The 272,985-nt window shown below is 43.3% G+C and overlaps 9 protein-coding genes across 11 annotated transcripts; 4 read left to right on the top strand and 5 right to left on the bottom strand.

Moving 5' to 3' along the window:
* Window positions 1-18,876: 18,876 nt before the first annotated feature.
* Window positions 18,877-32,226, bottom strand: KLF15 (KLF transcription factor 15). Of its 2 annotated transcripts, XM_068202002.1 has the most exons (3): window positions 32,102-32,226; window positions 26,793-27,900; window positions 18,877-20,893 (listed from the first exon to the last, which is right to left on the bottom strand). In XM_068202002.1, exons 2-3 carry the CDS (start codon window positions 27,833-27,835, stop codon window positions 20,725-20,727), a joined length of 1,212 nt encoding a protein of 403 aa, XP_068058103.1. In that variant the 5' UTR covers window positions 27,836-27,900; window positions 32,102-32,226; the 3' UTR covers window positions 18,877-20,724. The 2 variants fall into 2 exon arrangements, with proteins under 2 accessions (XP_068058103.1, XP_068058104.1); XM_068202003.1 differs by lacking the exon at window positions 32,102-32,226.
* Window positions 32,227-56,605: 24,379 nt separating this feature from the next.
* On the top strand, window positions 56,606-68,425 carry CFAP100 (cilia and flagella associated protein 100). Its single transcript, XM_068201404.1, has 14 exons — window positions 56,606-56,625; window positions 57,117-57,387; window positions 58,381-58,570; window positions 59,157-59,224; window positions 59,898-60,061; window positions 60,646-60,726; window positions 62,061-62,242; window positions 62,319-62,463; window positions 63,196-63,244; window positions 63,816-63,967; window positions 64,719-64,854; window positions 65,316-65,518; window positions 67,091-67,184; window positions 68,124-68,425. Exons 1-14 carry the CDS (start codon window positions 56,606-56,608, stop codon window positions 68,187-68,189), a joined length of 1,821 nt encoding a protein of 606 aa, XP_068057505.1. The 3' UTR covers window positions 68,190-68,425.
* Window positions 68,426-68,789: 364 nt separating this feature from the next.
* Window positions 68,790-80,447, bottom strand: ZXDC (ZXD family zinc finger C). The gene is made up of 10 exons (XM_068201981.1): window positions 79,310-80,447; window positions 78,673-78,825; window positions 77,687-77,765; window positions 77,431-77,561; window positions 76,666-76,836; window positions 75,413-76,098; window positions 74,614-74,698; window positions 72,679-72,851; window positions 71,792-71,893; window positions 68,790-70,957 (listed from the first exon to the last, which is right to left on the bottom strand). The coding sequence occupies exons 1-10, from the start codon at window positions 80,343-80,345 to the stop codon at window positions 70,871-70,873; spliced, it is 2,703 nt and encodes a 900-aa protein (XP_068058082.1). The 5' UTR covers window positions 80,346-80,447; the 3' UTR covers window positions 68,790-70,870.
* A 3,303-nt stretch (window positions 80,448-83,750) lies between these two features.
* Window positions 83,751-121,790, bottom strand: UROC1 (urocanate hydratase 1). Of its 2 annotated transcripts, XM_068201960.1 has the most exons (20): window positions 121,501-121,790; window positions 114,858-114,988; window positions 112,185-112,278; window positions 111,686-111,745; window positions 108,170-108,298; window positions 107,443-107,504; window positions 106,475-106,541; window positions 105,757-105,900; window positions 101,725-101,813; window positions 101,198-101,260; window positions 100,836-101,015; window positions 100,226-100,323; window positions 99,905-99,977; window positions 98,707-98,828; window positions 94,144-94,214; window positions 93,148-93,246; window positions 92,629-92,728; window positions 89,776-89,857; window positions 84,587-84,686; window positions 83,751-83,992 (listed from the first exon to the last, which is right to left on the bottom strand). In XM_068201960.1, the coding sequence occupies exons 1-20, from the start codon at window positions 121,624-121,626 to the stop codon at window positions 83,852-83,854; spliced, it is 2,031 nt and encodes a 676-aa protein (XP_068058061.1). In that variant the 5' UTR covers window positions 121,627-121,790; the 3' UTR covers window positions 83,751-83,851. The 2 variants fall into 2 exon arrangements, with proteins under 2 accessions (XP_068058061.1, XP_068058062.1); XM_068201961.1 differs by lacking the exon at window positions 114,858-114,988.
* Window positions 121,791-124,515: 2,725 nt separating this feature from the next.
* Window positions 124,516-169,814, top strand: LOC137480739 (netrin-4-like). Its single transcript, XM_068201998.1, has 10 exons — window positions 124,516-125,093; window positions 131,177-131,718; window positions 143,985-144,248; window positions 155,654-155,780; window positions 156,164-156,352; window positions 163,959-164,172; window positions 164,834-164,970; window positions 165,557-165,625; window positions 166,766-166,936; window positions 167,406-169,814. Exons 1-10 carry the CDS (start codon window positions 125,000-125,002, stop codon window positions 167,540-167,542), a joined length of 1,944 nt encoding a protein of 647 aa, XP_068058099.1. The 5' UTR covers window positions 124,516-124,999; the 3' UTR covers window positions 167,543-169,814.
* A 3,600-nt stretch (window positions 169,815-173,414) lies between these two features.
* CHCHD4 (coiled-coil-helix-coiled-coil-helix domain containing 4) lies at window positions 173,415-181,901 on the bottom strand. The gene is made up of 3 exons (XM_068202013.1): window positions 181,734-181,901; window positions 179,891-179,989; window positions 173,415-174,559 (listed from the first exon to the last, which is right to left on the bottom strand). The coding sequence occupies exons 1-3, from the start codon at window positions 181,753-181,755 to the stop codon at window positions 174,270-174,272; spliced, it is 411 nt and encodes a 136-aa protein (XP_068058114.1). The 5' UTR covers window positions 181,756-181,901; the 3' UTR covers window positions 173,415-174,269.
* Window positions 181,902-182,060: 159 nt separating this feature from the next.
* TMEM43 (transmembrane protein 43) lies at window positions 182,061-194,911 on the top strand. Its single transcript, XM_068202004.1, has 12 exons — window positions 182,061-182,219; window positions 183,483-183,632; window positions 184,592-184,726; window positions 185,427-185,521; window positions 186,272-186,321; window positions 187,796-187,865; window positions 188,245-188,315; window positions 188,481-188,602; window positions 189,193-189,267; window positions 189,349-189,450; window positions 190,795-190,912; window positions 191,864-194,911. The coding sequence occupies exons 1-12, from the start codon at window positions 182,208-182,210 to the stop codon at window positions 192,064-192,066; spliced, it is 1,203 nt and encodes a 400-aa protein (XP_068058105.1). The 5' UTR covers window positions 182,061-182,207; the 3' UTR covers window positions 192,067-194,911.
* XPC (XPC complex subunit, DNA damage recognition and repair factor) lies at window positions 194,076-203,432 on the bottom strand. Its single transcript, XM_068201979.1, has 16 exons — window positions 203,318-203,432; window positions 202,521-202,722; window positions 202,196-202,329; window positions 201,873-201,996; window positions 201,289-201,373; window positions 200,685-200,842; window positions 200,352-200,472; window positions 200,074-200,163; window positions 198,739-199,671; window positions 198,112-198,272; window positions 197,781-197,862; window positions 197,198-197,332; window positions 196,538-196,707; window positions 196,247-196,340; window positions 195,944-196,033; window positions 194,076-195,385 (listed from the first exon to the last, which is right to left on the bottom strand). The coding sequence occupies exons 1-16, from the start codon at window positions 203,421-203,423 to the stop codon at window positions 195,176-195,178; spliced, it is 2,895 nt and encodes a 964-aa protein (XP_068058080.1). The 5' UTR covers window positions 203,424-203,432; the 3' UTR covers window positions 194,076-195,175.
* A 25-nt stretch (window positions 203,433-203,457) lies between these two features.
* On the top strand, window positions 203,458-206,436 carry LSM3 (LSM3 homolog, U6 small nuclear RNA and mRNA degradation associated). The gene is made up of 4 exons (XM_068202014.1): window positions 203,458-203,533; window positions 204,455-204,565; window positions 205,641-205,736; window positions 206,023-206,436. The coding sequence occupies exons 1-4, from the start codon at window positions 203,513-203,515 to the stop codon at window positions 206,101-206,103; spliced, it is 309 nt and encodes a 102-aa protein (XP_068058115.1). The 5' UTR covers window positions 203,458-203,512; the 3' UTR covers window positions 206,104-206,436.
* Window positions 206,437-272,985: the final 66,549 nt, after the last annotated feature.

Genomic DNA, 272,985 nt, shown 5'->3' on the forward strand with positions numbered 1-272,985 from the left:
CAGGGCATTGGACACATATGCTGATTGGGAATCAGATTCCTACCAGATCCAAGGTCAGAATTGGATTTTCTGGATCAGTCTGTGCCTGACATTGCCACAGTACCTGCAACAGCTCCACTCAATACCACAGCCCACATGGCTCCTGGAAGATGTCCCAGGTCTGCTGAGAGCCACACGCTGCTCCCAGCAGAGCCATGCTGACAGGTGCAGTCACTGCTTTGGTGGCCACAGGGCTGCATTGCTCCCTCTGCATCACTACTTTTTGGCACAGAGGAAGCTGGCAGCAAAGACATCAGGGAGTGACTGAGATTAGTGGAAAGGGATGCAGTGAAGGAAAGAATGCAAGGCAAAGAGAAAATCTTTCCCTTTCAGATTGTCTGACCTCTTAGGAGTTGGGTATCTACATGCTCATACCATTTGAATATAAAAAAAAGGCAGCTTAAGGTGCACATCATGGAATTACCTGTGTTATTTTACATATGCATAGATATCTTGCAGCAAGAACTGAACTGTTTTGTTGCCAACAATTTAGCCATATTTTAAATAAGTGCAACACAGAATATCTCTTTAAAAATTACTGAAACAAGTGCCTGGCCAAACTTGGTAGCCCTGTCCTTCTTTTACTGAGAGCAAAGCTCCTGTTTGATCATCTTACAACATGCAGTAACCTGCAGCTGGGAGAAGAATAAACCCCTTCTCATAGAGCTGAAGTGTTTATAAAACAGTGACCTGCAGCAATGGTAGAACAAACACAATATCAGGTTCAGCTACTTCTGTGCCCACTTTCTGTGTGTGGAAATGTCACCAGCTGGACAAGGTTGGCACACAAGCAGAAAAGCACCTCAGCCCTCTGTACAAACTCCTGTTCCTGAGGAATTGCCCTTCTTAGTCCCCAAAACACATATCTCCAAGGAGGCAAAATGCTGCTTTCCTCATCCTAGCACCTTCAAAAGGGCCCAGGTGAGGCAGGGTGTAAGAAGCGGTACAATCCAGAATGCCACGGAGCCAGTGTTGAGCTGAGCTCCTGCATACACTGCTCCTGCTGAGAGCCTGCAGCAGAGCTGGTCCTACCAGCACAGCACAAGCATGGGTGTGTGCCAAAACCTCTATTTTGACAAAACAAGACCTATCTGTACAGGGCTCTACAGAGCCAGGAGGTCTTCCATGGTGCCAGCAAACCAAATGCCCTCCAGTTCTCTCTTAGGCTTAGTGCTCTGATTATTGTTACTCTGAACATGTACCACAAAATGCCTCTGCTGTGCTGGGATCCCAGTTGTACAGGATGTAAAGCTCTCAAGATAAAAATTTCTAAGGTTTAAATGAAAAACCATTCTGAATGCAAAGCTGAATTCAGTTCAAGGTCAGAGTTTTTCTTGTTCAACATATCAGACCACAACATCATTTGTAGCATGAATATGTCAGTCAAAAATTCTGCAGTTTTCTGACAAACCCTGGCCCTTTGCAATGGGCACCTCTCTCCTGGGAGAGTGCAGTGTGAAGACCTACGCAGTGTCCTGTCATCTCTGCAAGGTATTTCATCAGTCACCAGGCTGTTCTGCAATGTGCTTAACAGCAATATTGTGTAAGCTCAAAGAAAGTGAAGGCAAAGAGCAACTTTGGTAATCCCTGGCCAGGCCACTGAAGGTGATAAAGTCTGGGAATGGTCCTGCCATTCAGTCACATTAAAGGTGCTGATTAGATATTTGCCAAGGGTTTTGCAGGTGTTTGTAGTGCTGAAGTGAGGAAGCAAAGGCTCTGAAAAGACATAGATGAAAGCTCTTTTACTGACTGCATCAAGCTGGTTGACTAAATACAGAAAACTATAAAATTCCATATCTGTGTTTCTTCCCTTTGCTGGAGCTAATACTTCTTGATAAAATTGTGGTTTTTAATACCTTTATCAAAAAAAAAAAAGTTAATCAGCAGTAATCATGATCAATATAAAAGAGCAGCCAAGAGAGCTGAGCAAAAGAACAGCCAAGGGAGCTGAGCTCGAGGGAATGGATTTAATCAGCTTCAATGACATTTGGCCTGGTTAATATAACTGCAACTGGTCTTCTGTCTTAAGGAAAGAAAGTCTTGCCAACTCAGCACCAGCCAACCCCAGACTGTTCATGAGAACCAGTCTTAACATTAGATCAGGGAGGGGGGGAAACCAACAAACCACCAACAACAAACCACGGTTGTCTTGTGCTTCCACAAAGCTTCCTCCTGTTCTGAATGACACTGCAAGAGCTGACAGTGGCTTCCTCCTGCCCACAGGATTTTGGTTAAAAAACACCTCACTTTGCTCTCTGGAAGTGGGTACATTAAGGTAATTCACACTTGAACATGAAATGGGGTCTACAGCCTTGATCTTCCTTTAATTCCCCCACGCACTGCGGGGTGTCTTTTCATGCTGCTCTTCCAATTTGAGGGATAAGCAGCAAAAGCCATAGTTTCCAGGAGCAGAGGCAATGCATCCAGACAGGAACCACTCTGTGCCACCTGGCAGGACACACATGCTGCCCTGAATGGGAACTTGGATTTTTTTCACATGGTAAATGCACGTGAGGATTGTTCCAATGAAAGGTGCAGAAGTCCCGTATTGATCTCCCTAACAGACAACAGCAGCACAAGGTGCCCTGGCCCTGACCCCAGGGCTATCCACTCTGGCTGAGCACTGGGCCCCTCCAGGGCCAAAGCCAGCACAGAGGGCAGGTAATGTCACCACTGGGATGACCAGACAGAGGACATCCATCAGTTGGGTAGGTGAACTCAATCCCATCAGGAGGTAATTTTGGTTAACACTGCTAAACATCGCCAAAGGACTTCTTAAGGCTCATACCCTGGCATTGCAAACCACAGGGGAAGTCTGCACAGTGGGTGCTTTTTATGGAAGGATGGTATTAGGGCTGGCCTCTGGCAGTTCATGCAGCAGCATCCTGCCTGCTCTGAGGATGCTGCAGACAGCAATACTCACTTACTGACTGCAGACAAGGATGCAAGCAGTCCACAGAAAAACCTTACCTTTAACAAAGGTTTAAGCAGTTAAAAGCTGAATCAAAAGTTTTGTGCTGAGATAAAAAGTCTTTTTGGCTCTAGATAACCAGTGTTAATTATATAGATTTTATTTTATGATGTTGTTGCAAAATCATGATAACTCAGACAGCTCCTGGGTGAAATGAGCCCAGTTCAGCTCAGAGAAGGCTTCAGGCAATGAAAGCCCAAAAGCAGTTGCTTTTAGGCAGAGCCCTGTCTTGTTACCTCAGCTTCAGGGCCAAGGTTTGGCAATCCTAAAACAAAGAGTGGCTTTCAAAAATGGCTCTTCCCTGTTGAGAAACAAACCATGTTTCTGCCATCCTCCCAACAGCACAGTGGTAAAAAGGTGTTTCACAGACAGTCTTGGAGACAAGATTCCCCACATTAAAGACTTACAGTCAAAATAAAAAGCTAAAGAAATAAGAGAACACAAAAGGGAAAAAATGGAAAAAAATTAAAAAGCAATTGGAGTGCACTGATTGGGGTCCTTTGGGACACTCTGCCAGACCTGTCCTGGGGACTGGCAGATAATCCCAGAGCTGTGATTCTGAAAACTTCTGCCAGCAGCATCCTTTAGTCAGAGTAACAAAACAGTCAAACACCTCAAAAGGGGCTGCCAAAGGCATTTGGATTCCCTTGTGACTAATTATAGATTTTAAAGCTGTTGAGGGAGCGGGTGTTTCCCCATTAATAAAAAGTATAATTGTATAACTCCACACCCCCTTCCTTTCTAATGCTGTGCACAGAGGGAACCTCATACATCAACTACAAAGTGCGCATTGTTCTGTGTCAGCAGATAAATAATTTGCCATCTGAAGACTTGGAAGCTGTTCTCTTAGTTCAGGATTATTGTTCCACTTGAAGCATGAAGTTGGCAGCTTTATTTTCTTCTTCTTTTCAAAAGAATTGGATCGTTCTAAGACTTGAGTGACTTCCAGGCTAATAACTCACCAAGATATTTGTGTGAGCACACACATGCATTCTCTGGAAGGAGTTAGGTGGAGAGGTGATTTCATTTGTCTTTTATTGTCATGCATTCTTAACCATATACTCTTTAAAAAAAAACCCATGGTGTTGAAACTGTTGCCTCTTGAATTTCTTTCAGTCATCTTTAAAATCTTTGATGTTCTATCAGCCAAAAGCTTCAAGGGAGGAGGAAAGGGCTGTGCTCCTGTTTGAGGGTTTATTTTGTTTTACTTAAAAAAAAAATGGGATGAATTTTTGTTAACACACATCTGACCAGGATGTCGCTTTGTGGTCATATCTGTCCATTATGACAGCCTGCCCCTTGCTAGACTGCTGCAGCAATCAAAGAAACACATGTTTTCTAGCAGGTATAGATGGACTGGTCTCATACCCCATTTTTCAAAGGGGAAGTCCAGATCATTATCCAGTAGCCCCATTCCTAATTTTCAGTAGTCCAGAAAAACAAAAAATCAATATAAACCTCCATCAAGAGAGAAAATTTCTAATGTGGTTATGCTTTCATTCTGGTACTCTAAATAGTAATTAAATTCTCTTAAAAAGTATGCTTTTTATTGACTTCAGCAGGCTTTGGATGAGAAACAGTCTGGAGGTTTCTGACAAAATGTTATTTTGACAGAAAATGCAGACTCGCTAAAATTGAAACAGTTCCTGGGAATAGCTTTCACAGTGACAGCTCAGTGAAAACGCTGTTGTTATCTCAGGTCCACAATGTACTTTTCAGAACCAGAGCTGGAAGAGAAAACATGAAGTAGCAAAGTGCTCTTGGCCAGGCCATCCACCCTGAGGCAGCAGGCTGAGTCGGGTTCAGACTGTGGATTTAAACACTTCTCAGCTTCTCCAAGAGAATCCAGATTACTGGGGCTTTAACTAGTTATAATGGGCTGCTTCTCCTCTCCAGTTTAGGAGCTGTCAGTCCATCTCAGCACGGAGCAGGACTATTTTTTGAAGATTTCAAGTGTTCTTCAGGATAGGAAAAAGCGTTTCCTCCCAGCTGTACTTTAAATTGGGCCATAAAGCTTTACATTTAGAAATGATTGTGAAACATGACTCAAACAAGATGCCCTCGGGGCTGCACACTCAAGACAACAGCAGCTCTGCCATGAGCTTCGATGAGCATTCAGCTGTACATTTGCAGCTCCACATTTCATTAAAATATTTATACTTCCCTAAGAAAGAGTGGGAACATTCTACCTAGAAAGAAAAATGTGTGTAGTGCTCACAGTCTCATTCTAGACCTCTGTCTATATCAGGGATGGAGATGCAATTGCCCAGACAAAGAAAAAATTACCTTGAAAATCAGAGAATTCAAACACTGTTAAGACAAACATTCAGAGAAGTAAACAGAACTGAGGCAGTTTCTGCTGCTGCAAGAACAAGTGGCCAAAACCTCATTTGGTATTAAGTGGCATATTTGCTGTGAATTCAAGAAGGTGATATTGATTTACACCTGCTTAGAAGTCATCACAAAAAGGGTTTGTAAAATAGAACCGCATTCAGGGGAAATTGGAATATTTTAAGTCTGGGAGAAGTCCAAGAAGACAGGACCTTCTAGCCAGAAGCTGTATGTGAAAGGGATGGAAAAGAAGCAGCTGATATCTGGCATGGAGCTGTGTGCCACGTTCAGCATGTGCTGAAAGGGGGCACAGAGGAGCTCTGTCCTCTCAGGAGTCAGCCTGTGCCACACCTCAGACACTGCGCGCCGAGGGCACAGCTACAGAGTGTACAGAGATAACTCTGCAAGAAGAACAAACCAGTCTGTTTGCTCTCTTAAAACAACATCAATGAATAGCTCAGTGCATGTCAGAAGAGGGCACAAAATTAAAGGTTTGTTGGTTTGTTGTGTTGGGTTTTTTTTAATGGCACAAAAGAGCCCATGGCTTGGAATGGGGTTGTGCAAGGATTGCATTAAACCCTGTGGTACATTTCCAAGCCTTGTTTGTCTGAACAATTGACTCTGAGCACAGACACTTATCAATAGAAGCCTAAGCAAATTTCAGAACAAGCTTTACTTTTTTTTTCTGACTTGAACATCAAGGTCTTCCAGGGCTGCAGTTGCTGTAGCAACAGAAAGGAGCTCATTAAATGATCAGCCTGAAGGCCAAAGCTATCAGAGTTGAAATGACCAAAAGTTAATATTTAACCTAAATTCTCTTATTTGTTTAAAAACATGCATCTCACTTGTATTAGCAGCTGCCTCATGGACCTACTTCAAAAATAAATGTAGAACCATGAGATGACCAAAATTTTCATACATGTCCCAAAACAATGTCCAGTTCCTGAGTAAGGCAGGCTCTGAGAACTGCTTCCTACCAGAAATCGTGCAACAACATACTTAGGTAGAGACCTATTTCCTCTGATCTTTTGTGTCTGTCAGTCACTTGTCACTTAAATGATCTCCACAGCTTATTGGCATTATACATTATTTTAAGAACTAAAGAAAAGGAGCATGATCCTTTTTTGGCTTCACTAGATTCTGTGCTTTGGACAATGTTCCAGGAGGGAGTTATGCTTTGCCTTGGGCCCAGCAGGCAGAACCAAATGGAAATAGATTGTTGTGGCAAAATTACATGACCTGTCCCCTACTATTGCTTAAACATGTCTAGCCTGCCTCACTGCTGTTTCAAATGCCTGGCAGGCCACTCTTTGCACAGCTTTCAGTGCTAGCTGCTGGTTTTCTTCAATGAAATAGCATCTGTGGCCAGCCAGGAGGGACCTGTTAACTGCGGCTGCTTTAGGCTTATCCACCAGCAGAGCAAGAACACATTAAAAATGGCCCTCACTTGGTCAGCTCCTGCTTTAGGAACATACACACTTTCTTCAGTTCACAGACACCAAAGGACCTCAGCAGACCTTTGCTTTTAGTGACTTCTTGAGGCTTCATGGCCAGACCAGGTCCCACATGTCTCTGGCAACACCCGTCCCAACTGAACATAACTTTTAATGAAAATACGAGGAAAAAAATGCCTCTCCTGCTCGCAGTCCTGGATCAAAGAAGGGTTCTGCCAGCCCTAGATGTACTCCTCTGCCTACAGTTTCTTTTTGGGAGATCTCACTGCAGGTAGCAGCTGCTGACACAAATAATTTACACAGAACCAGAAACTGTTTGGACAGTAATGTTCAAGTCTGCCCTGTCCCAAGGTAAAGGCAGTCTCTCAGGACAGATAGGGCATGACAAGCCTACCTCATGGAATTTCTCTGGGATATTAATGACTTTTAATACACAGAAGAAATGCCAGTTCTCTGCCATTTGTGACCTAATTAAACATAATTTTGTGATTCTGATTAAACAGCAGCTGATCCTAGGCAGAAAAATGCAGGTCATGCAGCCAAGTGCAGTGACATACACCACACTGAATCACAGAACTTTCTTATACTTCTGATCCTCCTTCCCCCAGGTGTCAAATCCAGGGTGAAGACCACACAAATAAATCCAACATTCAGGTTTTGCACATTAATAGTCAGCAAAATCACCATTTAAGTAAAGCTGTGAAGCTGATTATGTTACCCAACAGCTTCACAATCTTTATTGCCAGTGCTGATGGAGTGGGAGGACCCAAAGCTTTCTAAATATGTTGAAGGAGCCCAACCCAGGTGTAACTGCCTGTCTTGGGCTCCATTTTCAGACTTGAACCTAACATTGCCTTTGCACCATGACAGCTGGAGGCAGTGGGGTGGGAGGGTAGGTCCTAATCCAGTGCAAGACTATTTGTTTAATTTTAAAGTGGCATCATCCTTAATTAAACTGTTGGGTCTCTTGCAGAGCTAGAAAGCAGTGTAGAAAGACCTGAGACACCCACCCACACCTCTTAACATGTCCCAGTTTGACAGTACCTTGCTTCAGGTTTTTTTTGTTATCCTTTTGCCCCTTGTTCAGCATGTTTCAGCTGACCCTGTGATGGAGCAGAAATAGCAGTGGGGCTGGCAGGGTGGTGCACCACAGCTTGCAAGCAGGAATGGGGAGGAAGAACAGGAGTCATCGTGATGGCTGCATCCACTTGGAGTTTTTTCAGCCACCCTGACCTCACAGCACAGGAACAACATTTGTCATCATGAGACCCTGATCTTCCCTTCCCAGAGACCCTCTGCCAGGGCCTGGCATGCCTTGGGCACACTCTTCCCTCAGCTTCCTCCTGTGTCGCCTTCATCCTTTACCCCTATATTCAACCTTGACACTAAAGACCATGAAACCAAGCAGGAGAGGTTTGCCTTTACACTGATGCTGTGAAAGGAGTGCTCTGCAAGTCAGCAGAGATACTTCTGCATGGGTAAGACATGATCTGAGCCTTCCCAAGGAACAGCCCCCCAAACAGTAAGCCTCAGAAAACAAATAAATAAAATAATAAGTTTTAAATCCTCCAAAAAAACAAAGCATGACAGCAAAGGGGAGCTTTGTTGGTGGTGTCTCCTGGCTGCTTTCTCCAAGCTGCACACTCCAGGGAGGAAATGCATTTGGACTTTACACAGGTACAGTCAGCATGGAGAGAGGCTGGGAAGGGTTTCTTGCCGGTCCCATCTCTGAAACGCTCCCCTGTATGATCCAACTGCAGCCTGCACATCTGCAGCTGTCGGGAAGTCATCTCCCTCCCTGTGCTTGGTAATCCGAGGCTCTGCAAGCCAGCAGGAGCTGCTGCCCTCGCTGCCTTCCTAAGGCAACACTTGCTCAGCAAACACAAATATGTTTACTGTGGAAACTTTGTACTTGCCTTACTGCCCTCGCTCTTTGCCAGGTGTTTTTCTTTTTATACCCAGAGGAGATGCAGAGCCATGTTCTAATATAGAAATATAGGTTCATGTGCATGTGTTTATTAATAAACAGGTGGGCAAATCTATTTGCTTACTGTCTCATTTGAGTGATTTATTTAGTTATTTTTAGACTTGGTAGCTGTACAGCCTCAAAGCAGCAACATCAACGGCTGACTATTGTAATATATTGAAGCTATATTCAACACTGATTTTCCAGAGAGAGAAAACAAAAAAAACCAAAAAAAAAAAAAAAAAAAAAAAAAAACCAAAACCAAAAAACCCTAAAAAAAAGGAGACATAGCTGACATAGCTATAAGGGCAGCCAGCACAAATCAACCCTGCTTTCCACTCACCAATTTTAATGTTGCTGTCATTATTGTCTTTCCTAATGGTGCCCTGGGGATAAGCTGGAAAGAAATTCAATGCCTAGGTATACCAGGACCCCCTCAAAGGGCTGCAGTAGAGCATCATGTCTAGGCACCCTGACTGCATTGCTTAGAGCAGCAACTCAGCAACTTTCTGTACTATCTCTGGGAACATACACACACATGTGGGAGGCCATGGTTTTATCTTCTGCTATAAAAGGAGCTTGAGACATGGCTTTTGTACCCCCAGCTTCAGGGGGTGTCAGAAGCAGACCAGGTAGCCCATGATAAAGCCACACAAAGCAGAAGGGAAGGAGAAGTTGGTGCCAGTGTAAAACAAGAGGCTCCAGCCCCTGGTATCTCCCCTTCTTCCCCCATAAGAAATCCTGAGAGATGCTGGGCATTCAACTCAAACAAATCCTTATCCCACTGAGACCTGGCTGCTTAGGGATTCTCCCAGCAGGAAAAAACCTCCTTGAAAAACCCACCTGTGTTATTCACAACACAGAAGATAAAATGCAAAGAAAGAAGACGAAATGCAAAACCTCCATTTCTGGGGTACTGCTTTCACTTCCTGAGGATGGAGTCCTACCCAGATCCATGAGGACACACCACAAAGAGGGGGCCTAACACAGCACAGCCAAACAAGAAGCACTGATGAGATGCAAGAGAACCTGAATGGTTATGGGTCAGTCAGTGTCCCCCAAAAGCTTTTGCTTTGACAAGACCATTCTTGCTGGCTCCTGAACCCTGTCTCCCTCTGAAAATTGCACAGAGCCTTCCCAAGGTGTCTGCCCTGGGTTTTGGATCCCTCTGGGGATGCAGACAGAGCTGAAGAGGCACTTTCACTGTTTCAAGCATCCTCCTGCTGCCCTGTTGCAACAAGCAGAGTTGCTTGTCAACTCCAGCCAAATAAGCAAGCATAAATGCCAGTAAAAGAAAACATTGCATACATCCCTCATCTGGAAATTATTTTTGTTTGTATTTATGTTCCCACATGTTGTCAGGGTGATGTCTGGGCTCAAGCCCACACGTGGAAAAATCTGGACCGTGCCCTGTACTAGGAAACTCTCTAGCTCAGAGGCAAAACTGTGTTTGCTCCTTCTTGCCTCACAAAAAACAGCCTGTGTGCTTGTCTTTGTGGTTCAGAGCACAGCCTCTTTAATCCAGAGAAGAGGAAAATACACTGGAGAAGGAGGAAGCCCTCTCTTCTGTGCCAGGAGAAGAAAAATGAGAACAGGTCCAGAAAGGAGCATGATCCCTTGAGTGATGATTTTTGGTGCAGCCTAGGCTCAGCCACCTGAGCAGAGCCAGGACCCTGTCCTACACCCTTGAGCAGAGCCAAACATAGACAGGACACTATGCTCAAACACCACACTCAGGGAGCACCACGACTTCCTGCCAGCCAAGCACAATTCATCATTGCCTGGGCTTGAACACCAGCAAACAGGCTTTATCCACCAGCCTCAAGCCCCTTTCACACCTGAACAGAACCCATTTCCTCAAAAGACCCCAAAAGTTTCAACCATGTCAATCTCAGCCTTCCCTGCACAGCACCTACTGAAGGTTCATGCCTCAAAGCATCTCACTACACAGGTCAGCTGCTCCTTGTTGTAGTCTCCCTCTTTGATCACTCCCTGAAGGTGTCTACACCCAAACTCCCTCCCTAGCCAGCCATGAGCACCCCATCACCCCTCACCCCTCACCCCATCCCACCCTCACCTGAGCTCCTCAGCTGAGACCTGAGATTAAACCCAGGCCCAGGTGAGGCTCCCAGATCGGCCCAGCAAGCAGTCATTAGCCCAGGGGAGGGAGGGCTGCCTCAGCACAAACTGAGCATGAAGCCATGGCTCTGACAAATTCAGTGAGGCTTTTGCCTTCACTGACAGAGATGAGACTTCACCTGGGTCAGAGTTTTTTTTTGTGGCTCTCTACACCCAGAGCCTGAACAGGAGAGGCTCCAAATCCATGTGCTGCTGCTTGTCAGGCTCCCACATAAAACATGAGGCAGGACATTAAAAGCTACTGTTCCACCTTTAGCAAGGAGGTCTACCTCTGTCCTTGTGCCCATCCAGAAAATTAGGGGAGCAAATATCTCTGCATCGCCCCAACACAGATGAGCAAATGCAGCAAAGCATGGCAGAGAATGACTGCGCTTAGGAATGACTGGGAATATGACCTTGAATATTTAAAACTCTCCTCTCTCCAGAGTTTTTCTCTTTGCTAATGTAGTCTTAACTATGGCTTCATGAGGAGTCTTCAAGGACAAACTTAGAGAAGATTCCCCTCCTCACTGTCTCAGCACAGTTGTGTGGCCACAAGTCCCCAAACAGCACTTCGCTTAAGTAAACCCCCAGCTGGCTGCCATGTTTTGCATTAGAAACTTTATTTATCTTTAACATTAGCTCACTCATAGAGCCCTTCTGACAAAATCACAACTTCTTCATTTCACAAGGGGAGCCTCAGTGGAAAGAAAATGAGGAAGAAGGAGGAGCACCACCTCAAACCACCCAACGTGGGCAGGTGTGGGTGTCACATTGCCACCATTAGGGACCAACAAACCAGCACAGCCAGCATCCTCAGTGACTGCCTGCCACCACATTAGCAGCCCTGCTGTGTCTCTTTCCTCCCTTGCTCTTTTGATGAATGCTTTATTTTTTTTTTTTCCTAATGAGAAAGAATTTCTTTTCTCAACAGCCCCAAATGTGCTTTTTAAGTCCTGTGCATCTTGTTAGACTGCCAGCTGACTCAGGCTATTAGCTTTGCAAATATACTGCAGAGACCCTACTTGCAAGGCTGCTCTGTGGGTTACAAACATCTCCTTAGTCACTACAAAGTAGAAACCTCTCTCTGCCAACAGCATATCGCTCTAGCTAGTGACTGGTTATTTGTTGATCAAACAAACTGCCTGGGAAGCAATAATTAGAACTTATCACAACAAGGAGTATAGTTTATTAATTCCCACACAAATTATCTAGTTCCAGAAGTTGAATAAAAGAGCAGGATAAACAACATAGATTACATTGGACTAGTTCTTCTGTCCTATGCACTCTAAATGCACTCTTATGCAATCTAAAATGTTTGGGTTAATAGATAACAGCTCGTGCATCATCAGGTAGTTTCCTTTAGAACAAATGTGTTTGAGAACAGTAAGCTGAAAGTGTCAAAGTTAAGGAGGAAAGATTGTAGGTAGATGTTTAGGAAGGTGGTAGAAGGTGCAGGTTGAATTTTAGTGCAAGAAAACCTCTGAGGGTGCTAATCAACCTCCTCTTGGTCACACCAAGAGGGTGACAGCTTCAGCAGCAGTGCTTCATGGGGTGATAAAGGCAAGGAAAAAACCTGAGCTGAATTTCTTGCTACTTGCTGTGGGAGCCAACAAGTTTCCACAGAAGATGAAGAACATGACCCCATCTTGCAGAGGTCACTGAGGGTCTTTGCAATGACTCAAAAAGCCACAAGCAGATACAGCCAAGGTGCTCCCCTTCTGCTCCCCAGATGCTGCAGAAGCTGCAAGGGCCACACCTGCACCAACATCACTCCTGCTACATCAGCAAAATAAACGTGTTTCTCATTCCTTGCATTTCACCTCATGCTAGTCTTAAGCCTATCCAGAGGGCTACAAAGCATCCCCACTTCTTCCCCAGTGCTCATCTATACATCAATGTGTAGATGGCTCCAAATCACTCCAAATCATTAAGCTGGGGTTGACGTCTGGGTCTGAGGAGGAACTGGTACCTTTGGACTTCCTCAACAGCTCTGCCACAAGCTCCCCGAGGACTATTGGTCAAATAATTTAAATCCTTTCTCTGACTTTGTACAGTGAAGATGACAACTGTTCTTCAAGAGGCAGGAAAGACTTAATTTCCCACTGAGAAGTGTGTTCAGCTCCTCAGCTGGAAGATGTTAGAGAGCTGCCAAATACGATTATTAATTTAGAACAGCTAATTTGATTCAATGAGATTGGCATGAAAATGCAGAAGCAAAGCTGTGAAGGTGGCTCTAGCTCTTCCAGGATTCATGGTCCTCCACCCTCCAGGGATCAGTCACAGGGTATCAGGTAACTTGCATGAAGTCATCAGGACCAATTCTAATTCGGTAATCTCTCCTTTAGGCATGACAGAGATTGATTCACATTAAACTTTCATGGCTATTACTGATCTGAAGCCTGGATTATCTACCAGGCTGTGCCAGGGACACTGAGTGAGGGGTTAGTCCTCAGAAGCCCAGGCAGGGCAGTGCTGGAGAAGGGCAATTGGAGCTTCAGTACCAAACAAAATCCACCCAATGCCTTACTAATGTGTGTTTATTTATCAGTTGTTGGAATACCAATGCCCTGCAATAAGACTAAAGGTCCTGGGTGGCAGGTAAATGAACACCCTCCAGTTGTGCCATTAATTCCTAAGGAGCAAGTGGGAGAGTTTACCAGCAAACTTGTCAGCTGTAACTAACTTGGTTTTCTGAGAGGGGACAGACTGCTCATCATCCTGTACTCCCTTCCAGCCAAAGTGGACCTGCCCCAGGAGCATCTGCCACTTTCAGCAGTGGTGAGCCCACACCAGAGGCCATGTCTACATCAGCCAAGGCAGAGGTCTCATTGGAGCATGGGGCTTCCCACATCAGCCCTGTCCCTGGATGCCCACAGGCACTTCCCAGTTCCACGGGGACACAATGTCCCAGTCAGACCTGAGAACCAACACAGGGGAGCTGAGGTCCAGCACGGGCAGGGGTCCATGGGGCCGCTTGCTCCAGCACTGCCACCGTCAGCACAGCCCGGGTGTTGTTCCAGCCATGCTGGCTGCAGGATCACTGCTCTGACATAACAAAATTTCCAAGCCCTTTGCCCTCCCTGATGCATTATCTGCCACCAGGGACTCAGGATCTGAATGAATCTAGCTCCAGCCAACTCTCTGAGGTCCAGAACATGTTGTCCATGGAAAAACAACACACACCAGAGAAACAAAAAGTGAGTGACTACCTGGCTGCTGTTTATAGACTTCTCAGAAAAAGTCAGCAGTCAGCAGCCAAACTCAAATATTCACGTCACTCCCTTATGGAAGGTGAGTTTTTAAATGCCTGGACGCTTTTCAGCCCAATAGCCCAATTCCTGTATTTGCAACCAAAATGTTGGAATAAGTAGCAGGTCTTATGCTGGGGCCCACTGGCCTCAGTAGGAAAAGCATATGCCAGAATCTTTTTAAGATACATAACAGTAATTATTTTTACTTCTCTTTTTGTGGGCTACTGGACTCCACCCTCAGTCACATGCAAAACAATTCCTGGGCAGATTTTTCTACTAAATGCTTTGGACTGCTTATGGAGGTTCCTGATTTATATGGATAAATAATATTTCTGCTTTGGAAAATGCTAAAAATCCCTAGAGTCCACTCCAAGAATCAGCTACAGATTCAGGAGAAAGGCAGTGTCATACAAGGAAGGGACCTGAGGGACCGAGAACGAGCAATCCCAAGCCCTTCTCTTTGTGACTGCCAGCGGTCCAAGGCACAACCAACCCTCTGATTATTATTCACTAGACCTCCTGATGTAAAGCTGCTGTTGCCCCAGAGCAGTGCACAGCGGCTGCTCTGACGCTGGCTGCCAGCTCAGACCTTTCTCCTGCGCAAGCAGAGCCCTTTCTGCAAAAAGAGCCCATCGCTCTCTTTTTACTGGAAAAGAGAGAACAGTGCCTCTTACGCCATAACTTGCTCCAACTTCTGTTTTCCTTCCTCAGCTCCCTTACAGAAAACTATAGGCCACATTCACCTCTATTTTCTCTCCCTTTCAGGATGCTTTTTAATCCAACATAAGCAGAGTAAAGGTTACCAGATGCACACCAGTGTGAGCAAGAGGAGAGCTGGCCTTCCCAACAGTCACTTGTCACTCCTGGATTTCACTCCCACTCCACCTAATACCTTGTCTTGCTGTGCTTGGGCAGAGATGCAAACGCTGCCCTCTTCTCGTCATGACCAAGCCCTTGTCAGATGTTGCTCTAGTCTTCAGGATGATTTGAACAGCAGTCTGGGGCTCGGTGAGATGCTGGCCAAGGCACACGCGCTCTGCAGGCAGGATGGGTGAGCTGATGAAAGCTCTCTGCAATAGACTTCTCCAAGAGCTAAGAGGTTCCTCCAGCCTTATCTCTTTAGGAGATCAAGTACTTACATGCACTTTGAGCCAGCCTAACCACAAAACTATCACAAAAGTAGAGCACAGTAGAGAACATGGCAGGAGATAAAGGATGCGCTCCTGCTCCAGCTGCAGGAAGACCTGCACTGATCTGGAAGAGCAGATGAAAGCTTAGACCTGTGAAACACTGAGCACTGAGGAGCTGCAAACCTCATGATCTGGATGATTTAACCAGAAGAGGCATTATGTCTCAACCCTTTCAATATTTTTCAATACCTATTTTTCACACATCACACACCTTCAAACACCTCCCACCCCACCCACCCCTCCCACACCCCCCAAAAAATAGTCAAGAACAAAACTAAGACCATTGGAACAAGAGATTAAAAGCCACAAAAACATAACTGTCCCAGCAGGAATGAGCAAGGGAAGCCACGGACTTGTTGGGATTTGCAGTTCCTGCCTTAGCTGGGAAATTTTTCTCCAGGATAAACCATGGCAGTCACTGTCTTTGGCTTGTGCTGAAGCCAATGGGAGCTTAGCACAACTCATTCTTTAAGAGCAACGTCTCTGAATAACAAGCAAGCATGGCATGGCAATTGCTGAACTGACTGAATAACGGGTTTCATAGGTGCTGTCAAAAGGAAAATCCCAGCTGGCTCCAAAGAGCTTTCTATGTGTGTTGGCAGGTCCTTGGTATTTCTCCCAGACGGGGAGGGCAGGTCCCAGCCGAGAGCCGAGTACAGCACATCCAGGCTTACATAACGCGAGGGGCCCAGGGTAATCATTAACGCTGGATTACTGCCACTGCTTTGTGCTGGAGTCACCTGGTTGTTTGGATTAAGTGTATAGTGGCCATTTAGACAAGGAGAAGGCTCCTGGCACAAGGACTTCAGTGAAAACAACCCCCAGGGAGGGTGGGAAGCAGAAGACTGTTGCAAATATCACAGGATCTTAACTCCAGCACTCCCCCAGGGAGCCAGAGTTGCTACCTTCCATCACAGTGCTCCACGGGCTGGTTTGCTTTCCACAGGGGTGCAGCTCTCCTCAAAACTACCAGGGTAAAAAGCCCCCACGTAACACAGGTCACGGGGGCAGAACTCTTCCTAGGAAGCTTCACCTTGGTGACTCTCACATGTGGCACACCAGCAAGCAAGATCTCATTCCTCTGCCCTTGGCACCCTTTCCAAAAGCTTGCATTATCAGTGCAACCTGACTTTACCTATGTCCTGTCCTTATCCTTCTTTGCTTATCTGATGTCTCACGTGTCCTATTACTCTTTGCCTCCTGTAACCTGCTGTGTGTTATTGGCATGTGGTCTGTGCCACAGTCTGGGGCAAAGGAGATTTAGGACATCTTGGGTCCGCTCCCATTTCCCCTCGGTGTTGCTCTGTGGTCTCAGACACATCATTCCACTGCACTATGTTTAGCCACAGGTCACAGAAGTCAGGTCACCTTACAGAAAGATCACTTTACTCCTATTCCTCCTGCTTAGTCCTTATCTTGAGCACAACCTCCCCAGCTGACAGCTCCTCACCTCTCCTAACACTACTCCTTCAGCACTAGTTCTGACAAAGGGACTACAAACCTTTTAAAAACACACAAAGTTCTGGCAAACATTAGGAACCAGATCACAATCATTTTGTGAAAGCTGTACCACTGCACACACCTCAGAAACCAAATTTGAGTTTTGAAGATTTGAAGTCAATGAGAGGTTTGAAGTCAATGAGACTTAGACATATGTATAACCATGCAATGCTGTGCTTTGCCATGTAGAGTTACTGAAGCTGGGACAACTTATCCAGCTGTGGCATCAAAACACTTAAATACATGTTTGTCTTCAGGTGGATTAAGTCAGGCTTAAGGCAGGGCCACATTTTTCTCATGAATCTGCAAAGCCCAGCCAGGCCAGTAACTCCACATAAAACAAACATCAAAGTATCTTTTGGAAATTTCTACTTTTTTGGGACAAAACTCTGGAAATGTCAATCATTACAAGCAGAACTAACTCTGCTTTCACAGCAAACATGGCCCTACTCTTTTCAGCAAAATATTGCAACTTTTACATAAACTTACATTTCCTTAGGTATTAACTAGAAAAACCCAAACAATTCACACTCAAAACCCACACTTAAAACAGACAAGAGAGAAAGGAAAAGAGAGAGAGAATACGCATTTCATGGAAAATATTACAGGCTAAAACAAAACTTAGATCTTAGATTTCTGCCCTGCTGTGCTCCAACAGTAGGCAATTTGCATTACTCCACTTCAGCTTTAAGTATCACCTCTTGCAGAAAAATAGCAACTTCTGCCCCAAAGGCCTTGCAGGGTGAATTGCCCAACTTTACAGCAATATCAGAACTCCTGGTGAGACAGGGAAGAGACTGAGATGCCGGTTAAAAAAAAGCAGCTGGTTTAATGGATGAAGTGGATAGGGTGAGAACAGAAGGGAATTGCAGATCCTCTTGGTGCAGGCTTGCTAATTAAAGCTTAAAACCACTGTCCTGAGCACTCTGGTCTTCAAGCTACACCTCAGGAGGTAACAACAACCTGGATTGCACAGAACTTAGTCTGCCTCATCCCTTGGTCCTCTTGCCAGACTCAAAAGGATTCTCAGGGAAAAATAATCAGGGGTCTGGAGAGCCCTGGCTCGTCAGCTGGCACTTTTTGGTGGCTGTTCTTCAGGGAGAGACTTTAATCCCTCAGTGCCTGTTAGTCTCAGAATGATTCTTGCTGGGAGAAGATCTGGACCCACTGCACCATTGCTCCCATGGAGACTCAGAAGTGATTTTAACACCAGTCATGGTGCCAGTTTCTTCTTCCAGTGGAGGCCAAAGCAAGCAGAAGCACAGTGCAAGAGATGTCCCAGCTTGCAGGTCACAAGAGCATGGTGTTCAGGCCCCTATTGTTACAAATGGAAGCAATGGCTTTTGCAGAACAGGGCGTCTTCTCCTCAGGCCTGAGGCAATGCTTCCTAGCACAGCTCCTTCACATCCCTCTTTCGGGCGTGGGATTTACAGAAGAGCCAACTGAGGCGCCCTGGCACCAAGACCTCCATCATGCCAGGCCTTTCTTTAACAATCTAATCCTGTGACTACTCGTCTCATTGCTTGCTCCTTCCATCCAAGGATCACACAAAGGCAAATTAAGTCCCACAGCATCATTGTCATGCGTTATTATGCCCATTTTACAAGAAAGGGAACTGCAGAACAGGCAATCGAGTCCTTTGTCTTGGGTCACACAGTGAGTCACCATCACAGTCTGAAGCAGTCTTTGAAGCCCTTCCTTCTCCATACTAACCACTAGAGCTGGAATTCCTTCGAAACCTGCTTGCTCTACTTTATTAACCACCATGTCACTGCATCTGTAGACCTGTTCCACAGCAGTCAGGAGCCACGGAAGGCGTTTGTGTCCCAGAGTGGCTGCCAAGCAAGGTGTGAGGGCTCCAGTGAAGAGAGGCAGCTGAGACATCTCACGCCTCCCAAGAACTTTCTGAGATGAGAAAAACTGAATATAACTTCAGAACTGATCCCTGTTACACAGCACCTGAAAAGTTACATCCAGGTGAATCAAATTTCAAGTGTCTTGATTACAGAGCTGGCTATAAAGGAAATTAATGAATAATAATTTCAAGGAGGGATTTAAAATTTCCATTTTCATTTTATTGTCAAAGTAAATATATTTTTATGAAGAACAAAAGAAAATATACAGAATTGTAACTTATGTACACTGGCTTTATAGGTATTTTTGTTTCCAATTTACACAAATTTGATACGTTATTAAAAGATATTTTATATAGATATGCATCTATGTACAGTTTTATTTACATACATTCATAGGATGTGATATAAACCAGTCAATAGATGATAGTTCATTTATATTAATTTCTAGAGGACAAAAGGAATGCATTCACTTTAGCCAGACCTGCTGTTCTCACACAGCGTGGGCTCCTGCTCTGCCTAGCTCTAGGATCACACTTTCCTACTTCCCATTTTGCCAACAGAAAAGACAAACAGATGCCGTCTGCGAATGGAAAGGAAATGCAACATCCATTATAAAATCATTCCTAATTACTGAATCCTATTTTCTTCTAAAGCTTCTTACAATCGCCAGAGTTCAAAAGGAAAAACAAAACAAGAAGAAACACAAATAAAATCACTTGCCTGCTACCATCTGATTATTTGCTTAAATTCCCTTCTTAGCCAGCTATCACACAAATTTGTTTCTTTTGGCTACTGTTCTCACCCATTCGCCCACCCAGCTGCATGGAGCTCTGACATGGCTGTCGGGAGGGAGAGGATTAGCACTGAGGGTCACCCCTGGACCTCGGTCCCACAGCGCTGTCCCACCAGGTCACGGCTCCCCCCACCCTCCCTGGGCACAGGCACATCCTACAGACCCTGCCAGCAAACAGAGACTGAGCTCCAACCAGCCAGGCCTTGACTCTCCGTGGCGGTGGGGATGCCCAGTGCCCACCGGGCACCCCCAGGGCTGGGGCTCTGCTTTCTCCCCGCAGGTCACACGGCAGGGCAGGAGCAGAGACAGAACAGAGCTCAGAGGCTCTCACAAACACCTTTGTGCTGCTTTGTGGGCAGACAACAGCTCTTCTGCTGAAGACTGTGGATGCAGCAAAGCAGCCTCAAAGGAAAGCAGTGTCCTTTGGAACCTGGGCATCCTTTCACCCCTTGGCAGCACAGGACAGAAGCACACATTCCAGAGGCTTCACTCCAAGCCATTCCATCCAGCCTGAGCTTCTGGGTTTGCTTGGGATGTGTCTTTGCTTAAATATATATATATATATATGTATGTATGTATGAATATGTATACATAAATATTTATATATAGCCCTAGCCAAGGGAAAGGTAAATGTGAGCTGGGAAAATCAGAGAAGCATGAAGGCACATTCCAGTGCCCTCCAAGTCTTGTCTCCCCCTATCCCCAACTCCCACTGCTCCTCCTCCTATGGCCAGCCCCTGCAAATCCTTGGCTCAGGCGACCCAAAAACAAAGGAGTTGTTTTCATTTCAAAAGGAATTTGCTGTTTCAAACTGGACAAATAGAGCAGCTTAATAAAAACTCACAATGAGTGGCCTGTACATGAGCAAAGCCCTCAGGAATGCCAGGGCTATAATTAACTAGCAGCAAGCAACTTTTACATTTTCCTGTGCAGCAGAAAACAGCTAAAAATAAAACACTGTAATTTCCAAAAGAAGCAGCAGCAAAGGAGAGATGGATAGAAGGAAAGGAAAATAATATCCTTACAAGAAAAAAAAAAAAAAAAAAGGAAGAAGCGCCCCGCTCCCCTGACCCAAAAAGAGCTTCATTCTCAAATCATCTTTGAAGGACATGGGGCACTCAAACATGGTGGTATCAAGTAACAGCATCGACTGTTCTGTGGAGACAAATAAATTATCACTAGGAATATAGTGAGCAAAGTGCTGTCATCGGCTGCTGTGGGGTGGCTGGGCGGGAAGGGGAGGGCAGAGCGGTCAGTTCACGGAGCGGACGGAGCGGTTGCTTCGTGGGAACCGGTGCACCTTGACGTGTTTGGACAAGTGGTCACTTCGAGCAAACTTCTTCTCACAGACTGGACACTGGTAGGGTTTCACCCCCGAGTGGGAGCGCCTGTGCCGGGACAGCTCATCTGACCTGGAGAACCTGCAAGAGAGGAGAAGCTTTTTCAGATAAATGGGGGTTTATAATGCTAAGTCTCTCACAGCGAGTTGAAAAAAGTCCCCTCAGGCCACTGGGAGACTCCAGGAGGTGAAAGGGACGCACAGCAGGGCTGGGCTGGTCCCAGCCCACAGGAAGCAGTAGTGATGGAAGCACACAACTACCAGCCCTGGACTCAGGGCAATGCACAGAGGAAACGTGTACCAGCCTCATCCTGGACCCCATGACATGGGTACAGCTTGACAAAAACGGGGCTGCTCTTGATCCCCCTGCAGTCCCCTCCAAAGCCACCCCCATCATCTCTCTCCCGCAAATCCAAGCACAGACTCCTCAAGCAGAGAAAACAACCACTGTCCTGCAGGTGAGGTCTGCTTCAAGCTCCCACTGACACGAGCACAACAGACACCCCTAACTCTGCACACACTTTGAGAGGGATTCCAGATAAATCCAGCCATAGCTACCTAGAAACAACATTACTTATGAGATCCAGATGAAAAATTGGCTTCCGTGTGTGCTCCTGCAGGCTAAATAAAGAGTCATTAATAGTACCAGAGATGCTCAGCATCCCAACAGCTGAAATTCAGGTGGGCCCTAATGGCCATTTGCATAGTTATTTGCATAGTTAGCATGGGTACATTAAATCAAGAATGAGCCTTTAATTACCAAAACTGTATTCCATAGTCTTTTGAATTTCAGATATTTTCCACCTTCCATCTCCACAGAAAAATCCCCAAATAGCCACCATGAATCCCACAGGCTTTATTGAACCCAAATGAGCTAATCCTTTGGCCTTAAGAGCAGGGCTGGCTCTTTTTCCACTTTGGACATGACTAGGAGACAGAGGGTTAATTAGTAATGTCACACTAAAACAGCCCTGTCCAGATGGGTACAAAAAAATTGCTGCCTGACAAAGGGCAATTAAGTGTTTTGTTGCCAGAGCAGTAACAAAGAGCAGCACAGAAAGAGAGCTTGCAAGAAATGGTATCAGCTGTTTATTTACAATAAATAAGTGAAGTCATGGGCACTAGCTGAACAAATCAGGGAAAGAACATGTAGAAAAATGTGCCCTTCTGGAGCAAAATATCACATCACCAACAGAGCGAATACACTATTTTTATGAAAGGGAGAAAACAGTACTGCTGGGCTCCTATGAATAAATCCCTCATGCAAGAAAAGTAAGTTTCCACATAAAGGTTTTAATTAGCTCTGATCTCCCGCCAACAGCTGAGGACCAGGGCACAGGCACTGGGAAAGCTGGTAATGGTTTCCTCAGTTGCTACAGCTCTTCAGTCATGCTCCCCAGAGAGCACTCAGCCCCTGGAAAGCTGATCCAGGCACTCACCACAGGTAAGATATGGTCTGCGCATCTCTCCCAGGGGCATTTCTAGGGGAGATTCTTTCACCTATTCACTGGCTTTTCTTCCTTTCCTTGCTCTGGTGTCCTCATGGCAGAAGAGGCAAATTCCCCATGATGAACAGGCAGCTGTTATGGAACTGTCCGCCTGCTCCTTATCTGGCATGACTCTTCTTCATAAAGGCCATGACAGAAGTTTCTCTTCACGCCTTCTACTTGCATGTTTGCTTTCTCTAACACCCCTGGTCCTTCCAGCCATAGCTTCCCAAAAACAGTCTGCCCAGGAGCAGCAGGGTCAGGGATTTCTCCCAAGTCCAGTGGGCTACTCCCAGTGCCAGATCCCTGCAGGGATGCTCTTGTAGGGCTATGGGTGAGTGGGCCTGGAGAGTGGAGGATGCTGCCTGTGCCAACTGCCTCAACAGGACTGAGTGTTGGACAAGGAACAGAGCTGTGCCACATCTAGGGAAAAGAGGAAAAGCACTTTTCCAAAGAGGCTTCCTCTTATATACAGACTTCAAAGAAGTAAAACCAGATGTGGCTGGGTTGCCTTGTCCTATGTTCTTGGCCATTAAGGTCACCATCTGCAAGAAGGGCAGTAGCACTTGGCTAATCCTGCACAAGAGCTTCACAAGTGCATTTCGAAGGGAATTGCATGGATGATGGGAGAGAAAGAGGCACATGTCAGGAATGAGCTTGGATGAGTTCATCTGATAAAAATACACTGTGCCTCATAACGGTGTCCTTAGCTGAAGAGGCAGGAATGTTGCAATACTGTTCCCCAGCAGTGACGGAAAGATCAACTTACAGAGCCCACAGAAATAAACCTCAAGCTGTCTGTGTGTTTACAAAAAAACAACGCAAAGGTTAGGACAAGGAAGCTGGGAGGATCTGGCCGTCTGGCTCTGCAGTGAAATATCCGCAACACACTCTGGAACTGAGATCAACCCAAAGAAAGTGAAAATAATCCACTGTGGAATGCAAATTTCAAAGGAAAAAAAAAAAAAAAAAAGGAAGCTCCAAGGAATACTGCACTATTCTGTCTCTGCCATTTCCAGAAGGATTCCTCCTTCAAAAGAAAAGTAAAGGGATCTGGGAAATCCCACAGCAACTAAAAGAGCCTTCTTCATCCTTCTATCTGGCAGGACACTAAGGGACTGTAACTACATATCCCTTGAAGAAAAATCCTAGAGCTCCCTGATGTGTAGGACGTGTCCTGTGTCTCCTGGTCCTACGGGGACATTCCTGTGTGGCTCATGGGGCAAGAAAAGTCAATAGCTTTAGCCTGGTACTCCTGGTCCCTGCCATGGCCACCAGCCATTGATGCCAACTCAGGCTGTACCTCTGCTCCGCAGTGGAGGAAGCCTCTAGACAGATTCCTCTGCCCATCCCCAGAGCTTTCCTACAAGAAACCAGCACAGCTCCTGTGCATGTGTCATCCCCTTGCACAGCAGCAGCAAGAAAAGCCAAGGCAAGATGCCTGCCCTGCCCCACGTGTGGTACTGCCCATGGCCACTCGGGCCCAGGCACACTCCTGGCCACAGGTGTTACAAGCCTTTAAACCCTCCCTGCCAAACCAGGCAGAGCTTATGGCCCATGCTGTCACCAGTGGAGCCTCCAGCCAGAAGATGCAGTGGGGCATTTAAAGGTGATTGCCTCATCCCCCAGCCTTGCAGCAGCTGCAGCTTTGCACAGTGCCAGGGAGGGGAAGCAGGAGCTTCTGCTCTGTGCCATCACACAGCTGCAGGGCCCAGCCCACACTGCAGCTCAGCTCTTTGGCCTGAGCATTGCCAGCCAGAGGCTGGGGTGCCAAAGGTAGAAGGTGGCATGACACAGATCAGTGCCCTGACCCGTCCAGGGACCACAATGGGTCACTGGCCACTGTCAGATGAGCACCACTCTGCAGACTGCCAAAAACAGCCCCTGCCCCGTGCCTAGGAAGGGCACAAGCAAGCAGGGTTCAGCCTCCATCAGGGAGGTGCTAGGGGTCTCTAGCCATCCTAAGGCTTAGCAAAAGGGTTTGCTGGGTGCACACTCCAACCCTGGTGAATTTAAAACATCAGGCACACAGAGCTGAGGAACATTTAACCCTCCCACTGAGCTCAGGCACTTTGTGCTAGGCAACACTTTGTTTTGGTTTTGAAATTACTATCTCCAGTGAGATCAGCTCTTAAGTGTCTTCAGTGAAAAAATAAATACACAAGCACAAGAACGCGGGGAAAAAGGGGGAAAGCAGAGTCCAACAGTGTTTTAGTACTTAAATTCATTTGAGATTATGTAGACCTGGATGCAAACAGAGTAGCCAGATGCAGTGGACTTAAGTCATGTGAGACTTAAGTCACAGCTCTCACTGAACTTCTGAAAAGGTAAACATGGTTTATTGATGAAAGAGGACTGAGTTATTCAGTGCTCAGTTGGGTCTGGCCTTTGATGTGGAGCAGCAGGCAGGGGATGTGCAGCAACCTCAGGCTGGTGCTAAGGATTGCTGTGAGCACAGGAGGCAGCTCCCCAAACACAGCCTTTCCTGCTGGCTATAAACTTCTCCTCTTGTAGCAGAGCCCTTCCAAAGTTTGGGGGTTTTGGGCATTGAGATTGCAGCCCAGGCTGTGAAATTCAACAAGACAAACAGCAAAAGGGTTTGAAAAGCCCTTTGCAGCAGCTGCTTGTGGACAAGACACATGTTCTTCATTATGAAGGTGATTAATTTCTCCTTCCTGTTGGGCTCATTTTTAAAAAGTTGTGGTGGCTGAAAGTTCAGGGTGCTCCAGGTTGTGGGATCTGCATTTCTTTTGGCCCGCCAGCCAATGAAGCAAATCATTCGCCACAACATTTCAAGAAGAGAGGCACCTGTTGTAAATTTAGTCATCCTTTATCACTTAGTATTTTCCTAAATGTTCCCCTTGGTTTTATATCTTGGGAAACACAGGCTCTGTGATAAGACAGAGCTGGAGAAGGTCATCCACAGGCAATGCTTCAGGCTCCTGATCTTGAGCCACAGAAGTCACTGGGAGCATTGGTACAAATCTCAGCGTGGATTAGACAAACCCTCACGTGCCACATGCATTTGTCACAAAAAGGAGAGCTGTGCTCACATCCCAGCACAAGGAAAGCCAGCATGACACCCACAGGCACATCTGCTGCCTGTGCACACATACTCTGGCAACCAAATAAAAAGCAGCAAGTGCCTGTCCTGCAGGTTGGGAGCAACCAGCCCACAGTTTCTGGGACCAATCAGCTGAAAAATGCTTTGGTGAGAGGATACCCTGAGCAGCAACAAACTGAGCTCATGAGAGGTGCCGCCAGGACAAAAGGAAACAAATCACCACCAGTTTGTAGAGCCACCATAATCTGATCTCCTCAGCCCATCTGAGAAGCAAACTTCAGACTGGTCCAGCTGGAGAAGAGAGGGTTCATCTCCATTGTGACCTTTTCCCTCAAACCAACCCAGCCATCTCTAACTGCTGCATGTCTCACATACTTGCATTTTTACACAACATTCTCCTGTTACTTTTTACCTCATCTGTTGCCCATGATCACAACCTATTTTCTCATTAGACATTGCTCATTGAGGCTCTGCAGCATATTATTTGCAAGAAATTCTATTTAATTTAACACAAGGTAGTTAAGATTATATTTTCTCCCATCATCATTTGTGGTGCTGTAAATTAGCATTTGCCAGCAGGCAAGCCAGTAATACAGCTAACTGGAAAGAGGGAGCAAGGCACCTGTCAAAGCTTCCTTAAAATAAAAAGCTGGTATTTTAAAAAAGACTAAATTTTTCAATTCATATTAAAAATAAAATAAAGTATTTTTAAAATCCCTCTGCCAAACATTTTCTCAATCAAACCTGCAACCTTTCATTCAAGCAATGCTTAACTCCACCTCAGCCTTCTGGTTATGTTGTTACATCTGACAGCTTTTTTGCAACTTTGAGTGGCACCCACGCATTTTTCTGAATCAAGACAGAGAATAAAACCCAGAGTATGCCAGTGTCACTGCCAGCATTTTAAGAAGGAGTGGGATGGAGTGCATTTTCTATGAAAGTGCACAGAATACTGCTTTTAACCATACTTGCTTATCACAGCCCTTCACTGACCACGTTTAGTCCCACACAGGGCTGTGCACAGCAATTCTGCCCTAAACCATCCAGTTCACTCAGCCTCAGCTGGTGCCAGCCACGGGTCTGCTGAGGCTGGTGTGCTGCAACCACACCAATGCAAACAACAGGTCTTACCTGTGGTAACAAGCTTAATCTGACCCTCTAGAATGAAATACAAATTGTGATGGACTACTTTTATTTTTTTAAGACAGTAAAACTGCTGGTGCCAGCAGGTGATGCTGTGCTATTTAATTTATCAGAACCCTTGGGTTACCTAACAGGAAGAAAAAAGGTCTTCATTGTCAAACCAACCAAACAAGTTCTGGCAACAGAAACAATTTATAAATCAGAGTACAAGCCTACTTGCTCAGCAAGTTAGGTCAAGTGAGCAAAAGAGGAAGGGGGACTGGGCAGAGCTGCATCCCAATACTGACCTCCATCCACAACCCGGCCACGTGCACGCAAAGGGCTTTTCTCCTGTGTGCCTCCTCAGGTGGGCTTTCAAATGGCTGCTTTTCGTGTACATCTTGGTGCAACCGGGAAAAGAGCATTTATGCATTTTAATGAGTTCAGCTGCAGGGTTCTTTTGAAATTTCTGACCCATGATGATTCCCGTCTGCCCCTGGATCATGCCTCCTGGCCCAATTGGCTTGGCGGCGATGGGGACAGGAGCAATGCGGACAAATTTAGAGGACAAGTTCAAATTGGACGACTGAACTATCTGAGGCACAAGGGCAAATGTCTGTCCTTGGATGTTAACTAGGAGCTGTGCAATTTTAATGTTCTCCTGTGCTGGTCCTTGGGAAGTGGGGCTTGTGCTGGACTCCTGTTTGATCTGCACAGGCTGAATTTGGAGCATAACTGGTATTCCATTCTCCAGGGTCATTCCTCCATTTGAAGCTTGGCCACCTTCTGTTGAGCTAGTCAACTGCTCATTTTTACTCTCTTTTAAACTAGTACTGGGTAACATATGGTCTTTTTGCTGCAGCGAAGCAACAGAAACCTGGCTGCAAGCTCTCAAGTCCTTGGTCTCACTTTTAGGTCTTTCTTTGAGCTCCAAGTCCATGTTCTCCTCCAAAAATTCCTCAATTTCCTCAAGTGTGGGCTGAAATGGTCCTGAGTCTTCCATATCCACCGCAAATTCAGGCAACCTAAAGTACTCCTCTTTCACTACTGGCTGAAGTCTCCTTTTGTCCCACCATGATGCAGTGGTGTTCCCCAAAGATGCCTGGGACAATAAATAGTCTAAGATACTGTCCTGACTTTCTGCACTGGATGTGCTTCCATAGCTGGAGCTGAGGATCTGGGAGTCAGGGCTGGAACAAGAACAAAAGCTGGACGAATCACTGTCATCCTCTGACAGGGGAGAGGGCAGCATTTGGTAGGACCTCACACCAGCTGTCATGTCCCCAAAGTATCCAAGAGAAGATCTTGTGGATAAAAAGGATTCATCAGTAGGCAGCAAGTGATCCACCATTCCTGGATGATCTCTTAAGGATATCCCAACAGCATATACCAGGCAGCCAAAGTTCAGGTGAGAGCCTAAGTGAGGGAAAAACAAAACAGCAACAGTCAGAAGTCGGTTTAATCATTTATCTCCATGAACTGAAACTCGTAAAGCCCTGTAGCCCACAGGAAAGTCCAGAGCATCCAGCCTCCCTGGGTACACAGGCTGCTATAAGCTTTGATACGTCTGCACCACCCCCTGAGGACTGTCAGGGCTGAAGCATTTTGCAGGATTGCACCACATATTTGCAAAAGAATGCTGTCAGAAATCATTTCCCAACTGTGTGTGCTCCAGATTTACAGCTCCCTTACAGAATATTACCGGCAAGAGAAAATAAATAACGAGCTTTCACCTAGCAGTGAAATCCAGAGCCAAAGAAGGGAATGGGAAGAAAAAATAAAGTGTTGAAATTTTTACCACCAAAAAGAAACAAATAAAAAAAGTTTATTGCTGGTGGCCATAAAATGCAAATCCTCTCCCTATCTTGTAGCTTTCCACCAACCTTATTTTTAACTTCCTCCGTTCTACAAATATAGGCTGTTCAGCATAATGAAAGGATCAATCTGGCAGGAGCCAAAAATATTTACTGTGCTTCAGCATTTACTAGGTGGATTTTCCCCTCCAGATGTAAGGAATCAGTGTGCCAACGTCATCATCACCTGCACTGTCCTTAATCAGGCTGGCACTGCACTGAGCTAATTTCCATGCCCTGCCAGCCAGCTGGTGGCTGCTTTCACCCCTCCGCTCCACGCTCCTCTCTCTCCGGCGCAGAGGCTGAGGTGAGCCGAGCCCCGAGCCAGCTGCTGCACCCGGAGGGCTGCACGGCCCCGGCATCCCGACCCGCCCCCGCTGCCCGTGCTGGGGCAGCAGCCCGCAAATCCCGGCTCAGGTGAGCCCTAATCCCGCTACAAACCCGCAACAGCAAACGCGCCTCTGCCAGCGCAGCCCACCCCAGTGCCGCTGAGAGCCGCGAGCGCCCTGCTTTACCAGCCAAGACAAGCAAACTTCCTAGAAAGGCGCCCGGGGAGGGGGAGGCAGGAGGGACATCTGCGTGGTTTTTTTATTCCCCATCTCCCCGAGGGAAAAAACAAAAATTGCTTACGGACGGAGATTATGCCCCTTAGAGAGCAAACGCAGAGAGCTCGGGATGGAGCGAACACTGGCCCTCAGTCATTTGCTCAAGGTGACTGATTGAAAACAGAGCTGTACATGTGCATAATAAAACAACCCTTTCTGTGGAAGGTATGTGGACTGCAGAGATAGAAGTCATTGGATCAGCCTATGAGGTTGTGTGTGTGTGTGAATTAGGAGGCATGTGACCCAGCGTGAAGGAAATGCCAGTCAATCTTGTTACACGCTGTCATTTTCCACAGGCTCTGCCGCTGCGCTTTGGACGCTTTGCCATGAATAGTCAATAGCTCCCAGTTTTGTGCAGGCGAGAGGATGGTTGTTACTGCTGTTGCAGAGCATCTTTGCTGCCTCATCTCCAAAATTTGCCCTGTCTATCCTTCTCTGGAGAAAAATCAAAAGGTGTCTGTATGCTCAGTGCTGCAGTGAACACAGAGCGAGGTATTTTACACAACACCTTTAAAGAACTCTGTCCCATTGACAACATCTATTAACATTTCCCAGGATTGGGGGGAAGCCATATTTCTTAAAGATATGGCTTCCTCCTTCATAGACACATGGAGGAAACAGGGACAGGTTGAAATAAAGATTAAGATTGCACATTTTCCTGGTCTATGTGTCCTGTCAGTCAGCTGTGTCTCTGAACCAATAATGAAATACCTACATGTGCTGAACACAAGGAAGTTCAAACTGAGGTTAGTGGCTCTGTTTTGTGACCTTAGTCTATAATCATGTTTTATAGTAAAAGCAAAGAGTCAGAAGAACTGAACTATTTCTAACACACTTTTTTTTTTTTTTTAATCTCTGTATTGATGGAAAGTTCTCCCAGCAGAACTCCCATAGCTGAGCTATTGCAGTTTTGAAACAGAAAGCACCATCTGCTTCTGACAAATGAGTATTGGCACCTGGTAAGAATTCACCCAAGCTGATTGTTTCTGTCTTGCACCAAAAACTGGTGACTGCCTTGAGAAACACAGGGCAGAAAGGAAGACTTGCCTTTAGATGGTTTCTGATCTTCCCTCCAATGTCTGTATTATTCCAGCCTAAAACTCTAAAGAATGGGGCTATGAGGGAAATCTGGACTGCAACATGTGCTTTTCAAAGAAAAGCTGGTGTGCTCTGCGTGCACCAAAAGCAGTTGGTGAACTTCTCTAAAAAAAAAAAAAAAACTAAAATGTTCGAGGTTTCTTTAAATGCTTGCAAGAGCTGGGAAGCACATAACAAAATATCCATATATTTCCCTGGGAATAGAATTAAATTGTAATTTGAATAAGGACTTAAATGAGGGGGAAGAAAAACAATAATGAACCCCTAGCAATTGCTGTGGGCCAGTTACCTCAGCAGACAACAGCCAGCAGGCTTGTTTCCCATCTCTTTTGACAAGGAACAATGTCACTTGATGTAACCAGAGGCTTTTTAAGAGAGGACTGTCAGAGCCAAATAGATCCAGGCACATTACAGGCCAGTTCTGCTTTCTGTGCACTCTCAAAGCTTGCAGAACAGCCAAGAAGATTTTGGAGAATGCCTGGAATGCAGGATCGGGCCCTAGCTATATTTTTTTTCCTAAAGGCCAGGCTAACAACCAAAAGACTTTCTTTTATCCTTACTTTGCCTCAAGACACAGCCAAAAACAGAAGAATGGAAAACAAAACCATAAAAAGCTGGGGCCGTGAAGGCTATGAAAACTAATGATGCTGTTTCCATAACACACTTTTCATCTCTAGGAAAGCTGAAAACACTTTAGAAATGTAAGCACCTATAGTGAGACCGCAGTGCCTGAGCCACTGGAAACAGCCACTTCTGGAGTGAAATACAGCAGCTGCTCGGCAGCACCACCGTCTCCAACTTTTTTTTAAGAGTTCCCTGGGTTGTTATGATGTCCTTTCTGCCAAAAACATGTTGTTCTGTTTAAAACCTGACCGTCTAATCGCCAGCTAAAAAAAAAAAAAAAAAAAAAAAAAAAAAAAAAAAAAAGACAAAAAGCAAACCAGAAAAGACATATTTTGACTCAGAGCAACATTAAAATGTAAAGTCCTGGGAACTTGCTGAAACACGGGGATGAATTTCCCAGCCTATCATTTCTGGACAGTCAGCCCAGCACAACTGATCACACAGCATATACGAGACGCTGACAGTCATTTCCTACATTTATTGCCACAGCTTTTTCTAGTTTAAGACTAATCTCTTCAGGGTTTTCTCTTGTTTTAAATCTGTTCAGGCTGACTTCTGCTCCACAGACAGAGCCACAAACAAGGCAATGAAGGAGGCCCAGAGCTTCTAAGAAATTAAGAGAAATGCAAAGGAGGAGAAAAAAAAAATAATAATAAAAAGAAGCTGTGAGCCAGGAGTAAACCCATTTGCTCTCATCTCTTCCGCAAGGTGGCTGTGCTGCTCCCCGGACACAGTGGGGTATTCAGGTTTGTTTTTTTCCAAACACGTTGCTCCTGGGAAGCCGCAGAAACATTCCCAGAGCTTTCTTTTCTGAAAACTATCCAGCTCCATCCCCAAACTTTGGCTTCCACAAGAGGAAGCGCTTCACCTGCAGCAGGCACAGGCAGTGGCCCCGCCGGAGCGCACCCCGCTGCCTCTGCAGCCCGGCAGTGAAGGGCGCCCCGAAATAACGCGTGGCACCAGCCGCTGGGCAGGGAAAGGGGTGCCGAGACACACACACGGAATTCCCACTCCAGCACGAGCACAGCCAGGCTTCCACGGCTGCAAAACATGTTTGTTTGGGTTTTTTTTAATCGTTATTTGTTTGTTTGAGAGGGTTTTTTGAAATTATTATTTTAGGTATTGTTTTTTCCTTCCATCCCTTTTCAGGAGGCTTTGGGGGCCCGAGCTCCCTCTCTCTCCCCCACCCAGCGTGGTCGAGACGATCGGGAATGAGCCCCCCCTCGCCGCCTGTCACTCCATGGCACGGCACCGCTCCAGCCCGAAAACAGCCCCCCAGCCCTGGCCGCTGCCCCGGCGGGGATGGAATTCCATCTGCCACCGCGGCCGTGCGCGGCAGCCGGGGCACAGCCGCCGGGCCGCGCGGTGCTGCGGGCGCGGAGGCACCGCCGGCGGGACGCGGCCCCGCGCAGCCCCCGCGCCCCATCCCGCCCTTACCTGAACTCCTCTGCGAGCCGGGGGGGCAGCAAAGGCCACGAACGACCAGAAGAACGCAACAACAACAACGAAAACGAGGGGGGAAAAACCAAACAACACAACCAAGCCACAAAAAAAAAAAAAAAACAAAACAAAAAAAAAAAATTAAAAAGGCAAAAAAAAAAATAGAAATGATATTTTTTTTAAAAAATCAAAGAAAAATTTTAAAAGCCACACACGCACAATAAAACCGCAGGACTAAAAGCAAGCAAACCCGAAGCAGCAGCCCGCGAAGGCAGGAGCGGCCGGGAGCGCGGAGCGGCGGGAGGCGGGCGCAGCTCCCCCGGGAGGCGGGTGCGCGGCTGCGGAGCGCGGCCCCGCTCCCGTAGTACTATATCCCCCTCACATGACGGGCGCCCGGCCGCGGCGGGGGAGGCCGGGGAGAGGCTCGACCGCGTCCGCCGCCCCCATTGGCCCCGCCGCGGCGGGGGCCGGCCCGGCACCGGCCTCAATGGGAGCCGCGCCCGGCCCCCGGGGCGGCGCCGCGGGGAGGGTGCGAAGCCCGGGATGCGCGGCCCTGGAAGCGCTCGGAGGGGCCCGCCGCCACGGGACGGGGGGAAATGGGTCTGAACTGAGAGAAGCTTGGTTTGGATTCGGTGTAAGGAAGAGTGTTTTACAGTGAGAGTGATGAAACACCGGAACAGGTTGCTCGGAGAGCCGGTTGATGCTCCGTCCCTGGAAACATTCCAGGTCAGGTTGGACAGGGCTCTGAGCAATTTGATCGGGTTGAAAACGTCAGTGCTCCTTGCAGGGAGTTGGACTAGGTGGCCTGTTAATGTCCCTTCCAACCCAAACCACTGTGTGAGTCTGTAAGTGTGCAAGCCCCTGGACATCTCCTGGAGGTGAGTCGCTGGGGAGGTGTGAGGAGTCCCATGCCCTCTCTCCTGTCCCACACCTGCTCCTTTCCTGCTCGCCAAAGCTTGATGGGGGGATTTCCAGCATGCTAGATGTGTGTCCCACACACACCCCATTGTTGCTACAGACATCACTAGTTCTTCATATAAACACACATCATAATTTATGTACATGTATGTAAATAGATATATACACAAACACACTATAGTGATGCAATGTTTGGTATGGATCAGGATCTGTGTTCAGCTCCTGCAGAGGAAGCTCACAGTGGGGCCAGCTGCAGCAGCAGTCAGTTTTTCTGCTCAATCAGTGGTTTTCCAAATGCAGTTTTCCCTTTTTTCAGATTTCTTGGGAAGGTGCAGCCTGGGATATCAGAATGCCAGTCCTATGACAACAGGTCTGTGCACCCTTTTTTGAGGGCACATGGGACAGCACACCATTCCTTCTCTCCACAGTAGGCCTCACTGTCCTGCACAGAAAATGAAGTGTTATTCTCATTTTATGGGGAAACTGAGGCACAGAGGATCAAACAAAAGGTCTGTGGCAGAACCAAAATGACGTCTCATCTCTTTTCAAATCCAGCTCAATTTGAACTCACAAAAATATCCTCCATCTGCATTTCTTCAGAATTGCCGGTAACACATCCCACAGCCTGGCAAACATAAACCAGTCTCTTCCCAAGAGGACATTCAGCCTCAACAAGTCATGGCCGGGCAGCAGCACAGGGGTGACCCTACAGGTGTTCCTTCATCATGCTGGGGATGATCAAAGGAACTGGGGGTGCTCAGGGATCTGCTCTCATGCACAGACCTCGTTCTTCCTCTCCACATTGTCTCAATGAATAATGCATGAATACGTACTCATCAAAATCCTAGATACTATATTTGTACAAATACATCAGGGCCAAATTCTGCATTAGTGTAACTTCACTGACGTAAAAAGGATTACGTTGGTTAAAATGTTGGCCTTAAATATTTTTACCCAAAATAGATGTTTGGCAAACCTCGCTTTACTGCTTTTTCTCAATTAAAGCCCCTTTGTTTCCTGAGGAGGCGAAGTTTAGTGTGATTTAGCAATGCAAAGGACATGAAATTTAGATACAGCTAAAATCTAAGCCAACAAGGCTGGGCTTTAATGGAATTTGAACACGTACAAAATTCCCTTGTAATGTTTATAACATGAAAACAACCAAAAGTTGCAATCTTAATTTTATCATTACTATAACCTACCTAGGCACTGGGACATGTTAGAAGTTTCTCTAACTTGCATTTTTCCACTTGCAAAAGGCAATGGCTTCATATTTTAGTCACAGTAGTCCTGTTCTTCTTTAAATTGCTAGAGATGCAGTGAAGTCCCATATTTACCTTATGTGGAAATAAAACGGTGTTTTCCCAGTTCTGCTTTTCAAGTTTCATCCGTTTTATTGGGCCCACAACCTTTTCATTTCCCTAAAAGCACCACTGGAAGCTGGGTCCTTTACCCACTGTGCAGCTTCAGGGCTGTGCTGTTGGCTGTTTCTGAGGCTGGAGATAGGAAGGTGGGAATTTTCAGTGGGCTCAAGCAGATCCAAACGTGCTGCTGCGGGAGGGGATGCACAGCCACCATCCCTTGTGGCAGCACCTGCCCCTGTGTGGCTGCATGTCATGATGGTGGAGGGATCTGATACTTTTTCACATCTGAAGAACCCTACTGAGCATCTCAGCCTTTCAATGCTGCTGTGAGGTGAAATGCAATGGAAAATATCAGGAAGGTGTAACTAAGGCATCTGTATTTCTCCTTGAGATTTCCCTGGGGGGGAAAAAAAAAAGTATTAGAAATGCAGGCAGGCAGTGCACAGCACCTGGGAAGGGAGTGCAGAGCACGCGGAATGAACTCTGACCCAAGCTCACCCACACAGTGTGACAAGATCTGGATGCACCAAACCTTTTGCATGTGTCCAGATCCCCTTTGCTGTGCACACAGCATCCATGGGAAACTCCAGCACAGCCCCTGTGTGTAGGCTCAGTGACTGCACCTTCAGCATTCCTGGGTGTAAGAATTGCTGCCCTGACCAGGCCATTGGACATCAGTACACCCTAGACAAATATCCAAGTCTTCTTTTCTGCTCAGGCAGAATTTTTAGACAGAGACAAAGGACATGTTAAAACCAAACAAACAGGATATACAACAGCGCAAATTCTGATGCCTCGCTACAGCACAGACCTGTCACCTTACAACAGAGAATAATGGCAAATGCACAAAAGTCACAGCCTCCCAGAATGCCAGTCTGGGTTTGTCCTTGCTGAAACATCTCTGCAGCTTCATCCATGACAGCATCTTTCCTGAGCAAGCATTTTAACAGAGAAACTTCCTTTCTCAGCTAGACCATATTTTCTTATCCATGAGTCTCCTGGGAGTGCCTTGAACTGCGGACCTGGTTTTGAGGTCTGCAGGCATACTTTGGGGCTTAAACCCAAAACTGAAGATTACAAGCTATAGTGGCAGGTGCCAGCCTCTGAGCTGACTCAGCCCCTTTTCCATCCCTCTGTGATCCCTGCATGCACTTCTCAAGCTGTGAACTGGTTAATTCTTCTGAGCCCCACAACAGTGAAAGCAAGCTGACACACATCTAAGTTTTGCTCAAGGCTTTGGAAACACTACAAGCCTTTATTAAAAGCAGAGGAAATTCACAGATCTAGATAAATATAATTACTTCTGATCCCTTTTTTCTGCCAACTCTTCATGAGAACCAGCAATGACTGTTGGGCTGGGACAAGATTTTGGGAATGAATTTTTGTGCATCTGTGACTGATGTCTCACATCAGCGTCCTTCACTTGGTACTGCAGCACATCTGAATCCTCATTCCATGCTGTGAAATACATCTGAATTTTCCCAACCCATCCTTTTTGTGCATCACTAAGAGATTTCCTTCCTTTTTTTCACCTCTTCAAGAGCTCCTTTGAAAATCTATAGTTACTTCTGTCCCTTGGTATTACTTGGGCATTTTCCATTCTCTCTTTTGCCACCTTTCAGGAGAGCACTTCAGTCAAACTGGTTGCCCTGCTCAGACAGCCTTTCTGGCATTGGCACAGCCCAGTCAAACACTGGTGATAACACAGAGTTAAGGTCCTTTTAACTGGCTTTTGTCTGATGACTGTGTGCTAAAGATCTAGCCAGGAAAGGCAGATAAACCTTAGCATTCAAGCTTTAAAAAAATTTCCTGAAGATAATAATTGCCCTGCTTTTTAAAGTTAAAAAGGAGCCATAGGCTGAACTGTTCATGAGTTGCTCGGTGCCACACAGCACAGAGCCATTAAAGGTGGGAAAGGCAGCAAAGGTTCCTCCACACCACACTCAGCAGTTCACACCTAGGAATTGTCTGGCTCTGCTCATACTTTGCCTTTCCTTTCATGCTCTACAGATGCTGAGTTTTCCTGCCTCAGATTTTCTCCTCTTTTGTATGTTGCTTGCACAGTTCTGAGTTACAAATTACTTCTCGTTTGTAAGGGGACTTGAAAGAAAAATGAACTTCATGGATGGACAAAAAGAGGGATTGTGTTGCATTGGGTGAGTGCTTTGCTGTCTTTAGAGGTCACCTGTGGTATTTCTGCCCCAGCCCTTGCTATTTCCCATGTACTGCAGCAGCAAACTATTAGTAATCTGATGAGCCAACCAGCCACCTGGCAAAACAAGGGTTAGTCAGGCTGAATGGATTATTCACACATTTCCATCTGATTTACAAATCAAGGTTGAAAGAAGCAAAAATAATCAAGCAGAGTAAAAAAAAAAAAAAAAAAAAAACATTAAAAGGAAGTTCAAATTCTATTTGTTGGTTTTGTGTGTTGTTGGAGGGTTTTTTCAGTTTTTTTTAAGTTAGTCTCCTGCAGATGGATCCCTTCCATGTGCCACAAAGCCCACGGTCACATCCAGCTGAGCTCTACTGGGCTTCGGCTTTCAGCACCAGAACAGTTTCATAGGGACAGAGGGAACAAAAAAGCCTGTCAGACTCTCCAGTAATGTTATGATCACATTAACTTAGCAGTCCTTGACACTCACAGATAGGGACTGTAAGTTCTCTCAGTACTACAGAAATATTGACACAAAGAATATGTTTATCCCTGGCTGTGTCTCTGCAGGACAAGGTGGAAACAGCAACAACAATCTCAGGACTTAATTTCTTTGGCCTTGCCAGGGCATCCGTGCTCCAGGGCCAACAGTTTATTGATTTTGGGTTTTTTTCTTTCCTTCACGGGTTTGGAAATTATGTTGTCTTTTCAAGTCAGCATCATAGGTCCAGGGGGAGATAAGCTGGAAGAGACTAATTTTAGGATTTTTTTATGCTATTAGGCTTTTGACTCTTAAGGACAGTTGGGGACCTGGAAGAGTTTCTGATTTTCTCCCAAACTTTCTGTTCATTAATATACTGAGAAAAAAAATGTTAGCTGACCTTCTGGCTGCATTTTTCTAAGCCATCTTTAGCCAGGTCCAGCTCCAACTTCGGGTTTCCATGTGCAACCCCTGCGCTTTAATCTGGCAAAAGCACCCACAGAGCAGAGATTTTCCTGCTGACATCGTGGACATCTGAGGGAATGAGACCCCCCTCTGCAGGGACAGGGGTGTGCTGGGCACACACACACAAGTTGTCCCAGCACTGCCTCCCCTCGTTTGCTGGCGAGCCGAAGCACAAGAGCTGGGGCTCGGCTCTTTAAACCCTGGTCCTGAAGCTGCCCAGCAGCCGATGCCTTCAATGGAACACACAAGGCTCATGGCAAGGGGTTCGAGAGCAAGGGACACAGCCCAGCCCAAGCTGCCCCTCCCGAAGATGACTCAGGGACAGGCAGGTCTGTCCATGTGACAAAACCCACTGACTCACCTGGAGGAGATTCAGGGCCCTCTTCTGCTCATCCAAGTCTAGGAAAGCAAAATACACTGGAAGACGTACAGGAAGATCTGGGAGTGGATGGAGGTTGGCTCCAGTTCAGGAGTGGATCTGCGATAAACTGTATTCCCCTGCCCTCTCCTGGAAGGAATACGCCAGGGCTGGGTGCAGGATCCTTGTGCTGAGCTCTGCGGGCAGTGGCTCTGGGAGGTGCTGAGAGGAGAGGGTGGTTCTGAAGACAGTGTTTACAGACTGAACAGCTATGACCATGTCGTGTCCTCCCTGCATTGCCAACACCACGTCTGCCAGACACTGGCACACCACTCGAGAATTGCAATGTCTTCAAGGATGAGCTGCCTGCCTGTCTGGCCATTTGCACTGAATCGGGAAACAGAGAGGGTGACCCAGCCGAGGGAATTCAGAGCCTCTCACTCACCTTAAACAGCAAACACAAAGCCTACATGCAAACACAGTAACCTTCACTCAGGTCACAGCTGGAGCACCAGCAGGTCAGAAATGCAAACCATGGCACCAACAGACAGAGCTCCTGGGGGTACCAGTGCAGAACAGGCAGCTGGGACCCCACCACTTGGCCAGTGAAACGGTGGGAGCCCAGCACAGAGGTGAAGTCAACCTCCTTGGAGGCTGTAGAGCAGAGATAGCATGAAAGTCCTCAAAATTAGGAAGATCCAGGTCTGGTACCTGGTCCTGAACCTTCAGCTGTGATGTTACTGTTACTGCTCCAGGCACACAGTTCAGTGAATGTGACCTATTTACATAGATTCACACCCAGATATAGTAGGAGATTTTGCAAACTTCCTGCTCCTCCAGGGACACTGGAATTACATTCTTCTTTTTTCTAAACATCAAATAGCCAGAGCAATACTAGTCCTGTCCTACAAAGGGCTGATTAGCAAATCACTGCTGTTGAGATAATAATGGGAGCAATGAACCACAAAAGCCAAGTGCACAAACTCTATAAATAAGTCTCTGGTTCAGTAGTTACAGCACAGGACTGTGGATCAGGAGCTCTGGAATGGCAGAACCAACCACATGTGCACTACATAACCTCAGAAGTGTCTCACATGCTGCAAGCTTTCTTTGTAGTTGTGTTCACCCAGGTCTTTCTAAACCCAGCAAAGAGTTATGCAAAGAGGTATCCTCTGGCGTGTCAGGTAGGTAAATCACCTCCTTCCAGCTGGGGTGCTCTCAACCAGCACTGTAGACAGGCTGTGAGCAAATATTGGTGGGGACATGATCTTTCAAACCTTGACTAACTGCTCTGTCTTCATGATGGGGAAGTCTCTGAGAACAAAACAGACCCCACCTAATATCTTGACCAGTTCCACAACTGTTTTTTCCTGGCTCCACCTGAACATAATTCCTGTTTGCTGGGTTTGCAGTATTTTCAGCATCTCTTTACCCTCCTCTTCACCCTCTTATCAAAGAGATTAACTTCAATAAAGTAGTTCTAGCTGTCTTAAACAGCAAGGTTTGTATTTCCTGCCTCTATACAGGGTTAAAAACAATGTTTCTGTTCATCACAGAAATAAATGTTAAATGGAAGTTGAGTTATATCTCTCCTGTGACTAATGTTCTAGCTTGTTTTCCAAAGTTAATTCTTCATACGCTTTTTCCCCCTCTTGTTCCTTTTTACATTTGTCCAGACTCTTGTGTTCCCATGGGACTAATTACCTACTCAGCAGTTACTCTGAAGTCCAATTGTAATAGCTGGCAAAACTCTGCTCTTCTATGCAAGCTTTTAAAATATTTCCTCAATTTATTTCAAATAGCACCACTCTCTGGAGCTTCTTCCCAATTTGTGTTGCCCTGGACTGAGATTTATTTTGCTGCCGTTGAGAGTTGACTGCTTTGTTTGTCCCAGGGCAGATATTCTCAGCAGAATAATTAATAATAAAAAACAGGAAAAAAAAAAAAAACCCAAGCAACTGGATCACTCATATCAAAAATTACCCATTGTGATGCAATCTTCTATTTTCTCATCTAGTGGGTCCTTAGTAGCAATGTAAGCAATGAAAAAACACTGATTCAGGCCTGGATTATTCTTTCTTAAAATATCATAGTGATCATAGTGTTTTCATTCACATCCATCTTATATTGTCTGAAAGTTTGGGGGAAGATTAATTACATATCCTGCAATCTAAAGATGCCCATTTTCTTATTCTGTCAGTGTTTGTGAGCAAAATATTTACCCCTGGTGGTGTTACAAGCAATAATGGAGAGCTAAATTCAGATTACTGGCATATATTTTTTTCTCCACAAACACTGCTTGAGAGGAAAGTATGTCCCTTCCCAATTCTGCAACTATTTAAACGTCTATATGGCCAGAAGTGACTCACCTCATCTGCTTGCTCTGCAGTTTCACCTCCTGTTCCTTAAGGATAATAATCTTGGCAAAGTACAATACAGAACAAACTGATGTTCATAAAATTTATTTCAAGTGCCCAGTGGAAAAAAATATAGAAAAAAAGATTATGAGAAAGCCTTTTTTTCAGGATATCTGAATTGTGCTAGAGGCAGAGGGAATATGGCAGCTTTTATGAGAAGAGCCTGTAATCAGTGAACTGGGGAGAACATCACATCTTATTGAGTGGTTTAATTCTTCCACAACCTCTACTTAGTAACAGGCTAGTTCTTCTTTTCCCTAGGGAAAAGAGATATCTGAACCACTGCAAATCACCCAGTTTTTGTCCAAGTGGACCTGGAATCTGTCTGCTGCAGAGGCTGGCACAGCAAGTGCCCTCAGCTCTAAAGCCAATTTACCCCAAAGATCAAGCCACATTTAGATGGTTTTGCACAAGCTTGCATGTGACGGTGACCATGCTGTGAATTACTGCAGGCAGTTGGGTTTCCCTGGACACCGTTAGGGCTCCTGGCCATCAGCAAGCAGCATCTCTCTTACTGCAGTGAGGCATTGATCCTGCAAACCTGTCAGAGTCAGCAGAAGTTCACTATGGTAGTTCCCTTTGGAATTCCTGCCTAAATATCACAGCCCCTAAGGTAAATACTGGCTGATTTCTGCTCTGCAAAGTGTGAAGCATTGCCACACCAGCCCTTCTCCTCACTGCCTTGTTAACACAACCACTCAAGGAGAATGCTTTTGCTTTTACACCTAGGAATACACTAGTTATCTCTATCAGAGAAGATAGAAAGGATGTTGCTTTCGGAATGTCAAGTTCTTCACATCTAGCATGCAAAGTCTGTTATAATCACAATAATTTGGTGATGTGACCCACAGCAAACCAACACAGCAGTACCAGTTCTAACCAGGGGTGTTTCACTAGTGGGCTCAGCAGAGGCTAATGAAATCAATTGCAAACTCTGGATCTTTTTAGCAAAATTGATTTTGTAATTAAATATCTAATTTCAAGATTTGTCTCAGTCATATTTCCAGCTCAAAATTACAGATTTTTAAAGATAACTCACCTCTGCACTTATATGTTAAAAACCAATCTCCCCCATTTTTGTAAGGTTAGCAAATTTTTAATAGCTTTCTACATCTTACAGTTATTTCATTTCATGAGCCAATAAAAATGTTCCTGCTAATGTTACAGACTCTTTTTTCACTTTCCCCAGGTCATACCCTACATATGGCCACATCCTGGGAGCAGCTACTGCCAGCAGCCCTGAGGTGGCTAAAGGAGAGGATGGATGCTGCACACAGCCACAGGCATGCTGGAAATCCTCCTGCTGGATTGACAACTTGGAAAACCTCAGTATTTCCAAAACTCCAAGTTGGGAGCTGTTCTTAATCTGTCATCAGCATTTTAAGAAGAATCTAAGAACTGTCTGGGCATTTATATGAAAATTGAAAACGTCAAACACTCCTTCCTTCCCCCTGACCTTTGTGCAGAGCTGTAAAAAGGACCATGGCTCGGGCCAGCACACAGCTGATGGGACAAGGAACAGCATTTCGTGGAGCTCGGGCTGGATGCAGCCCACTCCAGGCTGGCTCTGGCAGGTGTGGAATGTCAGCAGTGCCTCAGCAGCGGGCAGGGCTGGCAATGCTGGCAGCGGTGCCAGGAGGTCACCGCGAATCACGTCCTGTCACAACCCCTGCCCTGCCACAGCCCCCGGGGAGAGAGCCCGGGGTGCCTCGGGGAAGTCCTGCCCCAGGGATGTGCCAGTCTCCTCCTTCCCTGTGGCAAACAGTCAGGTGCAGCAGTGTGTGTCACCCCCTGTCACCACGGCTTTTTTTGGTACGAGCTGAGGCTGCTGCTGCCTTCAGCAGCCCTTCTCACAAGCATCCAAAATAGCTGCACACAGATAACTCCTGTCCTCCTAATCAGTGCCACGGAGACGGGCGCCAAGTCACATCCAGGGATTTACTGATCCCCTCTGCTGTGCTGGCTGCTGCAGCTCCATGACAAATGGCATTTGTTTGTGCCAGCCTGTGTCCCAAGCACAGGAAAGGCTGTTTGAGTCTGCTGGACTTTTATCTGCTCACAGGTCAAAAATGGAGGATGCTCCTTTTAAAATCAACTCCCATTTGCTTTCAGTCAGAGGCCTCTAGAGTAGCAGGAATTTGCAAGGAAGACCTAGGCATGTGAGCAGATCTCCATGGTGCAAAGGGACAGGGGCCACCTGGGATGGCATTTGCTGACAGATTAATGCCACTGCGCGAGCCCTGCGTGGCCAGGCCCTGCCAGCCCCGGGAAGAGGGACAATATTGCAGCCTTTGACGTCATTGCAGCGGGATCCAGCTCAGACATCTGTCCCAGGCAGAGATTGCGCATGGCCCCCCGGAGAAGAGCCACATTGTGCAACGCCAGAGCAGCCTTTACTGCGGGATCGGGCACATCCCTGCCTCCAGCAGCTCAGCACTGCCAGGATCAGCCTGAAGGGGGTGGGAATGGCAGGAGTTTGGCAAAGAAATTGGTGCAAGTCTGCTCAAAAACCTGCTTAATAATTTGCCTGCAGGCAAAAATATTTTAAAATAAGAGGGGATATCACTGTGGGGCAGTAAAATGATGGACAAAAGACTTGTTTGCCCTCACAGGCAGGGCTGTTTGCATGGGGTAGAGGAGAGGGTTTCAATAATCCTTATTTGTCTTTTTCTTTTGGGGGCACTGCCTGATACAAATGGATTTGGTAAAGAGAAATAAAGGCTACAAATATCCCAGGGTCCCATTAGTTAGCATAAGTGTGTAGAGATGTTTAGGCCTTGTCCAGTCAAGAGAATCAAAAGAAATTCATGAGAAGCCAGAAGATGGTGATGATTTTGGAGTTGGTGGGAGGGAAAAAATCAGAGCACATGGAAGATCTCCAATCCAGCCAAAGGAAATGGACACAGGCAGGAACACAGAAAGCCCCAGGACACTTGGGGCAAATGGTTCAGTGCTGGACTCAGGTGTGGGGTGTCACCTCCAAGGAGGATGCTGAGAGCCAACATTTTGTCCAGGCAACAGAAGACAAGCAACAGAGGAACCACTGGGCTCAAAGCTGGGCCCAAGAATCAAGAGAGTTGGAGGATTTTCAAAAAAGGAATGAGAGTCCTGCTTTTGCCATAAGGGGCTGAGCAGAGCTGCTGGTGGAGCTCCAGCCGGCTGGGACTGCACCGGAGCAGGCGCAGGCACCCCGGGTGAGCTCAGCGTGCCATGGCTTTGCTGGACACCAGCAACGGGAAGGTGGCCCAGTCATCAGAGCTCAATGGCTGAGAAGAATCCTCATAAAAATACAAGCCAGCAGAAAAATGTCAGTAGCCCAAACAAGAGGTGCAAAAGGAATAAAAATGCTGGAAAAAAAATCACCTTGAGCAGAGGCTCCTGGGCCACACTGGAAGGCAGCCCCTGCATGGGACAGGGCCAGCCCGAGGACTTGGCATTTCTCAACCCTCTTTTGAAGCCCACTGAGACTCAGGCGGGAGACAAGAAATTTTGTCAGCTCAATAACTGCTGCCTCCTCCTCCCTCACACCCACTTTGAAGAGGAAAATGTGCCAGGAGCCTTCTTTGGCTGCCTCTAAGCCTGCAGACCTGCTGAGGAGCCACGGGGGCTGCTTCAAGGGGCTGTCTTGAGCAGCCATACCTTAATGGAGCTGCAGGATTTGCCACCTGCCAAAAGATCAAGCTGTGACCCAGGATGAGCAGAGCATGAAATCCCAGGTCTAGCACAGTGTATGGAGAGTGGAAGGTAAATCAGACAGGAGGTTTCTCTGGGCTTGGCTCAAAGCAATGCTGTGTATTCAAGCACAGAAACTCATAACAACTTAAAAGACCTTCAACTTAGGAACTTCTGACAATAGATGTATTGTCGTGATAGAACTCCTTGATTCCCCATTTATCAGTGCCAAAAGCAGAAAATTACTAACAAGATGCTAGAAGTATCAATAAAATAAATAAGAGTCTTTTAACTAATCCCTTGAGCACGGTTTAGCCATAGTCCAGGCTCAGAAAGCATTGAAAAGTACAGGAAACTAAATACAAGGATAACAGAAGTCAAAACACTCTTTTTTCACAAGAACCTTTCCCACAGCTGAATGAGCCACCCCTGAATGAGCTCCATTAGATTTTATCAGGGAAGCTTTAAAAGTGGGAACTGGCAAAGGGGCCTGGATCTGCAGGGCAGGAATCAGATGCTTTCCCTTCAGGGTACAGTCTAGGGAAATTTGGATCAGTAAATGTCACAAACACGTGGCAGACCACTGGAGAGGGTCAGCCTGTTTTCCATACCTGGATGGTGTTCTGCTGCTGTATCAAAAAGGCTCACAGTAAGACAGAGGCTGCCAATCTCAGCAGGAACCAAAGCTGTTCCAAAAGCAGGGAATTTACCTTGGCCATGCTGCTGCTGACAGGGGAAAAGCCATGAGCAGGCAGGGAGCAGAGTCCCTGCTGAGTCAGCCAGTGCCCAGGCCCCCCAGAGCTGCTCCTCTGGTGCTGAGCTGACCAGGTTTGCCAGTCTTGCTCAACCCCTGGGAGATGGGGTGACGAGGGAAACGATTGCAGCGGGTACCTAAATGCAGCAGAACCTTTCAGCAGCAGGAATGGCTCTTGTCTCTGTGCCTGACTCAGCCCCCAGTATTGCAAAATCCCTGCCCATATCAAATGCAGGTGGTAGGATTTCTAATTTAGATGCTGCTTTGGAACAAGGAGAGAGAAGGCATTCAGGACTGATGGCTTAACCTGGCACAAGTCTGCATTCAGTCAGGTGAGATCGTTGCCATGCCCCACAGAAATTCCCATTGCAGGCTCTGAGAACCGTTGCCCCATTTTCCGCAGGGGAAAGTCTGGCCTCAGGACACACCTCACATCTCTGGGGCATGAGGGCAGAGTTAGCAGCCACAAAGAACAACTCAAGGAGCAATCACAAGCCTGCCCTCTGTCCCGATGCAGCAATGCTAATGCTCTCTCCAGACAGCTCAGCTGCAAACACGGCTCTGGGGCACAGCAAGGCATCGGCTGCCCCGGGGCAGAGCCGTACCCGGCGCTGGGCAGCGCCTCGCAGGACTGGGATGGGCTGCAGGGACACGGGCTGTGGAGGATGCGTGGGAGTTTGTCTCCTGCTGGAAGAAAACGGGCTGGCAGAGTCTAAACCTGAAGCTGCCCTAGAGGGAAAACAGAGCACAGTGGAGACTTGGCGGGCAGTGACATTAGGGTGGGTGCTGTGGGGGGAGATGCTGGCAGAACATGGGAGGCAAACAATAGGAAACAAGTTCCCATTTCACCTTCTAAACTCTTAATGTCTAAAAATCCACCATCGGTCAGGGTGGGAGCCATTCATCTGTGGCTGTCAGGAGTCAACAAGATACATCCAGAAGACAGACAGGCACTGAGAGCTCAGCAGGAGAACTGAGTCAGAAGGAGCTGCTTACCTGATCCACTGGCCCCAGGAGATGCCTGCCTGCAGCTGAGCTAGGGGGAAAGAACGTTCTTCCTATGGGCTGCAGAGACCCCTGGGAAACAGGTGTCATTTGGTAGTGACAGCATTCCCACCTAGGAAGAGAAAGCAGCCAAAAAAAAGCAAAATTGCGTTAAGACCAATACTGGCAGCACTGCTGAGAGAGACAGCCCAGAGGCAGGAGAGTGTTTTTGGGGCAGAGTCTTGGCTATCCAAAAAGGGAACAGGGACTGTGAGTATTTCAATGACAAACTCAGCATCACAGGAAAAAGACCTTTACCCTGCCTTGGGAAAGGGGGTCATCCCTCAGAAATACCCACCTCCTTCCCCAACAGCAGCTCTCAGGAACTAATTCCTCCAGCGAGCAGTGATGGGGTAAGTGATCTGCAGGTTGTTTTCAGGTGAGAGGCCTTCAAGTTAACAGCAAATACAGGCCTGCTGTGTTAAATGAACTTTATTCCATTTACAAAACATCGTGAGCTCCTCACACAGCCGCTGAGCTGGCTGCTGCCTGCATCTGCCAGGTCAAACTGTGTTGGAAGGATCTGACTAATTTCTTTCATCAGACAAGAATATGATTCAGGAATAATCTGTAATATCTCAATCAGCCCTGTAATCCTCCATAGCTTTCCTGCCTAAATTGATCACTCCCTGGCAATCTCTTTGGAGCTGAATTTGAGGCTCATTCAGTGCCAGTAAGGTGTGGGAAATGGCAATATATCACCCAAGGAGGTCAGCAAAAGTAAAGGGGTTAAGGGATACTCTCCTCATCATCCACTGGAAGCCAGAGCAGAGTGTGTTTAGATGGGAACACTGGTGCTCATGACAGCACACAGGACACATCTCAAGAAAGATTGCCAGACCTGTGATGAACTCAGTGAGCCCAGGGAGGAGATAGGATCCAGCCCTGAGGGAGAGGGAGGAAACAAGGTTTGGGAATGAAGGGAGTAACAGGAGCTTGGGGTGGAGCGTGAGCAAAGTTGTAGGAAAAGTCCAGGGCTTGTCATTGTGCTAAGGGAGCCTCTGCCTGTTACAGGGAGCAGGGAGGGCTTGGAACAGTGGAAGAGCCTCACTGTTCAAACAATGCCTTTGCCTGATCTCTTAAGAATTGGAGATTAGGACAGGACTAAGGAACTGCCAATCTGGAACAGACCAGCGGTGCCTGCATTCAAGCACCCAGTTTCCAACAGTCCAAATTTGGCTGCTTTAGAGGAAAATCTTCGATAGCATCCCAGTTCCAGGAAGAGCGTGATACACTGAGTGCTCGCTCCCGTTGGGATGGCCACAGAACTGTAGCAGGGCAGAAAGGCTATTTATAAGTGTATCAGATGTCAGCTGAGCTCTTTGCACTTTCTTTTCTTGATCATACATCAAGTCTAATGAGAAGGAATACAGGCTGAGGGGAACAAATGAGCCCAGGTTAACAAAGAGGTGTCCATCTAATACAATACATTCAGGGAAGAAGAGCAGCTGGCTCTGTGCCCAGCACTCCTACAAAGCCTCTGAAAGCTGAGCAAGATCGCTTTACTGACAGCACAGTGAGAGGAAAGGGTTGAGAGTGCTGTTTGTGATGATGGCTCTGCATTATTAGACAGAGAATTGTTTTCAACTGAAAAAAAACCTGGTTCCAAAACTATTCATAGAACTTTCATTATGCTCTCTTCTAAGGACAGGCTAGGACGTGCCTAAAAAGCAATAAACAACCTGAAGGGTTAATTCTTTCTCTCCAAACCTGCCATGAGAGAGCTAGAATACAGATTTAAGCACAGAGAAAAGTTGATAGCTGTTCCAATTAATGTTCCAGCTAGCATCTGCTCTTTTTAATTAGTTGAAGTTTGGTGTTGTCTGGAGACAGGACTGCTGAGTGGAACTGCACTGGATTATTTTCTGCTTACACAGCTATTCTGGTCCCTCTTGGTCCTTGGAACTTCTTCTCCATTTCACAGATCCCAGGGTTCATTGTGTGTGCTGATACTTGGGCTGTGCCCTCAGACTGTGTAGATGTTTCACTGCAACAGGCTTCAAACGTGTTTCCCACTGGAGGGAAAACTGACAGAGGAAGGTACTTTATTCATGGCCTCTCCCTTTCCCAGACACGTGTTTGTACATTGCTTCACTTCTTGAAAACTCAATTTTCATCTGCAAAAAGGCACTGCCACAAAACAGATGCAGGTGGATGGAGAAGGCTTCCACAGGACCTGCCAACCTTCCTGTTTTGCTGGAAGCTCACTGATCCTTCACCTCACTCTTTGTAACATGACCTTTGGGGATCTGAGCGTTTCAATTACACACAGATGAATAATTTACAAGTCATGGCTGTTGCAATAAACAAGTCCTTCTGCTCTGTCCAAACATTCAACATCTTGTCTTAAATTTCGCTCAATTTGCAAAAACCTCCAGGACTTAAGCAACATTCAAAAAACTTTGGAGGAGCAACTGATGAGGGAAGAGCAGGGTGGCATTTCACAGCAGCAAACAGCACTGGCAGCAAGTATTCCTCTTATCTCCCGGCAGGGCATTGACCTGTTGTACAAACTCCAGGTAAGAAAGCCACTGGCAAAGCAAGCCCAGATGTAATATTTACCTAAGAAGAGACATTTCAGTGGAAAACAAGCTACAGGATCTGCTGACATCTCAGTGGGGAGGAGAACAGCGGTCATTCACACCAGTGCAGGCAAAAAGAATAGGAACAGGATCTGGAATTTCAAAGTATTTCTGAGTAATAAAGCTGTTGTTGCGTGAGGAGCATGTTTGTGCTGTCCATGATTCCAGCTAAACAGACATCAAACGTGGGTTTGGTGCTTGTCCCACAGGAGATCCTCTGCCCAGCACCAGCAGAGTCACTATGTTTCTATGTGGCCCAGTATTCCATACTCAAAACACGGATGCCAATAGGCAGAACCTTCAAGAAAACAACCAGGCTGGCACTAAACATTCCTGAACCACTGCAGCTGGTAGCCAGTGATGCCTCATTCTCTGGCAAGGAGAAGTGGATCCCATGAGCTAGCCTGGGAATATGAGCCACAGTTTTGAGTTACAGATAACAGTTCCTGCACAAGCTTCTCTGGACAAGAAGATAGACAAGATCGAAACAGATCAGGAGCAAAGTGCATTACAGGGTTGTTTTTATCTTTAATCCATTCCACATGAGCAGAAAGAGCTTGGAGTCATGAAGCATGTGCTTCCTTTTGCAGCTCAACCCATAACTTTGGTTTATTAATCCTTTTTGCTGTGCTCCATAAGCCCCTGTTGAAGAAAATTTGTGTGTAGGACTTGTAGGATCAGCCCTTTTCACCAGCTGCAGTTTCACTATCTTCCTAAGTGATCAAAGCACAGGCTGTCACTGAAAGGGGCAATTCTGTCTTTCCCCACCCAGCCCATGTGTCCCTCTTCCTCAAGCCATCACAGTGATCATGATAAAAAAGGATCTTTTCCTCAGGCAGGGTATTTTTCAGCTGGATCCGTTCCCATGCAGTGACAGCAGCTGAAGTTTTGCCACAAAGCAAGAGCCAGGAAAAAGGCTGGAACTGTGCCTTAAGAGCTTAATGCAAAATCATGAAGTTTCAGTCTCAGGTTCCTGGGTCATTTGTCCATGTAAATAATGTGGATTTATAGTCCAGTTTAAGAAAGTCTCTTTGGCTGCAGCTTTGTGGCTCTCTTTTGCACAATGGGCTAAATGCAGTCTCTAGTTCCCAAAAGTACTCAGCTCAGAGGGAAGTCTGGAACTAGTTACAGTTTTCATCTGGGGACCAGGTCTACGTGGTTATTCAGAACTGGCCTTGAAATTGCAACCATATTGTTTATTTATATCCTTACCAGAGCAAAATGGCGGGGGGGGGGGTCACCCCACTGAACCCAGGCTCAGCCTCCCTGATTTCAGCCTCCATTGTCCAGAGACTTCACAAAATCTTCACCCTTAGAGATTTTCAAAAGAGCTGGGCAAGGCTTTGAACAGCCTGATATGACTTGGAAGTTACCCCTGCTTTGAGCAGGAGGCTGGACAAGAGACCTCCAGAGGTCCCTCTCCAATAGCCTTACCCTGAGATTCTGTCACCTTCCACTGCATCTGCACCAGGCTCTGCTACAGCACCACCAAGCAGTGCCACACTGCCTGAGCCACACGTCAGGGAGCAAAAGCCAACCCATTCTCCATGGCCTTGGCTATGTTAGCTGGGAGCCAGAGCAAAGCACACACCTTATCTGTGTGCAGATGTCTCAGCACACACCAGAATTAGCTTTGCATTGCAAAAGAAACTGTTCCAGCTCTGGCCAGGATCCCAGGCTGAAGACTGCAGAACATTTTCTCTTCAGCAGGAAGGAGCCTGCATCCTCAGCAAGAACAAGTGTGAAATACAAATCACTGAGCACCTGCTACTCGTTGTCCAAGTCATCACACAGCACCCCTGAGTGGCTGCAGTGAAAGGAAGAATGACAGGGACTTAATTTCCATATGGCCCTTCAGAAACTTCAGCAATTTTGATCCACTAGGTTGAAACCTGAGCTCTTGAAAGAATTGTGCACATTCACTTTGGATGAGACATCCCATGAACACCCTGGGGGCCGGGGATCAGGAGACAAGGTGGTTCTGCTCCATCAGCTTGTTTGCAAAGATGGGAGATGAGCTCACAGATCTTCTTTCACAGCCTTCCTCGGGGTCACTTCTGCTTCAACCCAGAGGATGGAAGAAGATTTTTTGGCGATCGTCAGACCTGGAGACCTCATCTATAACGTGAGAGGGGCACGGAGGAGCCGGAGTGGGAAACGCAGGAAGGAGCCAAATCCCAGCCCAGCAACACAAGGCTGCTGCCATCTCGTGGCTGGCTCTGGCCGAGCAAAGGTGGCCGGCGACATTTTTCCAGCTGGAAGGTTTTTGAGATAAGATCCTTCCTGCAGGTAAACTTCAGCTGGAAGGAGCAGGGGACAAGCAACAGTGCCAGTGGTTATACCCCATGGGGCCGCAGCACTTGGGTACCAGAGCTCTGCCGATGCTCCTGGGAGGTCTCCTGCTTTACCTCCTGCTACAGCTGCTCCTCTGCTTTGGGATGGCTCCACCCCAAGCCATGGTAATCCTTTTTCCATCAGGCCAGCACCTCCCTGTGCCCTGTGAGCTAAGGAGAGATCCCTGTTGCTGCTGAGAGGCCCTGGATCTGCTGTGCCCATGCAGCACGTGTGGCCTTCACAATGGTGCTGGGAAGGGAGATGATCCACGGTGAAACAGAGACGTGTTGGGATCAGATGGGATGGACATGGTCTCCACACCTGTTTCTTTTGGCATCTTTCATTGAACTGTGGTGCTGATGCAGGGGTTTATTCTGTGAATAAAGTAAAAATTATTCTGTGAATAAAGTACAAATGGAGAACTACCTGGTCACTCTTTGGCCCCTTTCAGCCTCTCTACCAAGCTCAGGAGTGTGCACAGTAGTTGAAAGAAGTGTGAGAGCAGCCATATATGCTCTGTGGGATCTCCACAACCATCTGCTTGCCCACAGGCAGGAGAAAGGCAGGAGAACAGTGTCTCAAAGAGACCCAGCAGCAGAAAACTTCTGCTGACAGTTCACCAGAGGCTCTAGTAAAGCAGAGAGCTGCGTGCACCACCTTCCACAGAACTCTTGTAGGTCGTGTTTTGTGGGCATTCACTCGAGGATACCTCCTCCTTCCTTGTCTCTAACCATGGGAACAGGCTCCACCTTCCCCTTCTTCCTCCTGAGGTGCTCTGGGTTCTGAAGCTGCACAACTCACTGGAAAAGAGCAGAACAAGAGCTCCAGAGAAAGAAAAAGCTCCAGCTCATTTGGTATTTCCACAGTGCTCGCTGGTTGCTGCCAGGCTGTTCTCTCTGTGGCAGGTATTGGGGCTCAGATCACACAGACTAAAGTGGAATTCTGCAATAAATGAGTCTCCTGGAGGAGACCCCAGGCAATGGGGAGATGAGTGCCCAGTGGGCTATGCAGCATCCTTGGGTACACAGGGAGTTTCCCAGAGTGATAAGACTACAAAGGAAGATTTCTTTATGCAGGTACTGATTCAGCTTTCATCTCTCAATCATCCATTTTTCAACCATCCATTTCAAAACGTTTTGCCAACACTAATTAACCCCTGCAGTGTCTCTGTGGAGGGGATCAGCATCCCTGTGTACCAACAGGAGGATTGAATGGAGAAGACAAGCAGCTCCTTCATGAAAAAAATGAAGGGAGGAAAGAAATCACAATATCCTGAAATCCCAATCCTGCATCCTAACAAAATCACAAATCTCCAAATCTCAGATATTCTGCTGGAAAGATAAGCAGCCACCTGCCACTCTTACCATGCCAGCAGCCTGGCTTTCTCAGCTGGGCACCAAACATTTCATAATCCCAAAAACTGGGGTGCCCTGAAGCCCCCTTACCCTTAGGAGCTGCAGACATGGTCAGCTGCACAGCCTGCTCCTCGCAGACAGATTTTCCCATGATGTTGCACATGCTATTTATTCCATTCATTAACCAAGTTAATGGTGGCTAAGAATAGACCCCAGATGTCCTTCTGGCCTTAAAAAACTTCTTTGGCCTCAAGGAAATGCAAAGCCTAAGTAGCTCATGGCATGTGAACCAATAATGAACCAAGATGTGAAGAGCTTGCACATTTCCAAGAATTCACAAAATACATCTCTGCTTTTAAATAACCTCTGTTCTGCTTTTGGGAAATAACTGGTTAGCAAGGATAGTTCAGAACAGAGCAATGGATGTACAAATGTTTAATTCATTGATATAGAGATTGTGCCAGACAGAGCCAGAGCTGTTCAAATGTCTTCAGTTTCTGTTATCTATTTCTGTGATGTTTCCACTGCGACAAGTTCACAATTCTGTAATAAACTGGTGCTTCTGAACAAAGACCATTTCACATTAAGCCTTTAGAAAATATGCATCTTTAGTACAATTTACTCCTGGTTTTTTGTTTTTTTGCTTTTTTTTTTTTTTTTTTTTTTTTTAGTAATAGAAATTATTCTGTAATATCATTTTTGTACATACTTCTTAATGCATTCGGGAAATATCCCAGAATATACTAAAGATAGCACGATGTTTTTCTGCATCACTGCTAGAAATCAAAGCATTCATGTGCAGAATAAAGAAAAATTTCTTTCTGTACAAGCATTTTTCTTTTGTTGCCTGAATCCAGTCTCTTGGTAATCAGCAATTACAGAAAAGAATTATAACAATCAAATGGGAGTTTGCACTTACAGAAATTAATCCTATTTATTGCATGAGTTATTCAGAAAGAGAAAGCTGTTTGGAAATCTATCAGTAAATGAAAGAAACTCCTATTTCTGAAAACTGAAATTGTATTAATAGAGAATCTAAAGGGTCTAAAGAGGAACACGATCCATTTGGAATCAATTTTGTCTTCTCAGAAACAGGAAAGGTTAAATAAGGAGATTTAAGGACCTTACCCTGTATGAAAACATAGTGCTTTTTACCAGCTAATATTTTGTCAAACCCTCTGTAAAATTATATGGTATTTCAGAAGGTGATACTTGGGGTTCTATAGCATTTTTGACTAGGGCAGCTTTCAGTAAATGGCAGTTTGTTCACCCACGCCACACGTACTCTCCAAACGGTGACTGTTCACACTTTGCAAAAAGACCAAGGCAGAGATCAGGAAATGATAAATCATGCTCATTCCACAAACAGGGGTCCCAGCTCCCATTCCTTCAACCCCCTGCTCACAGACATAGGGTCAGATACCCAATTCCCAGGCCTGAAATAAGGCGGAACGAGATAATGAACAGAGAGCCCAGCAAGGCAGGGAGACCTCTCACAGCAGAGCAGTTTTCCTCCTTTCAGAGGGGGGACTCAGAGCCACATCGGAACTCGGCGAGCCGCCCGCTCGGGACCCTGCCTGCAGCCCCGCATCCCGGCCGTGTCCCGGGCGGGGCTGCGCGCCCCTTGGGGCAGCCCGGGCTGCTGGGATCTGTCCCTGGAGCCGGCTGCCCTCAGCAGGGACCCTTCCAAGGCAAGCGCCCGCGGTCCCGTGCCCGCTCCGTGCCCGCGGTTCCGTGCCCAGCAACGGGAGCGCGCGTTCCCATGGCAGCGCAAACAGCGGCGGCTGCGCTGCCCCGCTCCGCGCCGAGCGCCACATCCCGGCCAGGGCAGCCCGCAGGAGACAGCCCGGCCTGACAGGGACACCCCAGGGTGAGAGGGACACCCCAGGGTGAGAGGGACACCGCTGGGTGAGGGGGACAACGCTGGGTGAGGGGGACCCTGCTGGGTGAGGGGGACACCGCTGGGTGAGGGGGACAACGCTGGGTGAGGGGACACCGCTGGGTGAGGGGGACACCCCAGGGTGAGGGGGACACCGCTGGGTGAGGGGGACCCTGCTGGGTGAGGGGGACACCGCTGGGTGAGGGGGACAACGCTGGGTGAGGGGACACCGCTGGGTGAGGGGGACACCCCAGGGTGAGGGGGACACCGCTGGGTGAGGGGGACCCTGCTGGGTGAGGGGGACACCGCTGAGTGAGGGGGACAACGCTGGGTGAGGGGGACCCTGCTGGGTGAGGGGGACACCGCTGGGTGAGGGGGACACTGCTGGGTGAGAGGGACACCGCTGGGTGAGAGGGACACCCCAGGGTGAGAGGGACACCGCTGCGTGAGGGGGACACCGCTGGGTGAGGGGGACACCCCAGGGTGAGGGGGACACCGCTGGGTGAGGGGGACACCGCTGGGTGAGAGGGACACTGCTGGGTGAGAAGGGACATTGCTGGGTGAGGGGGACACCCCTGGGTGACAGGGACACTGCTCGATGAGAGGGACGCCCCTGCGTGCTCTGGGGGACACCGCTGGGTAAGAGGGACACCCCAGGGTGAGTGGGACACCACTGGATGCCAGGGACATCGGTGGGTGAGATGGACACCCCTGGGTGACACCTCTGGGTGAGATGGACACCCCTGGGTGACACCTCTGGGTGAGAGGGACACCCCTGGGTGACACCTCTGGGTGAGATGGACACCCCTGGGTGACACTGCTGGGTGAGAGGGACACCCCTGGGTGACACCTCTGGGTGAGACGTCATGGAAGAGCGGGTGAGGAGGGTGTGCAGAGAACTCTGCTAGGGACAGATGTGTGACATCCTCTGCTCTGGGAACATGGTGGATGGACTTATTGCACTAGCTTGTAGATCTGTCTGCATTTTTACTTTGGCTTTTTGTTTTGTTTTGGGGGCGTTTTGTTGATTTTTTTTTTTTTTTTGTTTCTTTTTGGGTTTTTGGTGTTTTTTTTATTTTTGGGGATTTTGTTTGTTTGTTTGTTTGTTTGTTTTTTTACTCAGCAGCCTGATGCTAGGAAAAAGCACTGAATAAAGGTTTCAGTGAATTAAAACCCTGAATGCCTTATCTATTGATTCAAGTACTACTGGTACACAGCTACTGGAATATAGTCAGTCAGAGGCAGTGAAATATATGCCAAATTATTCTAGCAATGAAGCTTTTTTTTATTTGCATTATTGAGCTTAATCATTATAAATTATCAGAGCTAGTGCTTCTGTAGCTTCTGGCATTATTTTCAAAGTGCTGTGCAAACAACCTATAAAAAACCCAGCAATCCCAAACAAAAAATCTTAATAAAATTAATATTTATAAATTAATCATAGATACAGTTTCCTATACTTGGCTAAAATTATATTATAAAGCACTTTTTATCTCTAAGGGTTGCACTGACAGTTATTTTCCATATGCCACTGTCTAGTCCTGCTTTTCAGACTCATTGCCCGTAGGAGAAATTTAAATCAACCACAGGAAGAAGAAAATTCATATGAAAAAGGTTTTAGATTACAGAAATCAAGGTGTGCACTGAGGGCTGAAGCTCCAGGTGTTTGCTGCAACTGCTCTGTGAGGTTCACAAGCTGTATTTAGGCATTTGACTGCCTGCCCACCCCTGGCCTGATGGGGCTTTCTCCAAAACTCACATCAGCAGCAGGGGTGATGTTGTTCCAGGACGTAGATGAGAGACCCTAAAGAAAAAATATCCCCTTACATTAAGCAAAAGTCAGAGAGGTTTGAACTTAAGTAACAGTCAAGGAGGTTCTTGGGAAAATGTACTTCAAGAACTGAAAAGGACAGAGAAAATATTTCGGCTATGTTCAAAAGTCTAAATTCTACCTCAGCCTCTGTGCCTCATCAGCAGTGAAAGTTTGACACCTCCAAAGAATAAGGTACTAATTGGGCAGCTGCAGAAAATGCACAAAGCACCAAGGACAGACATGGAAATTAGGCCAGTTGAGTTTAGCTCAAAATACATAAAAACTGGAGGTTGTTCAGAGCAAAACTGATGCTCTAAAATAGCCCTAAAACTAGTGCAAGCAGAAGAGGATATTTTCTACAGCATCTTATAGCAGTGCAGGTCAGGAATGGTGCCAGCAGCAGAATTGCATCAACCGAACTAATACCTCACTAAGCCCAGCTTGCTGTCTTTGGTGATTAAAGGATAGCTTTAACAATGGTCTATCTGTTCTTTGTAAGTGAGATCATTCCAATTATGCCTTGTCCCTTAGGATCCATAGCAAAAACTACAAAAAGACCGGAGGCAGAGAAACAAAAAAATAACCTTCAACACTTTGCCAACCTAAAATGAAAGGCAAGAGAGTTCTGTAAAGTGTGTCTGTGCTGTCCAACAATCATTCATGCTTATTGCAAGAAATCCACAATGCTGAAGCAATTACTGGGAAGAGCTTTAGTGAATAAAAATGTAGCTTGTGAATTAGTGACAGGAGGATGACAAAGCATGGGTGTGGATCAGAACTGGCAACTAGGTGGAAAAAGAGACAAGGGACTTGGGTTCCTTGCTGTCTCCAAATTTGTTTTGTTGTTGCTTCCCCGTCAGTTTATGTGTCAGGAGGACTGTGTTTTACACAGCTTTCACATAAGGCAGGGATGAACATCTCCTTCTGGAGGTCAGAACATACATGTTTTCCAGTTTAATAGAGCTTTTTGTTAATTGCTGCAGACATTAAAGGCTCAGTGGTTAAGATACAGAAAGCCCCTAGGCCTATCACTGCTGTAAAACTTATCACAGCAATTACTGGCTGATCCCAGCTGACTGATTTATGATTTTCTTCAGGCCAGGGTCAAAGACACCATCCTAACATACAGCATCAACATCTAAAAGTCTCTCTTCCAAACTTGAAATGGAAACCCACCTTGTGCTGTCAGGTAAGGACACAATGCAAAACAGCAGTGTTTCCTTGTCAGCTCAGAGGAGAGGCCTGAAGTCAGGTTCTTCTGCCCCAAAACAGATGAAATGGGTAAAACAGTTACAGACAGAAAAATCCCTGTCTGAAGTGTTGTTGCTCATCAGATATGGTCAAGTGACAAACCATACAGAGGTCTCAGTTTTGTCACTGGCTTCCCAGAAGCCCTATCCAGCTCCCTGCTCTTGATCCAGCATTGTTAGAATCTGCAGCTGGGAGCACTCCAGGTGTGATGCAGCACATCCCACTCCCTTTACACTGGGTCCAGATATTCAGCTTCACGCCTTCTACATCCTCATCCTGGGTTTTTTTCTGTTTGGGTTTTGTTGGTTTTTTTTTGTTGTTTTTTTTTTCCCAGAAAGCACAGCAGAGGATGAAAAAACCCCAATGAAAAATCCATTTAAAGTCCCATCAGATACTGAACTTTTCTCAATGAAGGACAAGGAAATTAAGAAGGCAGAGGAGGTATGTACACATGCTTTAGGCTAAACTATAAACAAGCAATTACTAAGGTAGGCACCCACCCAACAGAATACCAAAATTTAGTGCATGAGAGATCAAAGACCTCTTCATGAGAAAGCCGGAGATGTTCAGCCTGGAGAAGAGAATGCTCTAGGAAGACCTGATTGTGATCTTTCAATACTTAAAAGGTGCTTATAAAAAAAGAGCCACTTTTTACACAAGCAGATTGTGATACAACAAGGGGTAGTGGATTTAAACTAGAAGAGGAAAGATTTAGATTATATGTTAGGAAGAAATTCCTTACTGTGAGGTGGTGACACTGGCACAGGTTGCTCAAGGATGTTAGGGATGCCCCATCCCTGGAAGTGTTCAAGGCCAGGCTGGACGAGGCTTTGAGCAACCTGGTCTAGTGGAGTGCTCCTACTCATGGCAGGGTGTCGGAACTAAATGATCCCTAAGGTCCCAACCCAAACCTTTCTGGGGTTCTGTGATCTCTGGGAGATCTGGTTGTTGCACAGGGTTGCACTGCCTGGCATAGTGTGAAAGGAAGCAAGAGGTCTAAAGCAAAGCCTCCTCATCTCACACTGGTGACTGACACAGTCTGCTTTGTGCTTGGGTTGAAGGGCACTAGACAATTATGGGGAAGAGCTTAGGAAGCAGTGCACTAAGGATGTCTGCTGAGTGATGTCCTCACCATAAACCAGGTCCAAATTGTGCAGACAGCACTGAATTACACTTCAGTCCATGTGAAAGCACTGAGCAGGAACACCTTTTACCCTCCAGAAGGTTCTGGTGTGGGTTTGAATAGATTATCTCAATCTGAACTTAATGGTTTAAATGTCTTTGTAAAAGTTGGACTGAGTCGGTTAAGTGTGAGCTGTCCCCCTTTAAGCAAGGGACTCCAAGGATAAATCTCAGAAAATTTCCATTTGCTCTTTAAAAACCACAGCAAACAAAGCACAGGCTCAAACTGTACACATATCTGACTTCTCACAGGAACGCGAAAAGAGGAAGACTATGAAAGTCCATGAGAAAACTACTTACTCCACTAAAATGAAGGCAAAAAGCGGGTTGAGGAAAGCTTTGAAAAGGGAGGAAGAAGAGGAGAGCAGAAAAGAGGCAACATGTGAAGAGAGACTGAAATTTCTTCAGGAGATGCTTTCACGGAAGTTAGCCATGAAAAAAGGTGGAGAACAGGCACTGTCTTTGCAGTGGTGCTGCTCAGCTGGGTAACAGCCTAAAGCAAAGGCCAAAGAGGGGCTGGGCAGAGCAGCTGGCTCTGGCTGACTTCGGTGAGGTCATGCAGACAGACAGTTCTGTGCTGTATCTTGCCAACCCCTGCGTGGCTGAGCCATCTCCAGCTCAGGCATTTACGTTCAGAGCCTGGGTTCCACCTGCCTTGCAGCAGCTGAGCTGGTAGCCAGCTGAGGGTTTGCAGGATCTTGTGTGGTAGAAACCTTTCTACTAAGCCAACCTAAAGTTGGATTTTAATGGATACAGATGCAGATTTTCTGCCTCTGACATGAGGAGTAGATTAGCCATTAATGTCTGTTCACAGAACCAGATTCTCCACTCCATTCTCCCTGTTTTTACTCCATGAAAATCTATATGAAACTGATCCTAAACAAGGTTATAATTACAATACAATAATCAGTTTTGCTGACTCCAATGCCAGCCAGATCCATGCTCACAGCATCCTACATATTCATTGTGCTTTGCCTTGGTCATATTTCCCCCTCTCTAGTCTAAGTAACTTTATGTTCTAATTTCAGATTATGCATTCGACAAGGAGACCTTCCATGGCTACCTACAGGACAGAAAACAGATCTTTTTTCTTGAGGTACATGGCTTTCAGCACATTATTTTCTGTTAATTTAATTACTCTTCCCTGTGTTGCTTTGTTTTGATGTTTATTTTCCTGAGATCAATGCCTAGAGATCTTTCCAAGGTGGCACACATCAGAGCTCATGAACTGACTGCCCAAGTCCTGCCTTACAGTCACTCAGAATCTGTAGCCCAGTAATTCCCAGCCAAGAAATAAAGGACTTTAGGTCATTCCCATCATTCAGTAGCCACCATGGAACCATTCCATTTGTGAGATGCACAGGTACACTGATCTTTGGCTCCTGCTGTCCTGTACATAAACTGTGGCTGGGAGCCATTCTGAACCCAACAGGAGGGAATGGAGTAACCGTGCTCAAACATTCCCATTAGTCACCTCTATTATTGTGCTGTAACACAGCTGAATCAATCTTTGTCAGCCAGGAATTAATGCAGTGCTGGGACTTCTGAATTCTGTCTTTAGATTCACTGCTTATTTGCTGTGTTCCTTCTGAAATAACTCCTGGCCTCCATCTACCTGGCTTGCACCTAGTCACACACCTGAGTTTGAAATCCTTTCCATCTCTGCCCACAGCTATCAGGGAATTTGCTAACCAGCTACAAAGCTAAACCAATGTACCTTTAAAACCAACCAACTGATGTGATTGTGTTGCCTTTGGGGTTCATTTCAGCACACCATTGCAGTAAAGCGAGGGGAGATTGAAAAGATGGAGAACATAGCAAAGGATGAGGAAAAAAAACTGGAAAAGGCTGAGAGAAGGATGGAGAAGGATGCTGCCATGTTTGATGAGTTCCTGAAGGAGAACCATAATAACTCTGTTGAAGCACTGAGAATGTAAGGAACATTGAAGGACCCAGCTGTGGGCTATTTCATTCTGGGCACAGATTTGCTGCTTGACCTCCCTGCAGGGTTTTGGCTGAACACTCTGAGTTTCCCAGAGTTACAGTTCTGGTGGCACTTTCTTCCCACACATTCAATAAAAGAGAGGAAGGAGAACATCATCCAGGGAATACCCTCATTGCAAAAGCCCTCGATCCAGTGGCAGCAAGGAAGCTGCTGGTGGCTCCCCCACTTCCATTCTTCTCACAACACCCATTACTGGAGGGAGATGCCTCTGCCCAACCCCTCACCGTCCCCTCAGGGAAGCAAATCGAGCACTTTGGCCCATTGCAGGTATCACAAGGGCAGAGCTGCAACTGATGCTCAGCAGCAGCCACATAAGGGAGGTCTGAACACTGGGATGCCATACTTTGCCAAGAAAAAGAGGGTCTTCAGGCAGGAGCCAAGCATCTCCTGGGATACATCTACAACACAGATTTCTAGGGCTCATATCACATCTTTTTCACTGTTTCATATGCATCTCAATTCACTACTCACTACTAAATTGTTTAATGGCTTGTTCGTGCATCCTTTCCTAGGGCCAAAAGAGAAACCTCAGCAAAGACAAAGAAAATAACAGAGATCCGGAGACTCACAACTGAAATAAAGAAAATCCAAAGGTAAGATTGCTCATTACTCCTGTCTTGCCTTTAACACCTCCTACAGTGCTACAGCTTCACAGTCCTTGCAGGGGATAGATTTCTAAAAGTGTTCCATTTTAAGAGTCAAAATATTTCGGATTTTGTTTTCCAGATGCTGGCTTTGTTTCTAAAACAACTAATCTAGTTTTCTAATGAAATTTCTTAAAAGTATAGCTATTCCAAACCCAAAATTAAATGCCTAACGTCAGATTAAAATAAATAAAAAAAAACCAAAGTAAGTAATGCATTTTAATGGTGACCTAGGGAAAGACAAAAGAAAGAAGTATAATTACCATTATGAGTTGAGCTGGAAAAATTTCTCATTCCTTTTCAAGTAAAAGTTCAAAAATTAGCAAGCTCAGTACCACAGCAAGAGATATGACCAGGGAATATGACTGATTCTCAGTTTCCACATGAGAAACCACAGAGAGCACAGAGGGCAAGTCCCCTTTTGCCTTCACATATCCATGTGTCTTGGTTTGGAAAGACAGGTGTCTGCTAAGGAAGGCAGGAGCCTCCCTTGAAATGGAAAAATGTAGACCCCTTCCCTCCAAATTGTTATAAATTTGAAATTAAGGGGAGCTCTCAGGCAAAAATATGGGAGCAGGAATAACAGTTCTTTATTAGGGAAGAAAAAAAAAAGATAAAATAAACAATGCAGTGAACCAAAACAACACTGACAGAATACAACCTGACACCCTGTTGGACAGGGTGTTGGCAGCAGTCCAATTGGAATTGTGGCTGCAATCTTCCTGGAGTGTCAGGTGTGGTTCTGTTGGAGCAGTGATCCTGTAGAAAAGCATGTAGTCTTCCTGCAGTGGAAGAGGCAGCTGTTCCTCTGGGAAATCCAGTGCAGGAAAAGCCATGCTGGTGTTCCGGAAATCAAGATTATATCCAGGTAGAAATGCTTGGCTCCTCCCTCTGGGCGGAGCATCTCACAATTGGATGTTACAGTTCTTATCAGTCATGCAGTGACATTCCATAGCCCATTATCAGCAGGTGTCTCCCCTGAGAGAGGACTGGTTGTGGAAGAGATAAGGAAAACTGCCCACTTTACAGAGGACAACTGCTACACAAATGAATACAAATCATAGATGGAAACCGACCTGGATTACTCCGGTCTGAACTCAGATCACGTAGGACTGTTAATCGTTGAACAAATGAATACATCTTTCTTCTCAGTCTGGGACACCATGACATGTGCCCTCTCTCCCCTTCTCTGGATGAAACTCAATATCAAGAGTGAGAAAGAACCTGTTCAAACAGAAGCTTCCCTCCCTGCTAACAAACTTTGTCCACTTCTCTCAACCCAGTGATATCTCCAGATTCAAGGACACCCTGCAGGAGTACAAGATGTACAGGGACATCCTCTACCAGCTATCTCCAAAAGAGTGGCAGGAGGAACACAGAAAAAGGCACAAAAAAGAAAAGGATAAGGAAACAGGACCCAGAATTAATGAAGAAAGTGCTTCACTTACCCCCACCGCAGAGCAGGGTGAGTGCCAGGAAAGTGCTGCTGCTCCTCCCTGGGACAGCCCCCGGCTCTAAGTGGACACTCCTCTTGTCTCCAGACCAGGGTCCCACAAACACTGCCCATAGCGTCACTTTTACGGATATGCCAAGTTCCCTGCTGTTTTCAGAAAGTCTGGATTTCAGATCATGTGATGTCAGGCCACAGCTTAAACACTTCCTGAAGCCTCTTTTATCAAGAGAACTGTAAGTACCAGACAATGCCAACAACAGACTTAAGGACTGAAAAAAGCACTCAGCTGACTGGGAATCAGCACAGGGGAATCCTACTGCTCACCTTGGCTGGGCATTCCAAGATCTGGGGCTTATTGGAACAAACTCAGATACCAGCAGAAAGCTGTCAGGTGTGCAAGTCAGTACCTATGTGCCTGCCCCAAGTGAGCTCAGTCCTCAGATCCTCTGCTGAGAGCCTGCCCCAAGTGGGGCTGTCACTAAGAGGATGCAAACAGAGGTTTTTAACCCTTCATGGCACAGGGTGACAGGTACAAGTGAAAGTGATGAGCAGACTGAGCTGCCAACAGCAGCAAAGCACCACTTCCCTCTCTTCCAGCTCTTGTGTAGAGGAAGAAGCATTAAACAAATGAGTGAGTTAAACTCACTCCCAGTGAGTTTAAAGGCATTTGGATCAACACCCTCAGTTCAGGTTCATGTGTCATGTTCCAGCCCCACTGGCCAGTACAGCCCAGGGCAGAACAAAAGGCAGCTTGCCCATGGACAAAAGTGGCTCCTGTGCTGCTTGTTTGTGATCCCTAGACCCTACTGACCCCTAAATATCCCACAGCCACAGCGAGGCAAAGGTGGGAATGTGCACAGGAGTAAACAGCAACAATGAACAATAATAATGTTCATATGTCACTAACAAGATCTCCTCTGAGCTGTCATTTCTCTAAGGGCCTAACACACAAAATGCTGTTTCAGAAGTTCACTGGAGGATGCAGAGAGTGAAATCAGCTCAGACGAAGATGAGGTCAGAAGACTTATGTTGAAATATTTGTCTTTTCTGTTTGTCCTGTGTCATTTATCAATGTTACTAATTTCCCTCACCTTGTAACCATTAGCTGCAGTTTTGAGGAGTTACTGTAGTTACTAATTATAAATGTATGTTTATACATTCATGAATGTTCACACTTTGGTGACACATATTATAAATACCTTAGTTTAACTTTCCTCCTTCAGTTTCCAAAAACCTACCATCATCTCTAAGCTTGCCATCCTCCAGTGAGATATGACATCATAAACCGAAAGATTTTGAAATTAGTGCAGTTACTGGCTTATGTCTGAAATTGAAGTTTTCCCACTCACAGATGTTTGCAACAATTTTTACCCCACAAAATGCAATTTATTTTGGGGGTGAGCTGTTGAGGCACAGTAAAGCTACATACATAGCAGGAAGGATGTCCATGTACGTTTGTACATGGACAAACATGGACCTCTCTAGATGGAAGAACATTTGAATATCCAAGGCTGGTGCAGACCAACCTCCACAGTGGAGCAGAATCTAGAGGAGGGAAAGAACTCACATGTGTTTTCCACTCTAGGAGCCTGAGCTCTACTTTACTGATCCTGAGCAATTGCTTACTACTTTCATGGAGATGCTGGATGAGAACTTATCCTTTGTCCTGAACTCCCAGGATATTGCAGACAGTTGGAACGAGGTCCAACAGACTTTCATCACCACACGTGAAAGCATGTAAGTGTGACCCTGCAGGTGATGGAAGGGATCCCTGTGGTCCAGCTTTCACACATAAGTGACCCCTCTGCCCCCACAGTCACCATCAGGCACACACTGCAGAGCACACGTAAGGCTGTTCACACAGCAGGGTCTTTCTTTGAGCTCCTAGGAAAGTGTCCCATATGTGCTTAATTTAGGAGATGAGACTTGAGCTTGGGACTAATTCCTTAGTCCTCAAGGCACAGGCTAGGCAATGATGCATTAAGCATCCTGGAGTCAATATAAGTGTAGTGTAATTCTCATGAAGGAAGACCAAAGAAAGAAAGAAAGTTCCTGGAGTGATCCAGAGCAGCACCAATGCTGACTCAATGCAAAACCTTCCTAGAGGAAGACAGTAGGGAACCCAGGTGTCATTGTAATGTACAGTGTCAATGGCAGGTAGATGTATATATTCCCATTTAAAATGTAGTTTATCTCCTTGTGGAGGTTTTAAAGATAATCTGGATCCCCCACTGACTTACTAAAAAACCTTGAATGTTTAGCTATGCTACTTCTCCCACCCCCACACCAGCACAGTAACTGCTTTTCCATAAAGAAACCCTGAAGTTCCCCGTGTTTTCAGGGCTGTGGGTCAAGTTCCCAGGAAAGGCTGAAGTGTTACCTCCATCTGCCGGCAGCAGGAGGGACCAGCCCAGGCTGCGGAGAGCAGAGCCGTGTGTTCCAGAGGTGCTCTTCCCAAACACCTCCTCTCTCTCTCTCTCCCCTCTAGGGAGAAGGAGTTGGCAGCGCTGAAACAGCAGGTAAACACCCTCCGAGCCTCCGTGGCCAAGGAAGAAGAGAAAGTAGCCGACCTGAAGCTCAAAGTTCAGCTCTTTTCCTCTGGAGAACACGAAGCTGATGACCAGGTACACGCTGGGATCCAGGTAAGGGGGGTTCACGTGTGCACAAGTGGTTCCTCTCCACCAGCCACATCCATCCTGGGAACAGAGCACACTGAGGAGGGATCAGTACCGTTTCCCAGCAATGGAGCTACAGCAAGGCTGGCTTGGGGCACTGCTGAGGCAGCAAACGTGTCTGCTCCACGCAGCTGCCGTGAGGTGGGAGCAGGGCACCCAGAGACAGCTGGGCAGCTGCCACCTGACCCAGGTCACAGCCAAGCTGGGAAGATGAAACCAACAAGGAGAATGGCTCAATTCAGCCATCTGTTCCTGCCATTGCCATTAGCCAACCAGGAAACAAGCAATTGAGTCTTATTGAGGGGATTAGAGTGTTTCCTTTACAGATTTCCTTTGGTTTTAGAGGGATATTATGGTTCCACTTGGCAGAGCCCAGCTGTGCCACTCACCATATCTCCTGTCACCTCTAGGACAAAATGCTCACAAGTCTGAACAAGAAGGTGCAGGAAGTGTATTTCCAGTGCACTGGAGACAATGAGACAAACCTGCCAACAGTAGAGATGTTAAAGGTAATAGAAAAACAGCTCAACGATTTACTGGACAGCGTGGAGAGAATCCCACCAGCAAAGATAGAAAAGGCTGTGAAAGCCATAAGAAAGGAACAGAGGGCAAGGTAAGGCAAGACCCTCTTCTGGAAAAGCCTCTACCTTAAGTGTTGACAGCTGAAACAGCCAAATCAACCCAAAAAACTGTAGCAGCAGTCTGAAATCCCATGTGAGTAATCCATCCAATTTTACTTCTGTAAGGGTTCTACATTCACAGTGCTTGCATCTCCTCATCAGTGAGCTGCAGCCCACAGCTACATTAGAAAAGACCTGCAAACTACAGTAGAAAAATCTAGAAGAATAAAAAAGAAAACACTAAACCTAGAAACAAAAACAGATTCTATTATGAGAATCATCATTTTAAGAAAACTATTTACAGTAACAAAATATAAACTGAATAAATAGAAAATTAAACCTCAAGTTAACACAGCCTGCCTTGCCCTGATATTTTGTCAGATTTTAATATGTATATAAGGGCATTTGTCAACAACTCTAGCTTTGAAATGTTTCTTCTACCAAACTTTTAAGTTTAATTTGTATTACTAGATTAAATAGTAGCAATTAACACAATCAGTGTAAGTCCCAAGATGAGACATGTTCCTGTAGGCCCAGTTACATAAAATTCCACCTCACAAATAACAAAGATAACTGAACTGATGACTGTATCTGGCCATCCTCAAGTGAATCAGACAGAATAGCATGAGGATTTAAAGCCAGACAGTGACATTTTGGTTCTGCTAATTCTCCTTCTCTGCATTGTTATTCAGCTGTGTAGTAGAAAAGGTATGGTGCTTCTTCCTGATGTGCTGTGAATAGGTCTGCACTCTTAAATTGCAGAATAAGTAAGACAAACATTTATTCTACGCTGGGGATGGAAGAGAGTAATTCAGGAAAGATACCACAAACCCTATCCCCAAATATTTTTTTTTTTAAAAACTCCCAAAAAAACCCCAAACAAACAAACAACACCCACCAAAAAACCAAAAAAAAAACAACCAAAACAAAAGCAACACCAACAAAACCAAAACACAACAAACCCTACTAAGAGCATTAAACATTTTCCTCAAGTTTACATAGTTAAGAGTGCAGTTTCTCTACACCACTGTTCCATAGCTTGAGCCCATTCCTGTTCCAGCACTTTGTTTTCATAGGGAACTGGAGCAACAGAATTGGCCTCCAGTGTGCCCCTTTGGGCCAAGTGTAGCTCCGTGGGTGTAACAGCTCACAGCTGTGTGTCACAGACCTGGTTACACCGGTGAGAACTGGGCATACAACAAGCACCACCCTCCCCACAGCTGGGGAGCATCCTGCCCAACTGCAGGGCATGAGACACCTGCTGAAGGGCGTGCAGAGCATGTCTGTAGCAGAACAACTGCCCAGCATCTCTGTGTCAAAGCCTGACATGCTTTTTCCACCCATCACTCCAGAAAGAGTAGGACCAACTGCAGGCAGTGCTTCCTTCTTACTCCCTTCACAGCAACCAACTCCAGCAGCAGGTGTGCCCAAACCCTGTGCTCCAATGCTTAGATGGAAGGTGTGATGTAAGATGCTATGTTAGATGTTGATGCTGTGTGTCAAAAGCACAGCTGGTGTAGCTGCAAGCTGCATTTAACCCATCCTATATTCCCTCTCTTCAAAAGGCTCAGAGAGGAAAAGCAGAAACAAATGAAGCAGCAGCAGGATGAAGGATTGAAAAGGGACATTGAAACATCACAGGTACCTGAAGAAAAAAAGGTAAGTGCAATGGTCTGTGGAAACACCTTACCTCAACAGCTCACTTTGGAGAAGCTGAGGGTACCTCAACATCAAGTGTTTAAGGGAAAAGTGTTATTAAGGGGCCTCCACAGCTGTGTGGGCACAGCACCTACAGCCAGGTGTAGCCCAATTTACAGGACTGATGTAACTTAAGCCACTGCTGGGAAGTCAGTCACAGTGCACATTATTCCAGCTCAGTGTCCTTCCATGATCCTTCTCTCAGCCACATGCCCCCCTCCACTACTTGCCAGTTCTCAGTAAGCTCATTTCAACTCATTAACTTGGTTGTATTAAACCAAGCATGAAAATTGGCAAATGAGGAACTGGGCAGCAGCAGGACACTCCTGATAACAGAAGTAAGGCCCCAGATCAGCTCAGCCACATCAAACCACACCTTTTCTGACATGTCCTACATCCTCCCAAACTCAGCTCTGGCCCTTTGAGAGGCTCAGTGCAGAGTTTCTGCCATGGCTGCTGCTGCACCTTCCCCAGGTCAACATGGCCACGAGGAGACCCCAGTTCTGTCACAGTGACAGCACAGGTGACTCAAGAGCAGGGGCCATGAGTCCCTGCCCTTTAGCCAAGAGAAAATAGAGGGTTCTGTAGCCCTCTGATGTTTCTTTGGATTTCCAACTTTCCATCCTCCTCCTGGCACAGGACTAATGAGGCTTTAGTCAGAAAGCAGTGCTGAAGTTGTAGGTACAACAGTAGAAGCTGAAGCAGGAGCACATGCACAGCCTTCAGGTGTTTCACATTCACTTTCCAATACAGAAAGCACACCAAGCAGACACCCTGCAGCCTGCCTAGAGCACAGGGCAAGGGCCACAGCCCCTCCAAGCCTGGCAGCACAGAGCAGCTTTAGCTGCCTGGTCAGACACCCAAGCAAGCACTGCTGCTGCACCTCTTCCTCCTCTGCAGAACTACAAGACAGCGGCCTTGTCTTCCAACCCACCTGCCAGGAAGAACAGCCAAGGAAACAGATAAGAAGGAAGAACAATTGTTTCATTTTTCCTGCTGGCACAGCCTTAACCACAGCTCATAGGGCTGATGCTGTTCTAGAAGTCTTTTCTAGATATACATTCTGTCAGTCTTTGCTCAGCTGAACTTTACTGTCCCAAGAAATTTCTTTCTTCTCCTACCCTAAGATTCCAGGGAAAGTTTGCAACCCCTTTTCTCCTCCTTTGGAATTTTGCCTAAGAAAAGAAATAAAAATTCTCTCATTTTGCTTCTCAAGCTCCTGCTAAGCACCAGTGCTTTTCTCATTCGGTTTTTGATGCCAATAGCACTCTCCATACAAACCTGAGCAGTGAGATCTACTCTAGGAGACCGTCCTAGGTGACAACCTTTGTTAAGGTACAGCTGAGGCAGGTATCTCACAGACACTTATGATAATCACAGATCTTCTGAAGGACTACAAAAACTGAGGGCTATGCTCCAATCCAAAGCCATTACAGACTCTACCCCACTGTGGAGGAGAAGACACAACTGAAGGAAAAACACAAGCACTCTGCAGAAATCAAGCTGCCAGTAACTAGCTTTGTGTCAGATGCATCCATGCAAAGAACAATACCCAGTGACAAACTGACCATAAAAAAAAAGCTTTATTAACCCTTTTGCACCAGTTCTTTAGGTATCCATTGCCAGCAATGGAGCCCAAGCCAAGTGATCCAAGTTTCCGCCCTCAAGAGGTTAGCACTTTACATTCACTTACAAAGCTGAGTGAGGTACATTTTCAGAAGTAGAAAGATTTGGCTTCAAGTCCCATAAAAAGATGGAGCGTTCCTTGGCCATTTTAATGGATTAAAAACTGGTATGGTCCTTGAGAACAGAATAATGCAGGCATTGGGAGCTCGAGGTGTCTCAGCTTGCAGGGACAGCACGGTGACCACTAGAGCAAGACCCTTCAGCACAATTCCTCCTCAATCCTTCCACCTATCAGGAGTGGACTCCGTGCTGCAGGCACAGCCACCAGGCAGATCTCAGCTACCAACTGGTTTCAAAACCCAGCCTGAGAGGGTTCAGACTTTCCCTGGATGTAAGCTGTAAACTCAGAGTAAGAGGAACAGAGAGACCTCAATGCTCAGTTAGGCTGAAGATAGAAAAATAAAGCTGGTTCAACCAGAGATACAAATCAGGAGCTGAAGTTCACTGTAACCTGTATGCTTTTTTCCTCCCCAAGTCTGCAATCAAAAAAGCATTTATATGGACACATACATAGTTCAAAAGGCACAGGAAGTACAAGCATTTCTGAACGACCTCATGTGAATTTAACATCAGTATAACTGTAAAATAAATAAATATGTGCAAGATTAAAAAGATCACAACGTTCTCCTCTGTGACATATTTTGTAAAAAAAAGAAAATACACATACGTGCATACACACACCTCACTGAGAATAAAAAAAAAGTACAAACAGTCTTTTATCAAACTCCTATACATACTTTTACAGGCATTCAGAACATCACCATAGAAAACAATTAAATTACTACCTTAAAACGTAACCAAAGATGGTTTTTTTTTCCCTATACAACCCTATACTTATTTAGGTGTCTGCAATCCAGGTGAGTAGAATACATACAACCTCTCCCCCCATCCCCAAGAGAAACGGCAGTTTTTCAGGGGCAAATCTTCCTGGGCAACAACTCTTTTCCCCTCATAAAATACTCTGACAACTGCATATTTTGTAAACCAGCCAGAAGCTCCAGGTGCATCTGACACTCTGGGATAGCAATAAAGAATGGTGTTAACAGTGTTCAATCAACAAAACAAAAACACCAAACAACCCTAAATAAAAAGGTAGTGACCAGTTCACAGGTAACTTGGCAGCGGTTTATAGATGAGATAAAAAATCAAGGTGCTTAAATTTACATGACCGTCAACATTCCTCCCAAAAAAGGGAACACAAAGATAAAACAAACCTCTCTCAGATGCTGTTGGACTCTTAGCAAATCACTTACAGTGAGTACAGTTCTATTGCAGTTATCTTTTTCAAGTTTTGCTGGAAGAATTCAGCAAAGTATTTGGGATGCAGGAGCAAGGAAAGGGAGAAACTCAACATGAGCTACAAACTGATTCACAGCTAAGTTAACATTTAGAATCTAGCTTTCTAAAACAAAGATTTTAGAGCATCTCATTTTCATGGCATAGAACATTAATTTTGTTACATGTGACATTTTATTCTGGTTTTCTGCCAAACACAGGGGCCGAAACAATACTTTTCTTTGTGTGTGGAAAACACTTGCAAAATTTAGCTCTTAATTCTGATGCCACTGGCTTCAGGAGGAGACCAATGGAAGGAAAGTTTTAACTGTCACAGGCAGGATTATAAATTTGCATTTGTTAGCTGTAGAATACTTGCTTTCCTGTGAAAACAGTAAATATTACCTCAGTTTGAAGTGTAATAAAGTACTTCTCCCTGAAACAACACTGTACAGCAGTCTGCCTCAGCCTCCCAACCACCAGGCAGACAGAGTATCTTACACAGGCACATCAAGTGGGATTTACATTTTTAAAGAAAATCTTTCAGCTGCAACTGTCTTAAGCAAAGAGTGCAACATACTTCAGTTCTCCTACTTTTTGTATTTTCCTTGGAAAAAGACCCACACAGTAATCTCACTCTGTCATGATTGCCCAATTTGTTTTCAAGTAACAGCTCTTAATAATCGTCATTCCAGATCCTGTAAATTTATTGTGCTTCCAGTGAACTGAGAGTTATCAGAACCTGCATCATCTTCAGTGGAATTGTGTGGTTCCTGTTAAAGCAAACAGACAGCATGAAGTACTTTCACCTCTAGATGGTTTTAGTGCTTATCAGCAAGATTATCTTGACATTTATTCAACACCAGAGAAAAGCATGGAAAGCTCAGAGGAAACCCAAAGCTCTTCCACTTCAGGGATCCACCCAAACAGTGCTGCCACAGTTTTTCTATGGAACACTTCAGATGAGCATTACTAATGGAAATAGATTTAAAATCACTTTTTCCTCCATTAACTCTCTACCATGGCCAATAGTCCCACTTCTTTCCTACTTATAGGTTTTGAGGAAAGTGCCCCTCCTCAACAAACAAGATTTTTTTTTTCTATCCAGGAGAAACCCACTTGGCAGGAATAGGTACATTGCAGAGTTTATAAAAAATGAGATTCCTAAGCAGGCTTTTAAACTTAACTGACACGCCCATAAGGGCACCACTCCAAAATCTAGGTTCAAGATTCTATTTCCCACTTCCTATCCCCCCTTTCTGTAGCCTGCAACATTCCAATTCTGATCCTCTTTCTTGACCCACCTAGTATCTGCAGGATGGGATCAGGAAAACAAGGGTGGGGCATTTCAGAAAAAATAAGTAACATTTAGTTATTCATTACTCAGTAACAGAGGAAAAAAAACAAGCACTGCTGATGTGTCAAAGGTTGGTAACAGACACAAGATACATTGTGCAGTGCAGCTCTCTGCTTACTATTCCTTGTGAATGGAATTCAACTCCCAATGGAAAACAAAGTATTTTCATCAGGCAGAACATGAGAGTGCTCACAGTAAACTCTTTATGTTCAAGCAAGGCAATAAAACGCAGTGACTTGACATGCTGTACCTGAAGTATGTAAACAGGTAAATCCACTGTAAGCTGAGAATGTGACGAGGAAGACTGAGAGCTCAGCTGAAATGGAAGATCTCCGTCTCCTGGGGAATCATCCTGTGAATGCAGAAACATGATGAAGTTACACAACCCCCAGGTATCTCAGCACAATATGGCAAATTTCACTCAGTCTCACAATCTTAAAATATCTGATAAAGCCACTGCACTGTACTAGTAAGGCCCAGCTCCACAAAGATGTGGAATGCTAACTACAACTTAAATCTGAACCTAGCTCGGTGTACAACCTATTATCCTGTCCTTATCAACTTGGAACACTGGCAAAATCTGAAGAGGAAGGAAGGGTTCCTTGTTCAACAAATCTGACACTCAGAAACATGCAACAAGTTTCATCATGTTTTCACGAAGCTGATACTTAACATGAAAGTTACAAATGTGTACACCCATCAAAAAATAGATCAATGGAGAACTCTGCCCATAGGTCTATCCACACCAGAGTCGTTAGCAATGGAGAAGGAACTTATCCTTTCTCTGAATACTACACAGATACACCTGGCAAAAAACCTATTACCTGCCATGCTCCACTAATCAGCCCCCAACAATTATTAGGTTGGTTTTTTTTTTGTTTTGTTTTTGGGGTTTTTTTTTGTTTGTTTGTTTTTTAATTTTAAGCTTTATTTCAACAGATAAGAGAATTAACAGCTTAGGCTGAAACTTCTTTTTGCAGGAACATTTTCATGTCCATCTCATTTACTTTATAAAGAAGAGCTCAAGACTCCATCCAGGGGCAGTAGTACCTGAGTTCACAAATACTTAAATTCTTCCATAAATGGAAGTCTGGATAACAGAGAAGCTGAACATGTTTTTTATTCCTCAGCTCTTACCTGAAGAAGCTGAATTTGCACATACTGGGCTCCAGTGGCAGGGTCCCTTATTGTCAGCCCTCCGTTTGGCAGAACTATGTTACTACCCAGTCGACTGCCAGGAGTAGATGAAGAAAAGTTGGTTGGGCTTACTTTACCACCCTTGTTTTTCCTCTGACCAGAACCAGATGCCCCTAAAAGAAAGCAATTTTAATATTTAGATGAATTTGCTGGAGTTCTCTGCTAGTATTTTTCAACCTTTTGCAGCTGTTTATACCACGCAGCAAATGCCCACAGCAGTGGAATATAATTAAGCACCATCTGACAACTGCTAAAAGGCAGAGAGCACTCAGCTGGTGAACTCCAGCTGCTGACTGAGCACCTTTTTACATGAACACCGTTGAAAAATCACAAACTGCTAAGCTTAGGGCCCTCCCCTGAGTTGGCACAGAAATATAAGCATATTTGTGGTGTTATAGAAAGGAATTAAGAAGTAGGATTGCATTTTCTATTTGTCATTCAGCAACTCATTTCCTGAGAAGTCATGCACATGATTTTTCTAAACTTTAAAAAAAGCATAGTGAAAATCATTATTTACAGGAAGATTTCAAGGACTACTAGGTAGAGCAGGCTACACAAGTACAACTATCACAACCTTAAGCTTTTTTTTCAGTTGAAAGCAGGATGAACCAGCTGCTGTATCACAAGCTGAAAATCAAAACCCTAATCAAACAAATGTAAGAATACAGTCCTGTCAGCTCAGGTTTTTGTTTGGATTAAAAAAAAAATCTGCAAATAAATGAGAGGCTTGGATAACCTATATTTAAACAATGAATTTCCCTTTACAGTATTCACTCAATCTAGTTAAACCAATCAGAAATGCAAGACTCTCTAGACCACTGTGAGAGGCACAGCATACCATTAAGGCAACAGCTGGTGAAAAGTGGACTATTGGGAGTCTTGAACAGGAATTTTCTGAGGTCATCTTAGGAGTCATGCAAAATACAATCACATTTTTTAAACTAATGTGCAAAACACATGTTTGATGACACATGCACGTGTTTGATAATATAAGGCCCCTTAAAACTAGCTTCATAAAGCACTTATCCTTCCATGTGATGATTTGCTGAACCAGACAGAATATATGCACATATGCATTTTACAAATACACAAACAAAACAGTTCTCAAATCAGAACTAGTCTCTTAACTCACCTCAAAAACTACTGCCTTGATTTTCAGAGGAGGAAGGTCTAAGAGACAGCAAGGCAGCACTAAACTCACTCTATAGATATGATATTGATAGATCATAAATCTGTAATATTCCACCCCAGCCCCAAAGGCAGACACATCTCAAACACCTGAGCTCATGCAAATCCAGGGAACCATGGACCACGTTTGATCTGACAAAGGAATGGTTATTATTCACATCAAATGGCTGAGTCAAACTAAGAGGACACATCTGGAATCATGACCTAAACTCACCCTGCACAAGAACGCTCTACAAGGCTAAAGTATAAGAGAGAGGTTTGAATATATCTAGATAATCAAAAATAAATTCCTTACCACTGTTACTAAGTGAAACACAAAAGCAAAATCTAGCTGAAATTTCCATTGTCTGTACTGAGTGAAAGAACCCCCACAACAAGACCAAAAGCATAAACAACAGAAAGCACAGTAACATAATTTTTAATTTTAATAAGATGGACAGCTAGTGTCTTGTTAATAATCATGAAACATAAGGCACAGATTTCCTTGTAAACTTCCTGTGAATCTGATATTCCACAGAATGTGGTTATCCTGAGTAACAGATGGTACACCACATGCATAATTATTTTAACTATCAATAAACAGGACAGGATATTTAGGAACGTTACTCAGAAACCTCCTCCCACTGCACTGCCAAAATTACTAAATATTTTTATTCAGTAAATGTAACAGAACTAATAGCTTCTCACCTGTGCTGCTGCCATTCCCTTTTTGTTTCTTTTTCTTGGCCAGCTGAATGGCTCTATAGTCTGTTCTCGCAGACCCACTGCTCTCCTAGTTAAAGGGAAAAAAAAAAAAAAGCCCAGAGATGCAAGGTTTTTGGAATTAAGAACAAAACAAGATAATGAAAACACACACACTAATGAGTTCTCAGATGCAGTTATCTTCTATGCTACAAACACTGAATTCTATTTTCCCCCGATCTTCTGATTAGTTTCAATAAATTCCCTGTATCTACTCAATATCTGGAGCTCAAGACAAGAAGAAGATAGCTCCACATTTCTAAGTGCTCAGATTTTAAGAGTGCAAACATGTACTTCATAATGTAAACAAAAGTTAAATCTGCAATAACACAGTGAAACAAAAAGGGAAAAGTACTTAAAAGAGGAATGAGGACTGGGATGAAAATGCTGCAGTTACTGTTACAGCCCAAATCTTTCCCTGGAATGAAATGAACAAGTAACACGTGTAACACTTATTCTTGGGTGCTCTTGAAAATTCCATTTCAGATGGACAGCTGCTTATTTTGAAAGGTTCTTCCTGAATTGTCCCCACCAGAATTTCAGTATTTCTTAGAACCTGTCACCACACTGAATCTATCTGTGAAAACACACTACCCAACCCATCGTTCTACATCTTTCATCAAAAGAGACAAAATGCATGATCTGCAAAATCTGAAAGGTTTCCCTATAAGGAGTGATCAGCCAGGAATATCCCCAAAGTCAGGCTGTCTCATGCAGGGGTGAAGTGAATACAGTTACTCCATACCAAAAACGAGCTGCCAGTCATTGTGCCAAGATCCATTTCCTTCTGTGCACTGTAACTCCCTGGAGGGTTGGAGAACACAAACTGTGTCACTACTTTGCTGCCCTCCTGCTGACCAACCACATCTGAGCTGGGAAGCAAATTCCGTTCAGCTTTAATTGGTGTCAGTAACTCAGGCACATTGGTGCTGCCGAGGCTGCTGGAAGGAGTCAAAGTGGCTGTGTCTACTGCTAAATTATTGCTGCATGTCAACCCATGCACATCCTGACTGGAATTCCTCACTGACAGAGATGCCAGCGAACCCAAGGCTTCGGCATTGACAGTCTGTACATCATCCAGATTTAAAGTGCTTTGCTGTAGAACTGTTGCACTGGTTCCCAGCAGGAGAGAACTGTCCAGGCTCTGGGGCATGTCACTGCTCGCCACCAGGATCAAGGGATCAACTGCCTGGCTTAGGGAACTGTTAGTGACAGGCAGGCTCCCCCCCAGCGTCGAGCCCACCGAAGCCACATCGATCGTGACGATTCCAGAGTTCACCAGCGCCATGTCCGCTGTAATTCCAGAATTGTTACTGGACGCGTTGGAGAACAGGGATACGAGGTCGATGTTGCTGAGATCACTCTGCCCTGGACTAGTGAGTTCACTGCTGGGGGTGAGGGAGCAGGTTGCTTCCAGCTGAGTTAGGAGATCTGGAAGAGAAAGGTTTGGTTATAAGACAGACCTTCCACAGACAACAGGAAGAAAAGGAAGTTTAAAATTCTATAAAATTCTACATTTTTAGCCTACTAAAACACTTCCCACCTTCCCTGAAAGCAGATTTAGGGAAAAGCAGCCTACCAAAATAAGTTCATTCTTTTACTGAGAAGTGTGAGTTATAAAAGCACTTGCCAAAAAATAACACTAAGGCAGTGCAGGCTAAGTACAGGTTGTAGAAGACTGAAAGGGGTGAAAAGAGAAATCCTTTTAGTCCTTATTCACATTTTACAGATGGCATGGGAAAGGACAAGCTTTGATTCATTGAAAAATGCTGCAATTTCTCACAATTTCAGAGGTCAAGCTCATGTGTGTCTGATAGTCTGATACACAGAGATCCCACTGAAAATTTAGAGGAGGGTGAAACCAACTTCAGCCTCAGAGAAGATTCTGTCATTCATATCACCGGAACTCAGATTTCACATCAGTAATTCCACATTTTCATTAATAAAACACTTAATTTTTCCACTGCACCCTCTGATAGCCAGAGACAAACACTTTACCTGGGCTGAAGTTATGCTGCTTGACCATGTGTGTCTTCATACTGTGTTTGGAAGTGAACAGTTTATTACAGCTGGAAACAGGGCACCGGGTCTTTAATGAGTCCACATCCTGAAGATGTTTTTTGGAGTGAATATACAGACTACTTCGTGCTGAAAATTTTGCACAACAGCCTGCAAGAAGATATATAAGGCTTTGAAGTTTCAAATTTAATGAAGCTTCTATTTAATATTCATATTTGATGTCTTAACAAATCAGAATATCCTCTACTTGCTATTTTTCAGCACCTGTGCATACACTCAGAGGAACCACAAGAAAGCAAACCTGTCAAAGGGTAGGACAGTTTAACAACCTGTTTCTGACAACATGAAACTCTTAAGTCATTCAGTGTAAAGCACAACCTTTTCACACTATGGCATCTGAAATTCTTCACGACAACTGCAGGAAACACCTGCAGAGGAGAAACAATCAAGTAGAGCTGCTTTACTTTAAAGAGATGAATAATCCAGATCACACCCAAAACTCTTTGCTTCTGCAGTCCCACTGAAGTGGTGAGGGTGGACAAGCTACAGCATGAAACAGAGTATGCTCTGTCATTCCTAACTCAGGGAATGATCACTTGTTCAAGACTTCTGTTCAGTTTTACCTCTTCAAACCCTGTTATAAGATTCACTCTTAATTGTGCCAGTCCTGTACCAAGCACACATAACCTTTAGACAAAAATACACACCAGTTACCAGGAAACATGTATGAGAGTGGAGCAATACCTTCTACTGGGCACTCAAATGGTTTTGTACCAAGGTGTGTTATACTGTGGCCTTTCAAGTGTTCTGCTCTTGTGAAGGACTTCCCACAGCCTTCCACTGGGCACATGAATCTCCTGTCATCTTCGTGTTTCCTACAAGGGAAGGAAATTGTCATTGGCATGATTAAATCCACTACTGCTTAGCTAGTGGAAGAGAAACAAAGACAAACAAACAGCCAGTGGCTTAGGACAGTATAATCAGAAAAAGCTTCCTTTACCTTTTATGCCTCAGAAGCTTGGACATACTGGTAAAAGACCAGCCACAGCCTTCAAAGTCACAGATAAAAGGTCTTTCACCTCGAATAAAAAAATGTTACATTAATAATCTAATACAAAACACATACTGCTACTAGAAAATATTAAAGTCTGCTTAAGTCTAATTAATTTAAGACAAGACAATTTAACCAGCCCCTCCTGCAATGCATTGCAGAGTACTGTAATGTCCCTCTCCTCCCCTACAATCTGGGCTTTCTTTAACTCCATGCTATTGCATCAGAGAGCACAAGTATTTATCAATCCACCTCATACCCTCAAGGTGCTTCAATAGTCAGTAACAGGATTATGCAAAACAAAAACACGACTGAACTGTTTTTTCCTGTTTTCATGATCTGCCAGTGTGTTAAGTATGTGACATTGGTTTCCATCACACCTATGAACTTCAAATGACACTTTAAAAAACCTCAAAACTGGAAAACCATAAAACCAGGAAAAGAGAGGGCAGTAGAGGACACACCAGTAACATGACAAGGTTGTATTTCAACTTTGCAGTGGTCCTTGCAAGTCAGGTGTGCTTGCCAGAGCTGAAATTTATCTTCTTGCTATTCCAAACCTTGGTACATACATTCCACACGTTCTGAGAGTTTTTCAGCTGTTTGTTTGTATCAAGAGTGAGATTTATGCAACGTTTTGAACATCTATGAACTTGGGAACAGAGCTGGGACAGTTTCTTCTGGACAGAATGCACAATGACAAAAGCCACATCTTTGCATATGTGACAAAAGCCACAGTTTTGCATGTGTGCTTAACTACTTTGCATATGACAACTTGATTCAGGGACTCCTTACCCCCAGAAGGCCAAGAATCAAATTACTCCAATAACTAATGTTACCCTTCCTGACTTTCAGATTTTCCAGCACACTGCAGTCCACTTTCCACATACTATGCTCCATGTGCTTCCCCGTGTATAAATCATCTCTGTGAATACCTGTGTGACTCCTCATGTGGATTTTCAGTCGGCAGGCCTTGTCATACTGCTTGTTACAGCCAGGGAATGAGCAGGAGAACTGCTCTTGCTCTCTGAAGTGGGCTCGATTGTGGGAGAATAATGCACTCACTGTGATAAACGTTCGCTCACAGCCTGGGGAGAAAAGGCAAATAGCACATCGTCACTTTGAAAACTGCACTCTTTTCTCCCTCCCAGCTTTTAGCGAGGTAAGTTCGGGATCGTTTTTCAGGATATTACATCGGGGAAAAGGGAAAAAAAAACAGACAGTGAAATCCTACACATTATTCCTAGGATTTGCAATTGTTTTGCCAAGGTGGGCAATCGGCATCGCCTGGGTTAAGGCGGACCCACTGAACGCTGGCGCCGTGTCTTGCGGAGTTTCACCGCACCAGCACAAAGTCACAGGAGGAAAGGTACACCCTCCTCCAGCTCCCAAACTTTTTCTCTTGGTAACTGAGGTGGCCTGGAGGAGAACCTTCCTTGACATTCCGGGGTACCGCGAAGGGGAAGGAGAAGCGGGAGCAGAAGAAGCGAGCCGAGCGCGGCACGGCCTCAGGACAGGGATCCCAGTTTCTGGAAGGGGAGGGAAGGGAGCCCAGCCCCAGAGGCGGCTTACCGGGGAAGTCGCAGCGGAAGGGCCGCTCGGGCTCCAGGTGGCTGCGGCGGCGGTGGGCGGCGAGGCGGGCGGCGCTGGGGAAGCGCTGCCCGCACGCCTCGCACTTGTGCGCCGCCTCCTGCTCGTGGGCGCGGCTGTGCGCCCGCAGGTTGTACACGGTGGTGAAGCGCTTGGTGCAGCCCGGCGCCGCGCAGGCGAACGGCCGCAGTTTGTCGTGCGAGTGCAGGTGCCGCCGCAGCTTGTAGGCCGTGGCGAAGGACCAGGCGCAGCCCGGCACCGGGCAGCCGAAGGGCCGCGCCGCCCCGCCCCGCCCGTCCTCGCCGCCGCCGTGCGCCGAGAGCCGGTGCAGCCGCAGCTGCTGCTTGCGGGGAAAGGCCTCTCCGCAGCGCGGCTCCGGGCACGGGAAGGCCGGCGGCGAGCGCGGGCGCGGCCCGCCCGGCGGCTCGGCGGGGCTGGCGGCGGCGGGGGGCGCGGCGCCCGCGGGCTGCTCGGCGCCGGGCCCCAGAGTCAGGACGCCGTTCTCGATGCGCACCAGCAGGCTCTGGTTGTTGATGGTGATGGTCCCCGAGAAGGCGCCGTCCTCCGCCCCGCCGCCATCGCCGCCCGCGGGGGGCAGCGGTGCTGGCGGCGGGGGAGGAGGCGGCGGCGGCGGCGGCGGCGGCGGGGCCGAGCCGGGGGCCTCCTCCGGCGGCTCGGCGGGCGCCGGGCCGGGCTGGGCTTGCCCTGCTTCGCCGCCGCCCGCGCCGGGCTCGGCCGCACCGCGCACCACGTTGAAGACGAGCAGGAGCCCGTCGCTGTCGGGCGCGGGTGCCGCCGGCGGCGCGCTGGGCGCCGGGCTGGCGCCGGGCTCCGGCTTCTCCTCCACCAGCAGCACCGGGAAGCTCACGTAGAGGCCCGGCGCGGGGGTGCTGCCGGCGGAGGAGGGGGCGGCGGGCGGCGGGTCCCAGCCGGGCGGCGGCGGCGCGGCGGGGCCGCCATGTTGCGCGGCGGGCCGGGCCCGGGCCGCCTCCGCGGCCGGCAGCCCCTGCGTTTCCATCTTGGGGGTCCCTGTAGCAGCGCCTGAAACCGGAGCCGCGGGGCGGGGCCGGCGCGGGCCGCAGCGGAAACGCGGAGCGCGGAGCCGCGGAACGGGCGCGGCGCGGGCGGCGCCGGCGAAACCCGGAGAGCGGAGTGACGGACGGGACGGAGTGGGGCTGCCCCGGGCAGGGCCGGCCGGGTGGGAATGGCACAGCGGGGAGCGGCACCCAGCGTGGCACAGCTGGAGTCATCTCTGCTCCTGGGGATTGTGCTGATGTCCCTGGCAATGGCCAGGAGGAGTCCCAGAATTAGGGTTGGAAGGGGCCTCTGGAGATAAGCCAGCCCAGCCTCCCTACCAAGGCAGGGTCCCGCCGGGCAGGTGGCGCAGGATCACGTCCAGGTGGGGACTGAGTGGCTCCAGAGAGACTCCACGCCCTCCCTGGGCAGCTGTTCCGGTGCTCAGTCACCCTCAATGTAAAGAAGTTTTTCCTCGTGTTGAGGTGAAACATCTCGTGTTGTAGTTTATGGCCATTGCTCCTCATCTTGTTGCTGGGCAGCACTGAAAAGACTCTGGCAGCATCCTCTTGTCACTTAACTTTAAGGTATTTACATGGATTAATGAGATCCCTTCTCTCTTCTCTGGGATAAACAAACCCTACTCCACCAGTCTTTCCCCACCAGAGATGTTCAGACCCCAAATCATCTTTTTGGCCCTTCACGGAACCTTCTCCACTAGCTCCATGTCTTTCTCATAGTGAAGAGCCCAGAACTGGACACAGCACCCCAGATGTGGCCTCACAATCGTGTCCCTGGACATGCTGTGCAGGAGCAGTCCTAAGGGTGCAGCCGTGCTGAGAGAGGGAAATTCTTTAGCAAAACACCCTGCGTACCATGGATGGAAATATGGAAACAGCGCTACAGGCCAACCCTGGCCAATGCAAAGTCATTGTTCAGGCATGACCATGGCACAGCATGAACAGCGCCACAAAAAGGAAAAAAAAATCCTAAAAATTCAGCTAATGCATATATATATATATATATATTAACATTTATTCTTGGGCAAAGCTTTCTCTGGGAGAACGTTCAGCTACCTTATGGCTCTCCAACACTTAAGGAAAAGGTAAAATTATCCTGTACTGGCTATGGAAATTTACCAGTTCCCCGTTGCTGTGGGACTGGCGAGCAGTCCCAGCAGATGGTGCTGTGATCCTTCTCCTGCTCTGATTATTCCTCCTTTCTGAGCATCAAAGCGCCCACAGTCAGGGTGTGAGCTCGGGCCCGGCACACTCCGCTCCAGGAGAGCTGGAGCTGTGGGTACATCCAGAGCTCCGCTGGGTGTAGGTCTTCCCTGTCCTTGGCGGCCCCAGCCATCCCAATCTCCCTATGGAGGTCTTTGCAGTAGCTACCTTCATCTTCCTAGGAAAAGATAGGTCTGCACCCGAGTTTATTGCTTAACACAAAGGTGCATCCCTGGCTGAAGGATGTAAAACCTGTCACCAAGCTCTTGCCTCCATCTGGAACCACGCACGAGGTTTTCAGGATAAGTGTCTGCATTTTAGGAAAGTGTTAAGGTGCTGAGATTCATAGGAAGGATGGTTCAGCCTGGCAAGCTTGAGACTTCACTGCACTGCAGAAATTCACTGATTGTACATCCCACATGAGATCCCATGCAATGCCTACAGATGGATGGATTTCAAACTCTTCTCCTTGTACTGGCTTTGTCCAGCAGCGAGGTCAGCTACCTAAAAATGACATCAGCACCCCCACACAACAATAGCCTATTCACAGTCTCAGCTTCACTGCACACAAGTAGAGGACAGATAAATCGAGGCTCAGCAGGGCTTGGAAAGGGAACTTTGCACCGGGGTTATTTATGGTTTCTGTGTACTGGAAAGCCCCTGCTATTTCATCCCTGACAGCAACAGGTTAGTGTTTCCCTGTGCCCTCCCAAAGGTATTGTAAACCTCAGTCAGTTCACATTTGTTAAGTGCTTGAGATTTGCAGTTGAAAGACCAAAGTAGATTTAAACATATACATATGACTACATACCAGATCATTGAAATAAACTCCAGTGAATAGTCATACATAAGACCAACTGCTCACCAGTTCACTGCCTTTCCCTATTTTGCCTTAACTCATGCTGCCTCATTAATAGACTTCATAATCTGAATTTCACCTTGTAGCTGTTTATAGCACTCATCCATATGGGTTCTGTGTGTCCCTACAGGCAGTCCAACTATAAACTCCCAGGGAGACATTAAACATGGCTATACTGGTAAGGTTCTGTCTTCTGGGCAATAAGGCTACTAGGACAAAAATAAGGCTCCTTTTGTGCCTGGGATGTAAAGATGAACATGCTGGCAGGTACCCCAGTACTGAATAGTACAAAGGTGAAGAATTTGTGATAAATATTTGTTCAACATCTTGTCTGTGGTGTATTTTCAACTCAGAATTAAGATGAGTCTATGGAACAGCTCTACATTCCTTGGTACAAGAAAAGCCAGTGTATTTTCTGGTTGTTCCTCTTGACAAAGCAAGAACCACCAGTGGTTTTGGGCTATGAAGATTAGAGTGGTTGCATACAATACCAATACCCTAACTTTGGACCTAGTCCACTGTGATTATTAATAAGGTAATGCATAACATATGTCAAAGCAAAGGCTGTCAAATCTGCCTGACAACTACTCCCATCTCAATCATATGAACTGGCAATGTGGGCAGGTTTTTTCCATAATGTAAAGCAATTCCTATCAACTGCAGATTGCACTTCACAGAAGGCTCAGTTTCAAGCAGATGCCAGACTCTCACTGTTCATCTGGAGAGAGACACAGTACGTGAACGGAGTAAAGAACTCGTGATTCAAAATCAACACTTCCCTTTCTTAGCAGCAGAGGCAGTGCAGAACTGCAGAGTGCTCACCTGTGGGTACCGTGGGCTCTAGCAGGGGCAGAGTTTCACAGACTGCAGCTCATCACATCCCCTCTGCAGCAGAACGGACAGCTTTATGTGTGTAACACCCCTTTTCATTCCAAGAGGTAATGGACACAGTGCCAGGAGGTTGAGTGACATTCCAGAGCAAGTCCACAGGGGGAAGAGACTGCTGCCACTGTGTTTGTGTCAGAATGAAGCCCTTGTGCTGTGCAAGGAGCATGCTTAGCATGAAACAGGACAGCTAAGAATTACTTTTGTACATTAGTTTATACTTTATCAGGAATAAATGACTGCTTAGCTGTTGGGGGATTTTTTTCCATTTAATTTTCAGGGAAAAAAATCCCATTCCTTTCCCATCATGAACAGTTTCTTATTGCAAACGTTGTTCCAAATATATTAGTGAAAAGACTGTTCCTGGTGGACCTGTCGCAAACACAAACAGATTTGGCCCATTCATAAGTTAGAGAGGAAAAAAAGAACTCACATGGAACAAACATTTGCAAGGCTTTTATCATTTGGCCAGACAGCTAAACAGGATATCAAGGAAGCAACTTCAAATATATCTGCAGGAGCAACATTGCACTTGGGGTACCACTAATATTTCACGGCTTGCTCCAAGATGTCCTCATCCAGCACCTTGTGAGGGAGAGTCACCCTCAGAGTGCCATTTTCCTTCATTGCTTGGCAGATGGTTTCGTAAGCAAAGGCATTTCCCGACCAGCAGCGCCTGGCGACCTGTCAGACAACAGAATGAAGGGGTGGAAAAATCAGACATTTCTCTTGCCACACCCACTTTGCACCATATTTGTGCAAAAACTGGCCCCCAACTCGTGACAATAAATCTTTCACCCCTCTGCCAGTTTTTAGTTTCCCTTCTGATTTTGCAAGTAATTTTTGCAATACTTCATTTTTATGAGTAGTATTTGGGTAGACGTGGTACTTTTCCATGCATAACAGTGGATAGATAAAACTGGTAGAGCCAGGTACCTTATAAAATTACAAAATTCCCTCACCAAAAATAATTGTGCACTCCATCCCAGCTCTGTAAAACTTGCACTACCTTTAGATAACAGTATCATTTGAGCAGTCAATGCTTTTGTAGTGGGATAAATATTTTAAAAGGAAAATGTCTCTTCAATGCATTTTTAGCTATGAAAGCAAAGAGCCAAATTCTCTGCCAGCATGTAAGGATGAAATTCTACCAACAGCTAGGGAAACCATAAACCCCTTTTCCATCAGCAAAACACTGTGTTTTGATCTTTGTACAAGCAAGATTGCCCACATTAAAAAAAAAATAAATTAAAGTATACATATATGAGTTTTGCTTACTCCATTGGAAACATCCCAGCTGAGCATCATCTTAGCTCGTTCTTCAGCTTCGCTGGACCCATCCAAAACCAGACCAAATCCCCCATTGATCACTTCACCCCTAAAAAAATATAAGATAATCAAATAAAAATAATTCAAACCAATACCAAAAAACATACAGAGTATGTTCAGTTGTATTGCAGGAAGGAGGATGAGAATACAGAAATTATTCTGGATAAGAGACTATCAGTGATGTTTTACAGTTATGATAAAAGAAAAAGAGTGTTTAGCAGGCAAAGGCCTAGTTTCCTGACCTGCAGCAAACCTAGTCCACCTTTCTTGTAATGCCCAGCTGGGAATCAGGATCTGCTCCAAGCAGGGATACCAAAAATAAAGCTTGCTCTGTATCTCCTGAGTCCTGCACTGTGTACTGGCTCTAAATACATGTGGAGAAAGGTTAACAGATCTGATGAGCCAGAGATTTACCTGTCTCAGGGTATTTTTAAAGGTTCAGCTCCTCATGTTTGCTACACTACAGCTGCCATCTAGCCAGGATCGTGAGGGTGACAGAGTGCTTACAGCAGCAGGCAGATGGATCTATTTATATTCTCCTGGGACAAATGACAGAGCATAAGCATTTTATTAAAAAAGTGTTAACCACCACTTAATGCACATCTGCCTCAATCATTTCCAAGACCATCATTCATTTCGTATGAGATGCAGAGATGTTTAAAGACATCAGTGCCAACTTTTCAGGAAGCAGACTTACTGGCAGAAGAAGAACAGAAATACGTTAAAACGAACAGATTATTCTTGGGGGAAATAGCAGTCTGGTTTTAAAGGACAGAGAAAACACGTAGAGCAAAACATCTTGTCTGACTTCAGAATCTGGCCTGCTGGAGCTCCCATTCCATGGCATATGGTGAATAGTGGTGGATGCAGCTGGGAGATTAATCTTGCTGTAAATCTGTGAGAGTTCTGGCATTAGAGCTCAGCGTCAGCCATACCTGAGGGACAGGGCACATCATACAACAGTACACAGTATGAGACACTAATGGAAATCCCTGGAGGCAGGATTTTGTCCTCTGAGTTTTATAGTTAATGTAAGTTTACAAAACTTACATAGAACAACATCAGACATGCCCATTAATCAGATAGGAGTTGAGAGTCTTCCAGTCCAGGAAGGAATTGTTTCTTAATGCGTATTTTCTAGCAGTAACTTGAGCTTCTGAGGAAATAGGGAATTGAGGCTAAACTAGAGCTTCACAAACCTGGGATCTACTTCCTGAAACTAGAGCTCACGTTTTCTCAGTTTCAATGGAACATTGTTACACATGTGCTGTTAATTGCCTTTCTACTACTACTCACATACAGTACCTGTGTATTAAGTAGGGCCCTATCACAGAGCTCAGCAAGGAACTCAGGGCTCCAGATCCCACCATCATCAAATTCATTCTCTGAACTCCCTTCACTTTTCCATTATCAGATATGTCACTACTATAAACGCATTTTCTGTTAAAAGGCACAGATTTCTTGAAAGTGACAGTTCTCACAGCAGAACATCAGTTAATGAATTAGGTTTTTTAACTGGAAAATTTGAAACAAAGTCATGTTTTCAATTGAGATGTTTGAATACTGTAAGATCTGACTTCAAAATAAAATTATTCTTTTTGATTGACACTGTCAACTCTTTTCAGCCTGAAATTTAATTCCCAGTATGTTTTTACTGTGTGATGTCTTTCACTAGTTCTGCTCTTAGTCTCATCTGGGAATGAATACAAACAGCCAAACGTGTATTTCTTGCAAATTCTGCAATATTTGAATAGCTCATGTTGTTAGTGTCCTCTCCAAAAGAGGAGACCAGACTGGATGACAACAAATGTAATTGTGCCAGGTCCAGTTAGTCCACCATACTCTGCTGCTCCTGTGTACAAAGACCAAAGAACAGAGCACTACTCTCTACTGTCAGAGTTCAAAGCCACAGAAACCCAGACCTCTGAACCAGTGTTTTATAAAGATATTCCATAGAGGGAGATGATATTCCTTCAGTGGCAAAAATTCCCTCTGTCCACAGAATCCCAAAGAGCATCATTTGAAGCTTAGGCATGATCAAGGAGCATCTGATCTACTTCACTTGGTAAATTTAATGCCTTTCCATTGATTTCCATGAAGTTACTCCAGTGCAAATCAGAATCACTCAGCAGGATCTTTTCTACTGCCTAAAACTACTCCTACATTAAATGCCAATGTTTGTTATAATGGATTTTCTAGAAAAACTTCTTTCTGCCTTCATTAGCATTGGGTCACATTTTCAGGTAATTAAAGAAACATGTGGCATTTTGACCTAAGCTACCTCCTATAATTTCCAGATGTCTCCTCCTAAGATGATCAAAGAAAACAAGGCCTCTCTCACAATCAAGATGTCACACTGTCGACAGTGCAGATGGATTCTTAAATTGCTTCTGCCTTTTTGTTACTACAGGTTATCCAGGCTCTGTGCTAATACACATTTTGCTGCAAACAAACAGGCAGCAAAAAATGAATAACAGTCCTTTGCTGTAATTATAGTCAAGACTATGTTAATCTTAAATCTCTCCCAGAGTACATGTGATGCAGATTCCAGCTAAAATATTAATCCTGCCTTTCTTGTTTGTCCCACAAGGCTGTAACAGAAAATAAAGCAGGTAAAAGGCACTTGTGCAGTCTCAGTGGGAAGACACAGCAAATCCGCCAGCAGATCCAGGCAAGCCCAGCCTCTGCAGGAAGGACTGGCAGCTAAATGCAGTTCAGTTATCCATTTCTGAACTCCCAGGGCAGAACCTTGCCAATGACAAATGGATTTCACTCTACTCACATGTATTTTTGTTTACAAATATATATCAACTTTCACATTTCCAAATCAGCTGATGACAAAAAGAGTTTATCAAAGATGTAGAGATTTCTTTATGGCAAAGTCAGGTGGATTTTTAGTGTTCCAGAGAAAAAGCAAAACAGGGTCATAAACTTAAAAGCATCTATCTTTTGCAGGCAAAGAAAACAATTTTTAATGGCTGGGATTTGTTTTTCTTCTTTTGCCACCTTTACATTACTCCTCTGCCTCCTCAGAAGGCAAAGGGGTGCAGCCCTTTCACCTGCCAGGGTGGTGCCACCTCAGTTATCCAAGCAGAACCACCTGCCTGGCCTGGCTTTGGGGGCTCTCCAGGCCAGGGCACTTAGTGACATGACTTGGTCACCACAGCTGAGCCTCAGCATGGTGGCTTGTTAAGGCTCTGCAGACACACAACTGATTTTCAGGCCCTGCACTCTTCACTGAGGCACAGTAATTCAATCACAGAGGGCTATGCTGCTCCAAGAACAAGGCAAGCAGATACTGTTCTGCAGTCACAAGCCCCATAGGAAATGACAAAAAGGAGAACCAAACTCTGTTTTCTCCAGAGACATTTTGATTTCAGTGAATGGCGACATTCTAATTTTCTGATGCATTACATGAATTACAGCATAAATCTGCTCTGCCTTGTGGCAAAGTTTCTTTCAATGATGTAACTCCACTTACAAAACAACTAAAACAGCATAATTGAAATTGCAGTGTGATCAGGGCCAGTTTTCTAGAACTAAGGGCAGTCTCACCATTCAGCCAAGATATCTTTGAATGGCACAGAGGGCTAAAAGTGTCCTGGAAGCATTGGGCTTAGAGAGACCAGAAAGGAATAGGATAATTTGTATCCTTTCAATTAAGCATCTTCAAGGCACAAAACATTCATGGCATAAGCAATTATTTTAGCAATTCTAATAATTATAATTATCACCAAAATATCCCAAATACTTTGCACAACATGTTGCGAAAAGTGATTTTCTTTGCTTGTATTTGATAAGTAGATATTTTTAAAAGGTTAAACTCAGCTGAGGAAATTAAGATAGAACTTGTCTGCTACTACCTCTGGAGCCTTAGTCTGAGATGACCAGAGTAGGGAGACATTCTGGTATGTGTTTTCCATTCAGAATTATGGAAATTGTGAATGAAATCATGGCTGTGGGTCCTTATCACTGAAATCAGCAAAGGCAAATCTTCATTCTATGTGCTTAAGCCCTCAGAAAGTTTTCTTTTCCCATTGTTCAGTTTTGCTCTCTTGTACCCTTCTATTTATGCAGTATTTATGTCACAGAAATCACAGGAATTAAGAATACAGAGAGGGAGTTCTTCAGCTGACCTGAAGGGATATTTTCTAGATTCAGCTCATCCGGATGAATAACAATTACCATAAAATGTCTGAGGATAACATCTGCTACAGGTTCTTTGGCTTGCTGGTTTTAGCATATTCCAGCACTGTTTGAAACAGGGAAGTACGAGGGTTCATCACTGTATTTAACAGAGGGTTGTGCCTCTCTTCATGGCTGATACCACCAAATGAAGACATGACTGTAAAATGGGAGAGGCTTGGCTGGAATATGCTGGAAAGTACAAACCAGAACTAAAGGCTGCAGTGTGGCCAGGCTTTCCCACTTCCTGCATCTCTGCCAATCCAGGTAGCCTTTCAGTGGCAGATGGAGGAGATTAGTTTCCATCTCCATATAGGATATTTCTTTCATTCTGCTTTTCACTTTAGGCATGTGGCTTAGTTCTGCATGCCATGTGAAGGAGGTGTTTAGTTCAGTCCTTACTTGGCTGTGGTCTTTAATGCCACCCAGGCATGAGCAGGGAGAGAAAGACTGGTGGGGGCTTTGCTGGCACCTCAGCTGGTTTGTCTCAATAACCCCTCATGCACTGCAGCACAGGAGCATTTCTATTGGGGTCCTAAGGTCACAGGTTTAAATACAGCTTGAGAGGAGACCTGAACATAATGCATCCACTGATACTCTGGCTGTGCATGTGTGAAAACAATGCTGGAAGCAGGACCTGTTCAAAATGACCGCAGCAGACTGTCCTTGTTCATCAAATGAAGTTCTTCAAACTCTGCTGTGGCCCGTGTTCAAAATACTTTTTCTGAACATATGAGCATTAATTAGAAAAAGAGTCATTTAACACCATACTTTGCTTTATAATTTGTCCTTTCAGTCCTTGATTCCAAACCCATCCTTCTCACCATCACAGCTCAGTTCTCCTCTGCTACTGCACATCTTTTCAGCAGTTCCTGTCTCCCTTCCCCACACACATACACAGCAGTAGGAGCAGGATTCAAAGCCCAGCTTTAGGAACACAAACAAGCTCTCACCAGCCAACTCCACCCCCGTTGTGCAGCGCGACCCAGGTGGCTCCTCTGAACGAGTCTCCCACGAAGTTCTGCACTGCCATGTCTGGGAGGAGAGCAAAGTGTTACTACTCATGGGCCACACTCATTTTTGTGCTGTGCTGCTCCCTCCTTCCACCAACACCTTCACTGGGGCTGTGGGAAGGCAGGGTTGGAGGCAGGTTTTACTCACGGCTTCTCTCACAGATGCACACTGAACATCTCAGCCCTGGGAGGAACAGGCAAGAGAGATTTGTCTCACTCTGCCCTGACTTTGGAGGAAACAAATGCCAGTTTTACACTGTGGGTTATGAGGGCACTGGTGATTCCTGCATTTGTGCTCCAACACAGGCAGCTGAAGGACCTGCCACTCTTCAGCTCTGAGATACTTCTTCAGGGTGGAGAGAAATACAATGCACTCCTTTGGGATACCTCAGTCATGGAAGAACAGGCTGGACACATCCACGTGTGTGGATTCAAAATGGACAGGACGCCTGGAACACCACACACATTGCAGTTCTCAGAAGTGTGAAATATTTTCAGATCAGAGTGCAGAGTTACTTCAGCCCTGTGCAGAAATCCAGCCTAAAGCTAAGGACTTGCATTTTGTGGACAAAGTTGGGATGAAAAATATATCCACCCCAATTCTCTGAACATGTGGGAATTTTACCCTGAACAGAAGCTGCTGAAACCACTAAGAAGGTTTGTCTAGAACAAAACCAAAGAAATATAATTTAGCAGACAAACATAATTTGATTAATGCATGGTTTCCACTGAATTGTTCACTAGAATTTTGAATATTCACTGCAATTTGTGCTAAAGCATATACCCAGAGAGGTGGAAAGAGGTGCACACAGAGGATAAGAGTGAAATTTACTGAAAACACCCAGATTTAATTCAGGAAATATTCAATACATCATTTGCCATATTTTTAACAGGAAAAATAAGAGAAAAACAACAATATCCCCACCAGCCACATCTGCAGACCCACAGTTATGTGCCTGATGGAAAAATTAGTTTACTTAAGTGCTAATCTCTGTTAAACCCTTTCAAAAGCTCCATTATGGCATCTTTTATCTGACCTTATGTCACTTTAAGAATGCAATTATCATAATTACAGTGCTGTCAAGATTGAATGGGAGAGATATAAATCACCATCTTCTATAATGTACAGATTTTCTCCTCAGCCACTGGCCTGATAAGAGTGGAGGCTGGACAAGGAGTGAACTAACAATGCAATAACTTGCTGCTCCTTGGCTTTGATGAAGGTCATTGGCTGCAAATGTCTGTGCTGAAATACACTTCCAGAGCAGCAATGACCCAATCAGGCTGAGCCACTTTAAAACAAAATGAGAAAAACAAACATTCTGGAAACGTCCTGTGTGTTAAAGAGGAGCAAATTTCACCCAAACCAGCTCAAAAGTTGTGTTAGAACAAGAGGATAGATAGGAGAGAGGAAGACCAAGGATGTTCTTTTATTGCCTCCAGAGGCTCATCTGGTAAAACATATTTAGGCCTGGTTTTAAAGACCACTGATATCAGTGGCCAACAGGCTTTAGATAAGCCCTTGAAGAAGGCAAATGGATCACATAAATCACAAAAGGCATAGAAAACCACAAAGCATGATGAGCAATGGGGTTCAGCAAGCCTTGTTCCTATTGCCCTCTGAGAGCATTGCCTGATGATTACTTATGTTGCTGAGATGGAGATATTACTTTGAATTTCTGTTATCCGTGCAGCTGCACCATTTTCTCTCAGCTTGTCAGAAACAAGCATTATTCAAGGCATCTATTTGCCTTATTAGAACTAGCCAACATGCTCAAAAAGTGTTGAAGTGGCACTGATAGACACAGTTAAAAGCCTTATTTCATCAGGAAATCAGTTAACAGGGAACTTTTCTCCTTGAAACTGAGCCATAATTTGGTTCTATTATGAATTCCCATAATGGAAGTAATTCAATATGCTCAGCTTCTTCTATCAATTTCTTCTTCTACAGCAGCAGATCCTCCAGTCTCACACCTCTTTGTGATTGTCAGCTCATGACATAGAGAAACTGGGCTAAAGCTATTACCCTAATTTCCACTTTACAGATGGAAAATTGAGGAAGATTAAGATTTAGGGTTAAAAAGTGCTTAGTGCTTCATCCATTTTTTCATGTCTCCAACCTGATATTTCTTTGGTTTCTTTATCTAAAAGATGGTTTCACAAACTGAAAAGCAGAGTCTGGTTAGCTCAGGTCAGTTGTGCAGATTTAAAGGCTCCTTTTGTAGACCAAATCTACATTATTTGCCCACAGTCACACTTTAAGTGAGCAGCAAGGCCTGGCTTTTATTCTTATGCCTTTACTAAATATATTTCCTCATGACCAGAAAAGTTCCTTTCAGAAACTCCAGACTGTTTTCTTGAGTCCTTTAGGCAATGGAATGAAAACAGCTGTGAACCTCTTTCCTTTAAGCAAAATATTATTATAGACCTGATTTTGATCTTGTGGATTCCAAGGAAATATGGCTGTAATCAGATCACCTGTTTGAAACAATGAGATTCCAAATTAAAATCAAACAGAAGATAAAATCTTCTGAGACTGCTCTCCATTTGCATTCAGATACATCTGGTGCATTTTCTTGGAATTTCCAGCAGTGTTCAGGACCTCTCCTATGTAACCAGCTACACATTCATGTCTGTATTGTTAAATCCTACAAAGCTTCTCAGGAAATCTGATTAATTGGGATTGAAGGGTGTTAAAAAAAAAATTAAAAATGTTGCATAAAAAAAGCTATTTCTGTTTTAAAGCCATTTCTTTGCTGGCCCAGGCAGACAAGCCTCAGCTGTTCCACTGACCTGCACAAAAGGCTGATCCATCATAAATGTTGGATGTTTCCCTGAAAGGGCTGTCAGTCCCACTCACATCATGGTGATCTCTGCTGAGGACCACTGGAGCCTGGAAAAAAACCAAGGACATGACAGTGGAATCCTCCAGATTGACACTGCTACTGAGGACCATTATCTGCTCAATTCACTTCTGTCTTAAGTCGTAATATTTGATGCCCTACTAAGGAGTTACAGTCTCTGCTTTGTGCTCTCTGCAAATCACAGAGATACGTTGTGCTTGTAGGTGCCCAAACAGAAAATTAGACAGTCTCATAATGAAACAAAATTTCAGAGAGTTTCTAAACCCACCTCTCTCCTGCGACAGAGTGGTGGCAGGCAGAGAGGACCGAGCTGTAACACAAACTGGCCCCATGTAAATGACAGGCACTTCTGCTCTCACTGCTTGAAGCTTTCTCCTTTCCCACCTGCCTCCCCAGTCTCAGACATTAAACACAATTAGCAGAGCATATCAAGACAAAAGAGACAAACCTTAATCTTTCCTTCAGAAATAGCTCGATTGATAGCCACAGCTATAGACACACGACCCTTCTGATCAGAATATAAGATTCTGGCTTGAGAGCCAACGACCTGGAAAAGAAAAATGACAGAGGGATAAGGTTCTCTACCACTGGCTTATCTTCAGGTCCCAGATGAATGGAGTCACAGGAGTGACCCCTTTCCTTCCATAGAAGAAAGTGCAGATTATTTCTTCATCAACATCCAGCTTCCAGAAAGAAAAAATTCAAATCCCTCTTTGAACTTAGTTTTATCTTCTCTCACACAATCCATGAAATGTATTTCTGTATTCAGCTGCCACTGCCCAGTAAATTCCACTCTTTAACTCAACCTGATTGCTAAGCTATAATCCCCTATCAACAAATCCCTTCCCAACAGCTGAGAAGCAGAGGTTTGGAACTGGTGATGGTGGGCTGGAAGAGAAGAGAAATGTGGCAAAGAACATCTGTCCTGCACAGCTCTGCTGTGCTTCCAGATTGGGTGAGCACATATAAGCTCTACAGCATCACTTGTTGGCTTCACTGGGAGAGCCTGCCCTAAAAGGAAAACAAAGGCTGATGCACTGGTGTCCTGCTTCCCACAAGGCAGAAGGATGGCAGCTCTTCAGCCCTATCTCCTGTTTTGGAAAGGGTTCTGGGAACTGCACGTGTGAGGAGCTTGGACCACAGCAGTGCCAAGAGGAATATTTTGAATAGCACTGTGAAAGAACTGAGGTGGAGGGTGAATCACAGATATGTTTCATTCCAGATACAAGAGCAGATATTACTGGATTATTTTAACATTTCCAGATGAGGAAGTGAAGGGAAAGAGCTTCTTCAGCTCAACTTAAAATCCTGCTGTGAAGAAAAGGTTTCAATTGTCAGCCCCAAGAGCTACAGACTGTGTTTTCATTCCCATCCATTCCTGCTTTTCACCCCTGCATTCAGGACCAGGAGCAGCCACATCTGCTGCAGGAGGTTGTGCACTTACCAAGCTGTGCCTGCCGGCTTCCCGAATCCAGCGGATGTTGTCGTGGTACTGCTGCTTCACAGATGTGCTCACTTGTGAGAGAAAACAAGAAAAAGTACAGTTTGAAAATTAATGCAGTATGTTCTGAATTTATTTAATTCTTCTGGCAGCACCAGGGAGTCACATCCTACTCTCAGATACAAGCATGCATATAGGAAATGCTGTATAAAGTTCTCTGTGCAGCTGATGCAGTAACTGCATCATATATTTTGATAAAGGTACAAGATGCCACTCGGGGAAAAGCTGGAATGGTAACTCCCATTTGGATCTTCAGCAAACTAAATTGAAACGAAATATGGTTTACATGTACTGTCCATTTTTGGTCACTTGTTTTACTGCCTACTAAATGCCAATCTATTACTAATCTTTGCTAAATTAGTCATTTCATCAAACTCCAGGACATTGGGTACTGCAATTCAGGCTTGTACCACATAGTGAATAATTCCTTTGAGGCAGCCAGCAGAAATTCTCAAAAGCAGCTCTCAACACCCACTTGAGGATAAGTTACACCAATGAACACCATATCTAGGATTCAGATTTACAGCACAGCAGTTATTCTGTACAACGTGGTCCTTGGATGTTTTTGTACCAAGGTAAAACTGAGGTCTTTTATCCAATGAAGAGGTTTGCTGCCTCACACTTCTATGGGAATTCTAGGAAAAATTATTATGCAATGGTTACTTTATGCATAAATCCACTCTACACCTTGTTTAGATAGATATGTTACCTAAGAAGACAATGTCTAATATGCTAGCATTCTCCAGCCTCTCTTTTCATTTATATCTGGCTCATTCCATTTCAATCAGCCAAACTAAAAAGGAATAAGAATAAAGATATTTCAAGTGAAAGACAGTGAAATATGGCACATATCAGTCAGATACATGGTGACTGCAGAACAATCAGCTGCCTCCAAAGGCACAGCACCACCTGTAGTGAGTCACAAAAGGGATAAGGGGTAAGTAATGGGACAGAAGTATTGTTTTGCTGTCCTCATTCAGGAGGTTTTACAGCTCAGATGGGGTTACAGTGGCTGAAGAGGTTACTGTCTGTAAGCTCTTTCTCTGTGGGCTAAGCTCTGTCACATTACCTTGCCCTGAGAGTCACACTCAGCTGGTCTGTGACAGCACAGTGACCTGTTCATGCACTGGACCTTCAAGGCAATCATCCCTGCAGATGCCAAGACAGAATGTTCTCCATTACTCTCCAGCTCTCACCCCTTTTTATGGCAAATTATAACATACAGACAACTTATGTTTCAAAGTCAAGCTGGAGAAACTGCACACTGCTAACTTGAAATTGTCCCTGAGAAGAGTGTCTGGACTACTGCTTCTGCACTAGGCAGTATGACAGCAGTTATGCAGGGTAAAACTAGAAAGAGGAAAGTGTAAGAAGCTCACATTAAACCTATGTGAAAGACATTGTTTAAGGGAAATGAAAAATATGCTCATTCCTGCAGAGGCAGGCCTTCCATACCAAGAGCTTTAATGATCCTAAAGAGACCTGTCAGTGCTGGAGGGGCTGGCTTGGAGTGATAGCTTCTAAACTCTGCAATGAGGATTAACATGTCAGCACTTCACTTTGCAGGGAGTGAAAGATGAAACAGCTGCTAGTGCTGTCCTAATAGGATTGTGCTGCCACTCAGAAGCTTTAAGGAAGCAGCCTCTAGAAGGTAGTGGGCACTGTCCACCTAGGTTACTATAGATATGTAATGGGAGTTCATTGGAATATCTCTAAAAAAACCCAACAAATCCCAAACAACAGAGAGTGGGTTCCTTTCTATCACTTTCATAAGCTATATCAGAGAACTCTTACCATATTTTATACTTCACAGTGCACAGACTTACAGAAAAGATCTTACAGAGGAAAAGATCTACAGAAGAGAAGCCAGATGAGAATACTGCTCAACACAGCACATCTGTCCCTTCCAGCCAGCTCCAATAAACAGTTGGATTTCATCAGTTAACCCTGGGGAAGTGAGGAATACTCCCTTTTATTTAGTCTTATTTCCAGCAATTGAAAAAAATGTCACCTTTTTTTTTTTTTTTTTGGAAAGACTTCAACTTTAGAGTAACTCCATGTATCTAATTTTCTAATTTGCTAAACTGCCTCCTTTACCTTCCCATCCCAACAGGAATGCATTTTGAAGTCAGGCAAGCAACTGTATTACTTCTGGTATTTCATAGGCCCTTGTACACACCTAGGGTTTAAAATACACTGAAAAGCATTGTATACCCAGAGGAATTGTTCCAAAGAACACAGAGACTGGCTCCCTTAGATTTACATTATTATGCATCAGCTCAGCCTTCAAATTACCACAGAGGTCCTAAATCCAAGTTACACCCCAATCATCAGTGCTGCATCTCCCATGCAAAGGTCCTCTTAAAAGCTCAGGCAGCTTAGAAGTAGACGCAAATAAGAAAATTACAAAAAACTCACAAACTCTGAAAGAAACTCATCTCCACAAAAGAAGAAGAATGGCTTGCAGTGGACTTGAGGCCAAGTTAAATGCTTAAACTTGGAATGCAACAGAGTTCAGCTTTGTGGAGTTTTCACTCAGTTTTAGAACAGATTCTTTCATAAATTTCAGAGGTAGGCTCAGATTTCAGATATGTATTTGTGTGAGGCTATCCAGACCCTAAAATTTGGTACAAACCCTGGCCTCATAAAAAGTGGACTGCAAGTGGATTATTCAAGAATATGTATGCTTGAATGGCTGCTTATTTTCTGATCAAATTGTATTTTTCTTTCTCTTTGAATCAAATTCCCATTTTCCTGTCAAATTTAACAACTATAGCCTCGCCTTTAAACCGGTTCTCACCTGTTGGGATTTTTTATATGTCATTTTTTTTTTTCATTTAAATTAAGAACATACAAGCAATAGTTCAATGCTTTTTGTTTGTGCAAGAGACTTCTCTCCCCAGCTTTACATTACATCTATATAAACACCCACATACTCCTGTACACAGAGTAACTGATTCATTTCCCAGTCTTGCAATGCAAACCATCCAAAGGTCATACAATGGTTCAGTCCTGAGAGAAGATTTCTGGAAGCTGCAGTACATGGCAGAAAAAATTACTGCAGATTTCTGAAGGCAGATCCAGCAGTACAGAGATGGATTTCGCCCTTCCTTCAATAAAGCCAAGGGACCAGGCTTAAAAACATGGAAGTTTCAATACCCACAAATCAGAGCAGGCACTTTTGGGTTATTGCAATGTGCTGGTTTTGCATTAAACACTACTCATGCTCCAGTGCTATTTCTTGAAAATTACTCCTAAGGAAAGATCAGGAGAATAGACAGAACTAAGGACCTTGCAAAGTCAGACCCACTGGACCAATAATTCACCTCTTGGGAGGAAAAGGAGGCTGGACAGCAGCCTTCCATCATAGGAAGACAAGAGTGGTTTTATTCCAAATGAGAGACATCTGAACAGGGTATATCCTTTTCAAAAATACCACCCAGGGTTCTCCCAGTGCTTATTGATCCTGAACAAACAAGAGAGCGTTCAAAATTTTCACACTTCTATTTGTATTTCAATGTCTTTCATGAAAAAAGTAACAAATATTTCAATATTACAGGGAAAAATTATTATGCTCTTGTTCTCAAAACATGGTTTGGATTTCTGATCCATTTCCTTTTGATCTGAAGGAATTCCTCAGAATTCAAGGATTCTTTTGTTGATTCTGGAAAGCACAAACTTTGTCACTCAAAACAGAAGAGCTGAGGACTTCAGTGCTTGGGGACAGTGACAAGGCTTTGAGCCTGCTGTCTGGTAACTGCAAAGGTAGACAAAGAAGGGGAAAGGGGTAGGGCCTTCCTCTCCATCCTGGGACACCAGGATTAATGTTTGCTGACACAAAATTAGCTTTCTCACTTCCTGTTCATAAGCAGGGGATATCAGTAAGTGCCCAGTTTCAGGGATGTGGAAGAGTGCAATTCCTAGATCCTAGAGCAGCACACAGAGCCATGCTGGTATTCCAAACTGCTTTCCACCAGTAAGTAGAAATAGCTGTCAATCTATTAACAAATGACAAAAAAAAATTTAAAAATTGTAATCACAAAAAAAAGACACTGGATGGAGCACCACACCCGGGAAACCTGGGTTTCATGTCACTGATCTCTTTGCTAACCTCTTGAAAGCCTCCCTAGATTTTCATGCCTCATTTACCTGTGAGACAGGGGCAAAGCAATTTGACTCCTTAAATTACTCTTGGAGACCTGATGGTGAAAGATACAGATTGCCTTAAAGTTTCAAGGAAACGAAGTTTAAAAACACCTGTAACAACTAAAAAGAAAGACTCTTAGCCAAAATTGCTTTGGGATCAACATCTGTGGTGGTTTTATGTTTTACCTACAGCCTACACTCCTACTAGGAGTTTAAACAACAGCAAGACTTCCTGCTTACATGGAACCTGGAAGACCCTGCTTTCCATGTTTTCAGCCAATACATTTCTGCTCTGGGTTTCCTTTTCTCTCCAGAAGCCCCCCCAGGGATGATGATGATGTGGGTGGGATGATGCCTTACCTCCCTGGCGTATGGAGTCTTCCAGCACTGACATGGCAATGGAGTCAGTTGTAGCAAGGTCCTGTGGGTCACCTGAGGTACAAACCCAGCGGAATGGCCCAAATCCCAGGGAAAAAATGTCCCTGGGAAGAGAACATGTTTCATTAAGAGATAGTTGAAATTCTTTCCTTATTTATCCTGGCTGCTAGCAGTGCTTTTTCTTTCATTAGCTGAGGACAGAAGAATTTGAAACATTTTCAGTGCACTAATCTAAACAGCAGCATCAAGGACCATTAACTGAGAAATTAAACAGTGCTGTTTCATGCAGCCATCCATTGGTATATAAAAGTATAGCCAGGTCAGAATTTTGATAGTCATGTTGGACAGTTCAATCAAGTGCATCATCAGATGAGCAGTTTTTCTTCTGTTTCATCAAATATACTCTCCCTGCTGCCTGGTCTTTGTGTCCTTAACCCAGGCTAACCCTGAGTGCATCTACACTGTCAGACAAGGGCAGGTTCTGACCGAGTGCCTGAGTCCAGACTCATTTGCTGTCCACATTGTTTATGTACAATAGTGGGACACGCTTCACTTGAGGGCCGGAAGAAAAGATCTAATCTGGTTGGGGCCTTACTCTGTGTTCAGGCTCTTATTCACATGGCATAGGCAAGCAAAGCATGAGTCAGAGGAAAAATGAGTTATAAATCCAGTCCCTCAACAGATCTCCTGAGCTCAGCTGTTTCTACAAGCAGCATGTACAGTGTGGGTGAGAGGCATAGCTGGTGACACAGGCAGAAGAGTGTCCTATTTCCATTACACTTCTAACTTCAGGGCAGATATAAGGCTTGAATGATTTAGAATTGATCTCTACTGCTCTGAAGAGACATGCTTTTAGCACCTAGAAGTGAAGTTGCCTCTAGTCATAGTTTGAGACTGTTACCTGGCTCTTCTTGAGCATAACTGCTTAAGGAAAAGTCATGCAAAGACAAAATGCAGCTACTCATGTGAAGGAGTGAAGAGTGTTGATTTGACAATGGCTAGCCTACACTAACTTTGGCATAACACTTCTGAGAGCCATTTTTCTACTGCTATTGCCTCCTTTTGATCATTTATCATTGCAGATCACTGTCAGTCTGCACTAAGCTCTGTAGTACTCTCCCTCTGAACAGAGGGAGTCACAAGGTACTTGACAGCATGTTCCCAACTCTGCCCAACATACCCCATGATGTGCTGAACATAGGAAGGATATCGAAATTCTGTTTTATTTGCTCCTTTTTTTGCAACATCAGCACCTATAAAAGAATTTTAACAGTTAGTCGCTTAATGGAGGAAAACTATAAAATGCAAAACCAGACTGCACACAAGATCCTATGAAGGTTGTACCACAGCCAGGAGGGCCAGGGGTCTCAAGAAACAAGAGAGAAAGAAGGACTGAAGATTAGAACTACAGTGGCCAACCCTATCCTATTTAACATATACAGGTGGGAAGATGCATGCAGGACTGCTCTCGTTTCCACCTATAGCTCCAGGATCTACTCACCAGCTCTCTGAGCTTCCAAGAGAAAAGCATTGCCATAATCCCAGAAAAACATGCCCTTATCAGCTAGCTTGTTAATAGCAGCCACATGCCTCTTCAGACTGAAATAAACAAGGAAACAGTTATTCTTGATGAAATATGAAAAAGGACAATATCATTAACTAACCAAAGGCATGAGAGTAGGAGGAGACAGAGGGAATGGAAAGACCCCAGCTAAATTCAGACATAAACCCACAAGACATCAATTGAGATGCTTTCAGTCTCTATAGCACCTGTAATCCCTAAATCCTTAAGTGATTTACAGCCATTGAGGAAACTTCACTAAATAGCAAAGAGGTGTCACTCACATCTTTCAGCCAAGCAACACAGCCAGCTCTGGGGATGGAAGCTGATAACAAAAACCAGCTTGCACAAAACTGCAGAACAGTTTAAGTAGTTCACAAAGCAAGCAGAGAAAAAACTGAAAAACAGAACATCACTCTTCTGGCCTCTACCTTGGCCCAAACTGCCCAAATTACCCTTTCTTTCCAGTAGTGGACTATACCCCTTGACTGCATGGCTTCAAGAGCACCTAAACTCAAAGGTTAGGAAGAGGAAAGATCAAAACCTTTACCTCTCTTGTACCAGCGTCCGGAACTTCCCTGGGTTGGAGGAGAGGAGCTGCTTTCCCTCCTCAAAGCCGAGCTGTACTGGGTAGTACCCCCCACTGAATGGGTTGTGGCAGGAAGTTTGGTCAGAGCCCAGGTCAACCAGCAGCTCTCCTGTTGTGTCCAGCTCATGCACCAACCTCTCCCTAGGGAGGACAGCAAATGAACACAAGGGTGAAATTCTCCTTTCTGACAGCACATTTTCATGGGCATCTAGAGTAATGTACTCAGCACTATATTTAATGTCTCTTTCAAGTTTGGGAACTGATTCCACATTGACCAAAAAGCCAGAGCATTAATGTACTCATCATCCATTCATACTACTTACCACAGATCTACCACATTCCCATGGTAACCCAAACTGAGGGCAATTTTATTCTTTCTTGCTTCTCTAGAAGAAAATAAAAAGATTGGTTGAAGAAAACGCACCTCATTCTATCTTGAAATGTACAAATCACACACAGAATCAAACTCAACAACAACAAAAAGCCTGTATGTTGTTTTCAACACTTATCTTGGAAACAGATCTTTCAACATTTACATAATTGTTAATCACTGAATTCCATGAAGCTTGAGTGATGCTGCAAGTGTAACATTAGTTGTAAGTGCTCCATGCATATTCATGCAACTAAATGAAGACATGCTTAACATATACAAATGATGTGAAGCATTAGTAGTCACTAATAAAGACTGCTGCAGCTTGGGAAGTTGGATTCACATTCCAAAGCAGACCTGGAATGAGAAGAGGTGTCCCTCAGCCCCTCCTATGTGCAGGCTACAATGGCACAGTGCAGAAAGGTGTGAGTGGAGGGTTAGGGAGCAGAGTTAAACGCACAGTCAGGTTCCAAGTCATACCTAAGGCGAGCAATGCAATGGTCCAGGTTGTTAGAGATTTCCATCAGCCATCCCTGCTTGTGACGCTTCAGAAGTGCTGCTTCATCAACCTAAAAGAAATAGCAGAGATCTTAAAACTCCTGTTTCCCCCATGCAGTCATTTTTACCTTTAGTTTTTCAATTACCCTGCAGGAAAAAATAACAAAAAAGTAGTAGCCCTACTGTTACCTAGTTATACATATATATAGTAAAGATACAGATTAAATATTTTATATATATATATATATATATATTGTTCAAATGCTTATTTTTTACCTCTGATTTTTTTAAGCTTTCTGTTCTCTTTTATTCCAGGCTCAAAGCAAGAAATAAAATTTTTTGATACATCACTTCCCAAAATATTTTATGAATCTAAATTTATAATTGAAATTGCATAAGAGGTAATGTATTTCTACAAATTTTAAATATTCCTATTGTTTCTTTTCATGATAATGTTAAAAGGCAAAAATGTTTCAAATTGATTTTTGAAATCTGGCTATTTTTTGTGAAAATATTATTTTTCAATAATTAAGAAACTATTTTCATTGATCAGCTCAGAAAGACGTTTCTGCCAGGCTGCCCAAGATGAAGCTATGGTTTGCTGAATAAAATTAACCCTCACTTTTGTTCTTGGACTGCTGGTTGAAAACCTCAACCAAATATGGAAAGAAAAGAGGAAAATATTTTCCTGTCCCAGCTGCCTAGTGCCACTGAAAAATAGCACAGAGCAAAACAAAACTATGTCTTTAATTCCCTCTTGCTTGAACTTTGAAGCTCCAAACAAGCTCAATCCCAAATCTGTGCTCTCTTCTGGGCTCAGCTTCTATGTTTGCCAGTGTGTACATGCCTAAGAGACAGCTGCATAAAAATATAAATGGATGGACAAACGATGGAGGCTTTGGCACAAATTCCATATCAATGGTCCAATGTACAAGCTTGCGCATCATTAATGCATTTATAATGAGCTATCAGTGGCATAAGGCAAGAGGCAAAATTAATTTAAACCCATATTCTGTGATAGCAACAGATTTAAACCCTCCCAGTGATGTGTGTGCATGAGAACACATAACCTGAGTATCTTCATGTAATTCATTAAAGCATTTTTTTACTTCTCTATAATCTTGCCCCATCATTTTAATTCTTTCTCATTAAGAAGGTATTTACATGTAAATTAAATGCATTCTGTATTCAGGAGTTGCTTGAACACCAGGAAACCTTTTCTTTTCCAATTATTCTTAGCATGGGACACTGCTCATCATTTTCCACATCAGTAATGAAGATTATCCTTCCCAAACCCCAGATTATGATAATAACAGTGTCACTACCAATGGAATTATTCAATAAAGTCAGGTGCCATGGGGGACAGCTTCTTCTGAGATAGTTAAATCAGCACAGGAGGAAAAATATTAAGTGGTCTGTATGAATTACAAGAATTGGGTTCATTTAAATAACATAGATCAGATCTACTTAAATGCTACCACATTCTATATATTTTATTTTAACTCCCTCTGACATTCCTAGTCTTTCAAAGACTTGCTGGATCAAGAAAACTAGCTTCCTTTGAACCACACTTTCAAGAATATGCTAATTTTTGGATCAGCATCTCAGTAATTTAAAAAATTGCATAAAGAGGATGAGCTAACGTTGCCTCCAGTGTAACCCCAGAGAGCCCGGTGCAGCTCAGAGGAGATGTCTGTCCCTCCACACAATTATTTCATAAAATTACAATCAGCTTCCTGTCAAACAGGAGAAGTAAAATACTTGCAGCACTAATCCCTTGTGTCGGAGCTTCGGAAGCCCTGGCTGACAAAATGATCTCTTGCACAATTCAATGTCATTTGCATAAATAGTTCCTTAAATAAATAATATGTACATATATATAGCTATCCACATGTGCTCCTGAGACTCATTTCCGACAAGGATCATCTCACAGGAGATAAAAAACAGGCACTATTCAGTCTCCTGAACAAAATCATCTGCAGCCATAGAGATGAAAAGGACAAAGGATGGCTATGAATGGCATTCACTGAAATCTTGCCTTTGTACTCCAGCTTTTTAAAGACCATGACAGAAATCTGAATAAAGATAATTTATTTGTTAATAATTTATTCAATAGTGAATTGAATAAATTTACTTCATCTGCAGGGAGTACCTGATGAGATCTCAAATACATGCAAAATCCATGTGCTAACAAAACCACCTTTGCCCCATTATTGTAAAGCTGATAAAGCCCAAGCCTTCCTGAAAGACCTGAGGCAGCCAGAGCAGCCAGGTTTACTGCACATGACATGGGTAGTCTCATCCACTATGTTTTGAAATTTAATTGTAACTAAAATGGGTCAGATTGTGATATTCTTATTCTTTCCACTGCAGTGGTGCATGCCCACAGCAGAGGTTTCCCAGCTAACTGTCTATAAATGACTTCAGCTGAGAAGGTCAAGCTCCCACTCCAGTCAGCTCTGACTGGGGCTTAGTTCTCAAAAATCCCTTCTTCTGTGCAGTAACAAGAGCCCATCACATGCAGATCTGCAGAAGAACTCAACACATTTTGGTCAGTCTTGGATCTGCTCATCCAAGAAGGTTTCTCCAGTGTTTTGAAACCAAAGCCAGTCACCAGGAAAGAAATGCATGGAGTTTAATGTTCCTACATAGTCCATATCACTACATATGAGGTGAGGGTTGGAAGTGACACAGGGTCCCCAGGCAGGTACAAAGGAGAGCCACTTTATTGCAAAAACCTGGCCTTTTAAAGCCGTTAGCCAGTTATCAGTTACGTACTTTTATTCATAACTAACATAATTCAACCAACCACCACACACCACGACGGTTACATAAAGTTTCTACCCCTAATTCAGCTGAGTCTCTTTCCCACAGTCCTTTTCTTACTTAGCTGAAGTAACAGGCCTGAGCCATGGCTTTACAAGGCCTCTCTTTTATAAAGCCTTACTTATCTGTAACAACTAGAGACCATCACTACCATTTTCACAGAATTGCAGAGTGACAATCTCTCCTAAAAGTTGTTGCAGTGCTTGTGCACTCCTCCTTCCATCTGGCCGCTAGAAGAGAATCCTATGTTAAGCATAAGAGCTGAGAAGGGCAGGCACTGGGAGAACCTAGTGCTACCTTTTTATGTGAAAAAGTGTTTCACTCAAAACATGCAGGCATTAGCTGATACTTAAGGATATCTGTGGATCCTATCATCACCATTCTAATTGCATGGGCATTAGCAGTCTTCCAATCACAAATCATTATTAGAGTCTCTTTCTTTATGGGAAGAAATAACTGGGATATTTCAGCATATTGGGAACAGAGAAATTTTCCACAGGAGGAAAGACTCTCTACAAAGATATACTGTGGGAGAGCTTTGGGAACAGGGAAAGTGGTACTACAGAACTTCTCCCACATCAGCATTTTCTCTCAGCAGAATTCACCTTCATTACCTAAAAACTGGGATTCTCATAAGTGCTTGTGATTAACCTCAGAAGTCAACTTAAAAAGTCCTGCTGACTTCAAGGAATCACAACATCAAGCAACTTCATTAATACCAATCTTGATGAGTGAATAATGCCAGCATTTTTAATGGGTACTTCCTTTTGCATCTGACAAGGGTGCTGGAGGCTTTAAAGGTTAATCAAAGTTAAATAACATAACTAACACATTCTTAACATATACTGCTTTTGGCATCAGAGAATACAGTTCTCCTGTGGCGATTACACTTTTTTCACACATGAAATGAGGATAGTTCAAACTCTGGGAATGGCTCATCTGACAGCATCATTCTGCATCATTTGTGAAGCAATTATAAGTCCATATCTTTGCAGTCTGATCCAATGAGTGAATGTAGAGTGGGATAGCAGTGAAAAATGCTCAGTAATGGGAAAAAGAGACATATCTTAGAAAACAGATATTGTCTGAGTTTGGTTTGTCAGGGTTACTTCAGGAACCGGTCAGATCAGAAGAATGGGGGCTCTGACTCAGCATGAGAAGACAGAATGACAGTGGCACTGCTCTCACCTCTGCAATGACCCCCACACAGCCAGCAATGACTGCAGCCTTGGCCTGGGCCCCGCTCATCCCTCCGAGGCCAGAAGTGACAAACACCTTCCCAGACAGGTCCTCTGCCTTCAAGTACCGACGGCCTGCGTTGAGCACTGTGAGCTGCACACAACAAACACAGCATCACCAGCAGCCATTTTCACTGGAGTCCTGAAATTGAGAGATCTTCCATCCCTTTAGCAAACAGACTTTGAAACTCTGGGGTCATCAGCACCATGAAACCCTTTAATCCTTGAAGAAGGAAATATGTTTCAAAATGATGTTGTGAAACCATCTGTCCTCATTACACTTATTTCTCTCACCATGAAATAGAATAATCAGTGGTTCCCAACATGCTGCTCTTGCAATAGAGAGATTTATGGGGGGTTGCAAAGGACAGCTAAGGAATACAGCCAAGAAAATGTTTTTATATAACACATTTGGTCAATTCATACTTCACATATTGTAGCTGAATATGAGCTCAGATTGAGACTTTGATTGCAAATCCCTTCAAGGCTGTGCTCTGGATAAGACATATCTATGTGAAAAGACATTAATTTTTTATCAAGCAGGCAATGAGAATTTCTTTAGTAGCCAGAAGCTCCTCTCACAGCAATCCAACCCACTCCCGTAGCCAGCTACCATGGGAGAAAGCCTCCTCCAACAGGTGCTGACAGAGCGTTCCCCAGGTCCTTACCACAGTCCCATGGACTATTCCCTGAGGCCCAATGTAGCAGTAGCTGCCTGCAGTCATCTGACCATACCTGGGGACAGCAAGGAGCACAGTGACATCACACATTGCTCAGGCTTGTCCACTTGTGTTTCCAGTACAGCAAAAACCCCTCTGTGCTTCAATTTGTTGTTAAAGGTCTGCTGTTACCAGATCCTCAATTTAATAGTTTTAACATGAGCAATGCACCAACATATTTTGGAGGAGTGTTTAGCTCATTAAATTGAGTTCAAAAATACATGGATCAAAACCTGAGTGTAAACTTGTCTTGGCATTTAGCTCAGTGACTGGGACCAAAGGACACTCTTTTTCACCTCACTGGAATCTCTGTGCCACTGGGTTTCAGTGCACTCCTGCTTCTCAGACACATGGCCACTTTGGAAGCTTTTAGCCCAGAATGGTTGACCACATTCATACTAAATTCCCAGAGAAGTGGGACAGCACTTCAGCTGTTTTAATTTCTTCTCTCCTTGGTACACAAAAGAATGATAATCTTGTGCTCATCAACAATTGAAGAGTACATAAAAATCATTAAAAAAGGATCACTTTCTACTTCAAAGTTTCTTTTAGCATGAAAGAATGTTTTATAATTTGTTTTCCATAGGCTGCAAAACAACCACTGAAAATTAGAACTAGCAAGTGCTTTAAGTGGGTTATGATTAAGGCTTTAGGCTATTGTTCAGCCAAGCCTCACACATAAACCTAATAATAATTCCTCACAGACCTCAGTTACATCCTTATATATGTGGCTGAACATAATTCAAACTCTGAAGTAATTCCATTTAAAGTGTGCATTAATGCTTTGCAACATCAGTACTTTATGCAGCACAGTTGAAATGCATCTGCGTTAGAAATTTTAACCAGTCACTGCTTGATGTCTGAATTATGTTTTAGTCAAGTATTTGATATATTTTAATAGTGAGCTAGGTTCTTACATGGTTACACCCAAAGCAAACATCTTCTCGTATTCATCTCTGGAGGAATAGTTGGGAATAACCTAAGAAAACAACCAAAAAAAAATCCACATAAGCAAATTAGAGATTTAAGCAGGTCTTTTAAACAGCCTAAATTTTTTTTACTATTTCTGTAACTATTACATATGCAGAAAAAAAGTTGAAACAGGAGGAGTAATCCAGGTATTTTATTTCATGTACTGTAGTATTAGAAAAAAAGATGTCCAGTCTTCCTGGCACTGTGACTGCCACACAAGTTTTAAGGAGAGCAGTTCCCCAGCCACAAAACTAGCCTGCAGGGGAATGGCTATTGAATGGCTCAAAAGACTGGCAATATCTCCACTTGGCCACCTTGCCTTCCAAGCAAAGCAGTCCAGATACCTGAGCCTCTGATTAACAATCATGTTTGCTTACTGAGGGCTTTTAAATCTTCCAAAATGAACCTAGATGAACTGTTTGGGGCAAGGAAGTGTCTCAGACTCAGTCAGAACAGAGGTTTTCTAATAAGGAGAAGGTTGTTCCCTCCATCACTTCAGATCAGCACACGTGAGATGACAGCAGCTGGGCTGGAAAAAATGCACAGAATTTGGACCCCAGATTCTCCTGTGTGTTGTAGTAAATTCAGACAGTATAAATAATATTTTAACTCAGCCAACACTTGAAAATGAAGAGAATAGGAGGAAAAAGAAGACAAGATGCTTACACCTACCATGCCATTGGTAATGATTAACCGAGGAGCACGCTGGGGGCTGGGGAAGAGCCCCAGGGGATGCCCACTGTACATCACCAGTGTTTGCTCTTCTGTCATCTCTGACAGATAGTGCATTACCAGCCAGAACTGAAATGAAAAGCAAGGAAAAGAGGGACTTTGCATCTTACATTTCCTGTTTTTTTTGAGAAGCTGCTTATCTTGGAGAATGAAAGCAGCTATAGAGATAACAAGGTGTATTCACACATGGAATAACAGAGCTCTCAATACATTCTTGCTTTCAATAAAGTCCTTTAAGGGATATCACTCACCAGGAAACACAAATCATCAACTAACAAAAGTCTGAATAAGTTCCAGAATAATTTCTCCAGTACAAACCCCAGATATCCTTCACTTTTAAAGCCATTCTAATTTTATCTTGAGATTAACCACTTGTATTTGGCACTTTTCTGGCAATCCTTCCAAAGCCAAACTGCAAAATTTTCCCTATAGAAGTGATTAAATACTCATGCTTATTGTTGATCCTAATCTGAAATGCGGCATTTTCTATTGCAATAAATGGTTTTTATAATGTGCACTTCAAAATGAAATAGCTTTTGTTCTCAAGGGGAAAAAAAAAAAACAGCTTTCATTGTGGACACAGAAGAAAATCCTTGATGCATCCTGGAGTACCCAAATATATTTCAGCTTTGTCTGCATAATTCAATAGTTAGTCTTGATTAATGCCAAAATGTACACTTTGACCACCTAAACTAACTTTAACTGTAATCCATCACTGTCTGTGACAAAGCCCCTTAGACTCCACAGGATTTCTAGTATGTGTCAACTGGGCCAGTGAGAAACTTCCCCGTGCAATATTGGAATTCAACAATTGCTTGAAACTAGAGTTTCTGTAGGGGCACAAACAAAGTTTTGAGGGGGGGAAAAACCCCCCAGAATTGCTGATCAAAGAGGCAGCAGTGTCAGTGACAAACATAGGCACTTAAGCTCTGAGGCTGTGATCTGAGTGAAAAATGGTACAGATTTGAAGCCAGTCCCTTCTAACAGAGCCAATTCCCCAAGCTGTGAGTTCAGCTGAACTGAAAAGAGTTAGCCAAGTTACTGTCTTGCTTTTTATGATTTGATTTATGAAAAATGTTGAATAATTGATTTCATGTCACAGGACAAAACAGGTGCTGAACTCTTAACTCCCTAGCAGTCTGGGAAAAACATCCTAATAAAACTAGAAGCTGTAAGATAAATAGGTCTTTTGGCATTGAAAGGCATAACTAGCAAGGAGGAAGACCTGTAAAGTTAGCTCTGGACATAGTTCTTTCATTTGAAATTATCCAGAAGAAAGCACAGGTCTGCATGGATGATAGAAACCAAACCTTTTTACTGTGACTTCTGCAATGCTAGAATTTTTAAATTTTTTTAATGCTGTTTTCAAGCTACAAACAGAATAAAATGTTCTGTTGTAACTGAATCATTCATGTGATTGCTATTCTAAGTAAACAAAAATAAAAAGGTTTTGTTTGCTCTGCTGTGAAACAACTGCAAGTCATAGGACTGGCTTGGATGAGAACAAGAGAAAAGAATATTGCTGACTTTGGCAGCACTTCTACCTCACCTTGCAACCCAGCATTTGCCTAAGGATTGTCAGGCCAATAAAGGCCAATATATAAACTTCTGGCACTGCTACCCTCAGAAATTCTATAACACTTATAGGTAACAGGCAATAGTTAACTGGCATTAATTAATTAATGCACAGAACAAAGAAATGGTGAGCATTGCCACAGAACCTCTCTTTGAAAATAAAAAAAAGGCAAAACAGTTTTGCCTCAAAATCTACCTAAGTCTTCCATTTAACTTCTAGATTAAATTCACCAGATTAGGAAACTTAAACATGAATTTTACTTTAATCACAGATGAGAAATCCCAAACTGGGAATAAATCCCAGGTCACTCAGTCCCATGCTACAGTGAGGAATCCATTCCTCTCCCCTAGCTAGGAACTTCATTCACACATTAGTTTTACTTGGGCTCTTTAATAATCAAGAGGCCAGATTCAGATAAAACCACAACAGGGTGTATTGATTTTTTGAGGCTGGGATTGAAGGTACTTGGGGTGGTATTTGATGTTTGGAATTAGGTGTTTATTATTTTTTATTTATGTTATAGTCTCACTACTGTGAGTTTGGCAGTTTTTTCATTAGTAAGGTACAAAATGGCTAACTAACTCTTGTTACAAGGTCTTTTAAAACTAAACTGTCTAATTAAGAAAGGATACTTAGATTATTTTCTCTTTTAACCTAATAACTGATCTCCCAAAGTCTGCAATGTAGACTTTTCTGTCTAATCACAAAACATCACTTAAACTTAGGAAGAAGGAGGAAGGTAAAGAAGAACAACTTGCCTCTGCCTTAAAGCCTCTGTCTTGCTTCATATTTATTTTTATATTCTAAAGTCCTAAACTCTAAGTTTTTACCTTGTGATATTATAGACTTGTAACTACACACCTGTAATCTCAGTGCTATTAATCAAATTTTAAAAGGTTGTTCCATGACCTCAGGTCAAATGCAGTGTTCTCTTATGGGTCTGTGCATTTTAGCACGGAAAGTTTGAAATTCTCAGTATCTAGGATTCCAGCAAAGGTGCATATGTGCTTCCTTATGACAAAAGCGAGAGCTGGCTCCTTAGGTCAGCTTTTGCCAATTCCAGTCAGAATTGAAGACCTTCCCAGCCTTCAGGAGTGATGCTGCTCTCCAGGGGCATCCAGGTTCCTACCTGTGCTGATTCTGACCTGCACTGCAAAGAGAATTCTAAATATGTTGCCGATTCCAAAGATCTCCTGAAAATGTTTCCCACATGCATTTTGGAATACTTAGAATAAAGTGAGTATATTTATTGACCTTTTTTTATATAAGAGAACAGAGATTATACAGACACAATTTAAAACACTCTCTGATTTTAGAGAGGCCTTTAACCACCTGCCATTGTTCTTAGAAGGTAAAGGCTAATATGCATAGTAAAGTGCAGCATGAACTGACCAGCTAGCACAAATATTGACAGCTGATCTGATTTACTTGGAAAAATGACTCAGAATTGCACATTCTTCAATCAAAGCCTTTTTTTATTCCACTACTTGTGAAAAATGTTGCAAAAGTACCACAAACAAATAGAGGATACACTTTTTTGTTTCCTACATTTAGACTCTGAGATCATCTGTGCTAAATACTCAGGCCCATACATATGCATCAAAGAAAGACAAAGAACCGGCCTGTTACCATCCTACACAGCTTGGTGTGTTTATGGTGTCATGTTTAGATTTCTGTTGGGTTGTCTGTGCTCTCCTTACTAAATAAAGCTCTCTCCATCTACACAGCTCATAACTGAGCATTCCCCTACCCAAACAGGATGTTTTGGAGTATTTTAAGGCAACAACTGCCAAGAATTATCCCAAACTGCCTAAGCAGAATGTGTGTGGGAGGGTGAAACTGGCTCTGTGAAGCAAACTGCAAACCCAGCCATGTCCTACCTGTGCCCAGTTGCTGAAGACCTGCCCATTTCCTCCATAAGTGACGAGCTCCTGAGGAAACTAAAAAAGGCAATTCAACATAAAGGCAAACACTTTTCTCAAACCTTTTACTGTATCTCTGAGCTATTTTTGCCATCTCAGTAATAAATCTTTTCTAGAGTTTATTGCATCAAAACTCTATGTTCTTGAAATCAGGAAGTAACATTGTAAAAGAAGTTAATAACAAAAAAAATATTTTCCAAAATTAAGCATTTGTTACTGTAACACTGTCGCTGGGATGAGCTTCCAAAGACACAGGAAGCATCAGCACTAATTTTTCAACGTAAATTGTAGAAGCAATGTACCAAGAGCTGAGCTCTATGTCTCAGGCAGTGACCAGACTCCTTTATACAGTGCCTGTATGTCTAAATTTTTCAGTATTTATGTCAGAACACATATAGGAAGTATTTTGCCAATTTGCTGCTGCCTATGAATCCAGATTCCTTTTACTGTACCTTACCTGAGCCACAGAGGGATCCAGATTATTCATGATCATCAGCATGATGGCAGCAGCTGATTTGGTCTTGCAAGGGTATTCTCCTATGGGGTACGCTCTGAAAGGGTAGGCACAAAAATTGAGAAGAAACACTCCAGCTCACAAAAGCAACCACTACAACACACCCACTCAGATATTTCTGCATGCCAAGGATACTCAAACTTGTCTGGGTTGCAGGCTTTTATTCAGGGGGGAAGAGTAAAGAAAAAAAAAAGCACAGATCTGAAGTTACATATGTACCTTAACAGGTAAGTCAGGTTTTAACTATTATCAGAACTAAGCAAAACCAAGAAATTGCATTTGGCTTATCATTTGCTGAATTGTTTAATCACAATTGATAAATGTGGCGGCCAAGAACATTCATTCCTTTTAACTGCATTTTTTTCCAGAGGGTGGTGGAAGTGGCCTCTGCAACGGTTGCCAGGCCAAGCCGCCAAGTCCTGCAGTGCCAAGGAAAGCAGCACCACTGGGAGCTGCCTTCAGGCTCATCCACCCTTGCTATTTAAGATTGTATCTAAGAAAAAACCACTCAGCTTGAGTTTCAGACTCCAAGAAACTCTCAAAAACTGAACTAGTTAGGAGCAATATGGGCCTTTCCACTAAAATGCACTTCATGCACAAGCCGAGAGGTGAGGCGTGGGAAACAGTCTCAAATTTACCCCAGCTCAGGTGGCCTGGCACTGATGTCCTTAATGCCACCTGCTGTGATCATCTCATTGTTTTCTTCTCCTCCACCCTCTGTTTGTGCAACAAATTGCTCTAAAACTTCTACTCTTGGATTTATACTGTAGCTGTTTAGGGTAGGGACAGTTCCTTTGCTGTATCTGCACAGGTTTTAGTACAATTATGCTGAGGTCTCTAAGGTATGACACCTGAAGGAAGTAGAACCACTGATCAAGAGTTTTAGTCCTTCCTCTTCTGTAAGCAACACCACCATTACCAAGGCTGAAAATTCCTAAAGAGGGACAGGATCTTTTGGCATGATTTCTAAATGATCTTCCTTTTATTGGACCTTAGATCTTCAATGGCTGGACACCTGCTTTGTGCAGGGAAAGTTACACTCAAAAGGTCAGGCTGAAGTGTGTCAAAGACAAAAAAAATAATTGGACATCCATTGTCCCTGTCCAGTTCATGAGCCAAGATCTGGAATGCATAATTCACAGATTCAGCAAATGGACTCCTCCCATTTGCACTTTATCCTGGCTTTTTACATCAGGATACTAACACAAATGCCTTGTAGTCATTGCCAAACCAGGAGAGAAAGCCTTTGAGTTTTTCCACAGTGCTTTTTTTATTAGGGATATCTGCTGTTCTAAACTTGATAAAAGAGCATTTCTGTGGAAAGATACCAATTCATCAAGAGGAGATATTTACACATAACATTGCTCAGAACATAAAAAACCCAACAAGCAGGTATTGGTGGAGTGCTCTGGCATAGGAACATTACTTAAATGGAGCTATGCTCCCTGGGACATACAAAACAAAAATCAAATACTTTCAGACTACAGAGATCAAAAGGTATTTTCTCATTGTGAGACTGCAACTGTCTATTAGAAAATGATCCATGAAATGATTACAGAATAAAATACTTGAAGCTGTCAAAGAATCACTGATGCCAGTGATGGAAACAAGCTGCTGGACCATCTCATCCAAGCCTACTTGGAAGGTGTCACCACTAGTAGTTTAGTCCAGGGTCCTCTGAAGTCTAGCTCTGCAAAACCTTTCAGATAGTCTTCCATTTCTCCACTCCTTAGCCGAATTCTGCAAGAGCTGACCCCAGGCTAACATGAACTGCATAGAAACATGGTTGTCTGTGGAAATCACAGTACTTTCTATTGCTTTATTCAGATTTCTCTGTGGACATTAACCAGGCCTCTGATGATGTAAAAAGGAATCAATCAGTCTAAAAAAAGCAGCTAGCCCCTGGCAGCCCTCACTAAATCTGTTCTGCTTCACAAACATTAGACCCAGCATCCCTAGAATGAAGTGATGGTCCAAGACCAACAGGCACAGCTTATTACACACCAGGGTCACATTAAGGTTCCAATGGAAAAAATGTGCTGCCTTCTTTTCAAGCCCAGAGAGCTTCCTCTGCTCTGAGAGCATGCTCAACCAACCAGTCACTCACCTGGTCTTACTTCTTGGTTCAGCTGGGACTTGACTTGCACCAGCTCAGAACTATTGCAAGTTTCCTGTCAAGGTTGTCATTGGAGGTCTCTGAGTAATGACTGGCCCCTGGAAACCAAGCCCTGCCATGGGGCAGAGCATTTGGGATCCCTGTGTGTGGCAAAGCTGGGCTGCCACACACACAGCCTGGCTCAGTCCTTTACCTGTGTTGATTGAGCTTTCTAGCAGTGAAGCTGCCCAGGCCCACCACAGCCTATCCACCAGCCTACTCTGCTTCCCTCCAGTCCCATGGAGCATCCTAAAACACACAGCAACCCTCCCTGGAAATGAAATCACTGCAATACACAGAACATCCAAATTATCAGATGATGAGCACCATTAATATGTTATGAAAACTTCTACAAGAAGTAAACAAGGATGCAGCAATGCCACTCTTTAAAGGCCAGTTCCACAGGTGAAAGCTGGCAAGCAAATGACGGCTGAATACAATGTGAACCATCCAGTCCTCACCTCATCTCAATATCTGGGCAGAATCTGTACATATAAATGTGGCCATACAGCCTGAGTTCTTCAGCAAACTCCAGCGCCAGCTTCTTTTGGATTTCAGGTGGGAAATAACGCAAGGCATTGCGCAGAGCCAGCTGCCAAAAAACACAAAAATAAACAAGAGAGAAAAAACGAGGTACAAGAGAAACGGAGGTAAGTGGGTGGCCCTGAACTTTAACCAGACTCAGCTGGAAGCCTGCCTAAGCTGTTAGAAGGACAATGCAATTCAAAAGGCTAAGCTCACACCAGGGGAGCTTCATTCCTGCTTCCCCGTTGAAGTGTTTCTACCTGCATCTTTCCTTGTAGGTTCAATTAGGGTAAACATGTAACCATCCCCTTCCCACCTGCCTCCCCAAATCTGCACGGAGAGACTTGGAGATTTGGCAAGTATATTTATCAATATCAGACACAGATGAATTCTCTCTTGCAGTGCTGGGGGCACTGAACTACAGAGGAAACATTGTTCAGAAATCCTTAAAACTAAGTCCCTAAACTCCAAGACCCTGAAGATCCTACAGTACTTTCCATTCAAAACACAACCTTAGCCCAGTTATGTGACATACTCCCAGATGAAGATGTTCATGGGCTAAGTTTTATTGCAGATTCACTTCATTTAGCATCCTAATGTATTGCAGAGGGTGTTGGGTTACATTATTTTATTGATGTTACATGTATCACTTCCAAATTAGCTGAAGTGATTACTAGGCACTCAGCTAAATTCTGCAGATGATACTACGTGGCCTACACTCCCTATTGCCTTCAAAGACATTAGCCATGGTTTGCAAAGTACAATATGTCCTTTTGGATGAAAGAACCCATAAATAAATCACTATCTTTAGTAACAGCCTGTTAAGGCATGTCTCTGTATTCTGCGTTTCATTTGATTAAAACCATAATGAGAACAAAGATTTTGTCATCTTTAAATAGCCAGTTTCATGCAAAGATCTTATAAGTTCCCTGGCAAATGGCGTCACCATCCAAAGGACTTTTAGATGAAAAGATTCACAAATCATATGGAATTTCATATCTTCCTTTGGCTGATTTTTCAATGGCTGTGGAAAAGATAGAAAGTGATCAAGTTTGCTTCTGAATCTGATAACAGCTCAGTTTTTGAGAGGGCTGAGTAGAGATTATGTGACTCCTGCCACTGGCAGGTCAGTTGTGGAAGCAAGTGCCTCCTGGAGGGGATGAAGGGTGGGCTGTAGTGCAGCTATCCAGAGCAAAGGCATCTAGAAACATCCAGTGTAATTATCATCCCCAGCCACCCTGGTAAGCAGCACTGAAAAGCTCCACCAAACCGTCAGCTCAGCAACAAAACTCCTTACTCAACCTGTCCGTGGTCTGGCTGTGATGGTTGGAGCTTCAGCCACTTCCTCTGAGCACTCTGGTCTCACATCCCTTGGAGCAAAAGGAACAATAAAACTAAAATGTCTCATACTGAGAGAGGTTTTTGTTGGCACACTTGCTCCTGAGCAGGGACACAGCTTCGAGATCAGTGAGGCTGTGCTGATTTACACCACCTAAGGATCAGACCATTGCCATTCCACACAGAGAATGATGAGGGGGAAAACCTATTTACCAGATGAGAAAATGCAAATTCCATCTTCTAATACCACTTCATTCTTCTCCAGTTAGATAAGCAGTAATTTTTCAAGGGCATGCTATTAATAAACAGAAAAATTCCACCTATATCCACACAATGACAAAACACACAGGGATTTCCAAAGTCAGTCTCAGAGGTGAGCAGCCATCACAGGAGGTTCTAGATATGAGAAATTTCTAAAGCAAAAATAAAACCACCTGCACCCTAAAACCAACAAAACCAAGAGGCAAACACTAGTATTTTGGCTGCCTTTGAGAGCTACAGAGAATTATAAGGCTTCCATTGTGGCAAGGATCACCCACAGTCTTTGATCAATATATTTTTTGCATTAAAATGAAACTGATGGGCAATTATTTTTCTTCACCATTTAATTAAAGCAAGAAAAATCTGGTTTGATTTTCAAATAAATTCACTTAGACTGAGCCTCTAGCCTATTAATGTTACACATTATCAGAAGCCTGAATTTTGATGATGCAAACATTAATGAAACATGAACTTGAATGTTACGTGAAATGTGGGAAAGGCACCTTGTACAGACAATAGAGGTCTTATAAAAGAGGATTAAGACTATTACTTGTTTAGCTGAATGGAATAAAGGTGATATTTGATTGCTGTCTCACTGTAGGATAAATGTCAAAGCAGGAAGAAGCTTCAGGGAAATGCTGGAAAAGGAATAAATATCTGTGAATTAGCTGTAAAAAAACATAGTCTTGAAATTAGAAGAATTTGAAGATATTGTGAAAATCTCTCAATAAAAGAGACAGGGTACTGAAAATTGCTTAGATGAAGCCTAACTGCTTTATGAAAGGGCAATGGCCATGTGCATTGGGAAAAATTTTACATATTCATTACTGAGAAATAAACTGAATAATCTGAGAAAGACACTCAAGGAGGAAACTCAAAGAGGCTGATCATTATGCTTTTGTGGGAAGACAATATATTTCATTAAAGCACCATTAAAAAATATCCTAGCCTTTTAGAAGGATTTATTTACCTCTGACACATTGTATTATGAATATTTTTTTGTATTTGATATTTAGGTGCTCTTCCTTTTCATAGCTTCCATTGACAGACGCATAAGCTGCACACGCTCAGTACCTCTGAAAAAGCAGGTCCAGAGTTCACTGGTGTCAAAAATATTATTTGCAGTTATAATACTGAGTTTCATAGGCTGTTTTAAAAAATTATCTCTTCTGAATTTGCTGAGTTACTTATTTAATTCAACACGGTGCAATATAAGTAAAGGAAAAGTCTTCCTCTTAAATCTGCCAGCTGCATCCAACATTTGATTCTTGTGTTTAAGCTCTAATCACTATTAGGGTGTCTTTTTTAATATACTCCCCAGAATTTTTACATTATAACAGCATTCTACTGCTATTTAATCAAGATTTAGACCTCTCAATGCTAAAATATAATCAAGAGAGCCCATGTAATCCAATCAATCAGCTGTAAATTTCTTTGCTGGGGCATTCTCTTGAGAAATCAAGTAAACCAGCCTGTTTGTTAATTGGGGTTAGTTGAAGTGCCAGAAGGAAGCCTCTTCATAAGGAATGCAATTCGTTTCCATTTTCTGAGATGGATCATCAGGACTTCCAATTTAAGACCCTTGAAACACACAATCATTAAGGGCTGCAGTCCCTGTTTACTGAGGGAAAGGGAAGCACAAGGAAAGGAAGTGACTGGCTTAACTCTACAATTTCATTTTTGCCCCTTTTCCAGTGGAGATGGTGCTTCCCTCCCACCTGTAACCTACTGCCCGATGACAGCCAGACCCAGGGCCTTTGGTGGCACTACTCTCTAAGCAGCAAGTAAGATTGTTTCTTTTATCACTCTGCCTGATAGATCCCAGTTTCAAACAGCTCAGCTGGGAAGTAAACATGGAGATTTCTTACTGGTCATTGCCATGGATGGGTAATTAGCTGTGAAAGCTTAACCAAGTTCTTTATCATCCAGATGTCCCAAAACAGGACAGCCTTTCCAAACCACATATAAACTTGTTGAAGTAGCCTCAATTCTGGATATGCAAAGAAATCATAAAAGGCAAACATTTCATTTCTTCACCAGAAGGCTGAAGAACAGCTTCAGGTGCTGAATGAGCTTTCAGGCTCTGGTTTTCAGCTCCTCATCCTGAGATGTGCCCAAGCAGGAGGTTCCAGCTGCTCCCTAAGGAACAGGGAGCCAAGCAGAGCCAGGGCAGGCACCTCACCTGGCTGTCCCCAGCTGAGGGAGGAGAGCAGAGCAGCCCAGGGATGGCAGCCAGGTTCCCTCAGCAGTCCTGGTCATCAGGCAAGAGCAGGCTGACCTGCAGGTCCAGGACCAAGTCTGGTGATGTTACCATGGAGAGATGGAGCACAGAGATCCCCAGGGAAGTTCAGAGTGGGTTGCCAGCCCACAGGAGGGACAGCAGACCCAAGAGGGCCATGGCTGAGTACAGAGACACCCTAAGCAGAACCAAAGACACCTCCAGCACAGCCAAGACTGAGCCCCAGGCCTCAGCCTAAATGGAGCCCCTAAGCCTATGGGCAGAGGGTGTGGGAGGAGACCTCAGGAGAGGCTCATCAGGGTCATCAAGGCCCATTACTGACCTCAGTGCTGCCCCAGAAACACAAGATACTGCAATCAGGGGAGAGAGGATCCTGCTGGGGGGATTAGCAAGGGGACTGTAACATGACTTGCCTCTAAGACCCATAGGAAATTTGCTGTCTGGATAAAGCCATACCATTTTCCTGATCCTGAGCAACACAGAGAAGGGGCCATTCTTTCCAAGTTGTTCCAACTTTATTAGAATGTCAGTGAGTACAAAGCATGCAACACCCTTGTTCTGCAAAGCACACACCACACCTAGATTTTAAGGGTAGTTTCTTTGAGGCATATTTGCATTAAGATACAGATGCTGAGAAACAGAAAGCTAGGGTTTTCTGAGCTGTGGAGGGAGGGAAAGAGAGAGGATGTGGCTGTTTCAGGCCTCAGGCAAAGAATGCTGAAGGAAGAGAATTCAGGAAACATATAATCAGAATCAGTTCTGAGATATGGCTCAATTTATCCAAGAAGATTAAAGCTGGTATGATAGGAAGAATTAGATACTTCTTCAGCAAGTCCCAAAACACACAGTTCTTTATAAATCTCACTTACAGGATTTCTGTTATAACCACAAAAGGAGGCCCAAGAAAATAGAACATTGGCAGTGGTAAGGTTTATTATTGTAACAAGGACTAAAACTGGAATGAAGGCATATGAAAAGAGGGAGCAATCCAGAGGAAATCAGCAGAGCATTATGAACTTCACTTCTGTCAAAGCTTCCTCTGAATATTCCAATTAGAAAGTGAACACGAAGCCATATATAAAGACAAGTCCTATAATATGTTCAGCATTACACACTGTCAACAACATCTGGAAGCCTGTCTCAAGATGACTTAAAAAAACCTTATAGACAGACAATTTTTCATCTACATGCTTTTCTAAGCATGGAGCACCTCTTAAAAAAAGAGATTTGACTTTTCAGATATGAAAAAATGCCAGCTGAGCCTCTAATTCTCTTAAGAGTTTAAGGTGGAGGGCTAACCATAAAATAAATCATAAAGGAAGCCTTAAAATCTCTAACAGTCTAATGAAATACTCAACTAGCATGACCTCTTATCACATGCAGTAGGTGAAATGGAGAGATAAGAGATGTATGTTAGTCAGCTGGGGGCAGAAAATCAGTCTACTGCTCCAAACCTTAAAGGAGGCAGGAAACTATTCCAGTTTCTATATAGGGAGTGAAGACCTTGTCATTGCCTTCCCCTCCACAGGTTAGAGAGCAAGGTTTGGCATCCTCTTGAGAGACACCATCTCCTCTCTTGATACATGGACTTCTTCCTGCTAGATCAGACTTCTGGGAAAAAGGGATTTAGGAAAGGCAAGGAATAAAATAGAGATGATTGGCAATGTTCTGACATGCAGTGAAACTCACTCCCCACTGCTTTATCTTCACAGCCACCACCACAGCCCTTCTGCACATTTAGTAACCACGTTTCCATGGGTCTGAGCTGTCCCAGGCACAGACAGGATGCCTCAGCCATGAATGCTTCTGACATTGAAGTAAATTCTCTTTGGACATCTCACAGCTGTTCCTCTTTCTACCCTTTGACTAAACTCTCCTCTGTTTGTGGAAGTGACTTTTAAAGAATTTGACTGCTAATGCCAGTGGGGAACTCCCACGAAGGCAAGGAAGCCGTGTGCAAGTAGTTATTGGGGAAGGAACTTCTGTGTTCTGACCAGAATGTCTCAGTATAAGTGATGTTACATGTGATGAAGCACAGAGTTCCAAGCTAAGGAGCCCACCTTATCCTCTCCCACACAAATTCCTAAGCATCTCCACCCATTGACCATTATTTTCTGCTGCTGAGTTTGTTAGTCTTGAACATGAAATAATGCAATGATTACTTTGGTGCGTATGAAGACTATTTAAACAAAAAGAGACAGGAAAATAATTACGCAACTAAAGGCAAATAATTAACTCCCTACAAACTCACCTAAAACTCATGCCCAGACTTCTGTATAAAATAAGTCATCTTTGGATTTTTTATGCAAATATATAGATTTGTAGCTGCTACCATGATGCTGATTCATCACCTTTGATGTTTATTGTATTGGAGGGGTTAGTTTTCACTCACATACATATGCAATGGTTTTGCAACAGCATTCTGAATTTCACCTCTGAGAAACAATGCTGGATTGACAGTACTGGAGTCTAATGCTTCTTGTTTAGCCTTTTAAAGTCATGGAAGATGTTGTGCAGAAAATCTCCCTCATACCCCAATTATTCTGGAGGAGGAAGAAAGGAAGCAAACAGAACTTCCAGTCCTTTGTCCCATTACAGAGTGAATTATAACACCAAGGAAATACATTTGACACAAAGTTAGCTTTCCATTCAGAAAAGCATTTGAGGCAATCAGGTTTGCTGTCCCAAGCTGCTTTTATCTGAAAGGAAAAGAAATGAGGCCCTGTGAAAGCCCATGTTACCTTTTTCTCCTGAGCAGTGAGATTGGGTGTTCTCACGGGTGCATGGGGTATTCCTTTTCTCCGACCTTTGTTTTCAGGCAGAGGGTTTAGAGGAAGGCCACGACAGATTTCCTTCAGGCTGCTCATAGCTGCTGAGGAAATAGGAGGAGGAAAGGCAAGGCAAACTGGAGAGGTGTGAGGAAAGGGAGGTACAAGAAAGGGTGCAGGAAAGCAAGATGCTGCACGATTCAAATGTGCCACCACACCAGGGGGGTCTCCAAGAGGACAGACTGTCCTCTGGCTTTTGCAACAGGGGCTGTCAGGCAGAGAGGACAGGTGGTACAGGTGACACACCTCCCTGCTCTGTGCCATGCCATTGGCTCTTCCCTCCTCCCCCAAAATGAATCATTCACAGTTTGATTATTCTCTGGGTGCTTTGTCAACTGCTGCCATGCTAAGGCACCAGAGAAAATTCAGTCACCTTCCAAATAACCTGATCTCCCCAGTGTTCACGTGAGAGTCGTGGTCTGGAGCAGGAATATTGACTGAGACATCATGAATCGTACATTTATGTTACTATAGTTTAGGAACTAATGAAAGTTAAGGATTTTTCACATCACTGTTCATACACACTGTTCAGTTAAGATGGGCATTCTCTGTTTGACACCCCTTGGTATGGGCAGTTCCTCAGGTCTCACCAATTCATCTTCTAGACAACAGCAGTGGTCATCAAAACAGCAAAATTTCCCCCTTAGTGTTAGCTCCTCTCAGCTGACAGGCAAGAATGGATTTTCATAGCATTGGACTGGAAATGTACTCATTAGCACTGGAAGTGGATTTCTCAAGACAGGCAATAATTGGGTGGAATAATGAAGGCTTTCAGTCCTATGTCACTTTTATACCCTACAGTCAAAAACAACTAGAAAGTCTTGTACTGCCATCCAGGCATCACAGGTAAATAAATGTACTTAACTTTGATTTTCTACTTAACAGTGCAATGTGAACTTTGCTCTCCATTCTGGCTTGCTGTTGAAATATACAGAAGCTTCTTGATCTTTATTACACCCATTGAACTACAAGTGCCACATTTTAAGCCTGGTGAAATTAACTGGGCAAAGCATTTCAGTTAGAAATGAGCCTAAAACCTGCAAATGAAAAAGTACAGCATTTCCTCACAAAGGCAGCAATCAACAAGCAGTGACAACAAAGCACAATTATTAAATGACAGCCTCTCATTAATGTCAGATCCGCTTTAGCTCTAGGACATCCTGCACATCCCCAGCTCCCAGTGAAGATGCTCAAGTTGAAAGAACTCAGAGCATCCCAGGGGAGCTGAGCACACAGCAGACTCTGACCCTCTGAAGGATAATGTCATTTACAGCAGGAGAATTTTGTTTTGTAATTACACAGTATTTTAGCTGCTATCAAACAAAAGGCAAAGACAAAAAGGAGACAGGAAAGCCTCTATATTTTAAAGTTTTCCATTGCATTTTCATATTAAAAGCATTAAAAAAGGAAGGGTAAACTCATAAAATTCTACCACAAAATCTAGCCAGATAACCCTGACTTACATAAACATTCCCACCCCAAAGGGAAATAAATCTTTCCTTATTCTTTGTTCAACCTACATTCTTCAAATCCCTTTAAGGTCTGATCCTGCACACACAAGGGCACAAGAATAACCTTGTCTGTATCTGCACTCCCATCAGACCTGCTTCTCCCATGACATCAATTGAAATTAATGGTGTTATACTGGTGAAAAACCTGAAGCAGGAGAGAACAAAAGTGTGGGGAGCTTACACCCTGAATTAGGTTGTTTTCTCAGGCTGGACAATTCCACCCCCTGATTGCTACACGCTGGAGTGTCTCCGCGTCCCTGGGTTTGTGCCAGTCACCGAGCCCGGTTCAGGGATTCTGCCAGCGCAGACACCGCAGCTCGGGCAGCCGCCTGTCCCCTCGCTGCCCGGCTCGTCCCCGCTCCCGCCGCTGGCCGCGCAGTGACAGGGAGCCAGCCGCAGCCGGGCCGCAGTGCCCGGCGCTGCCGGGGCAGTGTCATGTGCCGGCCGGGCTGGCAGAGGGTGCTGCAGGGACAGACGGACGCGGACGCGGCCCCGCCTGCACACACGGACACGCTCGGGGAAACACGCACGCACAGCCGGCCCGGCTGCGGGAGGAGAGGATGCGGCTGCAGAACAACGCCCGCAGCTGAGCCCAGCCAGGACCAGCCCAGGCGACAGGAGGTGCGGAACTGACCTTAAAAAAAGTAAATTAAGGCAGAAAAAAAAAAAAAAAAAAAAAAAAAAAAAAAAAAAAAAAAACCACCACAAAAAAACCCCGCACATATAAAGCCCAGGAAAAAGATCACATGTTTTGATAATCCCCTTTGCAGCTAGACAGGACCAGAGAGGAGGAGAACTGAGCAGAAGTGCCCGGTTAGGACGGAGAGATGTGCTAGGCAGAGGCTGAAGGGAGAAGAGACAAAAGTTGCAGATAACTAACCCGCCCTCGGAAGGGCAGGATCCCCCGCCTGAGCCCTGCTGAGGCGGGAGGGAGGAAGGATTCCCCAGCCCCTCTCCCTTGCGCCGCTCTGGTGTGGCGCTGGGCACCGCACCTCCATCCCGGCAGCACAGCAGCCCCTGCCCGCGCCGGTCCCGGCCGGAGCCGCAGCCCCGAGGCGCGGCCCGCAGCCGGTCCGGCAGCGCGCACCGGGGATTGCCCGGGCACCGGCCCCGGAGAGCTGGCGCTGCGTTTGCTTTCCACTCCCCTGGCGCTCGCTGTGTGAAGCAAATCCCTTGGAGGTGGGGGAGAAGCGGCTTCCGTGACAGCGGAGGGAGGAGGGAAATGAAATAAAATAAAGCAAACCAAAATAAAAAGAGAGAAGAGCCAAGAAAGCACTTGCTTCTCGTCATCTCTCAGGGACCAGAGCCAACTCTTCTTCTTATGACCCCACGCTGCAGGGAGCAAAGGCAGAGAAGGCACCGGGGGCACCTCCGAACAAAGCAGGGCTCCGGCTGCCCGCACCCCCTCGCCGGCCCGGGGAGCAGCAGGCTGCGGGAGGTGCGACGGGCTAGGCAGGGCTGCCAGGGCGCTCCCGGGCACAGCCGAGCCGAAGCTCCACCAAAAGCGAGGAGCAGAAATGAAAGTTTCGAAATAGCATCCGAACAAGCGCCAAGGACCGGACCGAGCAGAGCTCCCCGCCTCGCATCAGCCCCCGATGGTGCATCCGAGGGGCTGCGTCAGAGATGTGAACGTCCCCTGCCCGCTGCATGGGGAGGGGGAAAGGCACAGAAACCCCTCGCTATTTATTTATTTATTTATTGGAAGCAATGTATGGGTGACACCCAGAAGGCATCTGAGCCCTGAAAAAAACCAAACCACCTCTGGACCCGAACGAGAACAAGAAGAATGAGACAGCAGCCTTGACCCCTACACTGAGAGGAAGGTGAGCAGAAAGAAAGAAAACACAGAAAAGCCATGCAAGCACCAAACCTGTAGATTACTGCAGGTCTTTTTTGCTTCAATGAGGACAAATATTTTACTGACAGCCATGCAGCACAAAGGCATCATGCTGATTGTGTTCTTGGAATATTTTATTTCTGGACGTGGGGAAGCAGGTAAGCAAAATAAATCAATATTGCCATTCTGAAACAATTTATCCTAAATTTAGCAAGGGGAAAGGGGATAGAAATCAGGCCTGTTTGTGAAAAGTAAATTGTGTCAACATCTTTATTTTAGATTGATTTTTACAAGGAATCTGTGCTAGTCAATATATACAAATGCTTCTTATTCCCTGCAATACCCAGCTTTGTAGTTCAGTGTCCTTCCAAAGACTTATCATAGTATGTACAGGTTCATACACCCTTAAAAGAAAGGAGTGTTTCATTTTTGAAAACAAAAGGAAAGTAAGAGAGAAAGAAAGAGATAGATGGAGTGAGATACTCTGGATGTTTGTTTTGAGGATGAAACACTGCCTTCCTAGGCAGGACAAGAGTGAAATGACAAACATCCTTGGAAAGCATCAGTATAGGAATCTGAATAATTCTCTGTTAACTTAATATTGCATAATTAAAAATCAGAGACACTGTTTAGGAAATCTTAACTGAATAGTTAACATGCAGAGGACAGGATTAAATTAGCATTAGAGAAAAATGGATTAAAACAGAAAGAGAAGCTGATTAGTTGTGTGTATACCTGTGGGTGTACAAATAACATATATAGGAATGATACAGTTGTTATGGTATTTACATGGGGTTCTAAAAATACCTAGATTATGATGATGACAAATTCCCTAAAGGAAAGGAAGCAAAGCATTGGATTTTTGTCCTTTCTGTTGTGGTTTAGTACATCTTTAAGTGCAAGAAAAAATTAATTACAAGAATCGGGTCAGAAAAAAAAATTGATGAAAAAACAATTCATCATTGGTGACTTTTCCATTGTGATACTGTCTTGGAATCTCTCTTCGTGTACAGGAAAACATTTCAATGGTTTAAATTTCACCTGTGTGCTCAGAGTGTTAGGGCAGGAACAACACTCTTCATGCAGTGATTTGAAAGCAACTGAAGGGCTCAGCTATCCTGCAAGTTCCAGTGGATTCAGATCAGATGATTCCCTAGCTAGAACCCCTCTGATAACAGACAGCAGATTTCCATAACAGCAAGAGTTATTTTCTTAAAAACTGAACAGTTCATAAATTTACCATCCTGTCATATTACCCAGTAAGACATTTGGGGAAAGGCTGTCTGTCACAGTGTGACAGGGAACGAGGGCAGGGAGTACCTGTGCCATAATTCTCTTAGTGCCTTATTCTGGGCATTCCCTAGTTCCCCAGGCTCGGATGTAGCCTGCCTGTAGGATACATATGGTGACATGCAGCACTGAAAGGTTGCAGAGATCTCTTGTGAAGTTGCTGACACTCTTGCAGAAGGCAGCCTGTTAGAAACTGGCCTAAATCTGCTCTGAATCCAATTCACTAGGAGAAAATTAACCCTCAAGGAAACACAGATCCCAGCTGGCTGCTTAGAAAGTGAATTTGCAGGAAGCGAGTGTGTTCTGTTTGAAGAGAAACTTACTCAAAATAATAGTGTAGGACATAGTGAATAGCAACAAAATAATTGGATATTGAAGGTGATGCTGCTAAGGATTCAATGTCCCTTTAAATAAATATTTGGTGTTTGAATAAAAGGTTGTACAAATTATCAGCCTGTGAAAGCAGAAGGTTTGCCTGTTAATTTTTTATTAGTTAGAGCTGAGACAAGTACAGAGAAGTATGGTTTTGGCATACTTCATTAGCCTATGGGGAGTACAAGGCACGTAATATTTGTGGGAAGTCTAGTATTTGCCCTCTGCCACCTCTGTGCAGAGAAGACAGTCTGGGTTGTCAAGATTGACTCCTTAGACCTTTAAACATAACGGGGAAAAAAACACCCAAACAAAAAACCAAGCAAACACCTTACTTATTAGGCTGGAGCAGTCAGCTTGGGTTTATACCATAAGACGTGACACTTGGACAATCCTTCCCCTTGTGTGATGTAGGTGGAGGGCATTATTCCCCTCAAATCAGCTCTGCAGTGATCTGAAACTCCTGCATAAGGGACACTTAGTGGAGCTGACAGCAGCTTGGACTCTTGCTTCAGCCCCAGACCTCCCCATGTGAGCAGTGCCCTGGGGAGCAGCACCTGGGCCAGCTCTCATCCCAGTGGAAGCCCTGGAAAAGAAGGTGTGATGTGGCCAAAAATGGCCATTTCTGCTATCAAGCTTAAAATCAGCTGCAGGACCTGGTTATTAGCAGGGCTTGGTTTCATCTGCCAGTGAAGCTGCAGGTGCTGGAGCCCACTGCTGCTCCAGGAAGGATGGGGACAGGCAGGCTGCAACTGGACACGATGGAAGAGGGCTCCAGCCTGGGATCTTGTTCTTCTCTCCATGCCTCAAGTCATGGAGGCAGCTTGGTTTCACAGCACATTCTGAATTTCACCTCTGAGGTATTTTGACAGCAGGCTCATTAGCTCCAGTTATCAGAACTATTTTAGTGCGGAAACACACCAGGCTTCTCATAAGGGGATGAAGACCTGCCAAACTTACTGCATGTTGGCCCCAGACAAACCAAAGAGCTGTACAGCTGCTGAAACCAGTGTTAAAGGGCAAAATTCTAGGTCTGACTAAGGAAAACTTGAGCAACTTCAGTCCCCAGGGTGGTTAGGTTTTAATAACATTTATAAGGGCTAGATTATTAAGAAAAAAGTTGAACACATATATAACAAGTGAAATCTAGGTTGGACATACATGTTGAAATTGCTCCATTAAACACACAGCAGAAGATGCCCAAAGGTTTTGCTCTTTCTGAGATATGTGAAATTTACTGTCCTGACTCACTGCAAGAGATTTGAACACACAAAATCATAAATCTGCATATGAAAAAGAAATAAAAATTCCAATTCAAATCACTCAGAAGATATTAGGCATCTTTCGAGTCATATCAGCAGGCTTTGGATGAGTTGCCATATGACCTTTCTTCTGTTGAGTATCCAATGGAGGGTGAAAAAAAATGAAGAAAAAAATAATTGAACATGTTTTTAGTTAATGTCTACAAGGTTTTATTGCATTACAAGGTTGTGAAGTAAGAGGTCTCTGTTTGAAATGGTGTCCCAGGAATATCAATAGTATGACCTCTCCTGAACTGCATGATTCCCTAATCATCAGATAACACCATTGTTATAACACGTGCTGGGCATGTGCCATTGACCTGCCGCTTTGTGGCACAGCTCTGAGGGACCAGAAAACAAACAAATAAATTAATCATACCATTTATGGAGCCCAGCCACCCTCCACGGAGTAAAAGCTAATCAACCTTATAATAACATGCAGTGCCCATGCGTAATCAAACTGTTTAATTCTCTATGAATTATTCAGTGAGTCCTCCTGGCAGTTGGGGCAAGTTGTGTGTTTGCCTGGCTGCTGTTTCTCTCCTGCAGCACTCTCCCCTTGCTGTCCAGACTCAACATTTCATGTTATTTCCACAGAACCAGTGAGCGATGGATGGGCTGCACTATCCTTGTGGCCAAACAATGTTCTGCCAATTGATTTCTTTAGATACAAAGCTTTTAATCGACTGCAGATTTTGTTTTCCAATCTCTCTCCTTCTCTCAAACTCTCTTCTGCTAATTTGCACTTTGTTCTTCTCCCATTTTCCTAATGACACAGCAGTTCAGACAGGAACTGTTTATTGATGTGGCTGCATTAGCAGGCAGAGCAGATAAACCTTCTTGTGACTGCCTTTCAGGAGAAAATATACCTTTCTTTCTCTTCAGGGCTCAGAAAAAAGCTAAAAATTCAATGCAAAGCTAATAGCCCATTTATGGGAAATACAAAAAGCAGCCATTCCCTCCAGAAGATGTTTCCTTTTCTGCTTTCTCACATTCTTGTCTGCAAAGCTCCCCCTTATGCAACTTCCTTAATTTAGAACTCCAGCATCCCATTTCTTCTGTGAAAGCTCTAGTGGCATAATCCATCAGTAGAGATGGACTTTCTTTTAATTACCTAGTACATTTATACATAATCATCCATAACCCAATAACATTTGTAACATGGATCCATTCTTAATCAAAACTAAGTAACCTGACTCTTAGTCAGAACTAATGCTTGTTCAAAGCTCAGTTGTGAGACCCGTCCCACTAAAATTCTCTGGAGGCAAAGATGACACCTTTGTGCAGCACTGGGCAAAATCAGTTAATACTGAATCTACTTTAAACACAGAAATTGCCTTCCTTATTTCCAGCAGTTTTTGCCAACCAGTTTGGACAGGAACAGAAATGCCACCTGCAAAGACATTCTTGAGGTGTGCTGTTGTAGCTCATTATATCTCTGCTTACTTCTGGTAGTGCTGGGAATCACCTGCTCAGTTGAAGGTGGGGAGCACAAAACGGAACCAACAGAGCCAAAAATCCCCATCTTCATTCCTTGCCAGATGGGTCTGCAGCTCCTCATGTCCGTGCTGGCACAGGGAGCGGTGGTGGGACTGGGGAGGGGCACTTCCATTCCTTTGATCTGAGGACTGTTAGGTGCTCTTGTAATTCAGGCACTGCTGCCCTCTGAGCTCTGCCAGGCTCCTGGGACTGACATCACTGTGATACTAAAAAGTCATTGCCAGCCAACACACTTCAAATTTCCTTGAAGGTGGCTTCCACCTGTTTGTAAGAGAAGACAAGAGCATTTGTGGATGATCTTGTTCCTTGCTCTCTGAAGTTTTAGACTACCTTACACTGTATGTAAGCTAAAATGGCACAAACCATTGGTCAAAGGGATTCAGTGCACATGCAATAACTATTTTGCATCCTAACCATGCAATGCAAAATGCATGAGGTGTTTTCCAAAACAGTGTTCATGTCTGACCTTTCTTTCCTGGCCTGTGCAGAGATGTCACTGAGGAACTAAGGACAGAATCAACTCAGAAGCAAAACTGTGCAAGCTGAATGCATTTTTTCACTTTAAACTTTCCTTTTGGAAAGAGGAATGTCCATCTCACTCAACAACATTTACAATCTGAGTACTTTCATAAGGCTGACTTGGAGACCCCTTTCTTTGACCTAACTTGATATTTAAAATAATTTTACCTAAGGAAAAGCTGAATATAAATGGAGTAGGGATTTTACAATTTGACCTAGAATGTTGAACTTATAGCTGACCTTTGAACTACTCCTAGATTACCTAGGGTTTACAGCTATACTATGTTTCATTGGAAGGGTCATTTCCTGCAGGACCTAAATCCAATCATCTGACTTGTGACCTCTTGGATTAGATTTATGACCTTGCAAGGTCAGTCCTTAATTCCTTCTAGAGTGTTAAGTTGCAAAGAGAACATTGTGTGTCATTAGAAATGCAGTTTTGTTCAGTGCAGTAATAAGGTTTTGGAATGACCTTTAATTCCAGTTCACAAGACACTACTGATTTTCAAACAACATTAAGACTTTGTAGTTATTCCTACCTTTTCTTAATTTAGAAATAAGTAAATATATACATTGAAGATACCAGAATTTATCTGTATTTGCAAACTTGGCAAATAGAATGTAATCACCTACTTCCACATCAAGGTATTTAAAGAGAAGAGACACTTGATTTCCAGCTTTGCTACAAATTCATAACTCCACCTGATCTTATTAGAAGCAGTAGAAACTCAACACTCAGCTATAGAAATACAGGCTTTCTTTATGTGTTCTTTATGTGTTTATGTGTGTAATTAGTGTCTGTAACCTGCTAGGCAGGAATCATCTCTTTTCTTAATGTATCGACAGTGTCCAGTCCAGTTTGAATTTGCTCTCTGGTTACCATGAAAATAAAGGCATTGAATAAATTCATTCCTTCAATATGGAGTTTTACTAGAGTGAAAGTAAAAACCACAAGATTTCTCAGGTTAACCATAAAATTCAATAGACTGGCACAATTGCATTTTCAACAGAAATCAGAGTTAAGCACCATAAGCACGAGTTTTTCTAAAGATCAGTTTCTAAGTTAGGCACCAAACACAAGGACTAGATTTATTGAGACACTATCCCAAAACTTTGTGCGAAAAGATGAAGCAGCTCTCCTTCAAAGGTGTCCTCTTAAATGCCAGTCCCCATATGAGGACTCCAAACATTTGCATTGTCACCTGGGTTACACTGTGAGAACTACCTGAAAAATTCTACTTGTGCTTCTTTTCCTTCAGATCCCACGAGCCCACGAGCCTTCCGCTGCAACGGCCGTGCCTGCAACCCTCCCGTGGGAAACCTCGCCACAGGAAGGACACCAGCGACCACCACCACGTGTGGCCAGAACAGCACAGAGCTCTACTGCTTCTACCCAGACCAGAACCTCCTCCACCGCGTCTCCCCTGGCTGCGGGCAGCCCCGCTGCACCAAATGCAACATCAACCAGCCCGAGAACTCCCACCTCCCTGCTGACATGACGGATGATTTCTTTGCAAACCCCATCTCCTGGTGGCAGTCTGCCCAAGGGGTACACAGAGAAGAAATCCGACTGGACTTTGAAACAGAATTCTACCTGACCCACGTCATCGCTGTGTTCAAGTCACCTCGCCCAGCTGCGATGGTGTTGGAAAGGTCCCAGGATTATGGGCAGACTTGGAGGCCCTACAAGTATTTCTCTGTCAACTGTACAGCTACTTTTGGGCTCCAGGATGATCTCATTGAGGAAGGCTCCATGTGCACTTCCAGGTATTCAGATGCAGTGCCCTGCACCAGAGGAGAGGTAAGCAATAATTGAGGTTTGGACTAAGTTTAATGACAAACAACTCAAGACTGCCAGAAAACAAGAGAGTATATCTCAAAGAGATACTCTGCATATAAATTCAGAAAGGTATCCCATCCCTAAACGCTTTGTGTTAAGCAAATAAAGGGGAAGAGGAGAAATTATATATACATCAATGATAGAAATGCTTTGGCAAATTTCTTTTATGAGAGCTCACAGGAACATTGCCTAATTTGACACTGCAGATACCCAAAACTGAACTAGAATTCTAGCAAAGTTAACATAGGGAAACACAGATCTGTAGATCTGATCTATCCAAATCATTTTCACTTTAGGATGCCATGAACTGCATGACCCTTCTTTTTCTTCTCCATATAAAACGTCTTAGATGATTGGCTGACTTTTAAATACACCATTCCTCCAATTTCAATGTTTTTTTGTTTTCACTTTTCTTGCTGATGGCAACTATGGCTGATTGTATCAAGCCATAGGCTTCAGAAATGAAACTGCTTGGAAGCTGAGGTGGGAGTGAGCCGCAAGGATTCACTATTCAATGGTGGGAAAAACCCTCCCTTGGTATGAATATTCTTATTTGTTTTTAAGCATATACAAAAGAGTGTTTTCTGAAGAAATGTACAATTGTTCTGATAAGTTCCTCTGACAAGAACATTAACTACTGATTAGACTCTTTTCATAATCTTGAAACTATTCAGATGGGAAAGACCATAAACATCACTGGTATCATTTTACAGAGAAGACAGTCACAAAGCAAGATTATAAGATATTCCTATAATTACAACAGAGGCTTGAATCTTTTCATGTCCTTTCACTTCCTTCTCTCTTCCTCAGAGAAGTCACAATCCTTTTGGTTTCAATGTCTGGAAGTGGTCAGCAGATTCACCAGTAACACTTATCTGCAAATTAAATTTAGGTGTGAGGTGAATGGTCCAGATAGGCTTCAGAAAACCCAGTGTTTCAGCAGTGCACTTCAAAATGCACATGAGAAGAAACTAAGGTACTATACCTGAGGCAGGAGCACAGCAGTAGGGAGAGATGGAAATCATCTGCATGTAACAGGTTAAGAAACATCTCTGCATGTTAGAAACCTGGAACAGATCACCTGACTACTAAACTGCCTTGTTTCTGGGGTAGTCATTCCGCTGGTCAGTTATCATGGTCCATTTCATGTCAAAGTCAAATGCAAGTCAAATACATCCAAATGTCTTCTGTAGGGAGGTTACAATTTGCCACGTCAAGAATCTCAGCAAGTAATATATTTTTCCATTCTTGTGTGCCTTCCAATCAAAAATCTGGAAGTACTTTGCAAAACCCAGCTAATGATCTTCAGCACACACACAAGGGCTCTGCTGCCATTTCACAGATGAGAGAAGAGCAGCGCATGAAGGTGAAGTGTTTTGTGGTAAGAGAGGACAATTTTGGTTGAGTGAGGGACAGAATACAGGGTCTGAGGGAAATGCCTCAGCCTTAAATACAAAATAACCCTTCCCTCTCTAGTACTGTATCCCCTGCACTATGCTGGCTTTTGTGCTTACTTAACCTTGGGGAATATCAAGACCATGTGCTGCTGCTATAACAAATCTGAGAAGTGGATGGCAGAAAATCAAATAATAAAACATTCATCCAATGTAAGCCTTTGTGATTATAAGTGTCAAAGTGATAGTGTCAATTTGGGCAGCAGATACACTGAAATGAGTGTGTGTGTGCTTAATCAATCCATGGTATGGTAGGAGATGTCAGAAAACAATAGCAATAATAAGAACGGTCCTAAATTTACCAGTTAGCCTTGCAGATCCCAACTACTTTCATGAACATGAATTGAATAGGTGCAGAGGTCACTCCCTCCATGGCAGAAGTGCTGAAGCTTTAAAGCAGCACTCAGGAATCTTAACAGAGGACAAGACAAATACTGTTTCACAGAGCATTAACCCAAAAGTGTTGTCAAGCTCTGGACAGACTTTACAGAGACCTCTTAATCAATCCATAAAATGTCCCTATGGAAAGGGTGCAGAAGCACCAAGTTTTCAGGTCAGCAGTGTGACACAGCAGATTCCTATGTGAACTGAAATAAAGGAAGGCAGAGTGTAGCTGTTTACAGTGATACCTGATCAGATTTGCCTGAGTGACACTGCTACTGTTACTGCAGGTCTCAGGGGAGCTTTGCCCACACACCTCAGAACTGCAATTTTACACCTTGTTTTGAAGATGTCACAAATGTCACCAGGACATTCCCTCAAGCACTGACTCAAGTGACTTTGAAGGCAGCTGACTGAATCCCCACCAGGATTTTCTTCAGTGTTCTCTGCTTCTTTTTCACCTCCACTCTGACCTACCCAGTTACTGATTCTGGCTAAGCCTTGTATTGCTGAGGGGCTCACATCACAAGCTGACAGCACATCTGAAATGATCAAAACTGTTCCAACTTAAGTGCTAATTAATGCTCTGACATAAATGCCAGTTTTCTTTACTGAGGGGTTTGAAGTAATTTTCACCACATGAGATTCAGGTTATTCTTGGGTCCTATTCATTCTGAGAACAGACACAAATTTCTTTTTTAGCAGAGCACAAAAGGAATAAAAAAAAAAAAAATAAACCAATGCTGGGATATATAATGAAACAAGATTTTAGGTCAACTGGCTTCCAGAACTGAGAATGTAGGCGTGAAAAGAGAAGGTGCTAGAGCTGCAGTAACCTACACACATTTGTAAACTGAGATGCAGCTCATTCAGCACATTCTGGCCACCAAGATCACTGAGTTTCTTCCTAAAAGCAAGGTAAAAATTTGTCAGAATAGAAAATTTTAGGAGACTAGGATGGAGCAAAAGACATTTGGATGAGTGACATGATAATGTCATGGCAGAACATAAGTTAAGGCATATCCCTTGTCTCTGGTAGATTGCCCCTTATTTTTCACCTCTGACAGGGTCACATATCTCCATTCCATCTCAGGTAAGATGCAGCTGAGACAGAAGGCATTGGGGAACACCTCATATAGAAATGCAAGAAGATTACTCTCTAATACATCTTTTCCATTTTCTTTCACTCAAGCATTTGTTAAATCCCTTACTCCTGTTTAGATCCAGAGTACTTTAGTAGATAGAATCAATCTATCTGAAATCCTAGGATCCTCATCATTAGTTCATGAACTAAAACAAACACCACATTTTTAAGGTCTGTCCATCATCTCTTAAGTCCATTTACAGGGAATACTGGCATGGAGTCTTATGAATCAATTGATTACCCACTTGTCCCTCCATCTGTTCTTCTAACTTAAAAACACTGTACTATGTAGTCATGGAGCCAAAAATGAGCCTTCAGGTCAGCTAACATAAATCAAATCTTTGGCCTAAATAAAAGGAGAAATTAACACAGCATTGCATCAGGCATCAGTGTGAGTTGCAGTTCAAACATCATGTGGGGGGAAAAAGGGACTGAAATGTTTGAACCTGCATCCTGACAGCACGTGCACTCGAGGATCTGAGAGATTAAGAGCACATTTTTAATAAACTGGAATATCAGGAAATGAAAACAAATGTTCTCCTCCATTGAATGTGATGTTTGCATGAAAGGAAGAGATTAGCATGCAAAGTGGGGTGGAACACTGACCTGCTCATAACCACCAGGACCAGAAGGAGACCCTTCCTCTACTGGGTCTAGCTAGTGGAAGGGAGTTCTGAATCAAAGGCTGGTTCATTTATGTGAGTGTCTGTGTGACAGATGACACCAATGAAGTGTGATATAATAAACCCATTACTGGAATTCACTGGGGGCTGGAAGAATTGTGTATGCCTGAATTAAGTAACTGGTTTCTATGGCAACATGTTAAGTGTGCCTTGCACAGAAGACCTGCTCATTCTCCGTTTTGTATCCTGTGGTGACCTCTTTAGGGACAGAAGTCCCCAGCAGCGCCTTTTGTCAAAGATGAGTGGACCTTCTTCATAGCTAAAAGACATTTAATCACTCTTCTAAACACACTCCACTCAGTGAATGCCAGACCAGGACAGTGATGGGTGCAATTCTGTCTGCTTCAAAATCCACCAGGATGTTCAGAAAGAAGCCACAGTCAACCCTGTGGAAAGTCTTTTCTTCTGCACTGACACTGAAGCCTCTGCTGCCTTTCTCCATCCACAGGGACCTCCTGAGCAATAGCTGTGGCAGAGAGGGACCACTTGCACCCATGCACCAAACCAGGCCAGGGACAAGGCTCTATGTGGGATGTATGGATCCTGTTCCAAGGACCTACATTTTCCACTGTCATTTCTCAAGCTTCTCTTTTACTGTATTCATACCAAACCTTTTGAAAAACAAAGTATTCCCTGTACACACACACACCCCCATGCCCCTCATTAAATGGCAACATCAATAATTCAAGAGGTCTCCACTGAGGCTTCGGTGGCTTCTTAGAGTTCTGATCTCATATGGCAGTGGGGTCACTGGAAAGAAACCTGCTCAGCACATCACAAGGTTGAATTCCCAATAGCTAAGATTCAAAGAGTAGTGTTTGAATTGATTCAAAGTCTTGCACTTCAGTGAATTATCCAATAGTCATCAGGACTGGCCTCTGAAAGTTGCATGATGCCTGGGTTATTGTAGCTTCCAGCTGGGTTATTCCAACTTCCAGCTGGAAAGGATTCCAGGAGGGATTAGTCACCAGTGTAGGTAAGTGCCTGATTGGTATGACTAGGGCTGTCTGTTCAGCATTTTGTTTAACTTGAGCTGCAGAGCAGCCAGAATGCAGAGGCAAGTTGAGAGGCAGCAGTTAGCAGCAGCAGTGCAAACAAGCTGATGGCACTGCCAGGCCCTGCTTCCCTGGAGGAAGAATTAAGGGGCTCAAGGTCTCTGAAGGGAATTTGAACTGACTGAGACTAGCCCAGCAATCCCATCCCTGGCAAGTGAACTTGAGGAGGGCACCAAGTGTCCTACTCTGACCTGGTTTGTAATGAACCATTTCAGAAATGTTTGGAACATTATAAATCAGAAGGACACAGTAGTGGGTTTTTTTTAGCATTGCTTCTGCATTTTCTGCATTTTCTGGACATACAAGGCAGCAGATATCAACTTTTTTTTTTTTTTCTCACCCTTTTTTATAAAATCTTAGTGGAGTTGCAGCCACTGCTTTTTTTAAATCCAGGTTTCATGTGTGAAAAAACTTTGTTGCCTAAAATGCTATGAAACTTAGTAATTTATTGTTGTAATTTTCAAACTTCAGGCAAAAGAGCACTTGAATATTTGTTCTACAGTTGTCCACACACCACTGTCACGGTGAGATTATACATTTACCTAAGTCTGTTCATGTGTAAAATTTCAGCCAAGACCTAGAGATATAAATGGTTCCACTTAAAAGAAATGGATGCTCTCCCATGAGAGCACAGCTTGGTTGACATGGGTTGACACTGATGGTGATGGGTTGTTTTAATTTTCCCTGACAATCCAGCAAACAGTGAAATGAGTCCCCCTGTTCTCAATCCAGTTCCCAGTCAGGCTGTGGCATCACAGAACTCCTTGTGCCACCCCTTGCCATTTCAGAGCAAGCACCATCCCTCGTAATGAAAAAGGACGCTGCATTTTGTGGGAGCGTGGAAATGTTCTCACATCCCCACACAAGGTGCTGCTACATAGAAAGAAGGAGTTTTGCCCATTCCCTGTATACAGACTGAAAGCTGAAGGGTTTTTTGTCAAATAAGCTAGATTTTGTGCTCCAACTACATTACCTGTCTCATAGAGGGTACTGCTTCTCCCTACAAGTTTTCGGTACAAGAAAGATGTACATCTGCAAATAACCTGAACCTACAGAATACAATTTGTTTGAGGAATAGAAAAAGCCTGCATGGCTCTTAGGATTGCCTGACTTCAATTATGCCATAATCATATTAGCAGCTATGCCTAAATATTAATATTAAAATGCCACACCAGCTGGATTACTGGAATAACCTCAAAGCAAATGCAAACTGAAGGCACATCAATCCTTTCTGATTTGGAGAATACAGAATAAATTTAGGATGCCACTGTCTTAGTGGTAGCTGAGTTTACCCAGATCAAAGAAATTTTAAAAATCAAAAGCACAATTTTCTTTTTAACAAGCTACAATATTCCATACTGGTTTCTAAGCTTTGTTCTCTGGAAGGACAGAAAATGCAGACTAAAAAACACCATTCCATGAGTTGTCAGAATAGACTTTCCAATGGCTGGGAGAAGAGTTAGATTGTCTCTGTGCTTCAAACAGTAAATCAGAAAAAAGACTACTGTATCACAAGATAGAAGTCCATCAAATAAAACAGAGGATATATATCACTGGGTAGGAAAAATTCTGAGACAATTGTTTACTGTTCCTTTAAGAATAAAATCAACTCACATGAAAATCTCTTAATGAAGAGGATTTAGGAGTGATGAGAGTTTTTATTGCAGCTTCCTTCTGATGGACCCAATATAAGCACACAGACATTTCTCACCTCATTAACCTGAGTGTGTGCAACATGATGAACACAGCGTAAGGATGATTTGTAATATCAAATTCTTGCTCCGCATAAGGATCTTCTTTTATAGGACACCATGCATTGGCACTGCCCTCCATTTGTGACTGATATTCCTTGGCCTTAGGCTATGAGTTTGCCAGGGGGAACCTTTGTTGTGTCCACATCTCTTCTGACTAATACTGGCTGGAAGATCAGGTTAAGAAAACAGAATTACATGCATCAGGAATGGAGAAGCAAAACCTATGGCAAGAAATCAAAAATCTGAGGCACTGTCTCCGAAATGAAGATGATCTCTTGATTGTTGATAAAACAATGTGAGGCAGAGCCAACTTGTATACAGCAAAACCAGTCACCTAATCGTGGCTGCCTTTTAGCTTTGCGCACTTAGGGCATTTTCCAGACTTCCTTGCTCCGAGAAAGGTCAGGAGAGGACAGGGACCACCTTTTCGAGGTGCAGCTGACTGACTTTTGAGAATGAGAATGACAAATATGCTTTCAAGAGCAGATATGCAGATAAGCATGAACATCCTACTCAGCAGTCAGCTCCAGTGCCAGCTCCTGATTATAAGAGAAACTTGTGACCTAGGATGGGTTTCCACCAAGGGTTAAATTACAGAGGTGCTGGACACCTTCAGCTTCTACCCAATTCAATGGAAAGATTTCTAGGGTGTCCCTAAGTAGACTCAATCACCATCAGATTTTCTTCTGCAGCTGTGCCTGTGCTACTTCTATGACAGCTGCACAATGATGTTTAGGGAAACAACTGTGAGATTTCAGAGTAGTCCATTACAGAAAAAAAAAAAAAAAGAAAAGAGCTTGCTACCAGATAGAGATTTCATTAGATGAGAAATAGCTTTACAGTGAAAATCATAGGAAGCTCTTTTCAAAACTTGCTTCTTAATTAAAAGAAAACACTTTTTCATTATACTCTCTTCATATCTTTTACATTAATGTAATGGAAAACTGAAAATTCACACAATATCTTTGGGAAATGAAAAAAATAATAATATCTCTGCCTTTCTGCAAAAGGCAGAAGTCAAATGTCTACCTGCATAGAAGGAACTTGCTTCATAGGCTTTAGAATTATGAACCTTGTGAACTGAAATAAAAAGAACAAATAACACACTGAAAAGGTAGAATGTCTCCTCCTACAGCTCATGACTCTAGGAGTTCACTAATACTTAGATCCATTTGTAATCTAATCTTTAACACATTCATGCATCAACGGTTGAGATGGCCAAACTCTTATCCCTTGCCTGTAATTATTAAAATTGCATGTATGGATATCCATCTCCAGGATTTCTCAGGGAATTTTCTAGATACAAGTTTATCAATATTCCTCCCATTGCACAAAGTACTTGAATACCAATATCCAATTTTTATGGAAAGAAAACAGTACATAAAACTGAGTTCCTACTGAAATCAATCCAGAACAGCATGAGGCCCTAGTTACTTGCTAAGCATTATAGTGAGCAATTGTGCTGGGGCTATGACCAAATAGTTTCATTCCTCACTCTTTATTTTTATCAAAGCAATACCTTCTTCTTTTTTAAAGAAATAAAATTCTTCCCTAAATCATTTAAAATTTAAAATAAAACCCAAAAAACAGCCACCACCAATCTGTCTCTCAATTTAGGATCCATTTTTCCTTAGGGAACTGTAAACCCAAACACATTCATTTAAAACATAGTCATGCATTCATAAGATAGAAACAGTTTAGGGAGTTGGTTTTGTTGGGTTATTTATTTATTTATTTTTAGCTAGATAATGCATTTATGGAAAAATAATTCCTGGCATGTAAGGTGAGATACCAGTTCTTTTAAAAAAAATTATCCCAATCTGGAATTATTTGAATCAATACATATAGTAGACTAATGAGGAGAAATTATGGGTGCTAACATCTTTTTCTTGACAGTACAGCAATCTATATGTTAAGGAACTACTTTCTGACTGTCACTTTCATGTGAGACAGAACATTCAATCAAATATTAAAAGTGAGGCAAGAGATGATGATTACATTATGCAATTGCCTGTGCCCAAGGATTTTAACCACCAATATTTCAAGGAGAATCCAGCAGAGAGAGAAATTCCATTTTCTAGTTTTATGCATATGTGAAATAAAAGCTAAACTGATTTAATTATGAAATAAAACTGCTACCTCTATGCAAAATGTAGCTCACCTAAACCTACTTCTATTGGCACAATATATCTGCTGACCAAAATGTCTTTGATTTTTACAAAGCTAAGGAAGGTTAATTCTTTACTGGAGGTTGAATCCTAGAAGAACATTCAAGCAGCTCCCAGAAGACCTCAGCAGTGTTATGTCACCCAAATCAGATCTTTAACACTTAACAAGACTTGCCCTGGGAGAAATAAGGACAAGCAAATCCAGTCTCACCAGTGAGCTTATCCCAGACAGAAATGTGTCATGAATTAATCATACAAACAAACTCTTGTACCTCAGCTGGAATGGAATACTGTTTTTTTCTTAAAAGGATGCCACAATCCCTGTGGGACTTCCAAGCTATTAATGTCTCTACTCACAAATGATGCTCAGTGTTCTAAAGGGATATGGAAAATGCCAAAGCAACTCCTCTCAAGAGAGTCAAGGCCAGAAATGAAAATATTTGCAAAACAATAAAGCCACAGGAAACCAAACCTTTTTCTAAGCTGTCAACAAAGAAGCAAGAAACAAAACAGCTTGGTGAAAGCAAGTGGCCCTTTGCTGAGAGAAGAGCCCCCAACAGATGCTCTTTGCCTAGAGACCTCAGTGCTCTCAGAATGCCAATTACAACATGAGGAGGATGGATAATTGACTGGAGACCCCAAAATATGAATCCATCTGTTTAAACTTGTCATACCATGTACAAAATAGGTTTCTAGTACAAATAGGTTTCTAGTAGTGCAGAGGATTTTCTTCACACTTACCATAGTACAATGCAAGACTATTGCAATCAAGATGTATAGTGCCAGAGAGAAAAAAGAAACATTTTGGCCATTATCTGCCAATTTTTTTCAGACAAACCCAGTAAAAACTCTTTTTCTTCACCTCATTCACCTCTTCTCTCTGTCTCCTGTGAGGAGTCCCATAGCTGTTCACAGCTGGGATCTCTGGCACAGACATGAGGCCTCTTGCCCAGCCTTATATCATGTACAAAGCAAAGCAGCACAGAGTCCCCAGGCAGTGCAAAGGAGAGTGGCTTTATTGCAAAACCCAGGCCTTTTAAAGCAGTTAGCCAGTTATCAGTTCACACAGTTTGAAGGCACAACAAGCCCAAGACAACTAAGTACCAAGCACCACGATGTGGACACGCTGTGGTATTCACATTCTCTGAACAGACATGATTCTCTCTCCCAGGATTTTTCTTGGGAAGTTGTGAGATGCAGTGAAAAAGCTCAGAGAAAGAAGAAAACAATTCTTATCTCTATTTGCTGCTCCTGTTGTTTGGCACATGTGGAATGTGTTATGGAGATTGTTTACCGAAGAGTGATTTGTTAATTGGACATCGGTGATGGTTGTTTGGATTGATTGGCCAAAACTCTATCGTGACTGTCTGGAGACAGTCACAGCTTTTTCTTTAGTATCTTTTTAGTGTGATAGAGTATAATGTAGTATAAGATAATATAATAAAGCAATTGATCAGCCTTCTGCAACACAGAGTCAAAGCGCGTTATTCCCCGCACAGGGGGGTCGCGCTGCTTCGATAGACTCGCGGCAGTCACGCAGCGCGGCTCTCACGGCTCTCACATTTCTCTACCCCTGTTCCAGCTGAGTCCCTCTCCCACAGTTCCCTTCTGCTTAGCCAAAGTATCAGGCCTGAGCCATGATTTTACAAGAGTAAAAAGGCCCTAATTTTATAAGGCTTTACCAATATGCAACAGTAGAAGAAGGTCACTGGCAGGAGCAGAGCAGGTCCTGCAGAAATCAATGCTTTATCAATTACCTTTCAGATGTCTATTTTATGGAGTGAAGTACCTCCAGCATTTGTGTTCTCAAGCCACTTATCTTGTGGGTATCCTCTGGGGGTTCATCTGAAAGGAGATACCATTTTAACTAAGCATGTATATTAGAGAAACCATAGACAAGAATGCTAAGTGTGAGAACACTTAAAAAAGTGTGAGCTTATAAAAGCCAGTGACTAAATAGACTGCTTTACCCTTGATTCCTCTGGTTTATGCCAATTTAAACAGTCTCACAGGGACTTCTAACCATTCTTCGAGATCTCTAAGCTCAGCAGGCTCTTGAGAATTATTCCACTTAGTTCCCTACCTTGGTCTTAGTTTAGCTGACCAAACGGGAAGGAGATATGTGTGTCTGTACACAGCCAGGTGCTCAGGACTCTGAGAAGCCACTCCACCTCTGTGTCGTCCACAGGGGACTGGCTAAGAGAGAGGGTTCATATAATGGTTTCCACCAAAAGATCACACCATCCTGGATTAGGGGAACTGGACAGATATGCAGATTTGGTCTTTGTCCTGTGAATCCACCAGTAAGGGGAATGCTGGGCACCTGGACAAAACAGAATGAGCCATTTGCTTATGGTTCCATTGACCAGGGGAATGCAGACATAGGGGTGGAAACGCCTGGGCTATTTTGTCATGGCTTCATTGGTCAGGGGAATGTGGGCACCTGCATTGCACAGCCTGGGCAATCTGCCCACAGCTCTATCAAACAAGGAGCTGATCTCACCAAGCAAGGCTGTTTGCAGCTTTGTAAGTAGCTGACAGATAATTAAAAGGAAAAAAAAAAAGAACAGAGTTAACCAAATAGAAAACACTCTGGACAGGTGGGAGAGGTGCCACTGCCTTTGCTGGGTTCTGTGCAAAGCCTGGCAGCTGATTCTGTTAATGAAGGGTATTTGTGTCCCCATGTGCCATCAACATGCAACTGAACTGTCTCCTAGGCATGTACCACAAGCTCTTTTGTGGCTTCTGTAGGCAAAAAGGAGCAAAAATATTTTACATGCTACTTCTGCCATGATGGAAAAACTCAAGCAGAGGAGAAAACTACTGTCAAACTGGAGTTAGCACATCTAAGCCTGGAAACAGTGCTAACAGTTCTCTGGCAAGGACTGTGGTGTAGCCCTCCATTATCAACTTCTCCCAAAAGCAACAAAAGCAAGCACATCCCAAGACACAGAGAAGGGTAGAGTGCTGAGCCAAAATACAACAGTCACTGTTAAACACCAAATTAGAACTGTGATGCTCAAAGCCCAACTGTTGTTGCTTTGGAGAACTACCACGCAGCAAAAATGCTGTGATGAAAGAGTAACAACCTGCAGATAGCCAGCAGGCACCAAGCTCCTCCTGTGAACTCACTGCTCTGTAGCTGCTTCTAAGTAATAAACACCTGGATGTGTGTGCAGACATGGCTCCCTCAGCGCTCACTTGACCTAAGCTAAGCTGTGTTCAAGCGTAGTTCAAGTGACCTAGGAAAAAAGTCTGATCACACTTCCCACTTCTTCCACAGATGCCCTTAGTGCCTTTGTTTACCTGACTCTAGAACTCATGCTAAAGTCACGCTCCTAAAATGCTTCCAGAAATTGGGATAGCATTAACGCTGCATTTATGCCAATAAACCTCGGATTTCTCTAAGTGACACTATTGTTACTGGGTTCAGAAGCACAAGGAAGTAGACTTATCTTGTCCCTTGACATATTGCCTGACTGCAAGAAGTGAGAGCTTACTGCTTTTCCCTAAAGATCATCTTGGGATATTCGCTGTGTATGCAGAGCACTGTTATCTGCTCTGGGATGTGAACTCTCTCTCTTTCAGGTGATTTATCGTGCCTTAAGTCCGGCTAACAAGATCGAAGACCCTTACAGTCCTGAGGCTCAGGATCTCCTGAAGCTCACCAACCTCCGCCTGCTTTTGTTGAAAAGACAGGAATGTCCATGCCATGGCTCAGGACTGGTAGAGAAACCCCAAAGATTTGCCCACTATGCTATTTATGACCTGATCATCCGGGGAAGCTGCTTTTGCAATGGGCATGCAGAGGAATGTGAGCTTGCCAACAGGACGGGAGTCATGGAGAACATGGTGAGTTCCAGACATTTATCAGCTTACTAGATTTGCTACTTGCTTCTGCTGCCTCAGCCTAAATGTGTATTTTATGTGTGATCCTGTCCCAGCCTCCCCAAGCCTATCCAAAAAAAGGGCAGCTCAGTCAATCTACATTAGTGAAACCTACACCACTCTAGGAAAATATACTATACTCCTATTTCCTATACTCCTTTCTACAGCTTCAGGTATAATAACTGCTAAAAACTCCGGAACTCTTAAACTCAAATAAATTGCTAAAAACTCTGGACCTCAAGATACCTATAAATTGAAAGGGGTCTTTGTAATTGGAACAGAGATCCAACCCCAAATATACTGGGTGAAATCTCCTACTTCTATGCCTGCACAGAACTGAACTAATATCTTTGATACAAAGTTTGCCCTAAGTATTTCAGCACCAGATCTCAGATTTTCTGAGTTTGTGTGACATAAGCAGTTCTGTCATACTTAGGGTTTCAGCGGTCACTTTTAGGCTTTCAACCTTCTATGTTCGTGTTACTTTCACAACATAGACAGCAATGTTCAGGATGTGAAAATAACTTATGCTCTCCCACTCTTTTATCCATGCATCTTAAGTTAAAATATTTTTTAAAAAGCCAAACCTTGTAGTAAAATTAGTCTTTGTACTTGGAGTGTCCCTTCCCTGTTCAGTCTTTTATCCGCATTTGACTCAAGATGGGCACAGGAGGAGTTGTGTTTGAATGCACACTCAGACTTTGAAATTCAGAGGAAATGACTGATGACACCTTTTTGATTTAGCTGCAAGCATTTTGTAGAGAACTGTAATAACAATCATGGGGAGATTTAATCTAATCAAATATCCAGGTAAATCTAGACACATACATCAGAGATGGAATTCAAGCCACTTTAAACTAGTCAATATCTCCCCCGGATCCAGAAGTCTCTGTCTCTGTATTGGGTATTGAAAACCCAAATAATCCTTAAAATTCTAGCCTAGTGCACTCTGATATAAAAGACTCAAGAAAAACATCCTAAGCTAATTTCTGTCCCTTTAGATACATGGTACACTTGACATTTTGGTTTATGTTATTTTGGAATGTGTATTCATTGTCTTCCTTTCAACTTTCCTAGGTTCAGAGGTAGATATTGTAAGATAATTAGGACTGTATGACTTTCAAATAATTTCTGAATCTGTTCCATCTGTGGTATAAATCCAAGATTCAGCTACACTATATGATACTATCAGATTCAAATAATATAGACCCATTTAAATAATAACTGTGTGGAGAAAAGCTGTTTAGAGAGTGGATCATCCTTACTGCAAACTGTTAAATAGACACATAGTGAAATCAAATAGATGAATAACATACTAAGTGAATGCAGCTGGTAGAAAAATAAACATTCTGCCCATCAGAAAAGGAAAACACAATATTGTGTGGGTTACTAGCATAACCACTGTAAACTATGACTGGATATTTTTCCCACTGGTCACAAGGGAATAGAATCTTTTTGTGCCATCAATGACTTCACAGGGCAGAAGGTGAAATAGTTTTGATGAAATGCACTTCACGAGTGACTCACGTCCCAGGAGACAGAGGGTGGATGCAGCACATGATTCTCACAGATATTATCAAGTCTTTCTCTAAGCAAGAATTCAAACACAGCTGTGCAAAAAATAAGAAAAGCCTTCTGCAGTTTTAACTGTCTCTAGAATCCTAGAGGAGGCCTGGAAAAGACCACAAGTGGGTTGGTTTTATGTCCTCACATAAAGGTGTGATCAAGCACACCTAAACCATCCACTAGTGAAAACTTGTTGAATGGGATTTTCCTGACAAAGAATATTCAAACCTTCAGTAGTTGTTCCAGTTTTAACATTTGAAAGCTCTTTTTTAGTGTCTGCCTAAAGAATCTCTGCTGCAAATAAAAGTGATTCCTTCTTGTCTCCTCTTCCCCAATGGCCAAAGTGAGCAGTAGATCCTCCTTCTGCAGATATGATTAGAAGGTTCTCTCCATATCCTTCCTTACGTTCTATTTTTTTTTTTTTTTGTACTAACCAAAGAAATGTGAAACCTTAGGTGGCAAAAATTTAAAATTCTACTCCCAGATCGCACAAGCCTGGAGTAAATATGATCATGCTACTGTATTCATCTTTTCTGTACTTTAGACATTATAACTTAAGTCTTTCTCAAACACAAAACAAAACCCACTCCTGGAAGATCCAGGTCCCTGGATCCTTTTGCATTTTATCTAATATTTACCAATAATGATATTGTAGTGGTGAGGGGAGAGCCCACATCAGTCCAGATATCAAGGTTTGGTTTACACAGCCGGCATGAGGGAGTTTATGCAAGTGTCTAATTTTTGGCTTGAAATACAACAATCTCCTTGCCTACAAGCAGGAGGAAAAGTCCTTTGTTGTTGAGGGTTCAACAGCAATGAGACAGTTCCCATCAGCAAACCTACACTGCAAAAAAATCCTTGCCATTTTGCAATTCCTTGGCAGAGGAAAGGTGTTCTGCGTTCAGTCACGTGGTAATGGTGACCCACATAAAACAGGGTGTGGAAAATATTTTACAAACACTGCACATCCAGAAATAATCTGATTCAATCCACAGGCCGCATCTAATACTTAAGGTACACATGGGCAGAACAAGTCCTGAGACTGGTGTGGATGATGTCACATCATCCACAGATTGAAAGCAGAGCAGCTTTGTCTCCTGGGCTGCTGTTAGGTAACTAAATAAAATGCTGCAAAAAATAAAGACCTCCACAGAAAGTCTCAAGTAATATGAGTGTCCGCCTCTTAATTGCTTATAGTCCTCCTATGATGTATTTATCTTCTGTAGTTAACAAAAACAAAAACAAAAAAATCATGTAGAATACAACTGTAATTGTTTGATGTGGGATTGGACCAAAATCTGAGATCATTCTGCACTTGGGTCTTAGAAAATGCATTATTATGTTAAGTTGCAAGTTTGCTCTTCCTACTCTGACAGAAATCTCTTCCATTGGTAATACTCCTAACACTGCTAAACTGATACTACATGGAGGCTAAATAATGGAGAAATTAAAGCAAATTTCTTGATACACTTGAACCAATATTTTTCAACACCATTTTGGAGGGACTGGATGAGCTATGGCTATTAGATAATCTATCAATGATCAATTTATCTGTGGATATGTCACTTCAGTCATGGCAACCCTTTCGGCTTCTGGCTTCTCCACTGAGGCTGCCAATAAGAAATGCAGCTCCGTGAGAAGCAATGTCACAGATGCCACAGTGTCATAGCAACAAATGGATACAAGAAAACGGCAGATTGTAAACCCAATGTCCAAACGGTGCATCATTCCTCATATTTTGAAATCCTACAGTGTTTCATGCATATTTCTGGTCATAAGTTTGTGAAAATACAGTGAGATCCAAAATAGGCACATAGGATCCAATGAAAATATTCTCTGACTTCTTATTTTGGAGCAAAACAGTAATGCTTACTCTTTCTGTGGAGCTTTTTTTTTTTTTTAAACAAGCCATGCACCCCCCTCAGCACAATTTATCTAGACAATATTTCCTGTACAAACTACTGAGAATATCATGTTGGACCGGAGGAAAACCTTGAGATATCAATATGGGAGCTGTAAATAGGCAAGAAACTTCAGGACAAACATGTCTTGAATTTGAGGTCTGTTGCTATTGACAGTAATGTTTTCTTGGTTTCTATTTAGCTTTCCTCGGATCTGAAAAATAAAAGGAGACACAGAGATGTCATTCCTCACCCAACTTCAATAGCTTTGTATGGTAGCTAATGGCAAAATTCTCCTTTCTGAATATCAGAGACTGCATTTTTCAAACTCTTACAAATAGTTTCCCAGTCTTTTTATTTTATTATTAATGGGGGATATTAACATGCTGTTACAAGTAAAACAACTGCCAGGACCCAGCCAGCTGAATGCATCCAGTCTTGTTCTATGGCTGGATGCATCAGAACACAATCCTGTCCAAGGTATTGACACTGCAGGATGTACAAAGTTATGTGTGTCTCTACAGAGCTGCCAGGTTTAGGATCTACTTTGATGGCCCATTTTAGGTGAGTCCAGAGGTGCTTCCAGAACAAAGTTTACAAAGCGGAAAGTGCCTATGGACAGAACACAGAATCTAGACCAAAGTCCTTTTTGTTTGCCAAACATTTCACAATTCTCTTTCTAGCTCATGAGAAGTTCGGAAAGAGGAAAGCAAATGTGGATGAAAATGTTTTTTGTATAAAGCATTAGGGTTTCTTCTTTTTACTTGTTAATTATTGGTACCTACAGTGCCAGGAAATTCTTACAAGTGGCCTCGGATGTTTCTTTTGCTTCTTTATCCTGTTTACAGAGGCAAACTTGACTGCCTGTGGGCCTGATCCTCCACAATGAAACAAATGGAAAGTTTTCCACTTACTTCAAAGGGAGCAGGATCTGGTTCTAAGTAGGATTCCTTGTTTGGCATAATGGGGGTTACATAAGGCAAAACTTGCTATTTTACATCAGTTTTCTAGGTGACCAGGCTGTTGTAACCCTTGTAAATATTATCTACCTCCTCTTCAGATATCTTGTGCAGTTCTATTCATAATCCCCAGCTAAGTTTTCACATTATCTGATTCCAGCTGTGCCCAGAACTCAGAGAGGCAAGAGGTGCTACTCACTTTCAGGACATTTGAACAGTGGTATTTACTCATTACTCTGTGATTCAGGCACTCACTATTAAAATACTGAGTCTCATTCCCATTTCTTCTTCCTCCATTCTTAAGACACTCCCCAAGAGCTGGTGACTTACTGTAACTCAGATTCTGCATTTCAGCCTGACAGCTGTTACTCATGTGCCGTTTGTTACAGATTGATAGTGGAATTACTGGCACTGCAGGCAAAAATAAGAGGACAGCTTGTCCCCAAAATCGATAATAATCAAGGTAGAATTCAGAAAGAAGACAATTACCAAGCAGAATGAAATATGAACTGAGGGAGGTGAATTCAGGCAGAGGGTAGTGTTTTGAAACTGGTTTACAGGCTGAGTAATATTAACTTGTTACTGTTCAAAAAGCTCTTAGGGATGTCAGTCTAAATATTCAGCAAAACACTATCACTGGTTTTTCTCCACCATTACCAATTCAGTGAATTTAGAACCAGCAGCAGCTCATTGACTCACTGCTATGGAGATCAAAACCTACATGGGCTCAGGTGGCCCTGCCACAAGTGTCCCAGCTCTATTTATCCCTGTCAAGTTCCCACAGACTTAATTTACCAAAGCCACCAAGTATGAGCCAGAAACTGAGTTCCCTCTGAAAACATCCATATGTGTAGTAGTTTTCTGACATATACATGTATTAGGCCTTCTCCCAGAAAACAACAAGTGACAGAGGAAAATAATGTCTTTTCTCATTCCTGATTAGAGCAAGAATTTGAACTGTCCATCTGATGTCATTGCAAACTGTGGTATCCCAAATTTCTCTGGTGACATTACAGAGTAAACACAGAGTCCACAGGCAAACATTTTTTCTGAATCAGCAACAGTTGCTCTGACTTGGAAGGCTTCCAAATTTAACCTTCATTCATTAGGAAAAAAGCCCCTGAGTAGACTGAGAGTAGCCCAGGAGAAAAAGCAGAAAACACAACGTTGAATAGAAGGACAATAGGTACAATAGAAACAAAATGGGGAGAGAGAAAGCAAGAGACTTCAGGTATCATACAAAGCTGAAGAGAGTTTAGAAAAATTTTAAAACTGGAGGACAAAGTGGTGGAAAATTTTCTTTCACTTTCTCAGCTGTGGATCAGAATTCAGGTGAAGAAGCTTTGTGTGAAGATGACTAAGTATAATGTAATTTCTTGGAACTGTTGTATGAAAACAGGATAAAGTTCTACATAATGTGCTAGAAATCCACCAGAAGTTACAGGGCTTGATGGAAGAACTAACCGCTGGATGAAACTCATGGCTGAGTACAGCAGGTCAAGCTAAGTGGTTGGAACTGATCATCGTGGCATTACAATCCACAAAGCTATAACCTCCTCTATGTCCTGATCCAAAGCTGCTCAGGTGGTTGATGTACAAATCAAAGCCTTTGGCAGCAAAACCAGACTTGTAACAGCATGGCTGTACTGTGAGACAGATGAGGGAATTAATCCAGATTAAAAATACTGGTGCCAAGGGAAAAATCCCCCTCGGTTTAGCTTTTTTCCAAACATGGTTTGGTTTTACAGCCCAATTTATTCATAACTCAGGGCATGATGTAAGTGATAGCATAGAAAGAAATAGTAAGGAAATGTCTCAAATTGAGATTATCCAAAAAAAGTTTACATCATGAAGCCACAGTCTGAGAACACAGCTGCTATACCAACATACCAAAGTAGGACTCACTTTCACATGACCGTTAAAGCCAATATGGTGGTGATTGACCAAAGCAAAACATTTGTCTTCCTTTCCTGGATTAATTATATCCTCTAAATTCAGGTATGTCGGTTTATAAATGTCTACCCTTTGCAAAATTGATTAGAAAACTTGAAGTATGAAGAAGCCAGAATATCAGCATTTAAAGCAATAGTTTTCACCTTTCAAAGCTGACAGCCTGCATTAGTGACAGGAGCAACCCCAGTTGAATGAACTTGGAGAGCAGTAGTGCAAGAACACAAACTATTCCAGGGGATGCACATGGGACTTCAGACTGGTATTATGAAATGGGGAGGTTTATACAATCACACAGTCTGCCTGCCTGCATCTTTTTCTCAGATCCATTCCCCACAATAACTTTGGAACACACCATCCCGTTTCAAAAAAAATTGTGAAAGCAACTGAACTCTCAATACAATGAATGGGAAAGAGCCTCAGAGACAAGACAGTTACCACAGTAATGAGGAAAAGCAGATGAAGGGAGGTATCACAAAAATGAATTTCATAATGTTTCCAAAGTACTCAAATATTGCAACAATGAACAAAGTGGAGAAGTCCCTATAGGCGCAAACAAATTCTTATTTAAGGATCAGGATATGTCAAGTGTTGCCATAGGCAGTGTTGCCTAAGGAACAAAAGGACAAAGTGAAATATAAAGGTTATACAAAAATCCCCTAGATCTCAATTTTTCATCTGCTGTACCAATACATTTATATGCATTCATATAAATCAGTGTCAGAAACTACTCAGGCTTTAGCTAAAAACTGGCTTTTTTTCCTAACTGGTGGCATGAATTTTGCCTCTGTTGCTCACACCTTGCTGTCAAGTTTCCTTCACCTGGCTTGCCAGTTCCAGATGAAGAAGGCTGAAGTATCTCCTATCTCAGGTGCTTCTTTGTAGTCAGATATCCTAGGGGCCAATGACATTAATGCAGTGGCAATCAAAGTGTTATTATTAGTGTCCTGAAGGCACTAATAGAACTTTAACAGCCCTGACCAGCCCCACCTGGGACTCTCACCCATGCTCCCAGACCATTGGCTTTGGAGTCCTATTTAATTTCAGCCCTGAGCTCTTACTGTCTGAGCTATGCTCTGGGTGTGTCTGTTTGCATCCCTGGCCCTGTCTCCTGGGGGATGTTGGGCTCTGCTCTAGGTCTGTCCCTTTCCCTGGTGTGTGCTGCAGCTTGTCTTTCATTCTGCCCTCTGAATAGACTTTGCATCCATGTTGTGTCTTTCTTCACCTGTCTCTTGCTGCTCCTGAATTATCACAGTCCCTTTCCTTTTTGTTTCTGTGGTATGAGCTCCCTGCTCTGCCCACAGTGCTTGGGATAGTGCCCCCTCAGTAAGGACATAGCCTTTGTGTTGAAAACCTCAGCTTGTAGCTCTTTGGCCCTTAAAGAGCAACTGGTCCTTGTTGTTTCCTGACACTCATCTTCTTATTAATCTTATTAATTGTCACTATCTCCATGTAAATCTGACCCTATTTTCAAGGGCATAGAAAAGTGTCTGCATAGTTCCCCTGGATCTGTACTTGTCTGATTATCTTCTCTTTCCTGGTATGATATTTGTGATCCAGTGCATCCTGAGATCTTGCATGTGGTAGAGATTGCAGTTTTCCAGCTTTTTTGGTCACACGTTGGTGTGAGAAGTGCAGACTTATTTTAGCAGTGAATAACAACTCAGAGACACCTGTTCTCCTTGTGCTGGTGTTGAGTGTGACTCTTATTTTCTCCTGTCTTTAAGCAGATATCCCATTTCCTATTTTATCTCACAGTTTCCTGTATTTCATTCTTGCTCTTTCCTGGACTTCAGTCTCTGGCTGCCTCTCCTATCTCTTCCTCCCTAACAGAACAAATTGTCTCATTACTCACAGCCACCCCAGCTAACCTTATTTTATCTCACACTTAAGTGTAACAGGTCTCTTCCACAGCTCAGCTTTTCCTGCATTAACTAGTCTTTCTGTGATGGCCACTTACATCCATTAATCATTTTTCTTGTGTGTTCAATGTGAACTGTTCATCTGTTCTCTTCTCTTATCCAAATCCTTTCTGTAATTCATTGTCACCTCATGTTGCACTCTTCTTCTGTAGCTGTTTCACCCATGAATGCTGAGATTACTCCCCATGAAAAAAATATTCCTTGATACATGGCAGATATTCTCTTTCATTTTGCTTTACCTTTCCACCAATACCAATCAATTCTCTTTGCCTTCTTAAACATATGCCAAAAATGCTGGTACCCAAATGTAACACTTTCTAAGAGAAGCTCCATGCCAGCTTCCCTGTTTCCCTGTGCCTGCTCAATGGCTTAGACAAAAGGGCTGAAAAGCCAAGCAGACAGCCAGCAGGAGAGCCAGTCATCCTTCCACGTGGATCTGGGAGCTGTTCCATAGCAGGGATCACAGGTAGGAAGCCTTTTCTCTGCCTCTGTCCTGCTCACAACATTCCACAAACTACAGTTCAAACAAACCAGTGGGCAATGAGCAAACTAACACATTTACTTTCTGAAGAATAACTCGACCTTTCCGTTCCTCTCTCACTGAATTTTCCTGTTTATTTTTCTGTATAATTGTTCACGAGTGTTCGCACCATCTGTGCTGTGCACTGTAAGCACAGGGTCCTGTGGAATAATGAATATTTGATCATGTCATTCAAGGCTAAAATGAGATTACGTGGTTTAATTCTATCATTTCCCAACTGCACAGTCTCAGCATTTTTCATATAATTTTTTAATATAGTGATACAGAGTAGCATTCAGAGTATTTAATGTATTTCTAAACAATAAAATGGGTTAACGTACAGATTTTACATAGAAATACATTTCAAGAAGTATTTCCTACGAAAGCGAAGAGATCTAGAATTTTGTTCTGATCCATTTTGGAATGAGCTGTGAAGTTCAGGTGGAGTCTGACGTGTGGAGATCTGTAAATCTACAGCTCTGGGTCAGGATCACTTTACCTCTCTTCTGTTCTCTGCCTTCTGAAGAGCAGCCCCTGTGACCACAGGGGAGAACTTAAAGCCTGAGGTGTCAAACGCAAATAGTGAAAAGCGCAACGCTGTTGTATTCGTATTTTTGCCTTTTTCTCTGTCCCTTGGCGTGCTGCTCGTGCCGGGAACGCGGGTGAGTTCCCCGCGCGAGGGGGCGAGGCCGCGGGCCGCGCTCGGTGCCGCGGTGCGGGCTCCGGGAGGCAGCGGCCGTGCCCGCTGGCCACGGAGGGCCCACGGCATCAGCTGCAGCCGCCCCCTCTGCTTGCTGCATCACGCTTCTGCTCGGGGAGGATTAGAAACCAGGGCAGCGGAGAGCAAACGGCTGCAGGCACACGAGTTTGGGCACAGGCACGCTGCCGCTCCGTTGGACGCGTCTCTGCTGCTGCGGGGCGGCCTGCTCTGTCAGGGGCGGAGCGGGGCTGCAGGGAGAGCCTGGCTTTCGGGACACACCGTGGGAAATCAATAGCCCACGGAGGGACAGGGGTCTAACCCCTGATTTCTGGGCGTTTCCTGCTCTGGTACCATTGTCTCGTGGCATAATAGCAGCTGCTCTGGTGATAAATGTAGAACATGACTTAAGGTACCACCCTTCCCTCTCTCTCACACACTATGCTTGATATTTCCTCCAAAAAATTTATCTGTGAAATCCTTTCCCTGAGGCACTGCAAACAGATATTGGAATAGTATTTATTTATTTAAAAAATTCACAAACAAATAAAACCTAGCAACAACATAAAAACTCTTTTGTAAGGCCATTCTTAGTTGTGGGTTGATATTACAGAACCTCATGCACCAAATCAGTTTATCATGGAAGTGGCTGCTTTATTCCTGGTGTGTAAAATTACTTGAGAGCAGAAGTAGCTTCAACTTTTCTCTTTGAAGGATGGACTAGCTCAGTTTGCAAGGTCAGGTTTCTGGTGTGAATACTCTGATTTGAATACTTCCGAATCTGATATGTATTTGAATAATTCCATGACTAAAAATCATTATTGTGTTCCAGTGAAGGTAAGTACAAACGAAGCAAGTTCTTTCTTCAAGTACTTTCTCAAGCAAATAATCACAGAGAGAACTATTCAGCCAGTTTTAGTCAAGACTTTTTGCACTTTATTTACCCACCAAACATTATGCATTGTTTTCTAGCTTAGATGTACTTCAGCTCCATTCTTCAGCCAGCTTTTGCTCATTTTTGTTGAACATCTTCTAATTTCACCTAATTTATCAGGTAATAAGATGTTCAAAATTGAACACAGCATTGCAGGTACTGCTTTCTGTCCCTTCAGAATTACAGTGCTCCTAGTTTCATAACCCAAAATTTTACTGGGCCTTTTTTTACTAATCTAATTTATATATAGTAATATGTAAATTGGCAGGCTCATGTCTATTGTACCTGAGTAAAAATACCTGTGCCTTCCACATAGAATGTGTGGTTTTAGGTTACTTTTCTGTGGGAATACTGGTTGGTTTTTTTCCATTTTTAATTTTTTGCTACATTTTTAACTGTGCTGGGATGTCCATGACTATATCTTCATTCATCTAGCAATTTAAAATTTTGTAATTCATGATGATTTCACGTCCCTGTATTTACGCTCTCTTCCAGATCAGTGCTAATGTCAAATAAGACAGAGCCCAGCATGCTCTGTTAGCCTATGCACTCCTGTGACTTGACTCTGCTAGCTCAGAGCATATTTGATACTCTTTGCATGCTCTTGCCTTGAACTTGTAAATCAAAATAAGACCTGTTAGCTCACCAAATTTAGAGTCTACAGGTTGTTCATCAATGCAGTTGTTAAATAGCCAACTGAGAGTTAAATTGTTGCTATGTGCATTTTGTAAGATATAGGAAAAATTCTACATTAATAACTGTGAAAAGAGAGAGCTACATGTTTTAGCTCCAGTCTCTGTGAGTTTCCTAAGAGAGCCAAGCAGCTGTGTGGGAATTGTGCAGAAGTCCCAGCTCCTCCTGAGGCTGCTGGGAGCTCCACCTGTTCCTGCAGCCATTTGATGCTCTCTTTTCCCTGGCAGGTCCATGGGAAGTGTGTGTGCAGACACAACACGGCAGGGGACCACTGCGAGAAATGTGCTCCGCTCTACAACGACCAGCCTTGGAAGCCAGGAGATGGGAAAACAGGGGCACCTAATGAATGCAGAAGTAAGTGGAAGGGCCCAGGCTCTCAGGGTGAGCACTCACCATAACAGCAGGCAAAGCTCCCCCACAAAGACTTCAGTAATGGTGCCATTGCAGAAGGTTTACAGTAATGGTGCCATTGCAGAAACTGGGGATAAGTTGCTGGTCATTGATGGAGAAATCAGTGTGCAGGTTGTTCTTCTGCACTGGGGCTATTGAGGAGTGGAATTTACAAGCCAGAAATCTGGTTTTCATGTAGCAACACCACCCCCCCCCCCCCCCCCCCCCCCCCGCCAAATTCCAGGTTGTAGCAGGGTTTAAAATACTACCAGATTGGTTTGGAAAATGCTACCATGATGACCGAGTCAGCTGTAAAAGCCTGAAGGACATTCTCCTGTCCTCACCAGAGTGTCGCTGTCACAACCACGCCGAGAGCTGCCACTTCGACCTGGGTGTGTGGCTGGCCTCGGGGAAGCGCAGTGGGGGAGTCTGTGACAACTGCAAGCACAACACAGAGGGACATCGGTGCCAGAGGTGCAAACCTGGCTTTTACCGGGACAGAGGGAAGCCCATGTCTTCTCCAGAGGTCTGCAAACGTAAGTGACCATGTTACACGAAGTGAAGAATGCATGGTGAAAGCATCATTGAAAGAACAAAATAATTTCTATAGAATCACTAACTCCTATAGAGGTAACTCATGAGTATTACTGTATTTTCTTTGTATTCTTTTCCTAAACTACAGGGGGTTCTGATCAAAGGTGATCATCCAGATTTTTTGTCTATTTGTCCCCATGTTATGACACTTTTTTTTGTGATAACAGTTTCAATTCTCCAAATGCATTGCCTCCTGGGGAAAGGTACATTCTCCTTGTTTGGTTTTAAATGAATATGGTTCCTTTTCTCTTGAGGCACATTTTATTTACCTGGGGTTTTTTTCTGTACCTCTCAAGACTGTGTCAGCCTATGTACAAGCTATTGTTAAATTACATTTGATTGTGCAACATCTGTGCACATAAATATAATGGATGCAGAAGATACAGGAGGCCTGGAACTGTTCATATTCACTTGGGAACAAATACATCAGAACTCAGACTTATTTCCAGATTCTACCGCTATGTTATGGGGTGCTCTGCCCAAATTAATTGCATCATTAACACTTCAGCAGAATGTGTTAAGGTGTGTCTCAGGCACACAGGCACTCATGGCTGCACATAGAGGACGTACAACATCTGGATCAAGATGGTTTGCACCCCGCCAGTCTGGCAAACAGCCCAAATCTCCCTCACTAAAAGTAAACATTTCCTGAGTATCCTGCCAGGCTTCACATGTCTGATTCTATCTCACATTTGTTTGAGAGGTTGCTATTTCCAGTAATATACTTAATTTCATTTCTCCCTTTGGATAGTTTCCTTCCCCATAGCTCAGACATCACTTATCAGCATAGAGAACTTCATCCTCTGTTATCTGACCACTTGCCCACTGACATAATGAGCTTTTGAAACTTTTCTGACCCTTTCAATGTTCTTCAATGTGATTCCTCTTAAACACTTAGGTTACTCCTCTCCCTAGGATTGTGAGTCCTGTAATATTACTTAAACTTTCTTGCCCATCATATCCAATGTTTCTGTTCTTTTGCCTTCGTCCCACTGGAACTTGGTGACAGCATACTGCTTCCACACAACTTTTTCTTCTGTTTTTCACAATGCTCATCACAGAACATGGACCAGCAGACAGGGCAGAGGGTGAGCTGATCTGGCTCACCCTCTATCCTGTAGTGTTCTGTGGTGGCCTCTTTCTAGTTCTGTTTCTACTCTCAGCAGATTTGCTACAGGAGAATATTGTAATGAGAACAAATTGTTATGCCAGAAGATTAGCTTTCAATCTCATAGCACCTGAAAGAATCTGTGTATGAACTCCTGCACTGAGCAGCAGGGAGATGGTGCAGTAACCAGCATCATGTGTAATACTAGATAACTGCTAAAGTCAAGGAACAGTGGAGAGCAGCAAAGAGGAAAAAACATTGTTTGGAAATACAGCCTATCTGTCTGGAAACCCTAGAACTGTTTGCCTAGATGAAATCAGACCTTGACTCTACGTCTGCCTCTCTTGTCTGGTCTGGTTACAGGTCTCTCAGTAACCCCTGCCAATACTCTGCATAGCAAGAGAAAAACTGTTCAGAAATTTACCTTTTTGAAAGAGCTTTATTCCTGTTGTGCCAGTGAAGCACAACAATGTTCTTTTCACCTGGGAAGGTACTGCTGCCAGCAGAAAGCCCTTAAATGCAATTGTCTCCACTCTGAGTTGCATGCTCAGGCCTAGAGAGCTGCCATCCTGCTTTAGTCACTGAAAGTTATATGTCTTTTCTAGGCTCCTTGTTCTGTCAGTGGAGAAACAGAGGGACCTCAGGGGAATTATTTATAGCAGTCTAAGGTAGATGCCTAAAACAGATTGACTGAGTTGCCCTCTAAAGCATATCTATTTCCTTAAGAGGTACTCTGGATCACTAGCCTGCACTAGAGTTTCTCTTAGCTGAGATGAATTTAATGGGTCTGATTCAGCAGCAAAGGTAAGCATGACCTTATCTGTGAATGATTCAAGTCAGTGGGACCTTTCCCAGGGGTGTAAAGGCATTCATGAATGCTTGCCATATCAAGATATAAGGAAAGGACATTGCAGCCCACTTGGCTTTTACAGCAGCTGAGTGCATGATGCTTCTACCTCTGTAGGAATAGGAGGTACTCTGGATATAACTACAGAGATCAGAGAAAACTGGGAAGTAGGTGGTTAATCTGTGCCTTTTCCCTTTTATTTAAAGAAAATAAGAGAATTGCCACAATAAGATTTGACAAATTCCCATTATAGGTAGCACTTTGTATGATGGAAGACCTAATCACTAAACACTTCCCCATGAGGACTGCAGGCAGCGTGTAAGTGTGCACTTGGTGTTACAGTGCACCTCTGCAGAGAATTTTCAGGGAACACTTCACTACTTTGGTTATTATCAGAAACACCAACGGAGATGGGCTTTGGTTAGAACAGCTTCAGTTTGATTGAGGGAAGCCTTTTCTTCCAGGACCATCAGCAGCTAACATTAAACTGCAAAGCCTCCTGCAGGATAGAGGCCCTCTTCTCTATACTTTAGGTTGAAAACTTGCATTGCCAATAAACCTCATCTGGCGTGGTCCAAGTTGTCCAGGTTGTGTGACCCTAAAACAAACTCTGGTTTCTCAGTAAAAAAGTTTGTATTCTGAGCATTGCTAGTATATGAGACAATAAGCCCACCAGATAGACTTCTGTCATACCTGTCAGCCTGCTAGTTATAAATTGAAGAGCTGCCACTTCTGGAATAACATGTTTTTTAGGATTTAAGTGTACCAATTCCAAGGCATTGTCTCACTTTGAGAAATTAAAGCAAATAGTGCCAGACTAACAACACTAAATGAAAGGCCCACCCAATGAGCAAGTGTTGGAAAGCAGTAATAAACTGCAAACAGCAGACTGAATGGATGGTTTTGGTGAGAGCAACCTAGTGCCCATCTTCCCATTTTGAGCTCAGAGGAAAAACTTTCAATGGGAGATGAAAACTTGACCCTTGTGTACAGTAGATACTGAGCTGGGAAAGGAAGTCTGATGAAAAAGCTGAATGAAATGCTGTGCTAATCCCTTTGAGAAAGCACGCTTGAAGAGTGCTCTGCCATCCAGAGCAAACTCTAGGTTCAGCTGTGACATCCCCCTCAGGCTCCCACAAAGTTAACAGGACACTGCTCAGGCCCAGAAACAATCTTTAAGCATTAGTCATAATAATGAATAGCATTCTCTCTTAATCTGCTCAAAAAAAAAAAAAATTGTATAACAATTGGATCTTCTGGTACTATCTAAACCACCCTTAGCTGACCCTCCAGTGCAAGACTGCAAAGACATTCCCTAGAAAAAAAAATCTGCTGAAATTTGATATGGAAGTGTGAATCTGCTATTCCTTTTTGTCTGCAGAGGTAGCCTGCCTCTGATCCCTTTGCTTCTCCTGTTCCTACCAGCTGGGATGAATGAGAGCAGGGTCATGGGCAGAGCCTTGTTTGGACACTGCTTAGATCTATATTAAAAAGAAAAAAAGGCATGAAAAGAGTCCCTGAGCAAGGCACACACCTGCCTGTTATTGGGGGTGACAACACAGGATTAAGTAGTTTGTATATAGACTTGTATGGGAGCTTTGACTCAAAAGCCTAATTGTTTCCTAACCAATGGTTAGAAAAGCTGCTGTATCCTTGGCTCTTTCCTGTGGCTTATTCCAAGGCTTAAGGGATCCTTCTGAAATGGCACCATCTTTTGTACTCACCCTTTGCTTAGCTTAAAAGTAATGCAGGCATGTAGACCCATTAAAAAGGGTCTCCAGGAAAACAAGCTTTTTTACTCAAAGAACGAGGCTAGAAAATTAAAATGTGCCCAGATGCACATGCACACACACATGGTCTGAAAGGCTCTGCTTCTCATCCTTTTACTTCTGAGCAGAGGGAGTGAACTTTTAATTCTAATATCACAAAGGCCCCATCACATCTTGGTTCAAAGTCTGTCTTAATCAGCCCTGACCACACACAAAGCTGTCTATCTTATTTCCTTCATTTAAGAAACGTCATTGGCAGAGTCAATCCCCACACCTGACCTGCTTTAAAAATCACACTGGTTTGATCATATACTCCCAAGATGCACATGTATATATTTCAGACTCAAAAGACTATTTGATTTTTCATTTTGCCTGTTTTTTTTTTAAATCAAATAGCCAGTCTGCTCACAGCTATATCTTATGCAGTATTATTAGACAAAATTTTAAGACAAGATACCTCATAGGCCATTGACTTACTTGGAGCACCTGTTATTTTCCTGTAAGTTGGGACCATATTGTTGCAACCAATATTATATTTTGCATCTGTGTCTAATTACATGGGGAAGACAGCTGTGCTGAGGGCAGACAGATTTATTAGGGACTTGAGTGGGGATTGCAGTATGAATTATTCATTTTTCATTATTTCTTGTCTCCTCCCTTTTACAGTAGTGTCCACAGAAACTTGGTATGGGAGTGAGACTAAAAGGCAACAGGATGCTTTGTGACTCTCTGTGACCAATAGGCAACTCTATAGTAAAATTATGTTTTTCACTACACTACTGTCAAGGGGAGAACCAAAATAAACTGCCCAGCTCTGAGCCAGGATTCTCTGCACACCGTCCCTAATATAATTGATGATGCCTTTGACAAACAAGGTCATTGTCACACTGGCTGCTGTTTTGTTAGACAGGGAGGTGGATGGAGACAAAATGAGGGATTGTCAAGTGAAAAGAAGCAAAAATCAGTGGGAAAGGGTTGTCAAATGTTAGAAAATATTAAAGGGTAAGGTTTTGAAAACTTGCTTTTATGTTTCTTTAATAGTGAGGTTTATTTGCAAATCCATGGTAGTGTTAAACAGATAAAAACCTAGTCATCCACAGCTGCCCCTTCAGCATGTGACATGTGGGCTCTTATTATAGGAGTTACCTTAGATGCACAACTGGGATTTTGGCTGTAATACTCTGGAAGCCAGACAATGTACCCACCCAAGCTGAAATGCTAAATAAACACAGACTGAGTAAAGAGTTTGCAAGCCACTTGTATAACTCATCTGAAAGTGTTGTACATGTATTGATTTAGCTTGCTTTCTGATGCACCAGAAGCTGTCCCAGTTTCTAGCTGGAAAATATGTCCCACAGTTCATCTGGGAACATTATTTTTACGGAGCTGCTGCCTCAAAATAAAAAATAAAAGGCACTTTTGTTTTCTGCTTCCTCATCAGTTTTCACCAGTGCTTTCAGTTACTGTGCTGTAACATTTTCCCTCAGGAATAGGGTAGGAGAAGTTCTCATCTTCCTGAATCAGGTTCCAGTGTCAGCTGGGGATAGGTAGTCTAATGATGTGAGTTACCCATCTGTTAAGTTACTTTCACTGATGAAGCCCAAAAACTAGAAATAAGAGGGAGAAAGACCCTGAGGTTGCAGAAATCTAAGGCATTTTACGTGAAAACTCCACAGGCAGATCCTGTAATATAGTAATATTACAGCAAAACCAAACCTGGATTCAAGTAACCCTGGTGCTGGCAAACTCTTATTCCTTGTGTCTCAAACCTGTCTGCAATGAAGGAAGGGTGTTCCCCGTCCTTATCTCCAAATCCATGACATCCATTGTTTTCAGTGACTGACAAACAGAGTCTCTTTTTTAGGGTGATGTAGTCAGCCCTTCAAAAATGGGGTGGGGGGTGAAATCAAGTTTAGCAGCAAAAAATCAGACCTTTACTTTGAACCTGTCAGGGCTAATGAGCACTTCAGTGTTACACCTGCTCTCCAGAACTGACAGCACAAGCCCTGGGTTTGCTCCCAAAGTCGAGGCTGCTTTTTGGCAAAGAGGAGAGGCTGCTGCCCTGCGCCAGCCCGCCCATTGTGCCGAGCACATTGCCCGTGACAGCACGTGGCTTTTCTGTCCCTAGGCTGTTGTGCTAGAGTCCCCTGAGCACAACGGGTCCAGATCCATCCACAGCAGTATAATAATATTATTAAAATTATTGGCATAAAGAACACAGTGCATGGGGAAAAAAATAACTATATGGTAAGCAGATCATAAGAGAAATGCCCTTTAAACAAAATTGCTCACCCTTCTTCCTGTACTATTTTCAAAAGGTATTTTCTTTTCCTGAATTTCAACTATGAGGTTGCAGATGAAAGTGAATTTGTCCCTGCTACATTTTAAACTCCCTTTAGTCATATATTTGCCCCTTTCCCCTTCAAAAGTGGTGTGTGGGATCAGAATGTTCATTTGGTCTTTTATCTGTGAGCTCATGAAGAAAAGTAGTTTGATCAGAAACAATGATGGGCAAACTTCAAAAGCTGTGGAGATCATGCTTGGTTCAAATAAGCATCCAAAAAGGCTGGCCTCTGATCCAAGCTATCTAAACACCTTGGGTGTCCAACATTTAACTGAAAATCTCTGTAAAAGCAGGCCTTACCCACACAATTTTTATTTCTATCCTCTTCCAGATGGATGAAATAGTGATGCATTACCTTTTCAGTCTGCTACAAGTGAAAGTCAGGGCATGCTGCTTTCTTGATACAAAAGAGAGCTGAAATATGAAGGCCTGGAGTTCAGCTCAGTTCTCATTTTGATCAGATTTGTCTGAATGTCAGAGTGGGTTTGTTTACTGCTTCTATTTCACTTCTGCAGAGCTGTTGGCATGAGGCTTGACCATCCCAGCCAGGTTCTGCCCTGATGGAGAGGAGTCAACTGTGCTGGCTTGTACCTCTCTGTGTATCCCTCCCTGATGCTGTCACATCAGGAATGCACCGGTGGTGTGGGATTATGACAATTTATTGTTTATGCAGAAAGAGATGCCCACAGGAACTGTAACTATCCGTTTTCCTGCCAAATTGCCTGGAGTTGCTAGGCTGAAACTGGCAACAGTATTTGAGGGATTTGGAGGTTTTCCCTCCTATTTGCTTATCTTCAGCTATGTGTAAAATACATCTAGTAAGTTTAGAGGTCTTTCATTCTGCTAGCCTTCCTTGAAAAGATCTGCTTGTGCATTTGTAAAAAAAAAGTTTATCAGCTTCTTTCAGCACATACAGTACTACATTGTACTGCATTGTATGATGTTTAGCACTTTAGAAAGGAACTGAAGGAAATTTGTGCATTCTTTGGAGAAAGAAATTGAAAATATATTTCAGATCATCTGAACCACCTGTATAAGCTGCATCTACCCCAGAGAAAACAGTAGTTTTGTGATCTCTGTGTTTACAGGAAAGGCAATGTAGGCAATAGCTATAAATCTTTTCCTTGCCCTTGCTAGTGAAACTTTCTGCAAAACACTTTTAAAGTTAATTACCTCCAAGCCCCATTAAAAATAAATACACAGAGAAGGCTTTCTGGTATCACTCGAAAACCCAGTGTGGTCATGATTTGTGTAGTAGGGAAGAGTACAAATGCTCAGTATTTCCTGCACAAATGCTCAAAGTTGTACTTGTTTTGCTTTGTCAAACAAATGTAGGCTGAAATGCAATATTTACTAGTTCTGACTTAAAACTACTGAGCATGAGGAAGACGGTACAAGTTTATCAGCCTTGCAAAAATGTCATAGAAGCAGCTGACCCCACGGCACTTAATTTGAATTGCCTCTTGCTGTGTGTCCATAGCCTGTGCCTGCCAGCCCATGGGTTCAGCCAACGCCACGTTCAGCAGCAGCTGGAGATGCCACCCCCGGACAGGATTCTGCTACTGCAAACCAGGAGTGGCAGGTCCCAACTGTGACAGGTGCCTCGTGGGCTACTGGGGCTTTGGAGAAAACGGCTGTCGCCCCTGTGACTGCGCCAGAGACTGTGACCAGCGCACTGGGACGTGTTTCAATGGGTAAAGAAGCCCTGCTCTGGGTTCACTCTGAGATGGATTCCGTGAAATGAAACAAATTCTGCAGCAATAACAAAAATTGGAGGGTGCACAATCATTTGAAAAGGTGGCTGTAAATCATAGAAGGTTTTTTAGGTTACATTTACACCTTTAAGTCCACTGCATTATCCAAGGCAATCTTGAACAGATGAATCTTTGCAGTAATAATAGGCATTTCCACAACCCCATGGTAATATGTGCAGGGTCTTTAAACACATCTTTACTGTGGAAATAGATGGAAGAGTCTGAAGAATCTGCCTCTCATCTGTGCCCAGGGTAAAATGATTTGCTGAGCAATTGCAGTTCTACAGGTCCTGCAGCTGTCCTCAGGTCCCAGCAACATCGACAAGTGGTCACTAAGTTACATAATTCCCCCAAAACAAACAAACGTAAGCATAAAAGGCCCAATTTATAGGTACTTTAAAAAATGCTAAGTCAGCAGGGGGAGGCCTAAATAGAATCGTAGACCTTGTGATCTCTCTACATGGCATGAAGTCTTTCTCACATTTGCACTCCCAATCTGAAGAAAGCAAGCTCATCAGTCTGGGCAGCTGTTTGTTTGTTTGTTTGTTTGTTTCCCTCCCCTGTGGTGCCCTAACGCAGAGCTGTGGTTTGTGTCCCCCAGCTATGACAGTGAGCCCTTCTTTCACATCCCCATCGGGGGACGAATCCCCGACCTCGTCCAAACGCCAACCAACGAGAGCGAAGAGGAGTGGAAATGGAACGATCACGAGCAGGGATTTTCTGCACTGAGGCACCCAGGTACAGCCCAGAGTTTGTGAACATTTAGTTGCCAGTTCTTTCAACCCTCCACCCTGACTGGGTCTGCCCCCCCATCTCCAACTTGTCTGTAGTATTTAAATAGTTTTCAGTTTTGCCTGCCCTGTAAAGATCAGCACTTACCATCACTGGTGGCTTGGCAAAGGTATCAGTGCCACTTACTGCATAACTTGACTTTTCTGAGATGGATATTGCCTTAATACTAGGAAGGATCAGCATTTCTTAGGTTATGGGATCAAACAAAGGTCTCATTAATTACATGATTTACAGCTGGACCTGATTCTTACAAATCTCTTCATTAGGGTGAGATTATTAACTGTACAATAGACCTCATGTGGGCTGCATTTTACTTGACAGTGCTGATCAGATTTCAGAGTAATTATTTTATCATATAACAAGAAACACATTTGCAAATAACTGAGCTCACTCTCCAGCTTATTCATAAGGTTCATATAGATTATGGGAACTACAGATATCTAACTTCATAACTGATGATCATTTGCTCTTCTTTTCTCTCTCATGTCCTGGCTCTTCTCCAACCTTTTGTGTTCTGGGGTTTCCCTGCTAGAGAAGTGTGTGTGCAAAGAAAAGGTGCTCGGAAGCGTCAGTGACTTCTGCCAAATGAAATATGCCTATGGTAAGTGGGTGACATGCCCCCAGGCCATGAGCATTTCACAATGTTCCTGCTATGCATATTGTTAGCTGATAGCTATGAAAAATGACAGGGTTGGTTAAGTCCTGAGAGGTAGGATTTCTTCTGCCTTTTTTTGTCTAGCAATATGTCCAACTTCTGATCAGAACTTAAATTGTTTTTTCATGCAAAGCTCTGTGGTGTTTCCTTCCCACCCAGTTCATTTCCTTCTTTACAGCACAAGGGGTGCTAGAATAAAACTCAGTGGAATGACTGGCCTCTACATCAAGAAAAAATGATAAAAACCCTCAAATCTGAAATTCCCTTGCTTTTACAGTCATTATGCAGGATCCAATAGCCATGCTCATTTACCAAGAATGTATTTAAAACTGTTGTTTATGAACACCTGGCTCATGCAATCACATGAAGCAAGAAAGGAAAGCTCTGGGATCTAAAGGTTGATGTGCTTGTGGCAGGAGACAACAAAGCCTGCTTGAGGGGCTGATCTACATGAGCCTGTCATGCCAAAAAGTTATGGGATCCTACTAAATTAAAAGGAATAGAAATGTATCATGGCAACCAGGTGTTGGACCACAAAACAAAAATAGTTCTGGTTTGTTGTGCAATCAATAGAATTTTAGTCATGTGTCATGCCTGATAGGAAACTTCTTGACTTCCTTCCTGTAGACAGTCCCTTCTCACAGGACAAAAATTTTGAAAGGCCAGTGTTAAAGCAAAACACTAAAGTTTTCAAACTGGAAATATAAAGTGTAGAATCAGTGCTTGAAATCAGACTGATAGCTGCTGGTTGGGGTTTTTCACCCTTCCTTTGTATATATACAAGTGCTTTCCTAGAATTTCCAAGTGTTTGACATCAGCCCATTAAAAAATATTTGCTAAATAACATGATGAAAGAATGAGTTAACTACTTAAAAAGAAAAATAGAAAAATCCAGTTTTTATTCCCCTGATTTATTTAAAAGATCTATCAGTGAAGTGGACAAGCACTGTAGTTTCTGTACAACTGCACTTTGGGGGATTTTTCATGTCTTCTTTCAAGGTGTTAAAATTCTACCTTTTAACAGCATTAACCAAAATTCATTTAGAAATTCATTGTTGGTCTCTATTCGGATATGTTTTCTGGCAGTAATAAAAGCAAGAATCCTGTCTGCTCATGACAAAGGGACCCATGCAGAAGTTGTTGTGAAAGTGAAGAAGGTCCTGAAATCAGGCAAAGTGAAAATTGCTCGGAGCAACAGAAGCATTTACCCAGAATCCTGGACCAATAGGGGCTGTACATGTCCCATTCTCAATCCTGGTAAGGACAAAATACTCATTGGGGGTTTTGCTTCCCCTGTAGACAGTGCTTAGGAATCTGTGATCAGCCTTTCTGGGGCAGCATCCTTTGATTCATCCCCACCAAAGCATGTTTGCTTTCCAGCTCACAGTGCTCAATGAGGGTGGTAAAGGCAGGAGGGGGGCAAAGGCGTAAGCAGCAGCTGCCAAATCCCAGCAGATCTGTGGGCAGAACCTCACTGGAATGAAATCAATTTGTAGTTGTAACCCCTGAGCACAGCCCTGACACCAGTGAATCTGTGTGCCCAGGAGCCAGCAGTGACAGTATGCACATGGATTTATACACATAAGATGGCACATGCATAGGCTGGATGAAATTGGCAGAAGTGCTGTATGCCAGATTCATGTGAAATAGAGAAATTCTGGTTTGGTTCTTTCTTATTCTATTTGCTAACTAAGGGTTTTCCCTTTTTTTTTTTTTTTTAAACTAGGTACTGACTATCTTATAGCAGGCCAGGAGGACTCTAGGACTGGCAAACTCCTTGTGAACATGAACAGCCTGGTGAAACCCTGGAAGGCATATTTGGGAAAACAAGTATCAGATATTCTTCGAACTGGATGCAAATAATTTCTGCTTCAGAAATTACAGTGCTGGACTTTGCCTTTTAGTAACACTGCAGTGAAAGGTGTAGTTAGTTCAAGCATTCCCATTCACCATGCTCCTAGCTGAAGCAAGGAAAGCAGACTTGCCATCCCTCCTTTCATGTGCTTAGACAGGAAACTCGGGACATGACTACTTTTTTTAAAAAAATGCACAGCCTTATCATACAAGATTACCTAGTGCATCATATATAGATCACAAGTCAGTACTTCACTTGAGCCTGATTCCAGCCAGAATCATTTCACAAGGCAAAACTAAAGATATGGACTAGTGTTTCTATACTTCAGGTCAGAGTCTGATAATAATATGCATAAACTGCTTTCATAATACATTCATTACTGGAGTGTAATTTTCTTTATAAATGACCACTAAAAGGCAGCAATTTCTTTCAGCTTTAGAAGTGGCATAATACTAAATAAGCATATAAGAGAGCTCAAACTGATTTACCATCAGACTGCAATTATGCCAATATAATAGGCTGCTTTCTAGGAGACAATATTATCCCGCTGCCTATTAGAAACAGACATGTGGCTTATCTCAGGACAGTGTCCTTTAGAGATGTGCACTGCTATCATCAATGCTTAGTGCTGAGCTCTGCTGCAGAAACACCTTGGCTCAAACTCCATTCCAAATCCAGCTCCGTGCTGTAGCACTTAGTCTGCAACACCACAAAGGTTTCACAGCAATAACTGCAAATAAGCCTTAATTATAGGAAAAAGCCAAAGCGTGAGGAACTAGCAGCTGCTCTAATGTGGAAATTGTGACACTACAAAAGCCACAAAGCAGAAACAGGAGGTAAATGGACTGGCTTGGAGCATGTATCAAATGAGGTAAGCTGTAGTTCTGGGAGAGCAACCTGGCTGTTCCAGCTGTGCTCAGGACCACTGGCCTTCGATTGCACTTAGTGCTTTCATTGTGCTTTATTTCTCTTGGTCACACTTCAGGGCAAGATGCTGAAACTCTGCTTCCTTCCCATAGTGCCTGAGGATTATTTCTCCCTCTGCAAAAGTACAGGAGTGGTAACATCTGCACTCCAGGTAAAATTAGTTCTGCTCTGCAAAAGCATTATTTCTAAATCAATTTTACCCTATAGTAATCAAGAGGTAGCTATTTAAATCCTTCCCTAACACAGAATTTTGAGGAAATTGAAGTTTGAGACATGTATCCCCCATTTAAGGACTCACAACCAAATTAAGTTGGTTGGAGAACTCTCTCTTCAACTAAGCAAAAATCACAATGAATCAATCTATATTCTTTCAGGGAGTTACAGAGAAAGAGAAGCACACATACTACTTTTGCATGTTTAAATTCCACATCTAATTTTTAATGCTCCTAGGGAAGAGGAGATGTTATCATTTAGCACTGCCTGACTGGTAAGTGGGACACCTAGAAACCCTAATACTAATGTAGAACAATGGAAATCCAGCCTACAACTTACGTCATTGTTTTGATCACTTTACCAATGAGAACGTAAAAATTCAGCCTCTTCCATTCTATTTACTGCTATTTTACTTTGAATTTCACATTGATTGAACAGCAGAGATACCCTCAGCTCATTTGGAAATGCATGACAGGCAAAAAAAAAGGGAAAAAAAAAAGGAAAAGCTTTTTTTTTTAGGGGAAAAAAAGCTCCAATTTGTTTCCCAACAGGATATAAACAGTGTTTCTAGTGTTTCTTCCTCCCTCTTTTTCAGGAAATTTCCCTTCCTCCACTGCTTTCCCCCTTTGACTTAATAATTTATTTGTTGTTACCTAAACTGGTATCCAACAATGTGGCATCTCCAACCAGCTATTTAATTAATGCAATAAAACACTTTTTAACCAAGGCATTTGGCAGAATTTGAATGTCAGGCTTATGAAATTAGGAGCCCAGCAACTGCTTTCTTTATTGTCTCCAGAAACTGTCTCACAACAAAAAGATTAACTAGTTCTCTTTCAAATCTCAATGAAGACCTGTACATGAATTTACAGTCTGATCTCAAAGGGCCTCTCACAAGAAATTAAATTCATGTGTAGGTTTAGAATTAAACTAAGGAACGTGCTTTTCAACAGAGGCCATTTTACCTGTAGGGGATCTTGTTTAATGACAATGAGGATATTCCATGTTGGTTTATAATCAGCACCGTATTAAAGCAAACGCCTCTATTCCACTTTTTGTGCCAGACTGGTGGTTTTGTGGGGAGGGTAAACATCTGCACAGTTCTCGTCTGTGAATAAAAGTTATTTTTTGACACATTCATTTACTAGCATTACTAGATACTGCTAGTAGAAATACAATTTGGAACCACAGATTAAGAAATCAAACACCCGTTTTCTATACAGCATCCTATGAAGGGAATGAGTGCACTGTGAGGGGATGCTTTAACTTTCTTAGGAGGCATAAGGAACCTGTAACATTCAGAAACAACTGGATGTGTCATTCAGGGTACAACAAATCCTATGACTGTTGTGTCATCTGTGTTAATCTGCACTGTGGCATCACCACAAATCCTCCTGTGCTCGTTGTTTTGGCCCTCCTGAGCTGTCTGCTCACAGATAATCATTATTGATTTACAATAAGCCATTTTAAAAAACAAACATTGGTGCTGTGATCATTGCTGCATTCCTCTATTCTTCCTCTGTTGGGTGTGTCTTCTCTCAGCTCCACCATCACCAACAAAACATCAGCTCCAGAGGCGTTAAAAGCAGTTGAAAAACAACTGCACAGGCTCCTGTTCAACAAAATGAAATCATGTCCAGTGAAGAGAGCTGACTAGGAATAAATGACAAACTGCTGGTAGCTTCTCTACACTGTCCCACACTAACACTGACAGAATTTTAATGAGGTAAAACAAGAGTCTAGAAGCACACAAATTCCTTTTTTTACTTCCCTAGGAATAAGTAGGTTCATTGACGTGTGATCAGATCAGTGCCTCAGATAAACAGGAGACATTTCTGTCAGGTTAACAAGGACACTCTCAGTCAGAACTGCACAGGATATAGATCTTGTTTCCAAAACAGCCCTGCCAGATCCCCAGATCTGATGATCCTTACAATGGCCTGCAAGATAAACGTCTCCTTCTAGCCACCATTTTGTTCATCATTCCTTTTGCAGGGAGGAAGGAAAAAAAAAGATTATATTTGCACCTGAAGCAAGGCCATACCTCTAGGAAAGTCACTACACACAAGTTGAAGTCAGGTCTCTGCAATGCCCTCAGGCTGTACTGCAGAGAACAGCAGAAAAAAAGTTAGTAACTTTTAATTCTGAAAATGCAATTCTGTCTAATTTTAACTATTTTTCAGTACTTTTTTATATTTTCGAATATATGTTTTGTTAAAGAATCATCTAAAGTTTTAGAGGCAATCTTTATCAACATCAGGATAAGTAATACATGCACCGCTGATTCAAGTTTAAGTGGATTGCACAAACAATCCCATCCTAACAAGCAAATTATCACAAATTATAGATGAATTTGTCCTGCATCATGCAGGAATTGCAGCTAGCTGGTAAGAGTCTACCCAGCATTCAAAAGCAGAGATTGCTTCACCACTGCACCAGAGGAGGACAAGGGTGTGCAAAAATTGAAGAATGGTTAAAACTGAAAATCTGGAGTATTACACAGCAATATGGTACAAGGGAGCATTTTGGCAGCAATGGTAGGTCTGTAGGGAGATAGAATTAAAACAATGTCTTTTTATTCTAAAAAATAAACAGAAAATTCAAATGGAATTCTATCTATATGTAACTGTTTGGGCTAAGTAACTTGTATTGGAAAGATATTCTAATACATCTAGAAGTGCTTCATGTATTGTTAACAGATTCTTTTAGCTGAACTTTTATAAACAATCACACTCAGCACATCAGCTTTTAAAGGCCAAAAATCAACTAAAGGCACAGAATTCAAGAACAATTCTTTCATAATGAAAGCCTTCTTTGTCCCCCAAGGACTACTTGTGACTTGACACAGCAGCACCTATGACTTGACAAAAGCACCTGATAAAATAAAATCAGTATGAAATTACTCTATAAACACAATTGCTCAAACCCATTTGAATCTACTATTCTCTCTCCAAGAACCAGTAGCTCAGTGATGGCAGAGAGAAAACCAAGGTATTATTTATAAAATAAATATATAAAATAAGAAACATATTAAAACAAGAAATATGCAGCTCTAAGTTTTGTATCAACACAATTAAAATGCAACTTACCATCTGCTTATTTCACAAGTTTGTCACATATTGCCAAGGACCATTTTATCATCTTTATTATATATTAGAATAACCACTGATTGATTTTAGATGTAAAATTGGGGCATGTAACTATAGGAGGAAAATCACACAAATGAAGCAATGCTGGGAAACAGAAACAAGGAGTTACTTTATCTATACATTCACACCTGCATGAGTTTACCAAAAAAATTTCCACTAAGAACTATTTAGGATTAAAGCTATGACTTCCATTCTCAAACACTTCAAACACATTACATAGTGCTTTTCACAGTTTCTGGTGTAAGATCCTTACACATATTTCATATTTGTACTGGATGCAGCACAACAGGTTACCAAGGCACAACAGTCAGAAAGCAAATCCATCCTTAACACACCTTCAAATGTGTCAGACTATGCCCCAAGTTCCCTCTGTCAGTATTAGGTGCACATCCCTACCCACTGTAGGCAAAGATTCTCACATTTTATGTTTTGTACACAGATGCTACAAATACAGTTGCAGAGGATAAATCCAAACACTTTAGAGCACAAAGGCAACGTGGGAAAAAAAAAAGCACAGCAAAAAAGAAAGAGGCAACTTGTTAGAACAGAGCACCCCTTGAAGAACAGCTCTTGCTTCCTCACAGAGTGCACTAGATTTCCATTTGAACAACCAGAAGCTTGGGTGTGATTTTTTTTTTTTAATTTGGTGCCCAGTGTTCATCTATTGCCTAAGATTTCATTTGCATGGCCCAACTGCCTAAGTGCCAAAGCTTATCTCTGCTGCTTTTGTGCCTGTTTACTCAGGTTAACTTGGCACTTGGCTTCCTATGCCTGAGTCACACTGAGAAGTTCTGTGTCATTTTGTTTCTTTGAAAAGCAGCGATACCTACAGTCCCTGCTATCACTGCCCTCAGAACAAAGTAGTTGTAAGCCACTTAACTGCCTACAAATTTTTTTCTGAGGATCCAGCAGCTACACTGAAATACAAACACCTCAAACACACTGTAAAATTGACAGAAATTCCCCTCAAACATTCAGAAACATCAGTGGCACCAAATTCCCTTACGCAAGCAAGACACAAAAGTGCAACATGGAATTAATGCTGCTGAGCACTCCAGAGTGCTGCCCACAGAGAAAGGCAAGTGTTTAAACATTGCTGGACTTTGTGGGCTGCATTACTGACACTATAACCTTTTATGCTTTGGGTGAGGTAGCCAACACAAGGACAGGAAAAAAAAAACACAGCCACAATCTCTTTAAAAAAAAAAATCTCACAGCCTATCTTTTGCTCAGAAAGACAAACAATGTAGTACAGCTTATCTACAGCTATTAAACTATAGTGAACTATTAAATTATTTGCACCCCTTAAGTAATTTTCAAATATTTTAATAGCTGTTCATGTTTATTTGCTGGCTCATGATCGAGTCTACTACAGCTACTGAGAAAATCTTTAGGTTTTTATGTCTACCTACCTGGGCTGGGGAGAAAAGAATCAGACAAGAATAAAAATCTGACAAGCTGGAGCAACTGATCTTCACAACCCACAAACTCATTTGAGGTCTGCTTACAGCACAGAACAGTTCTCAAATCCAATCAGTGTTAACAAAAAACCAAACAAAACACCACACCACAAAGACACAGGAGCATCCAGTGAGGATAAAAAGTATTTGATTTTTAATATGCACTTAAGTCACAGTATCTGTTTTGAGATCATTACACCAGGTAACAATTTATTGTATCTCAAAGTATTTTGCAAGTGCCCATCTATACATTGAAGGAGAAGGTAATAACCAAAGGAACCCAAAAGCTGTATTTTCAGAGCAAAAATAAAGCCAGTGACCAACATGCTTTTCATTCACCTTAATCATCAGTTGCACAACACACCATCTTTAAAAATTCAAAAGGCATCACAGTAAGTAAATGAAATCAAAGAAATGCATTTCAACATTTTCCCGGCAGTCCTGATCTGATGCCAGTAGTAAAATGCAACCATAATCTAGTAATTGAAATTATTTTAGAAATTCTAGATCTAGACCATTTTCCATGTCTTGCATCACTTTGGAAAAAAATCTTAAAGGAAAAACAATCATTTAATGTAATTTCTATTGATAGAACTGAATACATTAAATTAAAAGCAGCTACTGATTAGAACATACTGAAATGAAGACAGACCTGGTGTGCCAGTGGAATTTTAGTTGAGAGCTATATACTTCAAGACATTATTCAAGTCAAAACTCAAGGAAAACTTGAGGGGAAAGAACAGCTGTTAAAGTTTTAACTGTGTCCAAAACCAGGTTACACAGTACATACACACACTCACTCTTTTTGCACTGTTTATTTGCAAGGCTGAAGCTCTGAGATTTCTCCTTCAGGAATAAATTATTTTTTATGATACAGTGCACAGAATATGGTGAAACATTTCCTCACTACTCAGAAGACAGACACATTGCAGAAGTCCAAGTCTCTGAAAATGAGAAATGGAGACGACAGCCTCCTTGCATCTTCATTAGCTGGATCCCTTCTCCTCTTTGTCAGCAGAGGCCTCCACAGAGGCAGCTTCCAAATCTTTGCTGGACTTCTCATCATTCTCATCCTCCTGAGGGTAAAGATCTGGGTATTTTTGCATGCATTCCTGCATGGCACGGAATTGGTCCACACAGTCTGATCCCTTTATTTCTTCTGTGCTATAGTGGAAACAAGAAAAGGCTGACTTGAACTGCTCCCCACAGGGACCACTAGCCATTCCACCCAGACATGGGCAATTCCAATTGATATCTCCATTGGGCAATATCAATCCTGAACAAACAAGAGAGAAGAAAAGTTAATGCTCCTTCCAAACACTGATTTCACTCAGTGACAGCTGCTGGGCTGCAGGTGTGAACTCAAGCACTTATAATGCCATCTTAGCTCTGTAGCTTCAAGGCTGATAAACACCTTTCACTTCCCAGCCAATCTACTTCCCCCTCTGATCTGTATAATCCTTTAATGGGCACAAGTGAGATTAGTTCTCTATCCATCTCTGAATTAAGTCCTTCTCCCTGGACTATAGACCACTGAGAATATTTTAAGAGAACAGCAAAACAGATAGAAGTCAAGTCAATCAATTTGCCAGACTCAGTCAGGGGAACAAGCAAGCATTAAAATCATTCCATATAAATAGTAACACTTTAAATTCAATACTAAGTCTAGAATCTTTTAAATTAAATTAAATAGATGCATTTTTCTTCTTGTTTGAAATAGACTCTGAAATAATAACTCACAACTTTCCCCCTTCAAATTTCAACTAGAAGACCAGAATTGCAAAAACAAAAAACAGTGTATTTGTAAAGATTAAGTCATGTGCTACAAAAGACAAGGAACAGCAAGCCTGAGAGCAAGCCTGCCTGTCTGGTTGCCAGAAACCAAACTGTATTTTAGACCACAACTGAATGGAGTTAAGTATCACTTCAGACTCTAAACTGGAGCAGCTGTAATCCTCTACTCTGGAACAGTTAAAGTCCTGAAATACTTCACTTGTGGACTGGCAAGGTGAAGATTTAAGCGCATATGTTCTTCTAGATGGCAACTGATTTACACAATGAAGGTCAAACAGCAAGTTGAAGAACTCCTTTCCTCTGATTTTAGAAATTCAATATAACAGACTTGGTCTTGTGGGCTTCTGAAGTTTTTAATGCAATAAATACATCTCTGTTTCCTTTCTCTACCTGGTATGAACATACACAAGTATGTTCATCTATGAAGAACAAGAGAACTACTGTGCTATGATCCAAGCTGGTTTCTTCTCCACTTGAACAGTTTGCTCTCCTCCTCTTTAGCAGACTTTTCTAACTTCATCTCCAGGCTGAGTTTCTGCAGAAGCTGACAGCATGTGCATAAACCTTAAATTTAAGCACCTTGCCTTTAGAAAGTGGGTGAGAAAATACCACTGGCAGACAAAAAAGTTGAATTAATTCTGATTCAAACATGAAATGATATTTAAGACCTGACACAACTTGACATTACATAAATACTGACACAGAATTCAATAAACTTATTTCTTTTGTCCTGTGGATTTACAAAGTTCCAGACATACATTTCACTCCCAGGTGCAATTCCTTGGACACCAGGCTGCAATATCATAAATCTTGACTGGTACAGCAAAAGCAGCTCAATCATTTTATTGCCATATTAAAAGGAATATTTTATTGCGATTTGCAATTCATCAGTAATGTTCTCTAACTCAGCCAACGCAGTTCAGCAGAAAATTAGAGTCAGTCAAATCTCAGCACTGACCAGACTCTTTTTTCATTACAGAAAGTAACAGTGTCCTTAGCATGATTCAGTCAACTACAGTAATACTGCCATTTTCCATGGGCCATGCTTTATTTGGCAAGATGGTTTTGCAAAGTATCTGTAATATTCACTGTACTGATAATATACACCTAATCCAGTGCATCACAGCATGCCCAGCTGCCTGGGGGAGAAGCAGGATTTCTGAGACAAAAAAATGGGTGGCTGGTGTCAGATTTCTCATTGCTAAGGATGACATAAAGAAGAAAGATGTTAATCATATGGTGTAGAAGAAATACAATTTGCTTTGTAAACTAGATTTTGCAGTCCTATATTCCTCCTCATTAACATCAACCAGTCATTTAAGGCAATTTTTCTAGCACTTTAAGAAGAAAAAAACCACAATTTGAAATGTTCCTGAAGACACTACAGCAATAAAATTACTTGTAAAATAATTCTCTTAAAATAGATTGCTCCTTTTAGAACGAGACCTGCCTTGTAAACATGCAAATCTTACTGTGAGTTATCCCATAAACAATACATTCTATGGTATCACAAGATCACTGACTTACACCTATTTTATCACTGAAATAGCACCAGTTTCAGAAGTTCTGTACACAGAAACCATGCTTTAGAAAAACAAAACAAAAATACAGATGAATAAAGCAAGCATTTCCTCATTCATAATCACAGCAGAATTCACACATCAATGAGTAAGTCCATCAGCAAGCTTAGAACACAATTAAATTGGAAACAGATTTCATCCATTGCTCTTCCTGAGTTGAAAGCCTGCAATAGATAGGATTACTATTTTTAATTAAAATTGAATTCAAATTTCTTTCAAATGCAGCCTGAACCTCACTGATCCAGTGAGTCACAATCTACTTGAACCTACACTCGTGGAAGAAAAAATAACCCTGTAGATCAAGACTTGTGTGAGCAATTGATTGCTGACATCACACAACCTCAAGTCTCATGGCTCATGGAAGCTGCTCATGTCATGGCCAAAGGCAGGCCCATCTGCATCTGTGTCAACACTTGTCTTTGGACTCACTGGTATGAAGTCCCACTGCTGTTCTGAGAAGAGTTTCTTCCCTGTTACATGACTAACACCCCAGTAACAAGTTTATCTGCCAGGGATTCACAGTGTAAGATGACAGGAAGCAGGATTGAAAGGGACATAGAAACAGTCCTGTACATCTGATCATTCATCAAGTTCTTTCTAAAAATAACGTGGAGTTTTGCTTCATCAGTCCCCTCTAGAAACCACTTTAAAACTGTTTATAAAATAAGATGACAGGAACAAGTCTGGAAAAACAGAAGGGAAAGACCAGCAACAATGTGTGTTTGAGGTCCAATTCCCTAAGTACTTTTATCCAACTTTCCCATCACAGCTGTAACACTAATAAAAACCACTTTGCATGCATAAAACTCATCATTGCCTTCTTCATATAAGCGTAATAAAATAAAAAATTATTCGAACTGAAGGCAGCCAAGATGTCAGTGAAAACCAGGAATCTTTCATGTTTAAATTCCACCATCTGCAACACACAGGACTAGAAAGATGCTTTACAGTAACAATACTATTTCAAAACCGCTGCAAATGAATTCTTAATTTGTTTCCATCAGCCACAGCTATCAAAAGGCACAGACAGTGAGCTGTGATCTTCACTGCAGTATGAAATCCTAACCTGAACTTAACTCGAGTTTGTCTGCCTTTCCTTTTCCCGTGGCTTTTTTTCTTTCAATGTTTTTAGCTTAAAGTGAGTCATTAACATTTTGCCTACCAAAATTGTCCAGCTGATACAACAACAAAATATTGACAGAAGTAAGAGCACTATACAACCGGTTTTTATCCTAAGGGAAACAGAACACAAGTTTTCCTGACCAATCTACTGATTCAAGTAGACTGCTCAAAGACTAATGTCTGTTAATGTCTGGGACAAAATAAGAACTATCAAAAATTACCACATACAAAACTAGATGATTATCTCAAGTATGAAAAAGGCCCCTACAAAAAACCAAAACCTCAAACATAAGTTTCAGGTGTATTAGAAAACAATGCAGATTGTGGCAGGTCTATATAATGCATCTATTCTTTCCCAGATATGACTGGTCTCTTTAGCACAGCAGAAATGATGAAAAGATTCTGTGATATGTCCATTTTCTCTTTTCTGATCTAATGTAGTGTAGCCCTGGGCAATTCAAGAGGTTTTTCAGACTTAAAAACACGGCAGTAATTCACCACATTCTAAGAAGAAAACTCAACAAACTAAGAAAATCACACAACAAGAAATTCCCACCCAAACGTATTGACAGTACTTAAACATAGTTTATAATTTCTCATTTTGAATCCCCCAGACACATACAGTCACCATAGGGTGACATAAAAAGCTCCTGGCTTCCCCCCTTTCTTCTCTGATCTACTGTTGAGGAAGAAAGTGACCTAACATTCTGTAAATGCAGGACTGCTAGGAAACAAACCCCATCACTTCTCCTCCTCACCACAGCCTTTCCATGTCCATCAAAATACACATAAGAGCAATAAACTGATATGGCATTTAAACAAAAATAAAGCATTTTAAAAATTTTGACCTTTGATTACCCAAAGGTATGTCACACCAGGACATCAACAGACTTATCAGTGCAGGTGAGATAAAGTTTGAATATATAACTGACTACATACAGCTGAAATGAAGCCAAAATAGGCAGATAAATGCAGTAACATTTCAACACAAATCTACGTATGAAAAAGTTAATTTTGATGACATAGGAAGGTGTGATTCAAATTACACTACACACCATATCAGCTAACAAAGAGACCCTGTGAGCTCCAGCTGCTAAACTGCTTAAATGCTGCCCTCTAAAGGTCTCTGAGACACTTTAGAAAGCATAACTTGCACTTTCTAAGTTTCAAAGAATCTGAAGAATTTACTTCGGCTTCAGTTGAGCTGAAACCAATGATATCCCTTCCCACAAAGTGAAGAGACCAAAAGATCTGTAAACATAGAGGCAATTAGAAAAAAATTAACCTAAACTCACATTTTCATGATAATTATTAACCCAGGGCAAAATTTATTAAGTCATCATTATTGGAAGTATATTTCATTTGCCCATTATTTAAAATACACAACCAGAATATTGTAAGTCTTGGTCTCAGAAGTATTCTGCTCTCTTAAATCTTTATTTTCAGGTTAGATATACTTCAGACAAGAACTGTAATCTTCATGAAAACTTTTATCTTTTCAAGGCACAATGATTAGAGTTGAAAACTCAATAATTTTAACTTACCCGTCGTGTGGCACTGAAAGATATTGATTATATTGCTACCAGTATAGCATATATTAGCCAGATAATAATTTATATTAAATCAGATATTCAGAGATTGCCATAGTAGGCAATTCCAGCTGCTCACAGGCAGGTGAGCAACTCACTTCAATGACAGTGATATGTAATTCACTCTAGCTTCTCTGAAAATTGCATGCTGTTACTTAAAACAGAGCAAAAACGACCATAATTTTCACTTGGTTAGGCACTAACGTTATTAATAAAAGGAAAAGGTATCCCTGCATATCCCTGGCCACTAACCAAAACTAAAAGCCATCAACTGATTATTTGAACAGGCCACTAAGAAAAATCATTACAAGTGTAGAAGAAATACTGGAATAAAACATGTCATTAGTGATGTCCTAACCGGGCAGTTAAAACTGCCAAGAGTTTGGGTATTAACTGCATAACCAGCTGCCCTCAGTCTTTAAATATGCTTAAGTTTTTCTCATTCATGCAGGGTTTGTTTTCTGTTGGATATATATATATGATGTAACATCCCTTACTTCCATTCTTCTGCTCACTACTGACCTTGCTCTTCGTAAGGGTCATCTGGGTCATCTGCAACCAGCTCAGCACTGCTCGGTGTCTCATGGTCCTCCTTGGTTGCAAATATTATTCTGTCTTTTCCTACCATGGAGGAGACAAGAAGCAACAGCTCAGAGAAATCTGAGATAGAAAAGAGTGATTTACAAAACTGCTGAACACCACAATGTGATTCACTAATATTGAGAATGAACTGTTGTACTTAACAATCACCTTCAATGAGAACAGTTACTAGTTCAGAGGAACACATACACACTGAAATTCTGTTATTCTCAAGCTCCAGTTTTCATAGCAATGTCCTGTAACGAATAGTACAGTTCACTAAACTGCAAATTTAAAAAGCCGTTTCAAAACTAACTCAAATGACTCCAACACCAGGACTAAAACAGATGACAGGTTTAGAATTTTAAAAAAAGTGAAAAAAACTATAATAAATAGAAGTATTCAATAGGAAGTCATTAATAACAGTGCTCCTTGCTAAAGACTAGTGTAATATTTTACACTAATCATCTGAATTAAAAACAGAAGACAGCCATCACCATATAGAACTAACTACACTGAAAGGTGCTGTGAACGGTTTCAAGGGATGGAAATCCAACAGAGGACATTTCCTGCTCTTGATTTAACTAAAACATTCCATAGTAGGGTCGGGGGAGGCTTGGCTGGAAACTTCAGTAGTTTTAGTTTTCTAACAACCCTGCAAAGCTCTTAGTGTGGAAAAAATGGTGAACTCCCCAAGAATTCCCCAAATTCATAAAGGCCACTACAGTAACTTGGCATATGAGAAATTAGAATATCCTGGCCCCTCAGTGTGACCTCAGCCAGCAAATGTTCAGTAACTTAACCTTGCTGAGTAATCATGCATTTAAATATGTCTGAAAAACAGATAAATCTAACACCTTTTAAAAACTGGAAAGTTTTCTGACAACTCTGCATTGTACCCCAGCAAACTTTACAATGTGGAATGTTTGGTCATTTCTTATATAAAAGGAGTGAGAAACACATGAACTCTAGCCCTGTCACTGCAATTTTGTAGGTTTGCATAAGGCAACATACAGATATTGCAAAATTAAACAAAGCACAGCATAAAGCATAAAAGAGGTCCATGCGTTATGACCCCCTCAATACAGTTTATAGTCTGTGGCCAAGTTTGTAACTTACAAATGGCATTTAGAACTATTGGTGCTTTTTTTCCAGTCTGAAACTTTACATTCAGCCACTTGGCATTACTTAAGAGAGCAAGGATCTTTATTCATATATAAATAGATATGGATACTTATCTACGCATCTCCCACTTTAAGAAGTGGTCAAGCCTCATAAATACCACCTTGTAATACGTGATATAGATACAGAAAAGCTCGCACTCTACCCACCCTGTCCATCGACCTTAAAAAGGCAAAACCCCGCACCTCTGGCCACTCAGCTCGGCTGGGATAAATTCAACCCCTGCGGGCAGAAGGCGCTCCGCGGCCGGGAGCTGCGCTGCCCGCACGCCTCAGCCGCTCCGCGGCCACACACGGTCTCTCCGGGCACCTCCGGCCGCTCCCGGGCCTCGCCGTGCCCACACGCCCGGGACCGCACTGCCGCCTCATGGCCCCGCCGCCCTTCGCGCCCTCCGTGAGGAGAAAGGTCGGCGGCGGGAGGCGAGGCGGCGCTGCCGCCGCTACCCACGGACCGCGGGCGGCTGCCGCGCCTCCTCTCTACTCCGGCGGCGCCTTCCCCTCACGGGCTGCGGGCAGCGGGCGGTCACCCCGCGGCGCACCCACCCCCGGCCGCCTCACGGCGAGCTCGCCCGGCGGGGTGACATTGGGAGGACACTCGGGCGCACCTTCCTGCCTGCAGTAGGACATGGCGGAGCCGGCCGGTGCCTTCCTCCGCAGCGCGCCGCACACGGGCCCCGGCGCTCCGCTCCTGTCGTCCCGCCAGCACCGCTCGGGCAGCGCCGCGCCGCTGCTCCACGCCGCGACCTCCCGCCTCCGGAAGCGCCTTCCCGGCCCTGAGGCGGCGGCTGACGCACCTCCTGCCGGCCGCGGGGCTCCGCCAGGCCCGGCCCCGCCGCACTACAGCTCCCGCCTGCACCGCGCCCGGCCGCAGGGCGGAGAGAGAGGGAGGCGGGAAGGGAAGGAGGAAGGAAGGAAGGGCTTCCCTGCCGCGGCGGGAACTACGCGTCCCGGCTTGCGCCGCTGCGGGAGGGGAGCGGCTCGGGGGCGGGGGAGCCCTGAGGCGGATGAGGGCGCGGCTGGCGGTGCGCGGCTCTGGCGGCCCTTGAGTTGTGGTTCCCGGGGGGAACGAGAGGCTCAGGATGTCGAGGAACGTAAGTGCTGCTCGCTGCGGCCCCGCTGCTGCTCCTCGCCCCGTGTGGTGTGTGCCCGGCTTGGCCCGCTCGCCCCCGTGGTACCAGGGCTGCGGCCACGGCCACGGCCCTGTGCCGGTCGCAGCCCGCCAGGCGTCTCCAGATGAGATAGATGAGAGGGAAGATGTATGCTAATGTCTTTACAAATAATTCGATGGGTGAAGGCATGGGTCTTAATGTCTTTGAAATGGGTCTTCATGTCTCTACTGACTTTAATCAGCAGGTCGGTTGCCGAGCTGAGAGGGCTTGGCTCCTGACACGGAAAAAGGGAGTCTGCACAAGCCTGAGTTTCTGAACTTTGGGCAGCAGGTTTGTTACAGAGCCCAGACGGCCTGACTCGTGAAACAGAAAGTGGGTCTCCACAAGCCTGAACTTCTGAACTTTGGGGTAAAACAGTAGGTTCAAGGGGGGGATATGTGGAAGGCGGTTCGGGAAGGCTTTATCTACCTTCCGAGTAGCCGATGGGGAAAGGAAGAGGGCAGCGTGCGGCCGGGAGTTTAGGATGAAAGGAGGCTGCGCCCTCCGAAACCTCGAGAGAGAAAACCCCGAGGGTGTGTGCCCCGGTGGACTCTCTGCCTTTATTCGAATAAAGTTACAGGAGTTCTCTGTCTCCTTTATGGACGCTGGCTTTTCGTAGTGTGATTTTCCGTACACAGAGAAGTGCCATGCCCTGCTTTGGCTGTGTGCGTGTGCTGAAGTTGGATTTGGTAACTCCCCACAACTCCTCTCTGCGTACACACAGATAAACCCCTGGGCTCTCATGTTAGTCCTGTACCTTGTTTTGAGTTATTGTTAACCTGGATATAATTATGTTAGAGTGTACAGGCACACTTTTTACTGGTGAGGTGAATCATAATTTGTTATTTATAGCAGTGTTTTAGCTGGTCAGGAATTCAGGGCTATTACTCAATTTGTCATGGCCTGAATGCAGGGTGTGGACTCCAAATACAGAAGCTGGAGGCAGACCGAAGAAAGCTTGAACATGTAGCACCACTATAATAGAAATTGTTTTTTTTTTTCTACCAGGCTGGAGTTTTATTTATGGAATGTGTTTCTGGTATCAAAAGTGTGGTAAGGCATTTAATAAGTGTGGGAAAGCTTTGGTCCAAGGTAAGAGGTTCTGCTTTGTAGGGCAGCAGTGCTAACAAAGCTAGAAGACATGTTTTGAAACTGAATGCTTTCCCCTTTCACACCAATATTGCACTTTTGGTTTATTTTCAACAGTTCTCTGACACAGGCAGCAGAAAAGAGCATGTTAAAATCACAAGTGAGCCCAAACCAGGGTTCCTGGAGCGGCTCAGTGAGACTTCTGGAGGCATGTTGATTGGACTTGTGACATTTCTTCTGGCTTTCTACCTTCTTTTTACCAATGAAGTAAGTGCAATACTGTCAGTGTTTGTACACAGCATTATTACTTGATCCATGAGAAGAAATTTTGTCTGGGGACCTGGTGCTTATGCTTGGGATATAAGAGAAAAGTGAAATCACAGGCCACAGTTAGTATTTCCCTGGAACTAGGTATAGTAGAGACAGTAGCAGTGTTTGATGAGAAATAAAATCCAAAGCTTGTAAACTGCTGATGAAACAGCCTGTGGTAATAGGGTTGCATGAGCCAGCTCTCTTTTTTCTTCAGATAACAAAAGGTCCTCATTTCTAGTGGTGTTATAACTACTTTAAAGAAATTTATACCCCATGTTGCAAAATTGGAGGAGTTATTTATTTGGTTTTTCTCAGTATTATTTCTTGGTTTTAGCTAAAAAAAAAAAAAAGTAAGCCAGGGATCTTAACACCCTACCATTGAAAATGTACTTGTTTTGGCAATTTTGGAGTGGAGATCAGAATTCTGTAGATTTTCACATAGAGACTTCTTTTCCTACCTCTACAAGAGGAAAAATAACTAATTCAAATTTTGATGACTTTGCAGAAAAAAGCACATCAGGTTATGATGATAAGGCAGGGAAAACTTCTGCCAAGGAGTCAATATAGGTGTGTGGAAAATGAACCATAATTTGTATCATTTTTGCAGTTATTCAGGAATGATGAACAAGGTAAGAGGTGCAGAGCAGTAAGTTTAGACTTGTGTAGGAAGAATTTGGGTCTGTTTGAGAAGCTTAGTCGACATTAATGGTCCTCCTGCCTGGATGAGAAGTACTGCCCCAAACTGGCTCAGACAGAGAATGGAGAAGTACAGGTGTGTTTCTACAATATGCCTTGGGCTGAATATACAAGCATTCCTTGTGGTCGTCAGTTCTTGTGATGCTGCTAATCTTGTTCACAAAATGCTGCTGTGATGTTGATTCTCCACAACTTGATTCCTGTTTTCTTCATTGCAGGGACGAGCTTTAAGGACAGCCAAGTCTCTCGATGAGGGGCTTTCTCTTGTGGTCCCTCTTGACAGCATCCACAGTATTTCTCAGCAGAATGAGGGGAGACTGGTGCACTTGGCTGGAGCTCTGAGTACGTCTAAGGTAAATAAAATAGGGTCTTGAAGATGAGAGTATTTCAAGCTTGGAGAGATGGAAAAGTCTTTGCCAATCAAAGTTTTGTTTGATATCCAGGAAAAGACGCGTGGCTTTTCTCCTCCTCTATGCATTGGCAGCTACCACTCAAGCTCTGGTTCTTAGCCTGGAATCAGGGAGATGCTGAATGGCCTTGCACTCCCTTCTTCAAGCCAATGCCAGCTCTAGCTGTGTTTACCCTCAAGCTGCCTTTCATGGATAATTTCAGTTGCCATTTGTGTAGGGAACCTGTTGTGTGTTCATGATATTGTTAAGTCTTCAGGCTCTTGCAGCACAGGAGCTCTGCAAGTTTTTACTTTTCAGTATTGGTGACATTTTCCATGGTCAACCCACATTGCAGAAGGTAACACAGCACCTTCCAGCAAAACAGACTCTCCTGGTTTAAACACTGAAACCTGTAAACCCATAGTCAGCAGTTCTGTTTCATTCTTCGCTATGACAGTAACTTTTGATGATGATTCTTCAGGTCAGATTTGCCAGAGACATTCCTTTTTGTCTTTCATAATGTTTATACTGTGTTCACCTGTGTGTAAGTTAGTGCTAGCTGTACAGTGAGGTATATAAATGGGTTCAGTAGTAAAAGTACTGTGTTTGAGGTTGGGAGGTACAGCATTTAGACTGACTTGTATTTTCTTTAATTTTTGCACAGCCTTTGTTTGACCCCAGCTATGGGCTCTCCATCCAAGCTGTCAAACTTAAGCGTAATGTGGAAATGTACCAGTGGGTTGAATATGAAGATTCCAAGTAAGTGGAAGTAATCCTTAAAAGTAGTTTATGAGTCTGTTGTGTTACCAGGATCCTATCACAATCTTTCTTCTTTCCTTATACCAAAGGGAAAAATAAAAACCAAATATAAAAAAACCTCTTCATAGCAAGAGAATTCTAGAGCTCTTGGGTTTTTTTTCCTTTAGAGAATCACTTTAATTTCCTTGGGATATGGTAACTGCTCTGCTAATAGTTGCAACCCAAGTAGGGAAAATATTTCTGCTATTGCTAATAATTCCACTGATGGTAGTATGAATGCTTTTAGCTATTATGTAGGTGTGACTGCACAGAATTCATGTTCCAAATGTCTTTCATGTCATATAAAAAAAAGGTCATAGGTAGTGAAGTTGTGCAAAATAATTTCTCAGTTTTAGCATGCTTATGGTGCAACATCTGTTAGAGACTTGATTTGGGCCAACTTGTCTCACTGTATTTAATCTGGTTTTTTCCTCATCAATCTAGTTGACACCTCCTTGTTCACACATGGGAATAAAAAGGTTGTGGCTGTTGAGCATTTGTGTACAGTTTTCTCCTGGTACAGAAAATCGGTCTTCAGAACAGGTAGAGAGAACCAGGTCTTCAGGACCAGAGAAGAGTTAGGTTATGTATAAAGATAAGTCTGTGTTGCCAAAGATCTGTCTGTGCATTTGATTGGCAAAGTGTATTCTGCCTTTAACAGGGGTGTGTGTGCACTGTTTTGGTTCTCATCCCAGCCCTTTTTCTCTGCAGGGAATATGAGGAGGATGGTGAGATTAAGAAAGAGACAAAGTATTCATACAGTAAGTTGATCAACAGAAAGTCCTTTTCCTTTTATGTATGTAACTTTGGACTTTTGTGTGTGTGTGTATTTTGATTTTGGTTGTAAAACCATTTTTTTTTCTTCTTGGGAAAGAAAGGAAAGGAATGTGAAGAAATAAGCAAAAATTCTCCTTCATAAACAAACAGGGACAGAACCTCTCTTTCCTGAGGTAACTGAGGTGAAAGGAGATGTGCTGTCAGCAAGCAAGAGCCACAGAAAATCTGAGACTTGTTCTGAAACCCCTAAAAGTTCAGAAGAACATCCAGAGATAGGATACTTCAGAAATAGGGCCCATAAGGTCCTCAGTGACCAGAGATGGGAGTATGTTCCGAGCTACACCTGAGATTACACTTCAGACATGCAGTAATTGGGAATATGTCAGCTGTGAGCAGAAGAGAATAGAGAGGGGAAAGCAGGGTAGCTCCGGCCTGTAAGGGAGCCTGTTGAGAACCTGTTCAGATGTTGATACCAGCCAGTGAAAACCACCAGCACGTTCTGATGTGCCCTGTGGCTTTTGCCAAGTGCTTTTTTGGCAGGAGCACAACTGAGTTTGTTATTCTGATTTACCCAGTGGCAGAAAAGTACTCTGAGTCATTGTGTATTTGGAGATTGGTCTCTGTGCTTCATTTACCTCTGATCAAAGCACATGGATGTGTAACGTGGGCATGCAGCAGTTTCTGGGTGTGGTCATATAAAACTACTCAGCTGAGTGGACCATGGGGACCCTGTATCATGGAGGTACATAAGGGGCAAAGCTGGTGTTTGTGAGCCATGAAAAGCAGGCTCACAGTGATAGGGAACAAAAAGAAATGCTATCTAAAAAACAGCTGTCCTCTCAAGATTGATGGATTCTGTTCCATAAATGTCTGTGTATGCCAGCCATGGACCCACCCAGCTGCTTGATTACTCTGCAGGACTGGGGAAGCAATTGGGAACAACAGGAGTGAAGGAGAGGTTGAAAGAAGGATAGGGAGATGGCTTTCCAATTACCATCACGGGCAAAAGAGACTCTCCTTAGGGAAAGTTTATTGTCAGTTAAAATAAATATTTAATTACTGACTTGGGTATTGGCAAAACACATTTGGACTCAACTTTTCCTGGGCTCAAGTTCACTCTAGACTCGTCTCCCTTTGCTCCCTGTTCCTTGTTATCATAAAACCAGCTTATTCCCAAAGAGTGGAGCCAGGAATCAAAGCCTGATCATGGAAGATGCCAGCAACAAAGCTGAGCAAAGTTGAGTTACAATTTTATCCCAAGAATACCTTTTTTCACCCTAAATCTTGCCATTCCCTATTAATATACTAGGAGGAGGGATCTGTGTATCAGTACAGACTATCACAGACATTGATGTAGACAGTATTACTAGAAGTGTAACCTAGAACTAATGACTGAGAGGTGTCTTCAGTAACTAGATCTGAGTGTCCTTTACTCAACCTTCTTATCGTTCTGTTTAGATACAGAGTGGAAATCGGAAGTCGTGAACAGCAGAAACTTTGATCGAGAAATTGGACACAAAAACCCAAGGTGAGATGCCATCTGGCACAGTCCCTCTGAATTCTGTCACTGGAACTGATCAAATATGAAAGCTAAATGACTGATTTCATGACAGAGTACAGTAGATGGAAACTGCTGTTCTTTTGGTAGTTGGGAGAATGAAGGCATAAAGAAATTAGAGCAGCTTGGAGAGTGATGCCTTAACTTGTTTTAATGGCTCCAACAGTATGCAGTCTAGACAGTTTCTTGATGGATTTGTTTTCACATCATGGCAGTCATTTAGCTCTCTGAGTTTCTCCTGATGTTAGCCACGGTACCTTTTCTGTTCTATATAAAGTTCTATATACTGCAAATCAAGAGTTTTGATCATAATTCTGGGACTAATCAGGGAACTCTCTCTGTTTCTTAGTGCCATGGCTGTGGAGTCTTTCACTGTTGTTTCTCCTAACGTCCAGGTTGGCAGCTTTGTTCTTTCCAAGGGTAAGGGTTGTTTTGTACTGGCTTTGTGTCTGCTGTTGCATAAGCTGTGGACTTTGGTTCTTTTCACAGTAGCTGTCATGTCAGGTGATAATCAGGAAGCCAGCCAGCAAATTGGCCATTCCAGGTTAGACACAGGGCCTCAGCTTGATGCTTTCTTCTGCTTAGGTCTCGTGGATAAAATTGATGGTTTCAAGCAGTTAAGCTTGTCACACCTGGAGGATCCCCATGCTGATGTTACCCGAAGAGAAGATTATTTCTATCACAGCGACAACCCCAGGCGTCCAGAAGTAAGATGGCAAAGATAAACTAAAGCAGTGATTACTTGTGTGGGAAAAAGGAATTGGGGCATGTCTCATTTTTGCTTAAATGTATAGAAAATATATAGACCATCACAGGATGACTCCCTTAGTGCAGCCCTAGAGAATGAGTGCTTCTCTTGCAGAAAACTTCCAGTCTGTTCCTTTATTCTCTGTTTTCTCAAGTCTGCTGTGCTTTTAATGGAAAGGGATGATGCTGGGAGGTGGGTTCCACCTCTGCCTTGCTGTATTGAGGAGTACAAACAGCTTGTTGAAACATTGTGCTGCCTGCCCTGTTTTGCCAAAAGATGGAATGATGAGGGATGAATAAAGCATATCATGTGCTCCTGCACCTTAATCAGAGGGGATATTACAAAACAGCATTTGAGTTCTCATGTTTCAGCAGCCAGCTAGCCCTGGAAAAAGGACAGCTTGGAAATCATTCTGGCTATCTCTTGTGTGACATAAATGTTCAGAAAAAGTGTTGATAAATAAAGGATGTTCCTGTGCTGAGTTTTCTTTCCTGTGATTCCCCTTTGTAAAACAATCTTTCTTGACTTCCAATCTTGTCTTGTTTGTAGGTAGGAGACCTTCGTGTCTCTTTCTTCTATGCAGGTCTGAGTGGAGATGATCCCCATTTGGGCACTGCTGATAAGGTGAGTCTTCAACTGTTTCTGTATTTTGTAAGCTCAGTTCCCAACTCAGAAACCAGTAAATATTTTTCCCTCTCTTCCAAGGTGACTGTGATTGCTCGGCAGCGAGGTGATCAGCTGGTTCCATATCATACCAAGTCTGGAGATGTTCTGGAGATTCTGTACCCTGGGGACCTCTCTGTGGAGGTGGGATACCATGCTCTTCTAGTGAAGGGTTAAAACTTGAGGTGGTAGTGCAGAAGCAGCAGAAGACTAAGCTCTTGCTCTCCTTCAGACCTTGCTCTGGAGGAGGAGATACTCATATAAACATTGGCATTTCTCTCTCTTTCTTGGACAACAGCTTGTAGCCTGTGTTTGCTTCCAGGTTTCTGCACATTTTGTCTGTTTTCTTTAAAGATTGTTTCTGTGCCCTCTCATTTTGTTTTTATTTACTTCTTGGTTGTTTCCCACTTAACATGCAAGCACTTGCTTTTGAACAGGTCACATGCAAAAATAGTAAAAACCAGGGTTTAATTAAATAAACCATTAGAGTTATTCTCTCTTCAGCTACTAATAACAGGAGTTTAGGCTTGTTTGAAATGTTTATTACTATTCTGACTGAGAAAGAGCCTTCAGGCAGAGCATTATGCTTCAATAAATCCTGCATGCTCCAGCAATTTGGTGATTCATTTACTTCTTTTAGTAGGTTTGTTTCCGTTAATGATTTTTTCATGCCCTGCTGCAAAGAAAAGCAGATGTCAAGAGTTTGCAGGTGCTCCCAAAAGCAGTTAGAAAGGCTTTGTTCTGACTTGAAAGAGTAGCAGTAGAATCAACCCTCTGCTGTAAGCTCCAAATCTTCATTAGACAGAATTTTGTTTCATTGAAAATGAACTGGTTACAAATAAATAATGCATTGAGTACTTGTATGTGCAAATAATCAATCAGTCTTACACATTTCTTACCATTTATTGCTTTCTAACGTCCCAGCCATTTTCATGTGAACATTTTGTTGAGCCAGAGGGTCACACAACCCATTTTGAAAAAAAAATCTTAATCGGAATTCTTGCAGAGATGCTTTGCTTTGCCTGATGAAATGCACACATACCTTTTAGCTTTTCTTCCCTGCATCCAGCTTGCTCTCTTTCACACACCTTTCCCTCAGCCATCAGTTGGATATTGCCTATTCTCTCTTCCTTCAGAGTGAAGTCAGACCCTTCTTTATGACAGTTACTTATTAGTGTCTTATTTTCCACGGTAGTGTTGAATGTGTCCAAATGCAGGAAAACCTGGGTGCTTTCTGCCTGTGGGTAGTGTTGAATGGTGCTTTTTAGGTATGAAAAGTGCCAGTTTCCCCCATGCTGCACTGTTCAGTCTATTGCAGAGTACTGCCATACTGCACAGACCCTGCAGAATGAGCTGCAATGTATTTTCTGCAAGAGAAATTTTACTCCTAAAATGCTCTTGGCTCTGATTGGCTCATACTGTACTGGAATTAATAGGATCTTGAAAAAGAGCAAGAAACAGGCTGCATCTGATGGTGTTTGCTTTCAGGAGGTGTTTCAGAAGGAGCATGAGAGTAACACCATGAAGACCTGGGCCCTCCGTGCAGCTGGCTGGCTCTCAATGTTTGTGGGCATCAGCCTGATGACCAGGATCTTTTACACGTTAGGTAAGTTTTTCACAGACAGGTAAAATGATCTAGGAACAAGATCGTAACCTCTGGAGAGTTAATTCATTTGGAGATCAGGAGAAATCTGATTTGAGCTCAGATTTGATTTGATCTGAAAAGTCACTGTAGGCAACGGCATGTAAACAGGACCCCAAAACCAAATGGTTGCTTTGTGACCATTACAAAAGCCCCACACAAATATCTTTTACCAGTCTCAGAAGATCCCAGCCCAGAGCTTCCCAAAATAAAAAGCTGAGGCATGTGTTGGGCTGGTTCTTTCAAATCTAGCTCAAGGTGCTGCAATACAAATACTTTCTGCACCCACACACAACTGATCCCCCCACCATGTCCTAATCAGCAGTAGTATTGAAATATGTTTTTGTGTCTGGTTATTCTACAGTATTGTAAACAAACAGCAAAAAAGGTTTTGTTTATTCTTTTAATATAGAAAATGCTGGAGTAAAAACAGAAAAACAGGACAATGCCTCAAACTTGCATAAACTTCAGACATCAAAGATACCGTTCACTTTGTAGTTGTGAATCCTTTTTTTCCTGATTTATTTATCCGTATACATGCTGCTCCAAGATTTATTGTTGCCAGAAAGGAATTCTTGTGCTAGCAGCTTGTATCAGTTGCCCTAGACTTGTTCCATAGCTGCAGGGTTGTCTGTCTCCTCTGCCTCTCAAACCTTGGACAAATCTTCAGACTTCATTTTGGATTACTTCCTATGTGAAGAGATGAGGATAGCATTGCCTTACATGTTTAGCTGTTGCTTAATGATCAAATGTCTTGATGCTCTGCTGAAATGCCTAATCCAGTGCTCTTGACAAATAGTTTGAGTCTGTCTTGTGATTGCAGCTGTTAGGGTGCAGATTCTAGGCACGAATCAGACTTCTTCTTAAACTGTCATCCTGCCAACTACTTCATGCCATGTTTAATTCTCTCTGCAGTGGACTGGTTTCCTGTTGTGAGGGACCTGGTTAACGTTGGCTTGAAGGCGTTTGCCGTGTGCGTGGCCAGCTCGCTGTCCCTGCTGACCATCTCCGTGGGCTGGCTCTTCTACCGCCCGCTCTGGGCCCTGCTCCTCGCGCTGCTCTCCACTGTCCCCATCCTGGTGGCCAGATCCCGTGTTCTGCCCAAGAAGCAGCAGTGACAAGGAGGTGGTCAGGTCCTGAGCCGAATCCTGGTTAGAACCTTCCCAAGTGCATTTCTGCCCGGTTCCTGCAGCAAGCTTACAGCAAATCACAGCTCAGCAGCGAGCACTGAAAGCTGGGGAGGGGGCTTGAATGTGATTATTGGTACACTTTATCCATAGGGCTATAGGATGCTGTTTGTGGGAAGTCAGTGACACCAGCTTTGGGGAAAAAAGCATTTTAGGTGTGTGTATTAGTGGTAAGTTAGTGAACAAGCAGATTTGTACCTCTTACTGCTTAGTAATTCCCCCTGATGTGAGAACTGGCAAGTGCTTGCTGGGTGGGGCACCTTGTGTGTTTTGGAGAAAGTGCCAGCTGCATCCCATGGACTCTGGTTAGATGTCCTTAGGAAATACGTGTGCCTGCCTGCCTCTGACAAACCCTCCCTCTGCTGCCTTTTCCTGTCTGCACAGTCAGGAACACTCCTTTGGCTGATGTATTTGGCAGTGCATGTGTTCAAAGGGAAAACATAGCTTAGGTGAATCCCACAGAATACTCCTGTAAACTGTCTGCTTTTGGACTGAGGATTTTCAAAGTCATTGATGCAATGAGTGTCCAGGTTAGCAGTGCTCTGAGGTTGGGCAGATTTATCAGGACACATTGATTTCCCCCGGGTTTTAAAAGTGTCCAAACTTGGTTCTTGGTTAAGCATCCAAAATGATAGCCTGGAGTATATTAGAATAGTTTTGAAAATTTCACTTCAACTTGCACTTAAAGGGATACTCACAAGTCATTCACCTGTAAATAAAAAACCTACTGCCTTGAAACAACATTGACTTTTATAACTGAATGTGTAGACTAAAATAGTTGGTTTTTTTGCTGTGTATACTGTTCCTTTATTTAATTTCACTTAGTAAGGACAATGAACATACTCCATGACATTAAGTAATGGAAACATTTTTGCCTGATTCGTTTTCATAGATTTTAGTACCCTAAATTGGTAGTTTTGTATCTTGTTAGAAGAATGCCTTGTAGTGTTGTGATGGCTCGTGTTTATCTGCTGTAACCAGTACTTGAGGTTAGAGACACCTAAGTCTCTTGACCAAGCTAGAGTCTGGCTTCCAGATGGGCCCCCTGCACTACTGTTTTGGGGTTTTTTTAAGTATATACAGTTCAGTACAAAAATAATGTTTTCTATTATGAAATCTATTTATGGCCATCAGAGGACTGTTCTCTGTACCAAAGGAACTTGAACATACATAGAAGCAAATGTTTGCTAGAAATGATACTGAAATAGAAATCAGAGTTAGAAATCATAAATGTTTTGAGAATTTGTAATTACTTTATTAGTCCTAATTATTTTCATTCTTTTGGTATTTGCATAGTCAGTTTGGTCTCACAGCTCTGTCCTGAAAGCGGGAGCAGTGAGTGAAAAGGTGGGAACAGCAGCTGGCCTTGTGCATGCACTGGTACATGGCAGTGGTATGTGGCTGCACAGCCTTCCTGCTGCTCAGCAACACCTGCTCGTGCTCCAGCAGTCAGGAATTGTGCTCCACGGGGGAGAGAAGCTGGGTTTGAGCTGCTGCTGTTTTGCCCATGATGCAGAACACTAACCAGCATTACTTATTGGAAATGAAGTGACAATTTTCTACAGAAGTGCTCAGCTTTTGTCTATTTAATAAACAACCGTTTTCAAAAAGTTGGTCTGTAGGCTTTTTTATTAAATTCAAGTATTGCATGCTTTATATCCAGGAATAGTGTAATGTCCAGGTGGTTTGTAGTTTCCACAAGAACTAATTTCATATTGTTGGGTTTTGTTTGTCCTGCAGATATTTCTGGTTTGGGAAGCTGCTCTCTGGTCTGTATACTGGTGCCAGCCTGCCATGGGTTTACTCCCCATTACTGACCAAAGAAGTCAGTCACTTCCTTGCATCTCTAAGATCATTTGAAAAACATGATGGCTCAACCTGACTGCTACAGCCCCTTGTATTTTAAGGACCTGTGCATTCTGAAAACAGACAACATACTCTTTTTTTTTTTTTCAAACTTTATTTGATCTACAAATACAGTACAAAAATAGATTTTTTCTGAACATAGTTAAATGAAAGCCATTTTCTTACATTTCAGTCTCTGTGACAAGGTCTGGCAATGACTAAATTGTTTTCCCCTCCATTTCTGAAGAGACTGACAGTGGACTTTAGATACATACTGCCAAAGATAGATCAGTATTTCTACTACAAAAGTGCAACAACAGCTTATGTAGCTTTAATATTCCTCTCTCAACAGTTTTTTAATGCTATGGTACTGGATAACAAGAATTCTGTGGTTCTAGTGAATTTTGTTCCATCAGTGACATTTAGCCAGTTTTACGTGTTTTGCTCCAGAATGAGATCTTGATAAGCAACAGAAGCAAATATGTATATATTCATATATATTCAAATTGCTTAAGAAGGCATATTGAACCCTAAGTTTGTAACAAGGACAGGGTTTCTCCCTTCCACAGCACAAGATTTCTGAGAGTAAAGGAAGATGAGAGGCTGAAAAGCCAAACTTGCATCACAGAATGCAAGTATTCTTTAGAAAATACTAATTTGTCCATATTCTGATTTTGGGGTTTTTTTTTAAACCTTAAAGGAAGTATTTACCCCTTGAGACAGAAAGGTCAGAACTCTACCTCACCACTGATTTGGGTAAGCTATGGATCAAAGCAGGCATCAGCATTCCTTTGGCCACCTCTCTGCAGACAGATAAAAAGCAGCTGGATGCTTTAGTTCTGAGCAAGCAGGGAAAAATGAAAATGAGAAAAATAGGAAAAGAGACTGCTGATGACAGGAGTGCCTCAGGAAAGTGAACTATTAGTGCTGAGTGATACAAAAGAGAGCAAAAACCCCAACAAAGCAAAGTGATCTTGGAAGGTGCAGCTCTTCTCCCAAGTCCAAGGACAAAAGGAAAAATCTGATAATGAAGTGATACCTGTGATCTCAAAGGAAACTAGATACTGAATTAAGTTGGTCCCTGACAGCTCAGAAACACAAGTGCAGAGGAAGACCCTAAGGCCCTAACTGGTAAAGGATACTTCTATCATGACTATGTTTCCTGCATCTGAAAACACCAGAGAAAAGCATGTCATCACAATTTCTCAAAAGGGAACAGCTGAGCTGCTTCTCCCCTCTTTTCTCGCTTGCTCGTTTTGGCTGCAATCTCTTCTTGTTTCTCTAGCTGGCGATTCTGGGGCCAATAAATGGCTGTGTTCCCCACTGTGCTCTCTGAGCTCAGAGCTCCTTCTTCATCAGAAGAGAATCCCCCTCCTTTCTCTGTCTCAGGTGCTGATGGCTCCGTCTGGAAAAAACAGGTGTGAAAATCAGAAAGTCACTCTAAGAATCACTTGTAACTGCCCCTTTCTACAAGGGCTTTTCTTTGGTCACAGTGACAATGAGTGGCCTTACAGAAGTTGGTTGCTCTGGTTTGGGCTTCCCACCCAAAGTGCTTCTGTTTCTCAACACCATTCTTGCAACACAAGCATTTTTGACAATAGAAGAAGAAAACTGACCTGTTTTAAAAAGATCAGGCTTTTCGTCTTTCTCCTTACAGAAAAAATTAAGAACTAAAATGTCTAACTAAAAGAAAAAGTGCCCCACTGTCATCCTGTTAGCTACATGCTTGGCTTAGAGGAATAAATCTAGGAAAGGGTATGACAAAACAGAAATTAGTAAAAAAATTAAAAGCATTCATTTCTTGTTAAAAAGTAACAAATCTTTGATGAACATGACCACACTGAACTTCTGGCATAGCTTTTTTGACTAGCTGAAGACTTTAGACCAACTACAGTCTGGAAATTTTGTTCTACAGTTAAAACAACCTCCAGAAAAAGAAATGACTGATAGAAATGCAGGATACCTTGATGGAGTAGCGTTGCTTCAGTCTCTCTCTGATGAGAAGTCCTTTTGTCAGTAGCTTCCAATTCCCTAGAGCTCTTTTCTCACGCTTCTGTTGGGGATTGTTACGGGAAAGAGAAAGATTTACTACTGTGAGTTTCAATGGATTTATGCACATAGAAAAGGAAAGCTTTAAGATTTTTAAACTGTCATCAAAAATGCCTCGTGCTTGTTGCTTACATAGCCCACCCTGTTTGACTGCCCAGTTTCAATGGAATTTACTTTGTAAATATAACAATAAGAAAGCTGCAAAAATAATTCTCACCTCCTTCTCCTTCTTTTCTATTTCTGCTTGTTCATTCTCCCAGGCAGCAACAAGGACCTCTTTATACTCCTCACACACCACATACCCATCAGTACTAGGAAGGAGAACACAATCCTCTGTCAGCTATAAGGCAAAAGAAAGGGAGCAAATGCCTGCTGAGCCAGCCCAAAAGCTACTGTCTGTCTCAAAGGATCAAAGTGTACAGCTGGTCACATGCTCCCCTTAACACAAGATACACAAATTCTGCAGGATATCAACATCTGACAGGTGCAACAAGCAGCTTTTACATACACTGGGTGTGAGTAGCCGCCATGAAAATCAAATCCAGTGATGGCTTGAGCACAGTCAATGTTCAACTTCCGTGCCACCCTGTTCAGGTTCGGCAGTTTCAGCTGCACACAGCCAACAGGTAACATGGATGGCAAGAAGAGATAAACATTTCCATATTCATTCCGAGGGACCTGTTATGGCAAGATTAAAAAGACATAGTGATAATCCTGCTTTCTGGAGAGAGGTGAAAATACCTGCTGCAACTCAGGGACTCTCACCTCCTGACCTGCTATATTCCACTCCAGTATTCAATTAATATTCACATGACAAGGTAAAAGCCTGGATTTTAGCTGCATGGTTATCCTATGTCCTCTGCCCAAGCTTTGTTACTTAGGCTGTAATGCAGAGAATTAGCAAGGCAAAACAGGGCTAGGAAGATCAGATCAACAAAATGTTGACTTTAGCAGTCTGCACTCACTACCTTGTGAGTACTTGTGAAAGAAAGGCTCAGTAAAGTTTTGACGATTTCCTCCTGTGAACATTTACCTCTGAACTCTTTATGCTGAATCCATATATTACTGGCTGATTTCACATCTAAAACATACAACTTCTGGAAAAACAAAGCCCAGAGCTCCACACAAACCCCTTCCTTTAGCACCAGCCCTCTGCCTTCCCAGCTACCTTTCCATCCACTGCTATGGGAGGCTGATACTCCTCTGTCTGCCAGCGGCCAAACAGCGCCAGGTCCTCCCGGTCCTGGTTTGCCGGCTCTGCCAGGCGTGCCTTCCTCGCCCGGTTGGAAAATCCTCTTACCATCTGCAAATACAACAACCAGGCCTGCAACATCACAAGAAGGTGACAGTGGTTTCAGGTTTTCCTAGGACATCAAAGGAGAAGGTTCTGGGAGAGCAGAAATGCAACTTCCTAGCTTCAATATCCATTGCGTATAAATGACAACCCATGGCACCTGTATGCAACAGGCAGAGATCCAGTGGTGCATATAAAACACTGGGATGCCTCTGGAGAAGGCAAAAAGGGAGCAGTTCTGCCAGATACCCTTGGGGTGGGAAAAAAACAAAGCTGGGCTTTGGGCAGGATGTAGCAACTATAGGCACAGCAGGTGGACAGTACAGCTACCACAAACCATGCAAGCAAGTGTGAAATCTACATCTGCCAACAAGGCAGAAGACAAAAACCAAAACAGAACTGAGCTTGAGCTTTAGAGGACAGATGGATTGCACAGGAAGAAGTCGAACTCTCTTACCTTGTAAGGCACTTCTCCAACCCTCACCACTCGAGCTTGCTTCAGCCAAGTGTCCCTGGAGTGCAGAGTGTGTATGCAGTCTCTGAAAAGGCCAGAAAGAAGCAAATGTAAGAGTTTTCAAGTCATCCATTACAGATCCACAATAAACTTATCATATTAGGAATAATAAAAAAAGCTGTATCTTAGTGATACACAAATGCTGTCAGAGCAGCTAAATGCCTCACCTGTTTATGCATGTGGCCTGAGACTACTGCTGATACCATCATGCAAATTAGCTCTCCAGTTTGTTACAAAGATCACAGATGCAGGTGACAATAGGTGCACAACTCACCTGGAGTACACAGCCTCTCCCCTGCAGTACCCCAAGATAGCAGCTGACTCGGGATAGATGGCTTGGTATTTCAAGAGGTGCCTCTTCAGTGCATAGAGAGGGTGGTTTTTGTACTCTCCAATTGCTGTTGGTAGAGGTTGATCTTGAAGCTTCACTTGAAACTGTAAGAATTATACAGAAAAGAGTAATTTCACAACTTTTTCACTACCCTTTGTAAGAAAATAAGAATGACTATAATATGAACCCAAGAAAAAACCACCAGAAACTTAGCAGATGAGCCAACAGACCAAAACACTCTTGCTGCAAATAAGTACTTAGATGTGTACCCTGACCTATGTATTTTAAAAACTCTCTGCAAGAAGAGTAATGCTAAACACTACACAAACCTCACTAGTTTCCAGCACAAGCTCTGCAGTACTTCTGCTATGCAAACTTGTCTGAACAACCTCCATCATTTCATATTATTTCAATTTCTCTTTATGTTCAATCTCAACATTTCAAGTTCAAACACAAACCTCCTTCCTCACGGAAAGAGATTTCCAAATGCTTTTCATTTTTCCAAATGAATGAGAATCCAGGGACTGGACTTCTGGCACTACATGTCCTGAACAACCTACTGTGATTTACCTCATTTTCTTCCTTCTTGTCTCTCTCCACATAGGGACTTTCATATGGCTGCAGTGTCTCTTCCCACCACTCCGGGTCCACGCGGCTCTTCCTTGTTGAGGTCATCCACACTGGATCATATCTCTGTGTCACATCCCTGACACTCCCATCGTTGTCAAACCCCACAACGTAGAAAAGCGGCTTTGTGGCATGTGCGAAGCACAGCTGGGGCTGGCCCACATTGCCATGAACACAGTCTACACAAACCCACTTGTCCTCAGGCTCAAGGAAAACTTCCAGCCACACATCTGTGCCCATTGCTTTCCTCACCTCCTGCTGTCCATCATCCTCATCACTAGAAATGATTTTGTTTCTCTTCCTCTGTGCTTGAGGCAAGGCTGGAGTTGTACTTTTTGCTGGCTTAGTCTCAGCTCCATGCAAATTTTTTGCTTGCCTTGTTTCTGAAGTCTCAGTTTTTGAGCTCTTTATAGTTGTCAGCTTTGAATTCTGAGAGGCCTGGGAGCTTCTCCGCCTCCTAGGGACAGTTTCAAAATCCTCATCAGAGAGATCACTCTCCTCCTCTGAAACCTCAAAGTCCGAAGCACTGCCCTCATCACTTCCACTCTCTTCCTTGTAACACACTTTGGAGGCCACTCGTCTCCGGCGGTCATTCTTGGGCCTGACTGGCACATCTTTTTCTGCTGAACTGGTCTCATTGTTTGATTCCTTCTGTTCCTGGCTACCTTTAGTCAGCTTTGACTTGTGTGTCCTTTTGGTCTGGTCAGTTTTGGGTTTCTTTGGCTCCTTGTTGTCTTCTTTGCTCTCTGAAGATTTCTCATCCTGCTTGGCTTTTTTGCAGGGGCATGTTTTTGTCACAGCTTTGGGTGTTGTGGCAGACCTCTCCTGTCCCTCAGAGGTGCTGCTGTGAGGCAGCCTCTTGGATGAGCTCTTTCCCTGCAGGGAAACAGGCCAGGTCACTTTTACCACCACAACTAAGAACGTGGTAAAGAAAAAGACTGAAATCAGCCCAAGGTTCATGCAGACCAAAGGTTGGCAGTCAATTCACCTGGAAACTTCAGGCAACTGGCTGAAGAGAGGTGTACTCATGCAGCAAGAGTTGCCATCTAAGTTTTAAAGAAATGTAAACCCATGGAAATATTAAGTAATCTTTGTTGAAATATAGAAATGAGTAGCTTTTTTCAAGAAAAAAATTAAGGGTGTGCATTTTCTGCAATGTAGACAGAACCCTGGTTCATGCAGTAAGCAATTCACTGCAAGCTGTAATAGCCAGAAAGTTTTTTTAATCCTACTAAATCAGTGACCTATTCCTTATTCTACACAAACAACAAAAACTACCTTTGGTCTTGTCTCCTTGAGAGGGATAGGCTGAAAAGACAGCACGAGGCGACACAGCAGCTGTAAAGCTCTCAGAATAATTAAAAATATCTGCAAAACAGTTTAAATTAAGTAATTTAATCATAGGAGGTCTTGAGATAAAAATGCAAGAAAATAAAAAGCTACAGAATCACTTAAGTCACCGATCTGCCTTCTTCAAATCCACCCTTTCCACCACTTTGTGTATGACCTGACACATCCAAACTCACCAACCAACCCTGCACTTCCTAGTCTCTTACATGAACAAGCTCCTCATCATCCTGTGCAGCGTAGATGGCAAACCTCCTCTCCAGTGTTGACTGAAGGGGCTCTCCTTTTTCAGTGGAAAGCTCATCATTGACAGTGAAGGTTCCAACAAACCTGAAATACAAGACACCTGCTTATTATCCAGTGTTTGTGGCTGTATTCTTAAACTTCTGAGTTCACTCTCTCCTTCTCTAAAAAGGACAGCCCCTCTCACCCTTGTATATAAAATTTTAAACACCCACAGAAAATTGCTAGTTACAGTTACCCCTCTCCCTGAACCCTCACTCTACATTTTATGTGACAGCACCATCAGAAGAGAGTTTTACCATTTCACCAGGTTGGAAAGGTAGACAAGGCCCACTTGGCCTGCGGGCACTTGGGTGAAGCGGGTGGGGACGATGGACAGACCGATGGCGAGGAGATCTGGCTGGCTGCAGATCCTGTTCCTGTAGAAACCATTTGCTAATAAACACAGCAAGTGAACCTGAGAGAGAAGAGTTTGAAAGTGAGTCCTTATTGGAACTACTGCCCATGGTAAAGACAAGGAATACTTCACTGTTCCTTTTAACAGAGAGAGGTGGCAATGAAGCCTCCCAAGACTCATAGTGCTGCCTTCAGAAGACAGCAAAGCACTGAAGTCTTTGCAAGTGTCTCTTGCTCTACATGACTGGCAGTTTAATCCCAACAGAATGAGATGATAGCCCTCTATAGAGAAATATACATCCTACTCACATATGCTTTGAGCTAGAATTTTACTAACACAGGCACTGGTGTTTCCAGTTCACAGTTTAGGAGGAACCTTAACAAGCCTCTTTATTTTGTCACTTCTAGCCTAACTGTTTTTAAAAAATTAGTTTCTTTTGATTACAAATCACTTCAGACACCTTTATGCTCAATTTCTTCTCTGCCATGGCTCTCTGTGACAAATACCTTATGTGTGTCCTCACGAACCTCCTTGCTGAAACGTTTCATCATTCTCCGAAGGTACATCTCAAACTCGGCTTTTCTTTTTTCTCTGCAAAAGATTACAAAAGAAAGGGATGTTGTGGGATTTCTGTGGACGTGCCTTTCTGGATTCCTGAACTGGGTCAGTTCACAAAGAGAATCCATCCCAGAGAATCTTCTGTGCACAGTGAAGGAAAGGTTTAGTGACTGGCTATGTGAACAGGCTGTTAAGGTTTTGCAGTAACACAGTGTCATTCTCTCACAGCTCTCCTTGCAGGGACCGCCTGCTGTCCCTTCACTGGAAATGGAGACAGTAAAACACAGTGAAGTTACACACTTGATTTTCAAGGAAGCTGAAAAGCCTCCTCCATTCCTGCCAACTTCCACTGAAGATTTTTGGTAGAACTGTCAGTGTGTAAACTTCATCCCACAACCCTGCATCATTCCAACTCAGCAGTCTGCACCAAGTGGGGATTTTCATCCTGAACACAACAAGTCAGTGACAGTCAAGACTTAGGGTATTTTTAGCTTCAGCCTTTAGCAGCCCTCCACAACCTCCTTGTTCTTACCTCCTCTCTCTTTTCTTCACCTGCTCTGGGGTTTCAATCTCTATCTCGACAGGATTGCTTGGCAGCCCCACTGATGGAAGAACAGTAGTTTCTTCTAACTTATCTGTAGCGGGTTCCTGAAGTTCTGTAAAAATAAAATACTAAATTATAAGTAAACATGGAATAGATTCCCAGGGAGGACTGATCTCCTGGATCTTCCATAACACCGTGTGTGCTAAGTTATTTCAAATAACTGTGGGATGCTAGTCACCTGCTGTTGAAGAATCATTGTGATATACAAGCTCTTAAAAAGCGCTTAACATGAAAAAATATGCAATTGTTACCTTCCACATCCTCCCATTCATCTTCACTTTCATCATCATCATCATCGTTGTCAGTATTGTCTTCATCCATCTCTTTTTTAACAGGAGATTCTGTCTTTAATTTCATCTTCTTCTGAGGATGCTTCAGTGAGTCACTGTTAAAATCATCAAAACAGTGGTAGCATCAGGAAACGTAGGTGCTTGTTTATCAAAGACTAAAAATAGGGAAATAAATCAAGCATGATCTCTGCATCAGTAACAACAGATTGAGTATTTGACCATCAAACCACAGAAAGAAATAAGATAAAGAAAAAAGCCTATAGACTTGGATGATAAATAAATTTACCTGCATGTTTCCTCTTTGATAGAATTATCTTTATTTTTAGCATTCTTTTTACTTTCTTTTATTTGTGATTTTGCCTCTTCTCGTTTTGAAGGTTTGGAAGTTTTTGCTGAGTTGGAAACTTCAGTATCACAATCTTCTCCCTTTTTCCTAGCTGGAGCTTTTGAGGTCTTTTTTATACTGGGCTTTTTCTCTTCAAAATCATCTGCATGTGACAAAAGAAATGAAGATTAATGTTAGAGGACAGAGTTTCATCTCCATGGCAATCTGAAACAATATCTCCGTGGACTCATTAGAGGCAGTTTCAGAAGAATGTCAGCACTCACAATGCTGAGCATGTCATTGTTTATTTACAAACAGGCAGGATTTGAACAGTGAGACTTGCTGGAGGGAAATACTTACGTAACTCACAAGAAGTACCTAAAGATTCCTGTAGTCCTACCGATGGAATGGGCGGAAAACCAAACACCGTGCCTGCCACTCATAACAAGTTATTACCGCATGACGCTGCTCAGGAGAGCACGGCCGAGATGAAACAACCCTCCAGGGGCTGCTCAGCCTTTGGCAGCGTGCGGGGCCCGCGTCACACACGGGTTTAACGCCCGGGGTGTGCGGCACTGCTCCCACCGCCGATAACCCAGCTGCTGATAACACAGCCGATAACCACAGCCCCCCAGGCCGGCGTGCCGTCCTTCCCGAGGCGTGCCGGCACCGCTGTCCCCCGACCCCGCGGCCTGGAGCGGCCCGAGCCGCGGCGGTGGCGCAGCTCCGGCCCTCCACGGCCTCCCTGCCGCACTCACCCTCCTCCTCCTCCTCGTCCTCCTCCTCCTCGTCCTTTGGCAGGCCCCCGGAGCGCCTCTTTTTGGCGGCGGCGGGCCGGGACGATGCCCTGCGCTTTCGGGCCATGGCGCTGCCGGCCCCGCGCTGGGGACGGAGGGGCGGGAAGGGGCCGGGCCATAAAGTCTCGCGGGCGGGCGCGGGAGGCGGTTTGAAAGATGGCGGATGAGGTGGACCAGGTGAGGGCTCTCGGCGCTTTCGGCGGCTGCCGGGGAGGCAGCTCTGGGCTGCGCGGCTGGGCCGGGCCCCTCGGGAGCGCTTTCCGTGCGAGCTGAAATCCCCGCTCGGCCTCGGAGCTTGTGCCGCTGTCGGGGCGCGGGCAGGGCTCGCTGCAGGCCCGCTGACCCCGGAGGAGGGAAGGCGGGGAAGCTGCCGAGGGCAATGCCCTGGGCTCTGAAGGAAGGGGGTAGCTAGAACGGAAATATGGGATATAGATGACATATGGAAGATGTGGCGGAGGTCGTCACCCCTTTTTCGTTGTGATTCTCGAAGTGCGCGTCTCGCACAGCAAGGGGCCTCAGGCCGCGGTGTGTTGAGGTCTCAGGCCAGCCTCGGGGCCCGGCCTGGCTGCTGTGCGGCCCAGCAGGGGCTCGGGAGCGCTGAGTGTGGGGGGCACGGTGTGCCCGGGAGCCCGAGAGCCCCCAGTGTGCGCCCGGCTAACTCCGTGTGCTGGCCCCGCTCTCGGCGTGGGTTCGGCTGGTTCAGCGGCGCCGTGCCACGGCACAGCTGTGCTGCTGGTTCCTGCAGTGTGCGCTCTGCTGCAGTGTGAGCTGCGGCTGCTGGTAGGAAAAACACTTCAGAGTTATAGAGTGGCGTGTGTTAGAAGGGACCCTAAAGAACATTTACTTCCAATCCCCGTGTGTGAAAAATTATTTGCTGCAGGCTAAACTGAAATCTTTTGACTCACATTGCTCAAGGCTGGTGAGTATCAGTGGAGTGGTAAATCAGCAGCACTCAGGTTCACCAGCATGTGATGGAATGATTTGAAGTATTTGCATCTGTGTTTTCACTCCTTTGTTTTCCGTGTCTCACAAACATTGAGGAATGGAAAAGTTCACAGGCTTCTTCTGTACAAATAATGCTTTTATTTTTTTTTTTAGCAACAAACAACAAATACTGTAGAGGAGCCACTTGATCTCATCAGACTCAGTCTAGATGAGCGAATCTATGTCAAAATGAGGAATGACAGAGAGCTTAGAGGCAGACTACATGTAAGTAAAACTTTCAGAACATTGTCATGCTCATTCAGCTAAGCACTGTGCAGCCTTTCTTTATGTACAACAAGTTTACCTGTAATATTCCACTGGCTGTTGAAAAAATTAGTTTTAAAACATGAGTAATTGCATGTCATGGTTGAAAGTGCAGAAGTGGTTGGAGAAAGTAGGTTAAGAATTGTCTTAGTTACCAGAACTGTAATGTGATACATGGAAAAAATCTCATTTCCTCAGTACTTTGTCAGCTATTAACTGCTTCCCTAGAAAATCAAGAGATGTGTTTTGTTTTTCTTGTCTCCTGAATGATACCAAGCAACTAATTTCACTGCTTTTGGCTTCCATTTCTCTGTCTATGAAATAAGCAATAATGCTGCAGGCCTCTTCATATGATGTACCCTGAGGCCTCTTCTAGACTTGGGTCATCATTATCAAAGAAGAATCCCTTAAGGCACACCCTGGGAGGTGTGATGGGACAGGTGCTCAGCTGCATTCTCAGATTTTTGCTTTCTATTAAGTCAGTCAACCTCCCTGAGTGCTGTGCTCTGCTGGGGAAGAGAACCACTTGCCCCATGAGTTAACTGGGCCTCAATTCCTTTGGAAACACACAGATAATGAGAGATCCATGAGGGACATATGTAGTTTGCAACGTGCTTTTGTAAGGATTTTGGAACATGAGTTTAAGGTTCTGTAGCACTGTATGAGAAGCAGCTTTCATACCCTGTAAGTTGCCCCCAGGCAATCAATTCCAGGAGGCTGGACTGGCAGCAGTGTGTAGCTGGTTTAATGTTAACAAAGTCTGTCTGTCTCTGAGGTCTTGTAACTGCTCTCACAGAATGCTTCAGAGCTATTTCCTGCAAGTGTTGCAGTAGATGTAAATGTCGTGCCTTCTTTTTCCTGCTGCAGAGTTCTCATTTGTTTATGTTTGTGTTGAGTTGTAACTAGAACTGATAGGACTATGTTTTGGTCAAAATCAGACTAAATTATTTATGTCTCAGTCTTGCTAAAATTCTCATTTTAATAAACTGATGTTTGAATTTTGGAAAACATAGTAAGCTAAACTTACTTTCTACAGGCATATGATCAGCACTTAAATATGATTTTGGGTGATGTGGAAGAAACTGTGACTACAATAGAGATTGATGAAGAAACCTATGAAGAGATTTATAAAGTAAGGACTAAAAAAGGAGTTAATTTATCCTCTCATATTTTTTAATTTAAAACTACACTGTGTTATATTGTTAAAGTAGCTTATTGCTGACTTTATCGAACCAAGCTTTAACAGGATTTGGACAAACTGATATGAAAGTACCCATGCTAGCTAGAGACCTGGTGTTAATTATATTGATCTATTCAGCATGCCAGAACATGGAGTGTTTGCTGGAGTTGTTTCAGGTGTGTTTTTATGATTGAAATGAATATCTTGTAAATGTAAACTTTTCTTTTCTTCTTCACAGTCTACCAAGAGGAATATTCCGATGCTCTTTGTCAGAGGGGATGGCGTTGTGCTTGTAGCTCCCCCGTTGAGGGTTGGTTGAAGTAGCAAAGGACCTAATCTTCTTGGAAAGTTCCAGACTTTTGGACAGTGGTTCATGTTTCAATCATGTCTCAAAATTCTGTATATGTTTTTTATAGGATATTTTTGTCAGTCCTTTTGAAAAGGGGAGGGGAAGGGGAACCAGTTTGTCTTGCTGAAAGTACATGTTGTCAATTGAAGCAGCGTAAAACCCCACCCTATCTCAGAATTGATGTAAACTGCTGTAAATTGCCTGCCTTGTCACATTCAGTTAAAGAATCCTTAATTTTTTTCTATCTTGACAGTAGCACTGTCTTGTTTTTGTTGTTTTAAATAAATTTTGATTTATCTTTGAGATTTGACTTGTCATGTGTTTTGTGTTGGTGGGGGTATATATTCTTCCTTAGAGCTAGTGCTTTATTAGGTTATAGTATCAGCCTCACTGTCAGAGCAAGCAGTATCTTCAGTGTGTTGTTTTAACTTCTGTCCTTACTATTACCCAAGTCTTGCAGATTACTGGCTTTGGGGACAACACTACATCAATCAATGGTGCTGTAATTTATGGCTATGATCAAATTTGTGATGCATAGCATCATTGTAGAGAAATGGTGTTTATGTGAACCTCCCACCCAAGATAAAGAAGATGAGCTTCAGTGCAATGTTAATGTTTTCAGATATTTTCATTGTGGCTTTGTTAACAGTTACAGTTTGCAAGGCTAGAGACTGAGGCTGTTGCTCACATGCTATTGAGTTGCCTGCTGCATTCATTTCCCACTGTTTGTACCATGTTTCAGTTCTTGAATGCATGAAATTCTGCTGGGTGCCTAAGGATGCTCCTAAGTTATCTGTAGTGAAGGTGCACTAGAACCTGAACCAAAGCTCTTTTTTAATACATTTTCATGCCCACCTTGTTTGCAGTTTACTTTCCTCCTTGTGTGATAAAAGGACGCTTCTGTGATAGAATTAGAGTCATATGAGAGATGTAGGTCTGCACTTCCTACAAAGCTTGACTTTTGATTTAAACTTAGGTTTAGCAAAAAGCAGCTTGCTCTGGCACTTTCTCCTGCAGTTAAAAATCTTCATAATAGTTCATAGCTTGAGACATTGGTCAAGAATGCAAGGTCTGCCAATATTTTTTTCTCCATTCCTTTTTGTACTTGGATTTTTCTATTGGAGGACTGACATGATGCTCAAAATGCCGGCAAATCAGGAATTTCTACCTTGATATATTTTAGAATTCATATCTGTTAATAACCCTTGTAGACTGAGAATGACAATGGATGTGAGTCCCACATACACTTTACTTGAGCCATATTTGCCAGCATAGCACAGTTATCTGTATGTACAATATTTTTATATCACAGGGTATCAGCACAGTGGAAAGAGGTCAGCTCACCTACATAAATCCCTGGAAAACTCATTAAAAATTGTCTCATTTGTTACCTGCTTCTTTTTAAAAGAGATCATGGTGGTTGGTAGCTCAATTATTTTCTAATTGATTTCTTGTAATTGTAAAGAACTGTTACTGTTTTGTGTCACTGAAATGGCCAGTAGCATCCTTGAGTCTCTGATTTGAGATGAGCTGTCTGGAGCAGGAGCCAATCTGAGCCTCTCCATGATGAATATGGATTAAAAAAGACCAATAAAAAACCAAACAACCCCTTCTAAACAAACAAAATGCCCAAGAAAATAACAATAAAAGAACATCACCCTAAATGAACTCCCAAAAATCCAAACACCCCCCCCCCCCCGCAAATATAATATAAAAAATCCCAAACACACCCAAGCCCAAAACATTTGAAAAATTTTTTGCAGTCTGGCCTCTTTCATATTGTTCTTCCTACTTTTTGGTCATATGTTTGCCGTATTAACCATTTGTGAAGATATCTATTCCTGATGAGTTTGAAAAATAATTTATGTTAATTTTCCTTTTATATTTTCTCAAGGTCTCTCAAAGCCTCTTCATATTGTCTTGTTTTCAGTCTGCTAGAACTTTTAATGTTGTTGAACTTCTCAAAGCTTGGCTTTTTATTTCTAGCAGCTTTTTATAGACACTAGTAGCCTTCTGGTAAGTTTTAGCCTTTGGTCTGCATCTTTTTTATAGATGGAAGAATAACTTCTTAGTTTGTCTTTAAACAATTTCTGTTCTGCCTGGAAACATCTCACTCTTGGGAGCTCCTTATTAACAAGACTATTACTACACAATTCCCTTTATCAGAAGTGCTGATAGAGTTAAACCTCTGGCGTCCTACTGTTTTTGCGAGTGTTTGCTATCTTGAAATTTCTCTGTGGGCTTGTGAAATTGATTTTTGGATCTGACTACTGTAGGACACTAGATGGTGCTGCTTTTCCTCAAATTCAAGCTTTGTTGGCTTTGATATTTGTAGCCTGTGTCAACAGGCCCTGTACTTGTACAATTAGTCATTTGTTTTTAATTAGGATGACACTTGCCGACAGTTTTAAATTAACTCTGCTGCTCACCCAGAAGTAAAAATCAAAATATGTTTTGATGTTTATGTAGGCACAGAGCAAGTCCCCACAAGAGTTAAAGTGAAGCAGTGTATGGGCCTTGCTTTGTCAGAGGTTAAGATGCACAAGCCCCAGGCTGGCAGCTTTTCTCAGAGAAGAATTAGCTGAAGAATTGCACCATATAGAATAAATTGAGTTTGACCACTGTGCTGCTGAGCCCTGCTTGGAGAAGAACAGCCCTTGTTGTTTTGGTTCACAGGCTGCTGCTGCTGCACCCACTGATTCAAGTGCTGTCCACTACCTTCACTGGAGAACTCCACTGCTGTTCAAATTCAGCAGAGGGGAACAACCTGCACGTAGGTGTTTCTGTACATTAAACTCCTGAGGAGACAAATAGTTTATTTCAAATCACTGCTGCTGCTGCTTTTTTTTTTTTTTTTTTTACCCATATAAATAGATTTTGAATCCATCCTACATACTTGAACAAGATATAATTTTGTTTTAGGCCATGTAGGGTTTTGGGGGATGTGTTTTGTTTGTTTTTTTTAAAAGTTGAGCAGGGATTACATTACACATTTCATTCCTATTCCCTAGCACAGGACAAGCCCAAGATTTGGACAATACAGTTATGGTAAGCCTTGAGCAGTGTGAGCATTGGCAGGCTGCTGCAGGAATTCAGGGCTGGAAAAGCAGGACTCTATTGATCATGTTGGGAATTCCGCAACAGCACCTTCTCCTCTTGGTGCTTCTGTTTCTGTTCTGTAGATTTCATTGGAAATCTATCATTTGAGAGGGAAACTAGTAAGCTTTCTTACTAGATTTTCCTTACTAGAACCAGAGGACTGGGAAGGGAGTTGATTCAACTTCATTCAAGATGACAAATGCTGTGCATTGTTTTTTGAACTGATGATGATGACGATGACATACACAGAAAATTCCATCAGACTTATTAAGGTTTTAAGGCATTCATGCCAAGATCACTGATGGGCTGAATACATCATTACTGAGGGTGTAGGACTCCCATGTTTCTAAACAGGAAGCTCCTTTCATATGCTAAACAAAAAGAATGGGAAAGAAAAATAGAAAGTTCTGCAGAAAATTGAAGCACAGTGTCCAAGCCAGCCTTTTTTGGGGGGAAGAATGGGTGGAAGGAAGAGAACAGATGATGTGGGTTGGAGCGGAAAACAAGAACCACTGACGGAAAAAGATGTAGTCAGAAACCTTGTTCATGAGTGGATTTTTTCATTGTTGCCCAAATTAGTTTGAATGGAAGAAAAGCCCACTCCCAAATTTTGGAAACTTAGTCCAAAAAGCCTATTGAGTTGTACAATGGCATTTGATCAGTTTATGATGTGATTGCCTGCACCAGCAGGGGACGAGGCAGGCGTGCTCACTGTCTGGGTGGGTGGACAGGCTGCTGCAGAAAGCACTGACAAACCTTAGGAAGAGCTGGGTAATGACTGGTCACAAAGAGGGGTTTTAGCAATGTTTTCCTCTGGGTGGCACATAGTAAACATGGACATTTGCTTCCTCAAGGTGCACACGGAAGGCATCAGGATATTCAAATGTAGACATATTTTGTGACTTTCTCTTTGGTTTTAATAATGAAAATTGCTTTTAGAACCAGTTATTTAATTAATTTTTTGATAAGGACTTATGTTTTACACACCTGGGCTGGTTAAACATGATGGTCTTGGGTCTCAGTCTGTTGGTTCATGTCCCCTAAAGCCCATGCCAGTGCCTGCAGTAGATGGTGTTGTCCTCTAGACTGTTTCTGGGTGATTTGAGCAAGGAACTTTCAGCAGAGGCTTTAAACTGACGAGTCAAAGCTTGAATTTCCTAAACTCTTCTGCAATAGTGGATCAAATTTAGCCTCTAATGGAAGCCTTAGTGCTTCAGGTGACTTTCTCCTGTTCCTTTCTCACAGCACTCAGCTATGGCACAGAAAAGTTACCATCTTTGTGGGTAAAGGAGGCTGCAAAAGCCTTTGCTATCAATAGCACAGTTTATTATGTGAACTACAGTCTGATTGCTGCAGAACTCACAGTTGTGGCACTTCTGCTACAGTAAATTTTCATTTGCTCTTCTTGAATCCACTAAACTGTTGGGTAGGAAAACCTCCAGTCTGCTGCACATCATGGCATCAAGCGTGTGTGTCACTGGAGCTCGTCATTTAATGCTGATCAGGGTGAAATGTTGTGTAAAACTTTGACCAAGGAACTCGTATAATTCCTTTCCTAGTCTATTCTTTGGCCATCGCAAGAACTTTCAGGTAAGCAACTATTTCCATTTAAAAAGAGGAAAGAATTCTGCTCTAAATTTATGTTAAAGTATGTAGGATATTAAGGATAAAGCCTGTAGTTTTCTTCATGGAATGCATTATTGAATTCTTCAGGAACATTCAAATTTCAGTGGCAGGGAAATTTCGAAACAAGTAAATGGTGCTCCAAATCTTGATTTCTTAAAAGAACTGCTGCAACAGATGACTTTGTCACTCATCCTTAGCACATAATTGCAGTGATTTAGTTGCCTTTTTATGCTGTAAAGGTGACACGTTAGCTAGACTGAATTATCTTTTTCCAGCAGGTAACTGTTCCTGGTTCATCCTGTGCTGGAGGTAGAGTGGCAATGCAGCATGTTGTAATTTGTTCTGTAGCACCTATATTTAGTACTTTTTAGTAAAACAGTTGCCTCCCCCAGCTGCCCAGATGTGTTCCAGTGGTTAGAAGTCTGAGGAAGAAATGAGATATCAACAGATAACATCTGAGAGCTAATTTGATTTGTTCTACATTTGTAATGCATTCCTCCAAGCTAATTCTTGTTGACTGATGTACTGCTTATAAAAGGCAAGTGATCCAAAGCTCCACTGCAGCCCAGGAGGATACACTGTAGTTAAATTGAACACAATTCTCAACAACTTTATTATAGCAAACCTTCAGATCGTTATTGCTGCCTGTGGGTGAAATTCAAACATTCAGAACTGTTTCTGAATTAATGTGGACCTATCCATAAAGCACAGGTTCTAATCTCAGTGGAGATTTTCTAATATAATGGAGACTATTTTAATGTTTAAATGTTAAGCCTTTATATCTTGCTTGCCCTGCATTCATTCCCTGAAAGCCAACCTAAACCCAGCAGTGCTGTTTGCTTGCAGCTTCCAGGTTTGCAACATCCTGTGGGTAACACAAGGTCTCTGTCCTCTGTACTCAATCCTGGTGCTCTTTTTGCTTTCTTGAGGCACTGTGATGTCCATATGGTGATTTTTTTTTCCCTCGCTCATGTGCAGTCTTATGAGTTACATGTCATGATTCAGGTGCTGAATATGAAGTTCACTTTAAATTTCCATTACTTTTGTTTTCCTCTGTATTTTTTTTTAGTACTGTTTTCCTACAAACAGGGTAAAAGGTTTCATTCTTGTGAAGGGCTCTGACATAACTGGGAGGAAGCTTCCCCAATGGACATTTCTCCATCTCACTCTGGGGCCAGCCTTGATACACAGCTCTGAAAAGCAAGGGAAAATGTTCTTCAGCTGGCTCAGCTGCACAGAGAGAAGTCACACAGAGAAACAGTCCCATCATCACACTTCCTACAGAGATCTGCTGGTTCTTGACCAAGCAAGAATACATAGAAAAATTAAGAAGAACTGAATGTGGTGTGATTTGTGGTCTCAAAAAATAATTCCCAGGAGTTATATGGAACCTATCCCCACTCATCATACTCAGCCTATAAGTGAAGCAAATCATTCAACATGTGACACTTAAAAGACTGTTGAGTTGAAATCTGATGTGAACATTCAATATTTTTTTTTGTTTTTTTCTTACTTTATCAATAGATATTTACCCACAACTTATACAGCAGAATTGTGAGATGCCTACACAGAGGGGTTGTAAACAGAGCATGAAAATATATGATGTAAGCAGCCAATTGGCCTCAAGCAGTTTTTTCTCTTTCATGGGCTCTGTTGCATAACTGCTCCCTCCAGCCTGGCTCCAGCATTTATGGGTTGGATGGTTACATGAGAAACTAATCAGGGCAGTTTCTACTTCTAAGGACTAGGAAATTTTTGAGAATTGTGGAAGTTCTGCATGTAGTAATAGCATCCAGAGAAGCAAGGATTAATTTCCATAGGATTCCTTCCCAGAGTTTCCTCCATATAAATGCTCTGTAAGTTAGGAATTAACTTAGTATTTTGCGTCCTTTGAGCTGTAAGCTTGGGACAAGAGGCTTTACCTTATTTTCCTTTTTCCCCTTTTTTTTTTTTTACTATTCTGATGGTCAAGGGAGTTGTGTAGGGTGACTGCTAATCCTGGTTGTGTGTCTAAGAGGAGCAGAATTACTGCAGGTCATGTTGTCCTCAAACTAGATTCCTTTTGGTGTTAGGTTGCTTATTAGTCACCCTTCTAACACGACATCCTTTGTTTCCAACAAAAAGCCATTGCAGGAATGCAGTAGCAAGGGAAGGAGGATTGCTTCATTCATAAATCTGAGAGCATTTTAAAAGGAGGCTATAAATTATTGTCTAATTTCCTTCTTCTGAAGAAAAGAAAGCAGGATATTACAATTAAACATTTTGTCCAAGGCTGCATGCTGAGCCCGTGGCAGAACTGCAAACAGGGTACACCCCTGTCCTCTGTAAAGGGTCTCTTCAACCCAGGAATGCTGCCTGGGACATGAGTACATGGATCAATGTTTCCACTGTTGCACTGCTAACATGGGGAATGCTGGAACCTCCAGTACTGAAGGCATTGGAGGAAGAATTTAACTGAACCTACAGGATAAAATATAGTATCCTTCTATACATAAAGCAAACAAAAATTATTAATGTTAGAGTATCAGTTTCAGTTTCCATGTGGGTTTACTGCTAAAAAGATGAAAAGATATTTTTGGGTGTGAGACTTAAAAAACCCAACAAAACAAAAAAAAAAAAGGATCAATCCTAAATAACTCCATCTCTAATCTCTTTCTCTAGAGAGAGAGCTGATGTGTGAAAAAGTTCAACTCAACAAAAGGTAACTCAAAGGACAGAATAGAATACTTGGCTAAGAAACAAGATGTGATCCTCAGATGTGGTCCAAGATCTGGGAATGAGAAATTACAAATTTATTCTCATCCTTTCTTATTCTGTTACCAGAGCTAAATAACTCAGATGTCATGAACACAACTGCTACCTCAAGAAGGGTTTTTGTGCCAGTAGCTTTGGAGCTACTCTAGGCAGTCATCTGACTCGACTGGAACTCTTAGCATGCAAACCCTGTTTGTAGCCATTCCACAGGTGTATGGAGAACTTGTCTGCAACATTTTTTATTAGTAAGATACCATATCTGTATTAATCACAGTTATAACTTTCCACTGGCAATCTGGGAAGGTAGATTATGATACCAGATCTCTTCATTACAGTTGTACCATGGAGTCCTGTAAAGGTCCAGAGATACAGCTGCAGCTTCATTTATCCAAGCTTCGTTTTTCTAACACTCCTCCTTATTTAACACTGAGTTGTCAGATATAAATTATCTACCAAGAAAATTCCCTTGATTATGTGAATTTTTGCATGATCATATTCCTTCAGATATCTTCACAACCAAGCAGATACTCAATTTCCATATGAATTTGGAGATATAGGAGGGACATGCTCCAAAACACACTTGGTTTGTTTTTTTTTAGTGACTTGTAAATATTAGCATGGGAGATATAGGAATAAATCACCCTGGATTCCATTTTCTTCATGGTGGAAAAAAGCCCTCTCTTTTTTTCACATAACTCCTTTTTATACAGTTTTACAGGCCTCGTGTGTGACTCCAACTGGTCAGTAGCTTTCTTGCCAATTACTTTATTGGTTTGTAACAAGATGTTACCCTATATTGATTGGTCACTCAAGCCCCAAGTGTGTATGTGCAGGGAAAATTGTTTGTGAGAGATAGCTTACATTTTCCTATCTAATGGTGTAAAAACAGTTTTTACAGGTGCTGGTGGGTTTTCATCCAGGAACAGATTGTTATGCTAACGAACTGCTCACCCCAGGATTGCTTTCACATGGGAACTTGCAAAGGGCTAGCCTGACAAGACCAGCCATTGACTCCAGGAGAGCAGGCTTGATTTTATGAGACCTTTCTTTATAAATTTTCCTACCTTACTGCAACAGGACATACATCATGTGAGAATGCAGTTTATCAGGAATCAGCAAACTGATGGGTGAGTACATTCGCTATTCATTAGTAACTCCTGAATAAGAAGCAGCCCTGTGGGAACTGTGCTGGTTACAGAACTTGCACCTTGGTCTCATCCTCTTGAAGTCCAAATGAAGCCCCCCACCTCCTGAATACTCGCACTGTGAGCTGCCAGCCTCTTCAGTTGTGGCGTGACAGTGCAGCTCATGGGAGGTGCAGGTCCTGGCATGTGGAATGCATTAGGTTGGAGCAAGATGGAGCACTGCCTGTTGAGATCCTGTAGTCTCTGTGGGCTGTACCTTGGGGTGCTCAAGATGAAAGCTTCAACAGTGTGAAGCTCTGCGTGGGCTGTGTTTGGCCACAGGCTATGCTCACCATCCCTTGTGTTCACTGGAATGTAGAACTTTCCAGCCTAATGCAGATTATGTTTGGGTTGTTTTTTTTTTTAACTGTTTAACAAAACAGAACTTGTAATTTTCTGACCCGAAGTGGGAGTCACTTAAAATGCATTAGTCAAGGCGAAAGGAATTTTCATTTCACCCATGGCTCACACTAACCTCATTCTAAGCTCTTTTATGTTGAGAAACTGTCAACTCAACTACAGATGAACCATCTTCACTGGCGTGGTGTTGCCAGGCATTTTTTCACTTTAGACTTAGGCTGTTACACAGAAACTCTGTATATCCCTTGGGTGTACTTTTACACAAGCGTGAACTCCCCACTTAGCTTTGTGCCTTCTTTGAATTGTGATTGATAAATCACAGCACCCCAGCTTATTCATTGTGGCCTCACCAAAGAGATTTAAATAAATTCTGAATGAGTTTTACGTTTTAGAGAAATGTGGCAAGCAATTGAGGAGAATCTCACAGCTGGATAAAATATCCCCCCTAAAATAAACCATAACACACACTGGATTACAGTGTCAAATAATTTTCAATAAGGGTTCAGCCCATGAAGTGTATTTCTGGTAAATTCCAGCTTTTTCAGCACATTGATAGTAGCTTCATCCTTCTCTCCTGCTCTCTGTAGATCTCTCTCCATATTTAAGTCCATTTGAAGGTAGATGGACATTCATTTTTAAAAGTCAATGTTAGATCACCAAAATTTCTACTGGTTTTGGTAGCATATCCTGTCTCAGACCAAATGTTCTATTTAAATCTGTAGAGGACAATGTACAGTGTGGGTTTAGAGGAACATAAGCATGTGCCTATCTCCTCACCTTCCAGACTGAGGAAATACAAGTGGGCTTGCTTTTATCCTTACAGACAGCATCTACAAAGGCAATGAGGCACAAAGTGCAATCATAACAGAAAATATTCTTAATATGGGATTGTGTGAATGACCAGATGCTATGGAGGAGGGAAAACTCTGTGTGTGCAGCAGTTCTGCCCTGTGCTTTGTGGCCTTAACGACCTGATGATCCATGGAAGTGGAATATTTCTTTTGGTTTTCTCCTAGAACTTCTCTGATCAATAGACTTGCCAATAGTTACACAATGGAATGACAAAAATGGTCCTGTTTCCTAAGAAATGTCTCTGGTGGCAAAGTTTTTAAAGGTCTGGGAGTTTCCCTATTGTATTTAATGGGGCCTTTGGCTCATAAACACATTAAACAAAGAAACAATAGATCCCTAGGGGAATTTTAAAAGCTGAAGTGTAGGAGCTTTAATAATATTATGAGGACCTAACATGTCTGATGTGGGAACTTAAATCTGAGGCAAGAATTATGAAAAGAATGTTCGAAGTGACGATTTAATTACATGATTTATTGTTAATAGTTTATTATTATATATGCAGTGCCAGGGGCACTCCTGGTGCTTTTCAGATGATTACAGAATAGCAATTCCCAGATCAAAAACCTTGATCATGCAATCTTTATTCATGTAAGTATTCCCCATGGTGCCTGATCTTGTTCCCTGTTAAAACTCAATAGTCTCCCCCAACACAGACCATCACAGACAATTAAAAGAACTTCAGCAAGAGAACACTGATTAATTATCCTCTCCAGAATACTGCATATTTTGGTGCCATATATTGTATGGAAAAAGCATATCTATTGTGTTTTAGCAAACCTCACATTTTTCTGCAGCTTTAATTCTCAATTACAGTGTCAGCAAACATTAAGGTTATTTCCATGGTAGAAGTAGCTTATTTCTGGAAGAAAAAAGTCCACAGACTTGTCCCCATATGCTTCAGACCCTGTTGAGTTAATGGTGTCAATTTATTTGCATGTAATTGTTCCCTCAGTGACCAGTACAGAAAGTTTCACCTTCAAAGAGAGATGCTGAATGTGAAAGACTCCTGCGAGCTATGCAGACGCTGAAATCTCTGTTTGCAGAAGGTTTTGCTTTTCTTTGTTTCATCCTGTGCTGCTTTGCACTCCCCTGGAAATGCCACCAATGAGAAATGCACTTAGATGGTTTTCCTAATTCTTCAGCTGAAATGGCTGTTGTTTATCCACTGGGTTGCTGCAGGCAGCCACAGAAATGAACACAGCTTGTGCAGCCATCTTTTGGCTTTTGTCTTTGAGACATAACAGTTCTGGTGGGGAGAGATTGAGGCACTTATACACAGAAGGCAAAGGAGGCTTTTTCCCCTCCATCTGTTACAGGATTTTAACATAACATTTTGCAGCAGACTGTGCTATTGCTCTCAGAGCAGTGGCACGTAGCACAGAGAGAGGTATTCTGGCTAGGGATGTGTGATGGTCTACATGCCTAAGATTCCAGTGTAGTGATCAGGATTCAGATTCTTATCTGAATATTCTTGGTCTAGACAGTGGGTAGGGAGCATTGCTAGAGGAGGAACTTTGGATGATACCCAACATTGCCTGCTCCTGAAAATACCTTTCTTTTTTCCTTCCAAGACTGTGTTAAATCATTGTTATTTTAAAGCACTCTAAGGTGTCATAATTACCCAGGATGTTAATGAAGTCTAGGACTTTGTGCTGAAATGACCATTTCTCTGGCCACTACCTACATGGCACGAACCAACTTTGTGTTTACAGATGATAACACAGAAGCACAATTTTGTGCATCCTAGTTACATTTAGAAATCTGTTGCCATGAGATGGTGTGCAGGTCAGAAGTCAAGTTTAAAAATTGGATTAGGATAATTTATGGAGGGTTGGTGTGTTTGTGACTGTTAAACCCAATAGTTCTGGTGAGATCTCTCAGTGATAAACTGTTGATTGCTAGGGAGTAGGAGGCTGTTCCTGGGGAAGAATTGCTCTATACACACACCTTGTTTCTTATATTCTTTACTTTATGTTGAAAACAATGAACTGGGCTAAAGGGAGCTGTCAGCTGGCTCAGTGTGATTATTGTTACATTCTCACATGTTACAGGTTCTTGGAAACTTTTGATTTCAGACGCTAATGGTGTGGCTCATAGCACTATTAGTCCTCCTTGTACTGTATTCATAGCCACACAACCCTTCCTAAACTCCCTCACCCCTGTCTCAGCATGTCTAGAGCTGAATTCTCAAGAAAGGCTGGTTTGTAGTTGCCATCAATTCTGCACACAGAATTCTGGCCCCCCTGAATCAACCACAGACCTTCAGAGGGACTGGAGATTCATTCACTGCGGTCATGGATCGCTTGGAGATTGCTCAGCTCAGCAGCAAATGAATGCTGACTGACCTTCACATTAAGGAGAGAGCTCCCTTCCAGCTCTCTCCTTAATGTTTTGTCAATAAGTAATTTTGGTGTGCAAAGTTGAAGTCTGGCTATTAAATGATTTATTTAAGGTACAAGTGAAGAAATTGTGAACCAGAACTAAGATTACCTGGGAACACAATGTTTAGCTTCTGGCCACTTTTGGAAGGCTTCTAAACGCTGTATCAGGGATCAGCTTTATAGTCACAAGCAGGTTTTTGCCTTTTCCTTTTCTTGCCCTATCACAGTTTCCAGACTAATATATTAGCAAACGTATGGTGCAAAATCATCTGGGACTGGGACAGGTTCATCCCATCGATATGGTCTGTAGGCTGTCACTCTCTAATCTAGACAGCTGTGGTATTCAGGGCTAGTCAGAAGGCCCCTAAATGTGATTGCTTTTCATTAATTATTCTTGTGGGTATTTTGGTAGTGCTTGAAAGCCCAAACTGAGGCTGGGATTCCATTGTATTAGGTGCTGTGCTAACACACTCGCCATGTTTCTTTCTGTCTTCAGTCTGTCTCGAGTTCAGCAAGGAGCATCAAAACAGAGTTGGAAATCAAACGTAAGGGATTGCTGGTAGGAATTGTCACAGCTGCACTGAAAACAGTGGACATTCTCAATGCAACTTGAGATATGGAAATACAAGCCCAAAGATATGTTTTCTTGAAGACTGAAGACATTCTCTTCACTTTATGAAACAACTTTAGACATTTTTTTTTAATCTGTAATGCCTGATACTGGTATAAAGCCCCACCACTGAACCTGAAACTAGACAAGTGATCCTGACATGATTGCAAAAAATTTTCAACAGAAAGTAGAAGGAGAATTGAGATCCACTTTATCCAGAGCTAGATGTTTTCTAAGTTTACTTAGATTTTTAAGAAGCAAATGACCTCCTTAAGACCTCAGGATTCAAAGAATTACTCAGAAGTGTCCATACAGGTTAATGTGACCCACAAAATATCCATTACTCATTTCTCTTTCTGTGAAACAGCAATGCCTTTGTTTCTGTCTTCTTTTCCTTTAACTTGAAGGCAATAACAGGACCTGTGGCTTTGCTTCGTACATGTCACTGCCTGCCAAGAACAGCAGGCAAATGAGTAATACTATTCCTCCCTTTAAATTCTTTCCTTGAAGTGAAATTAATGAAGATTTTTACCATGAAAGAGAAGAATCTGGTTTTGTAGAGAGGCAAAGGCAGACATTTACACTTAGATTGGTTTTTCCCATTTTCAATTCTTTTTAAAACAGAGGTGGTAGAAATAGCTACAGAAACAGTGAGAAAAGGAAAAGAATTATTTAAGTATCAAAAATCCCCTTATCATCTGGCAACTGGCAAGTTAGAAGCCAGTGAAGTGAACTTAGGAGAACTATTGTGCTTCAAATGGGAAATCCAATCATCACAGAAATACCTTTCCAGTCTCTGATGCTTGATTAGCCATTGTTCACCTATTTTTGCACCAAGATCTGGGAACTTGAGGACAGAAATTTCTAAAGGCCATCAACTGAAAGAACAAAAATCTGTTCACCACCACGTAAGCTGCTCTGCTGATTCTTCGAGGCCAGAAGGTAAACCTAGAGACAGTGTCTGGAATAGCAGAGGAGATGGCTGATAAACGGGTTTGCTTTATCTTTCTGGTGTCTAAACAGAGTCCTCATCAGATTTTGGTGTTGTTATCATCAGACAAGCATTCTCTTGTAAAACTGATACCTCCCAGCCAACTACTTACCAGTAATGTAATAGCCAGTGGTCTGGGGATGGAATGGAAGCTCGGCATTCAGAGGGAGATGAGCTCTTTTATTAGATATTTGTATGTACTCTCTGCCTTCCCTGAGAGACCTTGAGGACAGGCAAATTTATAACATAAGCTGATGAATAAAAGGGATACTTTCTCACCCTTAAACCTGCTCTCCCTGATCATGGTGCAAGAATGATGGCAGGGTAATGCAAAGTAGAAGCTTCCACTGTTGTTGTCTGTGCTGTTTGCTGTGTGAATGAACAAAGGGCTTCAATCTCCAGCACTGTTTCTGCTATGATGAATGCTTGCAAATGCTGATGGATGGATGGATCAGGGGAGGATAGAAAGATAAAAGTTTGACATATCTTGCCAGTACTGAATTCATATATGGATTGAAAGTGAACTCTAATTTCCACCCAGATCAAATTCTTTCAAGAGCCAGAGCTGTCTAGACCAACAGAAGATATTTATTTTTAGGGTTGATCTTTGCGGGTTTTATTAGCAATGCTGCCTTCCCTGGGGTAAAAGCAGGGGAGGGAACAACACAAAATCCTCTTGAGCTTCCATTATTAAAAAAAGCTATGTAAAGCCTACGGGAGAAACCTAAATTCTGAGAGCAAGTTGTATTTTTGTGATGTTCCTTCTGAGATATCTTCTGCTCTAAGCTGACTTGAGGAATCAGTGTAATAAATCTGGCATTTGAAAACTAGATGATGTATTTAGAGAAAAAGGAACTTTGTAACTGAAACAAGGGATATGATAATGAAGTTTTCTCTTCACTTGAGACAAACCTGGATGGTTAATTTTACCAGGAGTCACAATGTTTGTATAGTGAGGTTTGTAGATTAGCACAAGCCTAGCTAGGGCTCAGTTCACTATATCTACACAGAAGGGAGAAGTCAGACCCATTCTGCCAGTAGTGCCACTTTTTTGGCAAACTGTTGAGTCATTGCTGGGTGCTGACCTGCATTGCTCCTATATTTCAGGTTTGCCCCCATGAAACTCCAGCACACAAATCCCTCAAATATGGAAAGCACCACATTTTTTATTCTGTTCAGTTGGGTTGGGGAAAATGAGTAATCTGAAGGTGTGCAATGAAATTTTTCAAGTGGGCTACTCAAGTTGGAAAGCTGAAAAGACAAACCTGGATGTGTTGTTAAGCAGCAAATCTAAAGAAGCTGGAGTAGGATCCAAGCAACAGCATTTCACCACCTGTAAGTGGGTGCTAATATTCCTTTTTGCCATCTGGGGAGAAGACAGACCTGCTTAAGACTTTCAAAATGTTCCACTGGTCTCACACTGATTGAGGGAGGTGATTCTGCCGCTCTGCTCTGCTCTGGTGAGACCCCATTTGCAGTGCTACATCCAGCTCTGGGGTCCCCAGCAAGGGAGAGCAGCTCCAAACCAACAGAGAGTAGATTTAGATTAGATATTAGGAAGAAATTATTCTCTGTGAGGGTGGTGAGGTGCTGGCACAGGGTGCCCAGAGAAGCTGTGGCTGCCCCATCCCTGGAAGTGCACAAGACCAGGTTGGACAGGGCTTGGAGCAACCTGGGACAGTGAAAGGTGTCCCTGCCATGGCAGGGGGTAGGACTGGATGACCTTTAAGGTCACCTCCAACCCAAGCCATTTTATGATCTTCACACAAACTCAGGTTTTATTTCTGCAGAGTTTGTCTGAACAGGACTGCTCTGCCCAGCAAAGCCTGGAAACCGCCTGCTCATAATGCACCAAATTCCAGCACTGGAAAGAGTTTGTGCTCAAACATGTTGGATCACAGACCTCTAGCACTTGCTTTGAAAAACCTTCCAGTAAGGCAGCAGTAAACATGTTTCTTTCTAGCACCCTTTTCAGAATGAATTTTCTGGGGAGGATGAGAACGAGAAAGAATGAATAGCACGGGATCCCTGCTTGATAGCAGCAGCAGTTTGTAAGTGAGAAGCCGCAAGCTGATGCTCCGCTAGAGGTGGCTGACTACTCCCCACCCCTCGCTGCAGGTCCTGGGCACCGGGCCGGTTGCTCCGGGCTGGCCTCCGCTAGATGCCGGTGTTGTTCCAGGTTAGCTGGGGAAAGACACGGAGCTGGAGCGGCACTCGGGCACTTGACAGGTGCTGTGCTGGATTTGCTGTGTAGCTTCACAGCCAAAAGCTGAGAGAGAAAAGATGCCGAGAAATGCTGCAAAAGCGTTGGCTGGTTGCTGTGGGATTACAGACGGGATTCAGATCCCTCATGCCCGTGGAAATGTCTCTGTGATGAGGATGGAGTGCCACCTTTGCTGTGGTACCTGCAGTAGCAGGTCAGGGTGCAGGGCTGTGTGACTCCTGACATCCCTGTGCACATCTATAGTGTGATTATTGCTTCCTCATGCTTCAGAGACCAGAGGGAGTTGGCTGTAGTTTTCAAAACATAGACATTTTCTTCCTTGGAACAGGAATTAGGTTTTAAGCAGATGTGGCACCCCAGGGATTACAAAGCAGCATTGCCCGTGTTTTCATATGGGAAATGGGATTCAGTAGCCAGGATTAGAATGCTAAACATTCTAGCTGCCAATCCAGTGGCAAAAAAGATAGATTAGAATTGATTTTGTTGGTTTTTTTCTTGGGTTTTTTTTGGTGTTTTGTTTTTTTTTTTTTTTGGTTTTTTTTTTTTTTTTTTTTGAGAGGGGGAGGTTTCCTCAGTTATGTCAATAGTTTTGTCCTCTGATGAGCTGCTCCTATCATTTCGGGGCAGACAGTGAAGGTTCTATGTAACAGTGAATAAAACAAGAGAAGTGGATCAAGAGCTTCTAACCTCTCTCTCAGGACTTAAGAGCAAACATCCATATAATTTCCTGACTGTTGACAAGTCCATACTGGATAAAAGCAAGTGCTTTCAGCCACCATAAACCAAAGTTATTTATTATACAGTGTTGCAACTGACCATTCTTGTTGACAGATTATTTTCAAGATGTTTGGGATAAATTATTGTACAAAAGAAAATTTTACAGCTGCTTTACATTTTGTTTAAGTTTCTAAGAATAAAGACTGTAAGAGCGGTCCTTCAGGAGCATGTATAAGTGGAATGGTGTGATTCTGTGTCTGAAATGAGCACTTTCTGACCTCTCTGTAACTCCAGGTGCACAATGACCCGAGTGTGGGTTCTGTTGTTTGTGTACCTGTAAGTTCAGAAGCCAACAGCCTGGAGGACAGGACAAATATAAAAGCTTTGTCATGTGAAATGGCACATGGTCTCTTGTTTGGCTGCGGCTTCACGTGGTAGAGCTGAAGCAAATTTCAAGGTGGTGCTGCGGGCTGTAGTAGCAGGTGCAGCTGTAGGATTTGTCTGCCTTGGAAATGAGACCTTCTACGTGCATTCTCAGATTTCCTACTCTTTGAATCTCTGCTTTTCCAATATTACCTGTGGGTAGTTGGATGGCAGCTTATGGCACTTAGCTTCTGAAGCCAAAGCTCAGAATACATTTTTATGATTCTCCTGAACCTTTCCTGGTGGCACAGACACTCTCACTGCTTTTTTCTTTTGGGTTTCCTCTTGTCCGTTTTTCAGTGTGGCTGGAGAGCTCCAGGAGAATACCCACAAGGCTTCAGAGATTTCCCGTTCCAACAAGGCTGCATCCATTCCTGCTCCATCCTGACCCTGTTGGGATGCCCTGTGCTCCTGATGTGGTAGCTCCACTGTCCTGTCCATTGTAATCTGCCAGTAACCAATGCATATTTTGTCCTGCATTGCCCAAGCTGCTCAGGAAGACCTACAAAACCTTACACTCTTGTAATGATGTTGCTAAACAAGACCCTCTATATGTACTGAGAATAAGTAGAATTTAATGTCAGGATTAGTACTGCAACATTTCTGGAGGCCAAGGTGATGAAGAGGTCCACAGAAACTCTCCCATCTCAGGGAGGACAAATCAGTACAGAGGATGCCAAAGCACAATCAAGTCTTGTTCAGTCTTGAAATTTGAGGACATCTGGATCTAGATAAAAAGCTGTGGTCAGCTTTCTTCTCTAATATGAACTGAATCCAGACACCCTTAGACTTTGTGTTGAGGCAGCTCTGAAACACCCCCCACCCCCGCCCCCCCATTCTAATATTTATTGATCTACCTCCCTTTTTTGTGGGGAGCTAAATTAAGAGTATTTGGCATTCTCAAAAAGTGGTCAAGACAAACACTCAAAACTAGGGGAATGCAAGAACTTAAGTTGTTGCTACAAATTCACTAGAGCCTTTGTGTCATATGCATTAGGGCATTGTCTTTAATCACAGGCTCACATACTATTAAATCTCTGCTCTGTTTAAAGTGCAGGACGGATATTGCTCACTTAATGAGCAGCTATTTAATATTTTCTTTTATCTTCATTGTTCAGTGTGTACCCCATGGCTTATTTACTGCACACCATTCAAAGCCTGTTCTGAATACAGAATTCTTAATTTCCTTGGGAGCTTTTCTTCAGTAGTCGTTGTTATTGTATCTGGGTGCTTTACAAACATGAAATAATCTATTTTCACAATACCTCAGTGAAATGAGGGGATACTGCACCTCTATTTGGACAGATGGAAAATAGAGATATGAAGATGAAGAGAAAACATTGCCAAAGATTTCTGATTGTCTGGGATTTGATTTTTTTTTTTCTCTGACTTCGTGGCACCACAGAATAGTTTATATATTTGAAGAATAGTTCCTACCAATTTCAGTTGCAGCTGTGAATATCCAACAGTTTTGCAGATCAGACTCTAGGGTCTCCTGTTGGATCCCTAGGAGGACAACTGACAAGCTGTGGAAATGTGGATTAATCCATTTGCTTAGCAACACACAAAAGCACTGTGGTGGAGGGCTAGGTGAAATCTAGTCTTGCAGGAGCAGTGCTACACCTGAAAGAGACACCTAGACTGATAAGAAGGAGAAGAAACTGAATTTCTCTACTCCCAAATGAATTCCGAAACCACTCCCTCTAGCTGAAACCTGGCAGTGAATCTTCTCATCCCTTTTCCTTTGTCACATGCTTCTCATTTACAATCTAACTTTCCCTTCTGAAGGCTCATTTCCCTGTGAGAAATATTTCTCCAGAAGGCAATTCAAACTAGGAGCTTAATTTGGCCACCATTACCAGCAGCCTAGTGGCACAAGTGCTTTCCCCATCAGCCTTAGAGGCACCTGAAGGACACCATCCTCCCTGGGCTGGACTGACTCAGTGTAAATGACCTTCATTTCCATGTCTGCCCTTCAGTCCTGCTCAGTGCATCTCCAGGCTCCCAGTCCCAATAGCTGTTTTGTCTTCTTCCCCCTCCCTCCAACCACACTCATCCTCAACAGCCCTGTACTCAGTTTTTGATTGTCTTCCACTTCTTGCCTCTCCAAAGAGTTTCAGCCACCTTCTTTCCCTTCCTACTTGTCTTGGACTTTTTACCTCCTGTGTCAGGACAGTTTCCCCACCAGTGCTACAGGCTCAGCAGTGAGGTGGTCATTAGAAGCACAGGGCAGCTGAGGATCTTCCCCTGCCTTTTAATGCCAGGTTGGGATAGGAATGAGAGTGTGCAGGGAAAAGAAAATCAGGTCCACCAACACAGTCCTGAATTCTGCAGGCTCAGTTTAGGGCTTTAAGTATGCTGGCACACACATCCCAGGTAGGTGCTGCAGAGGAACAAAGAACTGCAGTGAAAACGGATAGTGGGTTTTTCACAAACCTTTACCTAGAATTGAAGATATTTTCATCTTCAAGAAATATTGATTAAAGTCCGTGCAACACAATTTTTGAGTTTCACAGGAGCAGCACAAGACACTTGGATGATAAAAACTCCTCTCTTCTCCTTCAGGATCTTTTCTGAAGAATATGGATTTCCAGATCAGTTTCTTTTTTTTAAATATGGCCAAAATGATGTGTTCTTGTCCAGTTTCATTCTTGATAAAGACCGACTGTTGTGGCTAAAATTTTCCTTCAGATAAATAAATCAGCCTAAGAGAGAGACTCAGCATGGAAAATTTCAGACTGCCTAGGTAAAGGTTGGCAATGTTTGCAACAATTGAAAAGAGGATTTTATAATGAATGGAAGTGTCAAGCAACCTTTGTAATAATTGATTCTACCAACCCTTGCTTATAGTAACTACAATTATCAAATGTTTCAGTAAAATCATCTCTGCCCCAGAAAGAAATTCCAATTTAGTGCCAAATCCTTCAGGCTTAATATCTTGGTTACTAAAGAAGCCTCGATTGCCAACCTCTAAGTACTTAGAAAGGAATGTTCCACTTAATTCTCATTCATAGGTGTAATTCATGACTAGTCTGAACTTTGAGTGCACCTGTAAAGGCACTGTTTGTGTGTATTGTATTGTTGGCAACAGTGTCTGTAGTAAAACTCATGGAATAGATAGCACAGTTAATGCATTTTCCCAGGATAATAGGAATATACTTGTCAATTAGAGCAATCCAATCGAGATCAAAATCAGTAGAGATGGTAGGAGAGTGAGGTAACTGGCACTGCTCTTACCTATGCAGTGTTTTCTACAGAAACAGAAAATGTCACTCTCCAGTCTTAAATAACACTGATCTGGTGTTGAGAATATTAGCAGTGAAAATGAACAGAGTCTATCTGTGGGTAAAGGTTATTGAAAGCTGAGCCTATCTTAATTTTGAGGGTGTGTTTGTGTAGGTGATGATGAGTTCTGAGATGGGTTTTTCAGATATAATTCACAGACCAGCTGCAAGGAAACACGAATTAGAGTCAGGAGCTCTGTTTGATTAAAATGCAGTTTGTCTTGCAAAGGGGTTTGTCAGAAAGGGACCTTCCCCCTCAGCTGATTTCTGGACATAAATATAGATTCAAGTCAAACTTTTCTTCAGATTGAAGGACAATTCACACTTCTTTTCAAACTCAGATCTGAAATTTAGGATTATTTCAGTACATGTTTGAAATCAAACAAACTTTTATCTGGCAAATGCAAAATTTTGTGGAAATGAGTATAGGAATTTATTTCATGGCTCAAATTAGTCTTTAGACAGCATAAACACTTCTTTACAGTTCAATTTATGATGGATGCAAGAGTTCAGTAATAATGGCTAGCCAATAGAGAATAGAATACCCCCTGGTTTTCCCTGTGAGCAGCCAATTTTCTTTATTTGCCAGCAGTTGGCAGGAAGATTCCATGTAAACATTGTTTTAAACTGATTTAAACTCTACAAATGATGCCTTTGTTGTCTCTACCTGCCAATTTCGTGTGATCTTAACAAAATATTGACTTCAAACACTATCTTTGTCCCTGAGTTGTACTCCCCAAACATTTGGTTCATGACTTCTGCATTTTAAGTGTACTGTCTTAAAGAGTTTATTCAGCTTCTTTTCACCACATTGCAATGACGATTATTTCAATCTAGGGAAATAGGAATTAAAAAAAAAAAAAAAATCTCTGTAGTTTTCTGGACTTCACAGGTTAAACAAGAATCAAGAATGTCCCTCTGTAGAAGTGTTCCTGTTCAAAAGATTTCTCTCACATAGATCATACCTGGAATGACTTTTCACTCACCGATCTTCAGCCACTCCTTACAGGTGGGTAAAATGAGGGTTCCTGACACTTCTTCAGTCCCTTTTCCATTTGACTGTGCTGGGTCACAGTTGGTCAGTAAGAAAGCCCAAAGGCTACATTTTGTGCTAGAAGAGATTACATCTCCTTTTCAGTGGTGCAAAGCATTCAGGGCCAGTTCTATTCTCCCAGAGTACAATGGTAGCAATCCCAATGAGGGGCAATCAGTCCTGGGAATCATTTGCTTCACCAAGTATCTGTTCAAATTGCTCTCTGATGCCTCCAGATACAGCCCTCATTTTCCTCACACTGTTTCTTCTGTTGCCTCAGTACACAGGGTATTGCAAGGACAGTGCCAGATCCTCTAAAATCCTTGTGATTTTATTGCAGCCCTGTCCTAATGTTTGTTCTCTTTGGGTGGGAGAGACAGCACACGCTTTTACTGGAAATGTTCTGTACCATATTCATCTATTTGTAAGAGACCTCTGCCCTCTTGTTTTATCTTCTTACTTGTCTGTGTTCTGAAGCATCCACATGTTCTTAAATATATGTTACATCTCCTAGGTTGCTCCATTTGATGGGACATAAGACTCAGCACTTGAGCTGTCAGCAAGTTGTTGGTGGGTAGGACCCCTTTACAGTCCACTTTTTACATGTTTGATATCAGAAAAAGCATTTCATATTTAAATCCAACCGTTCATCCACAAATGGCAAGGATTTATGCAACTGAAATTGCATTGTGAGGAATAACTTTCCTCATTCATTTCTACATTTTCCAAAAAGTAATATTCTTTTTGTCAAAAAAGATAAGAAAATTGTTTATAAACTCTTAATAAGGAGATAAAGAAAGAGCTAATGTTCTTCTGTGACTGAGAGACTCATCTCTTGAGTGGTAGATCTTCCAGATGCTACAATTAAGTATATTTAGGGGCAGCCCAAGCTATACATACTCTTATTTTTAAAACAGACAAATGCTATATTTTCTTCCTCTGAACTGATTTTTGAGTGCAGTCTATGGGACACTTTAAATGTTTAATTTTCTTCATGGCCATAAATAACCTTGAAATCGTGATTCATTCTCTACATATGGCTTGTCACTCTCATGCTTTCTAATATCCTCCCCAAAGCCATCAGCTGCAGAATTTGGGGTTGGTCCCTTGACACTGTGCTGTATTATGCCATGTTCTGTCTATGCCTGACCTGATCCTCAACTGTAGCCACAATATAATGTCGCCTGGGAACAGAACACACTGCTGGGAAGGTTTGACAGTAGTATTTAGCTTCTGTAACTAAGTTTTGGTTTGGTTTGATTTAAATCTGCTTTGGATGGCTTTGAGGGGTTTGCTTGTCTCATTTCAAGAACAAATAAATTATACACCTTTCTAGGTGGAAAGTGAAGGTAGCAATATAGCCAACCTATAGCCCATTTTAATAACTGAGGAACAGGGTCTAAACCTGGAGTTTTCCAGAAGTGCAGGGGCAAGGACTGAGTCCTGTAGCTGCTGAGGGATACACGTGCACCACTTGCAGCTTGTACACACTTGTGTACTCAGCCTGTCCACATCTGAGCTGTGTCTCCACAGCAATAATAATCCTGATGACTTTCAGAGACTTATGGCTTTGAGACGCTCTCTGTAAACAAAAGAAAAACAAAGCCAGTGTAGAATGGCCTAAGCCAGATGAAATAAAACAAAGGCATCATCAACAGAACAGTACTTTAAAAAATAATTTTGAATAGACTGGGGTGTTACCCAGATTTATGGTGATTGTGCCCCTTGAAACACTTACCAAGTTTATATGCAGTTTGTGTGTGGTTTTTGAATACTCAGCACAAAATGACATTGAGAGGGGTATTTTCACATGCTCTGCTTCTCCTGTTAATTCATGCTCCCTAGGGCTTCTCATAGAATAATTTCAGATACTCTTAGCTAATATGTTCATCTGCATAACATTGTCTTTAGGATTTCTCCCTCCTAAGTGTGTGATCAGCATGAGTTTTTGGGAAGGTCATTATCTGAACTGGGATCTCAGTGAAGGGGCCAGGCATTCATGTGTACATCTTGAAGCGCTCACTGCAGTGCTGTGATATTTTAGAATTGCCTAAGGTGAGCTTTGTGCCAAGAGACAAATTGAATGCCTGAAGGAAGAAAAGGCAAATCAAAGGGTCTTTGATTTGACTTGCTGCATTCAATGCATAGGTCAGGCTGTAACAAAAGGTTACCTAAAGCACATCTATTGGATTTGGAAAACTTTGACTCTTGTCTCTGAATGCAAGTGTTTCTCTCACCAGATGTATTACATTGATTATCTTGCTTTTAAAAATGAGAACTGCCTTGATTTATCAAAATCCAAGCCTGAGCTGAACTCTTGCTGTGATGGCTGAGAGAAATCAAGCAACTAATAAGACTGAGTTGAGCAGGATTTGGAGATGAGATGACTCAGAGCCATTACTGGGCTGTAGCTAAACTGTCTGGGTCTGCAGGCTTACCATCAAGGGATGCCTCAGGAGTTTTCTGACAAATACTTTCTTCCTAAAATGCTAGCTTATCAAGAATCAGCTGGACGAGGTGTGGAAGTCAGCACCACACCAGCTTTGTTGGTAGCAAAAGTGCTGCAGAACTCACCTGCAAGAGGACTGAGATAGAATTCAAATCAAATCATCTGAAGGACTTCAGTTTTTTTCTGCCAGGCTGTCAATCAGTGCTCTCACATGTATACAAATGCTGTCATAGTTTTGGCTCGATTTGCTTTAATTTGGTTATACAAAATAGAAATTCCCAAATAGAAAGACTGGGTCAGAAATTGATGAAAAAAATAACAGCTGGAATATGTAAGTTGGATGACCCAGGGATGAGTCCAAGGCCCGAGTCAGGCAGAAAACAGGGACTGAGTTTGTGTTTTCCCTGTCCTTTTTGAGCACACAGAACACTGAGCAGGTAGAGCTCTCTGCTCATTGGTGCTTTCCTTCTCTTGGCCCCTAGCCCTGACTTTTACAGCTTGTTTTTTAACAGAGCAGGCTCTTGGAGGCAATGGCTTCGCTCTACTCACTTTGTAGGGTGCCAGGTACAGCGAGACCCTGACCCTGACCAGGACCTCTGGCTGGAAATGAGGCTCATTGGCAAAATGTGTCATTGCCCTCTGGAGCTTCTTGCCTGCAAACAGCCCCCTGCCATCAGCCAGGGCCTTGAGCCTGTCCTTTCAGGGCCATGGATTTGATGGCATCTCGGGAAGGGTTTGAGGGTGCACCCAAACACCCCCCTTAGGAGCTGACACAGCAAGAGGCTGACAAAAGCCTGTGTGGAATAACGGTGCAGGTTTCAGTGCTCACAGGATGTGTGCTCCATACAGGAACCCCTGTAGTGCTCACTGTACAGCTGAGTCAGTGGGAAGTTTCTCTGCCCAAATGAACTCCAAAGAATATCGGCCTTAAGGGCGGGGTAACATGCTGAAGTACATGTCAGATAGTGCAGCCAAGGGAAATTGTTCTCTTGTTCTCTTCAAGACAAATCTGTTGATTTTAGGGAAGAAGAGCAGGTTTATCAGACTTTTCACGTCTCTGACATATATTTCATATTTTGAGCCATTCTGCTGCTTTCTGCTCTCCAGGAATCTGATGTTTTTTTCCTAGTACAGGATTATTAAGGCCAGGGCTTCACAGAATTGTAGATAAGAGGTAGCAATTCTGGAGCCAGCCCAATGCTTGATGTGCTATTTGGGTTTGAAACAGATGGAAACTTCCTAACCATGCCTGTTATGGTCTCTGCATAGTCACTTCTCATGACATATTCAGGCTGCACTTCTGAAGATATTTAACGCTCTTAAAGGCACAGCCCCCAGCTCGTGTGATGTCTGTCATTTGACTGCCATAAAAATAAGGTTTCTAGGCCCTAGTTTGCAGAGAAAAGTGTAGCAATTAAATCTCCTCAATGGTTCAGGTAACAGCAGATTGAAGAGGAGGAAGAAACAAACGCAAAGCATGCAAGCACACCTGAGAGTTCCTGATTTCTAACGCATGTGATTAGTTTTGACAGGTGAGAATTGGTTGTACTATAGGATAGGCTGTGAATTTGAGCCTTCCTTTTGAAAGGCAAGAGGCCAAAGAGGCAAATGAGAAGGCCATCAGCAAGTGTCTTTAAAATTACATTCCAGTAGAGAAATGGAAAACTGTTGTCTGAGAAAGCAGCAGTTGTAAAGAGCACAGAGCAAGAAGAATGAGGGACAAAAGGCTCCATAGTGAGGGAAAGGATTTGAGAAAGCTGAAAGAATAACAACATAAAAAAGAGGGCAAATTCTAGCATGATAAAAATGAGATCATTTGGAGTTAACAGCCTGACATTACTACATTATCAGTGAGGTTGTTGCAGCTCTATTGTGGAAGCTACGTGCCATATCGTTTTGAATGTTGCTCTCTAGTGGCAGTGATTTGCCCATTTGGACAGGCACTCATATAGGTCACAAGCTTCTGAATGGCAATTTCTAGTCATAGGAGTGTAATTGCCTGCAACATTAATGTAACAACAACTAAAGCATCTCCTTTGCAATGTTGTTAGGGTGGGAAATGGATTGTAAATGCAAGTCTGGAGGGAACAGAAGTGATGCTGTTTAAATGTGTAATTTTAGCGGGGAACAACATTGTGCTAGACTAAGGTTATTGATTATAACATTGTAAATGTGAAATTCTGTGGAAAGCTATTCTGAAGAGAGGTGGCCTATGGACATCAACAGCACTATGACATGTGAGATGTAACAAGAAAATTGTTTCAAGTCTGCAGGGAGAAGGAACAATGTCCCTTTACATGGAAAAGTAATTTCAGTGCAAGTCCACAGAGACCTGTAACAATACTGTTTGGGTGTGAGATTCTATGGGAAATGAGTTTCAGTACCACTCTGTTAGGTCGAATAAGGTCATTAGATTATGATGAGAAAATTATTTGTAGAAGGCTCAAACAATAGCCACAGAACAGATCATCAGTGAGCTTCCATTTGAGGCAGCAAAGATACCCAGCCTTTCCTGTTCCTTAAGAAATGGAGGCTCAGCTTCAGCTCCCAAAGGAAGTGAGCAGTTTTTTTGGTTCTTGGTGATCTCACCAGGCCTCTGGGATGGCTGAGGAGCAGGTACAGCACTGCACATTGCCTTTTGCTTTTTCTACCCTGGCCTGCCCGCTCCCCAAGCTCTGCCACTGTGGTGAGGAGGGCAAGGACCAGTCCCGGAGTCACACCTGTGCTCTTAGGCACTGAGTGATGCGTTTTGCTCTGCAAAGCTCAGCCTGAAACAGTCCCAGAGGGGGCACAGGAGCGAGCACCATGTCAGGGAAACTGTTTTCTCTTGCTCACTTCCTGCAGGTACAGTTGTAGCAGGCCCGGGGGGCATGCTCAATCCAGATTTGTTTCAACAACTCCTGCTCTTATTACACAAGTCTGTTACTCTCCCTGTGTCCATACATAATCACAATTTAGGGAAATTTAAGATCAAGCCATCCTGTCTGTTTATTAACCTTGGGATTTCAACAGCTTATAATGTAGTTGGGTTTTGCATTCAAATCTAAACTTCACAGTTCCAGCCAAACTATCTCAGCATAAGACTGTACCAAAACAAGATTCCCATTTTAAGAAAAGAAGGACATTTTCCAGGCAAATGATTCACCTTGAGTCCCGTAAGCACAAATTCTTGGAATATAACATTAAGTAATATCTTCAGCAGATGAGGTTATGATGACACAACTTAAACATGCTTCTGTGTTTCCTATGTATTATGTATATAGAAACAGCTTTTAATTGCCAAGGTCATCAGCATCCAAGAAATACCATAGATAGGTGGGAAGAGGAGGTGTGAATGAGTTGCCTGATTCAGTTATATGTTTTGAGAATATGATAAGCCTTACTTACATAATTTATAGACAATAGTTTCCATGATACAACTGTAAGAAGCTGTTGGAAAATGTAGTAATTGTTGTACTAATATGAAGAAAATAGTTACTAATAGAACAATGATCTAAAGCATTACTGGCTTGCTAGCCAAAGTAGAACCTTTTCTGAAATTACAGCTCTGTGTGGTCCCACTGTATTCACCAAACCATGGTTGGTCTCTCTGATTGATTCAATCTTCTTCCTGGCAATTAATTTTTCGGCCAGTTCTTTCCCCTGTCATTCCAGAGAGAGACCTAAACTGCTTCCCATTTGTCATGAATTTCTGAAAACAATTAGCTATATTCTGGGCAAATGTGATGGCCCTCTTTTAAGTGTTCACAGCAAAGATAAGAAATTGCTGTGAGAGGGTCCAGAAGGAGCTATTTATCCGAAAGGAAGAAATCAACATTTCTGAGCCAATTTGCCCCTCTCTTCGGGTCTGTGTCACAACCTGTCTCCTGCATTTCTCTTGTGGCTCAGGAAGATGTGTGCAGCAATTATAAAGGGAGATTAGTATCAGAGGGATGTTCAGATACAAAAATCAGTTTGTGTCCATCTCTAGTTCCCAGGATATGCTGATAGGAAATTTAAGGAAGGCTCTGTGCACTGGTTTGTGGTTCTTTTTCTGTAAAAAATACTGCAGAAGCAGTAAATCATTTCCAGAAGCATGTAGTCATGGCAAATGACTCAGTTCTCTCTACTAATAAAAGCAGAGGCTTCAGTTCCTGTCTTACAGGGTAGCTGATTGATTTACAATATAACAGCTTCTCTTTCAGGTTTCCTAGTATTTGTGTTCAAATAGATACGGAAATCGAACTGATGAAACCCGAAGATAGGGACCAGATTGTGATCTTAATTGCTTCTGAGAATGGATCTGTTCAGATTTTCTAGATTGTAAAGGAGGAAAAGGCAATTTATAAAATCTTGTAACAATCCAGTGGAATTTTTTATCGTTGTTTGAATTAATCATCTCCCTATTATTAATCTTAATCCTTTGGAGAACATGGACAGCCTGTGTCACATTATCTTCCAGCAGAGCTCCCTGGGCTTTCAAACTTTCTCATAAAAGGGCAAAGGAAATCTTATCTGTTGCATTTCCTCACAGCCATGTTGGCAAAGGATCTTGGGGATGGTCACAGCATGGTTGGAAGCGACATAAAAGCAGAACCCCTTATTATTGTAGATGTCTTGGTTTTGGATGAATCTTCCCAAAATTTTGGAGCAGGCGCAGCTTATTCTTGCTTTGATCAGCTTTGAGCTGATTTTTGCTTCTTATGTATGGGAAAGTAGCAGCAAATCTGCTTTCCTTGGGGATGTTTTTGGTGGATACTGTGTGTGGAAACCCTGGGAGACTTTCCTCTCATGTACCATGAGCCACTGAGCTTCATTTACACAAAGGGTCATTCAACACAGAGTAACTACAGAGACTTAATAAAATTATTTCCCAAATCCTTGCTGTAGATGGGTAGATCTCTGTTACATGGATGCACTTACACTCATTCAGCTGAACGGAGTAGCAGACCAACTGCAGTGGGTAGAAACTTGCTGAAGAAATAAAGCTTCATTAAAAAAATATCTCTATTTTTAACAACAGTGTAGACTGCAATTCAGTTTCTCAGCCTGGCAAATCTTCACTAGAGATTTCTTTGTAATTAATGGAGTCACTCTGAATTCACATTCTAAGAAGGGCAGAAACAGAATATAGTTCCTTTGGAATTCCTGAGTCTCTCTTGCTTGGTTTCCCAGTCTTTGCAGTGCACTAATTTAATCACTTATCTTAAATTGTTTATTGCTCTCTATTTTAATACCCAGCTCATCGTGTTACAACACAGTATATTGGGAAACAGTTTATGCAACCTTCTGTTACAGCTGAGAGAAGGAAACAAAGCATCAGATATACTTGTTAGCCAGAGAAGAGGGAACAGAAGTAAATCAGCTTGGGCTGTGGCAAGGTAATTTAAGCAAAAGGTAAACTTTTATGTAGCGTACTTTAGCTGTGTATCAAGATGCCCAGGACCAGTATGGAATCAGTATATCAGGACATCAGAACTTGACCAGAGAGCTGCATCTCAGGGAATAGTGGGAGAAAGAGAAATCAGTTGTACTGTGCTTGATAAAGTACTTTGGACTAGATGACAAGCTAATATTTCAGTTCAATTTAAATGACATTATGTCCATATCTTGTAAAAGAAAGTATCCTTTGGTTAAAAAAACACAACGGTTGCACACACAGGAAGTCAGGTGGACAACAGAAATTACCAGATCCTCTCAGTGCTTCAAATGTCCCATTTCTCTTTCCCCAACGTACACACATAAGAGCATCAGAGATATACACTTTGATGTCAACTCACATGTGTGCATTCTGTAGCACATACACAATTCCAGTATCTTTTGTGCTTCTGAAACACAGATTCCTTCTCATTTCCCAGTGGTAGAACAAAGAATCTTGGTGGATGTCAGGGACCCATCAAACTGGACCCTGCAGATCAGACTTGTGCTGTTCACTGGATACCACACACAGGCCATCACACTGGGAGCACATGCAGCCATTTCTTTCCTTTAAAAAGCCAGCATTATTTTATTATTTCAGAGTCTTACATAACTGCGTGGTGAAAATGAGAACACAGATCTGGGCCACAAAACATTCCAACAATTCTCATTGCAAAAGAAACATAAACTCCAGCATCCATCAAACAATTCTCCCTCCAAATGAATAGTGAACATACAAACCCACCATCTCAGCTTGAGTTCCTTTGCAAAAGAAAGCCCTCTGGAGTTATTAAAAATAATAATAAAGTAATCCAGGCTCCCAACAGACGGCATTTGAACATCATGTCAAATTCCTATAAAGTAGCGCAGCAACACCTCCTTTTACTAATTTTCCTGAATACCCAGTGGCTTCCCACTGCCACAAATTAAGCTTGCATTCCTTTCTGTAAGCCTAGCAAAAATTGCAGGCCCAGTGCCCAGTGTCCCCTGTGCACAGCTCTTTGAGGTCGGATGCTTTGGGTTGTCTGGTTGTTACTCATGCTTCCCACTGTGAGGCCCAATATTTCCCTGCCCCATCATTTTCCTTTCACCCCCCAGCGTGTTACAAATCACTGCTCCTCCAGGGTGTCCTGGAGAACGACTTTGCCGGGACAATGCCGGGTCAGTGACAGCATCAGGCGTGTGTTGAGTGATCTCATAGGGAGGGAGCAGTGTTCTGCTGAAGGCACCAGTCTTCTGCCTTTCATTTTAATTGGATCTTCATTCTGATGCCTTGGCAAAGCCCGGGGATGCGCCTAGTGCCGATGTGGCCATCTGTGTCCAGTTTCTCTTTGTGTCTGTAGTTCTCCTTCCTTTTAATCTCAGTTTTATCTTCCTACTCTGTTTAGAACTCCCTCTTTATTTTGTTGTTGCCCTCTTCTCTGCATATTCCTGATCAGCTTCTTCCCTTCCTTCCTTCATTTAGAAGCACCACACTGCTTGGCTTGGCTCAGCTCACAGAGCCCCACGTGCCTGTTCAACATGTCCATGGCAAGTCTCTATTTCTGCTGAGCCAGATCCAGAGAAAGCAGGGAAGTGTGGCTAAAATGTGGGGGTACACGTCACTCCTCACCTCCAAGAGACACTAACTGCCAGGTGGATCAGCAGCTCAGTCCTGGAAGCACACGGGTTCTTAGGTGGCTTTCGGGGACCGTAAAGCAGCTTCTTGGAGGGAAGGCCATTCCTGTGATTAGATAAAGGTCAGTCAGCCTTTCAGCTGTCCCAGTCAAGGACCTCACAGTTTCGATTAGGCTACAGCCACAGCCACAGTACTGTTTGTACTCTTTATTTCAGTAACAGGAAGAGAACAGTGGTGGTGTTGAAATTCTCCTAAGAAAGCAGCACACTTTAAGGTTAGGTCTAGGGGCACCCATTTTGTGTTTGTCAGCTGCAGTAGTCAGAGACTGGCAGAGTTTCCCATTGGGTTCTGCTCCCTTGTCCCTACCAATGTCTTCTGCAGAAGTTTCACCTTCTTGTACTTCACTTTTTCCACACTTATCTTCAAAAACATAAATAAAATTTTCTCTCCTTGTGAAGCATTGTCAAGGCACAATGCTTCTTGTGAAAGACACAATATTGTAGCAAAGTGTTAGAGTCATTACTATTCATTCAGTGAGGATGTTCAAAGGGAAGTTTGTTTAAACTGTGCCACTTTGTCGAATTAAATAGTCAGCCATGAATGAAGCCACTCAGAGATAGATCTTTGTCCTGGTGCCACAGTCACCAAAAGTGACAAAGGCAACCAGGGCTCCTCTTTCCCCATGCTGAACTACAGCACAGCAATAAATATTCATCAAAAATTAGCATTCCACTCACAGGCAGGTGGCAAATGTATGTAAGAAAGCCAGTTTCCAAACAGCATGGTTTTCAAAAATCCTTGGTGACAGGAAAAATATTTAAAGTGGGAGGGAAAGTGATCAACACAAAATGTTAAAGGCATTAGCACACATAGAATTGGTGGTGACAGAGTTGTGGCTGACACTGCAGGCACAGAATAAGTTTGCTCATATTTTCACATGAAAGAAACCTGCAAGTGAGAGGGAGAGTGTCCATACATGACTTCTCTTCCCTTATCTTCCTGACAACTACATTTATTTACCACTCCATGTTTTTTCCCCTAAGATCTGGTAAGTCTGGGTGAGCCATGTGGAGTAGAGTTCTGGTGAACCACTGGTGAAATGGAGTCATGGGGGAGACAGAGGTGTGCAGACAAGTCAGGCCAGACCTTCCAGAAGCTGTTAGGAGAGGAGATTGATACGTCTGCTTGCTGAGAGGATTGGCCCAGTGAGTGCTTTCTGTGCAGTGTGCCCACCAGTGATCCATGGAAGGACAGCTTGGAAAGATATGCCCTGAGCCCAGGCGAGGATGGACAATGCATGGATGCAGCATCATAGTGCCAGCAGCTGGGAGGACTTTGGTGGGGTGAAGTAATTCAGGCCTTTCTCCCAAGCAGCTGGAACTTGCAGTGAGGACTGTCATCAGGAGAGGCTCCCAGATATAGCCTGGCCCTTTCTGGATGTCGGGTGGAAGCCATAAACCTTTGCCATCCCTCTGACCACCTCTGCTTAGGGCCCACAGGGTCAACCGTGCTCCCAGCACACACAAGTTCTGCTTTGTCAGCAGCAGCTATCACTTCATCTCTTGCTCTGAACCTCCAGGGACTTCAACACAGTTATTCTGCAAATGCATTCACAGCAAAAGGAGTCTGTGTGACTCCCCTTCCACCCCCTGTAGCCCTCTTGACACAGGGCAGAACATATTTCATCCTACAGCCCCAAAGCTGATTTGCCATGTGCAGCAGCTCCAGTTAGATCTCTTTCTTGGACAGATTCCCTGGCATGACTTAGGTGCCCGGAATGTGTGTCGTAGGCTCAGCAGATCCCACCCAGGCAGTGATTTAATCTGACAGTTGTACTTATTCATGGTGACATCCCGGGCAGCAGCAGCACAGAATGTTCAGGCAGTGCAGGGAGGAGGAGGAGGGACGGGTGGGTGCCACCAGCACAGCCAGAGCCAGGCTGAGGGGAGCTGGGGCTGCCTTTGCATTCAGCCTGTACCAGTCCAGCTGCTCCCAGAAGGAGCTTGTTACAGATACCCACTCAGTAGGCTCCCTCAAGCAGAGTAAATTATGCATTTGGAGAAAAAAAGGAGGGAAAAAAAAGAAGTGTAAAGCAGTCAGCATGATGGAGCTGTCCCCTGGCTGCTCTTTTTGGGGAGCACAAGCATGCAATTAGCCTGGAGAAACAGAATGCTTTTCTTTGCCATGAGACACCCACTGGAAGCTCCTGGTGGGAGCCTGGGCCTGTAACTTGTCTTCAAATAAGTGTGGATCTGTGGCAGGCACAGGTAGCTGAGCTGTGGTGGGGCTGCACTGGCTGGGCTGGGAGACCCTTCAAAAGGCAAAAGGAGCATATGCACACACACGGCTGAAAATGGGCTTTTGTTGCAGGTCTGTGCAGCATCAGAATCTCCATATTTCTTCAGGTCCATGGTGCAGGCTTTTGGCATTAACAAGAGATTGTGGTACTTTCCAGATATAAATGTTCTTTACGATTCTTCAGGGCTCTCTCTGAGCTGTGCATTCATTTGTGGAAATACTGTAACCTGAAAAATTTAATGCAAAATGGTGCTTTAGACATGCTCTGGCACAGAAATAGGAATACTGAGCTGAAACAAAACGTCCAGCTGTGTATGCTGCCCGCAGAAGCAGATCTGCAGAAATTTCTGTATTCCATCTGTAGCTTAAATTGTGAGGGGATAGGAGTGTTTTCTTCTCAATGCTAAAGCACTTGAGAAAAGATCTGGCTGTCAGAAATGCATTTTATGCTGCACTCTTGTTCTGAATATGTTATGTTAGAATTGGTAGGTATCCCAATAAACTGGAACAGTTCTGATTTCTACTGTTTTGACCCATGCTTGTGGTAAATTCTAAACATCTGGATTTGTTGTCTTCTGCATCTGACAGCCTACAAAGAGCACAACTTCGCTTCAGAAGTCTGTGAAGCTGGGACCTGGTCTCAACAAATTCAGTTTAATTTTCTTTTTTAAGTTCCTGCTGGGATTTTAAAAGGGTCTGTGATCTGTGTAGGCTGACTTAAATGCCAAAAGGAAAAAAAAAAAGGAGAAGAAAAGGAAAAAAAGTTCTTGTAAAGACAGTGTCCTGAAGCTGCATCCGTTTGTACGTCATTTGATAGCCCTCTGCTTCCCTTCTGCTTCTCTTACAGTAAAGTCCAGGTACATTTAGGAGTTTTCTCTGTTATCTGTGCATGTGTGCAAGGAGATTGGCTGCAAAACAAACTTCTGGAGACACAGGCAAAAGTTGCTAGGCACATGCTTTGTTCCAGCAAAGCATTTAGGATTTAATCAAGATGGAAGAGGATCCTGAAAGGGGATCTGTGCAGTGAAACAATAAAATGTTTGCTGTTGTCTTAGACATGGGGAGGGGAAGTGAAAATTTTCCCCTAAAAAGGAAATTATATACAAGACAGTCAAGAAACACTGCAGGTTGTGATGGCTTTGCAAAAATTATGATGTCTGCTCTTGTAAAATTGTTACAAATTTTTAGAGCTGCTGATCTTTGTGAGATATCACATTAAGTGTAGCTTGCTGTGGATGTGCCTCTCTTTCAGGTCAGTCAAGGCCCGGTTTAGCTGAGGTTCTGTTTTCTGGGGAGATGGATACCTTCACTAACGATCCCCTCCCATTCCATTCCCTTCACCCCATCTCTATCTCAGAGTCATGGTGTTTGGGTGGCAGCCTCCTCCTTCTCCCAGCTCTAAGGGGGACTGTCCTGAGTGCTCCCTCCTTTCTCGAGAAGATCGCTCATGTGGTTGCTATTCAGATCCTCCCATGACTCACCTAGCAGTTGACATCAGTAAGTGGAAATACATAATCCCAGGCTGAGGATCAAACTTGGCATGAAAGGCAAGGGGTAGGTGACAGGGAGGGCTTTGAGCACAGCGTGTGCATTCTCAGACAGCAGCAAGAAGGACACTTCTGCCCAAAAACTGCTCCTCCAAACCCCATCACCTCGCCAGAAAAGTAGTTCTCGCCTGTGAACTCTTGAATTGAGAAATTAAGTAATTCAAACTATGCAAAAACAACTTGTTTCTCAATAAGATGTTTGGGAATGAACTTAATTCATTCAACTCCCAGCACTCATGGCATCATGCATGGGGCTCCAGACAATTGTGAGGTTTGCATTTACATTTTAAAAATAATAAAGAGTTTTTACTTATTTTTATTTGTTGTCTGGTGTTCTACCCTCCAGAGTTCATAACTTGAAGCTGCACTTTGCAATCAGGAGAGGTAAAATATTTTCTTGCTATTTTACCCAAGCAGAATTTTTCAGTTTATCACATGAATTTAGAAGCTGGGGATTAGAAAAACTATCAAATATTAAGGAGGACATAGATAAAAGCCTGACATTTGGCAAGCTTCTATTCTGCAGCTGTAACCACTGTCACTTTCAGAAGTGGGAAAGATCAAGGAGATTATAGAAATTGTCTCGCAGGGGCAGTTTCCTAAGTTTGTGTGCTCTGGAACTGTTTGGCAGACTTGTATATAAAATTTTTCAGGTCACAAAATGAGGGGTTTCTTTTCCCAAATAATTCTGAATTCATAGAAACGGCATCTCTTTGCTAAGAACAATAAGAAGTTTGATAGAATACTTTTGGCTCAATAACAGGCTGATTTGGCAATGAAAGTAGGTCAGTTCCAGACTTCTTTTTTCTATCCTTTCTTTTCTGGGTGTTAGAAAGCAAATATATTTTTTATATTAAAAATAAAACATTGTGAAATTTTGCTCTGGCATAGGTTGTTTCCTCTTGATGTTTATTAAACAAGTGATCTAATTTCAGCTTCCAGCATTCACTATAAAACTGCCAGTTTAAGCTTTTCTGTCAAGGGAGCAGTTAAAAATTGCATTTGATATCAGTGAAAATTACTATTCCTAGTCCATAGGAAAGATGCCATTTCTGATATTAAGGTGGTAATGCCTTATAAGGAGTGGTTAGATAGATACCCTTGGAATTTTCCAAAAAGGACTTGTTACTATGGGGAAAAAAAAATCAAACAGATGGTTAAGATGAGCTAAAATCCCATTGTAGAAGACAGAAGGATTTTTCTTATTTGTGTTAGCCAGCCAAGTACAGGCGGTTGGAGACTGGGCTGTGTCATGACTTGTTGATACGTGAGAATTTCAAACTGCTTTCTCCCCAGTAATACTTTTAATGTGAGAGGACTACATATGCCTTTATGGAGTAGAGTGAATGCACAGTAGACAATACACACAGGATCTGTGTTAGACTGCTGGGGACATCTAAGGTGTTCAGAACAAAGGCTGGTCTCTCAGGACTTATCAGAAAAGGATCTGAATCGTTCATGGTGGACTGATGTGGTCCTCTGGATGTCATCAAATGTGACCATCATGCTTGTGGTTTGTAATGGCAAAGTGTGCTATCCTCCCTCCTTCTCCAGTACCTGGTATCAGGGAATTTTTTCAGGACCCTTGTGCTGGAAGTCTGGTGCCAGTCCTTGAGCTAAGCTTGGGACATCAGTCTAAGCATGTTTTGGGGATGCCAGTTTCCACGTGCCAGCAAACCCCATCTCATGCTGCAGATTTCACATGCGTTGCTACTTGTGTGACTGCCCAAATGCTTTGAAATCCTGAGTGTCCACATGAGCATTCCTACTTGTCTGTGAGTGGAACCTGTGCCTGTGGACTTGGCTGGAGATCTAGAGTAAAGGACATATTGCCCTTTCAGCTCCTCTCCTTATTGCCACTTTGAACTAGGGAGGCATGTGTGGAGCCAGCAGCTGTTCAGGCAGTAAAATATATCCCTTTATTCATTATAAGAAGAAACTTTCCTGTCTTTAGAACACAGAGCAGCCACTGGTGAGGACAGGAGATCAGATGAAGCACAGAGTGATCCTTTGACTGGTGTGGCCTCCGGCCTTCCAGGAGTCTGAGATTAGAGATCTCTTGAGTCAGAAGTCAGGAAGTGTTGGCCTTTCTTAACTTAGGGGTTTCAGGGAGGCGATATCCTCTTACTTTGGTGGTTATTTTTTTCTGGATAGGTTGCAAAAGCTTTGAATACGCTCATGTGTAAGTAGGGAGGAAACACATACCAGAGTGATGAGCGTACCAAACTGCACCTTTGGCATAGCACTGCAGGGAAATTGTAGAGAGGGTTTGCTTTGCCCCACATGGAAAATCCTGGCTGACATCTCTGACCATGCGGCTCCAAACTGATCCATAGGAGGAATTTGAGGGAGAGTGGGCAACACGTGGTTTGTTTGCACCTGGTGCACGGTCTTGGTGGGAACCATCACAATGACTATACCAGCATGCATAGGATTGTGCAGGGAGGGCATGCCCAGAGCCCAGGATCTGGCCCTCAGAACCCAAAGGCTCAGAGGTTAGAACAGCAAAGCAGATCTCCAGATAAAGCACTGTGCGTCACCATCCCTTCCGCCCAGCTGCTGAACTCACAGCTGCCCTCGTGCCAGCTGGTCCAGGGGACTTAGGGCAGAGCTGCTGCCAGCAGCACACTCGTTTTGTGCCTTTAAGAGGTTTGGCTTATCCAGGCTGGGACTGGGTGAAACTATGTGGGCTGACAAAGAGCGCTTATCCCTTCCCCCATGCATGCTCTGCCAGGAAATGAGTTTGTGAGATGCTGGCTTCTGCCTCCAGTCTGCTGCCATGTGGGAGCCTGGCACTCACAGCCACCAGCACACACACACGTGTGCACACAGAGGGCACAAGTACCAGGGCACAGCTACTCGGGCAACTGTGATCCCACATGGACCAGGGCAAGCAAAGGGGGCACTGCTGCCACAATAGGGCAGAGCGTCCTGGCTGTGCTGAGTGTGGGGTGGGGATCTCCAGACAGTGAGAGGCTGCTTGTGTTATGGGTTTGGGTCTCTCCTGGATAGGTCCCAGCCTGCAGAAATTCCTTGGGCAGATCATCAGGGAACATTTTTCTTACCCTGAGAGCAACTGGGGATCTTGGACCACCTGGAGGCATAAGCAGGAGGGTTAAAAGAGGCTTCCCAGCTGGGAAGGCAGGACAGGGGAAGTGACCCCAGCAGCCCTGAGCACGGACATCTGTCAGCACAAGGACCACTGGAACTCAGCACAGAGCTGCCTGCACCCTTACTCAGCACGGCTGGGACTGAGAGGGCAAGAGTTTGTTCACTTTCAGAGGGAGAGGAATGGCACCATGCTTTGTTCCTCACGTCTTAGCACCTGCTGACCACTTGCAGTGCCTTAGGACTTGGGGTTAGGGAGGATCTAAAACTCCTGAGAGTCAAGAGATGTGGACTGTGTACACTGCTTGTTCAAGGTCTGTGTTAGCAACATAGCAAGTCAAAGCACTTCCAGCTCCTGTATAAAATACAGCATGTTTCCCTGAAACTCAATTAGTGCAAAGCAGATGGAGTCAAATATCTGAGTCCTTCCTCTATACTTCCGTAGTTTTTCCTGAGAAAGAACGGTGATCAGTTTTCATCTGGAGTTCTGCTGGGACTATTGGAAAAGGCTATTGGACAAGACCTATGTAGTTTGATTCAGAGACAGGTACTCCCCCATTAGCACATTGTCTAAGCAATGGCACACAAGAAATGTGTACCTCCAGGTTTACATTTCAGGACAGATGAATTAAGATTATGTAAAATCAGCTACTACAGAAAGAGTTAATACTGAGAGATGTGGAGGGGGAGGCTTTGGGGAAAGTCAAGGTATCAGGTTTTCCTCTAAGGGGCTCTCAAATGATTCTCAGCCCTGCCAGAAGTCAAACATCTCCCACTGAAGCCAAGGATGTCTGTCTTTTTGACTCAGCTGCCAGAGTCACATTGCAGAATTTGATCCTTCTGCAGTGTCCCTTCTCCCCTCTTCTGATCAGCCTCTGCTCACTACTCTGGCAGAGCCTGAAGCCCTTCAAGACAGTGAAAAGTGCAAGTGATCTGCAGCCCCGTGGGCAGTGCAGCAGGTCCCGGCTCCACATCCGATACAGTTTCAGCCTCCGTGCTGTCCCCTGCTGTAATGCTAGATGGGCTGAACAGATGGGGAGCTCCTGTGGCAGGGCTCAGGCTGACAGCTGCTCTGCAATTATAAGTCTGGAATGCGATTTGAGGGGTGTAAGATACTTAGTGCTGGGGCCATGGTGCAGGAACATGTATCAAGTAGGTCAGGCTCTGCAGCAGGGGAAGAGTGTGGGGAGGAGCTCGGCTGTGACCGGCAGCGCTGCTCCTTCTTTAGCAGGTTCATGTTTTGATATAATTCTGATCACTGAGATTTTACCTCCCCATTTTTGATCATTTACTTGTATGCTTTATTCTTAGATTTAATTTATTATGAAGACTAAATGCTTGGGGAATGGGACTGTGAATTTCTTACTGATTATACAGCTTTTGGCAATTGTCTCTATTGGGAGTGTAAGAGGGCTTACCCACCTGGCCCTGCTCTGAGGAAAGGGAGCATTTAAACCCAGGTTTCTTATGTGAGAACACTTTGGCCTCACTGGAAATTCACTTGGGATTCAGCATCCTCCTCCTCCTCCCTTTGAGGACCCATGTTAGACTGACTTTAATTCATCTGAATCTGATTTTTCACTAAAATAGACTCTCTTTGAGGAGATTAATGGCATGTTGGGATAATATCTGACTTAGTCTACCCTTGCCCTGCCCAGTCTCAGTCAGATGAGAGGTCTCTGCATGGTTCCCCATCGCAGGGTGGAGGTGCAGGGCAGAGCTGTGCTGCAAGAAGCTGCCGTTTGCACCTTGGGGACCACGGAATGAGGACAGGATGAGTTTTGACCATGGGGAAAAAAAGAAGTTCACAAGGCCAAAATGCCATTCAAAATGGGCAAATTATCAACTCAAGCAAGTGAAAGCCATGCTAGAGAACATGATAGCCAAACACTTTTTTTTTCCTATTTTCATGCAGCAGCTGAGATAATTTACTGCTGCTGCTGCTGCTTCCTTTGTATGGCTCTCCAGTTTTGGCACAATCATGCAATTAGCCCCTGGTTTGTCTGTGGATGTTTTTGTTTTGTTGATCTGTCTCATTACTGAGGAGGGGCAATCAGGGACTTACATACCCCAATGTGCTGTACACTCTTGACTTTTATGGGTAAAGTTCATTTATGAAAACCCAGCTGTGTGCATGTATATATAAATATATAAATATTAAAAAAAAAAAAAAATATATATATATATACTTAGCTGACACAGAGTTTTCAGCTTCCATTCTTCTGTGTTCTGAATGTAACCGACCTGTGCCCCTGGGAACAGAGTTAGATAGTCAGAAAAACGGCAGTGAGCAGTGCCTGAAAAAATCAGGGCAAAGTCAGCAAAAACAAGCAGTGTTGGCAAAGTCACTGGTATCAGGCCTTCTCACTGAGGGATCATCACTCAATCTTCTGATATTTTCTGACCTTGAACAGCTCCTTTTACAACTTCAGTCCAAAGAATTGATGTGGCTGAAGTGTTTCCAGCTTCCACAGGCAGCCATGAGGAATGGGGCATGATGCCCAGTGAGGTGTCTTGGTGTAGGGCTGTGCTCAGAGATGCCTGGGAGGAAAAAATAAGGAAACTCTGTAGTTTGGATGCAAAAAGTACTGGTAAAACATAGATCCAAAGAATGATTCTTGCCATTCTAGACACAGAACACACACCATGTCTGAGCTACTGCCTATGGAGCACAGCAAAGCTATGTCTGTGAAAATCAGTGTGTGGAGTAGAAGCTTATTCTGTAAACTTTTGTGACAATAATCCTCAAATAGTCTTCTTCCAAGAGCTCTGAGAAAATGGTCTTGTTTGGATCACCCAGAAGTGGAAATATTCATTTTTTGATGTTTCCATCAGACGTAGAAATAATCCCATTTTTGCAGGAGCAAAGTCCTTTTTCAAGCACCTACTTACAAAGTGTTTTTCCAATATTAATATGGCTTTGTAATTTCTGAGCTTTTAACGACAATCAGCAAATTCAAATCTTGAGATTTTTTGCCTTTCCTTGTAAACATTTTGTCCTTTCAAATTATGGCAATCCTGCAGAGTGGCAAGACTTCCTGAGTCAGTGGAGAGTCTCTCTGAGTATAAATCTTCAAGGGAATTGTGTGGGAGATTAATGTGGTCTAACTTAAAGGGAGAAGCCAGTTTTGCTCTTATCATACATAGATAGATATTGCTGTCTCGAAGTAATGGCATCGTACTATTACTAACATCAAGTACTTAAATCTTATATGTTGTGCCTTCAAAAATATAATGAAGTGGACATAAAAATCACAAATTTGTTTTTAAGAGCAAAATTTTTTATTACTCTAACAGCAACTCAATTTTATGTTGTATTTTCAAGCTTTTTACCCTATATTTTGGGCAGAACGAGAAAATTGCTTAGAAAAAAAGAAAAGAAAATTTGGATTAATGTCTTCCCAAGAAACTGGAAATATTCACAATGTAGAAACTTTATTTCTTTATTATCTCCAGTCATTTTTTGCTTGGTTGCTCTTTGCAGCAGCAGATGTGGAAAGTGCTCACCTTGGTCCCTCAGCCTGAACCTCATGTTCATGGGATTCCTTTAGAAGCTTGAAATCAGGCCAGGCTTTTGGTAAAAATTATAGGACAAGTACAAATTTCAGCATGTGATGAGATACTGCATCAGAGCATTGACCTCTTATTTTGAGGTGGGCAAAAAAATAATGTTAGTTTTGCAAGAGATCCTGAGAGTTATGAAACATGTATCCAAACCATGGCCTGGCCGACCGAGCACGTCCCTGGTGCAGCGCTGGGATGTTCAGCAGGGTCACTGTGTTTGGTCTGATCAGCCCTGCTTTCCAAAGCCAGTCTTTGCTCCTCGATATGTTCAAGGATCAATCTTGCAGTGGCCTCTGGAATGGTGTCTCTGGTCCTCCAGACTGGGTGCTGAGTCCTACTCCTGTCCAGTGTCACTGCCACGTGCCCCTCGTCCCCAGATCAGGACAAGTTTTTTGCAGCACAAATGCATAAACAGCTCTTAAACCTCGGCAGGATTTTTGCCATAAGGAACAGCAGATGGTGCCAGACCTTGCTGCACACAGACTCCTCAGCTCCTGTTTTGATTTTCAGGAGTTCCACTTAAAAAATGTGCATCAGTTTTGCCATGGTGGTAATACCTCCTTTGAGTATTGAATCTACCTGATCTGAAGGGTTTACCTCGAGCAGTCAGGGACAGTGTAATGTGCATGACTGGCAGCTTGGAAAGGTTGAATATTAATTCATGAAGTTAAATAACTGCAGATTAAAGTGCTTGAAGTGCAGCAAGAGTAACAGCATAACCCGTGCTAGTGTGACAGACTGAGCTTTATGGGAGGATATTTCCAGTGTCTCTGTGAACTGTATGCTGAAGCAGCAGCTGCCTGCTCAGCGTTGGACACTGGATAGGATGGTTTGCTTTCCAGGATCATAGGAGAAGTTTATCACAAATTAGAATTTGTGCACTAGCCCAAGTGCAGGGTGACCAACCAACATCTAAGCCTTTGAGATGTCCCATTTCTGTATTTTACCATACCCTTCCTCCCCCGTGCCAGCCTTGAGCTCCCACTGCACAAAGGCTGTGTGTGACTGGAGGGGACACTGGCTGTGCCAGCCTCAGTTTTGCCCTCTGGTCTAGGGAGCTGAGGTGCTGCAGGAAATGAGGCAGCTCTGAGGTGATGGCTACTATTCCTAGAAGAGCTTTCCCTATTTCATGTCTTGCCTCCCACATTTCTTCCATTTCCCTGGTAAGCAGCAGGTCAGGTCCTCGCAGTGTTGTGGCAGACACTGAAGGAATCGTTTATTTGGGTTCCCATTCCACAGGCATTCCCTTCCCCTCCAGGAAGAGGCCACAGGGAGGCAAACTGAGGACTTGTCAGCTCCCTCATCCCGTCCTGCAAACAGCAGCACAGGCTGGTCTTGTCCACAATCCTTCTGTAGATTCGTTGACTCCATTCTCCACCATCCCTTATTCTCACAGTAAAAGCATGAATATGGCCTTTGCACAGTGCAAGGGGGAAGCAGAACACTCTTTTGGGAACAATAAAGCCTTCCTTTGATAATGGTCAGAAGTTGATCTGCGAATGTCAGGTCACTCCAAAGTAAAGTTCTCAGATTTTCTTTTTATACCTTTGTTGCAAGATATTCTTCATCCTTTTCCCCCCTGCAATGATCAAATAATTTTTTCCCCTCTCAAGAGATCACCACCTTCTTATATCAAATTCAGAGGGACTGAATCTGCTCTCCCTTGACCATGGAAATCTGGGGTAGCTCCATCATTTTCAATGAATTTGCTCATGATTTGCATTGATGTAACAGAGGCAAATCTGGTCCAGAGATCTGAACTGCAGTTGCCATGGCAACAGGCAGCCGTTTGGGGAGCATGAGGGAGGAGGTATGTTCAGTGGTGAAGTGGGGACTCCTGCATCCAGCTTTCAGCCACGGGATGAGAATGTCAGCTATATTTGGAGTCCAAGTCCAGGGCTCTATTTCTGACACTACCAATGAACCCTTGGGAAAATTGCCTCCCACTGCCTTAGTGCTGCTTCCAGTAAAATTGGGATAGCATTACATAGGAGTGTTTTGAAAATTGATTCAGTCTCCTAAAATGCTTTGTGAGAGATCCTCAGATGAAAAGCGCAGTAGATCACAAACTATTAATAACATCACTTTATGAGTGCATTAAAAAAAAAAAAAAAGATAAGAAAAAAAGAAAAAAGGGCTGTATTGTAAATGAGTAGGATCTTGTACAACTGCAGGCATCTCCACAGGACCACTGGGAATGCAGAGCATTAAATCAGCAGTGGAGCAGAGCTTTTGTTCAGGTGTGCCAGCAAATCTTGGGTTATTTTGGTCTGACCCAATGGAAGGTTCTCACACAGTTTAGTCCCAGCTCGGGTTCAGAAGCAGCCAGTAAGCAACCTAATTGAGCTCAAAATCCTGTTCTTAAATTGGATCGAGCTGTGAGTATTAACTGGGTCCTCTGAATCCTCGCCTAACACCAGGAAGGAAGCAGTAGGTTTGCAGAAGTATTAACAGCTGAGGACTTAAATTCATTATGAGAAGAATATAAAAAAAAAACCAATCCACTGAGGTTGGCCAGGCAAGTGTCGGTTATGCCCAGGTGTGACCTTGGTCTGGGTTGAAATAAAAAATGTCTCAGTCCAGGATCTTTATTTGCATTCTCACAACAAGCAAATAAACTTTGTGAAAGGTGACAAGGAAAAGGAAAAACCCTGACATATCCACCTTGCCTTGCCCTGGACATGCAAAATTCTGTTTCCATGGCTATAGGAAAGCACAGCTGAGGGATTTCAGAGCATGTGCTTTTGCTGTGTTTTAGTTACAGCAGAGATTTCTGGTAACAAAGGAAATTAAGTACTTGCAAAAGGAAAAAAAAAAAGTATCAGTAGTTTCCAATGAATGGAAGCAGCTTTTGTAGATGACTAAGTTTTAATATCAGAGGGGACCATTCTGGCTGCATGCAGAGCTTTCACCAGAGAGCTTTGCTGCTGCACTTCTTCCACCAGTGCTAGAAACATGTTTAAATATTTTGTGCCTTTGCTGAATTGAGCTGAGCTCTCCTTGCCTTAGTGTTGAAAGCTTCTTGCAAACTTGAAAACTTTGTCAGTCACTGTTGTCATGATGGGCCATATTACACTGACACTCCTCTGTGATAAAAAGAGAAAGAATATACACTAGAATGAATCTTTAAAGGCATCAGAAGGTTTATGATTTTTTCCCAATTTGTTAGTGATTTTGAATTTTAAAAACCTGCTTCTGTTCATTGTGAATGAAGAGACCCATACCCTCCTGGTTTTTTTCTTTTCACTAACCTCCTTCCCCCAGCCAAGAAAAAGGCAGGTAATGGAAAAGAATACTTTATTTAGCACCATAGGTTTTTCCAAAAAGCCCAGAAACCCCTCAATGTCTTTCTGATTAAAATATGAGTAAACATTGAAATTTTTTATTTATTTATTTAAAAAAAATCATTTGGAAGTGCTTACTGAAAACAAGCATGCTTAAAAAAAACCACAAGGCCACTTTTCAAACACATTTTTGACCAGCCATAGTTGGATGGCAAGTGCTGGTGCCAGACCATTTGCTCTAGGGTTCCCATTGTTAACACTGCTGGAACTGTACTGGTAACAATGGAGGAAAATATGTAGCAAATTTTGTTAATGAGAAGGCGACATTCTCACACAGCCATTTTTTAACATTTAAAAGAACATTCAAAAGCACAATATGTAAAGCAAATTCCAAAAAGTTTTATCCTGGGAGAGAAGGCTGAAGCAGAGAAGAAAGCCTTTTCATTCCACCAATATTAATTCAGAGAAATGTGTTTGGCACCAGGACTAAAAAGTTCTAAACGCTGAAGGAGTGGAAGTTTTTTTTTTTCTCAGGAGAAAACTTTCAGAGCAGCCAGGCTAATTAACTTTCCTGCTTTAAAGGATGTATATAGTATTTCTAAAAGCAAAAGGATTCTTTTGTATGATCTCCCTATATTTTCAAGCTGTAAAGTGGGGTGAAATGCTCTCCTCCATCATCCCGGCCTGCACACACCTCTGGAGCACCCTGGGCTGCAGAGGTGACCAGTCCTCCTGGGACTGGGAGTAATTTATATTCCTCGAGAGCCAGGAAGGTGAAGGATTATTCGATGGGAGCATCTTGCCCTGCAGTATGGCAGATAAATAAAGTAAGATTAATGGAGCTAAGTATATGTGCCCTGGCTGGACAAGGTGATTAAAGGGCGACTTAAAATAATCTACAAATGTTTGAAAGGTATCATAATCATTATCAGGAAGGGGAAGAGCTATTGATAAAAAAGAAAATAGAACTCAGGGCTTGATGCTGACCAAAGGAAGGCATACACTGGGCACTAACACCTTGTTTTCTGGACATAAGGCCAGAGTAATTAGGGAAAACCATAAATAGTTATTGTGGAATTTTGAGTACAAGAGTCAGATCAGTCAGTTTTTCCTCTGACACAGAAAGAACGTGTAAAGAAGAATCTGCAGCTGATAAAAGCAGTACCATTCATGATCTTGAAAGCTTTTCCTCTCTGAAGCTCCAGCAGTTCATTCAGAAAAAAATGTAAAGAAATGCATAAGGCCTAAAGATACATCCCCAGGAATACAGGGAGGTTTGCAGGGCCTGATGGACCAGGAGTCTTTATGTGTCAGAGGCCACTCCACAGCATGGGACACACCCTGGGAATGGTGTAAGGTGCAGCATCTGGAATGTCCAGGCTTGGTATCAAGGAGCTGAAGTGTACACTGAGGTACCTGAGCATCAATCAAACCTGATCAGGCAGAGCAGAGCCTGGGGCTGAATGGCCAAAGCTTCTGGGAGCATTCAAACATTTGCACAGAACCATCACAAATTTCTTCCTACTATTTGCTTAATGTCAGAAATACCATTAGTGGCATAGAATTCTAGAAAAAAAATAGTCCTCAAGTGTTGTATCAGCATGGTAGGCTGTTTCCTGCCCTTGTCCTGGTTGTTTTATCCTAATAGGAAGATTAAGCAGAGACAGTGTGGTTCTCTCTAGCTGTTAAGTCCCATCATTTAATTCCACTTTCCAGTGGATTTGTAGATGAGGAACTGCTCCAGTAAGTCCTCTAATGCTTTCAGCTAGAATTTTCCTGTACATCAGCTACACCCACAGAGTCCAGGGTTCTGTTTTTCCTGGGCACAGCTCCTCACAGTTTGTTTGGGAAGATCCCTGTGGCAGTATTCGTGAGATGCAGAACAATGGTGCTCCAAGAAAAAATGAAAAATCCTTTCAGCATCAGATGCTCGGGTAAGGCACAGATGTTTAAGTGTGGCTGCTTCAGCAAGTCATTTTATAGTGACAGGTGTCATTTATTTTTGGATTCTGGAAATGTTTCAGTACATTAGCTTTCAAATCCTGCCTTTGAATCCACAGGTGCAAAAGAGTCTACAGACACGAGGGCACCAGCAAGTGAGGGCAAGGAAAGAGCACCTGCAGAGAGGCTGCCAGCACCCCCTGAGATGTGCTGTTGGAGAGGTGCTTACTGAAATTGGCATCCAAAAATCAGCACAGCATCCTGCAGTGTGTCCCTGCTGTGGATTGTGATGGTGCCACAGTGGTACCCACCATCTGAAGGAGGCGCTCCAGGGACTGGAATTATTTCCCCTCTGCCTGTGGAGTTCCCTTGTGCCCAGAATAATTAGCAGGGCCAGTAGCATTTAAAAGCAAGCACACATGACTGTGTCTCTGATAATGACACTGGAAAAGTAACAGAATCTAATTATAATTAGAAAACAGCCCCAGCAACGTTCCAGCATCACAACGACCATCCTGACTTTGCAACAACAAGTGTAAAAATACATCAGCATATTTATAGCTTGGCAACTCTGTCCACTTGCAGCCTGGTGACCAGCCCCCTCTTGTCCTGTTCTGTGTTCTCTGCTGTGCTTCACAAGCAGTAAATAACAGTGACTGATGGGAATAATGTTATGTGGTGTCTACTGCCCAAATATCTTAATTTTATTTTTCATGTTACTTGATCCACCTCTTATTTTAATTTTCCTGACCTGAGAGACTGTAAATTGATGTAGATTATTAGCAATCCCTGTGCCCCTGTAGGACATAGCAGCAAGCCAGGCTGAGAGTGACAGCAGAAACTTGAAACTTTGGACTAACACTTCCAGCTTTTTAAGATTCCCTTATTATTGCTCACTTAATTTAGTCAAGTAATTAATTCCTCATTTCTTCATCCACTACACTGAGATTTATAAAGGTAGTTTTCAGGATTAGTCTCTCTGAGATCAGCTTGGGCAAGACGTGTTTTTGGGAAAGAGTTTGTGGTGAGAGTGGGATGTGAATTTGGTAGGTGAAAGTTCTGCCTGCAGGGTAAGAGGAGGGAGATGTTTTGCTGGAGTTTGTCTGAATGAGTTGTAACAGGACCAGATATTCCATCTCAGATAATTGTCCTTTACTTTGTCTCTTCGCCTGCCCTGCAGTGCTGCCATGAGCACCCGCAGAGCCGCCGTGCTCGCTTTTGGAGGTGTCTGAATTCTGCAGGGCAGAATTGAGGATTTATAGAAACACAGATTTGCATGTAGCCAGCACAGGCATCACTCCTGAGCAGAAGGCAGGAGTGGGGGCAATGCTCCTACTGCAGCTCAGGGGTCAGTATCTAGATATTGCCAGTGGAAGGCCCCAGAGCATCCCCTGAACCCACAGGTCATTTGTTGATTCCTTACCGCCAGTTTTAGTTGTTCTCTAATGTTCCTTCCAGCAACTCTTCAGTGGTCAAGGTCCCTCTGCACTTTTAGTTTCCTGACTGGTGAAATGTTTGGATTTCTCGCTGTTTTCATTTCACTGCTTGTTGTAACAGATTAAACAAAATTCTAGCTAAAAAAGTAAATTACAAGCAGCTCAAGACCTTCAATGCTTTCCCTCCTATAAAATTTTCTTTCCATCTGAGAAAATTTTGAACCAGTTGTATGGAAATAAAGGGTCAGTTCTGTCGCCCTTTCCTGTGTGAATGACTCCCCTGGAGGCATTGCTGAAGGTCTGATAACATTATTTTCGTCCAATTCTTGGAAAAACTTCCTCTAAAGTCAGTGGTCAAGTTCTTATTGTGGGTTAGATCAGAATTTGGCTCATGGAAGAGAAAAGAATTATCCTGAACTTGTTAGTGATGTAATTGATAGCTGAGTCTCATCTAGGAAATATTCCATATTTTAAGGTTTTTTTCCTGACCTAGTAAAGGTTTCACTGTCTGTGAAGCAACTCCTGACCGTTCCCAAGCAATTGTCTTTACAAACACTGCCAGCTGGGAAAGACTGACTGACTCTTAATGTACCTAAACCAGGCTGGGGATGAGTTGGGTTGGTTCAGAGTCAGGCATTTTTGTTACAAAATAGAAGTGATCACAGAGGGAATTAATCGGGAATAACTGTTCTGCTTTTAAGCCATACTGCTTGAAACCAAATTAACCTCTCTGTGCACACAAGCCTGAAGGATTTAGCTGAAATTGCTGAAAGGCCTCCAGATTTGCATGATACTTTCAAAGGGGCTGTTCCTCTGAGTGAATGCCCTGTAGAATCGAGCTGCAAGACTTCCTCCATCCCCAGATATCAGCTTCCCCTCTTGCACTTAAGAGCTTTATATTTGTTTTTGATGCTAAAGGCCATCACAGAACAAGTGTGTCACTAAAATTTATTTTCTGCCTGTACAGCCTATGGGATGAGCTTGGAGTTAGAGGCAGTGCTGGTATGTGATGAAATAATGCTAATGCAGTGACAGCTTGGGGCTGGACACAGCTCTGGCAGATGGGGATGGAGGCAGCTTCCTGACCTTCCAGCCTCAGGAGCAGCTGCTGCCAGAGCCCTCCCACGTCAGCTGATGACAGCCCAGCTGTGCTGCCCCAGCCAGCCCAGGGCAGGACTCCCCCCTGCCTCATTCCCACTCCAGTTTCATTTCCCTGCTGCTTGAAGTTCCAGGGTGAACAAAGGTGTAAAGTGACTGCAGGGTTTGTGCTCATGCTGTATTTTGGCAGCAGGAGAGCATTTCTTCTCCTTCTTCTCCTGCCTCCTGCACCAGAGTGGACACTGCTGTGCCCAGGGTCAGGCTGCCATTCCCAGGTCACTTTGTGGAGCTGGCTCCAGACAAGAAGCAGCACTGAGCTCTCATGGCCTCTCCACCCACGCAGCAGAATGGGGCTTGTGTTGCAGAACCACATAGAGAACACTTAATCAATATTGGCAGCCAGCAGCTTTTGAGCGCTGAAAGCAGGAATATCTGCAACATCAATCAATACAGGAGAAGCCTGAAATCCTTAAGCACTCAATTCACAATCTTATACAAGTAGAGGCAAATCTGGGTAGGCTTAGAGAGTGATTTACTCTGCTTGGTTCAGTCCCACCCAACTTTCAGAATTATTTCTATTAGCCAAGAGTTGGCTTGGGAGCAGCCTTCAGACTCTGCTGCCTGCATGGCCCTGGGGTGAGCTGCTGAAGAGAGGAAGGAATATTGGTGTGAGGGAGCACAAAAGCCAGGAAAGCCTGTGATTTTACTGTGTTCTGTGTTTTCCATGTAAGGCATTCCCCAGATTTTGAGGTTAGAGGTTATGAAAAGCTCAATAATAAAAGTTCTTCATCTAAGCAATCAGGATCCGTGCCAAACAGGAACGATTCTGGGAAATAACCCTTTTATCTTTGGTACCTAATGTATTAAAAAAATTTAGAAGCCTTTTATTATGATTAATTTCTTGTGCTCAGGAAGTTTATGCAGCTGTCCTTGACATGGGGTGCTTGTCCCTTGGTTTGTCGGGTCCTGCAAAGTCTAGCAGTCAAAGAAAAATTTTTTTCAAGCCCAGCTTTTTTATTTCTCTTCTGGGTACCTTAACTCAGCGGCAGAATTAACTGAAGGAACTTACTGTGAGAAATACAGAAGCTTGTAAAGGGATTTAGAAGGATTTGGGAGATTTAAAGATTTTTCATCATCCTGATTTGTAATGATCGATTTATTTTTGTACATATTTTCCCATGTTAAGCTCATGAGGAATATGAAAATCCTATTAGGAGGCTGGAGTAGATATTTCTGTTCTTAGCTGATGCATCAGTGTACCTCCTGTTAGGGCTGGGCTGTGAAGGCCATCTCATTTCTCTTGCTTCACCCCCACCACTGGAGTCACTTGGCTGCCATTGCACTGATCATCACATCTGCATCTGTGTCTTCTTAAGGAATCCAGCTTTGAAACTTGGCATGAAGCTGTTGTAGTGGGGGAGAAAGTGGTATAGGTTGAAACTGTTCACCCAGAAACTGACCTCCTGCTGGTTCTCAAGCCATTGCTCTGTCTTCACATTGCAGAAGGCATTCCTTTTTTTTTTTTTTTATCCCTCTCAATTTATTCTGTGAGAAATAATCCATTTTATTATCTTTTATTCATTGTTTGCTACCTGCTTTTATATTTATTACACCTATTAGGTAATATTTACAATCAGTTTTAATTAGTATACATGCCATTTGACTCAAAGGTTTAAGAAACTCTTCAAACTGACCACACACAGCAGCCCAGGATATCTCCAAACCATCTTGATTTGAAATGGAAATTGCCAGTACTGGCTGGCTGCTTTCTGTGGGCTGTCTGCCTTTTGTGGGTAGATGAGTCTGCCTCAGTTTTGTTTCCTTGTATGGGGAAGGTCCAGGAGAAACAGGATCCCAGGTGCAGATTTTGGAACTGCATCTCCTGAGGTTCTCCAGAGACAACCTCTGTTCTTTCTCACAGAGGAGAATATGGAAAACATATAATGAACCAAAACTTTGAAATACTAAAATCCTCCCAGACTTGGCCTTGCTTTTACTTATCAAGAGACAGGTGGAGCAATGTGGAGCTGATGAGTATGGCTGGAGCAGAGTCCAGGAATTAGTCGCAGAAGTAATGGCCAGACTCAGAAGTAGCTGGTGAAGTAAGCATGAAACTTAGAAACTAGAAGGAGGGGATGAGTGACTCTGGACAAGGCAGCTGCTGGTCGGAGGGACACAGGGAGAAATGAGAGATGGAATTAAGGTAACAAGGGAATCAGGTAATATGCTTAGACTACTTCTGTCCAAAAATCTCCCTCTGGTTGAGCCATTGAAAGACCTGTAAGGTAAAATATGGTTTATTTGTTTAAAATCACAGACCTGGTGTTGATGAGCAGACATGACCATGCAATCTGCTTTTCAAAGGATCCCCAGTCACCAGCAAGTAGTGCTCTTTACATTCCAGGGATGTTCCTCTTCCAGCAATGCAAGGTTCCACAGGATTTCTAGTTTCAGCATCCAAGAAAGCCACAGATTCTGTCTGTAACTTCGGGTCATGAAGATACTGTGTTGGCATATGAAGGTGAAAACTCTTCCATGTGAGAGGCTTGCATGGGCTGAGTGCGGTGCTTTGAACCATTTAAATGGAAGGTGTGACACAAATTGTCATTTAGATCATTCTAGAAGGTCCTTTAAGTGAGGAATGTGGTATTGGGGTGACACAAAGGCAAAAACTGTTTGAGGGAACCTGTTTATTTGAAAAACGTGCCTTGCTGCTCCAGTCTGAATTGTTTGTCTTCCTTGGAATGAAAGAATGTAGGACATGGGGGGGAGGCTTGCCAGAAAAGCCTTTTGGAATTGCAATGAAATGGCTGTGTTTGTGCTCAGAAGGGTCTCAGGCTTGTGTTCACATCTGCTTTAAGTTATCCCTACGTTGGGTTTTTTTTATTTTTTTAATTGAGTTTAACATACTGAGAAAGGCACAAAGCTCTCTGGCCCCCAGGCGCAAGCGGAAAAAAACCTCAACAACATCCACTGACCCTGCCGCCATGTGCTTCCCAAGAAACATTCCCAAGCAAATGCTGGCGATGACAAACCGGCCCAGGAGCAAGGGGGTGGCGGGTGCTTAATTGTGCACTCCAGAGCCTGGCGCCTCGGACAGACAGGATGGGGAGCAGATAATGAGGGTGGGATTTGCTCACAGTGGGCATCAGCCACACTTGGCAGGTTTGGGGAGCACAGAGCAAGACAATTATCGCATTTTGCTGTGTGATGGATGCTCAGCTGAGCCAGCCAGCTGCTAAGCAGGACCAGAGGGAAGCTCTTTGCAGGTCCTTCATCCCCACTTTTAAGCAAAGGTGGCTCTTAGCAACCTTTGAATTCCTCTCTTATGTAGAGATTCTTCAGGTCTATGTTGTTTGTGGAATAAATTGCCTACAGGCTCGCTGTGGCACCCAGGCAGCTGAGGAGAACTTCAAAATACCATGGCATGACCGTGCCTTTTCCTCCCTGCCTACTGCATGCCCCATTCCCAAGGGGCAGGCAGGCAACCAGCCATGAGCCATTCAGGCAGCTCAGCTCTGGCCTAAAAATACCAGGGGTTTTCAGAGAGACGATTTCTACCCAGTTCAAAGAGGGAGAGCACAAAAGGCATTGGGCCCTGTGGGTGTTGGCTGGCCCAGACAACAATTCAGTTGGCATGGGCTTGGTCTGCAGGCAGCAGCTTTATCATGTGAGCCTAAAAGATGGCAAGGGCAATCATAGTGCCTGGCTGTCCTGCAGGAAACTCGAGGTCTCCACCCTCTCCTTTTGTACCAGGGAACAGAGATTGAAGAGAGACCTGGGTGCCAGGCTGATGGATCAAGCACTCATCCCTGTGCATGCACTAACCCTGGCAGCAGTCAGGGCAAGGCACAGGTCTCTTTTCACGTACAAATGTGGTGTTTGCTCTCTCTCTCACTGTGAGAGAGCCCCTACACATGTGTATCACAGAGCCCAGGGAGCTGGAAGAGGGACTGGAGCCTTCACTGAAAGGCAGATATAGTGCCTTCTCTTCCCAGCTTTGGGCAGGTGATCCAGAGCTGCTGTGTTTTAAGGAAAACTGGTTCTGAGCTTGTTTTCCTTAAAGCACCAGGTTGTAACCTCCAGAAGGACTTCCCCAGCAGCCCAGATCCCCATGCAACAGGCCCAGGGCAGAGAGCTGGAGGTGCCATGTGGGCCATGGCACAGCGTGGTGTAAGGCAGTCCCGCCAAGGCACCCCTGTGGGGACACGGGCGGTGCCCATGGGCACTCCTGGGTGTGTGGGCACCAGGGGCAGCTGTGCTGCTGTGTGCATGGCTGTGCTGCTTGCAGGAATCATGGACACTGCTTCAATGATGCCAGCTGGGGCACAGCTGTGCACCCAGACAGGAGAGGGCAGAGCTGTCAGTGCACCCACGCAGGAGACTCCTTGTGCTACGCACACCTCCCGGTGGCTCTGTGCAGCCTCCTCAGTGTGGCCAACGTGCCCCTAAAGGTTTCCCCTGCCCAGTTTTGCACACTATTGGACTCACTGGTCTGTTCTCAGGTACACTGAAGTGTTTGCCAAGCAAAGGGACTGTCTAGACATGATGTCAAACCAACCAGCTTCAGATCTCACTCAGCCCTGGGGGTAATCACAAACCCAGGAGAGGCCTTATCAATAAAACATTTTCCCTGCAGGAGGGTAAAGAAAATATGTAGTGGGTAATTCAGGTTTGTGGGAGAGGGGGAGCCCTGTCTCTCTGTCGTGCTAGGCTGGCCCTAATTTTCTTTGTCAGGAAGGTGCCCATTGCTTGCTGTACCTTCTTTGTGGGATTATTTGTTGTTAATGATTGCTTGGTTTTAGATAGCAAATCTCAATCTGTCATGCTGTTTTGGTTTTGCTTGTGGGTGAGGTTTGCTTTTTCTTCAGAAGAGGTTGCAATTCACCTCTAAGCTTTTTTGGCATCCGAGAGACAATTTCAGTTAAAACCAAAAAAAAAAAAAAAAAAGCCCATTCAATCAGCAAATAAAGCAGGATGTTATGTAAGAGGAATAATATTGACACGGGGCTCCCAGGCCTCGGTGCATCTCCCCCTCCTTAGGTGATTAAAGGTTTCAGCACTCCCAGGGAGGGGGCTGGCATTGCATAATTTCCAATTGCTTCAAAGCATTTCCCCCTTTTTTAAAATCTAAGGGATCCAGTGGATTTATGACCAGCCTGGGCTTTGTAAGCAGATGGCTGGGTTCATTACCATTTTTTGGTTTTTGGAATGATAATGGTAACTCTGCAGGCTGAGAATATTAATACAAGAAATGGAAAGCACTAGCACTTTTTTCTCCTCGTGGTGTTTTCCTACACTCAAAGGGCAAAACACACCAAATCTTTGCCTGGCTTAAGGCAAGGTGTCTGTTCTGACAAGTGCTACGGAGCTGGTGCGATTTTCCATAGGGTGGTGTTAAAGGAAAAATGTCTGGACACTTTTTTACCTTTTCTTCTTTATGGCGTCAAGCCACAGTGAGGGTTTTTTTTTTTTGTTTTGTTTTTTTTGTTTGTTTGTTTGTTTGTTTGTTTTTTGTTTTATTTGTTTTTTTTTAAGTATATACTCATGACTTATGCTCTGCCTACCTTATATTTCACCAAAAAAATGAGAATGACCTGTAGACAGAGAAAACCATGACCCCCAAGAGAGGAAGTGAGTTATATTCAGTTTATATTATCTAACTGCAGTAACATCTCTCTTTTTTAAGCATCTTTGTTGAGCTCAACAAAGATCTTTTCTTATTAAAAAATACTTCAATCGGCTATTGTGAGAAAAAAGCAAGCTCTCAGCATCTCTACTGCTGACTGTTTAAAACATTGAAATTCTGCCCTGCTTGCTATGGGAAAACGGAGTTCAAAAATCTGACATGAAAAAGAAGTGTTTTCAAAAGCACAATAACTAATGGAGTCTGGTGGATTTTCACCTGTGTTCCAGTGTCTAATATGGTTTGAATCCTGCTACAGCTTCCCCTCAGAGAGAACTAAGTGTCCCCACCACTCAGCATCTGTTTATTTGCAAAAAAATGTATGAAATTCTTGCATTTGTGACCTTTGCAAGCGCTACTTCTTTAGACTAGCAGCCTCAGGACCTGGAGTTCTCTCTTTTTTATTTTCTCTCATTTTTGCCATTCAATCATCACATCTTTTTTCTTCTATCATGCAGGATCAAAAGTAACAGAATGTGAAAATTTGTATTTATCACATTGGTCTGGTTGCTGGAGCTGTATGAAAATCAGATTTTAGAAACTTGTGAAAAAATTGTGGCAGCTGCCAACACTCTCTGGCTTTTGAGGTCCCCAGCCAATTCACTATCCCAGAAAAGAGTAGACCAGCCATGCCACTGTGCTTCTGGAGGGACATAGAAGAGAAAATGATGTTTTAAGGCAGGGATGAATTCTGTAGAAAAAAAAAAAAAAGAAGAAGATGAGGGAATGAGCTAGAGAAGCTAAACCACAACCCAGTTTCAAAGTGTGTCTCCTCTCCATGTGTTCTGTGTTCTCCAGTGCTGCTGGACTGCAGCAAGGCCTGTGTGCCCAAGGGGACCTTCTCAGGGGCAAAGGTTGCCAAAGAGCTTTGTGAGCAGAGGTGGGAGAGGGCATCTGAGCTGGTTTTGAGCTTCTCTGCTGAAATCTAGAAAGTGAATTTGCTGGGAATTCTCTGACAAGATGTTTTCTCTGTTGGAAAGCAACGATTAACTGAAAACAAACAACCTGTTTCATCTAAATGAATAAATTCCCTCTGAAATACAGGCAAAATTCCCCTGGATCTGTGCCTTGTCACTACTATGACTGGCCAAAAGCCAGGCAGATCCTGAGGGTCTGCAGCTCCCCCCAGAGCTTCCGTGGTCCCACCTGCACATCCAAGAGCCCAAGCAGATTTGAGAGCCCTGCAGCTTACAGCAGGGGTTAGGGCTCCAAACTTCTTCCCTTCTGCAGGAGAGGCAGTTCATTGACACCAAAGGCTGAGGTGCCCAAAAATAACTTGCAGTGTTTCCAAAGCGTTGGATCAGTGTGAAAAGCTTCTTGTATAATTGGTGTTGGGTTGCTTCTCATTCACACATTGTCCTCCAATAGGAGAAATTGTCTGGACAATTTGAGCCATCACACCTTGCTGGGAAAAAAATCTTTCTTCTGCAGGATGTTCTAGGAACACATCACATCTTCTTTGGGATGAGGAAGATTTGAAGAAGCCTTCACTACTGAAGGATGTTGAGGGCAGGTGAACTCAGAGCCAGATCCCTGTGGTAGCAATGCAGCAGTGCTGACAGAATTGTTACCTGGGAAAAGCCTGGCAGAGAGCAAGAACACTCTTATGCCAGATGATCTCCTAGTCTCTATCTTCCCTGAAGCTCTGGGGTGTAGCTTGGGAGCAAACATCAGTTTAATGGGTTCCTTGTACAGAAAGCAAAATGTAGCAGGAAAGCAATGAAAAGTCCCATAGCAGAATCCAAAGGGAATACATTTCCTTGCTTTGGAGGAAATGAGCTGTTCAGCAGCTGCAGACAGCCTCTTTATAAAACTGCTCTCCAGGAAACATCTTTTCTGACTGAAGGGATCTCTGTAGCACCACCATGAGCTTGGAAAAGGCTGTTAAAGGTGAGGTTTGTCCAAAGATCTGATGTAGGTTTTCATCCAACAGAAAGCCAAAGCTATCCCCTTATATTTTTACTCTCTCCAGTGTTAATTTTCATCTGCTCTTACAAGGTTAAACCATAATTTACAAAATTTGTTCTTCGTTGCTGTTAAAATGCTCAACATATTTAAAACACTTTGAATTCCCACGCTGAAAGGTATTGTGAAAGCAGTGTTCATATTTATTATGAGAATGAGGTTAGAAAGCAATCTTGCGTGTGGAGACATCTGGCAGCAAACCCATCTGAAGTGAGTGAAGGCCACTCAGTAGTAAAGCTTCTAAGTAGGGAACAGGACAGGGTCTTCTCAAAGACCCTGGAGCTGGAATTAAAACATGGAGATTGACCTTATGCCGATCTTATCTGTATGATCTGCATGTCTCACTTCAGGACCCTTTCTGGACATTACTACACATACAGCTGAAATTAAATTGTTATCTAATATAACACTGGTTTCAGCTTGTAGAGCTAAAAATGAACTCCCTATGGACAGTCCAGAAGTGTTCCAGGGAGGCACTGTCAGCAGCCAGAACATTTCTTTCCTGTTGGAATGGATAATCAGAATCAGTTTTTCCTGCTTGCTCTGGGAGTTACTCCACTCTCTCTTGACACAAATGTTGTCAGGTGACCAAAGCACATATGAACAAACAGACAGCAAAGGAAGTTTGTTGGAGATACAGAGAGTTTTTTCCTACTTTTAAAAGCAGAGAGGAGGAAATGCAAGGGAGGAGAAGGGGAGACAAGTCAGATTTGCAGACACAGTAACAATGATATGATACAGAAAATGGTGGGGGTACCCCCTTTTTTTTTTTTTTCTTTTCTTTAAGGAGTCCAGGGATGACCCAAATTTGTAATAGGTAACTTTTAAAGATACTGAATGTGGAAAAAATGCAGAGTGGCCAATGGGAAAGAAAACACAAGTTTTTTAACTGACAGGTGCAGAGAACCAAAACATCTTCACCCTCAAAATTTGGGAGACCTGGCAGATGAACCTGCAAGTTTGTTAGAAGATATTTTACTAATTCAGCAAGTTAAAGGTAGTGCTGTATGATTAGAGAATAGAAAATGTAGCACCTGCACTTAAGATGGAGGGAGGAAGCCATCTGGAAAATTATAAACTGATGACTCTGACTGCTGTAGCACACAGAGCTATCAGAACAATTGTTGAAAGAAACAATAATTAAATACAAGGAAGAAATGAAAAAAAGAGATAAAGTACAAGTGTTGAGAAAGGATAAACCATGTCTAACTTCGTGGTTTTCTTTAAGATGATAACTGATCTGGACAAAGAAGATGAAATAGATCACTTCTGTCTAAACTTCAGTGAAATAATAAAGGTATAAGGTCATGATGGGGAATTTTTAACAGAGCTTAAGAAATTTGGGATTATGACAAAAGTGGAAAAAAATTGAAGGGGAGCAGGGTAGAGAGGAGGTGAGAGATAATAATGTTAAAAAAGATTGAAGGGAAGTTGTCAGTTGCCTAAGAAGATGGGGCTAGGATGGGATACAGGGCACACAGAATCAGGGTGTTAAAACCTACTTAAGTTGAAGATCAACTTCAGCACAGAAATGGAACGGCATGAACTGATCAGTGGTATTGTTATATTCTACTGAAAATATCTGTTTAGCCCAGGAATTAGAGAAGTTTTCAGGCTTCTGACAGAAAAGCCCATTTCTGGAGTGATTGTTCAGGAGTAAATCATCTGTTTCTGGCACATTTGATCATTTTATGGAAGGATTCTCTGTGATGAGGAATGTTCCTGCATAGTTGTCCATATTGTCTGTCTTTGCCTTGCCTTCCCTCCTAGGGAGGCTGAAATCCTGAGGAACTTTAGGTCACAGTAGGTCTGGAAACATTCTTTCATTTACGGGGGTGTGTTGGTTCACTTCTGACACTGCAGATGAGTCACATGCACTGTGACTCTGGTAAATAGAACCCTGGGACACGGGGAATTTGGGTTTCATTCCTGTCCTATTTCAACTTGTTTGCATGCTCTCAAATAACCCAGTCAGGATCTAAGCAGTTGAATAAGAATTTCAGTGAACTGAAGGCTCACTTCTGAACCCACTGCCCTCAGTGAGGGGTCACCCAACATAAGGAAGCAGTTAAACCTCCCTTTCTCGTTTGATCTGAAGATACCTGAGATACCCTAAGCTCCTTCTAAATATGCTCCCTTCAGAACATCTCAGTGCTCATTTTTCAGCTGTGCCCAGTCACAAATTACATATTTGTCAATGTTCTCCACCAGCTCTCCCAGGGGAGTGTCAGCTAACACGCTGTTGGGAAAGTTTCTCTTTTGCAAGCTGGAGGGAAGGAGAGAAGAGCCCCCAGCATTGCACACCAGAGAGGGGTGGCACTCCCTGCTTTGAAACCCTGGGACATCTTCCTTGCAGGAAACTGAAAGAATAACACTGCAGCCTGATTTGGAAGAGCTCTGGCACCTTGGGGCTCTGCCCAGCTGTGAGGGCACTCACCTGGGATGACGTCTCAACAAAGGATAAATTCATTATCCAGGGAAGATTTACACATCTCATTTCATTCTAGTACAGCATAAAAACTGTTGCTCACTTTTAAGATTTTAAGAATTTTTTGGATTTCCACCAACTTCACCTGAGGTCCCTAAGGAGCTCCTCCCTACTAAGAGTGAAGAGCATGTAGGAGGGCTGGCCTCTGAGCCAGTGAGGAGAACAGGGGAAGCAGCTTGCTTTGGTCTCCACCCGAGGGGTCAGGGAGGCTGAAGGAAGCAGCTGTTTTAGCTGTGGCTTTTCATTTTTCTCCCCACATTTGAAAGAGTGAGTCTGTGATTTCCTCTGAGTCCAGCCAAATGCTGGCTTTGAGTGACAAACCCTGCAAAGAACAGCAAGGTCATGGAATGTTTTTGCAGTTGTCAGCCTTAACCCTGAGCAAAATCAGTGAGGCAGCTGCAACCTCTTGGCCCTGGGGCTACCCAAACTCCAGCATCCTTTCCTTTTCCAAAGTGGAAGGCTTGCATTGGCTCTGCTGCCCGTGCTGACTGCACAGCCTGTCTGATTTGCCTTGGCGTTTCGGGAATCCTGCCATGTCACAGCACATATGGTCCCTGCAAGGCTCCACAGGCAGTGCAGCTCCTCATCTCTCTGATCTCAGAGTGGATATTCTCTCGGTGCCCACAGCTGCCTCTTCCACTTGTCCTTTGATCAGTGTCATCATGATGGCCATGGTTACCATTGTGATTGGTCACAAAATAGTTTGCTGTCCCCCCTTAGAGGCTTCCAGTCTCCTCCAGGTGAAGCCAGTGGTTTGGGATTATGAGCTGAGGTCTGGTTTTCTTTGTGAAATTTTGCACGATGTAAACGCTTAGTTTTTAGATCACAAATGGTGATGTGCACAGCAGCTGGCAAAGGCTGCCAGCAGCCCTGTGATGTATGAACCTGCTTCTGAGGACAGCACGGCAAGAACGGGATTCAGCTCGGGTGCTCAGCCAAGAGCAACATACAATGTTTACATGGGCACACTGGTACCAAGCTGGGAAGAAATACCAGGCTTTGTGATACTATGCTTCTCTAATCATTAGGTTTAAATTATGCTTCTCTAATCATTAGGCTACTCTGCAAGCCCTTAATGCATGGGGAATTTCAAAGCAGGCCCTGGAAATAAACTGAGGGAATGTCTTTTAGATCTTGATTATTAACTCATTACTCTTCCTAAATACTTAAGCCTAATGGTCATTTAAAATAACTGATTATTCCTGACTGACTATAAGCTTGCCTAGGATGTGATTCAGGACCCCAAGAATGGCCAGGTAAAACTAACAAAAGCAAATACTTTTTAGTATGAATACTAAACACTGTGGCAAGGCCATCAATGAAATCCATGCTCTCACCTCAGAGAGAAAATTCAGAGAGAATAAACATTCTGCTACGTAAGTCTGTCCTCCTAGAGTCAGGAATATTAATGAATTCTCTGAGTCAGGATTAAGGAAGGCCACCTGAAACCTCATAAAAAACTCTGCAAAACATCTTTCTTTACAGATCTTTTGTCTCGGATTCTATTGTTTTTCCATTCTTACTTTTTTTTTTCCTTTTCTCATTGATTTATCTCTATCAAGATAAATCACCAGCAAGTGCAGCCTTGGTTTCATCCATCTAGTCTTTGCTGTTCATTACTCCTGGCAAAACCCCAGATAGGTAGCTGTATCCAGAGCAGAAGAACCAGGCAGCTGCTGCGCACTTTAACCAGTTCTTTGCTAATGATGACCAACATTTTCAGAGGGGATCAGATTCTATGTGCTCTGACATCAATGAAAGTTCTTGCATAGCTTCATGATGATCCCAGAAATTGAGGTCCTTTCCAGGGTCTTCACTGGGGCACCAGAGATTAGAAAATTATTCTCAAAGGCTTTACCCAGGAAGACTTGCAATAAATAATTAATTTGCTTTTCACTGAGACCACAACGTGTATGCTTTTACCTGTTATCTATGAGAGACAAGGAGAAATGGAGAGAAAATACATTTCCCCAGTTCATGAATAATCTCATTAATCTGCTTATGAGTTTATTTAAGAGTTTGATTATCCAGGTCTACGTGAAGATGACATCACAGTGCGTTTCTTCCATCTTTATGCAGAGAAATGTGTGCAGCAGAATGGAGGGAGTGTGGCATAAAGGTCCACCCACAGAACTTCTAGATGCAGTCTGAGTTTCACCACTGTTTTTCTGGAGCACCTTGGGGACCCCCAGTTCCCCTGTTACTGCCTCAGTAACAGAAGACCCCAATTACAACTGAAGAGTCTCTCACTGTGTCAATGGCTGTGAAGGCTCCTAAATGATGGTAAGCAAAGGGCTCAGAGGGCCTGAATGCTGGAGGCATGGAGAGCATTGGCCATATGGAACTTATTAAGAAAGTCAGAGGAAGATTCTGTGTTTAGTGTTCATTTGTACCAGCTGAGATGAAGACGGGCAAGCTGACTGGAGCTGTGCACTGACCCACGAAAGTGCTGTGGCCTCTGAGGAAATGCTGGGAGCCCTGGGATAGCTCGTACCACGGAGGAGACAGGCTGGCTGTGCTCAGATATATTAAGGGATGTTCTGAGGAAGAGCACACATCAAACACTCTCATTAGTAAAATGACAGAAAATGCTGTTATGGCTGGAGGCTGCAGCAGGGAACGTTTAGTATAAATATTAGGAAAAAACCTCATCATTCCAAGAAGAGTTACAGCAATTGGAACAAACTATCAGGGGACGTTGTGGAATCTCTTCTAAGCTTCCAGCCATTGCTGTGGGAAGATTAAATAAATCCCAGTCCATGACAGTAGTTGGGGTGGTCTGCATGATCCCCAGCACTCCCTTCAGCCTCAAACAATCCTCTGAATGGGAGGCATGGTTTGTTTGGAGAGCCCACAGCTTGGATAATGCATTGACTGCTCTTTCAATTATACATGGCTCTCCAGGGCAGGGCCCGTGTTTCTCTCTGCCTTTGGAATGCACCCAGAGCATATTAGGCAGCACCACAACATAACTAATAACAACCCACTGTCCCCATCTCAGCAGTGGAACAGCCGCTCTCTTCAGCTCCCCTCCTGTGCTGTGAGCTGCAAGGCCAGACAGTAGCCCCCTCCCACTGAGCAGTCATTTAAGAGCCAGCCCAAGGGCAAAATCCCATGGCCACAGCACATGACACACAGAGTTGGTGTCAATACAGCTCTGGCAACTCTTCCCCCTCTTCCCCTTCCATCTTCTGAGGCAGGTAGGAGCTCCATGACAGGACTGGCACTATCCTTTAGTACCTGACCTGGGAGGAATGCAGTCCTGCCTGGCAGAGGCTGGGCTGGAGATGGAACGGTCAGGGGTTAGACTGGCACAAACTCACTCACCTGGCCTGCAGCAGGTGGTGGGATGGGGGTGCAGCTGCTGTGGGTGGGAGCAGTGGTTAGTGGAGCAGACAGGCCTAGGAGAGGCCATGTTATGCCCTTGGCATAATGCTAATTATTGCTGCAGAGCTATTGGAGGTATTGCTGCCACTGTAATGCTGCCACCTGCTCTACAAGAGCTGTTCTCTGCAGCAGGCTGAATTGTACTGAATAAATTTGAGCTCCCCCTGCTAAAGCACCTCCCTTCCTGCCAGACTGCGGGGTTTTGGAAAGAGGCAGAATAGCATCAGAAGCCAGAGTTTCTCTCATTCACACCAAGCAGAGCAGAGCAGCCAGCTGAGAACCTGGGAGGGTGCCAAGGGAGAGCATCCCCGGGGTTCCCAGCTCTCTCCTGCGGTTGCTGCACAGATGGGAGGTGGGTTTTGCAGCACTGAGAAGCCCCTTCGGCCCCATCAGCTTGGATTGATGTGCTCTTTGTTCTGTTCTGTGAAGGGGCTGTTTTTCCTGCAATAAGCAGTCCCCCAGCAGGCTGCTACCCTCTCCATGCTTCAAAGGAAGTAAGCCTGGGAGCTGATTTGGCAGGGGAGGAAAGGATGACTGAGAAGACACAGACACCTCCAGTGACTGCCAACTATATCTCTTTGGGTATAGGTCCTAGAAGTACTAATATGCAACATCTCCTGTTCATTTCTCATCCATTTCTGCAACATTTGAGCAGAAAACAATCCTTTCAGTTGAGAGACACACAGAAATCCCTCTCCAGTTACCAGGTTTTATCAGGTGTTCAGGATGCCACATCTGCCTAGCTGTATTGCTCCAGCATGTGTTCCCAAACTGGAAGCAGAGCAGAGAACTCTGCAGTTTTTTGGCACTACACTCCTGCTGCAGAGTGTCTGCAGATTTATAGAGCTATAGCAATAGTATTGGCCACAAAACAATACTGGCTACAGGACACACTTACAATACCTAAATAAGAACAGCTTCAAGCCAGAGAGAACATTCCCAGGGATGTCAGTAGACTCCAATTTCTTAGTTGGAGGGTGTAGAATGACTTACAGCTTCTGACTCGGGTGCCAGCAGATAATTCTTAAAAATATAGGTTTACAAAGCCCTGTGCAAACATGGTCCTCTCTGCAGGGATGGATAACTGGGGACAATGGCTTTATGTTCAAAATGGAGATGATATTCCAGAGGACAAGTTCTAGAGACATTAACTGATTTTCTCAGTGGTACCAGAATGATACTTTAAGTTCAGTGAAGAGCATAGCAAAGATTCATCCCCAACACTGTGCTTAGACTGTAGGCCTGAGTTTCTTCCTGATTTTTCCCTAGCTAATACCTGGTAGGCTCTCTTGCCTACCTTAATGAAACTACAAGGCAGGAGCCACTTTTGGTGACAGGCAACACCTGTTTGATATGCCAATAACAGACAGGTGATAGTACTAACTAGAAAAAGACAGAGCCACAATTTAATTCTGAATTAGAGTTCACAACTGATTCAGGTTTAAAGCCAGGGTCTCCAAGAGAAGAAATATTTTTCAGTTTTTCACCAGAAGTTCCTCCACCAAGCTGGAAATAGTACACAGGCTCCTTCTGGTTTCAACTGCAGTTGTAAAGCACAAAGCCCCACAGCTGGGGATGAAGAGTCCTCAGAGGATTTGTGAGGAAAGGTCAGAGCACACCTGCCCAGCCCAGTAGAGAGGCACCTTGGTAGCCTCGTTACCCTTATGAGGTGCAGCTTCCAGAGGCCCTGCTTCTATTTCCCCTCTCAAGGCTGAGAGTTTTTCATTTGCAGGCTTGGCTTGACATCAGACACACCACTAAATGAGGAGAGGTGGCTGTGTTGTGAAGTGTGAGTGATACTGAGCATTTACTATGTTTTTTTTAACCATTATTTCAGTTATCTCATGGCTAGTAGCTGACTGTTTGTTAATAGTATGTAAAAAAGACTAATTGCCAAGAAACTGGGGGGTGGGAAATGGTGAGACCTCCAAAAGTTATTTCTTGCTATTGCACCCTACAGCAGTTTTATCTGTAAGTATCAGAGGTGTTCACTCTCCAGGTTTGAATTCATTGCTGTTTTCCAGGTGATATGAATGTGAGACCATAGTATTGGTGGACATTGTTTTAGTGCTAAGTGACCCCAGCCTTTACAGCTTTCAGATATTAAAAAAGCCTGTCTATTGAAACCTCTGCAAAAAGAAAGGGACCAAACTGTGTTTTGTGGCAAACTGTAAAGAAGGAATGGATTTATGCTGCTGAAGAAGCAGGTTTTGATAGGATTTTAAGGCAGTGAAGTCCTGGGACAGATGTTTTAGGAGTGTACAGAGCTTTCAGAACTGCAACATTCTTAAGGTCAATTGGAGAAATGCTGACAAGGCATGACAAAGGTAGAGCTAATCCTGTGGCATGGAAATAGGATGAGCTGAGGTTTGGGATTGGGGTACATTTTTTATTGCTTTTGGAGCTAGAACATAAAATTGAGCTTTTCAAAAGTGCTTTTTTTATTTATGTCACTTTTCACTGAAGCCTATCTGTAGTTTACTTTTGATGTCACTGGGAGAAGAGTTTAACCAATTTTGTAAGTCTCAGACTTACTAGTCATTTCAAATGGCCACTGTCATGGTGAAGATTTTGGCCTGGGGTAAATTTATTTCCTCTAGAATGACTGAGTAATGCCCTTAACAGCAGATTAGTTTGCTTTCTTCTCTTCTTCCCTTTCTATTCTTTTTGTGATTCTGAAGGATGCTTTGTGACAGAAGATAAAGTCCATCTCTTGCTTATTAATATTCCCATGCTACTCAGTAACACGTTTCTGTTGCCTGACAGCTTACACTTGCAGTATGTCGAGCCAAATGTGTAGAAGTCCTGTCTGCCTCTATTCCTTCCTTATGGCCTGATTCAGAGGGAGGTTAGCTTGGCTAGGGGAGGAGGAGAGAGGAATAATTGTGCCCAGACAATAATTTTGGCAAGAGGCTTCTCTCTTCCTCCCATAAAAACTGCAAAAATGTTTGCAAGTGAGCAGGAGCAAGGTTGTTTTTTTTTTTTTTTTTTTAATATTCAGGCGTCTTCCTTTCTCTGGAACCTTTTCTGCAGCTGGGATTAAGCTGAGTGTGTTTTTCTGCTTCTCATCAGGAGCACCAAAGTTAAGACTGGCGTTTCCAAAATTAGGTGGGTGTTTTTGAGAGGCAGGACTCTGGCTGCAAAAAACCTGACAGAGCACAGCCAGCTGACTCAGATTTTCACCTTATGTCAGGCAGAATAGAAATAGCTGAAGTATCTGGACATTTTACAGAAATGTCAACCTTTTGAGTGACAGCTTGGAGCTGAACTGCATATGGGGAGCTGGGGGGAAGGAAAGTCAGAGCACTGCTGAGTACAGGAGGAAAAACAAAGCAGAAAGAATTTATTTGGATGGTGCAAGAGGTGAGCTGGGAAGGGGAGCAGAAGTGCAAATGAACTTCCCTCTTCACCCTTGCTGGTGCTGGACCTGCCCATCAGTGTGAAACTCATCTGAAACTCTCCCCCAGTTCTCTGGGCACCCAGGGCTGGGAAGATGGCTCAGGGCCATCTGATCTAATTCTGGAGCAGTTCTCAGGTTTTCTCTCCTTGGCTTCCCAAGTCTGTCAGGGGAGGCACACAGACATATATTAACCCTGGGACAAGTGCTGCTTGCCAGTCCCAGCTGTGCTTCTCTAGCAGCAATCTCCAGACTGCTGAGCCTGGCAGCTGAGGAAATACTGGTCTGACAACACAGCCCCACCTCCGGGTGCCTGGCCAGGCGAGAAATGGAAACATCACTGCAGCTGAGGCTGTGCCTTACACTGATCTGTTTGTTTGGCTCTCCTGACTCCTGGGCAGCCTTCTGGGTTAGCTGATGTTTCTGATCAGCCCTAAAGAGGGAGAAAGACCTTGAGGTGAGGGCTGACTTCCTTCCAAGCTGACCTGTCTATTCCAAGAAATGGAAATTTTCCGAGCTGTAAAAAGCAACTGGCCCTCACCTTGTTTACAGGACCTCTTGTGTAACTCCACATGCTCTTTTACAGGGGTTTTACAGGACATAAAAAAAACAGGTAGCAGGCTTTCATCTCCCATCTCTCTTAGCTATTGC

The sequence above is a fragment of the Anomalospiza imberbis genome, chromosome 11 (assembly GCF_031753505.1).
Source record: "Anomalospiza imberbis isolate Cuckoo-Finch-1a 21T00152 chromosome 11, ASM3175350v1, whole genome shotgun sequence".
Lineage (NCBI taxonomy): Eukaryota > Metazoa > Chordata > Aves > Passeriformes > Viduidae > Anomalospiza > Anomalospiza imberbis.

Bases quoted from the DNA above. Each gene is read 5' to 3' on its own strand.
- KLF15 (XM_068202002.1), bottom strand. From the start codon at position 27,835: ATGGTGGATCACTTGCTGCCTACTGATGAATCCTTTTTATCCACAAGA. The intron at 20,894-26,792 runs GTCAGTATTGGG...CCTCTCTTGCAG, and splicing joins TGGCCGGGTTGTGGATGGAG to GTTCTCCAGGTCAGATGAGC.
- CFAP100 (XM_068201404.1), top strand. From the start codon at position 56,606: ATGAACATCTCCTTCTGGAG. The intron at 56,626-57,116 runs GTCAGAACATAC...CTCTTGATCCAG, and splicing joins ATGAACATCTCCTTCTGGAG to CATTGTTAGAATCTGCAGCT. The intron at 65,519-67,090 runs GTAAGGCAAGAC...TCTCTTCAAAAG, and splicing joins AGAAAGGAACAGAGGGCAAG to GCTCAGAGAGGAAAAGCAGA.
- ZXDC (XM_068201981.1), bottom strand. From the start codon at position 80,345: ATGGAAACGCAGGGGCTGCCGGCCGCGGAGGCGGCCCGGGCCCGGCCC. The intron at 77,766-78,672 runs GTATTCACAGAG...TTTTTATTCGAG, and splicing joins CCACATGAGGAGTCACACAG to GTGAAAGACCTTTTATCTGT. The intron at 71,894-72,678 runs GTAAGAGCTGAG...CTGCATTCACAG, and splicing joins TGCAAATTCAGCTTCTTCAG to GATGATTCCCCAGGAGACGG.
- UROC1 (XM_068201960.1), bottom strand. From the start codon at position 121,626: ATGAGCAGCCTGAAGGAAATCTGTCGTGGCCTTCCTCTAAACCCTCTG. The intron at 105,901-106,474 runs GTAAGGACCTGG...TGTTGTGTGCAG, and splicing joins GAATAGTCCATGGGACTGTG to CTCACAGTGCTCAACGCAGG. The intron at 101,261-101,724 runs GTATGACTTGGA...ATTTTCTTCTAG, and splicing joins CATTGCATTGCTCGCCTTAG to AGAAGCAAGAAAGAATAAAA.
- LOC137480739 (XM_068201998.1), top strand. From the start codon at position 125,000: ATGAGGACAAATATTTTACTGACAGCCATGCAGCACAAAGGCATCATG. The intron at 144,249-155,653 runs GTGAGTTCCAGA...TTTCCCTGGCAG, and splicing joins CGGGAGTCATGGAGAACATG to GTCCATGGGAAGTGTGTGTG. The intron at 155,781-156,163 runs GTAAGTGGAAGG...TGTCCTCACCAG, and splicing joins GGCACCTAATGAATGCAGAA to AGTGTCGCTGTCACAACCAC.
- CHCHD4 (XM_068202013.1), bottom strand. From the start codon at position 181,755: ATGTCCTACTGCAGGCAGGAAG. The intron at 179,990-181,733 runs GTGCGCCCGAGT...CCTCCATGGTAG, and splicing joins GTCCTACTGCAGGCAGGAAG to GAAAAGACAGAATAATATTT. The intron at 174,560-179,890 runs GTCAGTAGTGAG...TTGTTTGTTCAG, and splicing joins TGACCCTTACGAAGAGCAAG to GATTGATATTGCCCAATGGA.
- TMEM43 (XM_068202004.1), top strand. The intron at 188,316-188,480 runs GTAAGGGTTGTT...TCTTCTGCTTAG, and splicing joins CAGCTTTGTTCTTTCCAAGG to GTCTCGTGGATAAAATTGAT. The intron at 189,451-190,794 runs GTGGGATACCAT...GTTTGCTTTCAG, and splicing joins CTGGGGACCTCTCTGTGGAG to GAGGTGTTTCAGAAGGAGCA.
- XPC (XM_068201979.1), bottom strand. From the start codon at position 203,423: ATGGCCCGAAAGCGCAGGGCATCGTCCCGGCCCGCCGCCGCCAAAAAG. The intron at 201,997-202,195 runs GTAACAATTGCA...TTATTTTTACAG, and splicing joins TGAATGGGAGGATGTGGAAG to AACTTCAGGAACCCGCTACA. The intron at 196,708-197,197 runs GTAGCTGGGAAG...TTGCCATAACAG, and splicing joins CCATAGCAGTGGATGGAAAG to GTCCCTCGGAATGAATATGG.
- LSM3 (XM_068202014.1), top strand. From the start codon at position 203,513: ATGGCGGATGAGGTGGACCAG. The intron at 204,566-205,640 runs GTAAGTAAAACT...TACTTTCTACAG, and splicing joins AGCTTAGAGGCAGACTACAT to GCATATGATCAGCACTTAAA. The intron at 205,737-206,022 runs GTAAGGACTAAA...TCTTCTTCACAG, and splicing joins CCTATGAAGAGATTTATAAA to TCTACCAAGAGGAATATTCC.